This window comes from Globicephala melas, chromosome 1, assembly GCF_963455315.2.
Source record: "Globicephala melas chromosome 1, mGloMel1.2, whole genome shotgun sequence".
Lineage (NCBI taxonomy): Eukaryota > Metazoa > Chordata > Mammalia > Artiodactyla > Delphinidae > Globicephala > Globicephala melas.
In genome coordinates, this window is record NC_083314.1 from 84,843,701 (window position 1) to 85,078,267 (window position 234,567).

Sequence of the window (234,567 nt, forward strand, 5' to 3'; positions counted from 1 at the left end):
TAATTCAAGCAAATCTATGCTGGAAAAAAATCTACATTAAAAAGAATCACCAATTACATTCCAAGGAGAGCTCTCCAAAGCCCTAATTTTGTGATCATCTGCTATTTTGAACGATAAGTGCCAATGCTCACTGCCATTTGTGTGGATAAGAGCTGACTCTTTGTGAGTGATAAATGTTGGCCCATTCACATGCAGAAGTTGGGGCAACATGAATATATTCGCCTGAGTTTATTTCAGGTGAGTCAAGAGGCCACCCAGCCAAGCTGCTCGAAGCCCGCAGATGGCCCCAGCAATGTTTCTGCCACTCCCAAGCTCTTCTGCTGTCCTCACATGCATACACCTGCCCGCCACACACGGTCCCACCTGAGCTCCAGACCCCCAATTCTCACTGTGCCTGGGCACACCTGTGCTTGAGGTAACTTTCTCCCTAGAAAGTTCTGTGTACATAGCTAGTTTTATAGCCCTGAGTGCTGCTTGAGGTCAGGGCTGGGCATAGCAGTGGGTGGGCCTGGAGTTGGACTGAGCCCTAGACTAGGGGGTAGGAGACTAGGATGTGAAGGAGGGTCTGAAGTTGAGGGGGACAGGTTAGGAGCAATAACCAAGTCAAACTGTGTTACAAATAAAGAGTTGCCAGCAGTGAAAGGTAAAATGAAGAGCTGTGCAGAGCTGCCACCAGCCCGTATGGTAGCATGTTGGGACTTAGGAAAAGATGGGCCTCTGTGTGTATGCAACCTGGTGCCGGGATTCACAGCCAGGCAAGGACGTCTCAGGCTGAATTTCAGCCCCTACTTGTCCCCTGGGCTGGGTGCTTGTGTACAACCCTAGAAGATCGCCCTGGAGTCAAGAGGAAGAGTCTGGGAAGATCCTCTGAAGGATGGCCAAGGAAACTTGGGGAAAATGTTACAAAGTTAAGAGCAATATACACTTAGTATTAAAAAAATATAAAGAGGGCTTCCCTGGTGGCGCAGTGGTTGAGAGTCCGCCTGCCGATGCAGGGGACACAGGTTCGTGCCCTGGTCCGGGAAGATCCCACATGCTGCGGAGCAGCTGGGCCCATGAGCCATGGCCGCTGAGCCTGCGCGTCCGGAGCCTGTGCTCCGCAACGGGAGAGGCCACAACAGTGAGAGGCCCGCGTACCGCAAAAAAAATAAATAAATAAAAAAATAAAGAAAGAAAAGTAAAAATCTCTATCTCACCAAAAGAAACCAGTGTTGACACTTTCTTGAACATTCTAGAAAAAATTGTATGAATGTACTCGGATGTATAGTGTTTACATAAAATGTTCCTGTTATACATACTTTCTGCACCCTGCTTTTTTCGCTTAATGTATTTTTTTTTTTTTTTTTTTTTTTTGCGGTACGCGGGCCTCTCACTGCTGTGGCCTCTCCCGTTGCGAAGCACAGGCTCCGGACGCGCAGGCTCAGCAGCCACGGCTCACGGACCCAGCCGCTCCGCGGCACGTGGGGTCCTCCCGGACCAGGGCACGAACCCGTGTCCCCTGCATCGGCAGGCAGACTCTCAACCACTGCGCCACCAGGGAAACCCCACTTAATGTATTTTGAAGTAACTTAATATCAGTGTATGTTAACCAACTTCTTTCTTTTTTACTGGCTATGTGGTATCCCATTACATAGATGCACTCTATTTAACCAGTTTTTGTTATTGGATATTTAGATTCTTTCTGATCTCTTTCTATCTTGATATTTCAGTAAATGTCCTTAATATCATCCTTGGTATATTGCTTGGGTGAGGAGAATGAAGTGCAATCACAGTGCCATGCCCACTTCAGTGTATTGTGACCAAAAGCTGCAGTGGAGAATTTGGCCTCACAAATCTCTTGCCTTCTACAGACTTGACTTACTGTTAGTGGCTGACGCTGAGTGGGCTTTGGGGACAGAAGGACATGGGCAGTGCGTTGGAAATGCATGTTTTCCTCCTCGTGGGTCCGACACAAACTGCAGCTGTCTTTCTAAAGAGAACCATAGGGTGACCCATGAACTCGCCTCCGCAGTGCCCACCCTCACACCAGCCATGAGATGGAGAAAGGCCTCCCTCTACTTGCCACCCCCGGCTGGATGACAAAGCAGGTGGGGTTGTGGGCACAGTCCCTGGGGAACACAGACCTTAAAGAGCAGCTGTGGATCCTGCTCTATTTGGCAAATTTATTTCCAAGAAATGGGTCTTTTGAGAATTTCTCGGACTTGTGGTTACAATCCATTTCAGAACTAACTTCTGTGCTCTATTTATGCTTTCCAAGGAGAGCGGCTCAGTGGGCTGAATTATTCTGGATTATACCTGGCTCTGCTTCCAGATTTCCTAAAATGAGAAATTGAAGAAGAAGCTACAATAATGACCTTCCTTCTTCCTGAAGTTTCAATCAAATGATAGGAAAGCAATCTACATAGTAATTACAGCATCCCTCCAAGTGAATGCCTGTGCCCCAGCAGAGAAGAAGAGCGCGGAAGTCATATCTATAATGAAATGCAGACCCATCAGGTTCTAAATCACAGGAAGGTTAATTCAGGCTACGCAATCACAAGCAGAGGCGGTATAATATACTGGTCACTGGAACAGCTCACATTGCTCTCAATAGCAGAGGGCAACAGGAAATAAGCTGTCATGGAGACAAGGCTTGTGCTAAGAGGGACCTCAATCTGGGACTGCTTGAAGTACGTTATGAAGGTACCACGGACCATTCCTGAGTTCTGAATGGAAGCCTTGCCTTTTCCAACACCTAAGCAGAAAATTCAATAGCCAGAGTCCTTGTCCTAAATCCGCAAATCAAAGGATCACAAGATGAATGGATGCTAATGGTATTAACAATGGATCATACTTTAGGGGAGGTAGAGGCGTCTGGGGGGAGAAGTACGTATCCCCAACCTTTTGAGAGTGCCCACCCACAAACCTCCATGGGTACCTCTGTTGGTCATCTTGGTCGGTGATGCTGAGAGGATTTATTCATTCTCATCACCTAGGGTAACATTTCTCCTGTTCTTATTGATAGTGCCAATGAAATTCAATCAAGTTTTTCCTTTCTACCATTAAATAATATTTACCTTTTAAAGATGCAATAAATTATCACTATCCTCAGGGCTCTGATGCTAACTAGAGAGCTACGACCTGCCAGCATTCAGCGGGATTCCTCAGTCTCCAGGTCACCCCCCCCCCCGGAGCCCACTTGCCTCTCTGTTGCTGGGTAACCTCCAGCTCTACCCTAGGCCGTTGGACCTGCACATTATCCAGCTGGGCACTTCAAACAAAAAGTCAGTTTTACTCCTTTTCTGTTCACTCCTGACAAGAGTTCCAGTCCCAGCAATATTTCTGAGAATGGTTTCCTTCCCAGAGCCCCAACACAACTCGTGTCTTTGTTAAGCTAGAGGTTCTGCTTGGTCCTGTGCTGGGTCTTGTCACTACAAGTGGTGTCATGTGTGAGGTAAGCTTTTAGTGCTGAGTTAGAGGCATTGAAAAACCACCAGCGATCCCACAGGAACTAAGCCATCGACACCATAAGATACTAATACATTTCAACATTAGATTTCACCCTGTCACCCTGTATTGTTGGTTTTATTTGTGTGTGTGTTTAAATCAGCACACCCCATTCTTGTCTCTGTTCCAGATCGTTGGGCTGTTACCAATCTGTTATTAGATGTATTAGTTCCTGTGGCTGCTGTAACACAGTATTACAAACTTGGTGACTTAAAACAATAGAAATTTATTCTCGCACAGTTCTGGAGCCAGAAGTCTGAAATAAGTAGCACTGGACCAAAATCAAGGTGTTTGCAGGGCCGTGTTTCCTCCACAGGCTCTCAGGAAGAATCTGTTCCTTGCCTCTTCCAGCTTCCAGTGGTTGGCAGCATTCCTTGGCTTGCGGTTGCATCATCCAGTTTTCAAGACCAGTATCTTCAAATCTCTCTGCTACGTCTTCACATTGCCTTGTCCTCTGTGTGTATCTGTCTAACCTTCCTCATCCTCCCTGTATAAGCATGTACAGGTATTAATATAAAGACGCATGTAATTGCATTTAGGATCCAACTGGATAATGCAGGATAATTTCCTCCTCTCAAGATCCTTAATTTAACCACATCTGCCAAGACCCTTTTTCCAAATAAGGTAATATTAGCGGTTCCTGTTATCTTTGGGAGACATTATTCAGCCTACTATACTTGCTTCTGTATATTTCCCATGTTGCTGTGTATACACAATAGGTGCTTTATAAATGCTTCTTTTTTTATTATTTACAATGTGTTAATTACTGCTGTATAGCAAAGTGACTCAGTTATACCTATCTATGTTCTTTTCCATATTCGTTTCCATTATGGTTTATCACAGGATATTGAATATAGTTCCCTGTGCTGTACAGTAGGACCTTGTTGTTTTATCTATTCTATATATAATAGTTGGCATCTGCTAACCCCAAACTCCCACTCCATCCCTCTCCCACCTCCCTCCCCCTTGTCAACCACCAGTCTATTGTCCATGTCTGTGATTCTGTTTCTGTTTCATAGACAGGTTATAAATGCTTCTTTAATTAAGTCAAACATTTATTGGAATGAGCCCCAAAGTTAGAAAGATATGCCCATCGGAACTGATTGGACAGAACCTAAGGCCAGATTTTCCACTTCAGGAGAAAGGAAACCAACACGTGGGGCATGTTAGACATTGTCCTAGGCTTTTCCCACACTCTGATTCACTGAATTCTCATTCTAGCTTGTACCACCTACTGGAGTGAACCCCAAAAGGAGGAATGGAAAGAGAACGCAGTAACCAAGTAAAAGAGGAAGTGAGAAGTGGTTTTGGGGATTGTTTTTCTTTTGCTCAGAAGGTGGAGGATAAAATCAAAGCCTTAGGGGAAAGGACTAAAACATTGATCCCCATTCCTTCTGTGCACCGACCCATTCACGTTCTATTCACGTGACAGGATAAGTCCCATGAACACGGGAACCTCTGAGCATGGTGGTTATGGGCACACAGTGCACGTCTGGAGTCAGGACCTCAATGACCAATCAAGAATCCCAATTTTCCCATGAGTCTGGGACAGCTTCTCTCTCTTCAGACTTCTGCTGTGTAGTTGATATGTTCATAAGTCAATAAAACATACCTTAAAAAACAAAACAAACAAAAACAAAAAACAAAACACATACCTTAATCTCCCCCAGGAGAGAGAAACTGGATTTGGCTTTAGAATATAACAGAAAGTCCAAGAGGAATCTGAAGTTTGGGGCTGGAGGAGGAAAATGTTTAGTTTAGAAAAAGATTGTGAATAGCCAGAATGTAGAGTTATTGGACAACAAGGGGCAGGAAAAGTTGTCAGACAGAGTGGGAGATGAGAGTACTCTGCTGCCGGAGGACACAGGGATAATTGAGTACAAAGACAACCATTCAGACTGCAAGAGGTAAAGCTTAGGCAGCCAAGTGGCGAGAGCTGTTGTCTGTTCTTCAGTTTCAAGCAGAACTACCTTCATGATAAAAGGACTCTCTCAACCACTTCATAGAATGTTTCCTTCACTGAATACTTTGGCATCCAGCTTAATTTAATTTTTTCCTCTCTTCTCCAAACTCTGCCGTCTTCCTAGATGATAAACCTTGTAGACAGCCCATCTCAGATCTGAGGATGCCACTGATTCTACTCTCACCAAAGTCATTTTTGACCAAGTTATTACACCCGATGGAGACCTCTTGGTCCCTATCTACCCTTTTCTGTCTCTGGCATTTGATCCTGTTGGCCATTCCCTCCTCTGAAAAGTTTCTTCCTCCCCTGGTTTTCCTACCACTGCTCTCGCTTCAATCTTCTCTCTCTCTCTGGATGTCTTCACCTCCATCATGAGCTTTCTTTCTCTAAGTCTTCGTAATCTTCCAACGTTCTCTCATCACGTTGCTTTGTGCTTGTCTGTGAATAATCTCATCCACTCTCACGGTTTCAATTACTATCAATATGCTTATGACTCCCAAATATCACTCTCTGGCCCAGCTCTCTCCCTTGAGCCCTAGACCCATATATAAAACTATTTGCTGAACATTTTCAACTGCACATCCTCCCATCACTTCAGTTTCAATATATTCAAACTGAACTCACTATCTACCACCTCAGGCTAGCTCCAATCCTGTATTACTATTTTTAATTGATTTAAATATAATTGATAACATCACTATGAGCTCTTGAGTTCATTATTCTTTTCTAAATTTTTTTTAATTTAAAAAATATTTTTGGCCACACTGCACAGCACGTGGGATATTAGTTCCCTGACCAGGGATCAAACCCATGCCCCCTGCATTGGAAAGACAGAGTCTTAAAAACTGGACCACCAGGGAAGTCCCTTGAGTTCATTATTCCTATCACTATTTTTTTTAATTAACTTTTTATTGAAGCCTAAGATACATGCAGAAAAATTCACAATCCCTACACAATCCCTAAGTGTACAGCTTGATGAATGATCACCAAGTAAACTCACCCATGTAATCATCTGGGTCTACAAATGAAGCATTCATCAGCATCTCAAGGGCCCACCTCACACACTTTCCCAATCACTAACTCCTCCCTAAAGATAACCAGTATATTGATACCTAGCATCATAAATTGGCTTTGCCTGTTTTTATTTATTTATTTACTTATTTATTTATTGGCTGTGTTGTGTCGTCGTTGCTCCACGTGGGCTTTCCCTACTTGCGGTGAGCGGGGGTGGGCTACTCTTCATTGCGGTGCGTGGGCTTCTCATTGCGGTGGCTTCTCCTGTTGCAGAGCATGGTATCTAGGCATGCAGGCTTCAGTAGTTGTGGCGCACGGACTTTGCTCCACGGCACATGGGATCGTCCTGGACCAGGGCTCAAACCCGGCTTTGTCTGTTTTTAACTTTATAAACATAGAGTATGTATTCTTTTGTGTCTGGCTACTAAACACTATGTTTGCAAGATTTATTCAAGTAATCACTCTGGTGCAGTTCATTCATGTTTGTTCCTGTATAGTTCCTTACTCCATCTGTAAGTATACCATAACTAATTTGTCCATTGTACAATCGATGGACATTTGGGCTGTTACCAGCTTGAGAATATCATGGATGATGCTATTTTGAACATTCCAGTGCATACCTTTTGGCACATAAACCTCTTCAAGCTTTTGTCCTTGGGTCTGTCATTTCCAATGCCTTAGTTAATGACATCAAAACCATGAATCACACAGTACCTTAGGAAAGTCAAAATTCAAAAATCTGTTGATATGTTTTAATAATTGGCAAAAACTAATGAATTTAAATTTAACAGGCATAAATGTAAAACTTTTTTTTGAATTTTATTTTATTTATTTTTTTATACAGCAGGTTCTTATTAGTTATCCATTTTATATGTATTAGTGTATACATGGCAATCCCAATCTCCCAGTTCATCACAGCACCCCCCATCACTTTCCACCCTTGGTGTCCATACGTTTGTTCTCTACATCTGTGTCTCTATTTCTGCCCTGCAAACCAGTTGATCTGCACCATTTTTCTAGATTTCACATATATGTGTTCATATACGATATATTTTTTCTCTTTCTGACTTACTTCACTCTGTATGACAGTCTCTAGATCCATCCACGTCTCCACAAATGACCCAATTTCATTCCTTTTTATGGCTGAGTAATATTCCATTGTATATATGTACCATATCTTCTTTATCCATTCATCTGTCAATGGGCATTTAGGTTGCTTTTATGACCTGGTTATTGTAAATAGTGCTGCAATGAACATTGGGGTGCATGTGTCTTTTTGAATTATGGTTTTCTCTGGGTATATGCCCAGTAGTGGGATTGCTGGGTCATATGGTAATTCCATTTTTAGTTTTTTAAGGAACCTCCATAGTGTTCTCCATAGTGGCTGTATCAATTTACATTCCCACCAACAGTGCAAGAGGGTTCCCTTTTCTACACACCCTCTCCAGCATCTACTGCTTGTAGATTTTGTGATGATGAGCATTCTGACTGCTGTGAGGTGATACCTCATTGTAGATTTGATTTGCATTTCTCTAATGATTAGTGATGTTGAGCAGCTTTTCATGTGCTTCTTGGCCATCTGTATGTCTTCTTTGGAGAAATGTCTATTTAGATCTTCTGCCCATTTTTGGATTGGGTTTTTTTTTTCTTAATATTGAGCTGTATGAGCTGTTTATATATTTTGGAGATTAATCCTTTGTCCATTGATTCATTTGCAAATATTGTTTCCCATTCTGAGGGTTGTCTTTTCATCTTGTCTATAGTTTCCTTTGCTGTGCAAAAGCTTTTAAGTTTCATTAGGTCCCATTTGTTTATTTTTGTTTTTATTTCCATTACTCTAGGAGGTGGATCAAAAAAGATCTTGCTGTGATTTATGTCAAAGAATGTTCTTCCTATGTTTTCCTCTCTGAGTTTTATAGTGTCCACTCTTACATTTAGGTCTCTAAGCCATTTTGAGTTTATTTTTGTGTATGGTGTTAGGGAGTGTTCTAATTTCATTCTTTTACATGTAGCTGTCCAGTTTTCCCAGCACCACTTATTTAAGAGACTGTCTTTTCTCCATTGTATATTCTTGCCTCCTTTGTCATAGATTAGTTGACCATAGGTGCGTGCGTTTATCTCTGGGCTTTCTATCCTGTTCCATTGAGCTATATTTCTGTTTTTGTGCCGGTACCATATTGTCTTGATTACTGTAGCTTTGTAATATAGTCTGAATCCAGGGACTGATTACTGTAGCTTTGTAGTATAGTCTGAATCCAGGGAGCCTGATTCCTCCAGCTCCATTTTTTTCCCTCAAGACTGCTTTGGCTGTTCGGGGTCTTTTGTGTCTCCATATAAATTTTAAGATTTTTTGTTCTAGTTCCATAAAAAATGCCATTGGTAATTTGATAGGGATTGCATTGAATCTGTAGATGGCTTTGGGTAGTATAGTCATTTTCACAATATTGATTCTTCCAATCCAAGAACATGATATATCTCTCCATCTGTTGGTATCATCTTTAATTTCTTTCATCAGTGTCTTATAGTTTTCTGCATACAGCTCTTTTGTCTCCCTAGGTAGGTTTATTCCTAAGTATTTTATTCTTTTTCTTGCAATGGTAAATGGGAGTGTTTCCTTCATTGCTCTTTCAGATTTTTCATCATTAGTGTATAGGAATGCAAGAGATTTCTGTGCCTTAATTTTGTATCCTGCAACCTTACCAAATTCATTGATTAGCTCTAGTAGTTTTCTGGTGGCATCTTTAGGATCCTCTATGTATAGTATCATGTCATATGCAAACAGTGACAGTTTTACTTCTTCTTTTCCAATTTGTATTCCATTTATTTCTTTTTCTTCTCTGATTGCCATGCCTAGGACTTCCAAAACTGTGTTGAATAATAGTGGTGACAGTGGACATCCTTGTCTTGTTCCTGATCTTAGAGGAAATACTTTCAGTTTTTCACCATTGAGAATGATGTTTGCTGTGGGTTTGTCATATATGGCCTTTATTATGTTGAGGTAGTTTCCCTCTATGCCCACTTTCTGGAAAATTTTTATCATAAATGGGTGTTGAATTTTGTCAAAAGCTTTTTCTGCATCTATTGAGATGATCATATGGTTTTTATTCTTCAATTTGTTAATATGGTGTATCACATTGATTAATTTGTGTATATTGAAGAATCCTTGCATCCCTGGGATAAATCCCACTTGATCATGGTGTATGATCCTTTTAATGTGTTGTTGGATTCTGTCTGCTAGTATTTTGCTGAGGTTTTTTACATCTATATTCATCAGTGAAATTGGTCTGTATTTTTCTTTTTTTATAGCATCTTTGTCTGGTTTTGGTATCAGGGTGATGGTGGCCTCATAGAATGAGTTTGGGAGTGTTCCTTCCTCTGCAATTTTTTGGATGAGTTTGAGAAGGATGGGTGTTAGCTATAAATGTCTATAAATGTTTGATAGAATTCACCTGTAAAGCCATGTGGTCCTGGACTTCTGTTTGTTGGAAGATTTTTAATCACATTTTCAATTTCACTGCTTGTTATTGGTCTGTTCATATTTTCTATTTCTTCCTGGTTCAGTCTTGGAAGGTTTTACCTTTCTAAGCATTTGTCCATGTCTTCTAGGTTGTCCATTTTATTGGCATAGAGTTGCTTGCAGTAGTTTCTTAGGATGCTTTGTATTTCTGTGGTGTCTGTTGTAACTTCTCCTTTTTCATTTCTAAGTTTATTGATTTGAGTCCTCTCCCTCTTTTCCTTGATGAATCTGGCTAATGGTTTATCAATTTTTGTTTATCTTCTCAAAGAACCAGCTTTTAGTTTTATTGATCTTTGCTATTGTTTTCTTTGTTTCTATTTCATTTATTTCTGCTCTGGTCTTTATGATTTCTTTCCTTCTACTAACTTCAGGTTTTGTTTGTTCTTCTTTCTCTCGTTCCTTTAGGTATAAGGTTAGATTGTTTATTTGAGATTTTTCTTGTTTCTTGAGGTAGACTTGTATTGCTATAAACTGCCCTCTTAGAACAGGTTTTGCTGCATCCCATAGGTTTTGGATCATTGTGTTTTTGTTGTAATTTGTCTCTAGGTATTTTTTGATTTCCTCATTGATTTTTTCAGTGATCTGTTGGTTATTTAGTAACGTATTGTTTAGCCTCCGTGTGCTTGTGTTTTTTATGTTCTTTTCCCTGCAATTGATTTCTAATCTCATAGCATTGTGGTCAGAAAAGATGCTTGATATGATTTCAGTTTTCTTAAATTTACTGAGGATTGATTTGTGACCCAAGATGTGATCTGTCCTGGAGAATGTTCCACGTGCACTTGAGAAGAAAGTGTAGTCTTCTGTTTTTGAATGGAATGTCCTGTAAATATCAATTAAATCTGTCTGGTCTATTGTGTCAATTACAGCTTGTTATTCCTTATTACTTTTCTGTTTGGATGATCTGTCCACTGGTGTAAGTAAGGTGTCAAAGTCCCCCACTATGATTGTGTTACTGTCGATTTCCTCTTTTATAGCTGTTAGCAGTTGCCTTAGGTATTGAGTTGCTCCTATGTTGGGTGCATATATATTTATAATTGTTATATCTTCTTCTTGGATTGATCCCTTGATCATTATGTAGTGTCCTTCTTTGTCTCTTGTAACATTCTTTGTTTTAAAGTCTATTTTATCTGATATGAGTATTGTTACTCCAGCTTTCTTTTGATTTCCATTTTCATGGAATATCTTTTTCTATCCCTTCATTTTCAGTCTGTATGTGTCCCTAGGTCTGAAGTGGGTCTCTTGTAGACAGCATATATATATGGCTCTTGTTTTTGTATCCATTCAGCGAACCTGTGTCTTTTGGTTGGAGCATTTAATCTATTCACGTTTAAGCAAATTATCGATATGTATGTTCCTATTACCATTTTCTTAATTGTTTTGGGTTTGTTATTGTAGGTCTTTCCTTCTCTTGTGTTTCCTGCCTAGAGAAGTTCTTTTAGCATTTGTTGTAAAGCTGGTTTGGTGGTACTGAAGTCTCTTAGCTTTTGCTTGTCTGTAAAGCTTTTGATTTCTCTGTCAAATCTGAATGAGATCCTTGCCGGGTAGAGTAATCTTGGTTGTAGGTTCTTCCCTTTCATCACTTTAAATATATCATGCCACTCCGTTCTGGCTTGTAGAGTTTCTGCCGAGAAATCAGCTTTTAACCTTATGGGAGTTCCCTTGTATGTTATTTGTCCTTTTTCCCTTGCTGCTTTCAATAATTTTTCCTTGTCTTTAATTTTTGTCGGTTTGATTTCTGTGTGTCTCGGTGTGTTTCTCCTTGGGTTTATCATGCCTGAGACTCTCTGTGCTTCCTGGACTTGGGTGGCTATTTCCTTTCCCATGTTAGGGAAGTTTTCGGCTATAATCTTTTCAAATATTTTCTTGGGTCCTTTCTCTCTCTCTTCTCCTTCTGGGACCCTGATAATGTGAATGTTGGTATATTTAATGTTGTCCCAGAGGTCTCTTAGGCTGTCTTCATTTCTTTTCATTCTTTTTTCTTTATTCCGTTCCATGACAGTGAATTCTACCATTTTCTCTTCCTGATCACTTATACATTCTTCTGCCTCAGTTATTCTGCTACTGATTCCTTCTAGTGTATTTTTCATTTCAGTTATTGTATTGTTCATCTCTCTTTGTTTGTTCTTTAATTCTTCTAAGTGTTGGTTCTTAAATTCTTCTAGGATTTTGTTAAGCATTTCTTGCATCTTCTTGATCTTTGCCTCCATTCTTTTTCTGAGGTCATGGATCATCTTCACTATCATTATCCTGATTTTTTTTCTGGAAGGTTTCCTATCTCCACTTCATTTAGTTGTTTTTCTGGGGTTTTATCTTGTTCCTTCATCTGGTACATAGCCCTCTGCCTTTTCATCTTTCTATCTCTCTGTGAATGTGGTTTTTGTTCCACAGGCTGCAGGACTGTAGTTCTTCTTGCTTCTGCTGTCTGCCCTCTGGTGGATGAGGCTATCTAAGAGTCTTGTGCAAGTTTCCTGATGGGAGGGACTGGTGGTGGGTAGAGCTGGGTGTTGCTCTGTTGGGCAGAGTTCAGTAAAGCTTTAATCCTCTTGTCTGCTGATGGGTGGGGCTGGTTCCCTCCCTGTTGGTTGTTTGTCCTGAGGCAACCCAACACTGGAGCCTACCCAGCTCTTTGGTGGGGCTAATGGCAGACTCTGGTGGAGCTCACGCCAAGGAGTACTTCCCAGAACTTCTGCTGCCAGTGTCCTTGTCCTCATGGTGAGACACAGCCACCCCTGCCTCTGCAGGAGACCCTCCAACACTAGCAGGTAGGTCTGGTTCAGTCTCCTTTGGGGTCACTGCTCCTTCCCCTGTGTCCCGATGCGCACACTACTTTGTGTGTGCCCTCCAAGAGTGGAGTCTCTGTTTTCCGCAGTCCTGTCAAAGTCCTGCAATCAAATCCCACTAGCCTTCAGTCTGATTCTCTAGGAATTCCTTCTACCATTGCCGGACCCCCAGGTTGGGAACCTTCACTCCAGTGGGTGGACTTCTGTGGTATAAGTGTTCTCCAGTTTGTGAGTCACCTACCCAGCAGTTATGGGATTTGATTTTATTGTGATTGTGCCCCTCCTACCATCTCATTGTGACTTCTCCTTTGTCTTTGGATGTGGGGTATCTTTTCTGGTGAGTTCCAATATCTTCCTGTCAACGATTGTTCAGCAGTTAGTTGTGATTCTGGTGCTCTCACAAGAGGGAGTGAGTGCAGGTCCTTCTACTCTGCCATCTTGAACCAATCTCTAAAGGTAAAATTTTAAACTTAGCTTTAATAAATGTATCATTGCACATGGTATCAGTTAAAACTGAAAAATAAATATCCAATAATATGGGCGCAGTTAAGTAAATTATTGTTTACCTTCTCAATACAATACTAAATATTATTCCCAAATGAAAATTTAATGTTGTTTGAGTGCCAGAAAAATATTTCTGATGTTATGTAACAAAACAAAGATGTGCATATATGTTATGATTAATTTAGAATAATTATTTATATACATAGCAAAAATTTGAAAAAATTTTAAAAGGCCTAGAATGATGAAATTAGAGGTTAAATTTACTTTCAAAATTACCTTTAATATTTTTATGGTATTATTTCAGTGAGAATTAAAAATAGAGATTCTCAAGTTTTTTGGACATGTAGGGGCAAGGAAGCAGAGATGTGAAAATGAGATACTAACCCACCTGGGGATAAAAATGCATTAATCTTGTAGGTCATTATAAAGATTAAAAGTAGTACAAGCCCAATAACTTTAGGAAACTGCCCTCCTTCTGGCACTGAGAGAGTGTGAGGACAGTAGGAATGTGATGTAGGAAGAGTCCATGGACAAAAAATCATGGGGAAGATGTGGGAGCATGATCATGATAGGAACTTACGCCTTCCCAGTGAAAACCAAACCAACCACCCAAAAAACCTCCTCCTCCCCCCTCCTGGAGGATACAAAATGGCAGCATCACAAGGGTGTGGAAGGTGATGGTGCAAGGCAGAAATGATTGCGGTTCCTGCTGGTGCAGCTTTTGCTGCTGGGAAGCCAGTCAGTTGCTTAGGGACCAGTAAAGAAGTGGCATGCCAGGAGTAGAGGGTGTCCCAGCAGCAGAGGCTCTGATGACTGGCACTCTCCATCCATCATTTGAGTTCCCCTCCACCAACTGTAAATTTATGGAGCTGCACATCCACTCCGAGATGGAGATTCTGGGAGGCTGTTAGCCTTGATGATTTGTAACCTATAGGTTTAATGTTTGCTGTATATTTTCTCTATAACTAAATCTCTTTCTATAAGTTATACCAGTAGAATATGTAATGTGGTTGGGCAAGACATCATTTGCCCCATTTAGCTGCAAGTTGCATCAGTGCTTGCTGTAGGATAGTGATCATCCTTAAACTGGTGACCTTCAGCCCCCTCTTAGAGAGCTGTGACTTTGAACTTGAACAGTGCTATTCTTTATGCTGCTGTATTAATTTCTATCTCTGTTCAGTATGTCTGCAGTATATTTACTCGTGCGTGTAATTGTAATATAACAAACATACAGAAGAGTTTTAAAAATAAAAATATGATTTAACAGTTTGTAAAACAAATCCCTGTGTAACCTGTATCAAGATATAGAATATTGCTAACACCCCCAAAACCTTTCCTAATTTTAACCCCTTTCTCCTCCTAGAAGTAAATACTTTCTTGATTTTCACAGCGTTTACTTTCTTACATTTTTTTAATAGTTTGTCCTAAAATTTATTTAATCTTTTTTTTTTTTTTGGCTGCGTTGGGTCTTTGTCGCTGCGCGGGGGCTTTTCTCTAGTTGCAGTGAGCAGGGGCTACTCTTCGTTGCGGTGCACGGGCTTCTCATTGCACAGACTTCTCTTGTTGCAGAGAACAGGCTCTAGGAACATGGCTTCAGTAGTTGTGGCACTCAGGCTCAGTAGTTGTGGCTCATGGCTCTAGAGCACAGGCTCAATAGCTGTGGCGCACGGGCTTAGTTGCTCCACAGCATGTGGGATCTTCCCACACCCGAGCTCGAACCCGTGTCCCCTGCATTGGCAGGTGGATTCTTAACCACTGCGCCACCAGGGAAGTCCCTAAAATTTATTTAATCTTGCTTTACAAATTTTTAATATAAATTATATCATACAGTATGTGCCCTGTACTGTTGGGCTGTCTTCATTCGATATCATGTCCTTAAGATTCATCTTCTATGCACCATATAGTTGTATTCCCCAACCCAGTTTCTCACTCTATAGCATTTCATAATATGAATATACCATAATTTTTATTTATTCCACTCTCGATAGACATTTAGGTGGTTTCAGCTTGGAGCTATTATTCAGTACTGTTATGAACATTCTTAAATATGTATACTAGTGCACATAAGCATATGTTTTATGGGAACATATACCTCAGAGGGGAATTGCTGGGTCATAAATTATGCATATCTTCTGTTTTACTAGATGATGTCAATCTTTTCCATGGTAATATGCCAATTTACAGTTCCACCAGCAGCGTATCAGAGTTCTTTACATTCAATATCTTTGCAACACTTGGCGATGGCTCTTTAGTGAGTGTATATCAGTGTGATTTTAGTGTGCATTTCCCTGCCAGCTAATGAAGTTGAGCATCTTTCTTGCGCATGTGGTTGATTTGATTTCTCTTTTGTGGAGAGCCTGTTCAAATCTTCTGCTCATTTTTCATTGTGTTGTTTATTTTTGTTTTCTTTTTGATTTATAGATTTGTAGGAATTCTTTATATATTCTGGATATGAACCCCTTGTTGGTTAGACTCATTGCAAAATGTTGTTCCCACTTTAAGGCTTGTCTTTTCCCTCTTTCAGTGGGATGCTTTAACGAACAGATGTTCTTAATTTTCATGTAGTCACCTTTTTCAACTTTCTTTTTTTTTTCCACTGGCAAGTGCTTTGGTGCCTTGTTTAGGAAATTTTTCCTGACACAGAATTCATAAAGATATTCTCCTATATTATCTATTAGAAGCTTTATTGTTTTGCTTTTCCCATTCGATCTGTGATCTACCTGGAAATGATTTCTTTATACAGTGTGATGTAAGGGTTTATTCACTGATTTTAAAGGATTCGGCTCTCTTTTGGTGACATTGAGCATCTGCATGCTTGGTTCTACATACCCTAAATATAAGGTTAATCAAGGTGGCAAGCCCTCAAGAGTAGTGATCTACCAGGTCTTTAAAATACCCAAAAGAAAGTATATATATAATAGGATTTATACATGCAGTACACCCATACATTCAAGAAATAAGAGTGATAATTATCTATCAAGAATACGAAGTGTACTCTTTACAAGGAGATGGAAAGATATGATGGTGAAGGTGACAATGTTTGGAGAAGGCAGAAGGACTGGTTATTGACAGAGAAGTTAGGAGTCTTAACAATTGGTAGGTGTGGTGGACACCTATTGTTTTTCCTGGCCAGAGTGACAGGCCTCTTCTGAAGACCTAGCTAGGATGTTTGCCTCATGAGGCCAGGCCTTGAGCGTCTTGAGCTCCACATCTGGCACAGTACCTAGCACAGCAGAAGCAGCCCAGCAAATACTTGTTGAATGAATGGCTGAAATACTCCTAATATCATGGTTCAAATGAGAGCTCTCATCTTTTCATAGACCACCTACACAGCCTTCATGATAACACGAATGATAACTTCTGCTGCATGCTTACTCTGTGCTAGGCCAGATGCCAAACGATTGACATTTATCATCCCATTTATTCCTTGAAACCACCTTACAAGGTAGGAACCATTATTCCCCCTCTTTTTATAGATGAAGAAACCAAAGGCACAAAGTAGTTGAATAACTTGCATAAAGTATATCTGGTAAGTGGGGGAGTTGGGATTTGAAGCCAAATCATCAGACCACAGAGCTTACGCTTTTAATCTCTTCATTAAATTGCCACAGGGAGTGATTTCAGCATGGCTTCCTAACCCTGCCAGCTAAACCAGTAATGATAATAGCTAATCATTATCGTTTGCTTACCCTGTGGCAAGTACTACATAATATTCTTTACTACATGTTTCATCTCCTTTAATCATCACATGAAACTTAATAAAGTAGACACTATTATTAAAACCATTTTACAGGTAAGGAAACTGAGGTAAAAGGGCTTAAAGAACTCTCCCAAGATTATATAGCTAGCGGGAAGAGGAGTCAGTATTTGGACCTCTTACCCACCATGCCATCTGCCTCTCCTAAGACCCTATATCTCTTGTCTCAGAAAGAAACACCTCAACAAGTGAAGCCCATCAGAGCCCTTCTCTGTTTTGAAGGACTTTTGAACTTGAGTCCATTCCTTTCTGGTGGGGGACCTGTGAAGCTCTGAGCCAATGACAGCCATAACCCCCACAGAGTGGCTGATCCCATCTACAGAGGAAGTGAGTGACGCTGACTGACAGAGAGAAGCACGTAAGAGAGAAAGAATGAGAATCCCGGTGGCTCTTTCACTCACATCCAGCTCTTCCTTTTGGAATGAGAGCTTTCCAGTAAGTTATTCCCTTCACTCCTTCTTAGTCTGCATAAGTTAGTTCAATCTGGTTCTTGTCACTAGCAACCAGTATAGTCTTAGCTAATACAGAAGGCTGTGATGCTCTCCCAAATGTATTAACGTTTACGAAAAAGCATCAAAGCACTTTACAGTTTAACACATACAGTTTAACACACACTATATTTCCTGACTTTCCATTTGATGTATGAATGAGGATGATGACTTTTATAAAAGTGCCCTCTGTGGGTTTATAAATGAATAATAAGTCTGGTCTTGTTTTGCCAAATGTTGCAACATCTTGTGTTCATCTTTCCAGTGAAGGGGATGGCCTGATTTACACTCTTTCGAACTAAGCATTTTTTTTCTACCTGCTGGTCTAGGATTTCAAAACATGTACTCTTTGCAATGGATAGCTCCTCTGGGGAAAATGGTCATGAGTACTGGACTCCCACAGAGACATATTGTGGTTATATTTCTTCATTGGGTTTTGAGACTATAGTTTCTTTATAGCTCTCTGAGTCTCCAGCCTTATTTACAAAATAAAGGTATTAGACTGCAAGAGACATTTAGGACCTTAGGGTCCCTCCCAACTCTGAGCTTGGTGGTTGAAACTGAGCCTAATGTTAACTAGTGAGGTGTTGGTGGCCATTTGTATTATTGGTCCTGGTATTGGCTTGGATGAGATAATACCTGTCATTTTATAATGTGGAGGGAGATCTCTCTTTCTTAGTACATCTCTTCAATGTCTAGTGTTGCAATGTTAGAGTCATCTGCACGATGGGACACTAGCCCTTGGAGTGGTCCTCAATGAAGGATTCATTATTCAAAAACTGTATGTGTCATTTCCCTTAGGGATTCACAATTTCTAATTTAAAGGCCCTGAGAAATTTTTTAGTACAGAAACCTGTGTAACTTTCTTTACCCTAAGATTTTCCAAACTTATTTGGTCACAGATCATTTCTCTTTTTGAAAAAATGCACATTGCACATCACATTTGGGAACTGCTGATCTCACATCTTCCCTCTAGGTCTACTCAATAGAGTAGATGTCATGACTGCCTAACATGACCGTATTTGAACTGCAATCATGTTGTCTTTAACTATCCCAATTCTTGGGTGTAGCTTTTTGTGAGTTGAAAGTCCAAAGTTTATTAGGAGATTATGATTTGGTTTTATTACTAGTTACCAACAGATTAATCTATTCCCTGAACTATAAATGGCTATTAAGAGTCCTTCCAATTGACCAGAAGAGGGAAGCAGAGGACCTGCGACTTGGGAACAAACCTAAGACAAGGCAGCAACAATCCAGGAGTCCGTCCTAGAGGATCATCTCCCAAACAGAGTGATCCATTCCCATTTCAGCCACGTCATTGGCAGAACATGTGTCCCACTGTTGGAGGCCATCACCTTGCACCTTGATGCATTTCTCAGAGTTTCCATAGGGAATAGGTTTCCTTAAAGTTGGGGAGCACCAGGAGATCCATCAGGAAGAGACTGATTGAGACAGCAGAAAACAGGGAGGCATCGCCAGGGAAAGAGCAGACCAGGAGGTCACAGCAACGATTCTCAGGCCCTAGGTCCTCCTCACAGCTGTGTGTTTTCTCCCTCTGATCCCTATAAGCAGCCACTGCTCAGCTGGGCTCAGATCAGAGGAGTCACCTGCCAAGGCATCAGCCACAGTGGTCTTTCTTGGAATGGCACATCTATCACCACCTGTGCTGCTTGCTTTGGATGACATGGTACGCTTTTGGGGTAGTGCTGGGCTTGGGCCCATGGTTCTGAAAACCAAATCCCTTCTTGCCAGAGCCATGCCCTTGCCCATGGGATCCACAAGGAAGATACCATGCTCAGAGGACAGGGCCAGGCAAGTACATGCATTTTATTAGGGTATTTAGGCCTCAAACACTACTCTAGGCCGTTGAGAAGCCAGGAGTAACCACCAAAAGATTCTTCTTGCCTAATTTAAAGGCAAAATTCAATATTAAAAGTAGGCCAAGTGATCTCCTTGGCACATTTTCCCCTCAGTTTATACTTCTTTGGTTTATACCTCTTTTTGAGCTTCTATATTTTAACTTTTTTTTTTAACAAGGTCATCCTTTAAGGTCTGAATTCATTTTCACCACATGGTATTGTACATGGTTATCTGTTGAAACAGATTTCTTTTTAACAGATCTTAGTTTAAGAAACTCATATATACCGTGAGTTCTGTATAAACTGGTGGACAGTAAGTTAGTTCCTTTGTTTTGACTTATAAGTCTCAACTTCACTGCAGAATAAAGAATGTAGGCCGAAGAAAGCATAATTGGTCACTCGTATAGAACAGTACTGTTTCTATATATTTTAGCTTTCTGATGGCAAGAAAAGATGAATCCAAGGAAAAGCATGTCAAGGAAAGGAGATCAAAACAAGTTTCTCCTAAAGTTCTGAAACAGAGATAGCATAAGCCACTTACTACAAGCCTTCCTAGCACAACAGGGGTACCAAAGAAAAATTCCTAAGACGTGTACACTCGAGAGAATGGTGGGGCCAATAAAATACCTATGAACTTGACTCATCCTCATTACCCTTTTTATCACTCTCTTCCTTGGATGTGTGGGTGGGAATTAATGGGGGGGGGAGTGAGGTAAGGAGAATGGAGTGGGGAACATAAAGGAGACTATTTTCTTACTCCCCCTTCTTTCTCCTCCCACCTGCTTCCTCCTTACCTTCTGTCTACCCTATTTCCAGCCATCAGAGCCCCTAATTACAAACTTGAGTGTCCTGTGTTGAATGTCAGCACCCATGCTCTGTTCTCTCTTGCACTTTCTGCTTCCTGCCTCTTAGTGGTTCTGTAAGAATGAGAGAGGGGTTTTGGTGTTACTTGATGGTGTCACCTCTCTTCTCCCCCGACCCAGGGAACCCAGGAATACCTGAGCTCTGCCCTTTCAGAGTTCCTTCTTGCCATTAGATTCCCAAGAGAGTTCTCTGCAAAGCAAGGAACAGCAGCAAATGAGAATCAATAGCTGAGCCAGCACCTGATAATTCTCAATGCAAAGTTTTCTGGTAAAAGATGAGCTTGAGTTCGTGGCTTAAGCCTCAAAGTCTATGTGGGGTCTTTTACTTTTCTTCAAATCAAAATCTTAGGCATATTGGTAGATAGAGAGCTCCAGGCCCAGAGAGGAGTGCTAAATTCACTTATCTTCCTAGCACCATGTTGAGGAAGAGGTAAGAGATCTCATGGCTGCATATTAAAGACAGATAGGAAGTAGAAAGTACAAAAGAACAAGGTGTGGGTACTGACGGGTCAACATAGTGACCCTCCCCCATCAAAACCTTGGATGGAAAATCAGTTTACAGATATTCTTGCCTTGAGTTGGAGGAACTGGGGAGAGCTACAGAGGGTGTGAACAGAGGCAGAATTTTCCTCATGCATAGAGAGGAAATTTCCTGTACAGATTTTAACATCTGAAAAGAAGCCATTGTACGTTTTTGACTCCTAGGAAAAAGGCCAACATTTACTGAATATCTGTTATGCCCTACCTTGTGCTAGGCAGTTTTCCTCAGGCTATCTGTTGGGTTTCTTTAGTTGCAAGTAACAAAAACAATTCTGATCTATTTTTTGAAGCTGAAGCGGAAATCATTAAGAATTTTTCTGTAATTTTTTTTGTCCTTAGAGTATATACTATGAGAGATACACAGTCAAATTACTGTCTTAAAGCCACATCGGATGATTCATAAAATTGCTAGTCAGAATGGGCAATCAGGCTCAGATATTCTGTAGTCAAAATCAATTTCTAAATCAAATTATCCCATCTTAGTCTAGGAGAAGACTACTCAAGTCAGTTCCTGAGGCCTTTGAAATAACTTTAATAACTTCTCTGCTACCTGGATGACAAGATATTCTATGCCCAGCTTGTACATTTCCCTTCTCAAGCCCGGAATCAGACGTTCTCTAAGGAGCTCTGGTTCATTTTAATGGGAAATGGTATTTATAGGCTATAATCTGGGGTACTAGTGGTCTCATTGTTAGTGGATTGGTCTTTGTTTCTATGTCTTTTCAACGGATAGGTGTAGTATACACATTTATGTAATATATGTTCTATTGTATATAGTATATATTATATAATTATAACATATTTATATTAAAATTAATATCAATTATAAATAATTATTCATTAAAATAAATTATGGGCTGATACTGAGAGTTTCATTTGAATTCAGGACTACAGAGTTTTTATTTAGCCTTATTCATCTTACATCCACTTTCCCTTTCTCCCATATCAGAAATTTCAGTTCTCAAGGATACCTATTATGGACTGAATTGTGTCCCTCCCAAGTTGATATGTTGAAGCCTTAACCCCAATGAGACTGTATTTGGAGATAGGGCCTTTAGGGAGGTAATTAAGGTTAAATGAGGTCATAAGAGTGACACCTGTAAGAAGAGTAAGAGATACAGAGAGCTCTTCTCTGCCTGTGCTCAGAGGAAAAACCATGGACACAGCAAGATGACAGCTGTCTACAAGTCAGAAAGAGAGACCTCGCCAGAACCCACCCTAAATGGCACCTTGATTTTGGACTACTAGCCTCTAGAACCTTGAGAAAATAACTTTCCGTTAAGCCACCCAGTTGGTGGTATTTGTTATGGCCGTCTTAGGAAACTAATGCAGTACCCTAATTACTCATTTGCTTTATCCCAAAATGCACACACAATAACACCATTGCTGCCGCTAATAATATGATTACTGTAAATAGTTTAAAATTTTTTATGTAATGTTTTGTTCTTAGATTATATATTACTAGAGATAAACAGTTAAATTCCTATGTCTTAAAGTCACTTTGACTAGTTTCTTTCCATGTGGTTATGCCACCATTTAGATACAAGTTAGGATTGTTTCCTTTCACTTTTCATTTTTAGAGATAGCTTTTTAATTTTTTTTTTTTTTTTTTTGCGGTATGCGGGCCTCTCACTGTTGTGGCCTCTCCCGTTGTGGAGCACAGGTTCCGGACGTGCAGGCTCAGCGGCCATGGCTCACGGGCCCAGCCGCTCCGCGGCATGTGGGATCTTCCCGGACCGGGGCACGAACCCGTGTCCCCTGCATTGGCAGGCGGACTCTCAACCACTGAGCCACCAGGGAAGCCCCTTTCTTTGACTTATTTAATGCTTTTTGACATGAATCCTTTTTGTCTGAAATAAGTCACCCCTGCTTTCTTTCTGTTTGTCTGAAGAGAGAATCTGGGAACCTCTGATGGCTCCAGGACCCCCTTTCCTGATGTACAAAAAGAGGTAAAAACAACACCCTGTGGACCAGCTGAACTCCAAGGGAAATTAATGCACTGTATGTTTCAAATGCTTATTGTGCAGGAAAAAAAGAGGATATATTGGTGACTCCTCCAGGAATGCTGAAATTGCAATTTTTCTAGGGCCAGAAATTGCATATCTGTCAGCCAACTTAGAAATCTCCTACAATGTCCAAACATCAAGACTGTTCCCCAAGTGGGTGCACTTGGGATTCACCCTGGACTGTGTAAGTGACCCTCTTGGGAAGCTGTCCCTGGTGCCGACTGTGAAATGAGATAACTGGACGGGTTCCTAACATAGCTGAGGGAGCAGGGTGAGGGGTAAGGTGTAGGAAGACCTGGCTCCTGGGTGTCCAGGCAAGAAGTTCTGTTTCCCTCAGGCCCACTTGCTTCATTTGATTGGCAGAGATTTGTGACATCCTCATCCATTCCCACTTAATCCTAGTCCTGGAACTGAGGTATGGGAGTGCAAGATGCTTGAGACAGGTCATGATGCTCTTAAAATGGGGCAGAGCCTTGAGAAGTCATCATTGCCATGAAACAAAACCCAAAACAACATTCAGGTTTGGCTTCACAGCACCCGGACATGGTGGCAAAATAAGAAGCAAGCAATAATGCAGTAGCAGAACCCTGGCTGAATGGCAGGAGCCCTGTGTGTGATGCCCTGTCAGTGTTACTGGCTTGCCATGTTCACTTTTCTTCATGTGAAAACTGGGCATGGGCAAAGCGGGGAGCCCCTCACTTCTCAAGAGCTTTCTGCAAATGGGTGAGAAAAATGTGCTAGTCTGTGAAGTGCTGAGAGCTCTTTGGAAGAAAAATGTAGTTTTTTTATAAAAGACAGAAACAGTACAGCTGAGCTGTAGTGGAAACTGGGATTGGCCACCAGGTGCCCCTTCCATTTCAATGCTGTTGGCTGGTGACCTTCAGCTGCCCCCCTGCAGAGAGCCTCCCCACCCAGGTTAGCCCTTGCGTCCAGGTGGCCCACATCCAGTGACTGATCAGTAGTGAGTATAAAACTCTTGTCACTTTGCTCCAACTCAGGAAACCCTGAAGGTCAGTCTGGGTCTGAAACTCCCGGGGAGTCTTCTGAGGCCTTCCCTGTGATGACTCAGCCAGACGGCTTTTAGGTGAAGCCCACCTACAACATGAGCTATGTAGAGCAGTGGGAATGATTTACTTCTTCTGTGTTCTCTCTCCAGAAATTGAAGCACATCCTCAATACAGGCACACCTCACTTGAAGGAAAAACCATTTTTTAAGATGTGGATTTTTTTTTTTTTAAAGAGTTAACTTGGAGGGAAATTTTAACAATAGCTACCATTAATTTAGCACTTAATATGCATCAGATCCTTCTAAGTGCTTTACATCCATTAGCTTATTTGATTTTCGGAACAGTCTTCTGAGGTAGAGACTACTATTAGCTTCATTTTATAGCTGTGGGAAACTAAGCTTGGAAAGTTTCAGTAATTTGCCCAAGTCCACATCTAGGAAGTGGCTGGGTAAGATCTGAAACTCAATTCTGACTGACTCCAAAAAACTGGCAAATGAACAACCACACAATACCACATCTTGGAACTACGCTACAGCATGCTTCCCTGTAATTCCTGTGAACAATGAATTCTTTTGTAGCACTGAGAGAAGAATTGGATTTGGAAAAAAAGGAGGGTGAATATATTTTCTAGAAAAAAAAAAGGGATACTAGGTACTGCATAAATATTAAACCCTTCCTCTTTGTCTATTTTCTTCCATGTCCATGAAAAGAACTGGAAAAAGAATAAGAAGCATTTTCCCAATATTCAAATACATCAGGAATTTATAAAATATTCAAGACAGTAGCGTCCACAGAACAGTGCATCTTGAAAATAGGCCTTATCTGTTGCCCAAGAGGTAGGGAGATATTTACAACTTCCGTGACCTCTGTGGTTTCCGCAGACAGTGTTAAGCAAAATAACTTTCAGCGCATTTTTTAAACCTCTTCAAAAGAGAGTTTATCCTATCAAGGCTGTCTTCAGTGTTTCCATCCCTCCTGCCTGAGCCCTGACGTGTTCCTCCATCCTAAACGTGCCCACCTTGGACTGTGCCCTCGGAAGCCCTGCTTGCTTCAGCAGCTGTTTTATCCCCTGAAGAGATCCAGCTCCCAGCCTTCAGCGAGCAGAGGCTAATTTGCCTGCATTTCCACAAGGGCACTAAGACCCCCCCACTCCCTGATCCCACCCCCACCCACGGCCCCCCATACCAAGCACCAAGGGATCAAGTTAGCACCTCGCTCTTTCTTTTTTTCCTTTTTCTTTTTGGTCACACAACGCAGCTTGTGGGATCGACCAGGGATCGAACCCCTCGGCAGTGAAAGTGCGGAATCCTAACCACTGGGCCGCCAGGGAATTCCCAGCATCTCTCTTTATTAATTCCTTTCCATCCTCTCTGGGAATTTAAGTAACACCCAAAGCACTAGTTGGGCAGCATTCCAAAGAGTTTTCAACCACTTTTAAGCCCTCATGCGCCCCGTCAGACACCGCAGGCCAGATCCCGGTCTCAGGCACATCATTCGCGTCTGCCTGAACAGCACCAAACTCTCTCAGGCCGGAGGCCTCATTCTTAGATCACCCAAGCTGGTCCTGGACCCGAGTTCATCTCCTCGTCCAACACCGCGAGCCCCGTGCCTGAGCCATGCTTTCCTCTGCGTAGGCTCACAGCCCCTGGCCACGCCCTGGCGCCCTCCAGGTGCCGCCGGAGTGGTTTGAGCAGCCTGCTTTGTCTGATCTTTCTATTTGTCCAGCCCCACCGGGACGACGTGCTGGCTGCTGTGTTATGCTAACAAAGGATGCTCAGCAGGGGTCACGGGGCCACAGGAGACACTGAGCCAGGGACTGGCTGCGGGGGATGATGAGTGCTGGCTTAGCTTTAGAGAGCTTTCTGGGTGAAGCTGTTGACTGGAGACCTTCAGGTCGTCGTGATTCAGTGTTATAATAGTGGCAGTGCTCACTTATATCAAGGATTGATTGTGTGCCTGGAAGCCTCCTGAGTGTTTCACCTACATGACGGCACTTAATCTTCCCAAGAATACTGTGAAATAGGACCAATAATATCCTAGTTTTATGGATGAGGAAACAAGTTTAGAGAGGTATCTTGCCCAAGGTCACAGAGAGGGGCTGAGCCAGGATCCACACTGGTCTGTCTGGCTGTAGTGTCCATCCTGGACCCACAGCTGTGCTGCCAATGCTGTGTTGGTGGCCCATGGGCTGGGGTTGTGTTTAGCCTGCCAGTATTTTGAAAGACATTTAAAATGTGAGCCAATATTTTAAATGCAAGAGATTTCACTTATAAACACATTCAAAATTCTACCATCTTTTTAAAAATGGGTCTGTCTGGCAACATTGGGCCCTCAGTCCAAAGGCTCCCATCTACTGGAGGTGAGTATTAGCTGCCCGGTTAGATGGGGCCTGTGCTCCCAGTTTCCACAGAACCTAGTCCAGCGGGCCGGTTCTGTTCACCTACCTGTGTGACTCCCATGTGCTCCTGAATTGCTTAGTCCTGTTACACAGCCCCTTAGTCCATGGTTTGGGGGCGGTAGGTTTATCCCTGACGTCGTACTGCCTTGGAAACAGAATTTGGGGCTAACACTCCTGTCCTCGATGAGGAGCAGAGAACACAGATGCAGGCTGGGGATGGTTCGGAGCAACATGGCGGGTTATTAGTTTAGGATTGGTTTCAGTCCGTTCATCTCCAAGGCAGGTGGCAGGATGAAGGGGTGGCATGGAAAATGCTGGAAAGTGACTGTGGACCTGAAATTTACTCCGGGTTGTCCCACAGGCTAGTTGTGTGAGCCAGGTTGAGTCACTTTTCTCTGCACCTATAAAAGGAAGAGATTGAAGTTGATAAGTTGTAAGACAGGTGTCAGCTCTGAAACTCTTCTCTGCTACTGCTTGTAAGTCAGATTTTCACATGAGAGGACAGACTTCGGGAGCATCTATTTATTTATTTATTTATTTATGGCTGCGTTGGGTCTTCGTTGCCGTGCGCACGGACATTCTCTAGTTGTGGCGAGTGGGGGGCTACTCTTGGTTGCGGTGCGCGGGCTTCTCATCGCAGAGGCTTCTCCTTGTTGTGGAGCATGGGCTCTAAGACCGTGGGCTCAGTAGTTGTGGCTCATGGGCTTAGTTGCTGCGCGGCATGTGGGATCTTCCCAGACCGGGGCTCGAACCCACGTCCCTTGCATTGGCAGGCGGATTCTTAACCACTGCGCCACCAGGGAAGCCCCGGGAGCATCTCTTAAGGAGGTGGACAAGTCTTTGTAAACTGCCTTCAGTGGGTGCAGATGAACAGGTAAGCAGCAAACGACTCTGGCTGGCTTAGCTTCAGAGCCGCGGAGAGGCCACAGACCCGGCCCAGTGAAAAAAGGTGTGGCCTGAGTCACTGGAACCTTTTGGATATCAGAGCTTTCCTTTATGTTAGTTCAGGGGTCAGGTTGGGGCTTGGTTCTTTATTTAGAACACCATGATAATAATCACTGAAAACAGTCCTTGCCAGAACAAATATCTCACCCCAAACAATATCACTGGGAACTATATTAGATGGAATTGCACATTCTTTCAGTGCATTCAGAGGAACTCACAGGACCTGTATCATTTTCTACTCTCTCTCTCTTTTAAAGCACACACCATATCACAACAAAGTAAACCTATTTCTCGAATTAGAGTAGCCATGAAAATAAATAGTTATGTAACAGATTGCACTAAAAGAAAGAAAGATACGTCAAGAGATCAGGCATGGTCCAAGAAAAACCCTCATAATACATTTTTTTTACATGCTTTTTTGCACTTCTGGGGTCTTGTAATTCCCTCTGGCCTGTCAGCATCTCTCAGTATGTTTCACTGGCTTCTCAGAGTTAACCCTATTTTCTCTCTGGCAAAGGTGGTATGTACAACCTGAAATTCAGTTGCTTGTCTGAAAACTTGATCTCAGGTATGACTTCCCAGTGTCCCCCAAGCTTCGGCAGGTTTGAGGGTAGACGTGGGGGTGGGCACCTATAAGAAATAAGTGCCCTCTTCTGCGAGCCAGATACCAATTAAGGCTCTGTGAGGCCTCTATGAAGAGGTGAACTTGACTGAGACTGCACCTACTGGCTTGACTTTATAGAAGCTTGCCTCTATATCCAGGGCCCGCTGACTTTCAAGCTTGTGCTAGAGCACATCACTTATTAGAATGGAATTTTAATTCCATAAGTCTAAGGTATGGATGGAGAGAGAGTCTGTGTTTCTAACAGCTTCCCACGTGATGCTGATGCTGCTGGTCAATGGACTGCATTTTGAGTCGCAGGGTCCTACACTAGTGGTTCTCAGAGTGTGCTACCAGGGCCAGCAGCGTCAGCATCACGTGGGAACTTGTTAGAAATGCACATTCTTAGGCCCCACCCCAGATCTCCTGAATCAGGGACTCTGGATATGTGACCCAGCAATCTGTATTTTAACAAATCCTCTAGGTTATTCTGGTGCATGCTAGAGTCTGAAAAACCACTGTCTATACCGCTGTTATGGGTTGAATTATATACCAAAGATATATTGAAGTCCTAATCTCTAGTACCTGTGAAGGTGACCTTATTCAGAAATAGGGTCTTGGTAGATTCAATCAAGTTAAGATGAAGTCATTAGCATGAGCCCTGATTCAACATGATAGGTGTCCTAGTAAGAAGATGACCATATGAAGACACAGATGCGCAGGGAGAAGATGGCCACGTGATGAGGGTGGCAGAGATTGGAGTGATGCATCTATAATTCAGAGAATGCCGAGGATGGCCAGAAAAAAACAGAAGCTATAAGAGGCAAAGAAGTATTCTTGCCTACATGTTTTAGAGGGAGCATGGCACTGCCAACACCTTGATCTTGAACTTCTATCCTTCCCAACTGTGAGACAATAAATGTCTGTTATTTTAAGCCACCCAGTTTGCAGTACCTTTTTATGGCAGCCCAAGGAAACTCAAACAACCATGAAAAGCTTTCCCTGCTCTGATAGAATGTCCCTGTGTTGACAGGGCCCAGATGCAAGATTTTGACTGATGGGTAGCAGGATACAGGGAAAGAAGTGGAAGAAGGTAAAAAGGAAACAGGAAGCAGTGATAATGTGTGGTCTGAGGTATGTATGAGTTTAATGGTTTTTTTAAAATACTTGTAAGTTAATTTAACAAACATTATTGAGTCCTTACTAAGTGCCAAGATCAGTTTGAGGCCCTGGGGATACGACAGTGCTCAAGACAAGATCCTTTTCCTCAAGAAGCTTCATTAGAAAACAGGCACTACCCATTCAAGGGTAGTTGCTACTCTGGGGAGAAGTACAGAGGACTATGGGAGTGGGGCAGCCATAGACAGTTTTGCAGGTTGTATATTATGCAGCATGTCTCTGACGTCAGTGGTCTTCCTTAGGGTCCTGTGGTGCACAATTGCTCAACTGAACATGGTTACACCATTGGGAAGATATAAGAAGAACATTTACTTCATTCTTGAGGGGGAAGAAAAGCTTTCCAAGGGAAGTAGGACCTAAACTGAGACCTGAGGAGTGAGCGGAAATTAGTCAGGTGAAGGAGGCTGAGAATGGGGAATTAGAAAGGAAAGTGTTTAGAAAAAGAAAAGAGCATATACCAGACTGAAGGATGTCCAGAGCATCTATGATGTGTGCATCCAATCAAAGACTCTGTAGAAAAGAAGTTAACTATTAATTAAGAGGATCATCCTTTCATTAGAGCCTAGAGTCCTCCAGTTAAGTCCCATTTTGTAGCAAGACTTTCTTTCTTTGGTTACTCAACTATCCCCCAGAGTAATTAAGGCTTGTAAGTCCTAGTCATAAAACTGATGCAATTTGCTTCAGTGGTGGCGTCTATTGGGATAAAATAGGGTAGGATAGGATAGGATAAGATAGACTAGAATAGGTGTCAGTGCTGTGTTTAAAGTGTTTTTGTGTGATAGACTAAAAAACTGTAATCTCAACTTTCTTCTCTGGCCAGGGGTCCTCTCCTTTTCCTCCCTAATGAGGGTCAGGAACTTGGGAGACCATATTAAAGCTGGCTTGTGTTTTTAATGTATTCTCTTGGAAACCTGAGACTGTGCAAAGTCCATTCACATAGAGAGGAAGAACTAGCTCAAGTTCTACCCTTGGAACTAGAAAACTAGTCTTCCCTTTGGTGCTAAGTGTGAACTTCTAACTGCGTGGCCCAAGCTGAGGGCTTGACACAAGCTTGGACGAGGCAGCCACAGCTTGCTGGGGGCGGCCATGAGCCCATGGCCAGCTGGCCAGGCTGCTCCTAGTGACACAGGTTCTCCAGAGTGTGCTCAGTGCTTTTGCAGCAGCACACAATAGTGTTCAGGTGAGAGCAGGCTACACTGAGCATTGGGGTTGCAGACTGGGCATAGGGATGAAGGGGAGGGTGGGGTACCAGGGGAGGCCCAGAGGGCGGCATACAGGTGGAGAGCAAAGGAGTAGGTCACAGTCCCACACCTCACCTAGAGGGGTAAGCTAGTGTTGTTTGCTTATTTCTAAGCTTCAGATTCTTTTAGGACCAACTGATGACATTCCCCCCTAACATCAGAAATGCCAGGGGTGGAAGAAACCTAAGGGTCGTCATGTGCAAGAACCCTCAACTCCTGCCCTCCACCTCCTCCAGAGCTTTCCTGCCCTGCAGCTCACCAACACCTAGGCACATGGGACACAGTTACCCCTTGACTCAACAACACAGCTCTGTCAGCTAGAGCTTTCCCTTTGAACTGAGTGAAAACTGATCTTTCTGTAGCTTTCTTCCATCTGTTGTCCTTTCCTTGGAGAATGTTGGCTTTTGTTTTTTCTTTGCTCCACCACAACCTTGCTAGGTGACCTTGAGCAACTCACCTTGTCTTTCTGGGCCCGTACATTCTCTGCCTGTCTGATGGGATTTCTGGCAAGATCAAATAAAATGATTATATGAAAGCACTTTGAACAAGTAGATTATCCCTAGAACATAACAAGTCCTGGTGGTTATTGGTGGGTTTGGCATTACCATGTTTTGGCTCTCTGTGACCGTGACCTCTCTGGGATCTACCAGCTGACTCTGAGAAGAACAGCTTACATTCAGTGCCCAGCAGTCCCTGAGTGAGTCCCTCATTGGTCTGAGCTCTCCAAAATGAAGGAAATGAAAACAACTTGAGGAATCTGAAGCATTTTGGACCATATCCCAAAACATAGCACTAACAAATAATGTACATCCAAGTTTTCTCAAAGGATGGAATCTTGTCCAGGTATCCCATCAAGCACTATGCCCTGGTGTATCCAAGAGCTCTTTAACAGTGGTGTTTACACATCCCAAACCAGCCATTGAAGCCACTTGAACTTCAGGTGGTACCTGCTTCATTGCGGCAATAGCATCTTCTGAACCATTGGTACTTGTGTCATTTCCCACTCATTGTCCCTGGGCCAATGATGCTGACACAATGGAAACCATAAGAAAGTCCCACTGGTCCCAGTTAAGAATCCCCTTCCCTCTAACTAAAGGATCAGGGCCCACAACTACCTGCCAAGTTTCTACCCATCTGTAAAGAAATGACTGTAAAGGCAGTAAGTATTTTAATGAGTACAGATTCCTCGGTCTGGAAGTGTGTGATGCCTAGCCATGGACTGACTTCCATCATTCAATATTTGTTGAATGCCTTCTGCACTCCAGGCCCTGTGTGACATGCTAGGAAACAAGGATACATAAGCACAGCCCCTGCCCTCAGGAAGCTTTCACTGGGGAGCGTCTCTGACATCTGAACCATAAGTGCTTTGAAGGGCTGTAGGTGCTGTGACAGACTGAAGTGTAGGATACAATGGGGGACATAGGGAGGAAGGGATCTGTGCTGTCTGAACAGGGTAGGGTGGGGTAGGGTGAATCAGAGAAATTGTTATATAAAAGTGATATTCAAAGTTGAGTCTTGAAAGAATGGGTACTCAGTGTGTGGTTAGGGGCCTGAGGCAGTTAACCATTTATCTGAGGTGTAATCTCTAGTCACACATCAAGGCTGGCAGTCCCATTGGATGCAATCTGATTTCTCCATTGCCTGGCTGAGGAGTAGAACCAAGACCTCAGCTCTGTGACGTTCAGTGTCAGCTGCCACCTTCTCAGTTGGAGGTTATTTTCTTTGTGCTCTCATGTCACTTTCTGAATTCCACTCTTACAGGACTTGCCCAGTGTAGTAACTGCATATGTGTCTGTATCCCCACTTCTCCAATTAGGCTGTGACTGTCTTGAGAGAAGAGTCTAGGTTTCTCTTGACTTTGTTTCCCCTTCATTAAACAAACATTTATTGGGTCCTACTAGTACCAAGCCCTATGATAGTACTGAAGATACAGTATCGAATAAGACAGACATGGTTTCTGTCCTCATGGAATTCCCATTCTAGCAGGGAAGATGGTCATTGGACAAATAATCAATTACAAGTGTGATCAGAGCTTTGAAAGGAGAAGCCCAGAGTGGTGTCACAGGGTAAAACAAAGGTCCTGATCTAGTCTGGGGATCCCAGGAAGGTGCCCCCAAAGGATGTTTAAGCGGGAAGACACTTGTCATCAACTCTTGCCTGACTCGTTTTACCCCTTGCTGCCATGCTCTCGTGCTACCCGCTAGTTCCAAATTCTACAAAACCCCCATATTTATCTTTCCCTTCTCTGCCTGTCCCCTCCTCCTTCCCCTCCCCTTTCTTCTCCTTCTTCTTCTTCTTCTTCTTCTTTTTATCCTCCTCCTCCTCCTTCTTCCTCTTCTTCTTCTTCATAAAACACCAAGATTTGTCTGAGCAAATTGTCATCCAGGAAGCAACCACATTTCCCAGCCTCCCTTGCAGCTAGGAGGGACATATAACTACATTCTTGCTACTGGAATGTGAGTGGAAGTGATGTGAACAATGTCAGTACAACATTCTTTATAGAGAAAAGGGCTTGTACTCCACTCTCCATTTCCCACTGTGTGGGGAAGGACAGCCACTGCAATGGCCACCTTAAACCAAAGATGGGAGCCACTGCTGAGGATGGAAGAGCTGCCCCCATGCCTGTATCCCTGGATGACCTTAGGGAACAGTGCTATGTATCTGCTCTAAAACTCTCGCCTATCTGTGGACTTCCCAACAGGGAGAATTAAACTTCTGTCTTGATTAAGCCACTGTATTTTGGGTCTCTTTGCAGGGAACTTAAACCTGTAACCTAACTCACATATCCAGGGTGATGTCTTTAGCTTAGCTCAGGACCACAAAGGCATTTACCCAACTTGTCATTATCTGTGAATAGTTATAGCATGAGGTTTCTCTTGAACGATTTTCCAGTTTAAACATATCATGATCCCCATCTGGATGTCATTTCTTTTAGCTCTTCCTCCCTCTTTGCTCACTTGCTCCTTCTTTCATCGATCAGGTGCTCTAAATATTTGAAGGAGAATGGAAGTCATACAGTCATAGGTTTTTGTGCCAGGTCACAATGCCTTGGGGAGAATAGACTAGGAGAGAAAAGGGATGTGAATGAGGTTCTGAGATGAAGATGAAAGCCTTAATTACTTGCAACTTGGCTATTCACAGCTCTCCATTAATGAGAATGTTTCTACCACATCTTCAGGAAGAAGAGAACTGCAACCAAATAAGCTGTTATGAGAGATTCATTCAAAAAATGAATTTCCTAGGCTTTTGCTAGACTTTCAACCCAATCGGCTATTCTCCCACAGTGGCAGCCACAGCCCAGTGGGAGATGGGATGGGAATTTGTCATAATGGCTCTGAGGCTGTCCTTTCAACCCTGCTTTATTCCTGCTTTGTCAAAGTGGACACTTTCATATTATGGGGAAAACGGCTATAACATCCATTTTAAGGAACTTATGCTTAAGAAATAGTCTACAAATATACAAAGCTACATGTATAAGGATGTTCACTTTGGTGTTGTTTTCATTAGTGAAACATTGAAAACAATCTAATGTGCATCAATAGGAAGAAACTTAAATTTAAGAGTATGGTTTATCTTATAAAGAAAACAAAGGCAGCTACTTCAAAGGAGATAGGTCTGTATGGGCTGACCTGCAAAAATGTGCATGATATATTGTTAGCAAAATGATTTTTTTAAATAAAAACAAACAATGTTTATGTATATATTTTCATATGCCTAGAAAAATAGTCTGGAAGGACACACATAAAATTATTAATGATGGTTACCTCTGGGGAGTAGAATCAGGGGAGATGGGGGTAGATTTTCATATTTTACTCTGTATGATTCTATAGTGTTTCAATGTTTTTATAATAGTAGAAATTCACTGTGAGGCAGGGATCAAACTTATCCTGCTTATTGCCCTTTCATGGACAGAGTATGGAGTGGTCAACAATGACAACAATATTATTATCATGTAGGTTACGTAGCACTTACAATATAGTAGGCACCATCCTTTGAACTTTATATATTTTAATATATCTAATTTTCATAATTATGCTATGAGATAAGTACTGTTATCATCTCCGTTTTACAGATAAGGAGACAGAAGCACAGAGAGGTAAGCAAGCTGTCCAAGGTAACCAAGTGACGGAGCTGGGATTGAATGCAGGCAGCCCGGCTCCAGAGATTGCTCTTAACCACTCTATGTTATGTTGATTAGTTGATGGAATGAATGCAAGAATGTTAAATTTTTTTTTAATGTATTTTGGCTAAGTCTCCAATAAGTAGAAGAATCAATGAACTGGTAAAATTCATTCCCAGAGCATTATGCTTAATCAAGGTTCTACCATTTATCTTTCATTGCAAGGTAATGGGCTGTTTATACTCAGAGCCTTCCAAAGGCTGAGAAGACACTGATGTTAACAGTGGTTGATGAGTGACTGGGAAAGGCTGAACATTTTGATTTAAAGTAAGTAACAGAATTAATCGCTAGCAAATTAAAGGGCTTCATCTGTCATTTCTCTGCTCCTCAGTCTTCTGCCTTCCACCCAGAACAATAACAAGGGCATTGCGAGCACAAGCACGACTGGCCGGCTTTTCCTTTCTAAGCTACCTGGGTTTGCAGCTTGTGCTTACATCTGGGGACCTGGAAATATAGGAGAGAATTCTGTACTCCAGAAGCATCTCTATGTCCTTAAGGGACCAATAGGACCCCCACCCCCACTCAGGGAAAAAGGCTAAAGCATAGATTGTGAGTTCTTGGAGTGGAGGAACTAGATTTCATCACATTTGTGTCCTCAGCATCTGAGGGCCTGGCACATAGTACGTGCTTTACGCAGGACAGGTTATTGACACTGTTTGGTCAGGAGAAATTTTGATGGTACAGAGGAAGTTCTACGAAAAATAATAAACACTCTTTGATTGAAATAGTGTTTTCTAAATCTGAAAATAACGTTCATTCAGCAAACAGGTACTGAGCACGTACTCTGTGCAAAGCATGTTGGTAGATATAGGTGGATACAAGAGTCCCAGTCAAGGAAAAACACTCTCTCTCTCTCTCTCTCTCTCTCTCTCTCTCTCCCGCTCTCTCATCTTAAAGATTACTCAGAAGTAATGTTGTGGACATATGAAATGTGTAAACAGCATGTTTGTAGTACGTGCAGAACAATTAAAATTAGTTCTTCAGGACAGTTGAATGTCGTTTCCTGTCAGAGTGGAGGTTGGTTTATCTGTGCACAGTTGAGCTGAAGGTTTGTTTGCAGATAAGCACTCTTCTATGGAGAGTCAGAAGAAAATCCAACAGAAAGACGTGTCAACCTGTCTGATGGGACTAATGACCTATTAGAGGGAGGGGGGAAGGAAAGGAGAGCTTAAATTAACAATTGTGCTAACTATTGATCTTTAATGGCCTTATAGAAAGGGCATAGAGCCCTATGTAACTGAGACACAGAACTGCGATGGAGTTAGGTACTCGGACAAAATGTGTGCCCCTCCCACTTCTGTCTTCCTCAGAACGGATCTGCGCAAGCGCTGAAATTCTGAGCTGCCGCAAAACAGGACATCACAATTCTCAGATGGCTTCCAGTCAGAATATTAACACCTGATTGACTATTTTTCATGAATCTTTTAATCTTTGGGAAGACAGCATAGTGTAGGGGAGGCCTTGCTGTCAGACTGCCAGTGTTCAAAATTCATCAGCTGTGTAACCCTGGACCAGGAAACCTTATGCAGACAGTAATATATTCAAAGGGCATTACTAAGATTAAATGAGATGATATATGTAAAACATGTGGCACACCATGAATCCTCAATAACTGCTAGCTATTATCATGTTCCACAGAAACAATAACAAGTAACGTGTGCAGAACCTTAGTTTACAAAGTGTTTCACGTAAACGTTCCGGGAGGAAGCACTGTCCTTAAACCTCTGGGCTCATACAGATCTGAGTTCAAATTCTGGCTCCCTTCTCACCAACCCTGCAAACATGAGCAAGTCGGTTAACCTCTCAGCCTTACTTTCTCTATCTGTAAAATGGGATAATAACAGTACATCAGATGCGTAAGGTAGTCGTGAAGATTAAATTGACTAATTATGTAAGTTGTTTAGTGCATACTAAGTGCTAGATAAATGTCAGCAATTATTTATCATCCCATTTCTCCTCCTAATAGCTCTGTTATGAGGGACCTATGACCCTGTACGTCAGAGTTTTTCATGTGAGCTGGAAGCACCCAGAGCAGGACTGAGATCACACTCTGTGCAAGCCCAGCACCTGGCTGAAAACATTGTCCGGTGGTGATGTAAGGGAGGTGCTGCAGAAAATGAGTTGGAAGCTTTAAGGAGACACATCTGTACCTGAGCCAGGAATGAAGATTCTAGCCCCAGAGGCCTTAAAGCCAGCAAGGGAGGTCTGGAGGGAGGACTCCATTTGAATCTGGAAGGGTGACACAGTAATCCCTTCACCTCCCTAACTGGGGACATTAAAGTAGACCTTCCCTTTCAGTCTTCTCTTTGTTTATCAGGAATAAAGTGTGGGGAGATCAGGATAGGCTCCACATGTGTCCAGAGGGCTCTTAGCCATCCTTAGAGCTCTGCTGAGTGTGCCTTAAATTAAAGAGAGTACAGGACGTGAACTCATAGGGGTGGGGTCATCCAGGGCCTCTTGGATAAACCCCTGAGTTGTCACCAGAAGGCTGTGACTCAGCTCTGAGATCTGCTGAATCAGAGACGATTGTCTCCTTGCAGGCACCTGTAGCAATTGCAGCAAGAGACAGGAAGGGACTGAATTCTATTTCTGTTGATCCCGTCCTTCATGTCCCACCACCCCATCCGCTCGCCCACAATTCACTTTCTCTTTCCCCTTCCAGTTACCTCCCAAATCGTTCTTCCTCCACCTTGTATTCTCTCTCCCTAGAGATGCCTACTTGCTTAACTCTGTTTTGGAGTTCTGTGTATGCTTCATCCTCCGCTTAGATCTTATGCTGATCTAGAGGAGTGTCCAAGAATGTCTATGCTTAGTGTGTACCTCAGTGTGTGTGTGAGTATGTGTATTTGTGTGATTTAGATAAGTAGGTAACCGGGACTTAAACCAAATCATGACACTAAACATAAACATGCTGCTTTGCTAAACTAAGGCAAACCTGAAAGTTAAACTTTCCTTGAACCAAAATGTTTAGAAAAAAATGGCTTGGTTCAACTTAAGACAAGGCAATAGAATTTTTCAAAAATCACTTAATCTTTTAAGAAGATAATATATTTATAAGATTCAAAATTAAATAAATACATATCCATAAATATGTATTTTCTATCCCTGTCTTCCATGTGTCCAATTCCTCTTCACCTTCCCAAACTGGTAACCATGTTAACATTTCCTGTGGATTCCTCCAGAGATTTTAAGTACTATACAAGTAAATACAAATTTACAATGCAATCTCTTCCTTTCTATACAAATGAGAGCATGCTATGCATTTTACTCTGCCTCTTACTTTTTTTTCCCCACTTTATAATCCATCTTGGAAATCTTTTAATTCATAAGAAGGGCCCTCGTTCTCTTTTTACAACTACAGAGTATTCTATTGAATGGATGTATTATCATGATGGGCTTAACCAACCTCTTACTGGTAGACATTTATTTTATTTATTTATTTACTTATTTTAGTTCATAGATTTTCTTTCTTTTTTTAAAATTTTTTGGCTGCGTTGGGTCTTCGTTGCTGCGTGCGGGTTTTCTCTACTTGCAGTGAGCGGGGGCTGCTCTTCGTTGTGGTGCGCGGGCTTCTCACTGCAGTGGCTTCTCTTGTTGTAGAGCACGGGCTCTAGGCATGCGGGCTTCAGTAGTTGTGGTGTGCAGGCTCAGTAGTTGCAGTGCGTGGGCTCTAGGGCACGTGGGCTTCAGTAGTTGTGGCACGTGGGCTTCAGTAGTTGTGGCTCGCGGGCTCTAGAGCATAGGCTCAGTAGTTGTGGTGCACCGGCTTAGTTGATCCACAGCATGTGGGATCTTCCCGGGCCAACCGTGTCCCGGCTCGAACCCGGGTCCCCTGTATTGGCAGGCAGATTCCCAACCACTGTGCCACCAGGGAAGTCCTGGTAGACATTTAACTTGTTGCCAATTTCTTGCAGTAGCAAACAGTATTCCAATGAATTACGAATTTTTTTTTACTTTTTTTTAAAAAATATATTTTATTTTATTTATTTGGTTGTGCCCTGTCAGTTGCGGCAGATGGGCTCCTTAGTTGTGGCATGCATGTGGGATCTAGCTCCCTGACCAGGGATTGAGCCCAGGTCCCCTGTATTGAAAGTCCCCTGTATTGGAGTCTTAACCACTGCGCCACCAGGGAAGTCCCTTTTTTTTTACATTTTAAAGCACTATTCATTTTATACTTCAAGATACCATGTCGCTTATTTATTTATTTATTTATTTTTGGAGTAAACTTGCTTTACGATGTTGTGTTAGTTTCTGCTGTACAATGAAGTGAATCAGCTGTGTGTATACCTATATCCCCTCCCTCTCGGACCTCCCTCCCACCAATTCTGATGGTTATTACTAAATTGCCCACCTGCAGGTGGCACAGACTGACACTTGCAACAGCAGTATAGGAGAATGTCCATTTCCCCCTCCCCTGCCAACACCGTACATTAATACATCATAATTTTAATACCTAGGGTGGTTTTTTCCTAGCAACAAAGCTTGGTGTTTTCACTGTTTGTTTCATGTTGGCTTGTGGGAAGGGATAGGGTGGCCTGGCTCTGGGCTTGACCAGTGGGGGAGGGGAGGATAGCTGTCACTGTCCCCGGGGAGAGAGCCAGGAGCCTTGGCTGGAGACAAAGGCACCTCAAGAATCTCACCTGGTTCTTTGCTTTCTCCCTGGCAAGCCCTGCCAGGGAGACTTTTTTTCTTACTAATTTAATAGTGAAAATGGTATTTCATTGTATTTTGAATTTATGTTGCTCTTAATATAAGAGAGGTTGCTATTCATGTATTTAAAAGTTGCTTGTATCTCCTTTATCTGTGAACTGTTTCTTGACATTTTTGCCCAGTTTTTTTTCTGGGTAATTGGGTTTTTTCTTATTGACCTATAGGAGCTCTTAAAATATTAAAGACATTAAACTTTGTCTGTGAAATGAATTATAAACAACTTGCTCCCAGTTTGCCATTTGCCTTTTTACTTTGCTCATTGCCAGCAACGATTTTTATTTTTATGGAATTTAAGTGTTAAATCTTTTACTTTATGCCATCTAGATTTTATATCACAGTTAGAAGGTCTTTTCTACTCTGAATTTATATAGGAGCTTTCTTTATAGGTTTTATTTTTTACCTTTCTTATTTAATTCATTTGGAATGGATCCTAGTGTAATGCATTTTACAATTTCAGTGAGAATCTGGAAGGTAGGGTAAGGAGGAAGGTCAGAAGGATGTTCCCACGTGGGTTGAAGGCTGGAATCAAACACATTCAGAAGATTCTCATAGCTTTGCCGTGTTCTTCATGTGTCCCTGCCCCTCCAACCACAGTCCTTTGGCTCAGAGGTGAGCATCTGACCCAAGATAGACCAATCAGAGCCCTTCTCCGAAATTTCTGAACTTGGGCCAGAAGAGAATCAAACAAGCAGCCGTAAAAGGTAAACCTTGGGAGTTCCACAGGCCAGACTTCCTTCTACATAAGCTAGCCAGGCAGCAGAGAAGGAATAAAACCAACATAGAGAAAAAGGCAGAGATGATGGAATACTACTCAAGAGTACAAAGGAATGAACTACAGATACACACAACAACATGAATCAGCCTGAGTGAGAGAAGCCAGACAAAAATAAGCACCTACCATATGATTCCATTTATACAAAACCCTTGAAAGTGCAAACGAACCTAGAGTGTCAGAAATCAGATCAGTCATGGCTGGGAAGAGGACGGTGAGGAGAGGTAGAGTGGGGTGGGAGAGAGGAATTACAAAGAGGTGTAGGGAAAATTGGAGGTGATAGATATGGTCCCTGTCTTGAATGTGGGGATGATTCCATAGGTGGGTACCTATTCCAAAACTTTTCAAATTGTACATTTTAGATATGTACAGTTCATTTTATGTCAATGATACCTCAACTAAGCTGTTTTAAAATAAAGCAGAGATGAGGTGACAAATTAACCTAGAAATAAGTATAAATGAGGAATGTATGTATAGGAGGGAGGGAAAACAAGAGAAAGAACGAATTTAGATGGTATCTACTTCTCTCATTCTAGATGCCTGGCTGCACCTCCAGTTTGGTGTCTTAACCCAAACGTGGATTGTCAGGGTGATATATTTATCACTTTGCCCAAGCTGAGTGTCTATTCTTTGCAGACAGAATGATAGAAACATATTAGCCCTATGATTCCATGCTTTTCCCTTTTCTTCCTTACCTTTCATACCCAGTTATCACTAAATACAACCAATGCCACCTGTAAGTGCTTGTTCTTTCCCATCCAGACCTGCTGAGAGTCCAGGCTCTCATCATCCTCCAATTAGACTCTTTTCAGGCCTAGCAACTGGGTTTCCTCCATCTTCTACCCTCCATATTGCTTCCAAAGTTGCATATTTAAGGCATAGATCTGATCTTTTCATGCCTCGTCTTAAAACAATACTGTCAACATCTCGTGGCAACACGTCTCTCACTGCATCTAGCCACAGCATCCCTCTCCGGAGCATTCCCAGCATCCTCCACTACCCTGGCAGGCATCTAACTCCCACTGCATACCAGGCACACTTGCCCTTGAGTTCTCCTATCCTCTTTGTCCACATGACAAATTTCTAACATATTCAAAGACCAATTCAAACGTTATCTTTTTATAGCTTTTTTGACTCTCTCGGGCTGAATTAATTGCTCCTTCATTTGTGTACCCATAGCTCTTATCATCTCTGTTGTGATTGATGAGTCTGTCTTTCCCACAAGATGATGAACTTCTGAAGAGCAAGAAGTGTGTCTTATTCATCTTTATAAACCCAGAAACTAGCATAATTCACAAAATGTAGCAGATGCTTACTAATGTCTTTTAATTGATGTAAATTGAGGGAGTCAAAATAGACCAATGGTTTTCTCGTCTTTTTGAACACCCCTTAATACCACTCTTTTTAATGTTGGTAATTTAATGTTGCACGGAATCTCAATACATGTACATAATTGAGATAAAGGTGGAACTGACATGGCTGAAGGAGGGATTAGTGAGTTTGAACCAGAGGCTATTTTCTCATTCTGGTTTTCAGTAGTTTTCTATCTGCATCCATTTATAATATATTTGCTTTTCTGCCACCTTCCTCTATTTCCTCATCTTCTTCACCACCTAAAGAAGACTCCACTCACCCTCTCTGGGAGCACCCATAACTCTCCTGTATCACCAGAGACCCCAGAAGACGACTCCCCTGTATTACCAGGTGCCCCTGCTCATAGATTTCCAGTGCCGTAAGAAATTCCCAGTTGTCAGGGGGAAAAAAAGAAGGTTTTGGACAAAGAGATCTCCAACCACAAAGACAGATCTTATAAAGAGGCCTCTGGTTATTTGATTAAATTGCTAAGCTAGTTTCCAAAAAGTTAGATGAAAGAATCAGCATATCTCCAAAGTGCCGAGGAGTCTGGGAGTTAAGCCACTGCTGTTGGGCTCTTCTCCTATTAATCCTTCCTGCATGCAGAGTCTTAATTTAAAATTTTGGGCCTGTGGTCTTTTATTTCCAGAATTCCACTTTACAGAACTGATTCTGGTATTATTTTCTGTCTTGTATTATCCAAAGAATCACCATGTATTAATTTTCCCTGCAGTTTTATACAACCCAGTAGGTTATGTTTGGAACCCATAGGAAGCATTCAGAACACTGCAGCATATAGAATTTATGATAAAGATAAAACAGAAGCAATTTCATTGTGTTTGAGGGCCAAATGAGGGCATTGGACGAGATGATCTCCAAGGCCTCCTCCAACCTTGTGAGTTTATGATTTCTGGGCAGACGAGAACAACAGCATAGGTTTCAGGTGAACTGTGTGAGAAATAAATTGTTCTTTGCACAAATGAATAGAGTATAAGCGCAATAAATCTCAGAAAGAATATTTCAACAGAAAGAATATTTCAAAAATTATCTTCAGTGTCTCATTGTACGTACAGTTTCATTTTTGTATTTTTTTCTTACTTTCTTAGTAATGCCACTTGCGTGGGGTTTCAAGTGTCATTCAGCAAATGGCATGTCTACTTGTGATATCTTCCATACCTCCAGGACAGAGGTCATTAGAGTCATGGACCTAAGGACGTTTGGCAAGGTCAACAGGACTAAGTGAGGAAAGGAGAGGACTTTTTCCAGCTGCTAAAAATGCAGAAAGAGGATGTTTCAAAAGTTGGTCTGTTGATAGGAATTCAACATGTATATTAAAGTTTTATGGTTAGGTTACCAGGCTAGATCCCAAGAGCCATTTAACCCAAACTATGAGAGGATCATTAAAAGCTTTATTTTGAAATTTTGCCTCATATATAGCATCATTCTCTTGGAAAAAAATCCATTCTGGGTTCTCTGCTTCTATGCTGTGGACACATCTCCCTAAGCCTAGCAGTAGAACAGACCTGCAGTGGTGGGGACTATTGTGGGCAGTTGGTCTCAGTTACCCACAGTTCATCCAAGTTTTTCATCTGCCTAAGAGAAGGCAAACTTATTCCAAACTGGGGAACAAGGAAAAGTTACCTTGAAGGGTGGAGTTCTGAATGTTGACTCTCCCCACTCTTATGTTTAAATTATTCTACAAATCGAATATTCACAACAGACTGACTGTCTTTGCATTAATTTAGAATTCTGTTTTATGACCATGATTGAGAACTCAGGGTTTTTTTGTTCTTTGTTACAAATAGTAAGTGGTGTTATGTTCCTTGATTATAATAAATTTGTTTTTGAATTTCATTATCATATCTAAATTGATTATTATCCCAAATGGCTGTGAGTACCTGGCTATCAGTGTTTTTCTTGTAGCAGAAAGGAATGATCCAAATTTTTTTTTATTACTATCTTGTGGGTTTCTTTTTTAACAGCTGGAAGAGAAAAAAAGCACAGAATGACAAAGTGTATTTTGAACTAAACAGGAGTTCAGTCATTTATTCAACAAACATTTATTGAATAGCAACTCTTGGGCTGAGTCCTCTGGAGTAAACAAAGATGAATAATTCACATTTCCTGCACTCATGGAACTTATGAATTATAGGAAATAAAACAGATAACTAAGTAACTCTACTAAAGGTAAAATGAGTAAGTACCGTAAGAAATGACAGAGTTCTTCGGGCAACAAAGAATGAGGAGAAACATTCAGCTGAGAGAAGAGAAGTTTCCTGGAGAAACTGGTGCATAAACCGGTACTTTGTGGAGAAAAAGTATCTAAAAAGTGATGGGAAGGGGGTGAGTAGTAAAAGCTGAGGGCAAAGGAGCAAGCAACAGCCAGGTCACAGAAGAAGACCTTGTAGGATTTTAGAGTTAATTCTAAGGTATGTGGAGAACTCATTGGAGGCTTTGAATAGGAGAGTGTCGTGATCTGACTTGCTTTTTGGAAGGGTCACATTGCCTGCTTCAAACTCTGGAGAACAAGTGTGGCCATGGAAGGACCAGCTGGAGGTACTGAGATGGTCCTAGGAAGAGGTTATGGCGGCTGGGACATGGATAGTAAGAGTAGAGATGGTGAGATCTCCTGACCTGTGTTTTAAAGGTAGAAATGACATAACTTGCTGATGGATTAGCTGTGGGGTATAAGGGAAATTTCTAGTTTGGGGAGTTTTTTGTTTGTCTTTTGGTAGAAGGAATAATTGGACACATGAGATGAAGCTGATATAATATGATGGAAGCTAAAGGAAAGGGGGCTGCAGGGTCTCATGTGTCTCAGTATTGCTAATGCCTCGAACCATGATGGCACGTAGAAAGCTCTTAACAAATATTTCTTGACTGAATTATTGAAAGACTCAATGCTACAGAATAGCTAAGGACTGGGAAAAGAAAACCTTGGTGGGGTTGGAAGTGTGTAGGGGCACTTTTGGTTGTCACGATGGCTGGGAGATGCTATTGGCACCTGTCACATCAAATCTCTTGAAGTCGCCACCAGGCAATTTTGGAGCCACTTGTATTTGGGCATGCTGTTCCCTCTTCCTGCAATGTTCTTCCCATCCCTGTGTCAATTGTGTGTGTTTTAATTATTATTATTATTGCAGCAACATGTATACAACAAAATTTACCATTTTAACCATCTTAAAGTATACAATTCAGTGACATTTTGTACATTCACAGTGTTGTGCAACCATTATCACTATCTATTTCCAGAATAGTTTCATCATCCCTAAGGAAACCCTGTACCCATGAAGCAGTTACTTCCCATTTCCACCTGCCCCCTCCCCATCCTCTGGCAACCACTAATCTGCTTTCAGTCTCTATGGATTTGCTTATTCTAGACATTTCGTATACACTGAATCATGCGGTCTGTAGCCTTTGTGCCCGGCTTCATTCACTTAGCATAATGTTTTCCAGGCTCATCCATGTTGTAGCATGTATCAGCACATCATTTCATTTCGTGGACGAATAATATTCCATCGTATGGATATACCATATTTTGTTTATCCATTCAGCCACTGATGGATATTTGGGTTGTTTCCATCTTTCAGCTGTTGTGAACAGTGCTGCTATAAATATTTGTGTACAAGATTTTGTTTGTAGCTGTTTTCAGTTTGGGAGGATAAATACCCAGGAGTGGAATTGCTGAGTTATATGGTAATTTTATATTTAACTTATTGAGGAAATGTCAATCAACTGAACACCTTTTAAGACAGACTTTCTGAAGTCTTTCTTGACCTGTCCTTTCCCCTTCCACCTGAGCTATCTCTCCTTCTGTGTATTATGACCGTTTCTGATGTACACATGTCTCCTGGCACCTGAACTTGAATTTAGTTACCTTATATTACCTGTCTCCTGTTGGTGGCTTGTAAACTCCTTGAGGGAAGAACCCAAGCCTTATTTTTCTTTGTATTGTTTACTGCAATCCCATTTGCCTTTGGTGAATTATAAGCTCTCAGTAAATCTTTGCTGGGAAAATGACAGTTCTCAATGCAGAAAAGAGTTTCAAACAGGGTGACTTTTCATCTGGGGAATGGAGAACTTTAGGTGCTACAAAGTGGTAATTGCTGTTTTTAACTGTAATTGCTGGGGCTGTGCTGGCACACTCAGATTGCTCTTATATTTATTTAGGCATATAAAGAGAGGACGTATGTATGTATATGTGTGGGGAAGAGGAGGCTGTATTATTTATGTTGCAGCTTTTTGACAGTCAGCTACATTTGCAAAATCTCTCTACCAGCCAAGTGACCTCAACCAATGTGGGAGAAACTTCTCAGAACTTCATCTTCAAATAAGCCTGAGTTGCTGGGCTTCTCCACTGCTATGCTATATCTGAAAATGCTGCATTTTATAAGCCATAGTTCTGCCTGGAGAGACTGAATTTTTGGCAATCTTGCAAAATCCCAGGGTTTTAATTAAATTGCTTTCAAAGTAGCTTTACTTGATGGGTCATAGGATAAAATGTTGAATTGACACAAAGCATTTCCTAATGGAGTGAAAACAAATGGGAGGTGACTTCTCACGTGAGCTTCCTGTAACTGGAACCACCAATCAGAGATGTTGCATGAGGACTCCCTGATGGAATGCTTTTTGTGTCTGAGTCAGCACACAAAATTAAATGCTGAAAAAGTGTTGACTTTCCAAGTGCAAAAGCGTTGAGGATCAGACAGAGAAGGATAAGGCATGGCTTCTGCTCACTAAGAGCTTGTAGCCTAGCTGGGGAGGTGAAAACTAGACACATAAATGATAAATATCACTTTCAGACATGTAAGAGCTAAAGGGGTAATATAAACAATTAGTAGCATTAGGTGGGGCAGGGGTCGGGGTTGGGGGGTAAGGAGAGATGCTCCTTGAGAGTCCATAGAGTGTGGAGAAGTACATTAAGATAGGTGGGGAGGTTGTATGTTTCAAGTGAAGAGCATGAGGCATGTCAGGAGCATGCAATGGTTAAGGGCCATGGAGTAAATTAGTCTAAATAGAACAGGATATTCAGGTAAGGGAATATGGGGATACTCGAATGACGAGGGTATTTTGGGAATCAGATTGAAAAGAGTGTGGAAAATAAAAATAAGTTTAGACTTTATCCTGTGGGGAATGAGAAGCCATTTGGGCTTCTGAGAGGGAGAGTGACACATTGACAGTTATGGTTTTACAGACTGGCTGAAAGGGAGAAAATAATGGAAAAGAGAAATAAGTTAAGATGCTATTGAAGTAGTCCAGCCGAGAACTGAGAGCTTAAACTTGAGCGGTGGCAATGGGGATATAAAGAAGAGTGGAAGTAGGAGGTGGATTTGTAAATAAAGCTGGGGTTTCTATAGTTTTAGACAGGTATTAAAAAGTGTTAGTTTTTATGTTTAATTTTTCTATTTCTACTTCATATTTTCCAGACACTGCTCTGTTGGACATCAGGACTTCCTTAGCTGATGAAGGGGATCAGAATATGCCACCCCAAAATATGCCACTTTGGCTTAAGGATTATTTTGAACTGAAGGCAATTAAGAAATAGCAGACACAAGGGAAACTCTCTGCCCTCCCCCTTACTGCCTGAGTGCAGGGCATAAATTTCCCTTTGTGAAGGTAGCATAAATTTCCATTTATAAAGTTTTCTCCCTCTCTAGCACCAGAAAGAGAGCAATTTTAATCACCAGAGATGACTCTTATCACTGGAGATAGCACTGACTTGTGTCTGCATAACAAACCTTAATAAATAACCTTTATCTACCATACTTTTCCTAGTCACCTTCCCACAATTTACCATCCTAAAAGCCCAAACCACCCCCCTTTCCTTTGTCTAGTCACTTCTCCACAATTTATCACCCTTTGTTAAAGTGGTATATAAGTCCTTGGGTCTAACTCCCTCCTAGGGTTTTCACATCTTTTCTGTGAAGCCCCCATGTACATGCAAAAGAAACCTTCCTCCTGTTACTCTGTCTTTTGTCAGTTTAATTTGCAGGCTTCAGGTACTGAACCTGAGAGGATAGAGGAAAAGTTTTTCTGCCTCTACACTGAACATTCAACGATGCCCTCAAACAACTGATCAGTACTAAATCATGTGACCACTTTCATTTATAGCCTTGATTCTAAACCTGAGGTGGGTCCTAAGTGCTGCCTGGCAACCAGAATACATTTCTCTAGGAAATTCACTGGAGTGTGAGCTGTACTTGGGCAGGGATCTCTGTTCTGTTCACTGGTATATCCCAAGAACCTAGAATAGGGCCTGGCACATAGCATGTGTAGTGAATGTTATGGACAGGTGTTTTACACTTTTTCTTCTTTCCTCAGACCTCAAACCCTCAAATTCTCAGATCTCAGTACTCAGCTATTGGCCTGGCTACTTACTTCACTGAGAAAATGGAATTAGTCTGAGAATAATAGCTATGTACTCCCACAACAAAGTCAACCACCTCCCTTGCAACCTTACCCATATTTGCTCCTTCCCACTTATCACAAAGGACAGCTTGTCCCAGCTCCTATCTAAGTCTGACTATCCCAGTTGTGCACTGCATCCCACTCTCTTCTGCCTACTCAAGATTTTGGTCCTGCAGTTGATTCCTCTCTCCTGCATCATCAGTTTTTCCTCTCAACTGGATAATTCCCATCAGGATACGGATTGGTCTAGGAGAAGGCCCTGAGGCAGAAAGTCAAGGGGTTCTCTGGTGTGTGCTTGGGTGCTGGCTACCTACATAGAACTGTCAAACAGAGCTGCCTTTAGGTGGCCTTGGGCACCCAAATCATCTGCTGATGGAGTTGACTACAGTTTTCCCAATGCATAATTTTGTGCCTGACAGTTAGTAGGTGCTCAATAAATATTCACTGAAGAATGAATACTATCCCTTATCTTATATTGTCCCTCTCTTGACTATGCATCCTTCCAACTACCATGCCATGGTATGGTACCCTTATTCTGCACCCTTTTATAGAAAAATCCACAAGAGCATCGTTTATACGCTTGCTGTTTTCACTTTCTAGCTTCTTAGTCTCTCTTGACCTCACTCCAATTGTGCTTTCATCTCTAGGACTCTACTGAAACTTTGAGATCACCGATGACCTCCATGTTGCCAAATCCAATTCTTAGACCTCATTTACTTGACCATTCAAGCAATCATTTGACCTAGAGCATCACCCCTCCTTTTTTCCTCACTGGCTTCTCATCCTCAGTCACATTTGCTGGTTCCTACTCAGCTCTCCAACATCTTAATGTTGGAATGTTCCAGCTTCTGCCCTTAGACATCTCTTTTCTATCCCATTTATTCCCCTATTTTACTTCCTAAGCTGTATGCTAATGACTCTCAAATTTATATCCAGGTTCTGAATTTAAGACGCATGTATCCAACATCTCCTCTTGGATTTTGAATAAACATCTCTCTCTCTCTCTTTCTTCCGTTAAATTTCAGGTGCATAGAAATGAATTAATTATAACCTTTTGTTGATGCCACACTCGTTTCTTGTTTGTTTGTTTTTTGGTTAATGATTGGCCTTCTTCTCAATTTATTTATTTATTGTTTTATTATTTTAAACACTATAATAAATATCTGTGAACATACCACCCAATACGGAAAATAGATAATAATGTAAGTTATCCTCTGTGATCCTCCTCAACCCCATCCCTGTACCACTCCCCACCCAGTTAACACCCTCTTACCATCTCCATTACCATAACTGCCCAAACCACCATTGGGCTTTCTCCTGGACTGATGCAATAGTCTTCTAACTGGTTTCCCTGCTTCTTTTTTTTTTTTTTAGGTACGCGGGCCTCTCACTGTTGTGGCCTCTCCCGTTGCGGAGCACAGGCTTCCAGACGCGCAGGCTCAGCGGCCATGGCTCACGGGCCCAGCCGCTCCACGGCATGTGGGATCTTCCCGGACCAGGGCACGAACCCGTGTCCCCTGCATCGGCAGACGGACTCTCAACCACTGAGCCACCAGGGAAGCCCCCCCATTCTTTTTTTGCATCACCTCCCCAACCTCTCTCTCTCTCTCTCCCCCCCCGCCCCCGCCCCAAGCCAATCTATTCTTTTTTTTTTTTGCGGTACGCGGGCCTCTCACTGTTGTGGCCTCTCCCATCGCGGAGCATAGGCTCCAAACGCGCAGGCTCAGCGGCCATGGCTCACGGGCCCAGCTGCTCCGCGGCATGTGGGATCTTCCCGGACTAGGGCACGAACCCGTGTCCCCTGCATCGGCAGACGGACTGTCAAACACTGCGCCACCAGGGAAGCCCGCCAATCTATTCTTTTCATTGCATCCAGAGTGATTCTTTAAGGTAAGCTCATGTAAATTCTATGTAACTCTATTCATAATTTTCAATGGCTTCCCATCTCATGCAGGATAAAATCCAAAATCCTTATAATGGATTACAAAGCCCTATGTGATCTCACTCTCTGGGTCCTCATCTGCTACCATCCTTCTCTCTATTGCTTTGACCTAATGTCTTTGAAGTTGCTATTCCAACTGCCTACAATACTCTTTCCCAAAATATCTCCCCGTCACTCTTCCTTATTTTATTCAGGTTGTTACTCATCAGTGAAGCCTTCTCAGCTAATCTCTTCCTTAAGAATAGCATTCCTCCTGCAATTCCTGAGTCAGTTACCAACTCCCTTATTCTGTCCACTTGAACTTATTCCATGTATATTTGTTTATTTTCTGTCTCCTCCCAGTAGAAGGAATGTTCCATGGGGCAGGGACTTGTTCACCACTCTAACCCCTGTTGAGAATAATGTCTACTGCTGGGCAGGTACCTGTTGAAGGTTAGGTTCCCTGGGAAGCAGACAGGGTTAGTGTGTGTGATTTCCATTAAGGAGGGCTCTTCAGATCAATAGGTATAAAAGGGAAGGGAAGGAAACAGAATTGGGCAGAGGAAGAAGTTGAGTGATGATACAGTCTTAATGAAGGCTTCAGCCAATCCTACAGGAAGTTCTGAAGCTGGGATGGCCCTTCAGAGCTGGGCTGGGCTTTTATAACCCATTAAGGTCAGTTATTCATGGGGATTGCCCTAGGAAGGGGGCATGGCCTTGCAGGAAGGGCTCTCTTTAGCTAGGCAGTTGTGTAGTGGGCTGACAGGTGAGCACTTACTGCCAACAGCACTTAATGCCAAGTGCATTCCCAGGACCTGGGGAAATAATTCCTTCATTTCCAGAGAGATCTAGGTGGCCTGCACAGCGCCCACCACAGTGCTCAGTAAAGTGGCTCAGCAGATGAACTTTTTGAGATCCAAGAACAGAGCAGATGGGGTGAGCATTCATGACATGCAAAAGAGAAAGGAAAGGGGAACGAGGACAGTGATTCCTCATGCCCAAAGTCCTCCATTTGCCTGCTGTGGGCAGGACCATGTGTGGGTGCTCTGTGATGGGATACAACGATACAAACAATGTGACCCTGCCCTGGAGAAAGAGAATGAAACCTAGGCACAAACATCGATGGTTCGAAGCAGTGTATTATAGCAAAGATGTGCTTAGGGAGAGAAAAGAGGAGAGGGCTCCTTCCAGCTAGGGGAGTGAGGGGAAGGATTGGGGCAGGCAACATGGGGCAGGCTTTTGAAGACTTGAGAGATGGATAAGGTTTGCTGGGCACAGCAAGAGGGAAGGCAGCCAGCAGGCTAAGAGGTAGTAGACCAACGACTCAGATGCAGGAAATCCAAGCGATGGCATCAACAGGCCTCTCTCCTCTGATACTTGGATTCTTGATCGCCCAGGAATCCCTCTAATGCCAACACAACATATGCGTTCAAGTTAAATCCTGAAAGAGGAAAGTGCTGCCTCTTTGCTACCAATTCTATCAGCCTCAGGGAGATAATCTGTAGAATTTTATGTGACTTGTTCTATTTTTAAAACTGTAATGAGTCAGTAAATCCAATCATCTGAACTGTAAGACTGTCCATTGTATTTAGGAAGTAGACTGTAGTATCTACAGAAAGACCATGTCTTTCTGAAGAGAAGCCAATGCAGTGGTAACTGAATACCAGGTTGAAAAGGTTTAGAATCAAACCAATAGGTGTAAAGATCATCACTAGTGTAAACTTACAGGTGAAGAAATTGATCACAGGAAGGTGATGGGGCTTCATCAAGGTCACACCACAGATGGGTGTCAGGTGAAACCCAACAATAAGCACATGCCCCCAGGCCCCTTAAAGGGCCGCCTAGATCTCTGGCCAGGGCTCCTTAAAGGATGCCTGCCTTTCCCCTTTAACGAATAGCCGCAGAAGCCCGCTGGCCAACCCAGCTGCCGGTCACGTGGCCACTCCCACCGAATTGTACCAGTGCGAAGAGGAACGACAGCAGTGAGTCAGCTCGGAGCCTGGTTTCCTGTAGCTCACGAACGGCAAGCTGAGAAATTAACTTCGGGCTTTATTATTGGGGTAAGAGAATGATGTACAAGGCCCTGGCAGAGGTCATTAGCCTTGGCTCTGATGGAAAAAAGAAAATCCTCTAAGGGTGTGATTTCAGAGAGTGAAAAATAGTCACGTGAAACCATGGTTTCAACTTGAGGTTCCAGCTTGGCTTTGTGTTTTCCCGCCAGTGAACCGATTTCTGTTCACCTAAGCGAATCACCCTGAAGAGCGCCTTGCTGATCTGCTTCTAAAACAGCCCCCCACTCCCCCTCCTTCCACTATAAATGGATCCACTATTTCTTAAGGAACTAGATCCTTTAGATTGTTCAGTGGCAACCTCTGGCTTTAGCTTGGAATGTGTGGGATATCTCGTGACCAAAACAGGGGGCAAGATGAAGATTGGACGCCAACAGTGGTCACTGCAGTGTTTGACTACCTGGAATCAGAAACTTGATAGGAAATGACATGGTTAGAAATAAGGCCTGAAAGATACAACAAGCCCATATACGAAATGACACAAAGTCTGATCTCAGGCCTCAAGAGACTTAGAAGCAAGTAGAGGAAATAAGAGAGGGAAGCCCCAAAACTCTAAAAGTAAATTATTATTTATTCCCATGTCATGGCTTTAACTAGTGGAGGGGCTTCGTTTTGCTCAGTAGTGAGCCAGGTGACCACAAATCCCTGGGTGTGGGCCATGTGAATCTTTTATTCGTAATTATGGGGATTCAAATGGTCCATGCTTGGCCTACAAGTTACAGCAGGGACCAAGTTCACGTACTTTGTTGGTCTTTATTATCCTATTTGTCAGGATCCTCCATAATGTCCTATTTCAAGAAGAAATTTTGGTAGAATGATACTTTCTAGAATTACATTCAGTTTCAAGTGTTATTATTAATGGATAAAAGCCAGCTAGTGCTAATCCAGGAAGAAACAGTTACACACCTGTTGTAGTTGTGGGATGCAGCTTATTAGACACTAGTGGCCTACTGGCTCGAGTGTTAATTAGTCAAAATGTTTTTGCTCATCTAAACATCTTAGATCAGCCACGTCCTATGGGTCATATTTTGGAAACTCGAGTTTAAGATGTCAATCATCCATCCCTCGAGTTTCTATCCTCCCCTCTTATTCACTTTTTTATACCCAACTTTTGTTCAAAGGTGGGTTAACCTTTTGTTCTGTTTGTTTAAACGTGGATTAACCAGGCCAATAACTAGTTTCTCATGTCCTAGGTATCTATTCCTATCACTCTCCTTATGGCTGTAAATGTACTCAATTCAATCATTTCCTGATATTCAGACTTAACAAAGATGTGTCATGGTGGTGGTGATGGTGGTAGTATGTGTGTCTTTGTAGGTTAGTCACTACCTAATGGATGCCAAGTTTTCTCAGGTGTAAAGTGGGGACGATTATTCTGAACTCAAGGCTTGATGGGACAATTAAATTAATAGATACCATGTGTGAGAATCTTTGACACACAGTACGTTACCTTCAATATGCTTGTGAATCTGAATTCATGGGGGTCTTTCCACACTCGGCCACACCTGCCATCAGTTATTTGGGTTGAGTCAATGCGGCCTCAGGCATCTGTGCCTAAGAGTGCCCTTTGGAAGGTGGGTACATGGCTTGTTATGGAAGGCCATGTGGCAGAGTGGGGAACCTGATTTTCTGGTCAGGTCCCGAGCTCTGGAATTGATCACACTGGGCCAACACTTCTGAATCCATCTCATGCCAGCCTTTTCCTGGACATTTGCCTTCTCACAGTAAGTTTTTCCTCTTTCGTGTGTCTCCTAGTCCCTCAAGGCAGCTATGCTTTCAATCAGCAATCATTTATTGAGTAGGTTCCAGGCAAAAGTATTGTGTCAGATGTTGTGAGGGAGACCCAGAGAATCACTCGTTGAGCATTTGCTATGCACCAGGCTCTAAGCTACGTCTTGTACATACTTTATCTCTTTTACAAAGATGAATAAGACAGTCTCCAACCTTAAGAATGAAAAGTCATTAAAGGAAAATAAGACTTATACACTTGAAAAGATAACTATTCCAAGTGTATAAAACTGAAAATCAAGACATTAAGAGCAATGACAATTTAGAGAAAGCAGAGTTCAGTGATAAGAGATGGGACCATGAAGGTCTTCAAAAGGGAGGATGGGTTTGATACGGGCCTTGAAGGATGGGCAACCTTTGGGCAGGGAGAGAGGAGAAAACAAGGCTACCCACTTGGGGAACTGCACAAGCACATCTATTGGAAAATGGGAATGAATCCCAGCTGTGCCCATCAGATGGTGAGGAGCCCATTTCTGAGGATGGGGTAGGATGATCCCCACCAAACACACACACACACACACACACACACACACACACACACACACACAATAATTGAGAGGCAACCACTTCAGTGTCAAACAGACTTGGACTCAAATCCCACTGTGTCACATGCTAGCTAAATTAATAAATCTGAGTGTCATATCCTCATCTCTGAAATGGGAATAAAATACTTCACCTCTAGAGTTGTAATGAAGACTAGGTGAAATGATAATATATGTAAACTACACAGCCCTTTGTGCTGGCAATAGTGAGACCAGAAAAAAAGGTTGTACCTCATCTAGCATGTGGAAATCCATTGAGCATCTGTGGTTAGAGCTCTCCATGGTCTGCAAAGCACTCTCACTATAGCCTCACGATAGTCCTGTGTGTAGGCAGGGCTGGTGTTACTAGGATTCCCATTTTACATTTGGGAAAACGGAAGTTTAGAGAAGCCTTTCTCAAGTTCCTAACTTCAGAGTCAAATAGACCTGTGCTCAGACGCTGGCTCTGCCACCTGCCAGCTGGGGCACCTTTGGACACTTAACGTCTCTGAGCTTCAGCTTCTTTACATTCTGTGGTCCACTTTACACATCCATAGCTACGTCCTTTCCTAAATATTAAATTTGATTATTTAAATTTTTGAATAGATAAAAATTAAATAATAAAAAAATATTGTAAGTTTCAAAACTTAAAAACTACAAAAAGCTATGTGATGAAAAGTCTCCTTCTCACCCCTGTCCACTGTCCATCCCGTTCCACCACATCCCGTAAGTAACCTGCGCATCCTTCAGCAGATTGCTGTGTATCTTTTTCTGAGTCTACGCATATAGAAGCAAATCCAAATGCGTATATATGTGTTTCTGCAACTTGCTTTATTTTTTAACAACACATCTTGGATTATTTTCACATCAGTACGTATCAGCTTCCTTATTCTTTTTCGCAGTTGGTATTCCATTACATGGATGTGCCGTAATTCATCAACTAGTCTCCTACTGACGGACATTTAGGTTGTTGCCAGTTCTTTGCTGTTACAAACAATACTGCAGTAAATAACCTTGTGCATATGCCATTTTGCATGTGAATACATTCGTACAATAAATTCCTAGAAGTACGTTACTGGATCAAACATTGTGCAACATCATCTTCATAGCTATTGTTAATTTGCCCTCCATCAGGTTATACCCCCACTTGCAATGTATGAGTGCCAGCACAGTGTGTTGCCAACGCTTGTACTGTCGCCAATCTGATAGGTGAAAATAGCATCTCAATGTAGTTTTAATTTGAATTTATCTTATTATGAATGAGATTGAGCATGTTTCATATTTTTAAAAAGCTATTTATATTTCCCTTACTGCGAACTGTATGTTATATCCTTTGCTCATTTTTCCATTGGGTTGTTGGTCTTCTGTATTTTATAATAAGGAACTTTATACAAGAAAAATTTACTCTTAGAAATGTAAGCCCTTTGTGACATGAGTTGCAAATAACTTTCTTCTTTGGTTGTTTGCCTTTTGATTTGGCTTATTGCATCAGTTATTTGTGTGTGTGTGTGTGTGTGTGTGTGTGTGTGTGTGTGTAAGAAACCATCCCCAAACTTATCAGCTCATCACAACCACCATTGATTTGCCCATGGTGCTATAGTCTGGGTTTAGCTGATAGTTCATCTCTGTTCCACAAGGTGTCAGCTGGGCTCACTTATGCTTTAAAGTCAGCTGGTGGTTGATGGCCTCACTCATGGGTCTGTTGGTTGATTGGCTGTCAGTAGAGGTAACGAGGGTCACTAGCCATCCAGCAGGCTAGTCTGGTCTTCTTCTCATGATGGTCACAGGTTCCAAAAACAGCCAGAGAACAAGTACCAAAGCCCAAGTGTTTTTAAGCTTCTGCTTGTGTCACATTTGTTATTGCCCAGAGGCCAAATCAAGTAACAGGGTTAAGGCTGAATTCAGGGTAGGAAGGGAATACCTAAGGGCGTGAACAAAGGGAAGAAATTTGCGGCCATATCTGCAAACAATCTACCACACTTATGGGATTTGTTTGGGATTTTAGTTCTTTTTCTTCACGTTACTGTTGTTAGTTTGGTTTCCTATGAAGTTTTTTATTTTTATGTACTACAATTTGTCAATGTCTTCTTTCACAGATTCTAGATTTCGAGTCGTAAGTAGAAAGACCTTCGCCCACTCTGAGGTTATAAAGATAATTCCTCTTTTCTTCTAGTACTTTTATGGCTTCATTGATTACATTTAAGCTTTGATCCATTTGGAATTTATCCTTGTGTTCACTCCGCATTTATATTCTTAACCAAAACATAGTTGTCCTCTGTTGGGGAAGGTTGTTGTATCAGTCAGGATAGGCAGTTATACCCAGTAACAAACAACTCCTAAATCTTAGTGGCTTTTTACAAGAAAGATTTATTTCATGCTCATGCTGCATGTCCATCATGGTCTGGAGTAAGCTCTGCCCCCCATCAACTTTACTTGAGGACCCAGGCTGATGACCCACCCTCCATCTAGGACACTGACCATCTTGTACAGAAGAGAGACCAAGACCACATACACAGTGCCTCTTATAGCTTCCTTTCAGAAATAACACTTGCTTTTCATGGGCTAAAGGGAGTCACACAACCAATCCTGATGCCAGTGGGATAGGGAAGTATAACCCTCCCCTGAGGAGGGACAAACAAGAAGCACATTTCAGTCTTTCACTATTGTCCTTTCTGTAAACGTGCAGCTCTTGGAAAGGACACACACGGAGCCTGAAGCTGGCTGGGGACCACATCCTACCAGCTTTGTCAGGAACATCATCGCTGGCCTGAGGTTATGCATGCCAGAGGCAAATAAGCCTCACACCCGACCTTTCTCCCCCAGATCGTGGACCCTGCTCAGAGCAGGGGCATGCATGTCATACAGAGCAGCAGAGTATAGAAAGGGAGGAGCATTGGGCCACGTCTAGGGGACTGTTATAAGTGGAATTGTGCCACCTTAAAAAGATATATACTGCATTATGAACCCCACCCCAGTACCTCAGAATGTTACCTTTTTTGGAGATAGGGTCTTTACAGAGGTAATCAAGTTAAAACGAGGTTATTAGGATGAGTCCTAATCCAATATGACTGATATCCTTACAAAAAGGGGAAACTGGGGTACAGACATGTGCAGAGGGAAGATGATATGAATCCAAATGAAAAAGATAGCCACCCACAGCAAAGGAGAGAGATCTGGAACAGATCCTTCCCTCACGGGCCTCAGAAGGAACCAACTCTCTCATCACCTTGATGTCAGACTTCCAGCCTCCAGAACTGTGAGAAAATAAATGTCTGCTGCTTAGCCACCCAGTTTACGGTAATTTTTTATGGCAGCCCTAGCAAAGGAATGTAAGGAACATCTCCAGTAGCTTGGTGAGGGTTGCCTGGATGCTATTTTGAAGGGTTTCCGGTGCCACATTAGGCTAGCAGGAAGGAAACCCATGATCCACTAGCAATATCTTCTATGGATGTGGGGTGGAAGGCAGCACTGAGTTTGGAGTCAGCTGGCCAGGGAATGTACCCAGGCTCCAGCATATTATGACTCTGTGATGACAGCAGGGGTCACACAAACTTGTAAACTGGTGAACGGCCTGAGGGCTTTGCTGAGGATAAGGGAAGGGGGCGATGGAGAACAAACCTGGAATCTGCCTGGGTGTGGGTCCCCAGCCTGCCTGGTGATGGAGCAGCCAGCCCTTCTCTGATGAGAGAGGATCAGCAACCAGCAAGAGACAGTCAGAGTCTCAAATGAAATGAAAGCTCTGTAATATTTTACTAGACATCAGCATTCCTTTCAATTAGCCTTTCTGAAGTTTGCTATATTAAGACCACAAGGTTTGCTCTTCCCAGGTCTGAAGAGTATCGTGAGATCTCTCCGTCTAGCAGAGTATCGTAAGATTCCATAGCCCTGCAAAACACAAAGTATTTCTCAGAGCAGCTTTTAGAGTGTACTGGTGTATAAGAGAAAGCCTGAAATATTGATAAAAAGGTCCAGAGGTGTGGGTGTTGTGGTTGCTTTCGGCAGGTGTTTCCTTCCTGAAGGCAGATACAACACCCAAAACAAAAAGCCACAAAAAAACTTTTCAAAAAATTTAAACTCTGAGTTTAAATTTTAAACTTTTTTAAATTTTAAAGTTTTAAAGCTTTAATTTTAAAGATTAATTTTAAACTTTTTTAAAATTTTAAACATGCACACACACATGTGTGTGTGTGCATGTGTGTGTGTGTTCATAACATGTCATAGCTTGCTCAGTGCTCCATGGAACACCACTGTAATTTGGGGGCCAGACAGCACTTTGGCTATAGATATTAAGGTTGACTTAGCAGGCCCCTGCAGTAGTGATAATGGTGAGATGTCTTCAGAAGTGACCTCAGAGGCAGTGACCATCAGAGAGAGACATGGAGCAGAATAAGATGAAAGAACGGTGTATTTATTGCTTATATAACAAACCACCCCAGAAATAATGGCTTAAAACAGCAACTGTTTTATTTGTTGGTGATTATGTGGGTCAGCAATTTGGGCTGGGCTCAGCTGGGCGATTCTTCTATTCAATGGTGGTCATTCACAGGCTGCGGCCAGCAGGTTGGCTGGAGGCTGATTGATGTAGGGCTCTCAGCTGGGATGGCTCATCTGTGCCAGAAGCTTTATCACAAGGTGGGGGAAGAGCCTTCAGCAGTCAGAGAGGGCAAGTCTGAATGCACACGCACCTTTCATGCCTCCGCCTGCATCACACTTGCTAACGTCCCAGTGTAAAGCCCAGCGTCAGTGCGGGAGGGGACTGCACAGAGGCTTGGATACACGAAGGCATGATTCCTTGGGGCCTTCAGTGTAAGACTCTTTCACAGTTTGCCTTTCTGAGAACCTCTGTAACATGTCCTGAGACTCACAGAGGTAAAACTTGCAGACTGCCAGAGATTAGATGGTAAAGTTCAGAAGGTAGTGAAAGCTTTGTTATATACATCTCTATGATCCCTTCTATACACACAGGCAAGAAGGCCTGGGAAAACTCAAATTATTGACCTTGAACAAATCCCTTAATCTCTGAGACTCGGTTTCCCATTGGTAAAACTCACCCCACAGGGTTACGGTCAGGATCGCGTGAGCTCATGGCCTTTTGTGAAGAGTGCAAAGTCCCACACATAAGTGGGTGCTCTTCCTTCAGCCAGGATAGGTGAGGAAGGAAACTTTAAGCTGGTGCACAGGGAAATGTAGAGATACTCAGTGAGAAAATAGAGCCCCAGGTGAATGGACTGCTTAAAGAATGTTTTTTTTTTTTTACTGGGGTATAGTTGTTTTACAATGTTGTGCTAGTTTCTGCTGTACAAAGAAGTAAATCAGCTATATGTATACATACATCCCCTCCCTCCTGGACCTCGCTCCGACCCCCACTAACCACTCACCTAGGTTACTGCAGAGCACGTGCTGAGCTCCCTGCGCTATACAGCAGGTTCCCACTAACTTAAAAAAAAATTCACAAGAAGACCTTTCAGTTCTAGATACATTGTTAGTCTTTTTTTTTTTTTTTTTTTTTGCCGAATGCGGGCCTCTCACTGTTGTGGCCTCTCCCGTTGCGGAGCACAGGCTCCGGACGCGCAGGCTCAGCAGCCATGGCTCACGGGTCCAGCCGCTCCGCGGCATGTGGGATCTTCCCGAACCGGGGCACGAACCCGTGTCCCCTGCATCGGCAGGTGGACTCTCAACCACTGTGCCACCAGGGAAGCCCCATTGTTAGTCTTGATCTTTGTCTTTCCAAGATCGACAAGGAGAAAACAGACCTTGTATTGGTATCACACATCTGCTTTACCCTTTGTCCTAATTTTAAACTGTTCTTCTAGCTCAAAGGCAACTTGTTCTCTCCCACTTCTAACAGTGTCGACCCCGCTCACAAGACACCTGCTCTAGAATGGGATTGATGGATCACACCCCGATTTGATCCCTGCTCACCCATCCATCAAATGTTACCAGTCCTTTCTATGTGTCTGCCATGGTGTTAGAACTTGTGACACAAAGATGAATTAGGCCTCGTTTTAATCCCCTAGTTGCTCACAGACTAGCGATGAGATAGATGCATGAACAGGAAATAGTACTATCATTGTGTGCTGTGAGAGAAAAACATGCATTTGTTCAACAAACATGTAACACTCCTTACTCTGTGCGTGCCTTATGCTGCTGTGAAATATAAAAGTAAACAAGACGCCTTTTTGTAGTTGAAGGGGTGTCTAGTGAAGAAGTCAGAGAAGTCCGCAGTCATAACTTAGGAACTCAGAAGTAGGCATGAGGTTCTCATGGGAACCCAGAGCATGGCACCTGCCAGGTGGAAGTAGTTGGGGAAAGTTTCCCATAGAATTGATCACAAATAAGGAAAGGGCAGGGGGTGGATTCAGGCAGACAGAGCAGCACGTACAAAGACAGCTTGGAGCAGCTTGGGAGAGTGTGGTATCTGGGGGGAACCCAGAGCAGCTCAGCATGCCTGGTACATGCAGTGAGGAGAAGGAATGTGAGAGCAGAATCTGGAAAGGTTGGTAGACGCCAGACCACAGGCACTGGGTGTAAGGAACGGCACCAAGAAATGGAGGAGAGCTTAAACAAGCTTTATTTGGGAGCGCTCCCAGGTGAGGTTCACTGGTCTGAGAGAAAGTGGCCAGAGAAGTCGCGCCCGGGCGAGGGTTTCGGCAGAATTTATAGGGGAAGAAGGGAAAGGGGTGTGGTGAATCTGGGAGGGCGCAGGGTATTCCTTATTTGGTGGTCTCTTCGGGTATCGTGGGGGACCGTTAGTCCCGCCCCTCGAAAGGCGGGAAGGCTGGGCCGGGTGGAAAGTCCCCGGGTCAGTTCCTGGAACTGGGTGGTCCGGAAAGTCTCCAGGTCAGTTTCTGGAACCGGGTGGTCCGGAAAGTTTCGGTCTGATGCAACCTGTGAGTCTGATTGCGTTCCCCTGCCTCAGGCCAGTTGGCCTTACAGGTGCAAGTGAGATGGGCTTTTATTCAGTGGCTGGAGAAGGGGAGCTCATGCTCCAAAGGCAGAAAGGCTGGGCCGGGTGGAAAGTCTCCAGGTCAGTTTCTGGAACCGGGTGGTCCGGAAAGTTTCGGTCTGATGCAACCTGTGAGTCTGATTGCGTTCCCCTGCCTCGGGCCAGTTGGCCTTACACTGGGGAACCATGGATCATTTTAACTCAGGAAGTACTCTGATCAGATTTGCATTTTAGAAAAATCACTCCAGCAGAAAGAGAAATAGGAGACTGCTTAATAATTCACTTCAAACGGGGATCGAATTTAAGAGATACTAATAGGGATAGAGAGAAGGGGGTGGATTTTGGAAGCATAAAGGAGTATTATGGGCTGAAATGTGTCCTCCCCTGAAAAATTTCGTATGTCGAAGTCCTAACCCCCAGTACCTCAGATTGTGACTGTATTTGGAGATAGGGGTCTTTAAAGCGGTGATTAAGTTAACAGTCATTAGGGTCGGCTTAATCCTATATGGCTGCTGTACTTATAAGATAGAAGAACAATTTAGGATTCGGACAAAAGGTAGAGCAGATGCGTGAAACAAACACAAAATCTGCTTTCTCCTTGTCGATCTTGGGGAGAGACACATAGACATACAGAAGGAAGACCATGTGAGGACACAGGGAAAAGACAACCATCTTCAGGCCAAGGAGAGAAGCCTCAGAAGAAGCCAACCCGGCTGATAGCATGATCTTGGATTTCGGCCTCCAGAGCTGTGGGGAAATGCATTTCCGTATCCAGTCTGCGGTACTTTGTTATGTCGACGGGGGCAAACTAATGCAAGCAGGAAGAATCGTGAGACTTGGGGAGCACAGAGGTGTAAAGAGCAAGGGGAAGAAAGAGTAGAGGCTGACTTCCAGGTTTTTTGTTTTTTTGTGTGTGTGGTATGCGGGCCTCTCACTGCTGTGGCTTCTCCCATTGTGGAGCACAGGCTCCGGACGCGCAGGCTTAGCAGCCATGGCTCACGGGCCCAGCTGCTCTGTGGCATGTGGGATCTTCCCAGACCGGGGCACGAACCCGTGTCCCCTGCATCGGCAGGCAGACTCTCATCCACTGCGCCACCAGGGAAGCCCTGACTTCCAAGTTTTTGGCTTGAGCAATCTGGCATGGGATGCTGCCGTTTCCAAGAGCTGTAACCCAGGAGGAGCAGTGGGGTTAGAGATGGAGAAGGGTGCATTCCAGCTTGGACACGTGTGGTTTTGTGGTTCCTGCAGGACAGCAAGTGGAGCAGCAGGACATGTGGTCCCGGAGACCTGTCAGGAACCATGGGCTGGGGGTACAGATGTCCCGGTCTGCAGAAGGGGGCAGTTGAAGCAGAGGCGTGGACACGGTCGCCCAGGGGACATGGGCCCTGTGGGAAGAGAAGGCAGAGGACAGAATCACAAAGAACCCCATCACTTATGGGACAGGTGAAGGAAAACGGCCTGGAGACAGGACAGAGCAGGAGGCTTTAGGCGTTTCTCAGAGAAGAGAGTGTCTAGAGAGGCTCTCAAATCCTGGAGAGATGAAGGTTTCAAAGCCTCTCTCTCTCTACACACACACACACACACACACACACACACACACACGCACACAATCTTATGTTATTCTAACATTTTGCAATATTGGTCTGTTGCTTTGCAATGATTTTTTTGTTATTTTACGTGCATCGCTCTTCAGGTTTTGGAGACAGAACCAGATGATGTTTGTTTGCTTCTGCAGAGGCTTTTAGCTCTGTGTCGCTGCCTGACGGTGCTTGCCCTCATGGCGGGTGGGGTCCTCAAGCTTTCCTCCTGACAGAAGCTGCTTGTCGGTCACTTTATCTGTCAGTGGGTTGTCTTGGTTTTTTCCTCCAGACCTTCCTTAGCCCATCCTGTAGTGATGATGGCTGGCTGGAGGAGACACACTGGGTGACCCTGCTCCGGGCTGTTTGAGGGGGGCCTGTCCTTTTTGAGGCTTGTTGAGGACTGGGCAGAAACCTTGTGCCTTTGGGGTGGGTCAGATGTATAGGATTTTTTTTTTAACATCTTTATTGGAGTATAATTGCTTTACAATGGTGTGTTAGTTTCTGCTTTATAACAAAGTGAACCAGCTATACATATACATATATCCCCATATCCCCTCACTCTTGCGTCTCCCTCCCACCCTCCTTATCCTACCCCTCTAGGTGGTCACAAAGCACCGAGCTGATCTCCCTGTGCTATGTGGCTGCTTCCCGCTAGCTATATTTTACATTTAGTTGTGTATATATGTCCATGACACTCTTTCACTTCATCCCAGCTTACCCTTCCCCCTCCCCGTGTCCTCAAGTCCATTCTCTACATCTGCGTCTTTATTCCTGTCCTGCCCCTAGGTTCTTCAGAACCTTTTTTTTTTTTTTAAGATTCCATATATATGTGTTAGCATACAGTATTTGTTTTTCTCTTTCTGACTTACTTCACTCTGTATGACAGACTCCAGGTCTATCCACCTCACTACAAATAACTCAATTTCGTTTCTTTTTATGGTGGAGTAATATTCCATTGTATATATGTGCCACATCTTCTTTAACCATTCATCTGTCGATGGACACTTTATAGTAATTACTGAAATCACTGCTCCCACTTCCTTCAGCCTCCCCAGACCCAGAAAGGATCCAGTTAGCACAGGCACCTCATAAGTCCCAGGCGTCACCCCTTTACTTACTCTGGAGAAGGGGAAAGCAGGTGGAGCCCCTCAGGTACTCTGCACCCCAGCCCAGTAAGAGATGCCTTGAAGGATGGTAAAGGAATTTCCCCAAAGTCACGTGATTAAGAACCCAGGATTTGGACCTGGCTCTGGTTGACTCTAAAGATCTTCCAACAACCCTCCTACACTGTTTTCGGGAATGTAAATTGGTGCAGCCACTATGGAAAACAGGATGGAAATTCCTTAAAAAACTAAAAATAGAGTTGCCGTATGATCCAGCAATCCCACACCTGGGCATATATCCGGAGAAAACCCTAATTCGAAAAGATACATGTACCCCAATGTTCATAGCAGCACTATTTACAATAGCCAAGACATGGAAGCCACCTAAATGTCCATCGACAGAGGAATGTAGAAAGAAGATGTTGTACGCGTATACAATGGAATACTACTCAGACATAAAGAGAATGAAATATTGCCATTTGCAGCAACACGGATGGGCCTAGAGATTGTCATACTGAGTGAAGTAAGTCAGACAGAGAAAGACAAAGAGCATATGATATCACTTATATGTGGAATCTTTTTTTAAAAATGATACAAATGACCTTATTTACAAAATAGAAACAGACTCACAGGCACAGAAAACAAATTTATGGTTACCAAAGGGAAAGGGGGGAGGGATAAATTAGGAGTTTGGGATTAACAGATACACACTACTATACATAAAATAGATAATCAACAAGGACCCACTGAATAGCACAGGGAACTACATTCAATATCTTGTAATTACCTATAATGAAAAAGAATATATATGTGTAACTTAATCACTTTGCTGTATACCAGAAATTAACAACATTGTAAATCAACTATACTTGAATTTTTTAAAAAAGCCTAGAGAGAAAAAATATTTAAAGAAATGAAAACAAAGACAGACCTTCCCACTATTAAATTACCCTCTCCTCTTCTATCTTCTCCCCACCACCCGGTTCTCTCTTCCTTTCCCAGCTGTGCTCCATGCTTATTCCAGCAGCTGGTGCACCAACACTGGAGTCATTCAGCTGAAGTCCTGGGGCATCTTTACCCTGAAATAAACACAGTAGCCAGCTAGTAGCTGGTGAATCATCCAGTCAGTGTATGTTTCCCATCCAGGGTGCCCCTTCGGGGGATGGAGGAGACAATACAGAGAGAGAGAGGGCTTTATGCCTTAGACTTCCTGTCTTGTTGGAAATCTGAGTGCTGGATGAAATGTCAGAGACCAGTTTTTCTAACCCACTCACCCAACAGCAATAGCTTCTATGTAGTGCACATTCTGTGTCATTTTGGAGTCTCAAACTAGTTGTGAGGTGGGCAGGGCAGGACCTCTCACCCTTTTACTGAAATGAAACCAGTGGAGATCTGCCCCCTCCCAGCCGGGCAGTCTCAGGGGCCCGAGGTGAACTCCGTCTTGAGTGACAGACTCAGTACTCTTGTCATCTTGGCTCACAGCCTTCTGAGGTCCCTCAGCACGCGTGTCCTCCACAAGAGATCCCACCAGGGATGACCCAGCCTCTGTCTGAGCACCAGCCACCACAGGAAGGACTCCCAGCCTCCCGACTTCCTGGCACAGACCTGCCACTTTGAGCTGTTCCAGTCCTTGCTTAGGTGGAGATGAACTCTCCCTCCCTAGCTCTCCCTTCCGCAGTCAGGAGAATTGACGGGTGTGAATATAAGCCCTGAAGCAGGGGGCCTGGGAAGCTTTTCTTTCCCACCCTCTCACCGGGTCAAGGCTTGGCAAGGCGGTTCCGCGTGCCTGGCCTCCCTGGCTGGGACAGGCAGCCTCTGTGCCTGCAGGGACTTCAGCAGCAGGACTTCTGAGCCATCCACAGCTGCACCGACCACTCCCATCTGAGCCCAGTATTTAAGGCCGGCGCACCCTGGCCAGCTGTGAGTCACGGCAACGGGAAGGCAGCGGCAGCTCCACTCACCCCAGCATCTAGCGCCCTGCAGGAAGGGCCTGTTCCCCCCACCATGGCTTCCCGGGGGCAGGTCATCTTCTGGAGGTAGCGCTCTCTTCTCTATGCTTACAGGTGGAGGAAACTGGAGTGAGGGCTTTGGGGGTTGCTGAGGACTGCTGGGCTGTCCCATAGGTCCCCACCTGTACCCTTATCTGATCCAGCATTGGGCTGGCGGGAATCTGGCCAGACAAGAGCCTAAGTGGACTCAGTTTAACTCAAGACCCCCGTTCAGGGTCAGGTTGGTTTTCTGCCATGGAGGACTGTCACATGCCAGTGTGTGTGCCAGGCTGGGATGTCAAGGCTCTTGTGGGGGCACTGAGCAGGGTGGCATAGGGCTATTTGGGAGGGTGGAAGGGAATCTATGACTGATGATGGGTGGAATGCAGGTGGACCCTCTGTAGCCCCCAGGATGAAGGAGGTGAGCATGGCTGAACCTTTGTGCAAAGAGGCTACTGGGAAGAGGGCCGATGGGCAAGCTGGGTGGGAAGCAGGGGGGCTGGAGGGCTGTTCCAGGGAAGCAGGTGGAGCCCATCTGGGTGAAGCTGGTGTCCACTCTCCACCCTAACAAGGCCATAATTTTCCTTAATATACTCATACATTTTATGAGTATATTAAGTTCATGAGGTGATCATGGCCATTGGTGATGTGGGAGAGTTTATGAGAGGATCTCCCCATCCTCTGCGGACCCAGTGGATTATTTTCTTAAATAATTACCAGAGAGCTTACTATCTTCAAATCTCACACTCAGAATGCATGCCACTTGGAGATGGGATGCTGGTGTGTATGTTCTACCAGGCCTGCCTGCACGGTACATTTAGGAGCTTTGTGGTCAGAACTGTCTTCCCCTTTTCCCTTCATGGCCATCAATGGAAGCAGCCTTCACCCATGGAACATTTTTTTTCTTTTTTTTTTTTAATTGAAGTATAGTTGCTGTACAATGTTACAGGTGCACAATATAGTGATCCACAAGTTTTAAAGGTTATACTCCATTTATAATTATTATAAAATATTGGCTATATTCCCTGTGTGGTACAGTATATCCTTGTAGCTTATTTATTTTATACGTAACAATTTGTACCTCTTAATATCCTACCCCTCTGTTGCCTCTCCCCCATACCCTCTTCCCATTCATAACCACTAGTTTGTTCTCTAGGTCTGTGAGTCTGATTCTTGTTTGCTTTATTCACTAGTTTGTTGTATTTTTTAGATCCCACATGTAATTGAGATCATACAGTATTTGTCTTTCTGTCTGACTTATTTCACTTAGTATAATGTCATCCAAGTCTGCCCATGTTGCTGCAAATGGCAAAATTTCATTCTTTTTTATGGCTGAGTAGTATTCCATTATATATATATATACCACAGCTTCTTTACCCATTCATCTGTTGATGGACACTTAGGTTGTTTCCATATACTGGCAATTGTAAATAATGCTGCTATGAACATTGGGGTGAATGTATCTTTTAGACTTAGTGGTTTTGTTTTTTTCAGATATATACCCAGGATTGGAATTCCTGGATCATATGGTAACTCTGTTTTTAGTTTTTTAAGAAACCTCCATACTGTTTTCCACAGTGGCTGCACCCATTTACATTCCTACTAACAGTGTACAAGGGTTCCCTTTTCCCCACACCCTCGCCAACATTTGTTATTTGTGTTCTTTTTGATGATAGCCATTCTGACAGGTGTGAGGTGGTATCTCATTATGATTTTGACTTGCATTTCCCTGATGATTAGCAATGTTGAGCATCTTTTCACATGCCTGTTGGCCATCTGTATTTCCTCTTTGGAAAAATATTTATTCAGTTCTTCTCATTTTTTAATCAGGTTGTGGAGGGTTTTTTTGTTTTTTTGTTTTATTGAAGTATAGTTGACTCACAATGTTGTGTTTTTTGTTTTGTTTTGTTTTGAAGTCAAGTTTTTATTAACTTTAAACAGCCAAATGTGACCTTAACTGACATGAGACTGTCTAGTTTTTATTTTATTTTTTTTACTTTTTATTTTATATTACAGTACAGTTGATTAACAATGTTGTATTAGTTTCAGGTGTACAGCAAAGTGATTCAGTTATACACATACATACACTGTTTTTCATATTCTTTTCCATTATGCTTTATCATAGGGTACTGAATATAGTTCCCTGTTCTATACAGTAGGACCTTGTTGTTTATCCATCCTATATATAATAGTTGGCATCTGCTAACCCCAAACTCCCACTCCATCCCTCATCCACCCCCCACCCCTTGGCAACCACAAGTCTGTTCTCTATGTCTCTGAGTCTGTTTCTGTTTTATAAAAGTTCATCAGTGTCATACTTTAGATTCCACATATAAGTGATATGGCATTTGTCTTTGTCTGACTTACTTCACTTAGTATGATAATCTCTAGTTCCATCCATGTTGCTGCAAGTGACATTATCTCATTCTTTTTATGGCTGAGTAATATTCCACTGTATATACGTACCACATCTTCTTTATCCATTCCTCTGCCGATAGACATTTAGGTTGTTTCCATGTCTTGGCTATTGTAAATAATGCTGCTACGAACATAGGGGTGCATGTGTCTTTTTAAATTATAGTTTTGTCCAGGTATATGCCCAGCAGTGGGATTGCTGGATCATACAACAACTCTATTTTTAGTTTTTTGAAGAACCTCCATACTGTTTTCCATAGTGGCTGCACCAACTTACATTCCCAACAACCGTGTAGGAAGGTTCCTTTTTCTCCACACCCTCTCCATCATTTGTTATGTGTAGACTTATTAATGATTGCCATTCTGACCAGTGTGAAGTGGTACCCCATTGTAGTTTTGATTTGCATTTCTCTAGTAATTAGCAATGTTGGTCACCTGTTCGTGTGCTTGTTGGCATCTGTATGTCTTCTTTGGAGAAATGTCTGTTTGGTTCTTCTGCCCATTTTTCAATTGGGTTGTTTGTTTTTTTGATGTTGAGTTGTATGAGCTGTTTATATATGTTGGGTACTAACCCCTTATCAGTCTTATCATTTGCAAATATTATTTTTTCCCATTCAATAGGTTGTCTTTTCATTTTGTCGATGGATTCCTTTGCTATGCAAAAGCTTTTAAGTTTAATTAGGTTCCATTTGTTTATTTTTGCTTTTATTTCCTTTGCTTTAGGAGACTGATTCAAAAAAATATTGCCTCAATTTATATCAAAGAGTGCTCTGTCTGTGTTTTCCTCTAGGATATTTATATTATTTGGTCTTACATTTAGGTCTTTAATCCATTTTGAGTTTATTTTTGTGTATGGTGTTAGAGAATGTTCTAATTTCATTCTTTTACATGTAGTTGTCCAGTTTTCCCAGCACCACTTATTGAAGAGGCTGTCTTTTCTCCACTGTATATTCTTCCTCCTTTGTTGTAGATTAGTTGACCATAACTGTGACCCGTGGAATATTTGAGTGCCTGCTAGAGTCTGTGCGTGGAAAAGTCATGACCCCTGATCTGAAGGGGTTACATTCTGATCAACAGCATTAATGGAGCACCTACTATGTGCTGGGCACTGCACCAGGCACTAGTGCACTAGTGCGAAGGCAACTAAAACACTGACAGGATTTTAGGCTAATGGGAAGGAAAGACTCCCAAACAGACAATTCCAACCTGCTGTTCATAAGCCACGAGACAATAGGGCAGAATGCAACAGGAGCACTTCCCTAACCTGAGGCTTTGGGGAAGGTTTCCTGAACCAGGTGATGGCTGGGCTAAGTCTTGAGGATGAAGTAGCATAGTCCAGGTGAAGAAGGATGGGAAGGACCCTCTAGACAGAGGGGATAGGACAGGACAGGACAGGATGGGATAGGATAATAGAATAAAGCTCACGAAGCAGCATGGGGTGTTGGAGAGTTACAAGCTACTCCATATCATTACCCGAGCGTGAAGTTTGAGGCGGGGGGTGCTGAGATGAGGCTGGAGAGGCAGAGCCAGGCCATGCTGGGCCTTTATCAAGCCGACTCAGAGCTAGGAATTTGGTGTGGGTGATGAAGAGCCATTGAAGTCTCAAGCAAGGGAATCTTGGTGGTTTTCATCTTAGGCAGGTTATTCCAGAGGCAGCATAGAGAATGGATAGGAGGGCAGAGAAACTGCAGGGAAACAGTTACATAAGAAATGCTCAGGACCTGAAGTTGAGAATGATAGCAGGGGTCCAGAGAGGGGAAAACTATTCAAGAAATGTTTAGGACTTAAAATCGGTGATAAGGTAGATAGCTAGTGGGAAGCAGCTGCAGAGCACAGGGAGATCAGCTCGGTGCTTTGTGACCGCCTGGAGGGGTGGGATAGGGAGGGTGGGAGGGAGGGAGATGCAAGAGGGAAGAGATATGGGAACATATGTATATGTGTAACTGATTCACTTTGCTATAAAGCAGAAACTAACACACCATTGTAAAGCAATTATACTCCAATAAAGATGTAAAAAAAAATTGGTGATATTTGGTAAATGAATGGAGGGGCAGGTAGGGTGGTACAGAATAGGAATGGATGAGGCAAAGGGTGGAGCCTGGAATGAACCCCATGTTCCTGGATTAGATACAGTGAGTTGGGAAAGAGGGAGAAGAGATGAGAGTTAACTTCGGCATGTGTAGAATTTGAGGTTCTCCTGGGGCCTCTAGGCGGAGATGCTCAGTGGACAGCATCCACTGAGAGAAACTGGGAGAGGTCAGGGCTGGAGATGTCAGTTTGAGAGTCAGAAGCAGGAGGCAGGGAATAGTCAGCTGGGATGTCTTGTAAGGAGAGCACATAGCAGGAGAGGAGCAAGGGACCGGGGATGGGAAGCTGATGCACACCAGCGTTTAAGGGTGGGCAGAGGAAGGTGAGTCAAAGAAAGAACTGGGAGCAAGTGGTGGGAGAGGTAGGATAAAACCAGGATAGAAGGGTCTCATGGATGTCAACAGAGAAGTTTCATGGAGCACCCTGGACTGGTAGGGGTATCAGGCCTGGTGCTGGTCGGGAGATCCAATCCGGACAATAATATGGCCTGTGCAGCATTTAAGCAGAACTCATGTGGCTTTGCCCAGAAAGTGAGGAAGATATGATGCCAAGTAGCTCCTGAACCCAGATGAGGCCAGGAAGAGGCAAGGATCCTGAGTCTAGGTTCATGGGTGTGTTGACCATGCGCTGGCAACAGAGAATACCAGATAGCTGTAGCATCTTGTAGCTCTCCTTCCAGAAAGCAGAGACACAGCTAAAGCAGAAGTGAGACCCAGTGGCATGGATTTAACATAGTTACTCTGCTCTCCTTTCTCCCCGGCCTCCCCATCCCTTCTTTCTCTCCTTCCTTTCCTCCTTCTTTCCTTCCTTCTTTCATTTGTTCCTTCTTTCTTTTCTTTCTTCCTTCTTTCCTTCCCTTTTTCCTTCTTCTTTCCTTCCTTTCTTCTTTCTTTCCTTCCCTTTCTCCCTTCCCCCCTCCCTTCCTCCCTCCCTTCCTTCCTTCTCCTTGGATTCTTCATCTGTCTCATTCTGGCTCTTGTATCTGAAGAGAGCTCTTCAGAGCACTTAAGACTGGGGGAAATCGCCAGCCACAATGGGATTAATGAAGACATGTCAAAGGAAGGAAGCCACTGCATAGAAAAGGAGCAGAAGTCAACCAGAGGAAGGTGGATGAAACAGAGAATGAGGGAGGCTAGAACAAGGGAGGCACAGGGAACTTTGTTCCAAAATCTTGGTTTCCCATTGCCCCCAAGATTTCGAGCTGGTGGCTGGCTCATACATACCAGACTTTGATGGCCAAAGTGGTGCTTGGCAACATAACAGAAGTTTGCCTACTGAGAAAATGTCTCCAAAGGCCTGGCCTGGGGAGGATCTCAGCACAGGCCATGCTGACACTTGAAACCCCATCGAGGTATGAAAAGATGGGTCCAACTTTCAGACCCTCTGAGCCTATAAAACCTGAGACTTTGGGACCTTGAGTGCCCATCGTCATGAGCAGAACAGAGAGTTGGAAAATGAGATAAATTGCACATTGGAAGAAAGACTAAACAGGAGGTGCCTGTGTTCCTGCCCACACCAGGGGCAGGTTACCTCAGCATGTTGCTCTAGCCCCATCTGCACCTGCTGCAATGTTACTCATTTCTTTCGGCATTCAGCTCGCATGCCGCTTCCACTTTGAGGTCTTGCTGGATCTTTCTAGTTGCAGTTAATTGCTCCTTTTATGTTCGTGGTCAGCCATGTTTATGAACACCTGTTCCTGTGCTCGTCTGTTTCCCTCAGTGGGGTTGGCTCGTCGAGGGCCTGGCCTTTGTCTTGTCCCTTGTCATAGGGAGGCAGCGTAGCTCCATGGCTACCCATCTTGGCTCTGGAATCACACTGCCTGGGTTCAAATCCTTGTGCCACCTTGAACTGTGTGGGCCTCAATTTACCTACCTATGAAATGGGCTGATAATAGAACTTAACTCCTAGAGTTCTTTGAATGGCATGTGATAATTATGTGCCTGGCACATCCTAAGAGTTATTGCTAGAGTCTTCATCTGCAAATCTCTCTACAATTCCAGATACATGGCTGTGAACTACGCGTTCTAGTATACTTTGGATAAATTGCTACCGGGGTCTCTTAATGCCAGGTCACTCTAACAACACTCTGGAGACTATTCAGAGTTTTTCAGCTTCTTATTTTGAAAAAAAAAAGTCCACCCCACCTTTTGTTGTCTATGAGTCTGAGACCATTCTTCTGTCAACCTGAGGATGACTAGGGTTTAGAATATATGTATGGCTCTGCCAGTATCAAGCATTAAGGTGGGTGAGGGGAGTCTGGGAGGTCCTTGAGTGTACAAGCTCAGCAAATAAATCTTCCGATGAGGCACTGCTGTTGTCAAGAGCTGCAGCCTTCAGGGGGCCGATGGAGCTATGGGGCTATGACCAAGCGCTGGGTAATGGTTAATTAGCTAAACGACACCACACTCCTAATTATCTCCATTTCACAGATGCAAATGTTGAGGCAAGATGACCCGCTCCATGTGCCCCGGGTCAGCAGAAACCAACAAGCTCCTACCTAGACCTCTATACTGACTTTTATTAGAAAATTATCTTTCTAATCAGCTCTGCCTCATCTCCTGCCACTTAAAGCAGACCCCAGCTCAACACTGGCAAAACTCCTCAGGGGCCAGACGGCCAGGGTGGAAGAGTTCTCAGCCGGCCGAGGAGGGCGCTGTCCCCAGAACAAGCCGGAGCCTGTGGCGTATCAACCCTGGGTCTGTGTTGTTTCAGGCAGCTGCTCTAGATGAGTGAGTACAGGAGTGAGAAGCGATTGAAACTCAGTGGAAATTACATCCTTTCAAAGCTTGAAAATTCAGAAAGTCAGTACACCCCCTCATTTTATCTATGAGATAATAAAAAGAAATTGTGCAACTTGCCAAAGGGTCATGTGGTTCAAAATGGGTAGAATAATGCTCTTTCAATGATTCCATATTGCCCAGTGACCCTAGCTAAAAACCGTACTGGACCCCATCTGACCACGATTTACCAAAACATCAAAGATCCCTAAATCTGAGAGACCAAAGCTTCATCCATATTTACCTTTGACATAAAAAGAAGTGGAAATAATGTCGGTGCTGGGGTTAGTCTCATATTCCTGCTCTCCTAGCTGGGTGGCCCCAAGTAAGTTGCTTAACCTCTCTGTGTTTTCATTTCCTCAGGAAATTGGAGTTACTAATTGTACCAGCCTCTCATTTGTTGTGAAGACTAAATGAGTTAATCCATGTAAAGAGCTCAGAGCAGCACCTTGCATGTAGTTACCAATGTATGTGTTAGATACTTATTCAGTCATGCCCTCCCGTTGTTTTTACAAAATAACGAAGTGACTCAAAGGGAAGGTGAGGAATAACCAGTCCAAAAGTAGCAGCTGGGCTTAAGGGACCTCTGTGTCTGAATTCTTCTGGGATTTCAGTGGAGATACCTTCTTCTCTAGTCCTTGTTCTACTGAGATTCAGGAAAGTGCTCGCTGCCTGGGGTAGTAACACTCGCTCCACGGTCTGGGCCTCCGAGAAATGCAGATTTGCACTGCCCCCTCCAGACCTACCGAATCCCAAACTAGGGGCAGGGCCCAGCAATCTGTGTTTTTTGGGTTTTTTTTACATCTTTATTGGAGTATAATTGTTTTACAATGGTGTGTTAGTTTCTGCTTTATAACAAAGTGAATCAGCTATACATATACATATGCCCCCATATCTCTTCCCTCTTGCGTCTCCCTCCCTCCCACCCTCCCTATCCCACCCCTCCAGGCGGTCACAAAGCACCGAGCTGATATCCCTGTGATATGCGGCTGCTTCCTACTACTAGCTATCTACCTTACGTTTGGTAGTGAAATTGAGCTATTTGTAGTGAGGTGGATAGACCTAGAGTCTGTCATACAGAGTGAAGTAAGTCAGAAAGAGAAAGACAAATACCGCATGCTAACACATATATATGGAATTTAAGCAATCTGTGTTTTAACAAGCCCTTCAGGTGATGCTGTTTTAGCCTTCTCTCTGGGCTCTATGATTCCTCAGGGAGAGCACGAGGATTGACTCCTGATAGAGATAAATTTCACCCGTGATCATGTATCATTCCGCATTTCTCCTTAAGAAGTGTTCTGAAGAGGGGCAGATGGGCCTTGACGAAAACCAAGGAAAAAAACGTGAAGCTTCCCACAATCCCAAACCCTCTGCCTGGGATGTTTCAGATTTACTATCACATCTCTTCCAAATGTATTCCTACCGCTCCAGCATAGCAGTAATGAGAGAAAGGGAAGACAGTTTCCCCTCTTTCTTTCCCTGCAGATTTAGAATGAAAAATTTCATAGAATAAAAAGCATGAAAGATTTGAGAAACAGAGCATCCTTAAAGTGTCAGGGTATTGAATTGTCTCTTTTTGCTTCCTGTCTTGGCTTTTCACTGCGTTCTTCTCCCTCCTCACCCCCAAAAGGCCATTTCACACCTCTCCTCTCTCCAGGCCTCCTGCAAGCCTCTTATCTCTCTGTATCCTTCACTGAGAAAATAGGAGCCCGGCAGATTCTGGCTCCCTCAACTTTTCTCTTCCACGGCCGCCTGCCACACTCATCTGCACCCTTCTTCTCTGCGTCCATCCTGGTACCAGAGGACGAGCCCAGCTCCGAGAGAAGGGCAACCCCTCTGCGCCCTGGATCCGTCTCCTCTCCCCTCCTCCAGTATCCCTGTCAGCATGCCACCTGAATCTCAGTGTTTTCTAGTTTAAAAGAAAAGCCCTCTCTCAGCTCCACAACCTCTCCTGCCTCCTCTCTTTTTCCCTTCTTAGCAAACTTGTTGAAAGCTGCCCAGAGTTAGTGAACTATGACTTGCTGGTGTTGTAGAGGGAGTTTGAGGGGTGGCTCAAGCTTGGGGCAGACTGGACCTGGCAGCGGGTTGCAACCCAGGCTCCGCCACTTTCCAGCCGTGTGGCCTTGGGCAAGTTATGTATCATCTCTGGGCCTGGCTTCCTCATCTGTAAAATGGGCATGATATTAGAATCTGCACCGTAAGATTGTGAGAAATATGTGAATGAATGCATGTAAAGCGTTTAGCAGACACTTACTGTAAACTGCAAATTCTATTATTATTCTCTCCTTAAGTTACTCCAGTGGGGTTTTGTCCTCACTGCACCAAGGTATCTATCACTACTGTCAATGTTTCTAGCGACCTCCATGTTGCCAAATCTAATGTCAGCTTCTCTGATCTGATCTTACTTGTCTTCACAACAGCATTCAACACAAAATGTCCCACAGCTGCCTCCTTGAAACACTTCCTTTCATGGTCTCCAAGACGCTACACTCTCCTGAATCCCGCCCTCAGCCCTACCCCATGACACTGGTCCCATCTCCTGGGGTTGTCCTCTGCCACTCTACACCTGGTCAGGTGGTAGCCGCCCTCCTCTGCTGCCCCATGCAGCTCAAAACCACCAGGCTCCACCTCCAGGGAACCTGCCTCTGGTATGAGGAAGTAGCCTTTCACTCATTTCGCATATTCGATGATTGACTGTACCCTTTGCTAAAAGGCCTCAGGGTCCAGGAACAGAATATAACAGTATGGGGACAACTGCCCTTTAAAAGTGGCTGGTGGAGGAGATATGGGGATATATGTATACATATAGCTGATTCACTTTGTTATACAGCAGAAACTAACAAACCCTCGTAAAGCAATTATACTCTAATAAAGATGTTAAAAAAAAAAGTGGCTGGTGTAAGCTTCAGGGTCAGGATAAGTCTTACGAGGCGAGGGAGGGCCAGTTGCGTACTAGCAAGGGCTGTGTGAGAGGGAGCTTCTTCCAGACCCCAAAGGAGCCCTCGCAGAAGCCTTGAAGCCTGGGGTTAAGTTTCCAGACAGGTCCGGGTGGGAAGCCTGCTGATGCAGGGGACACGGGTTTGAGCCCTGGTCCGGGAAGATCCCACATGCCGCGGAGCAACTAAGCCCGTGCGCCACAACTACTGAGCCCACGTGCCACAACTACTGAAGCCTGTGTGCCTAGAGCCTGTGCTCCACAGCAAGAGAAGCCACCACATGAGAAGCCTGCACACCGCAACAAAGAGTAGACCCTGCTCGCCGCAATTAGAGAAAGCCCACGCACAGCAACAAAGACCCAACACAGCCAAAAATTTAAAAAAATAAATTAATTTTTTAAAAATTAAATATTTTAAAGCAGTTTTACAGTTAAAAAAAATCCTTACACCTTAATATAGCAGCAGTTGTAACTCTATACAGTAATGTGCATTTCTGCACTTTTACTGGGTTGGAAAATGCCATATTGGGCCACCCTTCCTGGAAACACAAGGCCTGGCGGGATTCCCCCATCTGCCTGCTGCCCATTCTGCTCAATCTATTATCCTGTTACATGTGAGCCTCTTGGGGTCCAAGCAATGTGCCCCAGTCAAGCACCTAACAGTCTCTGTATTTAAGTATTTACTTAACACAGTGGTTCCCAAAGTGAGTTCTGAGGACACTGATACGGCAACATTTTTCCCAGAAGAGTTATGTGGTCAAGCAAGATTGGAAGTGCTGAATACTATTAGGTTGGACTACATGAAATTGCCAATGTTCAATTGTGTTTGACCTCCGAAAGAGGGATTTCAAATGGTTCAACCTAGTACATATTCCGCTGGGACATTCACTGTGCATATTAGTGTATTAAGAGCTTTTGAAAAGTCCTATAGTTAAAGAAATCTATTTGATTGTGATTGACTCAGTGTAATCCTTTTAAAAATAATACTTATTAATATACATCAGGACACACTTTGGAAAACTCGGGCCTGGAGTAATTACAAAAGAACAGAAGTCATGGATAGAAAAATGAACATGAATGTAGGAGCCCAGGGCAGCATGAAGGCTGAGCAAAGGCTCAGGAGGGAGGGGGCAGGTGGATATTTTCCTTGCCGGACTGCCTGCCCAGCTTTGATATCCAAAGTCATCATATTTTTCAGCCCTTCCCCTGCTGCAGTGATTCTTCCTGACCGACCTCTGCTTTTTTTCTCCCTCATAAACATGTAGGGAGGATTCATGAACTGACAGCAATGGCTCACCCCATATTCCTCAAATGACAGATACTAAATAAACATGGGTATTATTTTGACTGCTCTCTCATTATAATTATTAGTTCATCTTTTCAGGATGTTATTATCCCAGTTCATAAGTGTTCATCTAATTTGCTTACAACTAGGAGGTGAGTTAAGCTAATCTGGGGGCAGGCAGGAGGCTCACCCTGGCTGGGGTGCCCCGGGGAGCACCTCCCACGTTCTGTATAAAGAACGTGGGCACATGGCCAGCTTTGAATATGTCGTTCTCCAGGGACCAGAGCCAGATGTCTAAGACAGAGACTGGAATCGTCAGACAGGGTAGGTTGAAGTAGCAGACAGTGAGACAGAGGCTTGGCCAGGACTAAATCCTCCGTGCTTCTACTCCCTACCCCCCCCACCCCCCCCCACTGTCCCTCTGTCTGGAATTCTTCCCACCAGAGAGCCTTTAACAGGGTTGTCCATCATTCACATGCTACCTGGTGGACATCAGCGTGACGGACTCTCAGTGGAGCCACTAGGCATTTTGACATCACCTGGCCCCTCTGGTCATCTAGCAGGTGTTAGGTGTGGGTAGGAATTATCTGATATTCCCGGGAAGTGGAAGATGAGAATCGAAAGGTAGGGTGAGGCCTGCCTGTGAGAGCACAGAGTTTATTTAAAGTTGTTACTTGTAGTGTGGTGGGATTTAAATGACATTAAATGGGACCCTGACAGTTTTGTGCCCTGCAGTGGAAGGCACTGCCCAGAGTGAGCATGCTCACAGAAGAAATCCGTGGCCTCTCAGGGACATTGCTGCAAACGTATAATTACCAGGAAAGGCGAGAACAAGGTTGTTTGATTTCTCATGATGTGAGTGAAAACAAAGACTTCGACTGCGGCTCCTTTCTGCGTGTGATCCTATGCCAGTCACTTAATTTTTCTTGTTAAGTAAGGGCAATAAATGGACCTCCCAGAACCGCCTTGAGGATCAAAAGTGACAAGGTACAAGAGGAGGTCATGATAGTGACACTGATGGCAACACATAGCTCTCTTGCAATACCTGACATGTCTACATCTTTCATTGAGAAGCTGCCTTGCCCATTGGAGAAATATAACTTTTAAAAAGAGCCAAGACCCATACACCCATTAAAATAGGCAGAAATATTAAAAAGCAATGGTCCTTTATGTCCAATTGTTCATTTCCCTTCAGGTTCAGCTTCCAGAGAGTCTGTCTGTATTAGGGATGTAGCCCGACATTTTGGATCTCTTGGCCAACAATTTATGTCAGTTCTGGGGTTGGCCTTCTTATGGGATCACCTCACAGTCCCACAGCCTCATAATCATGGCCTCCAATGTTGGGTTCCTCCCGTGTGCCAGTACACTTCTGCAAGTTCTGCGTACATTATTGATTAATTAAACAAATTTTTACTGATCATCTACTTTGTACCTGGCACCATAGATCCTAGGATTACAGTCAGGTACAAGGTATAGGGCCCACCATCATTTAGAGTACAGACGAGAAGGGGAGATGGATAGATAAACACACAGTTACAATACTGTATGCTCAGTGCCACCACAGGCCAGTTGCAGAATGCTTTGGAATCAACGTCTAACCCAGTCGTGGTGGTGGTGATTTGTGGTGGGTCATTCCAGAGATTTCCTGGAGGAGGTGGTTTCTGAGTGGGAGTTAGCCAAGCAGGGAGAAGTGAGGAGAATATCCAGGCAAAGGGCAAGACCCAGGGGGGGGGGTGGGGCGGGGATGGGAAGAGGAAAGCAGAGTGGTAGCTGCAGAGATGAGCATGAGCTGGATTTAATCTCCTCAACAACTGAATAAGGTGGGTTTTATCTTCCCACTTTGCAGCTGAGCAAATCAAGGCATAGAGTGACATGAGAAAGTGAATGGGGATGTTTGGGAGAATGATTAGAAGATGGCAAAACCAGCAGATGAAATCAAATCCTTTTTCTTAATTGGGGTATAATTGTTTTACAATGTTGTGTCAGTTTATACTGTACAGCGAAGTGAATCAGCTCGCTCTCTCTCTCTATATATATTCTCTCTTTTTTGGATTTCCTTCCCATTTAGGTCACCACTCAAATCATTTTTGAGAATGATTTTCAAATGGCAGGAAGAGATGGTGAGGTCAGGATCCACTGCTTAATGGTCAGACTCTGCTGGGCCCATGGTGCCCCTTACTGATACTTTTCTCCCAGGGATTGTCAATCTCACTGCCTATCCATTATCACAACTGTTTAGTACAATGTAAGCAAAGGGAATAAAAAATAGAGTCTAGATCTATCTGCCTCCAAAGTCTATGCCCTTTTCTAGTCTAGAAAAAAGTTATTTTATTTTTGATACTATGATTAGGTGTGTGGAGCAGCTGGGGAAGTCAGGTGGCTAGGCTGGTGCAAGGTGAATCTTACAAGGCAACTTCCGCTTACGGCCAAGGTCTTGGTAGCTGCACTTTATCAAGAGCCCAGGAGCCCAGCTTCCCAGGAGTCCCAGTGACAAAACCCCAAATGCCAGGTTCCACTGCCTTTCTTTGAAAACCTTTAGAAGTAAAACTCTGAAGTGTTAGCAGAGAGGACTATTGGTATGAGAAAGAAGTGTTTTGATATTACAAAGCTATCAAGATCTTGGTTCTTTTGGAACGCTAGAAGAATTTTTTTCCCCTTAAAGAGATCCCCCAAAACTTCTGTGCTTAAACTGTAGGAGAAGACTAAAACCTTGAAAGCTTTTGAACATGACCAAAACTTCGAAAAAAAGATAAATCTGGTTGTTTTCTCATATTCTAGGTTGACATTTCTCATAGGCAAAATACTATGAAATGCTTGACTTTTGTAGATCCAGCAAATAAGTAATTATACTTTCACTAATAATGACCCCAACCTATTCCATTTATTCTAATAAGTGTGTTATCTGAATGTAAGTGTTAATTTTCTGAGGCAGAAAGTGTGGGACCTACAAGAGAATCTGTTTAATATGTGTAGAGGATCCTGCTAGCTTCCCAGTTTTCTACCCTTAAGGCAAAATTGTAAAGAAGCAAGGCACAGGACGGTGGCTTTCATCAGCATCCCCAAAAGGTGTTGAATTGTGAAGGAAGTGCTCAGTTTATCTGGGGCTCCTGGTGCTGTTAACCTGGGTCCGCCACACTGAGGCTGTTCTCCAATCATCACCTCGGGCACCTTGTGAACAGCCTATGGAGTTATGAAGAACACGTCTGCTAACTTAAAGGAAGAAAAACCAGTTATGGGTAACTTCTAGCACACACTCACTGGGTCCTGGCTCTTCCCGTGGGAGTTCTACAGAAAGTACAAACCATTGACCTAGGAAATCGTTGTAAGTTAACAACTTTGTGGGAGCATCTAACTGAAAGATGCCTGTTCACCCACCTTCTCAAAGAGAGTTAGGTCAAACCTAGAAAAACTAGAGCAATGCTTTCTTTTTAAAAATATGTTCTCCTTATTTGTTTTACAAAAGTAATGTGGGGTTAGTGGGGAGAATTTGGAAAATACAGAAAAGCACAAAAGAAAAAATGTCTAAATCTATATCATCCTGAACCTGGAGATAACCACCTTCAATGTATCCTTCCAGTCTTTTTTCTCTGTATTTAGATATAATAAACGGTAGCATACGGTACATATTCTTTTAGAAACTACTTTCTACTTACCAATTTTGTGAACATTTCTCATATAAGTAAACATTCTCTTATGATGTGATTCTTTACACCTGCGTAGTATTGCCTCTCATGATGAACCTTACTTTACTCACTCAGTTCCCGATTCTTGGACATGTAGGTGCTTCCAGTTATTTGCTCACAACTGTTGTCTTAATTTCAATCAACGCTATAGTTAACATCCTTGGAAATACATCCTGTTGGTTCTTTCGAATGAACTCCTAGAGGTAGAATCACTGGATCAAGGCTCACTATGCACATTGAAACCTGCTGATACATGTGGCCAAATGGTCCTCCTATCGCCACCCTAAAGTTTGCTCCAACTCACACCCCTACCAGCCAGCTAGAATCCCCAAAATAAAAATTTCTACATAAGCCTTTCTCCAGGACCAGAACTAACCCTGCCAACATTTTGAAAAAGAAAATGGCAAATTTTGTATCCGATGTTCCCACTTTTCCCCATTATTGAGATTTTCTTTCTTTTGTCTTAGCCTCCTCTTTCTTAATTTACCATCCAACCCTGCTCTCAGTAAAGAAACTAAGACATTCATTTACACCCAGGTATCAATGACTAATGAGATAAAATATTACACTATACATCTTAATCACAAACAAAACCAAAGAAATACATTTCTTATAAGGTTTCACTTCATTATCAAGCTAAAGATGAGTTATTGTGAGGTGGAGAAAGCCCCAGAGGTAGTAAAACAGAGGCCAGGTGTTTGGGGGTTTTGTTCTTGTTTGTTTTGGTGTATTGAAGTATAGTTGATTTACAATGTGTTCGTTTCTAGTATACAGCAAAGTGATTCAGTCATATACGTATTTCAGATTCATTTCCATTATAGTTTATTACTGTATTCTTACTCCTAAAGCTGTTCTTTGGCAAGTCTCCCTTTTATGGAGAGGAAAATGAAGTTCACAGCCTCTTCTTTCTCTGCCCAACTCCTCAGGAAAATCTTGGTGTTTTCTGCTAAGTCTCCTCACCCTCCCACTCATAAGTATGAATTCAATGGAGTAAACCAGGTAGAGAGCACTTCCCTGGTGGCACAGTAGTTAAGAATCTGCCTGTCAATGCAGGGGACACGGGTTCGAGCCCTGGTTGGGGAAGATCCCACATGCCGCGGAGCAACTAAGCCCGTGTGCCACAACTACTGAAGCCCGCGCGCCTAGAGCCTGTGCTCCACAACAAGAGAAGCCACTGCAGTGAAAAGTCCACGCACCGCAACGAAGAGTAGCCCCCACTCGCTGCAACTAGAGAAGGCCCGTGCGCAGCAACAAAGGCCCAGTGCAGCCAAAAATAAATAAATTAATTAATTAAAAAAGAATAACATGCTGAGAAGTCTGAAAAGGGTATAAGAGAAAGGGAAGAGGATAATGCTGAGAATAGATTTGAGGCCAGGAGGGAGAAGAGACAGGGAATGAATTTCAGAGGGAGTTTGGGGAAATTTTTGAGAAGGGAATTTTCTGTTCTAATAAGAACAGAAGTTGGGAAAGAGGAGTTGTTTTTTTTTTAGTTTTTCTGTGCATTATCCATGTAATACCTTCGGATGCTTTCCTAGATGTCCATCGGTTTCAGTCAAACTTTTCTATTGGATTGATATTTCTTTGACTGTAACATTGTCAAAAACCAAACCATGAGATGTTTGGGCTTTGTATAGGTTACGATAGGAGCGTGTCTCCGGAGCTTGACAATATTTATGTATAATAATTAAGAGCTTATTTCTAAATGTATATTTAGTAGCTAATTTTAAGTGTTTCCTTAAAATCTTCCCTGAAGTGTAATTTAAGTAGACATAACCCTGAAATAAAAATGTGGGCTGCCATTCATTTGGGCTGCCTCATGGACATACTTTGATTCACAGAAGAGTATGTGCTAAAAGCAGTTAGCTCAGTTCGGCATTTATCAAATGCCCAGGATGAGTCAGGCACTATGTCTGACACTTAGGGAAATATATGTGACTTGATATATTGATCCAACATGACGAGTAGGTTATAACCAAAGCACAGTTTAATTTTTATCTCCCTCTGACCTTTTAAAGTGCATTCAGTAGGGAAATACATGCTGAAACTTCTGAAGCCTCTGATGAAAACTTGTCCTCTCCATCAGCTGCCTGATGTCTCCTCAGCACCTGGTTCCCCAAAGGTCCACTTCACACATGACTCTCAATGCTCAGGTCCCCTCTCCCAGGTATTCCTATTGGTGGGAACTCATCACGGCTCTAGGATATCTGGCCTGTTGGACAAACTCACCTATTCCTTGCCTTGTAAAAGAGTACTGACCTCCAAATGCATATTCTCCCATTCTCTCTCTCTCTCTCTCTCTCTCTCTCATTGACCTATTCTAGACCACATTAAATTTCACAAGTATGACTTTGGCTGTACTCCATGGTGTACCCACCACACCCCAACTTTGTGCTTTGTATTTGTGTGTCGAGGAGGGAGAGGAGTATGTCCTCATAGCAGAGAAAAAAATTTTTTCTCCTAAGAAATAGCATCACAAATGTCTCTCTACTTTGATTCCTTTTTATAGCCCTTCATCTGATTGAGGTGGCTAAGAATCATGGGACTGCTTGTCAAAGATTCCCTTTTTAAACTCTACAGAGTGACGTGGTGTCTCACTTCTGTGTGCAGCATCTATTGTATCTCAAATCTCCACTGAAACTTTAAATTTAACATCCTATTATTACACAAAAACATAAAGGTACAGTTCCTGTTCTTGAGAAATTGAGAGGAGATTAAAGAAGACACAAATGTATAAACAGATCATTTCAATACAATGTGACAAGCTGTCGGACAGAGAAATGTGCAGGGGACCGTGAGGGCAAGGAGACAGCTTCTGAGACACATCGCCACTATTTTCCCTCAAACATTACCTGGAGGAAGGCCACACACAAAAGAATAAGGAGTCTGTGTAGCTTGCAAGTGAGCGGAAAGAATGTGGTATCTTCTTGGGAACTTCATGCTTCAGAACAAATGCTATTGATTTATCCCCAGTTACTCAGTGCCTGGAGGAATGATTAAATTATGGGTTTGGGATAATACTGTATAATTGGTTAAAGTGGATAGAAAAAGGACCCGTTTTTTAAGGGTTTGAAAGGAAGCCCAGAAATCTTGGCAGACAAATGTGAAAATAGTCATGCTCTCTGAATCTTACTTACGATGCTGTAGAAACAGGGCTAGTTCTGGGGCCTGGACCACTCACATGTGTCTCACTCCTGTGCTCTTGGTTCCGCACATCAGTGACCATACAGAGGACATCTGGACAAGCATTTCCCCAGACATTAGAAGTGGAGAGGGGGCGTGAGGGACCCATCCACTATACCTACCTTTTCTCTCTCTTCATTCTCTCTCCTACCAATTCTTTCTTTTCCTTTGGAATGAATAGTTCATTGCACTTTCCCAGCCCCCAGTCGCAACATAAAATACAGCATTATAAAATTGCTTGGAAAATAGCAGAAAAATCTATCAATGAGCTGCTCCTCTAATGCTGTTAAGGCAGGGAAGAAGGGAGCTGTATTCTGTTCGGTCCTCAAATGGAGTTTATGCCACTGAGCCCCAGAACCCTAGAGATGTCCCATCTGGCTGTCCAAACAGATACAAACCACTTTACACACTGAGAGGATCAAACCAAGGCTGTGTGTCTCAGGATCAACAGGACTGTTGTAATTTCCGTTGTTTTGCCTAGTGTCCCTCCGAGCCATTGAATTATCCCAGAAATTCAAATAATTATGAATCCAAACTATGTCTTTCAGACCTCTCTCACCTGGAAGTAACACACACAACCATTGTCAAACCACAGTTCCCATTTTTGGAAAGATTGCTCCCATAACCTGACACCATTTCAGAGCAAGAAGCGGTATTTCGTCCAAGAAATGCCCCTTTTGATTGACATGCACACACTGCTATATTTAAAATAGATAACCAACAAGGGCCTACTGTATGGCACAGGGAACTCTGCTCAATACTCTGTAATAACGTAAATGGGAAAAGAATTTGAAAAAGAATAGATTCATATATATATATATATATACACATATATATATACATATATATAAACTGAATCATTTGCTGTACACCTGAAACTAACACAACATTGTTAATCAACTATACTCCAATATAAAATAAAAAAGTTTTTTAAATGCCCCTTTGGCACTGACCAGGGTACTCCCAACCCAGCTAGGTTCTGACTCTCAGGGCAGCCCTCTGGGAGAATGTGGTTGCTTTTTCTGGGTAGGAGGAAATTTGCCCGAATGGAAAAAGGCCAGTATTCCAGGTCATTCCTGCGTCTCTTCTTCAGGCCTCTGCCTGTGCTGCCGTGTCCCCGGCTCCTTCATGGGATTCTCAGCTCCATGGCCACCAGAACTGTGGTATTTGACCGAAATGTGAAAAATTGTTTCTGTCCTTGTTTTGAGTAAGATATGCCTAGAAAGGGGGAGGAAACTAAGAAACATTGTAAATATGACACGAACAAAGCTAGTTTCTTATCCTAACTTCTGAAATCTAAGTATGACACGAACAAAGCTAGTTTCTTATCCTAACTTCTGAAATCTAAGTCAACATGTACATGTAACATGACTGGATAATGTGGCAGCTTTGAGGGCACCAGCATTGGTTTCTTTTCTCATCTCTGTCTGGGTTAGCAAGAGGCAAAGCTAATTAGTTTCTAGACCAAAGGAAAACTGGGGAGGCATTCCTCCCAGGCCTAGCAGGACCCTCAGTCCCTAACAGAATCTGCCCCAAGTGTCTCTGGTCTTCCTTCCCTAAGACCACCCTCCACCCCTCTGGTCTTGAAATACATACTTTGTACCGTAGTCACCCTGGTTCTTGACGTGGGCCTTAACCTCTCGAGAGCAGGAAAGGAAACTAACGTTTCTAGTGCATTTGCTACGTGACAGGCAGTATCCTATAGACATTATATACATCATGGAGAAAGGCACCAATCGAAAAAGGTAGTTCCCTCCCTAGCCCTCAAATATTTCTTACCTCGAGCTCAGAAATAATGCCCTAAGCATTAAAAAAATTGTTAGAGGTGCCCACCTATGCCCTCACCAACCAGCATGTAATTCAAAGTGGAAAGGGCACTAAACTATAAAACCAGAAAATGCATACACAAGTTAAAAAGCACTTCCATCTAGTTTTCCTGATTGTAAATTTCTAGATGAGTTCGTTGAAACTTAACTCTGATCTCTGGCCCCCATGTGTGAGTGTGTTGGTCAGCAGTGGGAGAGATGCCATAGGACAAGCTTATCAGCCCTGTGAGTAGCCCGCTGCTGCCTGGGCTTCTAGTTACCCTATGCTGACCCAGTACAGCTTTCTTTGGTTCATCTCCTGAAGTTCTTGATAGCTTTGATCCCTGGAAAGCAAAGCTTTGTCTGTGACTCGTTTCTCCAAGTTGCTCAATACGCTTGAAACAAATTCTCTGGATGACCATTAATGCTGATTTTACCCCTATGGTGAAGGTATAAATCTTACTTTTATGTGTTTATAGCATAATCTAGTAGTCTCTCTATTGGGCATGAAGCCTTAATCATGGGTACCACATGCTCTCCATATCATATCAGTACCCATAATACCTAATGGGTACTAAAGATATACTTCATATCTCAAATTTCCTTTTCTCTTTGCACTTTGAAAATATAATTCCATCATTTTTCTGGCTTCTTTCGTTACTTTGGAATATAAGCTATTTGTCTACTTTTCACTCCTTTTTAGGTAATCTGTCTTTTCTCTCTTACCGCCTATAAGACCTTTTGGGTCTTTGTTCTTTTACAGTTTCACTATGAAATGTCTAGTAGCTTTCTTTTTATTGACGCTACTTGAGATGCATTGAGCTTCCTGAATCTGAAGATTGGGATCTTTCATGAATACTAAAAAAAATACTTTTTCTCTTCAGGTATTGCCTCTCTCTCATTCTCTATCCTCTCTTTCTGGACCTCTGGTATGATATATATTAAAATTTTGTTTTTCATTTGTCTTATCCTCTCTTTTATATATATTTTTAAAATTTTTATTGAGGTATAATTGACATACAATATTATATTAGTTTCAGGTATACAACATAAAGATCTGATATTTGTATGTATTATTTTCCATTATAGGTGAAAGATATGGAATACAGTTCCCCGTGCTATACAGTAAATCCTTGTTGCTTATGTATTTTATGTATAGTACTTTCTATCTATTAATCCCAAACTCCTAATTTATCTCTCCTCCCTCCATTTCCCCTTTGGTAACCGTAAGTTTGTTTCCTATGTCTGTGACTCTATTTCTGTTTTGTATATAGTTCATTTGTATTACTTTTTAGATTCCAGATATAAGTGATATCATGTAATATTTGTCTGATTTACTTCACCTAAGTATAATATTCTCTAGGTCCATTGATTTTGCTGCAAATGGCACTATTTCATTCTTTTTTATGGCTGAATAATATTCTATTGTATACCACATCTTTTTAAGCTGACCATCTGTTGATGAGCACTTGTGTTGTGTTGTTTCCATATCTTGGTAATTGTAAATAGTGCTGCTATGAACAATGGGATGTATGTATCTTTTCCAATTAGAGTTTTCATCTTTTCTGGATATATACCCAGGAGTGGGATTACTGGCTCCTACGGTAGCTCTATTTTTAGTTTTTTAAGGAATCTCCATACTGTTTTCCATAGTGGCTCCACCAATTTACATTCCCTCCAACAGTGTAGGAGGGTTCCCTTTTCTCCACACCCTCTCTAGCATTTATTACTTGTAGACTTCTTGATGATAGCCATTTTGACCAGTCTGAGGTGATACTTCATTGTGGTTTTGATTTACATTTCTCTAATAATTAGCAATGTTGAGCATCTTTTCATGTGCCTGTTAGCCATCTGTATGCTTTCTTTGGAGAAATGTCTATTTAGGTCTTCTGCCCTTTTTATGATTGAGTTGTTTCTTTTTTCGATATTGAGTTGTATGGGCTGTTTGTATATTTTGGATATTAACCCCTTGTTGGTTGCATCATTTGCAAATATTTTCTCCTAGGTTGTCTTCATTTTGTTTACGGTTTCCTTTGCTGTGTAAAAGCTCTTGATTAGGGCACACTTGTTAATTTTTGCTTTTATTTCTTTTGTCTTGGGAGACTGATCTAAGAAAATATTTCTACGATTTATGTCTGAAAATGTCTTGCCTACATTGTTTTCTAGGACTTTTATGGTGTCGTATCCTATATTTAGGTCTTTAAGCCATTTTGCGCTTATTTTTGTAGATGGTGTGAGGAAGTGTTCTAATTTCATTGATTTACATGTAGCTGTCCAGGTTTCCCTATACCACTTGGTGAAGAGACTGTCTTTTCTCCATTGTATATTCTTGCCTCTGGTGTCATAGTTTAATTATCCATAGGTGTGTGGGTTTATTTCTGGGCTCTCTATTCTGTTCCATTGATCTATATGCCATTTTTTGTGGTAATACCACATTGTTTCAATTACTGTAGCTTTGTAGTATTGTCTGAAGTCTGGGATGGTTATGCCTCCAGCTTTGTTCTTTTTCCTCAGGATTGCTTTGGCAATTCTGGATCTTTTACAGTTCCATATAAATTTTAGGATTATTTGTTCTAGGTCTGTGAAAAATCTCATGGGTATTTTGGTAGGGATTGCATTAAGTCTGTAGATTGCTTTGGATATTATAGCCATTTTAACAATATTAATTCTTCCAATCCAACAGCGTGGGATACCTTTCCATTTCTTTGACTCATCTTCAATTTCCTTTATGAATGTTTTATAGTTTTCAGCATACAAGTCTTTCACCTCCTTGGTTAAGTTTATTCCTAGGGTTTTTTTTGGATATCATTTTACACAGGATTGTTCTTAACTTTCTCTTTATGATATTTCATTATTAGTGTAAAAAATGCAACAGATTTCTGTATGTTAATCTTCTATCCTGCTACTTTGCTGAATTCGTTTATTAGTTCTAATAGTTTTTGTGTGGATACTTTAGGGTTCTCTATATAGAGTATCATGGCATCTGCAACTAGTGACAGGTTTACCTCTTCCCTTCCAATTTGGATGACATTTATTTCTTTTCTTGTCTGATTGCTGTGCCTAGGACTTCCAGTACTATGTTGAATAGAAGTGGTGAGAGTGGGCACCCTTGTCTTATTCCGGATTTTAGCAGGAAAGTTGTCAGTTTTTCACTATTGAGTATTATGTTGGCTGTGGGTTTGTAGTAAATGGCTTTTTTTTTTTAATTGGGGTATAGTTGTTTTACAATGTTGTGATAGTTTCTACTGTACAGCGAAGTGGAGTTCCCTGTGCTATACAGCAGTTTCTCATTAGTTACCTATTTTATACGTATTAGTTAGTGTATATATGTCAATCCCAATCTCCCAATTCATCCCACCCTCCCTTCCCCCCTTGGTGTCCATACGTTTGTTCTCTACGTCTGTGCCTCTATTTCTGCCTTGCAGACTGGTTCATCTGTACCATTTTTCTAGATTCCACATATATGCATTAATATACGATATTTGTTTTTCTCTTTCTAACTAACTTACTTCACTCTGTATGACAGTCTCTAGGTCCATCCACATCTCTACAAATGACCCAATTTCATTCCTTTTTATGACTGAGTAATATTCCATTGTATATATGTACCACATCTTCTTTATCCATTTGTCTGTCCATGGGCATGTAGATTGCTTCCATGACCTGGCTATGGTAAATAGTGCTGCAATGAACATTAGGGTCATGTGTTTTTTGAGTTATGGTTTTCTCTGCATAGATGCCCAGTAGGGGGATTGCTGGCTCATATGATAATTCTATTTTTATTTTTTTAAGGAACCTCCATACTGTTCTCCATAGTGGCTGTATTAATTTACATTCCCACCAACAGTGTAAGAGGGTTCCCTTTTCTACACACCCTCTCCAGCATTTACTGTTTGTAGATTTTTTGATGATGGCCATTCTGACCAGTGTGAGGTGATACCTCATTGTAGTTTGATTTGCATTTCTCTAATAATTAGTGATATTGAGCATTTTTTCATGTGTTTGTTGACCATCTGTCTGTCTTCTTTGGAGAAATGTCTATTTAGGTCTTCTGCCCATTTTTTGATTGGGTTGTTTGTTTTCTTGATATTGAGCTGCATGAGCTGTTTGTATATTCTGGAGGTAATTCTTTGTCCATTGATTCGTTTACAATAATTTTCTCCCATTCTTAGGGTTGTCTTTTCATCTAGTTTATAGTTTCCTTTGCTGTGCAGAAGCTTTTAAGTTTCATTAGGTCCCATTTGTTTATTTTTTATTTCCATTACTCAAAAGGTGAGTCAAAAAAGATCTTGCTGTGATTTATGTCAAAGAGTGTTTTTCCTATGTTTTCCTCTAAGAGTTTTACAGTGTCCGGTCTTATATTTAGGTCTTTAATCCATTTCGAGTTTATTTTTGTGTATGGTGTTAGAGAGTGTTCTAATTTCATTCTTTTACATGTAGCTGTCCTGTTAGTTCTGGAAGTCCTAGCCACAGCAATCAGAGAAGAGAAAGAAATAAAAGGAATATAAATTGGAAAAGAAGAAGTAAAACTGTCACTGTTTGCAGATGACATGATATTATACATAGAAAATCCTAAAGATGCCACCAGAAAACTACTAGCTAATCAATGAATTAGGTAAAATTGCAAGATATAAAATTAATGCACAGAAATCTCTTGCACTTATACACTGACAATGAAAAATCAGAAAGAGAAATTAAGGAAACTATCTCATTCACCGTTGCAACAAAATAAATAAAATACCTAGGAATAAGCCTACCTAAGGAGGTAAAAGACCTGTACTCAGAAAAGTATAAAACACTGATGAAAGAAATCAAAGATGACACAAACAGATGTAAATGGCTTTTATTATGTTGAGATATGTTCTCTCTGTACCCACTTTGGTGAGAGTTTTTATCTTGAATGAATGTTAAATTTTGTCAGATGCTTTTTCTGCATCTATTCAGATGATCATATGGTTTTGGTCTTTCCTTTTGTTAATGTGGTATATCACATTGATTGATTTCCATAGTTGAACCATCCTTGTGACCCTGGGATGAATCCAGCTTGATCATGGTGTATGATTCTATTTATGTCTTGTTGGATTCAGTCTGCTAATATTTTGCTGAGAATTTTTGCATCTGTATTCATCAAAGATATTGGCCTGTGATTTTATTTTATTTATTTATTTTTTGTAGTGTCTTTATCTGATTTTGGTATCAGGGTGATGGTGGCTTCATAGAATGAACTTGGGAGTGTTCCCTCCTCTTCAGTATTTTGGAAGAGTTTGAGAAGAATAAGTATAAGTTCTTCTTTGTATGTTTGGTAGAATTCCCCAGTGAAGCCATCCAGTCCTGGACTTTTTTTGGTAGGGAGTTTTTCTTTTTCCTTTTTTTTTTTTTAATACAGATTCTATTTCACTTCTAGTGATCAATCTGTTCAAATTATCTGTTTCTTCTTGCCTCAGTTTTGGCAGGCTGTATGTATCTAGAAACTTGTCCATTTCTTCTAAGTTGTCTAATGTGTTTGCATACAACTGTTCATAATATTCTCTTACGATTTTTTATATTTCTGCAGTATCAGTTTTTATTTCTTGTCTTTCATTTATTATTTTGTTTATTTGGGTCTTCTCTGTTTTCTTCTTGGTGAGCCTGGCTAGAGATTTGTTGATTTTGTTTGTCTTAAAAAAATCTCTTGGTTTTATTGATCTTTTCTATTGTTTTTTTAATCTCTATTTTATTTATTTCCTCTCTGATCATTATTTCCTTCCTCCTGATAACTTTGGATTTTGATTGTTCTTCTTTTTCTAATTTTTTTAGGTGGTAGGTTAGATTGTTTGAGATTTTTCTTGTTTCTTGAGGGAGGCTTGTATTCACTATGAACTTCCTTCTTAGAACTGCTTTTGCTGCATCCCATATGCTTTGTTACATGGTGTTTTCATTGTCCTTTGTCTTGTGTTATTTTCTGACTTCTTTGATTTCATAATTGAGCCACTGTTTTTTTTTTAATTTTTAAAAAATTTTTGGCTGTGTTGGGTCTTCGTTGCTGCACACGGGCTTTTTCTAGTTGCGGCAAGTGGGGGCTACTCTTCGTTGCGGTGAACGGGCTTCTCATTGCAATGGCTTCTCTTGTTGCAGAGCATGGGCTCTAGGCATGTAGCCTCAGTAGTTGTGGTGCATGGGCCCAGCTCTAGGCATGCAGGCTCAGTAGTTGTGGCGCATGGGCCCAGTTGCCCCACGGCATGTAGGATCCTCCCCGACCAGGGATCGAACCCATGTCCCCTGCACTGGCAGACAGATTCTTATCCAGTGTGCCACCTGGGAAGCCCTAACCACTGGCTTTTTAGTAGCATGTTGTTCAGTCTCCAAGTATTCATTCTTTTCCTGTTTTTTTTTTTTCCTGTGGTTAATATCAAATTTCAGATCAGAAAAGTTGCTTGAAATAATTTCTATCCTCTTAAATTTGTTGAGCCTTGTTTTGTGACCTAGAATGTGGTCTATCCTAGAGAATGTTCCATGTGCACTTGAAAAGAATGTGTATTCTGGGTTTTGTTTTTGGATGTAATGTCCTGTAGTTATCAATTAAGTTGAACTGGTTTGTTTGTCATTTAGAAACTCTGTGCCTTATTGATTTTCTGTCTGGATTATCTGTCCATTGATGTCAGTGAGGTGTTAAAATCTCCTACAATTATTGTATTCCTGTCAATATCTCCCTTTATGTCTGTTAGTATTTGTTTTATGGGTTTAGGTGCTCCTCTCTTGGGTGCATATATCTGAATAAATGTAATATCCTCTTCTTGTATTGATCTCTTAACATTATATAATGTCCATCATTGTCTTTCTTTATGAACTTCATTTTAAAGTCTATTTTGCCTTTTTTTCCCTCCTGTCCTATCTAGTTACATGAGGATCTTATGTGCAGCTTTGGTTGTATAGGAAATCTGCCAGTTTCCAGCCGGTTTTCTGTGAGAATTTTTCTACATGTAGAGTGTTTTTGACATGTTTGTGGGGGCAGGTGAGCTTCTCCTACTTTGCCATCTTGATCCCCCTCCTCCCCCTCTTTTATATTTTTAACCTGTTTCTCTATACTATACCATGTGTAATTCTTCAACTCTTATTTCTGATTGACTTAATTCTCTCTTCCCGTTGTACCCAATCTATTACTTAACCTGTCCGGCGAGTTTTAAAAATCAATTATTTATTTTTCATTTCTAGATATTCTGTCTAGTTCTTTTTCAAATTTTTCTGATCAGTTTTTTTAGTCTCTTGTTTCTTACTCAGGCTTTCCATTCCCTCTTTCATTTATTTTAACAAATTTGAAAATCTTAGCTTATGCTCTGTATCTAGTGGTTTCAATATTGAAAGTCTTTGCATGCCAAATCTGCTTGTTTGGGCTTCCCTGGTGGCGCAGTTGTTGAGAGTCTGCCTGCCGATGCAGGGGACACGGGTTCGTGCCCCGGTCTGGAAAGATCCCACATGCCGCGGAGTGGCTAGGCCCATGAGCCATGGCCGCTGAGCCTGTGCGTCCGGAGCCTGTGCTCCGCAACGGGAGAGGCCACAACGGTGAGAGGCCCACATACCGAAAAAAAAAAATCTGCTTGTTTCTATAAGCTTTTATTCATGGTAGTTGTTTCTCTGTGTACTTAGTGGGGGTTTTTTTTGTATTATCATGAGCTTGTATTTTGGGGGATTTCATTTGCTGAAATTTATTGAGCCCTGGGTTGAGAGTACATTTTTTTTTCTTTTTTTTTTTTTTGAGGTGGGAAAATCATTTTTATTTTCTATGTTCTAAAATTTTTATTGAAATATAGTTGATTTACAATGTTGTGTTAGTTTCGGGTGTACAGCAACGTTATTCAGTTGATATATAAAACTATGTATACACACACAAACACACACATATATATAGATGTTCTTTTTTAGATTCTTTTCCATTATAGGTTATTGCAGGATATTATGTAGAGTTCCCTGTGCTATATGGTAGGTCGTTGTTGGTTATCTACTCCATATATGGTAGTGTGTATATTTTAATCCCAAACTCCTAATTTATCCCTCCCCCTGGTTTCCCCTCTGGTAACCATAAGTTTGTTTTCTATGTCTGAGTCTATTTCTGTTTTGTAAATAAGTTCATTCTTATTTTTTAGATTCCACATGTAAGCGACATCATATGATATTTGTCTTTCCCTTTCTGACTTACTTCTCTTAGTATGATAATCTCTACATCCATCCATGTTGCTGCAAGTGGCATTATTTCATTCTTACTTATGGTCATTATTTCATTCTTATTTTATTGGGTATATATACCACATCTTCTTTATCCATTCATCTGGTGGAGAGTACATTTCTTCAGAGAATATTTCCTTTTGCTTCTATTAAGCATTGGGACCTTACCAACTAGGAATGCTTTAAACTTAATTCTTGGTTTAGGATTCTTTGGGGCTGGATGTGTTGTGAATTCGGGCCTCAAACCTGCATGATGACTGGCTGGTACATACACACTCGCAGGAGAGTATTTTTTTCTCTTCACTCAGAACCAAGACCAAGTGAGGTTATTGTCCTTTGGGGAAGTAGGGATCCTAGCTTATGTGAGTCTCCAATTAGAGCCCCTAGCTTATGTGGCCCCTTAGCTTTGTCTCTGTGTTCTGCATGGCTCTTAAGACAGAAGCTTTTGGTCACTGGGAAGCATAGATAGCCACTGCTCAGCACTCTCTTGTCTGGATTCATGTGTCTCCTTCATTTTTAGCCTCTGCACATTTCTCTCCTTTCTCTTGCCAGCAAAACCAAGTGTTCAAAAATATGTGTCTGATTTTGCTTTGTTTTGTTTTATTCAGCATTTATAAAGTTAGATTTTTTTAAAGATATTTATATTCACTATTGCTGGAAATTTAAATTTTCATTCCCTGTAAAGTTTTCTTTTAGAGGTACGCCTCTATTTTGTAAGTCATTTGTGGAGAGGAATGACTGAAAGGACACAAGTTTAACAAGTAATCAAGCATAGCTTTTATCAATTAATTCATTTTCCAGGTTCCCTTCGTGACCCCAGCCAACCAGGTCTTCTCCTATGTCCAACTCTCCAAGGCATTTTGTTATAACTCATAGCACTGGCAAGATTTCACATACTACAATTTTTAAAAGATTATTTTCCTTTATTTTTTTAAATTTTTTAAATCTTTGTGTCAATAGTTATACTTTTCTTGTTAGTTTTTACTCTTTTTTAAAAACTTTTATTTTATATTGGAGTATAGCTGATTAACAATGTTGTGTTAGTTTCAGGTGTACAGCAAAGTGATTCAGTTATACGTATACTGGGATCTATTCTTCTTCAAATTCTTTTCCCATTTAGGTTATTATAGAATATTGAGCAGAGTTCCCTTGCTATACAGTAGGTTTTTGTTGGTTATCTATTTTAAATATAGCAGTGTGTACATGTCACTCCAAAACTCCCAATATTTCCTTTTAGAGAAGAAGATAAATGATAATTTCTCCCATAATTGGCTGCTCAAAAATTAAGAATGTGTTAGTTTCCCTTAGTAACACAGTATTGATATTTAATTTAATCATTACTTCAAGTTTTAAGTACTATGTGCTAGACACTCTGAGGGGAAGCATTCTCTAAAGTGGAGAATTTATTCAACAAACATTAAGTTCCTACCATGTTCCAAGAACTGGAAAAACAACATGAACAAAGCATAGAGACAAGAAACAGCCTGGCCTATTTAGGGGCCCAAGATAGTTTAGAACAAATGGAACATGGAAGTAGGGGGCCAGAAGTGGGGCAAGAAATGGGATAAATTATCCACAAATTTATGTAAACTCTCCTTGAGCTTTTATTTGTGTTCAAACTTTTTAACCTTTCAGAATTCATATGCTTTCTTCATTTTTTAATGCTCAAATCAATACTTGAAATTTAAATCTTAAGCTGTTACTAGAACATGGTATCTGAATATGTAGAAGTCTTAATCAGAAGGTAAAAAGAAACCTTGTGTTTCATTGTAGCCCTGTAACCAGTCTCTGGGTCAATGCCTGGCCCTGGGCCACGGTGGGTTAGGGTGGCCCACAAGGGTCTGGGACGGGAGTCGGGGGTCGGTACAGAACACAGTAGGACTTTATTGCATGTAATAGTATCAGGGGAATGCAGGAACCATGAATCTACAGGAGAAAGCTGAGACCAGGGTCCCAGAATTCAGGCTGGACCAGAGGGGGAAAGACAGAGAGCAGAATCTGAAATCATTACCAGAAGGCCTGGGTTCAAGCCCAGCTCCAGGGCAGAGGCAGGGCGCAGATTCCAGGAAGGCCAGGGAAACTTTGCGTCTGTAATAGGTCCACAAAGGAGTTCAACTTGAGAACAGCTGGAGATCCTAGGACAGGGAGTGTTTCCCCTGCCCTGGGTTTCAGAACTGTCCTTGTTGTGGGAAACCAAGGCTTGTCATGGCACACAGGGCAGCCCCAGGGCAGCTGATGAGTGCAGCTCAGACAGGCCAGGCCCTCAAAGAATGGGCCCGGCAGCCTGATTGCCACACCTCCGTCCTCAAAAACTTTCCATGGCCACACCTGCAGAACAGTGCCCATGGCTAAAACACGAGAATGTGAGTCCTAGCAGGTGAGGATTTGCAGTAGAATTCCTGGTAGGACTTTTGGAAGACTACACACCGTATCCCTACTGATTTCCAGGATACAGTGGTCTGCTTTTCTCTGGGGATATTTTTTAGTGTTACTGAAATAAAGAGCGTGAGTGATAGAAGCCTTGGAGTGTACAAGTATGTCCTTGGGTCCCATTTCAGGACGCCGAGGCCTCAGACTGCCTGCTTGGGTAGAGAAGTGCTCGGCGGGTGCCCGATGTACTTGTTTCCAGCTTTATTAATGAATAAACAGTAAACTGATGGCAGGGCTAGGCATTCTGGGAAGGGACAGCCCAGGCAGTGCTCTGAATCTCTTCAGTGACAGCACGTGATCCTGAAAGCAGGTCAAGGAATAAAAAGCCAGACAGTCAAATGTGGCTTTAGGGAGCTGCGCAGGTGGCCCAGTCCTTAGATCTTTCACGCTCTGCGGGCCCTCCGTCTGCCCAAGGCCCGGACCACAGTGACCGAGGGGAGGAAGGGTTAGTGGAGGGAGCCTGCACGGTGCTTCCCCATCAGACCGCCTCAGATCCAGCCCCTGCCTCCGCCTCCCATCCTGACGCCAGTGCCTGGCCCTCCTTCTCTCTCACGGGTTCTGGGGTTCACCTTCCCGCCCCACTCTCTAAACTCTGTTAAGGAAAGAGAAAGGAGAGCATGCTCTGGGCTGTGCCTTCAGGAGAGACGCCAGGGGACAGACAGAGCTGAGCTGGGCTTTGAACGGGACCCGCTCTTGATAACCAGAAAGGAGGTGGAAGGATGTGCTAGGCAGAGGGCAACGGGGAGATCAGCCCGATGGAACACAGGGCTCCAGATGGGGAGAAGGGTTAGACAGACAGCATGGCCTTTTAGGATGGTCTTAAATTCTAGGCTCAGTTTGAACTTTACAGCAATGAGAAGTCGTTTAAATTAGGGGCTACTAAGAAGGGGTAAAAAATTCAAATTAACCTTTATAATTTTAATATAATAGCTAATATTTACACGTTACAAAGCATGGTTTGTTTCTTTGGACCCTTACAAGAATCCTGTGGAGGTGGAAGTGTTTAATTTGGACACTGGTATAGGATGAATGGCAGCATTCTCAGTGATTCAAGCTCCCTGCTGCCATGGAGGTTCATAAAAGGGCTGAAGTGTGTTTGTTATTAAACACAATGGGATTGGTTATGCTGCTGAAGGAATCTTCTGGAAATGTTTTTTTTTTCCTCTGAGGTGAGAATAAGGAGGAACGGAAAATACAGGTATGATTAGGAAAAGGACTAGTAATCAACCTTGTATTGACTTTTGTCTCGCCCTGCTTGTGCACCCGCCTGATGAAATGCTAATGTGGGCTTCGTGGGCAATCAGGGGGACGGTTATAAATAGAGCCAGCTTAAGAATAAAATAGAATGGCTTCGCTGCAAACTCCAACATTGTTTAGGGAAAGATGTCTAGTTATGAACATACTGTATTTTTCCACCTGACATTCCCCCTTCCTGTTTTCTTTTCAGAGTTTCAGACAAAAGATAGCTCCTGGGCGAGAGGGACTCCTTCAATCTATGTAAACCTGGCCATGTTGTCCTTCCATAGGTTACAACTGTACAAAACATGAGCCTGGACACAGATTTGACCCCTGGGATTTTCAAAACTTTGGATTTATATAAAATAGAGTATAATAATGAAGGCCATGGACAGTGGAGTCTAATTCCCCGGGGATGAGCCCTTGGATGAGTTCCTTAATACTAGGCCTCGGTTTCCCCACCTGTAAAACAAAGATAATAGGACCTACCTCATAGGGTTGTTGTGGGGATTAAATGAGACAAATGAGGTCAGGCACTCAGTAAGTATCAGCTATCATTGTTAACAAAGGTTTTAGGAGGCGTATACAGAATACGCAACTGTGGCAACGGCAAGGCCAGAGCAAATCCCAGGGAATATCAAATTACAGACTCATTTAACTATAATACTGTATTTGAAAGGGACTTTCAGAATTGCTCCAACCCTTGTTTGGTACCAGAAACTCTTCCCTTCCCACTTCTCTAAGTGGCTACTCAGCCCCTGCTTGTACGCCACACACAGTGATGGGAAACTGCAGTCTCAGGCCAGCGCCAGAAAGCTCTGTTGGAAAGTTTCTCTGTATGCCGAATCTAAAGCTAACCTCCTAGAACTTTCACCTACTGGCTTCGTTGCTTCCAGAGTGGTGGAGAATAGGCCCGTATAGCACCTTTCAAGTTTTGGAATGTTCATCACTACAGTTAGTCCTGTCTACATTAAACTACCCTGGTTTCCCTAACTATTCTTCAAAAGACTTGTCTTCTAATCACATCACCACCGTGGTCCTGTTACTCCTAGATCAACAATTCTCAACTGGGGTAGCACATCTGGAGACATTTTAGGTTGTCACAAGTGGGGCAGGGGTGCCACTGGTATCCTAACTAGATGCCAGGGATGCTGTTAAGCGTCCTATAATGCACAGGACAGCCCGACAACCAAGAATTATCTGGCCCAAATAGTCGATAGGGCTGAGCTTGAGAAACACTGTCCTAAATATACATGTTCATCAGTGTTCTTCTTAAAGCCTAGGGCCCAAAATGGACACGGAGGAGTGTCAGCTAACACTGCCATTGGACTGTTCGCTGACGTTGGAGTGTCAGCTAACACTGCCCTACTTTGCCATTAAATTAGCCTGAGACTCAGGTAGTTCGTAGTGATCGGTCAGTTAAAGCCCCCTTTCATGTGTTGCTGTTAGCCCAGGGATAGGGCTCACCTGGAAATGCTCACTTAGAAATCTCTCATCAGTGGTGGCCCTCTCTCTTGCTGAGCCCCGAGGCAGCCTTGCAATCTTTTCCAACACAATATCCTAGGCCACCACCAAGAATCATTCAAAAGAAGTTGGTGTACGAGATGAAATCTATTTGCTGGTCATGTCTCCCTGGTTTTGTGGCATTGGGGCCCACGTATGTTGTAATCCTGGGGCCTGTGCTTTGGAGGACCCCACAACCCTGTGTCACGACCCCTAGTGGCAGCTTGAAAGAAGAAAGGATGCCTCAACCTGACCCTTGAGAGCACCCAAGTCTCTCATACGCAGTTTCCTAAAATCCCTTTCCCGAACACAAAGCCATGCTGACCGCCGCAGTGTGGACAGAGCAGGCCTGCCCAGAAAGGGGGCGCCCTCTTCCACACACGCTCCTCAAGCTGCAAGGAATAGCGCCTCCTCTTTGCCAATTTCTTCCCCACTCTTGATGCTCACGGTCTGGGTTCCCTGGATCCACGCTCGCCTTGCTTTTCCCAATATAAAGAGATGAAGGAGAGGCACTTAGAGTTAGGGAAACATACCCTACATCCTGGATTCTTCAGGGAAAAAAAGAACTTGAGTACATGGCAATCTAAACTTCTCAGAAACCTAAAACCTATACTAATCAATATCTAGAAAACAGTTACATAATTTTACCTTGAAGCCCAGTGCTTCATATAGTATTTAAAATAATTCCTTTTCTCCTTTTATGGGGAAAAAGAAGAGAGAGAGAAAGAGAAACTTTTTGGATAGGCTGAAATAAATGTCTTCAATTTCAGCATTCCTTTATAAACCTAGTTACTTTATTAGTTTATGAACAAAGTAATATGTTTGATTGATTCAAACGTTTACCTGATTTACTCAAATATTCTGCTTGTAATATTTAAGAGTAGAATTTATTCAGATTAATCCCACGTTTGCTAACTTAATCTAATTTTCAGAGCGTTCATCATTTACCAGTTACACAAGTGGAGGTAAGCTGATGATCTATAAGGAATGTGGTATCTCTCAGCTTCTAAGTATTTGAGAAGGAGGCTGAAACTGGACAACAGAGAAACCATTAATGTTTGAATAAAACAAAGAGCAGCTGACGTCTTCTGGGATGAGTGCTCTACACAATGGCGTAGCGGATCAAGGAAGGCCTTGTTTTCAGACATGGAGTGAAAGAAGATATGCAGGGGTGAGGCCAAGGGAGCCTTCCAAACTTGTAGCCTCCTGCCATATGGCACTTTATTCTAGAAGTGTGGCTCTTAGGAGCACAGGCTCACAAGTTGGACTCCCTGGGTTTAAGACCCGGCTCTCCCATTTTCTAGCTCTGAGAGCTTGGTCATTTACTTAAGCTAAGCCGCAGTCTCCCCACATGTCAAAAGGTAAAGATAGTGGTACTTACCTCGTAGCATTGCTGTAAGGAATGAACAAGACTCTGTATGCATAGCGCTGGCACACAGAACATGACCAATAAGAATTAGCTATTGTTTTATCACCCTCATGGACCTCTGATACAATGAGAATTGTCCTTAAGAGGTAGGTACCTCTATCCCAGTTTATTTCTTGGTAATTCGTTAATACAGTCTGTCTGCTGCTATATAGATTTCTAGAGCACTAATTAGCTCATATGTGGTTGGAAAATAGGGGAACAATAATGGCTTACCATGGAAATAGTATTGGTTCACATGTAACTTTTTCCAAGGCAAGGGGAGCTGAAATAGCAGAGAAGAATGACAACTTCAGTGGGAAGGGCTCAGTGTGGCTTTACGTTCTTTTTTTCTTTTAATTTTAAATGAACACCTGCCCTTGGGGCTCCTGCCCCAGAGACACACATCCCAGGTTCCTTGCACCTCCCAGGTTCCACTTCCCCCCATCACACTCACCTTCACAGCAGTCTCACTGGCTCACGGCACCTTAAGTCAGAGTTTCGACTCAATTGTTTCGGCGCATTTTAAATTTTCCCCAAAGCAGCTTCTGGGCCTACTGGGTGGGCTGCCTGCTTTGGCCGTCCAATTTACCTCCCAAGGTACCGATTACTGCATCTCTTAGAGACCAATTACAAAGTCATATAGACTCTGAATAATCTGCTCTTAACCCTATTTTTTCCCATCAGCCCTGTTACCTTCATTGTGTGATTTTGTAGAATGTGAGGTTTTTCAGGAACACAACATGTCTTAATAGAAATGCCTCATTTCTTTCAAGTGCCACAGAGAGCGGCCGCAGCTGAAGCAAAGACATGTGAAGGAACTGAGCAAGGCCATCCTTGGGTAGGATGGATGTGTCTGCAGACTCCCAGGCTGCAAGGCTGGTCCCTCCCCTGAAAGGCAGAGCTCTACAGCCACTGAACTCACCTTCTCCCGGCCCAGAGCACTGAAGTGTGATGCTTGGGTCCTGACCCCATGCGGTGCAGCAGAAACAACCACTTTTCTTTTTGGTTCTGCCCTGGAGAGAGACTGTATTGCAGCATGGATTAGCTAAATATATTTCTGAACAAAGCCTTTCTCTTTACTTTCTTTGAAATTTGGTCACGAAACTGCACTTTGATTCTCCCTATTTCTCTCAGATTTAAATACTTCCTACCTCCCCAAAATTCCTGTGAGAACTTGTTCCTCTCTTTACGGAAGCCCTCACCACATTATGTCTTATTACAGTGGTGTGTTGTGTGTGTGTGTGTGCATCTGTATGTTTGTGTATGTTTTATTTGTGTGTGTGTGTGTGTGTGTGTGTTTTACCTCAGTTACACTGTAAGTCCCTTGAGGGCAGGCACTTTGTTTACGTCATCTCTCTACTTTCTCCATATTGCCCAGAACAATGTCTTTCACATAGTAAGTACTTAATAAATGTTTATTAAGTGAGCAAATCCTCCAAAGGCATCGACTTTCATCTGGGCTCTTTTGTCAGGAGGGTCTAACAGATGTGCACTGTGAATTCCAGTGCAGTGGTTAGAAGACACAGATTTGCATTAAAAATTTCCTGGAGAGCAGTTATTGGAAATTATTCTGGGGAGGTAAAAACCACAAAGCAATGTAAGAACACCGTATGTGAAATATTTTATTCATCTTTTTAAAAAATTAATAAGCAGCAGACAAGAATTATTTCATCTGGCTGCTCTGATAGTTCCTGCCTCTCTTTGCAAGGCTCTGGAGGTTGAGTGGTTTCCCAAGGGAATACCAGCTCAGAACAAACCTCAAGGTGATTTCTGCTTAGATAGGGAACTTGCTGCCAGACGGCAGGGTTCTGCTTCCACAGCGAGCGAAGCATGTGGGCCTGGGGGTAAGGAAGATGGGCTCAGTTGCTTTGACTGAAACCTAAAACCTCCACTGTCCCCTTCCTGTTGGTGAGTATCCAGGTGTCTGTTCAGTGTGTCTGCTGTCCAAACCCCCTCCTTAGAGAGGGTAGGTCTGCAGCAGGGAGACCTGTGATGGTTCAGTGCGACTGGAGTGCAGGACCCCAGGGGCAGTGTGGGGAGAGGCAAGGCTGGAGAGAGAGGGCAAGGCCCCCTTTGGAAGGCCATGCTGGCTACATCAAAAAGTGGATTTTTATCATGAGGGAAATAGAAAGGCACTTGAAGTTTTAAGCAGAGGAGTAAAATGATTAGTTTTGTGATCATTCTTACCAATAGCTCAGTAGCTAACCAAAGGGTAACAGTTGGTCCTCACAACCATTTCCATCAGCACCACCAAGAAAATATATACTTCATTAGAAACATGTGCTTGTTATATAACCATAGCAGAAAAACAAGAATGATAATAGCTAATATCATTAAAGCTTCCTATGCACCAGACACCGTTCTAGGTGATCTTTTAAAAGTGTTTAACTCAATCTTCACAAGAAGGAATGGAAATTTGAGGTCACACGATTAGTAAGTAGTGGTGCTGGGACTTGAACCTGTTCAGGCTGGATCCAGAAGCCATGCTTGTGATTACAGTATTATACTGCCTCAGTGATCACCCTCGGCCTTGCTTTCAACTAGGTTATCTCCCCTAAGCCACGCTCACACAGAAATTCTGAGGTCACCACTGATTCTGGCAGTGTGAAGAATGGATTGGAGAGGTCTAGACCAGAAGCAGGGCTGTCAGGAGAGTGTTGCAGTGATGCTGGTGAGACATGATGGTGACCAGGAACAGTGGAAATAGAAATGGAGGAATATGAGAGAAATTAAGGAGAACAGGATCTGGTAATTCAAGCAAATGACAAAATGCACATTGAATGCTTAGCACCAAGCCCAGTACGTGCTTTTTTCGATATATCAAACTACTATGATATTTTCATTATCACCAGTAGGGTTATTCTCCAGACTTAAGTCCTAGCTTTTGATAATAAGCTTGCAGCAAAAAGCCACAAGTAAATTTTGTATAGTAAAAAGTAACATATGAATAGCCCTTTATGGAATATGCAACAATCATTGTCAGTTTTGTTCTTAAAACAACTCATTTGTGTTGGTTTGCTAGGGCTGCTGTGACAAAGTACCACAAACTGGGTAACAACAGAAAAACATATCGTCTCCCTATTTTGGAGACTAGCAGTCCAGGTGTCAGCAAGGTTAGTTCCTTCTGAGGGCTGTGAGGGAGAATCTGTTCCAGGCCTCTCCCCTAGCTTCTAGTAGTTTGCTGGCAAACGTTGGTGTTCCTTGGCTTATAGATCTCTGCTTTCATCTTCACATGGTGCTTTCCCTGCAAGCACAAATTCCCCCTTTTTATAAGGGCACCAGTCACGTTGAATTAGGGGCCCACCCTACTCCAGTATGACTTCATCTTAACTAATCACATCTACAATGACTATTTCCAAATAAAGTCACATTCTGAGGTTCTGGGGCTTAGGACTTCAAAATACAAATTTAGAGGGGGACACACATCAACCTGTAACACAGAAGGTAGAGCAGGAATTACTCTTATTCCCATTCTAAGGATAAACGGAGTCTCAGAGAGATGAAGTAATTCACCCAAAAGGTGAGTGAGTTCCTGGGTCACAAGAGCAAGTCTGCTGTCTGCTCAGTAGTCAAAGAGAGCCAGATAGTATAATACCTCTTGCTATGAGTTTGTCCACCTGTTCTCACACACTTGGACCAGTAAGATCTGAGGCCACACCTGGGTGTATAAAGAGAGGGGAAGTGGTCAAATGTGGCCTCTTCTTGGAATCAACTGCAGATACCCTATTATTAAAAGCTTCGTTTTGCTTATTCAATTGCTGCCCCTATGGCTGTACCTCATGAGGGTTTATCCTCCAGGGTAACTGTTTACTCAGATTGTTTCTTGTAAGTCTGTTGTTCCTCTCTGGTGGGCCCATCCCTGAGCTGAGGAGAGCTGGGTACAATGAGCCTATTCAGGGCAGCAAGTAAAATGCCCCGTGCTTCCCTTTTCTCCCTATAGCATCATTCTTTGCCTCTCTGTGCCTTTCTTTTGTCGTGCCTGTTGCGTAACATCAGCGTGGGTGTGGGGAGGGTATGAGTTGCCAGCAATGAACGTGTGGCCGAGGACACCTACCTGATGACTTACGCACCAGAGCAGGCAGCACTGGGCAAGCTTCCCAGGAACTGTTTTGCCCCCATGCCAGCTCTGACCTGCACCTTCTGTTCTGCCTGAGTCACTCTCACCAGCTAAAGCCGGTATCCCCTCATGGGCCCCTCTGGGCAGAGAGGAGGGACAGACCACTTGTGAGCCCTCACCCCTGGGAGGCAGCGTAGGAAGTAGGCACGTGCAGATTCTGGAGACAGATTCTAATCCCAGCCCTACCACTTACCAACCGTGTGAATGTACGGAAGATGCTTGACCTCCCTGTGTCATTCCTCATCTGTAAAATGGACATAGTACATTTGTTTACCTCATAAGATTATCACATGGATAAATGACATAATCCATAAATGGTGCCTAAAACAACATGTCTGCTATGTAATTCTAGCACTCAGTAAATGTAAGCAATACTTCCTTATTTGTTTATTTCCCAAATGTCATTTGTTAATCTGCTCATTGAAAACTGGCGAGATACACATCAAGAAGTCAGTGGTTGTTATGTCTGGATGGTGGAGTTACAGGTGACTTTATTGTCTTATTTTTGCTTATTTGTACTTTCTAAACTTTCTGTCTTACTTTTTTAATAAGAGGAAACAAACTCCTGTCGAGGATCTGCAGGGTGAAGTGGACTAGAGATGAGTGGGTACAAGATGAAGACATGACCGCTGTCCTTAGGAGTTTAAAGTCTATGGAAGGAGACAAAACAGATAGGTTAATGATGTAAGAGGGATGGGCAGTAATGCTCAGGGTGGGCTGGGGATGGAACCAGTCCCCCCTCAAGTGGCACCTGGCATTACAGAAATGCCATCGGGTTTTCCCCAGCAGTCTTTGTGTATGGTCTTCACTGACCTGGAAAGAGGAACGATGACACACATAGCCTGATAAAAGAGCCACTCCTTCAATCTATCCCAGCACCCCAGGGGGACAGGGATGAGATCGCTGAGATTCCTTTCTAAGGTACCTATTTCTAGGAAAGAGCTTATGTTGAAGAAAACGTTGAGACTCTTTATGTAACACCTCTTACAAATGACAGGTATGAGCCCAGGTTGCGAAGCAGCACGTCAAGTGGAATGAAGAAGTAATTTCCTGTTTTCCTCTCTCTCCACAGCATTATTAGCACCATCATTATTCTGGCTGGAGCAATTGCACTTATCCTCGGTTTTGGTATTTCAGGTGTGTGATTTATTGCATTATCATTGATCCATTCCCCCCTTGTCACTAAGTCCCTAATCATTCAGTGTGGTAGAATGGCAAGAGCACAGATCTTGGACCAAGAAAACTTCAGAGTAGAGAACTGGTTCTTCTACTTATTGACTGTGTTCTCTGCACTTTATTCATTTAACTCCCTGGACCTCAGTTTCCTCACGTATGGTGTGGAGGAAATAATGTCTACCTCACCAGGTAGTTGAGAGAATCAAATGGAATGTCCATCAGAGTGTTCTGTCTACCAGATAGTGCTGAAGATATCACTCTGGGACCATAGGTGAAGTGCTGTGGCTGAGCCATTCTCTCAGTGGCTGGCCTGAGTAGATGATTCCTTTGCAATGAAGCTTCAGCTGAAGTGTTAAAGAATATCAAGTCTTTGTACACAGGGTTCTTAATGAGAATCCTTATCCTGGTCATAACTGCCATTCCATGTAGGAAACAGAAGCCATTGCGGCATGGATGGCGAGTTTCTGAATGCAGCTAACTGACGTCAACTGCAGGAATCGTCTTCTCTTCTGTGGACACCATGTCTCAGAAGCATCTATTATGGATGCCAGATTAATTAAGACATTGAATGAGTTAGACCAGCAGCTGTCCTCTCTGAAGCAAGTCGTTTGCTTCATTTCCCTTAAAGTGCCTGACTCAGGACGACACATTTATTTTAACTTAGTCTGTGGCCAAAGCTGTTACTTCATAACTTTAGTTTTTATAGTTCCAGCTGTCTTTTCTCTGTGTCACTCTCCTCCAGTGTGTGTGCTGCCACTAAATAGTAATCACAAGGCCTAAATGAAGAAAACTCGTTGTATATATGTTTGCCTAGAAAAGACATAAGCATCCTTCTCCATTTTCTTTTATCAACAAAAATGTATATTTTGTCTTTCATCCATCTTTCTATTGGGTTATCTTTTTCTTTTTGATATGTGGGAACTCTTTATATATTCTGGGTGCAATTTGGTTATGTGTATTGCAAAATCTCCTCTACTCTGTGGCTTGCTTTTTCACCTTCTTAATGATGGCTTTCAATGAGCAAAGTTCCTAATTTTAACATAGTCCAATTTATCAATCTCTTCCTTTATACCAGGAGTTTTTTGTAACCAGTTTGTTTAAGAAGTCTGCCTATCCCAAGGTCATAAACATTTTCTTCTAGGTTATCTTGTAGAAGCTTTAATGTTTAACCTCTCACATTTATATCTACAACTATCTAGAATAATTTTGTGCATGGGCAAAGATAGTGGCAAGATTGGTCAAAATACTATCCTTCCCCCACTTCTCACTAGTGCCATTTTTGTCATAAATCAAGTATCCAAATGCGAATGGATCTGTTTCTGAGCTCACTAGCCTGTTTCATTCTAATATTCTTTTATAATTTGTTTTTTCTTTATTTCATCTCTTCCTATTCCTAATCTTGGGCGCTCTCTCTCTCATATCTTTTTTTTTTCTCTCTTATCTTAAAATAGGTTTACAGGTGTTAATTAGCTTTATAGTAGTTTGAAAACCAGGTTTTGGTTTTCTTTTTCTGATTTTCTTATTTAATTAATTTTGGCTTTTATCTTTATTAATGTCCCTCTTTCCATTTTGTTTTGCTGTCTTTTCTTTCTTTTTTAAAAATATTTATTTATTTATTTAGGCTGCGCCGGGTCTTAGCTGCGGCACTCGGGATCCTTGTTGCAGCATGTCTAGCTGCGGCATGCAGGATCTTTAGTTGCAGTATGCGGACTTCTTAGTTGCGGCATGCGTATGGGATCTAGTTCCCTGACCAGGGATCGAACCTGGGTCCCCTGCATTGGGAACACGGAATCTTACCCACTGGATCACCAGCGAAGTCCCTTAATTTTTTTTTTTTTTAAGTGATGATCCATTTAAATTCTTTTTTATTTAAAAAAATTTTTTATTGAAGTATAGTTGATTTACAATGTTGTACTAATTTCTGCTGTATAGCAAAGTGACTCTGTTATACACATATATACCTTCTTTTTTTTTAATATTTTTTTCCATTATGGCTTAAACCAGGAGACTGGACAGAGTTCCCTGTGCTGTACAGTAGGACCTAGTTGTTGCTGTCTTTTAATTCTTTTTCTAAGATCTTAAAATAAGCACTTCACAAAACAGTACGTCCAGAAAGCCAATAAACAGCCCTTAGTAGATACCGCCATTTAGTTTTCCAAAGTGATTTACCAAGTCCCTCTTCACAGGAAGTGTATAAGGGACCCAGTGCTCCACGCCCTCACCGGCACTGGATCTCGTGGGACACTGTTGTGATTTTAACTTCTAAATATTTCCTGGTGACTGACAGACTGGGTGCGTTTTCATATGAGAAGCATAATGCTGAGCGACAGAGCCAGACACAAGACAGTACATTCTGTATAAAAACCAGGCAAATGAACCTCTGCTATTAGAAGGCAGAATAATGATTATTCTCCTGGGAAGAGTGAGAGAGCAGCCCTTAGGAGGGGGCACGAGGGGACTTCTGGGGGATAGTAAAGTTCTAGTTCTCAGTGTGGGTGCTGGGTACATGGGGAGAAGTTGTGATAATTCTTCAAACTGCACAATTATGTGTACACTTTATGTATGTATGTTATACTTCTATATCTTCTACAATATATATATAGAAATAAAATATTGACTAGTAAAGCAAATATTTTGGACTTTTAAATCTATCAGTACATACATTTTGGTAGCTTCCTCACTAATCCTTAACTCCTCTTCTTTAGTTATAACTTCAGCTTCCCTGTGACAGTCAACATTTTGCTACGTATACCTTTTCCTGTGGCATAGCTACAGCAACCTCAGGTACTGAGCTCAGTTCCTTGAATACAGAGGGTACTCCTTAAGTGCTTTTTTTTTTTTGCAGTACGCGGGCCTCTCACTGTTGTGACCTCTCCCGTTGCGGAGCACAGGCTCTGGACGCGCAGGCTCAGTGGCCATGGCTCACGGGCCCAGCCGCTCTGTGGCATGTGGGATCTTCCCGGACCGGGGCACGAACCCGTGTCCCCTGCATCGGCAGGCGGACTCTCAACCACTGCGCCACCAGGGAAGCCCCTTAAGTGCTTTTTGAATAGACAAGTGGACGGAGGCATGGAGGGGTGAATACATAGATAAAAGTTACAGTTCACTCAGTTCAGCAGTGTACCACCAATAATATTAAAACCCTACCACCAATGAAAGATTTTCTGCCTTCTATTTCATAAGGTAAAAGCTGGCTATTCTGGATTAAGTGGGCTGTTTATTACTTTAACACTGTTTAGTTGGATTTTTCTAAATTGCCTCTATTAAAAGGACCATAACCCTTACCCGAGAGCATTATATTATCACACTTTAAGTAAATTAGATAAAATGTTAGCTGGATTAATACACAAGACAGTGAAATTAAGCAAATAGCATTGGGTAGATAATGATGACGGTGATGGTGATATCTTTTGAATCCTTTTTGTGTTCACCTCACTGTGCTAAATAAGTTTGCATATATTATCTGATTTACCACTCACAATAAATAGGAGATAAATATTACTATGTCCTGATTAGAAAATTGCCTAAAGTTGCACACAGCAAGCAAACAGGCGCAGTTGTGTTTCAAGCCCTGGAAATTTGCTTCCAGAACCCACACTCTTTCCCATCACTCCATACCAGTGATAACAGTCATGCAGAGATGTGGCAGAGAAGGGTGTTTTCTGGTATGCCTTGCAGGCAGTATTCCTGAGAACACAGATTTTAAAGATGTAAAGATATTCCTAAACACAGAAAAGAATGTATTTCTTTGTAACTCTCCTGAGGCTGTGTATGTCACCTTCTCATAGCCATTCCACTTCTTACAAGCTCTAAATGTGGACCCCATAAAACATAAAATGCTTTTGAGGTAGGTTGTTTGGAAGAGAGGCTGAACAGCTCCCATTAGGCTGGCTTTAGGGCAGCCTTCGTGGATGACCCTTTGAGAACGAGGGAGATGCAGTGGAAGGTCCCTGACTATAGTTTGCCAGTCCCTGTGCTATCACTCACCCACTGGGTGACTTTGAACAGCTCTGTATAGTAGAAACATTTAGGGATCAGAGTTGTTCTAATCTCAGGTCTAACATTAACTGTGTGTCCCCTGGGATATGACTTAACTTCCCAGAACTTCACTGGTAAAATAAAGTCGTTGTGGGAATTACACGAGAAAGTGTTTATAAAGTGCCAGACACATACGTGTGTAATAAATGGCTGCTGTTATTGTTTTCATTGATACCATCAGTGCCATTAATAATAATTTGCTATTATTAATGCATTCACATAGCACCTCCTAAAACTTGTACTATTTCCTGGCCACACCCAGAAGCTCCTCTGAAGTTAGGGAAGCCAGGGCAGGAAGCCACAGGACACTGCCTCCTAATTATGCTCCATCTTTGGTCACTGGATAAAACAATCAGGCATGTGCTTAATGGCGCCAAAACAGGAGCACTGAAGTTGTTTGGAAAAAAATTGATACGTATTTTGTCACTGTAGTCATCTGAGAAAATAGACAGATGTTGGCCTTTCTTACACTTGTTTTATGGTTTTTCATTGTTTTTTATTTTTACATAAGGTGGGGATACTGTTTTAGTGGATAGGCTCTCTCTATATCTCAGTCTGGCCCTGGATATCAGCAAAATGTGGTGGAAGGAGTATAGGCTTAGGACAGACTCAGACAAGACTGAGTTTGATACTGGCTCCACTACTTGCTAGATACGGGGCTTTAGGCAAACCATTGAATCCCCCACAGCCTCTTTGTCCTATTCATAAAATGGGTAGAACAGTAGTTCCTACCTCTCAAGGTTGTTAACTGACTTAAAATGAGTCACTATAAGCATTTAGTAAAGTGTTTATTTCCTCCCGGTGCTCTGATCTGCAATCTTTCCAAATGATTCTAATTAATAATGGTTATCAATATCATTGATTTAAGGTTTAACATGTGGCAAGTCAGATACTATGTTAAGCTCTTTACCTGTATTGTATCACTTAGTCCTTTCAGGGGCCTTCTGAGGAAGCTACTATTATTAGCATCCCCATTTTACAGATGAAAAAAATTATGGAATAGAGAAGTTAGAAAACTTGCCCAAGGTCCCATATCCAGTGAGTGGCAGAGCTGGGACTTGAACACAGACAGCCTGATACCTGTTCTCAAACGCCAGTGCTCTGCTGCAGCTTCCCTATTTCATTCCTTTATCTAGCCTGGCCCAGTATCCTTTCTGCTGTCTTCTCACAAGAGCAACTGTTATCCCCAACCCTGCCCTCTTCTCTGGCAAGAGTGGCACCCACAGGTGCCACCACAGGTTCCACTGGTGCAGGCTTAAGCCTATGTGTTTCCACGTTTAAACCATGTGCTATGGTGCCCATCTGGACAGCTGGGTTGCAGCAGAAGCTGAGGATGCTCTCTGTGCTACTGAAATCTACAGAACTTGTCTTACTGAGTCATTTCAAAGGAAAGTTCATTTCCCAGGTTTCATCCAGTGGTGTTGGGCAACCCAGAATCGTAATTTCTGTAAAGAATCCTTGCCTTGTGTTACCTATAACCCCACCTCCCAAGAGATTCCTGCTCCTACTGCAGAGGGCAATTGAATAGTGCCCACTCGTGTGAAAACAAAATGGTTCCAATTTCAGCTTGCTCCCGCCCTTTGACAGCTCCTCTTTTCCCACGCAGACCAGAGCTGTGATAGTAATCAGCCCTCATGAGCTACAGAATTCATTTTCAGTAAGTGGCTGGGACTTCTAACTTTAAAGAGGTTTGATGGAATCTTAGAGACCAATGGAATTCTTGAAACCCGTGCCTGTTTAACAAAATTCTCTATCAGTAGATAGCTCCTTCTAACCATCTCTTAAAGCCCTTTTACCCTCAACAAACCACACAAGAGCCCCTGGTGGTTAGGAGGTCTGGAGAGTCATATTAGGCCGAACTGTGGTTCCTAGAACATAGCTCCTTGAGCCAATATTTGTTTGCAAAATTGAAAACAGATTTCTTTTTGAGAGAAGCAATATTTATATACTGTTGCTTGCAAAGTAAATCTCATTTTATCACTTGTAACCATCATTTATTCACCTAACAAATAAGTATTTATTGATTGCTTTCTGGGTGCAAAGCAATGGCCAGGTCCTCATGGTTTCTTAAATTCTCACTGGCTTTTATTCCTCCTCCTGATTTGCTACAAGGAGGGGGGATTTAATCAACATTACACACATTCCATCTGCCACATCTTTAATGCAACCTTAAATGAGCTAGAGCCTGCGGTGGGTCCCTGGGGCACTCCACAGCTGCCTACTTTTAATCATTAAGTTTTCTAAGAGATATTTCAACAAATCCTCCACCTGTGGGCTCAAGACCAACACATTAAAATTAATTCAGTAACATAATTACTCAACTAAGATATGTCATTACCATTTCATTCTCTCCATAAACTGTGCTAATCATGTGTTTTTTCTAAAAAGTAATTTTTCAATTCAACTTTAATGGAACTTTATAAACTACAATCAAATTTACCCTTGCTCTAACATAGTTATGCTTGCTCTATGATTTTATTGAGAATCATGGTGTATTTTCATTGCTTTCTTTTTTCACTGACTCACATTTCCCCCAAATTTAGATGGGATAATCTAGCTAAATGTTCCTTACTCCTACAATCATTTTGGATAGAATCATCTCAAACAGTGCTTTGATTTCTACTAATTTTCATTCTTTCATTCATTCATTTATTCATTCACTCAACAAATATTATTTTTCTCTGTAGAAACATAGCACTAGGCACTTGTCTTAGTTTGCTTAGGCTGCCATAACAAAATACCATACACTGGGTAGCTTAAACAATAGAAATTTATTTTCTCACAATTCTAGCAGTTGAGAAGTCCCACTGCCACCCCCCCACCCCAGGCTCCAGATGGCCCCATCTCTAAGGCTTCCATTAGAGGCCCTCCAGCCTGGTGAAATAGAGGCCCTTGACCTGCTGAAGCATAGAGCTGAATAGATCCATGGTCTGGTTCTGTTAAATCTACGAAGTCTGATAGCTTTCTTTCATTTTGTCTCATTTTTCTATTCCCTTTAGTTTTTCTGTACCAAGCTGGCAGTATATAATCCTATCTCTATTCCTGGCTTCTGTTGAGGTGGCTGTTAAAATCCTCATGAGTCATACCTATGATCTCCTTATTAAATGGTTGTTCACCCACACCCTGAGCGCTATCTTCAGAACAGTCTTCTCATTTTTTGCAATATGGATAGGCTGAGAACTTTCCAAATCTTCAAGTTATGGTTCCTTTTTGCTTAACAATTCCTTCTCCAATTCATCTCTCTCCTTTCTCATATTTTAGTATAAGCAGTCAGGAGTAACCAAGCCTCTCTTTCAACACTTTGCTTAGAAATCTCCTCAGCTAAATATCCAATTTTATCACTCACAAGTTTTACCTTTCACAAAACACTAGAACACAATTCAGCCAAGTTCTTATGCCATTTTCTAACAAGGATTGTTTCCTTCCAGTTTCCAATAACACGTTCCTTATTTCCCATCTGAGATCTCACCAGAATCGCCCTTAACATCCACATTTCTAGCATGCACCTCAAAACTCTTCCAGCCTCTACCCATTACCCAGTTCCAAAACTTCCTCCACATGCTTACGTACTTATTACAGCAGTACCCCACTTCTTGGTACCAGAATTTATATGTCAGGTTCTCCAGAGAAACAGAACCCATAGGGTGGAGGTATAGGGGGAAAGGGAGTGAGAGGCAGAGAGAGAGGAAGATTTAGAAAGAATTGACTCACATGATTATGGACTCTGAGAAGTCCTAAGATCTGCAGGCAGCAAGCTGGAGACCCAGACAGTTTAGTTCCAGTCTGAGTCCAAAGGCTTGAGAACCAGGAGAGCCAATGGCTAGTTCCAGCCCCAAAGCTGGCAGGCTTAAGATCCAAAGAGAGACAGTGTTTCAGTTCAAGTCTGAAGGCAGGGAGAGACTTGTGTCCCAGCTCAAAGGCAGCGCCAGTTCCCTCTTGCTCAGCCTTTTTGTTCTGTTTAGGTCTTTAATTGGTTGGATGAGGCCCACCCACATTAAGGAGGGTGATCTGCTTTACTGATGCAAATATTAATCTCCTTCAGAGACACACCCAGAACGTCTGACCAGATATCCGGGCACTCTGGGGCCCAGTCAAGCTGACGCATAAAATTAACCATCAAAGCGTTACAGGACTTACAGATATGATTAAGACATTTTTTCCCCTTGAAAAGCTTACAGATTAGTGCCAGAGACAGACTAGAGACAAGGTAGAGGGAGACAGATGCTACAATAAAGGCAAAGAAACGTGTTGAGGAAGAGGAGAGAGACGATCTTTTAATTTTGGTTTGGCACATCAAAAGGGGGTTTCATGCGAGTCCTGCCATCTGAATAGCCTTGAATATAAGTAGAATATGGATAACTGGTGATAAAGGAGAGGAGGGAACTATAAATTGTAGGTGCACAATGCAGTGTGTGGAGATGCATAGTATAATTATAAGCAGTACTAGCCTGCAATGTCTTGGATATCAATCTGTCAAGTGAAAACAATTAAAAAGCAAATTAAATCTTTAAAGCAGTGTTCAATAAAATGCCAAGGCAGGGGATGGGGTGTGTTGCATTCATATTACACAGCTAAACTTCATACTACCTTCTTTCATAATTTTTCTCCCAGATCTCCCACATGAATGACCATGCATGGCAGCTGCTCCAAAGCCTCTCTTCTCCTGCACTCTAAAACCTCCAAAACATCCTCCCAGCCCAGCCTAGGCACAGGTTTTTGTTTCCTCTGCCTCGTTTTTACTGGTACTTTTTCTTCCATCAGTAACTCTCTGTTCTTTATAATATAAATTCATCTAGCTTGCTTCTCCAGTTCTGTCCCTAATCCATTACCTTCATCTACTTTATAAAAGCATAGGAGCTAATAAGACAATTCCAACCTCTTAAGGGCTGGAAGACGCAAGATGCCAAAGATATCCCCTAAGTTCACAATGTTGACCTCTTACATTTGAAAAATAGCAAGTGTGTTTTGCTTATGTATTTTTTCATTGAAAGCAGCAAATCAATAAATCACTTGATATGCAAAGACTACAATATAGACTTGGAAAGGATGTAGTGGGAAGTCTGGCTGGAAAGGGCTAATATCTATGGGCATTTCCTATGTGGCATGCAATCTTTAACTTTGAAGGCCATGCTGTTAGTCTGAAGTTTATTCCACAGCCCTTGGGAGCAATGGAAGATTAGCGATTAGGAAACTGACATGTTCGGATTGTACTTTAAGGTCTACCTGTAAGATTAATGCATGTAAAATGGGGTAGATGGAGGCAGAGATGAGAGGCAGGAACACCAATAAGGAAGCTGAGAAGTCCATTGAGAAGTGCCCAGCATCCATCATGTTGAACTTTCTTGGCTATAAGAAAGAGAGGTTTGTGCAGACCATTATAAAGATAAGGTGTTTGTTTAAAGGATACCCAGTGGGACAGGAACTAGACCGGAAAACCCTCAGGATCTAAGGCAACTCTGGTGATGGGGGACTCTCTTCACCTTTTCCTCTCATGGTCTCTCCCCCACACTTCCTTGGGTCTGTTCCACTCTCTTCTTGGGCTCAAAGACCCATCCTCTCCTTACCTTCACATCCAAGCCACAGAAGGAGGCTCTCAAGAATATTCAGTTAATTAAAGCACCCCTGTAGTCATCCCCAGTCAGCAGCCTCCAGTACGGAGAGGAGAGCTGGCCAATCCTTTACAGAGTGGGCTGTCAGCTGGGCAAGTGGGGAAGAGGCAGTGGATGTGGCTATCACCATAATTAATACTTGTACTTGTTATATGTTTGGAGAGAAGGGTGTGACTTCTATCTTAGGCCAAAAATCAATTTAATTAAGTATCATTCTTCATTATGCCATAGCTAGCACTCTGACCTTGACCAAATCACTTCTATTCTCCATGCCTTCGTTTCTTCATCATTCAAGTGGAGATAAAAGTAACAACACTTAGAATTTAGCATTCTTCAGAATTATTAGCCATATTTAGTTAACGTGAGGTTTCACGTCTGTGCCACTTCTGGTTAACTGAGAATAACAATACCTTATATGTGTAATTACAGTTTGCAAATCAAGTTCACATCCATTTGATTTGATCCTCACAAGAGCACTTTACGGTAGGTAAGACAGATATCATTACCTCCATTTGAGATCCAGAGATGTAGTCAAGGTCACGTAGCTCTTAAGTGACAAAACCAGGATCTGAATTCCCATCTTCAAAACCCAAGTCCAATACGTTCTCCTCTTATTTGGTCTCAAGATTTCAGTTGCTTGGTCTCAAAAAATGTAGCTTTGGGGCTTCCCTGGTGGCGCAGTGGTTGAGAGTCCGCCTGCCGATGCAGGGGACACGGGTTCGTGCCCCGGTCCGGGAGGATCCCACATGCCGCAGAGTGGCTGGGCCCGTGAGCCATGGCCTCTGAGCCTGCGCGTCCAGAGCCTGTGCTCCACAACGGGAGAGGCCACAACAGTGAGAGGCCTGCGTACTGCAAAAAAAAAAAAAGAAAAAAAAGTGTAGCTTTTTTATCTGCTGTTGGCAGATCTGCTGTAGGTATCAAAACTATCGTCTTAATACTCTTTCTATTCTTATGTCTTCCTTATTCATGCCTCTCCTGTTTTGTATATTTCTAATTTATTACAGAAGTCCCTGTTTGGCTTTTTAGTAATGAAGGATTTGGTTGCAGATGTTCCAAAGCTTCCCTTGGCATTGACCCTTGTTTCCTGAATTGTAGGGAGACACTCCATCACAGTCACTACTCTCACCTCAGCTGGGAACACTGGGGAGGATGGAATCCTGAGCTGCACTTTTGAACCCGACATCAAACTTTCTGATATCATGATACAGTGGCTGAACGGAGGTGTTATGGACTTGGTCCATGAGTTCAAAGAAGGCAAAGATGACCTGTCGGACCAGGATGAAATGTTCAGAGGTCGGACAGCAGTGTTTGCTGATCAAGTAATAGTTGGCAATGCCTCTCTGATGCTGAAAACTGTGCAACTCACAGATGCTGGTACCTATAAGTGTTACATCATCACTTCTAAAGGCAAGGGGAATGCTAACCTCGAGTATAAAACTGGAGGTAAGTTACTTTTGAAGAGAGGGAAAGAAGGTGCCAGAAGATATTTGAGACTAGAGAGTGTGAATTGCTGATGAAATGTCATATTATGCTCATGAGTGACTAATATCAAAGACCATCCGAATTCTGCTAGCAGCCATCCTTGCTGTCCAAGACCCACACCAGCTCCGGAAGTAACCCACTATAATATTAGGTCTTAAGATCTTTTGCTCAAGACTCTAGCCTCTTCTGAATTTTCTCATATATTCCCTGAAATATTTTGCCAGAATATGTTTTCTCCATCAGTAGCTCTTTGTTCTTTCCCTTTGGTCTTGCTAGTGAGAGAAGACTATAATCTGGTCTGAGACTTTTCTGTGCTAAGTAGGCCCTAGCCCAAGTCTGAAATCAGTATCTCCAGGGACTCACGACAGTGGAACCCATTATAGGAGAAGTTCAAAGGTAACTGACCAAAACAATATTGGCCTATAAACTCACTAATCCTCCTCCAATGAAATCCATGCTTTCTTACCAACTAAATTTAACATATTTTCTGTATTTATGTACAAGGGACTGAGATATTGGAAGGAGTAAGAAGATGATTAAGAAAACAAAGATAATTGTCCTTCCTTCTGTAGAGCTGAGAGTGTAGAGCTTATAGAGTTGAGGGTCGGGGCAGAGATGAGAAACATATGTAAATAAGAAAAATATGTAGATAAGAAACATATCTACAATAATTAGTAAAGGGTATTATATGCTTTAAGAGAAAATATAAATAGAGTGATTTGGGGATTCAGAGGAAGAAAGAGATCATATCCAAATGCATAGGGAGGAAAGGGACAGGAAGGCCCCCATAGAGAGAATTTGACATTTGGGAGGAGCCTTGAAGGATAGGCAGAAAGTATCCTGAGGCATCCCAGGCTAAGCTAGCCTGCACAGATCTCTCTTGGACCTTTCATAATATGTGTATGTAGTGGTTTGAAGCATAGATCTATTCAGACCTAGGCACATACAGTGGCCTGGGCAAGGCAACCTCACTGAGCCTCAGCTTCTTTATCTTAAAATAGGGGTTAATAAAGTCAGGTCAAAGGGACACTGGGGCCAACTGAAAGGGCTTCCTTCCAATGGCAAAGCTGGAACCATCTGAGCAACAAAATAAACAATATAGTATTAAATTATAACTAAGCATAAAATAAATACACAAGTCCATACTTATATGAGGGAGATGAAACAAATCTTCTTTATAGATGAATTCCAAATAATGTATTTAGATCTCTCCCCCTGCAGGAAGCGGAGCTTAGAACTTCCCCCTCCCCGACCACCGCACTTAGGGTGTGTTAGACTTAGTGAAGTCCAGCTTCCAAAGAAACCTGGCAAACACAGACTCAGCCAGGTGATCAAAGTTAACATCCCCACGATAAATCATGTTAATAGCATGCACTCTCTGATGTGACATGTTGAGAAGGGCACTTTTACGTCTATAGTTTTCCTCTCCAAAACCCATAACCTCAGTCTAATCTTGAGAAAAACATCAAATTACAATAGAGGGGCATTCTACAAAATACCTGGCCAGTACTCCTCAAAACTGTCAAGATCATGCAAAACATGGGAAGATTGAAAAACTGTCACAGACCAGAGGAATCTAAAAAGACATGACAAATAAGTGCCATGTGGTATTCTGGATGGGATCCTGGGATATAAAATGGACATTAGTGGAAAAACTGGTAAAATCCAAATAAAGGCTGGTTTAGTTAATAGTAATATACGAATGATAGTTTCTCAGTTTTGACAAATGCATCATGGTTATTTCAGATGTTAATGTTAGGGGAAACTGGGTGAGAAGTATACAAGAACTCTCTGTACTAATCTTTGCAACCTTTCTGTAAATCTAAAGTTATTCTGAAATTAAAAGCTTATTTTGTTAAATGGGCACAATAATAGATATCCCTAGGACTGTTGTGAGGAACAAAAAAAAAATGTCTGGAATTTGGTCCCTAGCACAGAGCACACCCTCAATAAACGGTGGTTCATTGTCATGTGCACTCAGGTTCCCACATCATCTCCCAGGAGCTTGTGCCCTGCCTGCTCCGAGTATGTGCTCCAAGTACGTCTCTCCTGCTAGGCAGCAGGCTCTTGAAGGGCATGGCAAAGGCTTTCCTTCCACCTCTCAGTCCACACTAGCACAGTCCTGGGCAAAGGAAGATGCTAAATAAATTAATAATTTGTATCTTGCCCTTCTGGCATAATAAACATATTACAGGCCAAAGTCCAGGCCTTAACATTTTCTGTAAGTGTCTCTCTGCCTAGATAGAGGAAGTTAGTCTTAAATTCAAAATGTACTTGCCTCTCCAGTGAGGAGAATTATCTTAAAAGAAAGCAAATGCCTGTCTTTATTCATGGATACCAGGGCTGGGCAGTCTCTACCCAAGCAAACTTCAGATCCCCATGATGACAAGGCCTGTGTATTGAATTTCTGTGGGTAGGTGAATGCTGTTTGTTTCTTCCTTCTCCCTCCCCACGCTTTTACCCTCCAGGCAGAAAAATTACATAAAATTCAGGAGGCTTCATAGGTGCCTAGGAAAATAAATACCCAGTTTCCCTGATTGATAATTTTTTTGTGTGATCACTGGAACTTCTCTTACTTGGAGAAATTTATGTGTTGTAACAAGTATACCTAGAACTTAGGTCCTTGGAGTTTGTGATATTGTCCAAAGTGTTGTGATGTATAGCAATACCATGAGCAAATCATTTTTTGCATCTACAATACACTGGGTGATACATAGACAGCCCACTGGGAAAGTACTGAGTCACTTCAATGTGTTTTTAAGACCTAGCACTTCAAAGGCTATATTGTCTTATCCGTCTGACCTTGACCCCTGCCCCTTTTTGACCTTCAACCCTGCAGCCTTCAGCATCCCAGAAGTGAACATGGACTGTAACGCCACCTCAGAGAGCTTACGATGTGAGGCTCCCTGATGGTTTCCCCAGCCAACAGTGGTCTGGGCATCCCAAGTTGACCAGGGAGCCAACTTCTCAGAAGTCTCCGACACCAGCTTTGAGCTGAACTCTAAGAATGTGACCATAAAGGTTGTATCTGTACTCTACAATGTCACGATCAACAACACATACTCCTGTATGATTGAAAACAACATTGCCAAAGCCACGGGGGATATCAAAGTGACAGGTGGGTTCCTTTACACGTTTGGTATGGGTTTATTGGGGTTATAATCTAGTGTAAACTAAAATCTAATTTCTTTAACAGATATATTATGTACCAGGGCATAGAAAGTTTCACAGAGATCTCGATCACAATTCCAGTTGGGATTGCATTATGTAAGAAGAAAACTAATACAAAACAATATTTATGGCATACAGGTCAAAGGTGGCAATGAGTTTTCATCTTGTATACCTTCTTACTGTCCGGAGGGCAGTGTTTAGGATTCTGAGGCCCTAACTCAGAAGGATTGGTTTGGTAAAGCAGTGGAGAAGTGATGATGATTTGAAATCTTTGATATATTCAGCTGGTGATCTACATCCCGAGTCCCCCCAAATTGGTTTGGGTCTATCCTGCCTTTGAGAAGACTTCTGATTTGAAGACTAAAGGTCTTAGAGTCTGCCTCAGTCTTTCTTATTCAGTCCTTCCAGGACTTGCTCAAGGTCCCACTAATATTGGCACAAGATTAATCTGAAAGCTCCAGATTAAGCTGGCCTCCCGGGCTGAGAAGACCAGGAGCCAGGGAGGCTCAACACCCTAGTCTCCCTGCAGTGCTTTAGTATATTACAAAACCTAGGGTTGAGCTAGTGTCAAGGAAATGCATAGACTGAATTATGAATTTTAAAACCATCCCTGCTGGGGTTAAATTGAATTCAAGCTATAGGGGAAGGAGTGTATCAGAAGAACCACTGTCTTATATCAAGCCTAGTACCAAACAGAATACCTTGCACATTTTAAGTGCCCTTTAAATGTTTGCTGAATTTAACTGAATAAACCATATTTTCATCAGCTATTTTTTTAATAATTTTATTTATTTATTTATTTGGCTGCATCGGGTCTTCATTGCTGGGCGCGGGCTTTTCTCTCTAGTTGTGGTGAGCAGGGGCTACTCTTCGTTGTGGCGCACAGGCTTCTCATTGTGGTGGTTTCTCTTGTTGCAGAGCATGGGCTCTAGGCACACGGGCTTCAGGAGTTGTGGCACGTGGGCTCAGTACTTGTGATTCGCAGGCTCTAGAGTGCAGGCTCAGTAGTTGTGGCACACCGGCTTAGTTGCTCTGCAGCATGTGGGATCTTCCTGGACCAGGGATTGAACCCGTGTCCCCTGCACTGGCAGGTGGATTCTTAACCACTGTGCCACCAGGGAAGTTCCTCATCAGCTATTTTTTAATTAAAATTTATATATACAAAAAGGCAATCTATGGAATGGGAGAAAATATTTTTTAAATCATATGTTTGATAAGGGATTAGTATCCAGAATACATAAAGAACTTCTATAATTAAACAATGAAAAAGTCAAATAACTTGGTTAAAAAATGGGCAAAGGACTCGAACAGACATTTCTCCAAAGAAGATATACAAAATGGCCAACAAGTATATGAAAAGATGTTCAACATCCCTAATCATCAGAGAAATGTAAACGGAAACCACAATATCACCTCATACTAATTAGAATGGCTACTAATAACAACAACAACAGAAAACAACAAGTGTTGGTGAGGATGAGAAGAAATTGGAATACTTGTGTATGATGGTGAGACTGTAAAATGGTACAACCACTATAGAAAACAGTACAGGAGGTTCCTCAAAAAACTTAAAATAGAACTTCCAAATCATCTAGCAGTCCCATTTCTGTGTATTATGTACAAAAAAACTGAAAGCAGTGTCTCAAAGATATATTTGCACACCCATGTTTACAGCAGCATTATTCACGATAACCAAGAGGAGGAAGCAGCCCCAATGTCCACCAGCAGATGAATGGATAAACAAAATGTGGTATACATACAATGCAACATTATTCAGCCTTAAAAAGGAAGGAAATCCTTTTGCATGCTACAACATGGATGAATTTTCAGGATATTGTGCTATAAGTGAAGCCCGTCACAGAAAGATAAATATTATTTGATTCTACCATTTGATTCCACTTATAAAGTATCTGAAGTAATCAAATTCATAGAAACAAAGTACAATGATGGTTACCAGGAGCTGGGGCCAAGGGGAAAGGATACGGATTTGTTGTTTAATGGGTATAGTTTCAGCTTTGCAAAATGAAAAAGTTTGGGAGATTTTTTTCACAAGAATGTGAATATACTTAACATTACTGAACTGTACACTTAAAATGGTTAAGATAGTAAGTTTCATATTACGTTTTTTACCACAATAAAAAAGTATCTAATAAAAAATCATATATATGAGAAAGAGAGAGCTCTTCCACTATCCTGTGAAACAAACTGGTGACTGTACCAATTAGAACACTTTTAGTTGCCTGTAACAGAAAACAAAACCAACTGAAGCCTAAGCTAAAAGAAGGAATTTATTAGCAGGGTATTAGGATGTCTCATGAAACCAAGGACAGAAAGTGCAGTGTGGCTTCAATAACAGCTGGATCCAAGAACTTAAATGCCATTCTTTGTCTCTCATTTCTACTTTATTCTCTTTGCTCTCTAATTTACTCTCTCTTGTTTTAGTCTACAGGGCAGAATATGGTTGCCAAGAGCTCCTACCTTTAAAAGTCTCTTTCACTCAAGAGAGTAACTAGACTGAAGCTCAATCTCTCAGTCTGATTCTATTGAATATATTCCCAGAACAGCTCCACTTGGGTCAGCTGCCCATACTTAGACCAATGAGGCAGTACCTGGATGGAAGGCCTTCCCAGAAGAGGGGGAAATAAGCATTAGGCATTTAAAACAATGAGTGTTAACAACAGTATTTCAGTTTAGATCTCAATTAAAAGCTCCAACTATATAACTAATGTCTTCTAATAGAAATGGCAATAACCGAACAAACCACAGAAATTGGGCACAGCTTTTGTTCAGTGAGCAGGTTCTTTTTCCATACATGCTTATAGGATACATCAGAACAAGTGTTCCATGTACCAGTACTAGGACTATATCCAACTTTTAGAAGCATGACGTAGCTCAAAATTAAGATAAAATAACATAATTCCTTCTTACCATGCACAAAGTAAGTTTTTAAACAATTGAATGAGGCCATGAGGTTTATATCCTGTGTTCTCTAACTATACTGCTAATCTGGGTCATTCATTCAACAAGTATCTATTTAGTGCCAAATATATACAAAGTAATTCGTAAGTCCCATGAAACACTGAGATGAATAGCACAGTTGTCATAAGAGAAGTTAATCAGTGTGGATACGGTACCCACAGGAAAGAGTAGTTAATTATGACTGTAGTGGCTCAATAGATGAGGAAGAGTTCAAGCTGGGTTTTGAAGAAAAAGAATGGTTTTGATAGACTAGGAAGGCATGAAGTCAGAAGCCTATGTCAATGTCCGGGGGAGAAATTATGAGGGCTTTAACTGGGGCAGCGACAATGGGAAGGAAAGGTGGGAGAATCAAAAGTTAATGAAGAAAATAACCTACAGGGCTTGGTGACACAAATGTGAAGGACAAGAGAAGGAACAAGTCAAAAGGGGTCTGATATTGCTATATCCAGGTTGCTTAGGAGGTTAGTAATGCTACCAACAACAAAAATGAAAATGTAGGAAAAGCAACATGTCTGGTAAAAAGATGAAGATTTTAGAGCTGTTGAGTTGAAAGTGCCCACTATGTACAAAGGTAGAGATGTCCAATGCTTAGCACATTACCCAGCATACATCAAGTCTGGGGGAGACTGCTTCATCCCTCCTCCACATGTTTCCTTCCATGGGAAGAGATCCCCACCAACGTAACCCTTCTAGTCTCTCTTCTCTCCTCTTTCACTCTTCCCCAGAGGAAGAGAAATTAACTTTCCCAATTAGTGAGTTTATTAGGAGAAGCTGGGTATAAATAGCCCAGCTCCTCATTTTTCCTTTTCTCTCTAGCTAACCAGAAGTATACATTCTACTCTTCTCCTCTAAGCCAACAGTTTGCAGGGGTAGAATCTGCCCTTGTGGGAGGAAGCCTGCCCCAGTCTTGTGCTGCCTGTCACTGGGGAAGTCTGGGCTGCAGCCCACTTCCCTGCAGACAATGCTTAATCCTTTATTATCAGATTTATCAGGAATAAAGGTGATTTTAGTCTTCCAGTTGCCTCACTTTGTCTTGCTCTTTAATTGGTTCAGAACTCAGCTGGGGAGAGGGTGTTATTGGACTCCTTTGAACTCAAACAACAGGTGCTCAAAAATATTTGCTGAATAATTATATTTTTCACTGACATATAGTAGCAACTGTAAATACAGATGTGGAATTTAGGACAGAATTCGGGCTAAGGAGGTGGATTGGGAAAATGATCAGCTTAATGGAAGTAATGTTTATTAGGCTTGAGTGGGGTTACTGTTATTGTCTTGACAGCTAATACTTACTGAATGCTTACTATGGTGCCAGGTTCTAAGTGCTTTACTTGTATTAACTCATTAATCCTCACAAGAATCCTATGAAGTTGATGATTATTATTTTGGCCCTATTTTATAGATGAAGAAACTGTAGCACATATAGAGTAACTTGCCTAAACTTGCCTGAAGTCACACAGCTAGTAAGTATCAGAGCTGAAATGAGCTAAATGACACTGGACTGTCGAGGGAGAAAATAGAGTAAAGAGTAATTTAATTTCTTCACTTCTGCCTTTCTCTACTTCAAAATGAGAACAATACTTTCTCATTACTCTGTAGTGGTGTGAGGAAAGCAAATGACACAGAACCTGTAAAGGTCACTGCCTAGAGGAAGAAAAATCTGTCTGACACCAAGGACTGGCCATGGCTGTTGGTTTAACCTACTCTTTATTTGGTAACCAACAGCAGTGTGTTTATTGGAATCGTTTTTCATTTGGCTGAGGGCTCACTGGAGTGGACGAGAGAATGGAACTTCTTTGCAGAAAGGGAAAGCTCTGCTTTTAAGCTAGTTACAGAGAGGTAGAGAATGGGGTACAAAACTGCCCTCAAATTAGGGCACAAGTTATATTAGGAACAATCTGTTCTGTTTTTTGGGGGTATTTTTCTTTGCTAACCAGCCATGTGAAGGAGACATCCAGCTTTTCCTCTATGACCCTGAACTTTTTTCTCTCCCTTTACAGACTCTGAGATTAAAAGGCAAAGTCACCTCCAGCTGCTGAACTCAAAGGCTTCCCTGTGTGTCTCTTCTGTTGCCATCACCTGGGTACTCCTGCCTCTCTGCCCTTACCTGATGCTAAAATAATGCACCTTGGCTACACAGAAACATGCGGAGTCACTGGTACGACAGGTGAGATGAATCACGAATGGTGTCGGGGAGCCACTATGTTTGTTTGTGTCCCTAACAGGAATCAAGCAGCTCCCAGCACCAGCCCCAGAGAGAAACATTTAATAACGTCAGGGCAGTAGGCACTATTTCCACTGCTACTGTGAAAGGTAAGCATTTGTTAACAAAGAGTAGAGACCTCATTGACAGACGTACAGGAAAAACAACTCTATGCAATTCAAATATTTGTGTAAATTCAAACACCTTTTCATTTATTCAGTCATCCTTGAAGGCAAACATATCTTATTGAAGACAAAGAGATATTTGGCCCTGACTCATTACTCTGGATTTCACAATGAAACATGATGACATGAGCATAATCGCTCACATAAGTGGCCTCCTCCCAGCCCCCCTCAACAAAGCCCCTGTTGACTGGAGACTTGACAAAGCACTCACCAACTAGCCCTCTTGCTAAGACTTCCCACTCTCACTTCACTCCTTTGGCTCTAATTACTGGTAGGACATCTCTTTCTGAATATTCTTCTGCATGTGGAATTTGTATACAACTGAGATTGGGAAGTTACAGTCAACACTACCACATTACTCAGTGGCACTGCCACCATGCACCAGGCTCACAACCTTAGAGCTATTTTTGTCCCCCTCTGTCCTTCAGGTCAATTTGTTACCAAGCTCTACAGTTTTTGCCCATGTTGTCTTTCAGATTGCCCCTAATCATCTCATGCCCCGACTAGTTCTAAAACCTTGTACTTGCTCCTCCCTCTGTTTCAGGTGATAGGAAACAAGGTGCCAGAATAAAAGTTTTCAAATGCTATTTTCATCACAGCAGTCCTTTACTCTGCAACCTAAAGTGACTCTCTGGGCACTAGTATATCAAAGTTAAAGTCCTCAGCTATGCAGTCACAGCTCTCTAAGTTTCTCTCCCTAAGGTTCCTCCTTCTCTCAGCTACCTACTACTGCTCTCTGGCCTTGCTCCCTCTCTCTCTGCCCCTTCCTGGAAATCTCTACTCTATGCTAATTCAGGTCCACACTTCCTTCACCCATTTCCTGCTGGTCCTTTTATCTCACATCCCCTTGGTGAGCATGTATAATTTATAATATCTTACACTCTCTAAGGCATATATATTCCTTGCCTAGATTGTTAAGTCCTCAAGGGCAGACAAAAATCTGTTGATCTGCTTTGCTTTTTTGAGTGTGGTAAAAAAAATTTTACATTTATTTTAAAAAATAGTGATTGAGATGACCTAGAGGGGTGGGATAGGGAGGACGGGAGGGAGGCTCAAGAGGGAGGGGATATGGGGACATGTGTATGTATATGGCTGATTCATTTTGTTGTGCAACAGAAACTAACATGGTATTGTGAAGCAATTATACTCCAATAAAGATGTATTAAAAAAAGTGGTTGAAATACAAATATAAAGTTGTATACTTAGATAAAAGGTAGTACATGGATATTGTAAAAATTGCGAAGGTGGTATGCAAACAACGAAATCAGAGGAAACCCTTTCTTATGGGGCTGCTGTGGACTCAGGTCAGATCATGTTTCCCGAGGTAAGCTTGTGTCGCTATAAACTTCCCTCTTAGAACTGCTTTTGCTGTGTCCCGTAGATTTTTGGATTGTGTTTTCATTTTCATTTGTCTCTAGGTATTTCTTTTTTATTTCCTCTGATTTCTTCATGGACCCATTGGTTGTTTAGTAGCATATTGTTTAGCCTCCACATGTTTCGGTGTGTTTTTTTTTTTGCAGTCTTTTTTTCTTGTAGTTGACTTCTTTTGTTTCATAGCACTGTGATTGGAAAAGATGCTTTATATGATTTCAATTTTTAAAAATGTACCAAGGCTTGTTTTGTTGCCTAGCATGTGATCTATCCTGGAGAATGTTCTATGTGCACTTGAAAATAATGTGTATTCTGCTTTTGAATGAAATGTGATATATATATATCGATAGATAGATAGATAGATATAGACATTAAGTCCATCTCGTCTAATGTGTCATTCAAGGCCAGTGTTTCCTTACTGATTTTTTTGTCTGGAAGATCTGTCCATTGACGTAAGTGAGGTGTTAAAGTCCCCAACTATTGTTGTGTTACTGTTGATTTCTCCCTTTACGTCCATTAACATTTGCTTTATGTATTTAGGTGCTCCTATGGTGGATGCATATATATTCACAATTGTTAGATCTTCATCTTGGATTGACCCCGCGATCATTATGCAGTGTCCTTCTTTGTCTCTTATAGCAGTCTTTATTTTAAAGCTTATTTTGTCTAATATAAGTTTTGCCACCCCAGCTTTCTTTTGATTTCAATTTTCATGGAATAACTTTTTCCATCCCCTCACTTTCAGTCTGTGTGTCTTTAGATCTGAAGTGAGTCTCTTGTAGGCAGCATGTATACAGGTCTTGTTCTTTTATCCATTCAGCCACTCTTAAGTCTACTGACTGGAGCATTTAGTCCATTTAAATTTAAAGTAATTATTGATATGTATGTGTTCTTGTTGCCACTTTGTTAATTGTTTGGGGTTTGTTTCTGTCTTTCTTGTTCCTTTCTTTTGTTCTCTTCTCTTGTGATTTGATGACCATCTTTAGTGTTATGCTTGGATTCCTTTTACTTTTTTGTGTATCTAGCATAGGTTTTTGATTTGTGGTTACCATGAGGTTTTTATATAGCAATATATATATATATATATACATGATTGTATTAAGTTGCTGATCTCTTAATTTCAAATGCATTTGAACAACCCTGCATTTGTACTCTCCTTCCCTCATGATTACTGTTTTTGATATCATATTTTACATCTATTTGTTTTGTGTATCCCTTAACTGCTTACTGAGGATATAGATGATTTTTACTACTTTTGTCTTTTAGCCTTCTTACTAGCTTTGTGCATGATATGATTTCCTACATTTATGTTTGCCTTTACCTATGAGCTTTTTCCTTTCATAATTTTCATGTTTCCAGTTTTGGCCTTTTCTTTTTAACTTAAAGAAGTTCCTTTAACATTTCTTGAAAAGCTGGTTTGGTAGTGCTGAACTCTTAACTTTTGCTTGCCTGTAAAGCTTTTGATCTCTCCATCAAATCTGAACAACAGTCTTGCTGGCTAGAGTATTCTTGGTTGTATGTTTTTCCCTTTTATCACTTTAAATATATTGTGCCACTCCCTTCCAGATTGCAGAGTTTCTGCTGAAAAGTCAGCTGATAGCCTTATAGGAGTTCCCTTGTATGTTATTTGTTGGTTTTCCCTTGCTGCCTTTAATATTATCTCTTTATCTTCAGTTTTTGCCATTTTAGTAACAATGTGTCTTGGTGTATTCCTCTTTGGGTTAATCCTGGATGGGACTCCCTGCACTTTCTGGACTTGGATGTCTATTTCCTTTCCCAGGGTAGTGAAGTTTTCAGCTATTATGTCTTCAGATATGTTTTCAGTTCCTTTCTCTCTCTCTTTGCCTTGTGGGACCCCTATAATGTGAATATTAGTACACTTGATGTTGTCCCAGAGGTTTGTGTCCTCTTTTCATTCCTTTTTCTTGTGTTCAGCGTCAGTGATTTCCACTACTGTCTTCCAGTTCACTGATCCATCATTTAGTCTACTGTTGATTCCTTCTAGTATATTTTTCATTTCAGTTATTGTATTCTTCACCTCTGTTTGGTTGTTCTATCAATATGTATTTTCTAACTCTTTGTTAAAAACTTTTAACTTCTCACTCTTTGGATCCATTCTTCTCCCTAGTTCTCTGATCATGTTTACAATCACTACCCTGAAATCCTTCTCAGGTAGATTGCCTATCTCCACTTAGTTGTTCTTCTGGGGTTTTATCTTGTTCCTTCGTCTGGAACACGTTCCTCTGTCACCTCATTTTGCTACCTTGCTGTTTGTATTTTTATGTATCTGGTAGGTTGGTTACATTTTACGACCTTGGAGAAGTGATATTTTGTGGGAGACCTCCTATGCGTCCCAACAGCACACTCCTCTCTCGTCACTCAAGCTGTATGCCCTAGTTCTTCATATGAGGATTGCATGGGTCCTCCTGTTGTCGCAGGCTGACTATGTGGGAGGTCTAGTAAGCTTGGTTAGCCCTTGGTCCAACGTTGCCAGGCCGTCTCATGTGGAGGCTGCTGGCTGCAGAGGCAGCTGACTGCGGAACCCCACGGGGACCCAGGCATAGTGCTGGGTCATGAGTGGACGGAGTCAGGGTCCAGAAAACTCTGGTAATATTGTCCACTGACTGATGGGTGAAGCAAGGGTGTTAGTGCTGGTCTACTGGTGGGCAAAGCCATGTCCTAGAGTCCAACTGCAGGGCCCAGGGGTCCCAGGGCTGGTCTTGGATTGCTGCGGGTCGGGGTGGGGGGGGAGTGGGCGCGGTTCCTGACACAGTTGGCTCTGGGGTGTCTCAAAGTTTGCGTTGGCCTGCTAGTGGTTAGGGCTGGGGCCCAGCTGCTCCCCAGGGCAGGGTCTGGCCTACTGGTGGCAGGCTAGGTCTTCAGGCTCTGGGATTGTGGTTTTCTTGCATCTAGTGTCTGCCCCCTTGTGGATGAAGCTGGCCCAGAGGCTAGAATAGGCTTCCTGGAGGGCAGCATCAGGGTCCAGGGGATTCTGGGGCTGGTACCTGCCCACTGGTGGGTGGAGCTGGGTCCTGGGCCATGTCCAGAGGCAGCTATGGGCTCAGGTGGTCTTAAGGCAGCCAGTCTGCTGATGGGTGGGGCTGTGTCCCTGCCCAGATAGCTGCTTGGCCTGAGGCATCCCAGCACTGTTGACTATAGGCTGTTGGGTGGGGCCAGGTGTTGGTGCTGATGAGCTAGAAGGAGAGTTTCACAATGGCATTTGCCAGTACCAGTGTCCACATGGTAGGAGCTCCCCAAAATGGCTGCCATCAGTGCTTGTGTTCCTAGGGTGATATGCAGTTGCCTCCTGCCTCTCTGGGAGACGTTCCAGGATCAGCAGGTATGTCTGACCCAGGCTCCTATCAGATTACTGCTTCTGCCCTGGGTTCCAGAGCATGTGAGATTTCGTGTGCACCCTTTAAGAGTGAAGTCTCTCTTCCTCCCGCCCTTTGGCTCTCCTAAAAGTAAGCCCCACTGGCCTTCAAAGCCAAATGTTCTGGGGGCTTGTCTTCCTGGTGCAGGACTCCTGGGCTGGGGAGCCTGATATGGGGCTCAGATCTCTCACTCCCTTGGGAGAACCTCTGCAATGTAATTATCCTCCAGTTTGTGGGTCACCCACCTGGGAGTATGAGACTTGACTATCGTTGAGTCTGCCTCTCCTACCTGTCTCACTGTAGTTCCTTCTTTATGTCTTTAGTTGTAGAAGATCTTTTCTGGTAGGCTCCGGTCTTTTTCATTGATGGTTTTTCTGCAAATGGTTGTGATTTTGGTGTGCCTGTGAAAGGTTAGCTCAGGGTATTTCTACTCCACCATCTTGGCTGGGGGTCTCTTCATCTGCTTTTCATTCTTTCTCCTGTTCTCCAAACACTATGGTGAAGTGCACAAAACAGATTCTTTGTAAGGAAATCTGCCAGTTTCCATCATTTCCGACCTCCATGGTTATCACTGGAGGGAGATTTCCCTAAGGAAACTATCCTTTGAGTATCTCATTAGTAGAAGGAGCCCTTTCTTCTTTCCTTGATTCCCACAAGGAAATGAGTTTTTAATATACTGTGACTAGATAATCTGACCTATAAATTATAGCTTATTCATCTTTATCTTGTATTCCCTTAAAGCAGTAAAATTTGCAGTCTTTTTTTTTTTTTAAATAAACCAAGACATACATGTTCACATGCAGTACACAAAGGGTTATATACTGTTACCTGGTTAGCTGCAGCTCCATCTCTTTCTCTCTAGAATTACAGAGGGATAACCTTAAATCAATTTTAAAAAAATAAATGAAGAGATCATTACTTGAGATACATATTATAACTGATCATGACACTTTAGGTCACATACATTGCCTGGTTGAGAACTCAGATAGAAGCCACCTTTCCACTTTTATCTAGGAGCCTGCCCATAGTTCCTCTCTCAGTTCCTGTTTGCTCTGAGGATGATCTCTTTCCTTAAGGGAAGATTCAAGCCATCTCCTTTCCCCTAGCAACCCATGATACCATGTGGCCTCAATAGAATATCATCAGAATACAGAAAAACAAGTGGAAGGGAGACTTTCAGTTCTTGATAAATGTTTGTTGAATGGCTATAATGGTATCCTATTGCTGTTATTTTCAGAATTCCAGGAATCTGCAGAACTATTTCACCACAAGATATGACCTAGTTTTATAGTTCTGGGGAGAAATGAATTTATGTCTAGAACTCAGGAGTGAACAAATAACATCAAGAAGAAGAAGCCAAAACCAACCCACAGAAGACTTCAATATGAAGAAGATAAATTTATCTTCAAAGACATATATGAAAAGTTGGGAAACAATTCATCTGAACTAGAGAAGTGTATTAGACTCTGAAGTAAAGTGAATGTAGAGACAAGTATATCCCCATATCTCAGGGACCTCCCCATCCCCATCCAGGGAGTGAGAGAATGGGCTACTGCATCTCATTTGTCTCAGAATCTTTAGCTATACTGCTGTAATGTTGCTCTGAGGAAGTTTCTAGAAACTTTTGATTGCAATATATCCACATTTTATAATCCACAAATTACACTGGTGGATTCAGTAAGAAGCTGCTAATCAGCTGCCACTTCACAATTCAGAGGTAGCTGTATTTTAGTGATGGGTCAAATGATTCACTTTTCATTTACAATGCGAAAGTGCCCTGGCATCTCCTCCCACCTGACACATGCTTAAGATATGTGGAAAATCATCATAATTTTAACATAAAAAATGTAGTTGGGCAACACTGATTTTCTAAACTATGTGAACACCTGATTTTTAAAACAAACTAATGCTATTTTACTTCTCAGATGATGTTCATCCTTGAATGGTCCAGGAAAAGAAGACCTCTCATCTTCACTGTGTGTGATATCCTGCCATCACAGGGTTTGAGGCTTCTACTTCATATCCTGCATGGACAGTGACGACCTCAGCTTTCACCAGCATCTACAGCGGTGGGACACAACCAGGTGACTTTGCACCACCTCAGGGGACACTTGGAAATTCTGGAGACAATTTTGTTGTCACAACTTGGAGGTGCTACTGGCATCTAGTGGATAGAACCCAGGGATGCTGCTCAACATCCTACAACATACAGGCCAGCCACCCACAACAAAGAATTATCCAGCCCCAAATGTCAATCGTGCTGAGATTAAGAAACCCTCATGTAGAGTAGAAAAGGATCTAGAAAACAGGGGAGCAAACAAACCTGTTTGCTTCCTAAAATTAGGCATTAGTTTCTCTCTTTGGCTCCTGCCTCAGCACAGAGAGCCAGAACTCAGTTTCAGGCAACCAGGAATTCCTGATGGATTATCTTCAGCTGGTTGCTTCTACGTTCCTTTCCTTTCTTTCTACTCTACAAATCAAGTCCTGTGAGAGAGCTGCCTGAGTTCCATCACAAGTTCTCTCAGTCTGAATTTAGATCTCAGCACTCTGCCTAGTCAAAATTCAAATTAAGGCAGCAAAAACATGTAACTTCCTTGAAACAGAGATTTCTGAAAGCAGGGGCAATGAACCTTTGAAGTGAGGCCCTGAGGAATGAAACTTTGATGGAAAAGAATGTTTCCTTGCCAGGCCCCTTCCCACACTTTTTGCATGTTGACCACTTCCTCCCTGGCACTTTGGACCTTCTGTGCCTGTATTACATTTTGTTATAGAAAACTTCATTTTAGAGTTCTGACCATTCAAAAGAATGATTGAATATACATTTCCTATGCTGTTGTCTGCCTAGTTTGCCAAAGAACGCGAGTATAAGGGAAAATGGATAAAAAGCCATACATCAGGTTTTAAAGATTAGTACATAGCACATGACGGGCCTTCAATAAATGTTTGTTGAATGAACGGATGAATGAATGGATGAATGAATGGGAGGGAACGGCAGGAGCCTGTGGGTATGGGCAAGGTGGCTGGGTCTAGTTTCTTAAGGGAACTACATTAGGCTTTACCAGCCTGCCAAGTCTCCATCTGGGAAAATAAGTGGTGACAGTAGACTTGAGGCAGATGAATGTGGGAGAATACACACGGGTGGACAAACCCATTGCTCTAGTATCAAAACAATCTGATTCTTACTAGTCAGGAATTATCAAATTCTCAAAATCTTAGAGGTGGAAGGACCTCAAAATCCTCTTTCCTAGTCCTTTCACTTTTCAGGTGAAGACCCAGAGGCCCAGGGTGAAGTGTGGGTAACTGGCTATCCTCAGGCTATATAACTTGCTCAAAATCACACTGGTAGTTGGAATAAAGCCTGAAGATAATTTAATTGCTAAAGAGCAAATTCCCAGGGGACTTCTGAAATAACTGCTGCATTCCCAGCTTGTTCCCAAACGGCCTTTTGCAAGAAGAGAATAATGCTGAACCAAACTGAGAAAGTAAACTGTGACAGCATAACGACTCCCAACCCAGGTTAATTCTTTGGCCTTGTCCATGACCACACAGTGATACGTGCAGAGGCATTAGACACCAGATGCTATTAACTGAAGTACAAAGACGAGAATATGATGTACACCACAAACATCTAGGGAAGCTCAAATCCAGATGCCAAAAGCTAAAACATTTCAGAAGTATTAACAATTTGAGGGAACAAGTCAAACTTCAAGAAGTACTGGCTACCAGCTATACCCAGATTTATTGGAAGTGTACAGTGACCGCAATCTGTGCATTGTCAATTGGGGGATGGGGCGTGCAGGGGGTCATTACTGCATAATAAGGCTTCTGCCTGATGGCATCTGTGATGTGCTTTGGTTCTATTAATGAAATTTGTAATTCCTAATCTCCCTCCTGCTGGTAAAGTCTCCATACATCCAACCAGCTGCTCTAATTCAGACTGTCTTACTACACGCCTGAGCACCTTGCTCCTTCTAACACTGTCTTATTTCCTCTTTCACATCAATCATCTCCAGGAGTTTCAGTATGGGAGCCATGAGTAAAAATTAACAGTCACAAAAACAGAACCTTAGAGATGCTCTCTTGTCTTTCTTTAAATTCTATCTCTCTCGAGCATAAATTCTTCTTTCCCATGAAGCTGTCTTGGAGTGGTCCTGTGCACTATGATTTTACTCTTCTCTAGTCTATACATAATTTAACACAAAATCGCACGTTGTTTTTGTCTATTGCTCCTCATTGCTGAGCACTTGGACAGTTTGAAGATGACGACAAAATAAGGACGGGGGCCTAGGCAGTCTTTGGAAACTTGCTCTTAAGAGGATCAAGCAGACATTCCCAGGAAGCTTTGTTTACTGATAGCATCTTCTGGGCCAAAGCAGTTAAGTCACAACTTAGAAGGGGGGTATCTGTAGTTACCACTATAGGAGCCTCTGTGTCTAATGAACGGCAAGGCTCCCCCAGATAATGATATGCCTCTCTCTTCTCAAAGTCATAATTTCACCTGCAGCATTATCTTATCTCTTCAGTTCAAATCTAATTGCCTGGCCTAAGAAGTATCCTTAGCATTTTCAATTATAAGGTCCCTTACCCAAAACTCTAAAGGATACTTCGAATAAGAACTTTATGGATAGCTTAGTCCTATATCCCTTCTTTACAATAAGCCAAAAGTGATGCTCACTTAATCTAGCCTGTAAGCAGTTCATAGCAAACTGAAACCATTTCCTTTCTCTCTTTGCCTTCCATATTTGCAGTTCCCAAAATTTATTTGTAGTTCCCAAAATTTATTTGTAACCATTATGTATCATTATAAGGAGAACTATTAGGCTTTGACAGATAAAATTCCAGGACCTTATGGTACTTAATATGACTTTGATGAGTCAGATAACCGTATACGACCCAAGTGGTAGGTCCAGGTCTCATACCTAGGGTAGGTGAGGCTGGAAATGTGACAAGTTTACAGCATAAAGACAGCAGTTCCTATTTAGAGGCAGTAGGTACCCCAGAAGAAGCCAAGTCACAGACTGCTAAATGAGGATCTATGAGAAAAATGACAACTGTCTTCAGTTCCTCTCACCTTCCCTTTTATCCATTTTCTCCCATACAGCCCAATCAACGGTCCTCTAGACCCTGAGTATCCTGTCTTTCCACCATTCTTTCCATCACAACTTCCCCACAGGCACCCCCTCACCCCAAGAAAACAATGCTCCCTGGCATCTAGCCACACATGAGAAGGTAATTTCTCGACTACCTTTTTCATTAGCTTAATGTACTGTCTTCCCACAGAGGTAAATAATCCTCACTTCACTGAAGTAAAGCAGGAGTAAAAATATCCAACTAGTGAGAGATCCTTGGGGTGTCAAGTGTAGACCAAGGACTCTCACTGAGGGTGCGGGGGTGCTCTTTAACAATACAGGCATCACCACGTCCACCCCCATTGCGGGAGTTAAGAATCACTGTGTAACGTGAGACATATTTGAATATGTTACCTTCATAAACATATAACTACTGTGGAAATGTGAGGTCTACTGATGCAAATAACCATCTTTAGAGAAAGGAAATCAAGTGCTTCCTAGGTCTCAAACATCATACTAGGTATTTGTCTCATTCAGTCCTTATCTTATAAGGTGGGTATCACCTTGACCCTAGTACCATCACCATCACCATTTTACAGAGGGGAAAACAGGTCCTGAGAGGTTAAGTAACTTACCAAAGATCATATAAGCCAACAGGTTGAAAAAGCATTCAAACTCAAATCTCTCATGACAACCCATACTATTTCTGAAAAAGTATGGTCATGTGTAAAAGTGCTATAAATATCTGTAACATTATATAAATATTGGCTATTGTGTTATTATATATATTAAACTATGAGGACTCATTGGGAGCTTTCAGCTTCATTGCTCATGAAGATCTGAAGCCATCTGTAAGGAAGACGGCCCTTCTCCTTGGAGGAGACTGCAATGATTCCTAAATTACACTTAGGCATTTCCACCAAAGCCCTTCCCTAACTCACAAAGGGGCTGGCAGTGAAATTGTAAGCCTCCTCCTAACTCACTTTAACGTCACCTTCATGTGTTCCCAAAAGTTCCTTGGGGACTGCCTCCAAGACTTCAGAAGATGGTTGTAATCTGCTGTAATTGTCTTTACCAGATGATCCAAAATGTCTCTTGAGACCAGTTTATATGTTCCATGTTGTTTGGCCTCAAATATACCTGGAAAGAACATGTTTAATTATTATAAGTTCTTCCTTGAATTCACAAATGTTGAGCACTGGACCACAAATGGTCCTGTCCACTCTGCCAGGACCAACCACACTTTTTATGCAATCAAATCTATCAATTTTTTCCATTTTTAAAAGTTTCTTCTTTTAGTACTTATGTTTACATATGTTTAAACATGGCTTCTGTACCCTGGATTACATTAAAATATTAATCTTTATGTTTTAGTATTTCCATGTTTCTTTTTCAACATTTAAATCTTTATTCCATCCATTAATTTTTTGTATAATCTGTGAGGTAAGGGAGTTAAATGTTGTTTTTTCAAGTGATTCTCCAATACTATTTCTTAATTAACTCATCCTTACCCCTACTGACTTTTTAAATATTTTACTATATTGCATGTTCTTATATGTATACTTATATCTGTTTCTGAACTTTTGATAACCTGTGAGACCTACAATTTTAACCAGTATATATAGGAAAGGAAAAAGAATAGTTACTTGCAAATACATTCACCCAGCTATTCCCTGGAGATGGCGGTGGGTGGCTCAGACAACAGAAATTTATTTTCTCATAGTTCTAGGTGCTAGAAATCCAAGATCAAAGTGTCAGCAGGTTTGGTTCCTCCTAAGGCCTCTTTTCTTGGCCTGCAGATGGCCACCTTTTCAATGTGTCCTTACATGGTCTCTTCTCTGTGTACATGCATCCTTGGCGTCTGTTCCTCTTCTTATAAGGACACCTGCAATATCAGATTAAGGTCCACCCATATTACTCCATTTAACCTTAATCACCTCTTTAAAGGCCCTATCTCCAAATACAGTCACATTCTGAGGTACTGGGGGTAGGACTTCAACATATGAATGTGGGGGAACACAGTTCAGTCCGTAACACTGGCACAGAAGCAGCAACTAATAAAATTAGCTATTATTAAGTATTAAATATGGGTTGGGAAGGGCAACTGAATATCAAGGCAACCATAACAGGAAAGATGTGACCAACTTAGCTTTTTTCTCCCTGTTTGACCAAGAATAGATGTTTAATATTTGAACAGTTGGGACACAAGAGAAAGCCTTGTCCAAAGAGCTACTGCTTCAAACCAGGTCAGAGGACACTTGAAGACTAGAGCACAATGGCTCAGCAGGTGGATGCTGTTAAGGGAACTGAATTGGCTAATGGCCTCCGCAAACCACAGGTTACTATTTTAAATGTCACAAAAGACCACGGAGCATGAAAAGATGAAAAATAAAACCAGTGTGGGTCCAATCTTCAAACAAGTAGAATTGAGTGACAGGGCAGTTTGGCTCCATGTGACTAAACTAAATTGCTGAGAACTAAGGCTGTCTTTGGTCGAGATGTAGACTACAATCTTTTCTGTCCTGGGGCTCTGAGGATAGAAAACAGCTTTTTTCTTTTTTCTATCCTTCTCACTAAAATCCTTTTCGCAGTCCTTGTAGAGTGAAACATCTGTGTGTTGGTCAAAGTCATGCAAAAGGGACACAGACAAAACAAAGTCATGCAAAAGGGACACTAACTCTAGCGCTACAGAATGTAAATATAAGAGGGCTTATTTGACACCACATACAAAAATAAACTCAAAATGGATTAAAGACCTAAATGTACTACCAAATATTATAAAGCTCCTAGAGGGAAACAGAGGCAGAACACTCTTTGACATAAATCACAGCAATATCTTTTTGGATCCATTTCCTAATGTAAAGGAAACAAAAGCAAAAATAAACAAATGGAACCTAATTAAACTAAAAAGCTTTTTTTTCTTTTTTTGTGGTACTCGGGCCTCTCACTGTTGTGGCCTCTCCCGTTGCAGAGCACAGGCTCCGGACGCACAGGCTCAGCTGCCGTGGCCCACGGGCCCAGCCACTCCGCGGCATGTGGGATCTTCCCGGACCGGGGCACGAACCTGTGTCCCCTGCATTGGCAGGCGGACTCTCAACCACTGCGCCACCAGGGAACTTTTTGCACATCAAAGGAAACCATCAACAAAATGAAGCCAACCTACTGAATGGGAGAAAATATTTGCAAATGATATGACCAGTAAGGGATTAATATTAAACATATATAAACAGCTCATACGACTCAACATCAAAACACAAACCCAATTAAAAAATGCGCAGAAGAATTTGCAGCAACATGGATGGACCTAGAGATTATCATACTAAGTGAAGTAAGTCAGAAAGAGAAAGACAAATACCATATGATGTCACTCATACATGGAATCTAAAACATGACACAAATGAACTTATTTACGAAACAATAGCAGACTCACAGACATAGAAAACAAACTTATGGTTACCAAAGGGGAAAGGGAGATGGGGGGAGAGGGATAAATTAGGAGTTTGGGATTAGCAGATACGAACTGCTATATATAAAATAGATAAACAACAAGGTCTTACTGTATAGCACAAGGTACTATATTCAATATCCTGTAATAAACCATCAGGGAAAAGAAGATGAAAAAGAATATGTATATATATGTATAACTGAATCACTTTTCTGTACAGCAGAAACTAACAAAACATTGTAAATCAACTATATTTCAATTGAAAAAATGGTCAGAAGAACTAAATAGACATTCTTCCAAAAAGGAAATGCAGACGACCAACAAGCACATGAAAAGATGCTCAGCATCGCTAATCATCAGGGAAATGCAAGTCAAAACCACAATGTGATATCACCTCACACCTGTCAGAGTGGCTATCAACAAAAAGAACACAAATAACAAACGTTGGAGAAGATGTGGAGAAAAGGCAACCCGTGTACACTGTTGGTGGGAAGGTAAATTGGTGCAGCCACTGTGGAAAACAGTATGGAGGTTTCTGAAAAAAACTAAAAATAGAACTACCATATGATCCGGCAATTCCACTCCTGGGTATGTACCCAAAAAAAACAAAAACACTAATTTGAAAAGATACATGCACCCCAATGTTCACAGCAGCATTATTTATAATTGCCAAGATATGGAAGTAACCTAAGTGTCCATCAATGGATGACTGGATAAAGAAGATGTGGTGTATATATATACAATAGAATGCTACTCAGTCATAAAAAAGAATAAAATTTTGCCATTTGCAGCAACATGGATGGACTTAGAGGACATTATGCTAAGTGAAATAAGTTGGAGAAAGACAAATACTATCACTTATATATGGAATCTAAAAAATACAACAAACTAGTGAATATATCATAAAAAGCAGCAGACTTGCAGATATAGAGAACAAACTAGTGGGTACCAGTGGGGAGGGGGGAGGGGCAATATAGGGGTGGGGAAGTGGGAGGTACAAACAACTGGGTATAAGATAGGCTCAAGGATGTATTGTACATAAGGAACGTAGCCAATATTTTGCAATAACTGTAAATGCAAAGTAACCTTTAAAAATTGTATTAAATTTTTTTTAAATTTTTTGAATTAAGAAAAAAAGAGGGCTTATTTGGGGAACAAACTTCCAAGCAGATTTGAAGGAGCAGAGCAATCCTCTGAGCTGTTGTTAGAGTAGAATGCTTAGGCTGGGCATAGCTGCACTGGACTCATCAGGGCCAAGCATTCAAGTAGAGAGTAGTCACCCAACTCCCATTACAGTACAGAGTGACACTTCTGCACACTAATGCTCTATATATTTGTAGGAAAAGAAAGAGCAGGCGACTATGATGCTATGGAAGACCCCTGAGGAAATGGCTTTGTTAGAAAGGGTATCCTCCAAAGCTCAGAAGCTTATACTAGGTCATTCTCCTGTCAAGGGCTTCCAGGGCCCTCCAGAGGTACAGCCTGCTCAGTCAAGGAAAAAGAATAATCACATTACCTATCTATCAGCCATTGTTGGGAGGGTCAGGCAATCCTCGGTACGTATAAATGTCACTGGACTATTGGTCAGTTGAAATGGCAGCACAAAGGGTGACCAACTTTGTTTAAGAGCTTTCACACGGGTGTGGCCACACTGAGCCAGCTCCCTGCCAGGGGTGGAAAGAAGAGGCCTACAGGACTCTGCTCAGGTTTGTATTAGGACCCAAGCTGTGATTTAAAAACAAAAACAAAACAAACAAACAAAAAAAACCCCTCTGGAGTTAGACTGCCAGAAAGGGCCATGAAAGTGGATCTCTAAGTTCTCTTGTCATTTGAAGACCACCCACAGTCTCTTATTCCCAGAGCACAGATAGCTTCTGAGTTCACTAAATGATCAATTCCTTCCCTTTGACTTTCCTCTCTGCTTCAGATACTCAATTGCTCTCTGGGCAAATGATGGTCCAGAATCCTACCATTAACAGTATGAAAATAGTAAAGATGTCTCAAACATATATTATGGAGCAGATGTAATTTACACCAAAGGAAGAGGGTCATTTTAACTGAAAGATCACATACATTTTTGGTAGTTACCAAAAAAATCTGATAATTCTCAAAATTTTTTTTTTTTTAATTCTCAAATTTTTATCTCCAGTTTTCATCACCTTCTTTTGATACAGACATGTTCCAACTACTGACTGAGTACCTCCATCTGAAGTTATTTCATTCTAAACATATCCAAAACAAACTCATTTTTGTGAGTTGCAGTATCTACTTAAGTCATCCAAGCTAGAGGTCTCAGAGTCATCTCTGATCCCTAACACATCCTTATTAATTGGTCATCAATTCTTGTCAATTACACTCCCCAAATGCCTCTATAATCCATCTACTCCTCTTCATCCTTATTGTTCATGCCTAATTCAGCATCTTCTCTTACGTGAACAACTGCCCAGCCTCTAAACTAATCCTCTTGCCTCGTTTCATTTTAATTTTTGATTTTTGAACCACCCCTTTGAGGCATGGTAGAATTTAAGACTGACTTCTTCTGAACAAAGTAATTTGCTTCAGGAGGAGAAAAGCAAGAATTCATTAGGCCTGATTTGCAACAGAGGAACGACAGAGTTAAGAAATAGAGGAACAAGTCTTTCCAGGTCAATGTGGCATGATGCTGTGGTTTGATCCAATGATTCTGGCAGAGTACTATGCATGTTATTGAGAGGAGAGGGAGGGAGATTTCTTAATGGGAGATGGAAAGACAGAGGGAAAATGGCTGCTCAACGAGTGAGTTAAATTAGCTAAGAATCTAATAAGATTCAAAATGGGTGCTATTAGCTTCCCTTAATGTGCAAAATAACTTGGGTATGTACCTACTCTAAATATTATATACAATTTTTAACTTATAGAGAAAAAATTACTCCTAAATCCACCACCCTAATAATGATTCCTATGTCTGTGCATGCCCTTTCCAGCCTCTGTCCACTGCACACACAGCTGCAATCACAGCCTTCATCTTGGGTAAATATATAGAATTATATACCAAAAGATTTGATAAGTTAGAAAAACAACTGACCTTACTTAATCTCAAGCATTTCACTTGAGGAATTTTCAATCTGGAGTACATCATACATTAGAGAGTAGTTCCTGCTGCTGAAGAGTGAAGTTGCAGCTTGGGTTGTACCTACACAATATTATACAAAAGAGAAGTGCAGAATTTGGTAAGGTGCTGTAGATCTAAAATTAGTGGACCCCAGATTTGGGGGAAATGCCTAAAGTCAAGAAAATAAAAAAAGAGACTCTCTTACCTTCATAACACATTCTGGCTTTTATTAGCAGCATCCTTAAAAAGGAGTTAATAATGTCTACTTCACAGGGCTTTTGTGAGGAGTAAGTGTACTGTAAACTATAAAAAATGATACAAATGTCAGGAAAAATGCTTAATATCATTCATAAGTCTCTCACCAAACTCCAAACTCCCTATCTTGGTATCTCCCCACCTCACCCCACCCCCAGAATGCTAAAATACAGAGGCAGAAAGACAGTTCTGTTGAAGCTGAGAGAAATAACAAACCAATTTCTCCTGGGATTGTCAGGGACATTTCACCAAGAGTTTTACAGGGGTAATAATGGGGATCTGGGAGCTACATTTAATATTTATAAAAATCTAACCTGAAATTATACTGTTATCAGCAGTAAAGCTTTACAAGATAAATAAAACATCAAGATTTTATTTCTTGTTTTTTTTCCTTTTAAATGGAATTATATAAAACAAGTATGCATCTCATAGAAAAATTAACTGTTGCTTTATTTAATAAATATTGTGTGAGGCCCCATAATAACCACAGAGGACAAAAAGATGAATAAAATAAGTCATAATCCTTGCCTTTAAGGAACTCACAGTGCAATGAAGACAGATTAAGTTTAATGCACAGGTATAATAATACATGGCAAGGGCAATAATAAGGACAATCACAACAAAGGGAATAAATGCAGGACTCTTAACCTAGGCTTGAGTGGTGCTGAGTAGTCAGGGAGGGCTTCCTGGAGGAAGTTAAACCTTAGAAGACTTCTGGGAGTTATCCAGGGAAAGGCTGTGTGTGAAGGAAGATGGGGAGGCCAGATGATATCTCCAAGCAGAGGGAGCAATGCATGCAAAAGACCAAAGGTGAGAGAAAACATGTTACCAAGAAACTGTGGTTCAATAGGGCCCCAATGTGGAATTAGGGTACAGGAGTGACAGAGATAGGATGTGGAGATGATAGCATTTAACCCCAACTTTTATTTCAAAAATGTTCACACCTAGAAAACACTTGAGAAAATAGTGCAATGTAGTGCAATGAGTGTCTATATTCTGTTCACCTAGATAATATGGGTTGGGGTAGGGGAAGAGAGAATGAATGAATGAACTAATTAATTTGGCAAAATGTTAATAATTAATTAGTGGTAGAGAATTCTAACATTCTTGAGATGCTCCTTTTCCCCCAACCTATAAATGTACATCTTTCAGTTATCTTTCCTCTATTTTTTCCTCCTCTCCACTCTTTGGAAACTTTGGAGATTAATTGGTTATAAAAACATTCTGTTATGCATACTCTAGGAATACCTAGTCCAGTAAACCAGTGTGTCTCAAACTGTTTTTTGTGACCAACCCCCTAAGGAACATTTTCAGACATTTATTTTCTAATTGCCTCCCTCAGGAAATTTTAATATACAGATATACTATATATCTGGTCCCTCTTTCTCTCTCTCTCTTTATACATTAAAGAGTAAGTTTTTTTATACCCCAAGAATGAAAAAACCGCCCACTTACAGGCAATGTCACTACCACTGAGAACACAAAAGAGGAATAAATCAGATTATAAACTCCTATTTCAATTAGTTTTTAGAAACAATATTATCATATGAATCACTTATATAAATTACAGTAAGATAAACCCTAAGATTTCTAACAAAAAAGTTGTTAACTCCTAATGTTTTATTTCAGTTCTTCTAAGAAAATGTTTTTTTATTGTAAGCCACTTGGCCATAGACCCCGTATTTATATGCTCCAGAGAACCTAGTATGGTGGTAAAAGACCTAATAAGTCAATTATCATCTGGTCCTGACAAAATGAATTAAATAACATAAGTCCCTGTTGGGAGGGGTTAGGGGAGGAGCATTGCAATCCCAAGTAGTTTGGGGGCAACAGAAGGACCTAATCAAGGCAAGTGCTGGAGAAGGAGAATGCTCTTCGTAGGAGGCAGAGAAACTTAGGTGTTTGAATGAGAATGTTGTATTGAAGAAAAACTCTACCAGTAACACTGTTTTACCACAGTCTAGAGCAGTGCTGTCCAGCAGAAATTTAATGTGAGCAGTCTATGTAATTTTATTTTAGAAGGCAGATTTAAAAAGTGAAAAAGAAACAAGTGAAAATAAATTTAATAAAAGATTTTATTTAATGGATTTTAATTAAAATATTATCACTTTTAGATAAATGAACTATAGTACATTTCATACACTGGAATGGTATTCGGTGCTAAAAAGAAACGAGCTATCAAGCCATGAAGACATGGAAGAATCTTAAATGAATATTATTAAGTGAAAGAAGCCAATCTGAAAAGGCTATTCACTGTATGACTTTCTGGAAAGGGCAAGACTATAGACAAAAGTTGTCAGTGGTTTGGGGAGAAGAGATAAACAAGTGAAGCACAGTGAAACTATTCTGTACGATACTATAATAGTGGATACATGGCATTATACATTTGTCAAAACCTATAGAATGTACAACACCAAGAGTAAACCCTAATGTAAATATGGACTTTGGGTGATAATTTGTATCGATTATAACTAATCAGTTATAACAAGTGTAACTCCCTAGTGCACAGTGTTGATGGTGAGGGAGGCTGGCGGTGGGGGGGACATACAGAACTCTCCACATTTTTTGCTCAATTTTTCTGTGAATCTAAAACTACTCTAAAAAATAGTCTATATTTAAAATATATATTATATAATATTTTAATGTGCAATCAAGATAAAATATTATTAAATGAGATATTTTACATTTTTTTCATAATAAATCTTTGAAAACCAGCACGTATTTTACACATACACCATTTCTAATTCATACTAACAACATTTCAAGTGCTCAAAAGCCACTTATAGTGAGTGGCTCCCATACTGGATAGTGTTAAGTCTAAAGCAGTGGCAGCACCAAGCCACACTGGATACATATATAAAGAAAAAGTGTTCTGCTCTGCAACTGCAGCTTCCAAACAACCCTTTGAATCTTCTTTCCACCCAGATTGCTGGCTCTCAGCTCCTCTCACATAGATATTCAGGAGCATCTTGCCAGAGAGTCCCCTCCCCAGTCCAGCCCTCCAGACAGTATCACTCCAAAGACTTTCTCTTATGGGACTCTGTCTAAAAGAGAGGCACGGAACACTGACGAATAGAAGGAATTTATCACACCAGAGTTTCCTGAAAATACCTCATTAATATTAGGTGTACTCCTCATTAATAATGGGAGAAAAACTTTCAAGTCCTGTACACTGTGCAAGAAAATGTAGAATTTATTAAAATGCACAGCAGATTTAAATGCTACCTAGAAAATAGGTACGTAAAAAAAAGTAGTTTTTTTCATTATGGAAATAAATAACTAGGCTTTGCCTCAGTGGGGATTATTTGTATTTCCTTGCAACTAGAAACATTATTTATTTATATTTCCTAGCAACATTCCTGGAACTAATGTACAGACCTCTCTGTATGCCATGAAACATTATAATCTACTCATGCTCTACATGCTATTGCCAAGATGCGGTGCACTTTAGCTCAGAAAAGTTAGCTGTCATTTGAATTAGAAAAGGCACTATGTTAAATCAGTCTGCCTTTTCATATTCATCATTTTCAAGTTCTATCACTCACAGAAATGAGGAAAAAAAAGCATTTATTTGCTTACCATTTCTAACAGCTCTTCCAAATGAAGGGAAAGGAAAAAACCAGAAAGTGGACCAATTATAACAAAATAAAAGGGCAGTCCCACAGAATCCTGCAAAGAAAAAAGAGCATGACATAAAGCAGAATGCACACATAGCATGTAAGCTTTATTTATACTTACAAAAATCATTATTAAATGTCTAACTCCCATCTGAGTCCTCTTTGAAATAAAGGAAGAAATTTAAAAATATATAAAATTGGTATTTAACTGTATATGGCATTTTTAAAACTAAAAAGTCTACATGAAAAGTCAAAAATTTTCCATCTTTATATCTAAATCTTTTCAAATAAGTATCTTAATTTAATAAAATGACATGATTACCTGGGATTTGATTTAAAATACTCCAACAAAGAAAAATGATAATAAAATTTGGAGAAATATGTAAGAATGGCAGAATGCCATTAACTGATGAAGTTGAATGATGGTTACTTGGGGCTGTGTTATACTTTTCTCTCCACTTGTACACAGCTTATATCTAAAGTTGCCCAGATAAAAAAAGTTCAAAAATTGTTGGTGGTAAGTTTTAAAATATATGAGTATCTTTAACAACAGCAACAACAGAAAAGTTAATTGGTCGTCTCTGACTCAAGGCATGGCATGGGAGATTTACTATTTACTTACGCTTTCTTAATTGTTCACCTGTTTTTATCAAACATTATTTTATCAATGAAAAAAAGTCTATATACATACAATGCATATATGTATGTAACACACATACACCCCCAGACAAGTACATACACGTGCATATATGATACATATACATTTTTATATAATATATATGTAAAATATATAATTATATATATAATCACATTATATACACATGCATGTGTGTGTCTTGTTAAGTATAGAGCATTGACCTCTTCCTGAAGATACTGCTATGCATTTAGCTCTGCACCTAGTCAGCTGTGGGTCCTTAGGCAAGTCACTTCTGAGTCTTCCTAAGGGCAACACATAAAAGAGAAAATACATTTGAAAATGCCTAGTGCAGCGTCTGGCACAATACAGGTATTCACTTAGTGCTGGTTTAAATGACATTTAATACGTGGGGAGAACCAGATTTATTATGGAGGTAGGCCTGCCCCTAACATTTGAGGGACCATGAGCAAGAGGAGAAACAGACGCAAACAGCCCATGATCTGTTCTTCTCCTTCCACCCAACAGAGGGGCCTCACACACATTTGTGTGGCTATCCCAACAAACTTGATCAAGCTCCACCACCCACAACAGCTGGCCTTTACCACTCCTGAGGCCTAGGTGTGGGCACACTTATCCTGTCTATAACCGAAGAAGAGCCAGCACAGGCCCTGGAAGTGGGCTTCCAGCTATCTGTCAGGGAATTTCAAGAATCCCTGGTAGCTAGAGTATCTTCTGGAATGTGTGTGTGTCAATGGGCGGTGGGGTGGAGTGGAGAGTAGTGGGGAGACGTACTCTTAGAATATCTTGGCCCCTGGGAAGGGATGTAACTGGAGAAGGGCCACAGTGGGTCCTTTCAAAGCAAAGGACCCAGGGCAGGGGACCCAGGGGCCTGGTTTAAAAGCAGCACCGATTAGAGACGAGGTGTTGTATTGAATCACTCAACAGAATAGAGTCAGAAAACATGGATTCTTGCCCAGTTCTACCACTAACGTCTTGTGTGACCTTAAACCAATGTCTTTACCTAGCCATGCCTCAATTTTCTCATACATCCATTCAATAAATAATTATTGGGCTCCAACTATGGGACAGGCATGCATCTAGATACTGTGGATAGACATAGAATTTAATAGACAATAGTCCTTGCCCTCAAAGACTTACCATTTTGGTAGAGAATTAGCCATGAAGATATCTGGGGCAAACATATTCCGAACAAAGGGTCTCTTCCAAATCAAAATTTTCATGATTAATCTTGGAAGTTGACACGTTCATTAAATATAAATCACAAAAGAATCCTAAAAGGAAAAAAAATAGCATATGTTAAATTATAATGCAACATTATAAAGAGTGCAAAGCATGACTTTTATGATCCATTCTCTAATATAACAGAATGAGCACTCCACAACTGCTGCTCTAATTTGAATCACGAGAATCATCACCAATCTCCAAATATGCCATTTTCTTTATATTATTACTGATTTAATTTAATCATGTATATTTTATATAGAAGATAAATTTATGAGATATGATCACAAAGTATTTATCCACATTAATTTAATATAATGTATCAGATGCGTTTTAAAAGGTTAGTGAATTTTAGTACATAATAAATACAGCAAAGGAATTTACACAAAGATATGAATAGAGTGTGCAACAATGTATACATAGTCTAAGAATAGTTAATATTTATGCCAAACCAATTAAGATTGGGTGCAGCTTCCTGACTACAACAACTATAGAATGTCTGGGGTCATGGCAGAGAATTTGGTCAGATGATTAGGAGTCAAGTGAGAAGAGCCAGAAGATCTTGGATAAGACAGCGAAAAATTTTTTTTCTGAAAAGGTAGGTAGTTAAGTAATAATGGAACTTAGTTCTTGTTTACTTCCAGTCTGACCTAAAAGCAGTTACACAAGGAGAGCCTCAAAGCTCAGATCATTCTAGCCATTGCATCGTACACCTCAAAGTTGAGGAGTTTCCCATTTATCAGAAAATATCCATTATAAGGGAGTATTTATACTTGCTAGATCTCACAATTAGAGTCATCTCAGGGTACAGTGAATTTCTAGATGTAAATCAAAGCGCCAATAATGCAATGAGACCAAGTTCTACCTTCTATGGCTCTGTTCAAAATAAACAAGATAGAACAGCGTGCACTGTCCAAGCTTTACCAGTAGCATAGCTTTTTATTGCAGCTACTTCCACTAGATGGCACTAAAGACTCAGGCTCTTGGAAAAAAAAAATGACCTACTGAAATAAACAATAAATTTCTCCAGTCATCTATCCTATCATTATGATCAGTTTCTTAGAAATTAAACATGAATCTAGGCCATTTATTCACGTATGGAACATTTATTAAACCATACTATGTTTGAGACATGTGCCCAATGTTGGGAATGCAGAAATAAAACACTGTTCCTTGTTCTTAGTGTGGGAGGGGTGGGGTGCAGTGAGGGCAGAAACAGACAAGCAAGTATAAAATTTAAATGCAGAATGTTAAAGACTTACTAGAGGTCATCACAGAGTACCAAGGGTAGCACATAGAGCAGCACGTAATGAAGACTTGATCAATGAAGGATTCCTAGAGAAGCTGACGTCTGAAAACTGAGCTTTGACCAATGGGTAGGAATTAACTAGGCAAGGAGAATGAGCAGGGTGTCCTAAGCAGAGCAAGTAGCTTGTACAATCATAAAAGAGGCAGAAGCTCAGGGTGCATGCTGAGGTCAGGGTGGGGCAGTGCGAGAAATGAACTTGGCTGGGTTGGCAGAGGTAGAGTCAAGCCCCTACTAGAAGATAATCTGCATGACAGCAGGGATTTTTGCTTGTTCTACACAATGATAAATCCTGGCACAGAGTCCAAAGTCCCTCCCTTCACAGAATTGATTATTCTAGTGGAGAGCAAGCCACGAAGGCATTTGGGGAAAACATTCCAGGTGCTTAAATGATATTTGATGAACAAATGAAGGTACTGAATAGCCACTGAAGATCATGATCAAAATGTAGTTTCAGAAAGATCTCTAACAGGATTATAGCGAATGGATTGGAAATAGGGACACATTCCTAATCCAAACAAAGTATGATAAGAATTTGAAGTAAAGCAGGAAGAGCAGGGAGGGAGCTGCTCCCTGCTGTGGGCTGGTGCTTTCACCTCCAATCCCACAACAACCAAGGGAGGATGAAACGTTTTTTTTTGTTTTTTAAAGGGTGGAGGGGGGCTAAAGGGCCCTGGGAAATAACAACGTTTAAAAGCCACATTGAGGAAGAAGTACACCGCAGGGAGAAAGAAAATGAGTGATTAGAGGGGCAGGAAGAGGAGAGAAGATCAAGGAGAGTGTTATAGCAACCGAACAGGGGAAAGTTTCAAGAAGAAATTGTCAATGTCAAAAGCTATAGCAAATTCTATAGATAATAACTGAAAAGTATCCACTGGATACAGCAAGTGGGAAGTTATCAGAGACTTTGGCAACAGCAATTTCAGGCAATGGTGAGAGGAAAAGCCAGACTGTACTCTGTTTAGGAGTAAAATGTGAGGAGAAGAATTAGAGAAACAAGTGTAGACTATTCTTTTTAAGAGGCAGAGCAAAATCAGGAGCTCAAGACAGGTTGTAGGGTAGAAGAAGAGAGTGAAGCATGGGTATGAGCTGAAAGAAAAGCCACCAGAAAGTATGATATCAATTACATGTGGAATCTGAAAAAGCCAAACTCATAGAAACAGACTAGAATGGTAGTTACTAGGGGTAGGTGGCAGGGGAAAATAGGAGATGGTGATCAAATGTACAAACTTCCAGTTATAAGAGGAATAAGTTCTGGGGATCTAATGTACAGCATGGTGGTTACAGTTAACAATAGTGTGTTGTATACTTGAAAGTTGCTAAGAGAGTGGATCTCAAATGTTCTCACCACAAAAAGGAAATGGTAATTATGTGGTATGATGCAGGTGTTGGCTATGTTGGTGATCATTCTGTAATACATAAATGTATCAAATCAACAAGTTTGATTTGATAAGTTTGAATGAATAAGTTTGATACAAACGTATACAATATTATATGTCAAATATACCTCAATGAAGCTAGAAAATTAAATTTAATTAAAAAAAGAAAGTATGAAGAGAGAGGAGAAGGAGGAGGCAGATGAGACTGGGCTTCAGAACACAGATCTTAGGAGAAATGACTGTCCTTGCTCTGAAATAAGGAAGGAGGAAGGATGGTGAGTTGACAGAAACAGCTATAATGTTGAAAGATAAGCCTGACATGGCTCTCTGGTTCACTTTCTATACATTCACTCCATGGCTGGTGGTGATGATCAGGCATACTGTCTAATCCAGACCTGCCTGGTTTCCTGATGGGTCATCTTCCCTCCCTAGTCTTCTTGTCTTTCTTGGGCTACAGGAGTGGGCTGAAACTCCTTAGACACCTTGATGGACCTGGTCACTTACATCAGTCCTGTTCCTCTGATCCCATGACTCTGCACTTCCCTGTAACTATTTTCTGCCTGAGGTCCCCAGAAAGATGAAGCAGTATGTGAGCATGGAACAAAACACTAACTAATGCTGGGAAAGTAGAATCCTTAAATAATCCTCTCCCTGAATCTCACCTCATATCACTTATGGTCTGCATTATCCACAGAACTCTTAGTTGCAGGTCATCCCATTTGTTCTACCTTTTTTTTTTTTAATTAATTTATTTATGGCTGTGTTGGGTCTTCGTTTCTGTGCAAGGGCTTTCTCTAGTTGTGGCAAGTGGGGGCCATTCTTCATCGCCGTGCGCAGGCCTCTCACTATCGCTGCCTCTCTTGTTCTCTGTGGAGCACAGGCTCCAGACACGCAGGCTCAGTAATTGCGGCTCACGGGCCCAGCTGCTCCGCGGCATGTGGGATCTTCCCAGACCAGGGCTCGAACCCGTGTCCCCTGCACTGGCAGGCAGATTCTCAACCACTGCACCACCAGGGAAGCCCTGTTCTACTTTGAGATCATTTATTTGCCTCATCACTAATAAGTCTATTAGATGTCTACTGTGTAGGCAAAGGATTGGTTGCCAAGGGTTTTTTATCTTAATAAACAAAGAATGTATGTGTGTATGTGTATATATATCGTACATATATACATATATCAATACATGCATAATAAATAAAAACGTTTAATACCAGAATGAAGCAGTGAAAAGTATAGGCAGAAGAGCTATTGGAGTCAAATCTGGAGCTCTGAAATAACAGGGAAAGTTTCACAGAAGTAGTGTGAAACAGCATAACATAGAAGGAAGGGTATGTTTCAGAAATTGGTTGCATTTCTTTACACTAACAATGAAATATCAGAAAGGGAATGTAAAAAAACAATACCTTTTAAAATGGCACCAAAAACAAAATTAAATACTTAGGAATAAACCTGACCAAGGAAGTGAAAGACTTATATGCTGAGAACCATAAAATACTAATACAGGAAACTGAAAGATGATTCAAAGAAATGGAAAGATATCCCATGCTCTTGGATGGGAAGAATTAATATTGTTAAAACGGCCATACTAGCCAAAGCAGTCTACAGATTTAATGCAATCCCTATCAAATTACCCATGACATTTTTCACAGAACTAGAATAATCCTAAAATTTATGTGGAACCACAAAAGACCCAGAATTGCCAAAGCAATCCTAAGGAAAAAGAACAAAGCTGGAGGCATAACCCTCCCAGACTTCAGACCATACTACAAAGCTACAATAATCAAAACAGCATGGTACTGGCACAAAAACAGACATATGGATCAATGGAACAGAATAGAGAGCTCAGAAATAAACCCACACACTACAGTCAATTAATCTTCAACAAAGGAGGCAAGAATACACAATGGAAAAAAGTCTCTTCAGCAAGTGGTGTTGGGAAAGTTGGACAGCCGCATGAAAATCAATGAAGTTAGAACATACTCACACCATATACAAAAATAAACTCAAAATGGCTTAAAGACTTAAAAATAAGATATGAAACCTTAAAACTCCTAGAAGAGATCATAGGCAAAATATTCTCCAACATAAATCATACCAACGTTTTCTTAGGTCAGTCTCCCAAGGCAATAGAAATAAAAACAAAAATAAACAAATGAGACCTAGTCAAACTTATAAGCTTCTGCACAGCAAAGGAAAACCATCAACAAAATGAAAAGACAACCTACGGAATGGGAGAAAATATTTGCAAATGATGCAACAGACAAGAGATTTCCAAATCTCTGTAATTTCCAAAGTATACAAACAGCTCATACAACTCAACAACAAAAAAAACCAAACAACCCAAACAAAAGATGGGCAGAAGACCTAAATAAACATTTCTCCAAAGAAGAAATACAAATGGCCAATAGGCACATGAAAAGATATTCAACACTGCTAATTATTAGAGAAATGCAAATCAAAACTACAATGAGGTACCACCTCACACTGGTCAGAATGGCCACTGTTAAAAAGTCTACAAATAACAAATGTTGAAGAGGGTGTGGAGAAAAGAGAATGCTCTTATACTGTTGGTGGAAATGTAAGTTGGTGCAGCCATTACAGAAAAACAGAATGGAGGTTCCTCAAAAAACTAAAAATAGAATTACCATATGATCCAGTAATCCTACTCCTGGGCATATATCCAGACAAAACTATAATGCAAAAAGATACACGCACCCCTATGTTCACAGCTGCACTATTCACAATAACCAAGCATGGAAACAACCTAAATGTCCACTGACAGATGAATGGATAAAGAAGATGCAGTACATATATATAATACAATGGAATACTACTCAGCCATAAAAAAGAATGAAATAATGCCATTTGCAGCAACACGGATGGAACTAGAGATTATCATACTAAGTGAAGTAAGTCAGAGAGAGAAAGACAAATACCATATGATATCACTTATATGTGTAATCTAAAATATGACACAAATGAAACCTATCTACGAAACACAAACAGACTCACAGACATAAAGAACAGACTTGTGGTTGCCAAGGGGGAGGATAGGTTGGGGAGGGATGGGGAGGGATGGAGTGGGAGGCTGAGGTTAGCAGATGTAAGCTATTATATATAGAATGGATAAACAACAAGGTCCTACTGTATAACACAGGGAACTATATTCAATATCCTGTGATAAACCATAATGGAAAAGAATGTATATACATGTATAACTGAATCACTTTGGTCTACAGCAGAAGTTAACACTACGTTGTAAAACAACTATACTTCAATAAAAAAAAAAAAGTCAATTAAAAAAAAGAAGTGGGAGGAATTGGGAGATTGGGATTGACATATATACACTAATGATACTATGTATAAAATAGATAACTAATGAGAACCTACTGTATAGCACACGGAACTCTACTCGATGCTCTGTGGTGACCTAAATGGGAAAGCCGAAAAAGAGGGGACATACGTATAAGTATAGCTGATTCACTTTGCTGTACAGTAGAAACTAACACAACACTGTAAAGCAACTATACTCCAATAAAAATTAATTTAAAAAAAGAAAAAGAGAAGGTGTGTTTAAATAATAAAGGTGGAAGAATTCTGAAGACAAAATTGGATAAGGCCAAGAAGTGTTCTTGGCAATGTTTAGGTAAACTAAAAGGCAAGTTTTATGGATCTATTCAGGAATCCAGATTTTATCCTATGGGGATTGGGAGCTACTGAAGCTTTTAGAATGAAGACTGATTTGTATCATATTTTTACAATTAATTTGGAAAAACTGTATAAATTCAACTGAGTAAAAGTGGAGGGCAGGAATAATTCAGAGACTAGTCTAATACTTGAAGTAAGGGTGATAATGTCCTTATCAGCAGAAAATTCTACACAGTAAGGTATTGGCAGTGGGGATGGAAAAGGTATCTGCCTGGATATGGAAAAAGAGAAAGGAGGCCAAGAGCACTATAAGGTTTCAAGCTAGAGGGAAGGGAGAAGGATGATATCCTTGAGAGAAAAAAATAGGAAAATTCAAAGAGCACAGTTTGGTGAATAAAGAAGCTCAATGAAGTTTAAGCTATGCAGGGCTTAAGGTGATGGGGCCACATTTGAGCACAGGTTTATAACAGATGGCTGTGACCAAAGCTCAGGAGAGAGGTCAGTACTGAAAAGTGTGAATCTGAGGATCATCTGTATAAGAAGAAAAGGTAAAGTGGAGGAAGGGGAACTAGTGAGGAAGGAGAACGTGAGAAGCAGTCCAGGAGACAAGAAGGCCAGGAGAGTATTTCAGAAGGCAAGGGGGAAAGCAAGTTTTAAGGATGAAGAAGTACATAACAATGGTGAATACTAAAGAGACTGTAGTGAGAAAAGGCCAGTGACATGGTCACTTGTGATCCACAAGAGAAGTCTCAACAGGAAAGAGGAGTTAGTTTATTTGGGGGAGGAAAAAAATGGGTGGCGATGGTGATAATGAGAAGACCATGATGAAAGCAGAAAGTGAGATTACTCTTCTGAAATGTAGTGGTGAGAGTCACAAAGGTCAGTAAGTTGACAGGCAGCCTAGTCAAGGGAGGATTTGGTAGAAGAACACGCGAGTAAAGGACTGACTAAAAATGTAGGAATAGCAAGGTTTTGAGAAGGCAGGAAAGGTTGGAATCAAGAGCAAAAGTCCTGTGGGGTTAAACTTGGAAAAGAAGAAAAGCAGTCAGGAGAGGTCTGAAAAGAGGTGTGATGAATCATAGATTTTTTTAGTAAAAAGTGAGGGAAATGGAATATTACTCAGCCATAAAAAGAAACGAAATTGAGCTATTTGTAATGAGGTGGATAGACCTAGAGTCTGTCATACAGAGTGAAGTAAGTCAGAAAGAGAAAGACAAATACCGTATGCTAACACATATATATGGAATTTAAGAAAAAAAAATGTCATGAAGAACCTAGGGGTAAGACAGGAATAAAGACACAGACCTACTGGAGGATGGACTTGAGGATATGGGGAGGGGGAAGGGTGAGCTGTGACAAAGCGAGAGAGAGGCATGGACATATATACACTACCAAACGTAAAATAGATAGCTAGTGGGAAGCAGCTGCATAGCACAGGGAGATCAGCTAGGTGCTTTGTGACCTCCTGGAGGGGTGGGATAGGGAGGGTGGGAGGGAGGGAGATGCAAGAGGGAAGAGATATGGGAACATATGTATATGTACAACTGATTCACTTTGTTATAAAGCAGAAACTAACACACCATTGTAAAGCAATTATACCCCAATAGAGATGTTAAAAAAAAGTGAGGGAGTTGCTTTTCTTACTCAATTAAAGGCAGTTACCTGCTGAGTATATAAAGGATTCAATGCTTAAAAAGCTGGGAAAGGAAAGGGTAAGAGAGGTGCTTGGGCTAGAATCTTAAACGTGGCGTCATGAGACAGAGTTCAAGTCTCAGATGTGTTACCGTGGGCTGGCCACCAAACTTGAGACTTTTCTCAGAGAGTCGTTAAAAGATTAAGTAAGATAATAAACATGTAAATTATAAAGCACTTCTTAAACAAGAGAAGCTTGGAACATCTACCATGGGAAATATGATAGAGCATAAATAAGAGATGAAGCAAAGCATGACCAGGCATCAGGGAGGGTTGAGATGGAGTTCAGAGCAAGAATATATAGCAAACCCAAGTCTGCACAGTTTTTGTGACTCACCCCAGCATACTGGAGAGGAGAAAGCAGATTCTGAGCCAGTAGGTATGGAGAAGGATAAGAAGCTGAAGAAATCTAGGTAAGGACTATTTTAAGACCTTTGTAGGCATGCGTACTTTGGGAAACAACATGTAATTTACATATAAAAGTGGCATTTGACTCACTGACATGTTATATTTTGGATATGACCAAACATTTCAATTTTTATTTTATAGTTTCTTTTCATATTTCAGAGACAAGTTTTTGTTCGTTTGTTTCAGATTCCATATTTCTTAAAGCTTAGGCTGCAGGCTCTGTGTCTACAGCACGAAATGGATAATGAAGACATCAATGAGACAGTTACCCATTGGGTCCAAATCAAGTAGGGAAAATCATTAACAAAGCAAGCAGTGAGACAGATAATCAGACATCCTACACGGGCTTAAGATAAGGAGAACAAGTGGAGGGTAAGGAGCCAGAGTGTTACCATTTCTGTAATTCTAGAGATGCAGGTCCTAGATCCCAGGTGTTGCAAATCCCCCATAAGGCCAAATCAGGAGACTCCTCATAAGGACACTATAAGAAGACAAAGAAACTGTGAAGGAAAGAGTGCCTGGTGTGTTCATCTTCCCATTAGTTTGTGAGCCCACAAAGGACTTATCCCTCTTTGACATCTTCCGCTATCCCACTGTGACCGGTCACGGGCCGCCCCTGATTGATAAAAACAGCGGACAAACTTGCCCTGCTTCTCTTACACAAACTGTAGAATTCTGGACGAAAAACAACCCCTTAGTCATCTGCACCTCTGGCCCCGACGGACGAAACAACGGCTTCTCCAGCCCCAGGGAATCTGGAGTCGAGCTCCCGGGCGCTGGCCGAACGAAGGCAACGCTAGACCTGGGTCCAACGGTCTCCCTGACGCGTCCTCAGAACCAGTCTGGCCCGGAAAATGCCAGGAGCCGGCAAGCCACTTCTAGAAGCTCTGGTAACCAGCACGCTAGGCCTCGAGGACTCCTTAACTAAAATAAGCTGGGAGGCCCAAAGGGGAACTCGCAGGCTCTCAGCCGCGCCGAGGAAAAAACGCCAGTCGCGGGGCCCGAGGGCTCGGGAACCAGGAAATCTCCTCCTGCTTCAACTCCCAGCAAGCCCTAGGGCAGAGCTCGGGACCACCTGACAGCGCCACCCACCAATGAGAGGGCGCAGGCTGGGTTGGTGGGACCAATCCGAGGGCGCAAAGGAGGCCGTACCCATGGCACATCAGCGCGGCTTTTTAAGTGGTACTCTAGCCTCTCTGGTCGCCACAGCCGTAGAGAGGGAGACAGTCGCCGTGAAATGGTGACGCTGGCTATACTATGCCGCTCACTCCCAGCTTTACTCTTTTTCTCCTCCGAGCCCCAAGCCCTCAGGCCGCCCCGCCTCCCGCCCTTAGTTTGATCCCGCCCCTCCTCGGAGAGGACAGGCGAAGATGTGCAATTTCCAAAGCTTATTGGATGCAGATGGTGTTACTCTGGAGGGTGGCGGGGCCTGCAGCGGCAAGGGCCGCCCCTCTCGGACGGTGATTGGGCAAGCCTGAGTAGCCCCGGGCTGGGATTGGTGCGAGGAGGGGCCAGGGTCGTCGGGCAACTTGGACCTAGGGGTGGGGAGGCGGTGACAACCGAGGAGCCGGTGGGGTCTTGTAGGTCCCTCGTCCGCCGCGTGCCTTCCGCGGAGGGCCCAGTCGAGGGAAGGAGTGGGAGGCGCCCCTCCCTCATCACGCGGGGGCGGGCGTGGCACTTGTCGTGGGGCGGGCGCGGGACCAGTGGGGCGGGCGGTGGGAGGGGGCTGGTAGTGGAGGGTGATGGAGGGGCAGGGGTTCAGGAGTCGACAGAAGGACTAGCTGGAGACCTAAATCTGTAAGCGCTTCCGGGGAGGAGGACTTGGGGAGACAGAGGAGGGCGTGGGCGTGTCTGGTATGGGATGCCTTGCAAAGGAGGGGGCCTTGCTGAGATCTGTGGGTGGTTCCTTTGAGGAATCCTTTTCTTCCTTTTTGCCCTTTGATTTGCCAAAGGGAGAGTCCCCGTGGTCTCTGTTCAAGTTTTGGAAACTTTCTCTTTGGGTGGGCCTAATCACATACTACTTCATTATAGAACTGCCCAGGGCCTTTTCTGATACTGAGCACAAACGTAGGGAATATGGCAGAAAAAAGGAAGCCGCTGCTGGGCTTCGTGAGCAAACTCCCCAGTGGGACCACACCTGGAAACTCAGGCAAGACTCGCTGCCCTTTGTGCATGGGGCTTTTCAAAGCCCCCAGGCTCTTGCCTTGTTTGCACACAGTTTGCACCACCTGTCTGGAGCAGCTGGAACCCTTCTCAGTAGTGGACATCCGAGGGGGAGACTCTGACACAAGCTCTGAGGTGTCAGTATTCCAGGAACTCAAGCCACGCACTCTGCAGCCGCAAATTGGCATCCTCTGTCCGGTATGTGATGCTCAGGTGGACCTGCCCATGGGTGGAGTGAAGGCTTTAACCATAGACCACCTGGCCATGAATGATGTGATGCTGGAGAGTCTGCGTGGGGAAGGCCAGGGCCTGGTGTGTGACCTGTGCAGCGACAGGGAAGTGGAGAAGAGGTGTCAGACCTGCAAAGCCAATCTCTGCCACTTCTGCTGCCAGGCTCATAGGTAAAGATGGGATACCCCACCTGGTGTGGCTTAAGAACGGAGTACGAAGAGGTGTCAAGACAGAGAAATAACCTTGGTGAGCAGATGGCAAGGAAAGCTTGAATTCCATGGAAGGTCAGAGAGCAATATACAGTGTGATTACAGATATTCCAGAACAGTAGTTAACTCCTGCAGCCTTTATATAATACCCATGATACTTATAGCATCAAAGGTTTGCAGAGTCCTTTTCAGTTTACAAAGCACATTTACACTTTCCTTGGATCATCAATCATTTGTATAGTGAATAATTGTACTGGGTGCTAGAGAAAGTGAATGAGTATAATGACAAAGCCCCTGCCCTTGATCTCATTGGATCCTTGCAACTCATAGAAAAGCAGGCAATGTTTTCATCCCTATTTATTATTTGAGGAAACTGAAGCTCAGTAGCATGTGATTTGCCAAGGTCCCATAGCTGGTAAGTAGTGTCTAACAGAACTGAATTTAAAATCCAGATCTTCTGACTGCCTTCTATGCTCTTGCTACTAATCTCTGCTGCCTTCCCAGTATAAGGTGCTGATTAGTGGGGCACAACCTCAGCCTTTGCCTTGTACCCTAGTGTTACTCTGGAACTTGGTGAGGTGGGCTGGTAGGTGCGTATTGGGGTGCAGATTATGTCTTTTAGGGTGTGTGGTGAACAGTTTGTCACATAAATCACTTTGTCCCCTTCAGACCGCCTTTCCCCATTCCAGAACATCACAGTGTAAGATGGCCAAGGTTTTAGGATTAGCCTACCGTGGTCTTTAAGTTCTGCCTTCCATGTGTTTTCTGGCCTCACCAACAGAACAAGTTAGTAGTCTTCGGTCTTTCTATTTTTAACTTGTATTTGGACTACTTTGCTGCCAGCTAAACAGCTGGCCCTATTTTGTCTACAACCACTCTTCTGGTGCCGGAATAGGCATGTAAGCTTGATGTTGCTATAATGCTAACGGGGAAAATCTGAACAGTTACCATGGTTTCTAGGGATTTCCCTGAATCTCTAGAGGGCTACAGAAAAGGGGAATTAGAGGTTTGATTTTACTGACCACTGACCACTTTCTCTAATAATGTTGATGACTCTTGTTAAGGAAAATTCTAGCTTGCTGCTTTGGGTGATGTAGGCGCTAGTCAAAGGAAATGCTTTACCAGAGTGTTAGGTGGAAGCTGAAGGAGACTGTCGTGGCCAGCCGGCTGCTTTTTAATTGCCTGAGGCTCATTTTGTGCCATCTGGCACAGGTCTGGTCTCTTGCTGCTGGGTCTCCACTGTGCTCTCCCCTCTAGCTTGCTGCAGGAGTAGGCTGAGGGTCTTGCCTAAACTTGACAAATTAATTCTTTGGGGAAAGTTCCAGGATGTAGCCTTAGCATTGCGACCTCTGGCAAAGTCAGGTGCCCAGTCAGAGAGCCCTAGCCTACTGTCATTTAATCCTATACAACAGCCCTTTCAGGTAGGTATTATCCCCATGGTATAGAAGAGGAACTGGAATCCTAGAGGGTCATGTGGTTAGTAAGAGGTTAGAATGAGGAACCGAACCCAGATTTGCTGGACTTCAGAGCCCGTGCTCTTAAAACTGCCGGACTGTTTCCCAAGTAGAGTTGTCCCCTCATTTCCTGTCCCCGACTCTGTTTGCCCCTAGGCGGCAGAAGAAGACGACTTACCACACCATGGTGGACCTGAAAGACTTGAAAGGCTACAGCCAGATTGGGAAGCCCATTCTGTGTCCCGCTCACCCTGCGGAGGAGCTGAGGCTGTTCTGTGAGCTCTGCGACCAGCCCGTGTGCCGGGAATGCATGGTGGGGGGGCACCGGGAGCACCCCTGCGACCTCGCCAGCAACGTTGTCCACAAGCACGGGGACTCCGTGCGGGAGCTCCTCAAAGGCACCCAGGCCCACGTGGAGGGCCTGGAGAAGGCGCTGGCACAGATCAAAGGGACCAACTGTGCCCTGCAGGAACGGGTGGAGGCCGTGGCCGGCGACGTCCGCAGCTTCTCCGAGGGCTACATCAAGGCCATCGAGGAGCATCGGGACAAGCTGCTGAAGCAGCTGGAAGCCATCCGGATCCAGAAGGAGAACTCCCTGCAGCTGCAGAAGGCACAGCTGGAGCAGCTGCTGGCAGACATGCGGACCGGAGTGGAGTTCACCGAGCACTTGCTGACCAGTGGCTCTGACCTGGAGATCCTCATCACCAAAGGGGTGGTCCTGGAACGGCTCACAAAGTTGAACAAAGTGGCATACAGTGCCCGTCCTGGAGTGAACGAGAAGATCACCTTCTCTCCTAAGGAGAAAGCAGGCCTGTGCCGCGGCTATGAAGTTTATGGGGCCATCAATACCAAAGAGGTCGATCCAGCCAAATGTGTCCTTCAAGGGGAAGGTAGGAAGGCATTTCCCACTGGCGTTGAGAGGACAGTGCACAGGACATGGTGTTAAAGACATGTGGCTTTTCCAGCCATGGCCTTCATTTAGCTAGGGAGAGAGACATATGGATCCGATGGACGGTGACCCCACCCTTGTCCTTTTCTTTCTGATCTGTTCTGGTCAGGGTACAGTTAAGATCCCTACAGGGGTGAAGCTTGACCCTTTTCCAGTGGAGAAAAGTAGTAACTACCAAGGAACTCAAGGATCATGCTGTTTCTCTCAGATGACAGGACAGAGGCAGTGCCCATAGGAGATAACAGCATAGGCCTCAGGGCAGGGCAGAATCCTGCCTGTTCAGAGAGGATGGCTTGGACCAAGTTCTGAAGAGAGTTTCTGAGGAGTGAGGATGACAGGATTATGGTTTGCTTTCTTCTATGCCCTTTTTGGTTCATGTAAGCCACGTGTTGGCATTTGAAGGAAAATGGTAGGCATTTCAGTCAGCAGAGGGGAAAAACATTTTCTTTTGACCACATTGATCAAACATATATTTCACAGATCAGTCCTCACAGGAAGACTCTACTGTAGAGTCATCCTAACTGGCACAGGAATTCTTACCTGTTCGGGGGTCACAGATCCCTTTGAGAATGATCTCTCCCCAAGAAACACCCATTAATTTGGGCATACAATTTCAGGAGATTCTTAGACCCTTCATAAGGCCTCACAGTAGTTCACGAACCCCAGGTTAAGAAGCCTGTTTCATCTGACTTCCGGACCAGAGGCTGTAGCTATTGAATATGCCCCCAACACCATGGCACAGCTACCACGCTGTGGAGGACTTCACAGCATGAAGAGTCCCAGGTGGTCACCCTGTACCCCCTGCCTCTTCCAGCAGGATCTGCAGCTCAGAGAGGGTAGTTTGGGGTTACCAGCCTCTCTCACGGTGTCCAGAGGTTTTTTTCTCTGAATACATACATCAAACCTGAGTATTTTCAAAGCTTCCTTAAGGCTGAAATTAAGGTCCAGGATCCTATATGATCCAAGAGCAGCTGCTGGCTGAGACAGAAGCAGGCTCACCGGAGCGACTCCCAAGAGGTATGCCTGGGAGAAAAGAAAGGGAGGAAACTGGAAACACAACCTTTTGTTCTAAAGAGAAAAGGCAAGATGGTGTCTGATCTGGGGATACAGTCACTGCAGTTGGCCTTTGAGGTGAGGATGGAGTGTTTATCTTCCGCAGATCTCCACAGAGCCCGCGAGAAACAGACAGTCTCTTTCACCGTCATTTGTAAGGATGCAGCAGGAGAGAGCATGAGCAGGGGAGGAGAGAACATTCAAGTCGCAGTAGTCCCTAAAGATAAGAAAGACAGGTTTGTATTATACACTCAGGCGTCACAGGTAATGAGCGGTGATGCGACTGGAAACCCGAGGTCCTTTGCAGTAGTGGGGCTGTAACTGCAGTAGTTCCAGCCTACCTCCCCATGATGCCATTGAAAAGTGCAATAGGACCAAGTGGACCAGATGTGTTTCCTTGTGTGGGTTTTAGGCCTGTATTCAATTCTCTCCCAAAGGTCTGATCTGCCCCTCAGACTGTCTTCATCCCAACCTTCAAATAGACTGAAAAATATTCCATGTTAGACTGAATGGCGCCCTTCTCAAAATTCAACCTCACTTTGCTACTAAACTGTTCTGGGAGCAAAGTTATACGTCTCTGGAATTAGAGGAGGGAGGAGGGAGGACGAAGGGCAGGAGGGTACAACAGAAGCTGAGGGGAGAGAACACAGTGACGCTTTCAAGGAATTCGTCAGAACATCAGATTAAATCAGCATTTATGTTGCTTACCTTCTGTTGTAAAATTAATTTCCGAGACAAGTAGAAGATACATCCTGCTTGGGGGACATTTAAAATTAATACTGGATTTATGGTGTAGAGCAGGGGTCTGCAGCCCTGTTAGGAACCGGGCCGCACAGCAGGAGGTGAGCGGCGGGTGAGCAAGTGAAGCTTCATCTGCTGCTCCCCAGCGCTCACATTACCGCCCGAACCATCCCCCCATCCGTGGAAAAATTGTCTTCCACGAAACCAGTCCCTGGTGCCAAAAAGGTTGGGGACCGCTGGTGCAGAGTTTACATCCTAAAATAGTGGGCAACTGAAGCAGGCTTGTGAGAATGAGTGATATTTTTGAACTCTCACCTCCATCCAGTCCAGTCAAAACGATGGTCCACGATAACAAGGATGGGACATACTACGTTTCCTATACCCCCAAGGAACCTGGCATCTATACTGTGTTCGTCTGTGTCAAGGAACAACACGTGCAGGTGAGTGAGACCTTACCTGTGCTTCCCTGACCTCCTTTCACCCTGGCCCCCCTGGGTTTTGTCATCTTAGGATGTGGAGACATTTCTCACAGGATCAGCTGTATAGAGGCCTTGAACAGGATTCTCTTCTTTCTTATTTCATCTCACTTTAGAAATGGCCCAGATTTTGCAGCTCTTATTCTTACGAGAGGATGCTGGTGACGATTAAGAACTCTCTATCCCTACTTTACCTCCTGGCTTGTATTTTATCATTCTCCCAGTGCTTGTATTTTATCATTCTCCCAGTTTGTTGGAATTCATAATTTGGGAAAGATGCCTTGATCAGAGGGGCCAATCTACCAGCGGGCAAGCATACACACGTTTGAGCAATATAATCTAGGTCAGGATATTCCAGCTTTTTCAGGCTATGACCAGACATGGACTTACTGGAACACCATTGGGAGAGTTATGCCTTCTCTTCTTGACTGACCAGTCATCTCCCTGCCTAACCATCTGCCCAGATAATTCTCTACTCTGTTTATACGTATATGCTTGTCTGTTACCTCCACAGATACATGTAACACTTTCTGGTGTAGAGATTATGAATTTTTAAAAAGTGGGTAATACTCAACACGTCCAGCAGAATCTCTGCTGACATTCGAGTTGTCAGAGGTTTCCCCCAACCAGAAATCAACACTGACAAGGACAATAAAACACCATAGAGCATCATGATGTGTTAGGCTTGTGGTCTGTGCCACAGGAAGACTCATATTCAATAGCCACTTGCTGCTTTTGCCTAATTACAGGATGTCAGACGGGTTAGGTGTTTTTTTTTAATTTATTAATTATTTATTTGTAAATTTATTTATCTATTTATTTTGGCTGCATTGGGTCCTCATTGCTCCGCACGGTCTTTCTCTAGTTGTGGTGAGTGGGGGCTACTCCTCATTGTGGTACGCGGGCCTCTTATCGCAGTGGCTTCTCCCATTGCAGAGCATGGGCTCTAGGCACACGGGCTTTGATAGCCGTGGCGCGCAGGCTCAGTAGTTGTGGCGCATGGACTCAGTAGTTGCGGCACATGGGCCCAGCCGCTGCGCGGTATGTGAGATCCTCCCGGACCAGGGCTCGAACCCGTGTCCCCTGCATTGGCAGGTAGACTTCCAACCACTGCGCCACCAGGGAAGCCTGGGTTAGGTGTTTTTACAAACATTATTTCACTTTTCCTCCAAATCACTGAGGCATAAGGATCATCATCCAACTGGACCGAGAAAACAAACTTGCCACAATACACAGTACCTGTGTGGAAAAATCATAATTTGAATCCATAGCTTTGAACTCCAGGTTGTTTTTAAAACAGATTGTAAACTCTTTAAAGGAAGAGAGATTTAACATTTGAAAGGCTTCTAAGGTGCCAGCCTCTCTGCTTTGTGCTTTTGCAGAACGTCTGGTTCTCATGCAGGGATAGGCACGTAACAACAGTTATTAAATATTTACTGTTTAACATAGGGTAGAAATTGGAGAATGGAAGTTATCCTTGAAGGAAAAGAGGCAGGAGAGTTTCTAATCTGAGATTTTTTTTTTTTTTTTTTTTTGCGGTATGCGGGCCTCTCACTGCCGTGGCCTCTCCTGTTGCGGAGCACAGGCTCTGGACGTGCAGGCCCAGCAGCCAGCCATGGCTCACGGGCCCAGCCGCTCCATGGCACGTGGGATCCTCCCGGACCGGGGCACAAACCCGCGTCCCCTGCATCAGCAGGCGGACTCCCAACCACTGTGCCACCAGGGAAGCCCAATCTGAGAATTATTAACCACAGGCTTTTAACCTTCCTCCCTTCCATCTATCGTCACCAACCCAGAGTAAAGGGGATGGGTAAACAGTTGTGTCCAGGATGGAGGGATGGAAGGAGAGGAGCTGGCTCAGCATGTGAGGGGAGGGGGTGTGTGGCTGAGAAACTGGAGAAAGGACCACAGATGTCCTCACCTTGTGGTTGTGTGCTCTATAGTTACCCAAGCTTGCTCAGGAATGGAGGAGATAGAGACCAAGGTCAGTGACCTGAAAGCACAGTTGGGTTTCCTAGTCCATCAGGTGGTATGCATGCTGGGAGAGCAGCACGGATTCCTTAACTCCCCCCCTCACTGCATTTGTATCTGGCCCCATCCAGCTCAGCGCCCAGCTGGCTGCTGTCCCCCAGTCGCTGTTTCGCTCCTGCTGTCCTCGTCCCTCCAGGGACAGGCCCTGCGACTTACACTCCGTTTAGTATGTGTGACGCTCGGCACACCCCTGTTGACTCACAAGGTGCTGTTCTTTGCTCTTGGTCTGAACATTGAAGGGCTCACCATTCGCTGTGACCGTGAGGAAACGGCACCGCTCACACCCAGGCGTGTTTCACTGCTGCACGTTCTGCTCCAGCGGAGGCCAGAAGACTGCTCGCTGCGCATGTGGAGGCACCATGCCGGGTAAGGAGAACCAGTCGCTCCTGAAAGCCCTCGCTCTCCCTCTGCTGCTGTCTCCTGGCGGCGGGATCAACTACCACAGCGACCAGCTTCGGGGTGTTCAGACTTAGGCTTTGTTTCTAGGAATGCAGTCTGTGCGTATAAATATATCACAGTTCTAAAAGTTTCATTTAAAGCTTCTTGTTCTGGAAACTGAAATAGCAAGCTGCAAAGTTCTGAATTTTTTAGTTTTGATACAGTTCACTAATCCTAGGAGCCCTGTGCTTCTCCCAGAATGCTCGATTTCAGCCTGTACCCTTTCCAACAGCCTGAGCAGTGTCAAAGATGTAAACCCGCTCCGTTCCTTTTAAAACCTTAGAGAAATTTAAACAAGGCAGGGATGGGAGAACAGATGAATAAATTAACTGAACCAGGTCTGGCTCTTTTCTTGGGGGCAGGGTGGGTGGGCAAGAGGGTCAGCTCAGGCAAGAGATCTAATTATTTTCAGTATTCTGTGGTATCCTTACTCCAATGGTGGGCCTTAAGATAGGCTCTTGTAAACTCTCATATAAACACTTCAGGATCTATTTTGTTTATTTCCACCACTCTGCACTTCCCTTTCATCTAGATTATGTTACAGTTAAAATCCAAACCAGTTCTTCTCCTTGAGTTAGCAGTGTTAAAATAACACTCTTCTTAGAACTTCAGCTAACCTTAATTGATTTGCTGTCATCAGTCTTGAGAGTTCCCCTGACTACAGAGGCACCGAATAGCTTGTTCCTCTCTCTGGGTTTTTATTAGACATTTTCACGTCCATGAGTCTGAATGTCGCCAGAAGCATTAATTTCCGTGGTAACTGCTGGACTTTCCTCTAATGGTGGTTCTCCCCTCTTCTCTTTGAACCATGCAGGTGGGTACCTAGGCTGTGGCCACGGACACAAAGGCCACCCGGGGCGCCCCCACTGGTCGTGCTGTGGGAAGTTTACCGAGAAGTCAGAATGCGCATGGGCAGGTGGGCAGAGCGCAGCGAGGAGTGTACTGAGGACGGTGGCCCTCTGACGGCTTCCTGGGTCTGTGGTCGTAGCTGAGGCCAGCACGGCTTCAGATCACCAGAGAACCCCTGACCTTAATTCTGAAGAAACTGATGGAATTAAAAACAAAGTGCCTTATGTTATACCCTCGAGTCCAAGTACCTTTTTGTGAGTTACTCACTGATTGTACGTCCAGGTGGTCGAGCACCAGAGACCACGCTACGTTTCTCTTCTTCGTGGCCAAAGGTCTTTGGGGGAGGGGAGGCAGTCAGCTGTCTGGTTAAAGTTAATACCAGATGGTGCCCCTCATTAGTGTCCTTTTAAAACATATATACTGTAGTCCAGTAGGAGAGCGACTGTACAAAATGGCTAAAATAGATTCAAGAATCATACAGTGTCTATCTTAGTGCATCTTCAAAAGCAGACAGATCTTTGAAACTAGCAGTTGTTAATCAAAGCTGGCTTTATAGGAGGAGTATAATGTATGCATTACTGTTTTAAAACAGTGTCAGTGTGTGCATGTTTTTGTATGACTGAGCCCATTCATTGTAAGTCTAATAAACTTGTTAGAAAAACTGTACTCATGTAGACTAGCAATATAGTTTGTAGATGTGATCTCAGCTGTAAACAGAATAATCTAATTGAATAAACTTTGTATCACCCCCTCAAAAAAAAAAAAAGTCCTTTCTGTACCAAGGAGGCTCCTTTCTGTTTTGTACAGACATGGAGGTACCCATGCCATTGGAATTTAGCGCTCACGGGGGTAATTTAGTTCCTCACTTTTTGATGTATAACGTTCGTATTTCTCCCTGAGCTACGTGTTAGCTATTTCCCTCAGAGAATAAAAACCTCCTTTCCTCGTATCCACTTGTTGCTAGCACACTTTAAATGGATTATAATGTGATATTGCTGTTTAGGTGGAGGTCTGCCACTTCCCCTCTACACCACGTTCATCTCGTAACCCCAGAGCCTAGAAGATTACTGTGTGGTCAGGGGCAGACACGTAGTCAGTAAATAAAGGGGAATGCTGCTGAAATAGGACCTCATAAATTCCTTGCAGATGTATTCATGCCAGGCGATCCAGATACCTTCCTCGTCCTCACATCTCTCACCCTCTTTGTCTTTTAAAGAACCGTCTTCAGTTTTGTCTGTATACCTAGGAAGTTAACTAGAAGCTTTGACTCCTAGAGCATGCCTGCTTAACTGAAGAGGATTCTTGGGAGAGGAAGTACACAGCACTGGTGCCCCAGCCCTGCCGTGGTCTTCACTGTATATAGTTTGTGTGTTCTTCTGGGACACTTGGTTTCTTATATAGCAAAAACTCAGCATGTATTAAATACAATTATTGAAATCTGCAATGTAAGCTCCATTAAGAAGTAACTCATTGGAATGGTGAATTGCGTCAGGCAAAGGAAGTGAAATAATTAGACAAAACACACTGTCAGGTCATCCTGGAAACATTTCCTCCTTGAGGCTGATAGACGTGAGCTACATTGTAGCTGTAAATATAAAGATATTTACTTATATTTTCTGGAAAGATTCCCTTCAGCCCTCTCTCTGACCAAAATCTGATATTCCCAGAAGACCCTGATGGCCCTGTAACCCTCTGAAATTATTATTTGCTCTTCCTCACTCCTCATAATCACTGGGCCCAGAGGTCAGGTAGGAGTCCTTTAGCTCAGCACTGCTGCTTTAAGATCAGTGGTTATCAACTGATGTGAATTTGTCCCCCAAGGATGTTTAGTAAAGTCTCAGGCATTTTTCCTTGCCACAGCTGGGGGCAGAGTGCCACTAGCATCTCTTGGGTAGAAGTCAGAAATGCTGCTTATGCTCAGTTCTGGCCAGCTTCCCACAATGAAGAATTATTCAGTGTGAAGTGTTAATAGCGCTGCTGTCGAGAAATCCCGTTCTAGACCATTATTCCGCCTCCTTTAAAAAAGGCCAGCCTTGAAGCTCAGGCCTTTATGCAAGCTGTTACCCCTACGTGGTTCAGCCATCCACAGAGCCCCGAGTCATTCCCCCTTCTTCCTTGAAGATTTTAGCACCAAACTTGCTGCTACTCCAGTACTCCTCCTCATCAGTCTTAGAGTAATTCAATAGCCACGAAGACATCTTAACTCCATGACTCTAAGGTTCTTTTTTCCCTCACGCAGCAGTCAGTCATACCCTAGACCTCGATTCCAGCTGATCCCTCTGCATAACCTCAATTTCAAGCATCCTGCAACCATGACCTCCCACCTTTCCAGCTCACCCACCTGACTCTACTAATTCTTCTACCTCCCTAGAATCCCCAGTGCAGTGACCACCTTCCCACTATTACCCTCCCCAGCCTCATGTCCTTTCCTTCATCCTCACTCAGTTTAGACTGTACAGAGCATCATCACACTCTTGCATGTAGTCTCTCCCTGTCCTTTTTGCTTGGCAAAACCCCAGATGAGATCCAGATCTCCATCTAACCCAAATGAATGATCCTGGAGAAGAACACGAATGTATGACGACTAGTCTCCCTTTAAATCTATGACCACTGATCTTGATGGGCTCTTAGCATTGCCCGGTAGTCTGACATGTCTCTAGTCCATTTATTCTCCACTCTTCTAGACAATTGTATTTCCTACTTTCTTCTCCTCAAATTGCAATTTGCACTGCACTTCCCCTCTCCACTTATGATCTTGCTTCCTATTTCACCAAGAAAACAGAAGAATTCAGAAGAGAATTTCCTGACCTTCCCACCATATCTACAAATCTACCTATATGCCTATCAAAAGCAAACTTTTATATGAGCTCTCATTCCATCTCTACAACCCAGGAACGTTGCTCCAGTAATTTCCCCCTCTACTGGATTGCTAATTTCAGAAAATAAACATGCTACAATGTTCCCTATCTTAAAAAACAAATTTCCCTTGATTTTTATATGAGACTTCTAGGGCTGCCGTATAGAATACCACAGACTGGGTGGTTTGAACAACAGAAATTTCTTTTCTCACAGTTCTGGAGGCTGGAAGTCCAAGGTGCCAGCGGGGTTGGTTTCTCCTGAGGCCTCTCCCTGGCTTGCAGATGGCCACCTTCTCCTGTGTCATCACGTGGCCTTTTTTCTGCACATGCATCCCTGATGTCTCTCCCTCTTCTTATTGACACCAATCCTACTGAATTAGGGTTCACCCATATGATCTCATTTAACCTTAATTATCTCCTTAAAGGCCCTGTCTCCAAATACAGTCACAATGGGGGCTAGGACTTCAATCTATGAATTTGCAGGGAACACAGATCAGTCCATAAGAATTTTTTCATCCCCCTCTGACAGCTGCTCCGTTTTTCTGCTTCCCTTTAAAAAGACCTCAAAAAAAAAAAATTGTTTGCTATCTCTACTTCCCCTCCTTGAATTCTCTCTTGGATCTAACTCAGTCTTTAATCCTCACCACTCCACTGAAACAGCTCTTGTAAAGGTCACCTGTAATATCCATGTTATGGAATCCAATGGTCAGTTCTTGATCTTTATCCTCTTTGACCTATCAACAGCATTTAACACAGGTGATCACTTTCCCCTCCAAGAAAGATCTTCTTCACTTGGTTTATCTGGCATTACTCTTCTTCTTTTTAAAAAAATTTATTTATTTATTATTTATTTATGGCTGCCTTGGGTCTTTGTTGCTGTGCACGGGCTTTCTCTAGTTGCGCTGAGCGGGTCTACTCTTTGTTGCAGTGCGTGGGCTTCTCATTGCGGTGGCTTCTCTTGTTGTGGTTGTGGAGCACAGGTTCTAGGCGCGTGGGCTTCAGTAGTTGTGGCACAAGGGCTCAGTAGTTGTGGCTCGCGGGATCTAGAGCACATGCTCAGTAGTTGTGGTGCACGGGCTTAGTTGCTCCGTGGCATGTGGGATCTTCCCAGACCAGGGATTGAACCCGTGTCCGCTGCACTGGCAGGCAGATTCTTATGCACTGCATCACCAGGGAAGTCCCGCATCACTCTCCTTAATCACTTTTCTCATTGACTTCCTTCCTCTGGTTCCTCATCTCTCCAGTCTCTACACATTTAAGAGCTCCAAGGATTAGTTCCTGCATTTTTATCTTCCCCCCCACTTCCTAGGTGATTTCATCCTCTCATGAGTTTAAGTACCTTTTATATACCGATGACTCCTAGATTTATCTCCAGCTCCAAACTCCATATGGTTATATCCAAGAGCTTACTTAACATCTCCACTTGGATGTATCATAGGCACCTCATCTTTAAGATGTCCAAAACAGAACTCTCAATTTCCAATTCTCACTGCCCAACTGACCACCAGCACCAAAGTGTTTCTCCTGCAGTCTTCTCCATCTCTTTGAAAGGAATGTCCAAATCCACTCTTACAGGGGGTGGAGCCAGTCACCTTGGAAACATCCTTGACTCCCCTCTCAGGCATTACGTCCAATCCACTGGCAAATCCTATCTGCCATCCCTTCAAAATACATCTGCTGAGCACTGCTCTCTGCCTACACTGCTAACCACACCAGTCTGAGATACCATGATTTCTCACCTGGACTTTTGCAATGGCCTTCTAACTAGTCTCTCTGCTCTCACTCTCAACTGTCTACAGTCTATTCTCCACCCAACAGTCCTTTTAAAATACATCAGATCGTGTCACTCGTCTTGCTTGACAACCTCCAAAGGCCTCCCATCTTACTCAGAACAGCCTTTACATCAGCATGTAAGACCCTGCAGGACCTGGATCCTTGCTCTTCTCTTTCCTACCCATCCCCCCACCCCCATCACTCTATTCCAGCCAAACTGGACTGCCTGGGGCCCCTCAAACTCTGTCTTGAAGCCTTTACAATCACTGCCCCTCCACCTGGAATGCCCTTCTCATGGATACGTACATGATTCACTCTCATTTTCCTCAGGTTCCTGCTCCTTTGTCAAACACCATCTTATTGGAGAGGTCCCTAACTACCCTGTATAAAATAGCAACTCCCCACCCCAAGACTCCGTATCATCCTTAGTCTGCTTCATCACCATCTAACATATGTATATTCTATTTCTTTATTGTCTGTCCTCTTATCCTAGACCGTAAGGTCTATGAAGGCAGGGATTTGACATTTATTGACCACTATACTATCCCCATGGAAGACAGTTCCTGGCACATAGTAGAGGCTTAATCAATATTCTGTTGAATGAATAAAGATCTCATTGGTAGAATTTTTGGTTTGGATCTCCTTGGTATCTGTTTCTACAGGCCAGACTTCCCTTCCCTCAGACTGACATTTTTCCTTCAACCAAATACCACTTGGAAAAAAACCTCAGCCTTCTCTCAAAACTGTTGGATAAATTATATGCACCTTAGGGACCAGCCTTGAATTTTCCAATTACCTCAGACATCTAGGGAATTGCTTGCCATGAAGAAGCTTGTTGTTTTACATCATTTTGCCCCATGTGTCTTTTAATGAATCAGATTTCGGAACTGAGGATAAAAAGCTTATCATTTATTTCAGTTGGAAAAAGCTTTTGGTAATTGGATAACTCTACTGTAGATGAAGTTCTATTGCAACAGAAAATATCTATAAGATACCTAGGTTCTGGCAAATGCCCTAGCCTTTAAGCAATATTAATGGTAACAGTTCCACTACAGGTATTTAAAGTTTGTGCGGGGGGTGGGGTGGGGGGGTGGGGTGGGGCTGGTATTTGATCTGTGCTACAGTGGAGTGTAAACCTAGATGAAAGACGTGGCAAAGCAAGACTGATCTGCAGAGCCCAATATTCCAAGGTGAGGACAAAAAGAAGTCTTAGGATTTAGGAACTGCCCCCAGCGTAACAAAGTGCTTCAGAAACCACCTTTGAGTTGTGAGCACTGAAGCATCAACAAGGTGCAGCAGCAGGACGTAAGCTATATCTCTGGTGTTACAGGGAGGAGAAAACGGGCCGCAAATTACAGCCTCCGTCCCCTGGGATGTTGTAACTGGATAAACACCTGGGCCGCCTTGGATAACAAACATACACACATACCTGCCAGCCCACCCATTCTCTAATCTCTAAAATGCAGCAGTCACTCAGCTTTACTCCAGAGGATGTATACCTATGTGTTAGGCTTTTCTCAATTAAGAGGTGGTTGGGTGAAGTGAATGCTAATTAAAAGCATAATATAGGAAGAGGTGTTTCACTCTTTGCCTTATTAGCTTCTACGTATTGATTTCAATTCCTTCAACACTTCCTCAGAGAAGTCCCCCTTAACTAGGTCAAATCCCTGTTCTAAGCCCTACCAGCCACGCGGACACCCCCGCCACTGTAGCACTCATCACAATGGCCACTTCGCAGCCACACGTGATGATCTGATTAATGCCTGTCTCCCCTTCTAGGCTGGAAGCCTCAGGAGGACAGGGACTGTTTGGGGTTTTGCTTATCCTTACATTTTCAGTGCCCAGGAGTGCCCTGGCATGTTTAATATATGTTTTTAAATTAATGTATGAATAATTAAGCAGTAAAAGTATTCTTCCCATCCCTCCTTTCATATGTAATCTCTTCCTACACTCAGATTTAGCTAAGCATTCTGGTAAAAAGGACTCAAGCTAGCGAAGATATCATCTTCCCTGTTCCCTGCTAAGGGTTAGGCCGTTCTTTCATTTCCATCCCCGTCCCCTGGCTACTCACTCCAGTGGTACTTTGTACTATAACTGACACTAATTTCATTTTTACCTATGAAAACATTTTAATCGAGGTCATATGCCTACAAATTCTAAATTCTTATTGTAATTCTCTTTGTGCTTGAAGGAATGCCTTTTAATTCTTTCTGGCTTTCTCTAGGGCTAGATGCTACATAGCAAATAGCAGTACCATATCCCACTCTGTAAACCCAAATTCTCTCAAGGCATTATGGTAGATATCAAGATTTCAGAACACCAGAGGGGCCACACAGAGCACTGGCATTTCCATGACTATCTGTGCAGGATAATCTGGCCTCGTCTTTCAGCCCTGCAGAAGCTACTTCATTGCACAAGACAATCAGAGAGAGGAAAGAGCCCAGTATTTATACGTAGCCATTCCAGATCACATCCATGACTGCTAGAGGAAGGGGTCATGTCCCACAAAGACATCATTCTACCTACTGTGTTCATAATAATTGGATGGCAACAGGAGTCCTTGGTAAGGCTTTAAAGGGCCCAGGTTCCATCCAGCCATGGCACGCACGATGCCCTTTTTTGATTAACACTGACAAAGAGAAGTCAAACTATAAACGTTCCATGAAGGCAACTCTGTCACGTAAGAAATACCTTGTAAACTGGGTGCTCAGCAATGTTGCACTTTGGTGACAGATGTTCACCATCTGGCTCTTTCAGCTGCACCCATGCTTCAATTTTATTCTCATATTCCGAGACCTGGTCCCACAGCAATAACACTAGCGTTCGGATGGCACTTCGTGGCTAACAAAGCATTTACTGTTCTCGCCTAAGTCTGCTGAGGTAGGCAGAGAGATGTAAAAAGAAAATCTGACCGTTACGGTGTCACATAAGGAAAGGCTGGTTGACACTGGCAGAATTCATAGGGCAGCACCTCAATTAGATCACTACATCGTGGGATGCTGCCCACTGCTAGAGGGTGCAGAGACCCACCTTGTCATGCCCTGACCTTAAGAAATGGACTCACGGTAACTAAAATGAACGTGAGCCTGAGACAGACACTAGAATGCTACGTATATTATAATTCATGAGACATTTCCACCCCAGGGCTAGGACTGAAGGATGCATGTCTGGTATGACAGTGGTTCCAATTTTTGCTGTATCCGCCTCACATCGATAGCATCTCCCTGTTACAGGAACACCTACCCAAGACAAGACTGAGTGGCTTTGCTAGCTTAGAATCAGAATGAGGAACACTAGAGAAACTATTTAAGATACGAGAAGGAATATCAGAGTAGATTACATTGGTCAGTGGGCTCTGAATATCTGAAGATTGTAGGTTATAATCCCTGCAACCATCTTCAGACTAAAAGCAAGAATACTTGAACCTCGAAGTTGACACTGCCTCTCTCCTAAACAGTACCTGGAAAGGACACTGACAGTGTTCACCTAACATGCCTTCTGACTGACATGACCCATCTGTCGATCTGGTCGCATGGGGTATGGTGTGTATGTGTGTTGCTAAATTGCCAGGGGAGCACAGTGAGCTGTATGCTAATCCTCACATCTTACAGATGAAAGAACTGAGGTGCCTGGGGAATCTGCAACTAGCTGAACACCAGACAGTCAGCAAACAGCAGAGGCAGGGTTTGTAAGTTCTTGCTGGCCTGGGAGCCACTGCTTCTCAGGTGACACTCCCTTTGCCCTGGTGTGTTGATCCTACAGCGTAACTCCCGAAAGGTAATCTTACATCCTCCATTTCCCGATTTTCCCAGGGACTTCACTACAGCTGCCGAAGTTCTAAAAACAATGCCTACCACAAATGCGGAAACCAAAGTGTAGAGAAGTTAATGATTTTTTCAAGGCTACACCCCAGCTAAGGTGAACCTGGAAATAGAGTTAAGTCAGAACTCTTCCTTCCAGGCCACCTGTCTTTGCCTCTGTGGGCCTTTAGACCATGTCCTCAGAGGGCACCTTTGCTTAAACAGGCCCCAGTGCCTCAGCCCATACTGTGACTGGCTTAACACAGGGCTTTGTCACCTAATCCTAACTCAAAGGAGGGCAACAGTTCTATCTAGGAAGAAATACAATTCTTTCTAGCAGAAATTAGCTGAGTAAGTGCCAACGGGAAGAAGGGAATCTGAATAGTTTCCCAAAGTAAGAAATTCTCAAGAGTTTGTATTAGTCAGGATACAAACTGCTATACAAACGAACACCCAAGTCTCATGGTTTTAAAAAAAATTATTTCTTGATCATGTCATAGTCCAATGTGGGTGAGCTAGGGTGAGAAGGGAGGCACACACAGGAAGCTTTGTTCCGATGTCGTTCAGGAACTGAGGCTTACCAGTCTGCCAAGGGGTCCGTGGCCAGCAGTAGGTTAAGAATCTCTGACCTAGTGGCTTCACAAGTCTCTAGGGCCCTGCAGTCATCCATCAGTTCCTTTGTATTCAGTGGGCCAACAAGAGAAGAAACAGCACAAAGAATCACTTGCAAGGTTTCAGAAAGGCAGATAAGAAATGACTTACATCACTTCTCTCCATATTCCACTGACTTAGAACTCAGTAATATGGACCCATGTAACTGCAGTGAAGACTAGGAAATGTAGTCTCTGGTGGCCAGGAGGAAAAGGAAATGGGGGTTAGTGAACACAAAGCATTATCTCTGCTACGCTGTCAAACACATGTTTATTGGATTATGCCAATGATAATACAAGTACTAAATGACACAATAATACTAAATGAAACAATGGTACTAAGTGCTACAAATACTGTAAATTTGTAAAAACACAAATACTAGAAAAATGACACAAAAATTAAAATTTATGACACAAATACCACATGATATGATAGCAATATAAAATAATACTAAAAGATATGATACCAAATTCTAAATAATACGATGATACAAATACTAACCATCTACATATTACGCAGAGAGCTGCTTCTGCTCAGCCCATAAAGAGATGGTTATATGAGCAGCCTCATTGGCAGGAGATGAAGAGATGGGATGGAGCCTGTGTTAGAAAAGGCAGTAACATTGGGTCCCCACCAGCTGAGAAGAGAAAAGCAACAGAGGGCTTTTTGAGCTTTTACTGAAGCTTAGGTACAACCCTCCCAGGGCTGTTTTCCAAATTCTCTAACTCTAAAGCATTTTCTCTTATCTGAAGTAATTTATTGGTTTCTATGTCACACATTAAATACGCTGATTGATTAACATGACTGGTTAACCAAGTGGTTAACATGGTAACGGATCCTCACTTTGAGGAGGGCTTGAAGGTGAAACCGAATGCCAACGAGAGCTCAAAGGACCAGGGTTAGGTCATTCTCCCCAGATCCTAATACAAACCAACAATGGCACTATTCTGAGCTCCATAAACAGGAAGTTAGATGCCAAAAAGGACTTTGAGATCGGCCAAGGTGAGCTTGGTGACAACTTCTCCAGTTCCTGATAGAATCTGTTTGGCCAAATCTCTCTTTTTTTCTTGGAGCTGCAAGATCTTCTCTTCCACTGTTCCCTCACAAACAAATCTGAAAAAGATAAGCAAATAATCAAAAACCCACAGCAGCATATCTAATGACATATTCAAACGTCTATTTATGCTTCCGTTTTTTGGGGGTTTTTTTTGCGGTACGCGGGCCTCTCACTGTTGTGGCCTCTCCCGCTGCAGAGCACAGGCTCCGGACGCGCAGGCCCAGCGGCCATGGCTCACGGGCCCAGCCGCTCGGTGGCATGTGGGATCCTCCCGGACCAAGGCACGAACCCGTGTCCCCAGCATCGGCAGGCAGACTCTCAACCACTGCGCTACAAAGGAAGCCCTATGCTTTAGTTTTTAAATGAGATTTCTTCCTTTATTTTTTCTTAGGTTTGATTAAGAACTCTATGTTTAGCAGATCTAAACAACTTAGACTAAATATATATCCATTTAAAGTGATCTGACCTTGGACTTCCCTGGTGGCGCAGTGGTTAAGAATCTGCCTGCCCATGCAGGGGACACGGATTCGACCCCTGGTCCAGGAAGATCCCACATGTCGCCGAGCAACTAAGCCCATGTGCCACAACTACTGAGCCTGTGCTCTAGAGTCCGTGAGCCACAACTACCCGCGTGCCTAGAGCCCATGCTCCGCAACAAGAGAAGCCACCGCAATGAGAAGGCCGCGCCCTGCGACAAAGAGTAGCCCCCGCTTGCCGCAACTAGAGAAAGCCTGCGTGCAGCAACGAAGACCCAACATAGCCATAATAAATAAATAAAATAAAAATTTAAAAATAAAGTGATCTGACCTCAAATTGGCCTTTTCTTTCTTTCTGAAGCTGAGATAATTGAGAAGTGCCAAAATAAGCAAAAGATATCCTGATCCAAAAAAAAGTGTAGAGATCCAGCTTTTACACAAAACGCTCCATCCTGATAAGGTCAGAAGGCCTAAAGCTTATCAAGTTTCTGCCAGGAAGATGTGTGCTGGTTTAAGTACAGAGTGTCTTATCTCTTGGCTAATTCACACTGAAAACAGGTTTTACAAACCAAGCAAATACCACTGTTGTCCTTTATTCACTCATTCAACAGGTGCTGATGAAGATTCCCTATATGCCATGCACTATGCTAGGTGTAGGAACGGAGATTTGAACATGGTCTTGCAGTCAAAGAGAACACAAAACAAAGACATGAAAATAAACAGCAACAATAATAATATGACCTGGAAAGCGCTATAACGGAAGTATGTCCAGCATACAAAAGGAGTGAAAAGAAATCTGTCTGGGGTCTTCAGGGAAGGCTCCATTGACAACTTGACTCTTAGTGTGACTTGTAGGATGAGCAAGGGTTTGCCAGATAGAACAGTGGGGAGGGCATCCCAGGGAATGGGAACATGTGTAAAACCATGACTGAGTTTTGGAACACAGTCTGCTGCAGGGGTCGTAGAGTCTGGCCAGGGCAAAAGTCAAAAACTATGTTGTACTACAACAGCAGAAGCTCAAGAGGCTGGCGGGGGCTGGATCATGAGTGACTCTGCCTGTGATGCTAAGAAACTTGGTTTTGAAAGGAGGAAATGGCAGTGGGATAGGAAGAAAGGGATGGTTACAAGAAACACCTAGAAAATAAAATGAATGGATTTGGTTTGTGAAACGTGAGCAAGAAGGGGGAGTCTAGTTTTGGCTCCATGATTAGATAAACAGTGATTCTATTCACAAAGATGAGAAATTCAGAAGAATCAGTAGATATGAGGTAGCAGGGAGAAACAATCTCAGCTTGTGACATTGTGAGTCCCTGGAGCATGTAACAGTACTTGCTACATGGGGACTACTCAACAGGTATTCATTCGTTTTTTGAGTTGAATGAGACAAATACATGAGTGAATGAATAATGGGTGTGGATGTGGACACTCAGATTCAGATATTTCGTGGGGATTTGGATATCTGGGCCTGAAGTTTAGGAAACCTTGGAACAGAGGGTATAGATTTTGGACTTACTGGAGTGGACAGGATTATTAAGAGAGGTGCATACAAAGTGAGCTGAGAAGAGAGCTAAAGACAAAACAACTGACATAATCACTGTACTTGGTGAATTTGGGAATTCATTGGTGTCCCTTAGCAAGAGTAGCTTCAATGGAGCGGCGGGGGTAAAAGCCAGTTTGTATAGGTTGAGGAATGAATGGGAAGTAAGTAAAGATGGACAAGGATTTCTAATTATTCAGAAAACTTAGCCATGAAAAGGAAGGAGAAAAAGAGGTCCATAACTAGACTGTATTGTACAATTAAGGCAGGTTCTGCTGTTGTTTTTAAAGAGAAGAGGGTCTCAAGGACAGGGGCATTCTACAAAATAACTGGCCTGTGCACTTCAAAAATGTCACTGTCATAAAACACAAAGAAAGATTGAGGTGTTGTTCCAGTTAAAGGGGACAAAAGAGTCATGACAATCAAATGCTACACAGGACCTAGAATTTTCTTTGGCTGGGAAGGACATCACTGGGACAAGTGGCAAAATTGAATAAGGTCCATAGATCAGATATGAGTATTGTATTACTGTTAACATCCTGGTTTTGATAACTTTATTATAGTTATATAAGAGAATGTCATTTTTAGGAAATGCATATTTTACTATTTAGAGGTAAAGGAGCATCATGTCTGCAACTTACTGTCAAATGGTCCAGAAAAAATCTTACACACACACACACACACACACACACACGTGTCACAGTGCACAGGAATGTTTTGGTATTATTGTTGCAATCAAGAACTTTGGGGTATTCTTGTAAGAATTCTTACATTCTTCTCTATATGTCTGGAATTATGTCAAAATAAAAGTTAAAAGAAAAAGAGAGAGAGAGAGAGGAAGAGAGGGAGGAGGGAGGAGAGTCCTTTCATGGGCGGCCTTGACTGCATTAAGGCTCAGCATTGTTCATAAGCTTTTCTTCTTCTGCAGGACCAACTCCAAGGTTATCCACAAATTGCTTGTGTTCCCTTCCTGACTGTGAGTACCAAAAAGGATGTGCCCCACAAGCACCATTAGTACAGTGATCATCAAATACTTTACACATTCTATTAAAACATTACCCGAGAAAAATTTTCATGAAAGCAGACCTTTGTCCTGGAGACCTTTACTTACTTACCTGTGTATGACAACATCTTTCTGCTGCCCTACTCGGTAAATTCGGTCACAAGCTTGATCTTCAAGTGACGGATTCCTGTTAGAAGACAAGTAAAGCTTAAAGGTAATGACATCCTAGACCAGGGGTGGGCAAATCCCATGGGCCAAATGCAGCCCACAGTCTGTTTCTGTATGGCTCTTGTGTTTAAAATGGTTGTTACATTTTTAAAGGTTTGCAAAACAAAACAAAACAAAAAAACCTACAACAAAGAATATGCAACAGAGACCTATGTAGCTGGAAAAGCCTAAAATATTTACTATCTGGCCTAAAATACTTATAGAAAAAATTTGTAGGTCTCTGTTCTAGTCTATGTGGGACTCAGAAAGCCCCAGATGTCTTCTTGCCCTCTCATGAGAAACCGGGATCAGATTGCTAATAGGAACTCTTAGCACCACCATCAGTTGGAAACTCTTAAGTAACAGAGGTTAAACCAATGCTCAAATCCTGTCACTAACTAGTCGAGTGACTTTGGGCAAGTCATCTAACCACAACCCTCCAGACTTCAGATGGCTACTTGGAAACCGGCGGGCTGGCAAATGATCTCTAATGCCTTTTTCAACTTTAATATTCTAGATTCAACTAAGGAGACTTAATTTGTTTCATTCTTTCTAGGTTCTCATTATCAATTCCAAACTAGTTTCTCATCTTACCTCTTTAAAATCTTGGATAACATTGCTCAATTCAGAAACCAGCATGATCCCCATTCTGCTTTCCTCACTCACGAGTATAGGGGAGTCCCAAGTAAGACCTAACCACGTTCTCCAGGAAGATAATAACAGGTTGGCCTGTTTGTACCCATCTGGGCTGCCTGGAGAATTAACAAATGACAATCTCTGGCACCAGTGCCTGGTGCAGCGATCCCTGACTGGCATCACTGAAAACTCAAAACAGGGACAAATTATGACGCTTTCTCCTAGCAATACATGAGTCATTCACTTCATTTCTAGGAAGGATGCTGCCATACTCCCGGTGTTGACACTATGTGCAGTGAGTCCAAGGCTATGTGTTAAGTGTGTGTCTAACATAATTAAAAAATTCCTTTGCCTTTTCCCTTTGGAGTAACAGTTCTCCCTCTTCACCAAGGCTGAGATTTCCTTGGACGTCAACAAGTATGTCTGAAATACGGTGTTTTGAAGAGATAAAACTCTTCATTGAGTGAAGCAGCTCTTGGCCATAAGGAAAAGCACCCCCTACTCCGCTCTCAGTTTCCATGGAAACAGATGTTAGATTAACAATAAATAGTGAACAGACTATTTTAAATAGTCATTTGAAGCCTTGCTTGCTCAGGAATTCAGGGCCAGCAACTAACCCTACACCAATTTTTTTTCTCTCTCCTTTTTTTAAGTTATTTATTACTTTATTTATTCTGGGCTGTGTTGGGTCTTCGCTGCTGTGCGCGGGCTTTCTCTCTAGTTGCGGCGAGAGGGGACTACTCTTTGTTGCGGTGCGCGGGCTTCTCGTTGCAGGGGCTTCTCCGGTTGCGGAGCACGGACTCCAGGCACGCAGGCTTCAGTAGTTGCGGCAGATGGGCTCAAGTAGTTGTGGCTCACGGGCTCTAGAGCGCAGGCTCAGTAGTTGTGGCACACGGCCTTAGTTGCTGGCATGTGGGATCTTCCCGGACCAGGGATCGAACTTGTGTCCCCTGCATTGGCAGGCGGATTCTTAACCACTGGGCCACCAGGAAAGTCCCTAGCCCTACACCATTTTGATCTGTATCTTATACACATGGATGCACAGAGGCAGCTCCATAATATGAAAGGAACACACTCAGTATAAGAAGTCAGGACTTACTGCCCCTCTGGTCTCCCTGCTATGCTGTGACAACTCAAGAAAAATCCAGAATCGTTACCAGTGCATGTCCAGAAGGAAAAGATGGTTTCCTCCAGTCAGGTTTAGACCAACACCTCCAGCCAAGAGAGAGATTAGCATAACCTTCAAAAGGAAGCACACCATTAACTTTACACAGACTTGGTCTCATAAATCACCTCTCCTTCTTAGCAACACGCTCTTATCAAATTCCCTTCTGCTGTCATAAAGGCACTGTTTCGAAACTCTGAGATCCTATCTCCCATGCCTCACCTTTGAGAAAATTCTCATTTAACCTTTTTTTGGTGAGTCATTCTCAAAACATTAATTGTGCACCTGTCGAAATATATGAATACTACCATTTAAAGCACCAGGGGTGGTTAGCTCAATAAACTTTCCATCAACCGGATTATGTCTGTTCCATCAGTCCTCCAACCACTGCCATGATTCTCCTGCCATCACTCAACTAATGCTTTCCAAATTTGCATTATCCATAATTAGATGCCTTTGTTCTCCCACTTCCCTCCATCTTTCCTCATATCAAGATCCCACCCATCCTTCCAGGCTTGTCTCCTCCACAAAGAGTCTCTTGAACCTAACCAGCTATGTTCTTACTCTCTTTTTAGCCCTCATAGTTTATTCTCTTAGAGTATTTGCACACTTTGATATGTACCCCCCAATAAATGTCAAAGGAATCAAAAACACCTGGAGGGGTCAAAGCTATGACTATTTTTGAATCGAGCTATGTTAAAATTTTCTCTGTATAATTGGGAACAATTTGCTCTTGATTACAGAGCTCTGCTCTGATCAGCTTGTACCTGAGGGCCCCTGGATTTGTTAAATGCCTCCACCAAGTCCATTCTCTGTTTGGGGTTAACAGAGCCATCGATGGTGGAATAAGTCAGTCCATGCCTCTTAAGGTGCAAGGTTACAACCTTCAGCATGCTGGTCCACTGAGAGACGATGACACTGGAAGGAAGGATAAAACAGAAAACCAATGCCCCCGAATAGATGAAACAAACTCATCCGCAGGGCTTTAACGCCTGCTATTCGTACAATTCAGCTATCAAATGTGGACGAGGAAAGGCCTTCTGCTACCTAAGCGTACACACTTCGGTGACATTATAAGATTACAATATTTCCAGCTATTTCTAGATCCAGTCTGCAACTTATTTTGTGCAAAATGAAGTCAGAATAAAGTGGTGGCTAAGCTGAAGTACTGGCTGCGGCCTCTGATTATCTGGGGCCTAGTGCTTACCCACAGGAGGTCTGTACTCCTGCAAAGGGGTAGAGGCCCCTCCCTTGGCCAGTCAGAACACAAGCTGCTAGGGCTTCTCTGTTCCCCCCATGCTGCGCTTTAATTAGAGTTTTATGTGTTTAGATCAAAATATTTCCGATCTACAAATGCATTGAATAGCACACAGTAAAGTCAAACAACGAATGAACCTCCCATATCCACGTCCCCAGCTTAGGAATGTCCCCAGCACCATGGGGGCTCCCGGTCTGACCCCACTCTTCTCCCTCCCTCGCCCACCTATTACTCTCTTGCTTTTCTTGAGATGCTTCTTCTCTGCTCTTACTCAGTTTACTCGGATGCTCAGTTTACTCGGATCCTCTAGGGATTGCCTTTTCGACCAGTGCCACAAACATTTTAATTAGAAATCAAAGGGAATCTGTGCTGTAACCTGAGTGCTTTCTACTAAGCATGACTCAAGGTCCTTGATATAAAAAGCGAAGATTTATAACTATCTGCAATATTAAATTTTCTAGCGTAATTACAAGCAATGCTTGGATAATGAAATAACACATTTACCTCTTTTGGGACCCTGAATTTCTTCGGATTGCCTCCAATTCTGCCAACAGAGATGAAATCTGGGAAAAGATGGAATTAACATATGGAGGTTTAAGCAAATTTGCTTTTCTCCATGTTCTGAATTAAAGAATCGGTCTCCTCCAGAGCCTCTCGGCTTCTGGTCTTACTCCTCTCTAGTTCCCTTTCCTCTCTGCAGCCAGAGTGCTATTTCCAAAATGTCAGTTTCTTATTTTCCTCCTCTGGCTGAAGCCCCTGCAGTGGCTTCCCGCTGAGAATAAAGCCCAAGCTCCGTACAGTGGCCTCCCAGGTCCTTGCTACCTTGCCTTCCGCTCACATCTCCAGCCTCAACCCTCACTACACGCTCTTCAAATGATGCTCGGGTGATACCAACATTCTCCCTCCACTAAGCCACGCTTTGTCTCATCTTTGTCCATTGTGTTCCCTCTGCCTAGGACAGCCTTACGTGCCAGCTTCTTGGACGTCCTCTCCAATCCCAGGAGCCCACTGCCTACATGCTACTATACCACCTTTTCTTTCTATTATCATGGTCTTTTTCATACTATATATTAATTGCTTATTAGTCATCTCTTGCTTTCATGGCCGAAGATGCTCCGAAGAGGCAGAGCCAGCGTATGTCTGGTTCATTTCTGCACCCCTAGCACTCGGCATATTGCTGGACCAGAGAAGATACTATCCTAACATTTGCAGAAGGAGAAAGTGAAAGAGCTTGACCCAGTTTGAAGCCTGCTGCAAATGGTGTTGAAGAAGAGAACCTGTCCAGACTGAGGAATACTTGCTCAAGCTTCACGACAAGCTCTCTTTACCAAAACTGCTCAGGGCATATTCAAGTCTATGAGGGAGCAGGCAATAAGAACACAGGGGCAGGACTCTGGAGAGCAGCTGGCCTCATTCTTCCTGACCGCTAATGTGAATGACCTTTCCAAAGGCTCTGAAGTTCATCCCAGAATGGAGGAAGAGGACGAAAATTAGACCAAGAATCAGGAGATGAAGAGAGTTCTTATTCTGCCATTACAGGGCTGGATCACCTTGGAACTCCCAGTTAAGGGCACAGCTTCCTCATCAGTAAAAAGGGGCTGAGCCAGAGGAACTGAGGTGCCCTTAGCTCTTCCATTCTACGCCGTTGTGGTGCTAGTGGCAACCTGTTGAGGCCCCCGCGTAAGGCAGCGCTCCCACCTGAACAAACCCGCTGATGCCTGGGCAGGAAGACAGTCACAGGACCGTACCATTTTGAATTAGTAGGAAGGAAAAAAGCAGGTACACGAAGTGCCTGGTGTCTTGGCAACTCAAGGTTGTGGAAAGTTCTCGAACTGCCTCACGAAAAACCTGGTGATAGGTATTTTGAAAAAATGCAGTGGAAGAGCAGGATTCATGGGCTGTGAGCTGGGGCCAAATTCTAATAACGTTCTGTATGAGTTTAGGTTTGTGCTACCAAACAAAACTCCCTTCCTCACATGAAACCACCTTAAGTGGTTTGAACTACGATTAATGGGTTCACATTAAGAACCTTGTGAATGATGACCTGAGTATCAGACAAGTTGTTAGGAACACAAATTATTAGGAACATGAATTTTAACCCAATAGCTAACTGAGGGTGCTAGGGCCTGAAGTCCGGCCACATGTGGTGCCCTTCTTATGTTTCTCTCGGTTACTGATGGTGAAGACCTAGGTAAATATTTTTAAAATCTAATTAAAAGTAATTCTTTGGTAAAACCATTCCCCTGGCAGTGACCTCCTTTCCAGTTACATCTTTTAAAGCCTTTGAAGAGAGGCTGAGGCAGCCTCAGAAAGCAGTAGAGAGGGAACCCAGCCCTCAGGGCAGGCGAGACCATGGGCAGGTTCCAAGTGAGCCAGTGGAGAGGCAGGACACACACCCCGGCCTTCCTCTGATAGAACCCTTCAGTTCTTAAAACATTCAATGAAAACAGAACAGAGTGACTAACGAGGAGAGGCTGGTAGGAAACAAACCCGGCAGATGGAAGCCTCTCAACAAAGCAAAGCAACTGGCGCTCAGACGTATTACACAGTCTGAGGCTCAGGCCTTCGTTGTTTTCCCAAAACAAACTGCTCACTTGCCTGGGCCTCGTGGCCGGCATACACCTGACAGGCTCCTTCCCGAGGAATCCATGCCAGAAATCTGCCCTGATGCCGGGTCGGTCCAAGCCACTCTCTGAAAGCCCACTATGTAGTAAGACTTCAGTTTGATTCATCAAATCAAACTAGAATTTAAGACTGGAGGGAGAATTTGACCAGCCAACATCTAACAGCTCCAGCTCTGCTGTCAAATGGCTGGGCTCGCTTGGACAAATGTGGCGCTCTCACTCAGGGAAATGTATAAGGAGGCAAAGTCTTTCTACTAGAATAGAGGTCATCATACTACCTTGGTGCTCTCTCTCCTGTCGTCAAAAAGCTCCACATTGAAGCATTTGCCATTAAGGGAAATGGAGGCAGACGGCTCTGAGTTATGGAATTCGGACAAGGTCAAGTCTCTGAGCTGCTCTTCCAGGGAAAGGACCAGGCCTTCACTCTTCAGCTCTTTCAGATCCAGGGCCTGAGCAGAATCAGACAGGGGAAAGAGCAGATGGGCGGTTGAGGCAGCAAGGCATGTGACCTGCCAAAGTGCTAACTGTTTAACACAGCACATGGCAAAATGTCTCGTAATTTACCATCAGTATCTCCTCGGGTAAACCCAGATTAAAATGTAATCTTGCAAGCTTTTTTCACCAGATCAAAAATAAATCAAAGGACTTCCCTGGTGGCGCAGTGGTTAAGAATCCGCCTGCCAATGCAGGGGACATGGGTTCAATCCCTGGTCCAGGAAGATCCCACATGCTGCGGAGCAACTAAGCCCGTGCGCCACAACTACTGAAGCCCGCGTGAGCCTAGAGCCCGTGCTCCGCAACAAGAGAAGCCACTGCAATGAGAAGCCCACGCACTGCAACAAAGAGTAGCCCCTGCTCGCCATAACTAGAGAAAGCCCATGCGCAGCAACGAAGACCCAACGCAATCAAAAATAATTAAAAACAAAAAAGGAATCCATTTAATAAATCAATCAATCAAATGATGGAACTTCTTAGATAATTGCCAGATTGCAAGATCTTTCTATTTTCCCCAGCTAGAACAGAACAGTTAATTAAGTTATTGATAATCAAGATGCAATTTGCTACCAAAAAAAGATACATTACTATAGCACCTCAAAAGAATAACATACTTCAATAAAAAATTTTTTAATAAAAGAAAAAATTTTCAAGTACCAGGAGTAGTTCTTTTTCTGTTCATAAAAATAACATATGCTCATTTTAGAAAATCTGGAAAAGTTCAGAAGAGTATAAAGAAAGTAAGAATCCTTGATAACCAAGGAGAAAATAAATTTTAACTGCCAAGAGAAAAAAAAAAAAAGAATAACATATGCCCCTTTTTTTTTTAAATTGAAGTATATTTACAATATTGTGTTAGTTTCTGGTGTACAGCAAAGTGATCCCCTTATACATACATACTCACACACACCTATATATTCTCTTTCAGATTCTTTTCCATTAAAGGTTATTACAAGATTTTTTAATTTTAGCTGCACCACGTGGCTTGCAGGATCTTGGTTTCCCGACCAGAGATCGAACCCAGGCCCTGGAAGTGAAAGCACCAAGTCCTAACCACTGGAGCGCCAGGGAATTCCCAGGTTATTACAAGATATTGAGTTTAGTTCCCTGTGCTATACAGTAGGTCCTTGTTGTTTACCTATTCAATATATAGTAGTGTGTATATGTTAATCCCAAACTCCTATTTATCCCTTCCTCACCACCCTCTGCTATCCCGTTTGGTAACCATAAGTTTGCTTTCTATGTTTGTGAGTCTATTTTTGTTTTGTAAATAAGTTCATTTGTATCATTTTTTTTAGATTCTACAAATAAGTGATAGCATATGATATTTGCCTTTGACTACTTAATATGATAATCTCTAGTCCCATCCATGTTGCTGCAAATGGCATCATTTCATTCTCTTTTTATGGCTGAGTAATATTCCGTTATATGTATATGTGTGTGTATACACACACACACACAAGCACCACATCTTCTTTATCCATCCATCTGTTGATAGACATTTAGATTGCTTCCATGTCTTGGCTATTGTAGATAATGCTGTAATGAGTATGAACACTGGAGTGCATGTATCTTTTTGAATTAGTTTTCTCCAGATATGTGCCCAGGAGTGGGACTGCTGGATTATATGGTAACTCTATTTTTAGTTTTTTAAGGGTCCTCCATACTGTTCTCCAGAGTGGCTGCACCCATTTAGACTCCCACGAACAGTGTAGGAGGGTTCCTTTTTCTCCACACCCTCTCCAGCATTTATTGTTTGTCAACTTTTTAATGATGGCCATTCTGACTGGTGTGAGGTGAGGACCTCATTATGGTTGTGATTTGCATTTCTCTAATAATTAGTGACACTGAGCATCTTTTCACGTGCCTCTTGGCCATCTATATGTCTTTGGTGAAATATCTATTTAGGTCTTCTGCCCATTTTTTGATTGGGTTGTTTGTTTTTTTGCTATTAAGCTGTATGAGCTGTTTGTGTATTTCGGAAATTAATCCCTTGTTGGTAGCATTGTTTGCAAATATTTTCTTCCGCTCTGTGGGTTGTCTTTTCATTTTGTTTATGATTTCCTTTGCTGTGCAAAAGCTTTTAAGTTTAATTAGGTCCCATTTGTTTATTTTTGCTTTTATTTCCATTTCTCTAGGAGAGAAATACAAAAAAATATTCCTGCAATTTATGTCAGAGTGTTCTGCCTGTGACATATTCCTCTTAATTACAGATGTGCCTCTATCCAATATCAAGACAACTTTAAATACTTGAGTTTTCATACCTAGACTTAACACTAGTAGTTAAATAAGCTTTATGACATCCTAAAATACCGAAGTATTCATATATGGCTTCCTTTTTAACAAGACGCCATTTTCTATTCTAAAATAAAGCTTATTTAAACAAACCAGGGACTTCCCTGGTGGTCCAGTGGTTAAGACTCCATGCTCCTAATGCAGGCGGCCCGGGTTTGATCCCTGGTCAGGGAACTAGATCCCGCATGCTGCAACTAAAGATCCCGAATGCTGCAACTATAGATCCCCGCATGCCACAACTAAGAAGATCCCACACCCTGCAACAAAGATCCCACATGCCGCAAATAAGACCCAGTGCAGCCAATTAATTAATTAATTAGTTAATTAAAGAAAAATAATAAACAAAACAAATAATAAAAACTGTTCTCAACATCATGGGAATTATCTCAAGGTCAATAAAGATTAATATAAAATAAAGTAAAATAAAGAGTCTTCTCTTTCCTATCCCACCAGAAAACAAAATACACTCAAACCCCATTTTCCTTGATCCAGCAGACTGGATCCCAGTTTCAGGAGACTGAGGTGGACTTCTCCACAGCCCCTCTGGGGTCCCACACAGGTGACTTTGCTTACCGACTTCAGTAGAGAAAGATGACAACAACACTGGCGGAGTCTCAGCAACTGTGACAGTATATGGGCGGTGCTAGATGTCTGCGAGTCTGCTGCCACGGAGAGCCCAGGCCCACTGGACCCAAACTCCTGGGCCACTTCCAAGAAGGAAAACAGACACAGGAAACAGTACAGGGTTTAAAACAGAAATATGGGGAAGAACCATGAACTAAATGAGGAGATTTTAAACTTCTTTGATCTGAGGTTCAATCATATAGTTTTAGCTTACTTCTCTCTACCAATTAGAGAAGTACGAAATACTGGTTTTCTTTATAGAACGACTTGTATTTTAATCAAACAGATTTTGAAAATAACTAAAAAGAAGTTTAGATCACCAGGTCTGGTGCCTGCACGTCAGTAGATTTTACTTTGGTTTGAGGTTCCAAGCTAAGGTCAAGTCTCTGCAATCAAGAATGCATGACCCCTGCCCCCCATTTCTGTAAGTTTACCAAATCTGCATCCACATTGTCATGAGTTTTCTGTATTTGTAAGTGTCCCACTGCTTACCTCTACTGAATGCATTATCAGAGCTTCTTCCAGATTGGCTGCCCCCACTTTCATGTCTTTTTAGATAGGATTGCAGAGCTGACCTGCCTCAGATAGAAAACGAAAATGCACATAAAATGGTCCTTAAGACCAAACAGGTTTACAATGGTCAGTGTTTAACTGTGGTTGCGGTAGGACCTTGAAAAATTGTAAAAGCGAACTTGTTAAATGAAGGTAGGCTCACAGCAAGCATTGGGCAAAGGTAATAAAAAATAATTACTTTAAAAGCCAAACCACTTAAAAATGATTAATAAATATTAACAAAGATTAATATCAAATATTAGTATTATATTTAATATCAATTTAATATTAACATGTAATACAGTAACATATTATTAATTAGTATAAGTTAATATACTATTATAATATTTATTAATAAGTATAAGGTATACAAAGAGAAAAAACGTATTTACATTGGAAGTGAGAGGTACCAAATAAATAGGAGAGTAGAAATCTGGAATTCAGGGAAGGATAAGAGCTTTAGAGCAAGTGCAAAGGACAGATGACAAGGATTACTGGGCAGTTTTTTAAAAGTTCCAATGAGAGGCTGGGTAACAGGTCAAAGGTCAAAGAGATATACTTTCCTAATACAGCCCCATGAGGAACAGAAAGACCTGGTGTACAGTGTGCACACCCTAGAGCTTCTATGCAAGGAAGCCAATGGAGAACAGGTTCAATGTGTATGTGAGACAAAGGTGAGCTGAGGAGAGGTGAGGAGAGAGAAAGGGAGGTTTTTTAAAAAAGGAACACAGATATCCAACTTGTCAATAATACCGTAATTACAGTTAGAGGAACCTTGACCCTCGACTCACTCCCAAGCAAGAACAAGAATAAAATAGATGTGAGAAGGTGCTTCTTCACGGCACACACCTTGATCTTGCAAAAAGGACACTATAAACATTTTCTTCATCTTCAGAAAGCTTTAAATGGTGCAACTGAAATTTACGCTGGGGGAGCACCACCTGGAAGAGTAAAAGAAAAAAGCAGCTGGGATGAAGTTATACAAATTAACTGAACATTAGGGAGGACACTTCCCAGAGTTGGCACCAGAAATCTAGTCAGGCTCTGGACAGCAGCTCCCACCCTTCCCTGAAAACAGGACTGCTCTAACACACTGCACACGGGACTGCTGTGACACGAGGGGCAGGACAGCAACCCGAGGGCCCCCTCCTAGGAAAATGGGAGACTCAGAGGCTCCTGAAGCAACGCAGATGGCGGTTCAAGCCGAGTCAAGGACATGGTGGCCCTCCCTCCTGGCCTCCCCCAGGCACATGTGTCAATGGGATTACCAAGGGCTTGCCGGTGGGGTCCAGCTGGTCTTTTGTTCTCCTCAGCAAAAGGCTCTTGGTTAAAATATTTAACCGTTCTTCTCCTTTCTTTGAACCATTGTCAACCTGACTCCTCCACAGACTGAGTTCATCAAATGGAGAACAACGGAGAAATCTTTTTCATTGGAGAAGGAGGACAGAGAACAGGAAAGAAGCATGGGAGGATGGAGGAAAGGTTCAAAGACAGACATAAGGTGAAAAGCAAATCAGATTTTACATGCCATCCAATCATTTGTAAACGTCAATTTCATAGCAAAACTCTGCTAGACAGAGCAAAAGGATCCAAGTCAATAACCACATTATAAAAATGTGAATTTTCCCATTAACAACGTCTATATCGTCACAACAGGACATATAACCAATAGCTAGCATTCATTCCTAAAACTTCAAAGGCTAGTAAAGAAATTCTGTATCCTCTTATGAGCTGACTTGAATTAAAACAAGTATTTTAAAATCAGCCTTTCTTTCTGTTTGCTTCAAATAAATTGTAGTCCTGTCCCCAGGCCATATGTTTTAAAGCAGAAGTAGCCCCAAACATTCCTGGGACTGAAGAAAGTTGACTGTTGTTTCCTTTAATTTAATTGGTCCCTTATTTTTCCATATATAGGGGCTGGATGTCATCAAAGTCCTATATCAGCCAATCAACAGATTATATCTCATAAATATTAATTCTTCTTCCCTTTAAAGGTTGACAGGCTTGCCACCTGCTACACAAGATAGTCTGGTACACACTGGAGATATGAGATATGAAATAATTATGAAGCGTTACCGACAGGGTTCACATCTACATAATCCAAAGAGTTTTACTCACTTCAGCAGTGAATACATGTCCAACAAGTTGTTCTGAATGGGGGTTCCAGTGACAGCCCAACGGGCTTGGGCCTGGAGCTTACACACAGCCAAGGAAGTCTGCACTCGGGGATTCTTAACATTGTGAGCTTCATCCAATATGATTCGAGCCCAGACTACTCGAAGCAAAGGTGATGAGACACCCTGGAAGAAACACAGGTGAAATCCAATAAGAGTATGGGAAAACATGCATGTCATCAAGAAGGTAAGGGAAAATAACAAGCAGGTATCGAAGACCCGCTCTTACCTTCAAGTCTGAGGGCTTAGATCAGGTACACTGAAATAAGAAATAAGCTTAAGAAACCAAGAGTGGTTGGACAGCTACATATAAAAGAATGAAATTAGAACACTTTCTAACACCATACACAAAAATAAACTCAAAATGGATTAAAGTCATAAATGTAAGACTGAACACTATCAAACTCTTAGAGGAAAACTAGGCAGAACATTCTCTGACATAAATCTCAGCAAGCTCTTTTTTGACCCACCTCCTAGAGTAATGAAAATAAAAACAAAAATAAACAAATGGGACCTAACGACACTTAAAAAAGCTTTTGCACAGCAAAGGAAACCATAGACAAAATGAAAAGACAACCCACAGAATGGGAGAAAATATTTACAAAGCAACTGACAAGGGATTAATCTCCAAAATATACAAACAGCTCAGGCAGCTCAATATCAAGAAAACAAACCACCCAATCAAACAATGGCTGGAAGATCTAAATAGACATTTCTCCAAAGAAGACATACAGATGGCCAAGAGGCACATGAAAAGATGCTCAACATCACTAATTATCAGAGAAATGCAAATCAAAATTACAATGAGGTATCACCTCACACCCGTCAGAATGGCCATCATCAAAAAGTCTACGAACAACAAATGCTGCAGAGGGTGTGGAGAAAAGGGAACCCTCCTACACTCTTGGTGGGAATGTAAATTGATACAGCTACTATGGAGAACAGTATGGAGGTTCCTTAAAAAACTAAAAATAGAGTTGCCATGATCCAGCAATCCTACTCCTGGGCATATATCTGGAGAAAACCATAATTCAAAAAGATACATGCACCACAATGTCCAGTGCAGCACTATTTACAATAGCCAGGACATGGAAGCAGCCTAAATGTCCATCAACAGGGGAATGGATAAAGAAGATGTGGTACATACATAAGTCTACTTTTATATATAAAATACTAAGCCAGACACAAAGAACATTTCCTACTCTCAAGGAGCTCACAATCTAGCAGGGGAGAAAAAATAAAACAAGCATAAAGATCATTACACACAATGTATATATAGTAAATCCCACTGGATAATTCAATACAGGACAGTAGGAATCTAGTTGGTCTTGTTCACTGCAGTATCCCTAATACCTGAAATAGCATCTGGCATGGGGCAGTGTTACAACAAAAATAGAAATGAGGTTTTTCCTCTCCTGATAACAAGGAAAATAAAGGGAACAATGAACAGGGTGGAGAAGGAGCATAAACTGGCCTGAAAGAGTTAACCAATCCTAGTTTTATTTTAACTGTTACTAATCTGTAGTGTCTGTAACTAGATTTGTCCTTCACAAAGCTAACCCCTAACACTCTCTGACTGTGTGAATTACATCCTGCACCTAACACTCTCCATCTCCATGTGAATTACATCCTGTACCTGGTGTTCACACTCCCTACACTCCCTTGTAGCAAATCACCCCTTGTAGCGTTCTGCATTTCAGAAAGAAGGTTGCGGGTGGATAACCCAGAGACGAAGAATGGACCCAATTACCAGGTTGCCTGATGCCAGCTGTGACTGTTTTGAAATAATGCAGGAAGAAGAAAAATGCAAGACCTTCACTACTTTGATCCTTATCACCTACCCCAGACTGTGAGCCCCACCTATAAGACTTTTCCTGATTCCCCAGGGATTGGGGGGGGGCGTTTTTGAGGTGCTGGCCTGCTGTGTTCCCTCTTTGCCTGGCAAAGAATAAGACTACCCTTTCTTTTCTCCTCCAAACTCTGTCTCCGTACTTCTATTCGACATCGGTGCACAGAGAGCCAAGATTCTGGCATCAGCAGATACTCAATATTTGGGGAATTAAAGGGGTGCGCGGTGACATAAGCAAGCACAAGGTGCTAGGAGATGCATTTAACCAGAGGGGGAGGCAAAGCATTCCATTCAGAGGGAGAACAAAGGCACAAGAGCAGGACAGATCTTTGGTACAGCTGAGCATGGGGTGCCACTGGGAGGGCTGGGGTGTGGGGGAAGAAGGCCACACAGGCAGGGCAAGACCGTAAAAGGCCTAATATATCATTTAAAGGGATGAGGGTTTTAGCCTCAAAGCTAAGAGGAATTACTGAGGAATCTGAAAAGTTAATCATCCAAGAGAAGGCAGAGTCGGTCATGAGATAGAGAAGCGTTCTAGAGATCTCCCCAAATACAGAAAGCTGTGAATATCCTATTGTACTAAGAATAAAAGCATATGCAAAAGAGTAGTTCTTGGGACAACACTGTATTTTCAGAGGGAAAAAGCCCACAATATCTATGCAATAAAGCCTCTACTCTATGTAACTGAGACTACCCTGGACACAGCAACAAACATTCAGGTTTTTTCCCCTGGTTATCATTTAGCTTCTGGCCCACTGTAGCCTTATTATTTGCAACCCTTTTCCTAGAAAGTGGAGGAAGGCAGGGAATAATGGCTTCATATAAAAATACTAGTCCTAACAAGAAATATAAAACACATCCTGGGGCTTCCCTGGTGGCGCAGTGGTTGAGAGTCCGCCTGCCGATGCAGGGGACACGGGTTCGTGCCCCGGTCCGGGAAGATCCCACATGCCGCGGAGCGGCTGGGCCCGTGAGCCATGGCCGCTGGGCCTGCGCGTCCGGAGCCTGTGCTCCGCAGCGGGAGAGGCCACAACGGTGAGAGGCCCGCGTACCGCAAAGAAAAAAAAAAAGAGGAATCCTTGACCTTTTTGGGCTTCCCAGGTGGCGCAGTGGTTGAGAGTCTGCCTGCCGATGCAGGGGACACGGGTTCGTGCCCCGGTCCGGGAAGATCCCACATGCCGCGGAGTGGCTGGGCCCGTGAGCCCTGGCCACTGGGCCTGCACGTCCGGAGCCTGTGCTCAGCAACGGGAGAGGCCACAACAGTGAGAGGCCTGCGTACCGCAAAAAAAAAAAAAAAAAAAAAACACATCCTGAGAATATACCCCCAGAACTCTCAAATAAACACTGTAACAAGTGAAGCTTTCCTTTATTCATGAGATATGACCACCACCGCAACTGCAATGTAGTTATTGTTTCTAAAACACAGCAAACTACTGTACCATCTCCACCTTTATTGCTGAGGAGGTTGTCTAGAGTTAAAAGAGAAGAGACAGAGGAAAGAACTCTCTGTTTCCACAGGTGGAACAGTTCGAATGTTCATGACCTTACGGGAGGGTACCTTTGCCATCTCTAATGCTGTGAAAAGACTCCTATTAAACGATCCGTGGTTCCAACCCTACTTCCCTGGCAGCACCCACGCCTCACCTTCACACTGAGGTTTGCACCTGGCATCTCTCCCTCTTCCTTCTTTGTGGGAATCTCCTTGGCCAGAAGGCTGTAGGTAGTGACCACGATGTCATATGTGGAGAGGCTGCAGAGATATAACACAGAGCAAAAGTTAAACCATCCCGCCATGACTCTGACAATGTGAGACAGAATTGGTTCCTTCACAAAAATGCCTACGGCTGGAAGGATAGACAGCAGAACTCATTAATTTATGTCCTTAATTCACACATACATGACTCTGGAGAGGTAAATTTTATACACCTGACTTCCTTATTGCTTACCACTGGTCATTTTTACAGATTATTCGCTATAACTAGAACAGCCTCCCTCTTCCCAGCCAAGTCAGAAAAGATCATCTCTGGTGGGGTCATATTAAGCTTGAAGTGATCTGGCAAGAACAGAAAGCCGGGCAGGGTTGGAAGTTAATATTTAGTTAATTTGACATAGATGACACTAAAGTCCCAATGAAGTAAGAAACCCTCGAAGTACTGTTCATCTTACAGCAATGGTGTTTTCTCCTCCTCATTCTATAATGGATTTGTGAAAACCCATTCATCTAGCTTTGACATTTGGGCATAAAGATACATGTTGTACACTTTCAGTTTACCTCACCTATACTCTTTACATGTAAAGATTCTTGATGAAAAGCGCAATTCTTTTTCCAAGGAAGCTTAATATTGTGTACCTGAGAGAACTTCAATAAATACTTTTGATAAAAATCTATTTGGGGGCTTCCCTGGTGGCACAGTGGTTGAGAGTCCGCCTGCCGATGCAGGGGACGCGGGTTCGTGCCCCGGTCCGGGAAGATCCCACATGCCGCAGAGCGGCTGGGCCCGTGAGCCATGGCCACTAAGACTGCGCGTCCGGAGCCCGTGCTCCGCAACAGGAGAGGCCACAACAGTGAGAGGACTGCATACCGCAAAAAAAAAAAAAAAAAGGCCCCCTGAGCCAAGATGCTGAGCACCTCATACTGACTGCAATATTTCTGCACTTACACTTTTGCATGTTGATCCCGGTTTGGCCCATGATACAGATAGACTCTTAGTTTGTTGCTGCTCACACGTTTCTCCACCTCACTTTTCCAATGATGGATCAGGGAAGCAGGACAGATGACTAGTGTTCCATGGGAAGTGAACTCAGAGGAGTCTTGAGAGGGGAAAAGAAAATCAACACCTCGTTACATTCATTAAATAGTTTTAACTTCTTAAAGGCATTACCTCTTTCCCTTGACTGACATTTATTCCTTCAATCAATATTTTTAACAACTGCTGCTTCTATTTCTACACATAGCTTATACCTTGGAGATATTGCGGGTCTGGATCTAGACCACAGCAATAAAGTGAGTATCACAATAAAGTGAGTCACACAAACTTTCTCGTTTCCCAGTGCATATAAAAGGTATGTTTGCACTACACTATAGTCTGTTAAGTGTGCAATAGCATTACGTTTTTTAAAAAAGGTGCATAGCTTAATTTGAAAATACTTCATTGCTTAAAAATGCTAACATCATCTGATCCTCCAGCAAGTCGTAATCTTTTCACTGGTGGATGGTTTGAAGTATTGCAAGAATTACCAAAATGTGACATGGAGACGCGAAGTGAGCAAATGCTGTTGGAACAATGGCGCCAAAAGACTTGCTCAACACAGGGTTGACACAAACCCTCAATTTGTAAAAAACAGTATTTGTGAAGTGCAATAAAGTGAAGTGCAATAAAATGAAGTATGCATGAAGTAGAATAGAAAACGGAAGAAATAATCTTTTAACTCAAAACCATTATTTATTTTCCCCTACCAAAGTGGAAGAGAGAGAGGCTAAAGGGCGAGGAAAGTGGGTAGCACATGACTTCACTTTAAAAACCCAAAAAACCCCAATGTGCTTTCACAGTGGCCAGAATGTAGAAGCTGGATCATTTCCTAACTCATCCTGAGTTGATTCATTACAAGGGAGTATTATTACTTTTCTCTGAAAAGCATAACTTAATTACATTCACATTAAAGTATAAGTACAAAATTCCCTAGGTCAAGCGAACATTACTTTGGAACCAGTTAGTGCTGGAGTATGTGTACCACTGCCCCCCATCCCTTGTGTGTGTGAAGGTGCGCACATGCTGCTACTACACACAGGGACACAGGGTCCAGCTGCAACAGTGGTCACTAGAGGCCCTGAGAGCAGATGGCCACAGATTCCTTAACTATCTAACCAACTGAGAAATGTACATGTGTACATGGCAATTTATGTGGTGTTGGCTCTACATAATATACGGGACCTTTAAGGTACTTATACAGTTACTACATTTTAAAAACAGAGGTTGAAATAAGAGAAATTGTCTAGAATCTGGAAACTTCTGGAAGTTCAGAAACATGGAAAACAGTGTCTGCTATGGTGGCTAAAATCTGAATTTGTCACAGATCTTCTTTCAAAAAATAATATATTAACTAATTTGGATCTATCCTATAGTTATATCCTCAACATTAACAAAAATAATCATTAGGTTTAAACTAAGTTTTCTGGAGCCTTAGCTTTCTCCATGAAATTGTTCCTAATCACAGGTCAAGCTAACCTTATATTAAAAGGAAAAAATGATTACTTCTAGTTAGTGTATTTGGTGTCAGAAATGATACTATAGGAAAGTAGTCTAATGCTAGTTTTCCAATAAATTAAATATGACCAAAGGCATCCTTTCATGGCTGAAAAATTTCCACTCTCCGCTGCCTCACATGATTTAGGAAACAGCAGGTTTTTGAATACCATTTTTGGAAAGCCAAGCCAAAGCCGTGGTTTTGTCCTTTTCTTTGTTTTTCTCTTGGTTCTTCTGGGTCAGGATGAGTGCAATCATTGTGAGGGTTTTTCCTAACCCCATATCATCCGCTGGAAAATAAAAACACAAATAGGAGAGGTAACTATTTAGGGCAAAGAATCAGCTCAGCTTCAAGAGAAGCAGCCCCGGGCAGACACCAGCCCTGGTCCTCTGCTGTCAGTGCCATTCCAGTCACCATGCTTTGCCTCCTCTATTGAAGCCTTTGTCTTTCTTATTAAAATGAACACTAACTCTTGCTATTTATTTTGCGACCTAGGTCAAAGACATTTACTAGGACTTTCGTAAAATTTAAAACTTATTATTTAGATCTTATTCGAGTCTCCGTGTTATATTGTTACTTATCCAGTACATTCATTGATATCTCCCTCAGTTTGATGATGTTGCCTAGTCTTATTTATTTCCCTGCAAAAGCAAAAAGGTCCAGTAGATATAGCCTACCACCCACTTTACTACCACACTTTTGGAGTTAAGAGTTAACTCAAGGGCTTCCCTGGTGGCGCAGTGGTTGAGAGTCCGCCTGCCGATGCAGGGGACACGGGTTCGTGCCCCGGTCCGGTAAGATCCCACATGCCGCGGAGCGGCTGGGCCCGTGAGCCATGGCCGATGAGCCTGTGCGTCCGGAGCACAACGGGAGAGGCCACAACAGTGAGAGGCCCGCGTACAGCAAAAAAAAAAAAAAAAAAAAAAAAAAAGAGTTAACTCAAGACAGTCCTCCATCCCCTTAACTTATTCATCAAAGAAGGTCATAAACTAGCAGTTCTTGGGTACCATCATTGTGCCGGTTACTGAGCTTATCCAATTTACTATTTATACCCTATAAAATATTATTATCCCCTTTTTAACAGTTTAAATACTCATTCTGACGTAAGCAGAAGTAAAATGTCACAGCATGGGCTCTGGTTCTGCCACTGTGCAGAGCTAACACAGCAGCTGACTACTCTCCTTTGGAAGGTCAGCTTACAAGGCTGGCCCTTGGCTGGCATCTGGGAACTTGGATTTCAGGAGGGGTCCCCCCATTCCCAGACTGGGTAAGAATGGCTCACTGTGCCTAAACTGCTTGTACCAATAGTACAGTTTATGCTGAACACCTGCTTTCCTTCTGGAATCTGAAATTTCAGTACCTGCCAGACTGAAGCTGCCTATGTGACCAGCCCCCAGTAAACACCCTGGGTACCGAATCACTAACAAGCTTTCCTGGTTGGCAACATTTTACATGTGGAAGACTTAAGCACACACTGAGTGACTCCACTGGGACAGGCCTCTGGAACTTGAACCTGGTTTCCCTTGGACTTTGCCCCAAGTGCCTTCTTCCTTTGCTAATTTTGGCCTATATCAAATCAAATTGCTCAATTATTACTCAATTTATTTGACTGTAATAAATTACACCCACGAATATGACTATATGCTGTGCATCCTAGCAAATCATCCAACCTGGAGGTGGTCTTGGAGACCCAGACACAGCCACTTACTAGCCATAGTGGACATCTGTCATGCTTTCTGGAAGTTGAGCACCTTGGAAAACTTTAGCGTGACGAGTCTGCAAAGCAGAGCCTGGAAAACTTACTTCCTGCCTTTTCTGCAGCTAAGGCACCGGCAGCATGACCTAGCTCTACAGAGCACTTACACTCACACCAGACTTCGATTCAGATGTGAGTAACTTTAGAAAAGAGGCTCCCTGTAGAACGCTTTCTACAGGAAAGGTTGGAGACGGCAGAGTTTGATTTGGGGGCGGCAGTGCTTTCTCCTGCTGCTCGATGGCACAGAGCAGCCATGACGGTTCTTACAGGACACTCCGTTGGTGACTTGGCTTCGGCCATTGCTCCTAGAAGTCCAGCCCGGCCCTCCACATCTCCCAGAGGTTCTGTGGGCCACCACAGAATAAACCTTCCCTCTGCTTCGTCAGCCACAGCCAATCTCTACTGCGGGCAACCAAGACCTGACTGATCCTATGGCTGTGTACTCTGGAGCACGTGGCTTAAACTCCCACACTGCAGTCTCCTCGTCTGTCAGATGGGGCATTAGAGTACCTACCCAGAGTTGAGAGGACTGAACGAAGCACTGCATTTGTTGGCTCTTAGCCCAACCCCAGACTCACCCAGGATTCCTCCTCGTGGCTTCTGACCTTCCCGCCATAGCAGCCAGGCTAATGCCTGCTTCTGGTGCGGCAACAAAGGGATCTGACAAAGGTAATAATTGAAAGTTAAGTACCAGTTCCTGATGAGAGGCTATGCAGCAGCCTGGCCACATGGACTTCATACTCTACTTGTTTATTTTCTCTAAGTGACCCTCCTGATATTCTAGTTGTCAGATCAGCCGCTCGTTTCGCCTTGAAGTCCTGGACTCCTCCCTCTCACCACACGTCCTGGTCTGCCCCGGACAGTTGTCATTGATGCCAGTTGTCCAGCACGTCTATCAAGAGCCGCCTCTCTCGCTCTCAAGTGAGAGTCCTGCTTTGTCTGCTTAATCAGCCCAAGTCAGTTTCTACTGTTTGCAGCCAAGACCTCTGATTGGCCACCCGACTTTTACCAGCCATTCCACTGGCTCTTCCTCATTATCTCTTAAATGTGCCTCTCCTCTCTGTGGGCAATGTCCCAGTCCACACTGCTAGTCATAAATTGATAGCCCTCTAACTGGGGGCCCACCTTCTAGTCTTTCCTTCCTCCAGTTTATCTTGAACTCTGTGACATAAAAAACCTTCACAAAACATCCCTGCTCAAAATTCTACAGTGATTCCATAATATCTCTTGAGTCATTCCAGTCTAAGTTCCTTCACCAATGCCAGGCTCCACAGCAAGGGACTCTTCCTGCTTAGTTACATCACCTGCTGCTCCCAGCTCAGGCACTGATGTCACCTGATCATCACTTATTAATACCAATCTCTGTATCTTCCCTCTGAGCACCACTCCCTCTAACTGGAGTATTTGGTTTCTATCCTGTCTCTAGGCTTGCGGTTTCTTTAAGGCACAAATAATAGTGCTGACCTAGAGTAACTTTTCCTTTATTTCGAATCCCTTTGTACTTTGCATACAGTCCACAGTACACGACAATGCACGTTTTCTGTCTTACAGTCATTGTCTAGTTGTCTTACATAGGTTGTACATGCACTTTCACCCCAACTAGTCCACTAAGAGCAGCAATTCCTTTGCAACCTTGTGACACCTATTGAAGCTCAATAAATGGATCTGTTACTGCTACAGACATATATAACTGTATGACTTTAAGAAAAAAAAAAAACTGTTGTTTTTTTCTTCTCACTGCTAAACAGAAAAAAAGAAAATACTGCAAGGGAAGCCACTTGAGCATTATTTGTAGAAAAGATATGTCAGAATGGCACTCTGATGGGCACGTTCACAGTAGTTGGTCCCCCTCCTCGTGGGCGCTGGGATACTGTTATGAGACACTCTGCCCTGTGGGCCTTCCTGGCTCACCTTCAACCCAGCTGGATCCTCTGCTACAGCTGTCTCGCCAGGACGTGACTCAAGTGATCGATGCAGCTCATCAATGGCTTCACTTGTGATTTGCCACACTGCGCGAAGGCGACCTTGGCTCATAGGGCCTGCGTACAAATCGAGGTTACCTAAAAGTGCTGCGAGTATTATGTTCTGGCCAGAGCTGCAAAAAGGCAATTCACTATTTGCCAGATGATGGATCTGTATGGACTAAAAATTCTTGCCTCCAGATTCTCCTAGACTCACAGGCTTCATTATCCCTAGTCTCTGTTTGTCTATTATTTTTTAAAATCACATTATCAAGTGTTCTAATAGAGGACAAAATAAAGTATAATACAAAATAAGATAACCCATAATATTTTTTTCTCTTTCAGCTTTGAAGAGGTGGCAGGGAAGAAGGTAATACCATGAGAATTTTCAGAAAAACAAAGACCCCTGGGGCTGGATGCAAAGAAGAAAAGCCAGCAATAGAAGAGGTTGAGCAACAGGGAGTCTGCCGAAGTTTAGGCAGACAGGGAGAGACAGTCCCTACAGTGTGCGTCCCAGGCTGCCTGCACAGCACCGAGAATATAATACTTGAGTGCTGGAGCCCGCTCATTCTACACGGAGAACTTCTACTGAAGTTCATTAATAAACACAAGCACCTTAGCAGGTTGCAAGTTTAGGGATGAAGTATCCAAATAAGAGATTTCTAAGACAAATAAAAATTAATTATTCACTTAAAAGTTAAAATGTTTTTAAATGAAAAGGTATTTTAATGGAATTCTTTCCTAAACATATTACATAACTTCTTACCTTAATAATCCACCATAACTTAATTTCTCTAGGCAACTCCATCACCATGGTGATTACTGAATGACGCTGTCACACAGCAATGTTCTTCAAACAGTCTGGAGCACAGCTATGCTGTGCCACTGGACCAAGTACTTTTTCTTTTTTTTTTTAATGGAAGTATAGTTAATTTACAATGTTGTGTTAGTTTCAAGTGTACAGCAAAGTGATTCAGTTACATACACACATATTCTTTATATATTATTCTTTTTTGGATTCTTTTCCATTATAGGTTATTACAAGATATTGAGTATAGTTCCCTGTGCTATACAGTAGGTCCCTGTTGTTTATTTTATACACGTAAGTATGTTTTCTCTGTGCCCTTTTAGAGAGACCTTTGCTTCATCTGGCACCCCATCTATTCCTTACCCGCTTGTTGACTACTGCTCTCCAACCTTTCTCCCCTCCTTTCCTCCTGTTTTCTCTTTTCTCTCCTTTTCCCTCCCTATATCTCGAGCAGTTCTCAGTTGGAGGAAAACTGGCTTTAGCTTTTCTCCTCGCTGCCAGCCCACTAGAGGTCCTGTGTCCTGGTCAGCAAACCAACCAATCATATTACATAGTTGAGGCTCTACCTGGGATCTTCATTCTGCGGGTGCTTCTGAATTCATTGTTTTCTGCAGAGTTCGGGATGGAAACACTCATTTAAATTGGGTGGTGCTGCTCTCTGAGTCTACTGGTCATGGTCACATAGTCCCCTGCTCTGCCTCAGTGCACATGCGCGCACACACACACACACACACACACACACACACACACACAGAAGGACTATAAACATATCTACTGGCCTGCCTCCCTCATCATGATATGAGTTCAAGTTTTCATTCACAAACATTTACTTGATGACTCCCATACGCCGACCACTGGGCCGACCGATCGAGGACCGTGAGCAAGGTCATTGAACAGGGCAGACACAGTCTCTGCCCTCACAAAGATCTAAATTACGCTGTGTATAAACTTAGCTGAGCATCACGAGCTTCATCACACAGGCAACTCAGAATGGTTTCTCCCTTTTCATGGTTACAAAGGTATCTACGAGGCAGCATTTAACTCGTACGTGTAGCAGTTCCCACCAGGGCCAGGGCCTCGGATCTCACCTCCACAGCACTGATCAGACCCTCCAGCAGCCTCCTGGCGGGCAGCCTTCAGTCCTAGACAACCCAGAGGCTGGAGATCCTGGCCCTGCAGGGGTTTGGGAGGCACCAAGTGGGGAGGATCAGTGGTCGTTTTGGTGAAGTTACTCTGCTGTGGTACTTGAGTGTTACTCTTCTCATTAGTGCCTGCTCAAAAAACAAGGGAAGAACAGATTACGCTTCAGAAAAGTGAAGGAATTCTACGCATGAGGTGAGGTCAAGAGAGGGTGGGATCGCCATAAGCTGGGGAACACTTCTGAGAGAACACAGCATTTAAACCATTTCTTAAACAATGGGAAAAAGACTTGAGTCCACGGGAAATAGGAGGAAGTTTTTATAAATCACAGGTATAACTTATAAAGGAAGCTCAGTAACAGATAACAAGATGAGCAAGTGAATGAGTCAACCTATTCTTTATTGAAACGCCTCTCGAACGTCTCCTGAAGTTCATGCAAACTGCGGGTTTGGGGGCAGAACCCCTTTTACCTTGCTCTGGGGAGAGGGCCAGGGCACTCAGCGCATCCTCCAGCTCCTGAAGTTGCTTGAACAACTTCTGACCCTTGTCTGGAAGAGCCTGGATGTTCACAGATGCCAGTGTGCTCTGGAAAACAGATCCTATAACATGGGTCGCTCCTCTCAAGTCATTAGAAAGATAGTTTCAGATTAAAATAGCCTAAAATGCTAAAACTCTGAAATCACGGTCTTTTAACTATATGTGTGAAAACCAGAAACTTTTTTCTTTCTAAACCCAGGTGACTTACCAAGCCTGAAAATATAAACATAGCAAAAGGCAGAAACTAAACATTCACCACTAAAACCCTTCTCACGTTAATATATTTAACTTGTTTGTGGTGTCCCTTATCTGCCCACAGCAATGCTCCAAACTTACAAACAAAACACAGGTCAGTAGTACCTTCTTTTGTTTCAGCTGTGTTGTGAGGTACACACGTTGGGCTTCTGGGTCTGAAGGTTCTCCCTTCTTGGAAACGCCTGAGTCAGGAGAAATTTTTCTTTGCACACTCTGACCAGGGAATTTAAGGTTCTTCTTCTTCTGTGAGTCTAGAGTCAAGTCAAAGAGCAAGGGGCTCCCTGGCTTAGAGGAAACAAAATCAACATCACCTTCCTCACTGTCACCACTGCTTGTATCGGCGTCTCGCATCTCTCCCTGGGGGTGCCCTGCGGCCAGCGGTGCAGGCTGAGCAGCCGGTCCCTTTGGAGCAGGCGTGCCCTGGGTCTCCGGCTGTGCCCGCAAATGGCCCTGGAGCAGACTTTTCTGGAGAGTCTGCGTGCTTGCGTCCTTCTTTGCCTTTGTTTCTCTAGCCTCCCAGCTCTTGGGGTGCTCCTTGCTGAGGTGTCCCCCTTTCAGGGACTGGCTTATTGGGTGTTGACTGTGAACAATTCGAGGCAAAGGCTTAGTTTCCTTTTCCCTTGGAGGTTCTGATTCTTTTTGGAGAGAATGCCTCTCACCATTTGACTTCTCCTGAGATGCAGACGGTTCTCTCAGCTCATTCCCACGGACCTGTTTGGATTTCATCTCAAATAGGTTTCTTTTGTGCACCCCTTCAACCTCCTTTGCAGCACTACGAAACTCTGTCTTCTCCCCTCGCTGCATCTCTTGAACAGCCGATTGTTTTTCCTTTACCACCAGGCCAGATGAGAGATCTTCCTCCATCCAGCACTTAGATTCAGGCTTCTGTTCCTTCTTTTGATCCAGGAGTGGATCTCTCTTTTCCCTTTGCTTCTTATCAGCTGTCTTTTCCTCATCTTCACCTTTGATGAACTGCTTCCAGAGGGATGGTTCTTGATTCTTGTCAATTACCTTGAACGGGTTTCTCTGCTGGCTGGAAGGATAACGAGATATCTCAGAGGCATGCTGAGACTTACTGGTTACAGAATGTTCTTCGGAATTAGGATCCTAAAAGACAAAGGAAATAATCTTACTATAAAATATTAAAGCAACCTTAACATCTAGAATACCTTTTTTCAGAGGAAATGGAAACACAGTAAAAGCAGTCCAATTTTTCTGAATGTTCCTAGGATCATTTCTCCCTCTAGAAAGGACTGCCAAACTCACAAAGAATTCGTTTCTTAACAGTACTTTCAATGCTTGCTTCCTTCTCTGTCCGTGATCACTGCTTTTCCAGGCCTCAAGGAACAGTAGTGACCAAGTCAAAGTGTTTTAATAATAGCAATAGCCACAATGTATACTTTTCATGAAAAACTACTCTCTCAAGATGAACTTTTCCCAAAACCTAAACAGTACCCTATACTTGCTTTGATTTTGGCTTTAGGAAGGTTTCACGGTACAAATCCAGAATCTTAAGTCCAAGCTATCTCCCTACAAAAACAAGTTTCATGACCTTGTACAGTCTAGCTCCTCATGTACTGGATTTCTGTAGGGTCTCTCCTAATTCTCACATTCTAAAAGCTTATGAATACACTCAGCTTATACCAACATCAAATAGATATCAGTCTATAAAAACATGCTGAAGTTAGTCAAGTAAATTTAACTTTTTCCTTAAATAGCAGGATACTAACTATATTTAAGACCCAAATGGTCCTTTGAATTAAGAGTCCCAACAAGGTCTACCATGCTTAAAGAAAAGAACTGTCTTTCAGAGACAGTACAATGAAAAGCAGTTTATACTGGACTTCAGGGTCTTTTCAGGTGATCCCACAGATTAAACAATCTTAATAGTCAGGTTTGAAAACAGATGAATAATTCCTACCTGCCATGGGATATTTCCACACCATTGCTTCCCCTCTGCCTTACTTCTAACACATCGGAAGAATAACCTAATGAAGTATAAAACAGAAATAATCAAATTTGTGAAAATACATTAAAACAAGAGATAAATTTGTTTTTAACCCAAGAAAACATCTTACAATTATTTGATACCAGCTTTCAAAGGTCACTTGAAACCAATTACTCTTATATGTACGACATTTAAAAATCTTTATCTCACAGGATATTTATAAGAGCTGAGAAGTAAAAGGATACAGATGTCATGGTAACCAGAGGGTATTCATAGATTTATTCTTTTAACTCTACAGAATAACTGACATGGGAACACTGATCAGCAAGGACTGCTAAAATCAGAAAAAAGGAGATAAACAGACATTATGTGTCCCTAATGGGAAGCCATAATACTTCCCATAAAGTAAAAACAAACAAACAAACAAAAAAACCAAGCCACGGACTTCCCTGGTGGCGCAGTGGTTAAGAATCTGCCTGCCAAGGCGGGGGACACAGTTTCGAGCCCTGGTCCGGGAAGATCCCACATGCCGTGGAGCAACGAAGCCTGTGCGCCACAACTACGGAGCCTGCGCTCTAGAGCCTGCAAGCCACAATTACTGAGCCCACGTGCCACAACTACTGAAGCCTGCGTGCCTAGATCCTGTGCTCCACAACAAGAGAAGCCACTACAATGAAGAGTAGCCCCCGCTCTCCGCAACTAGAGAAAGCCTGCACGCAGCAACAAAGACCCAACACAGCCAAAAATAAATTTAAAAACAAAAAAAAAACAAGCCAAACCAAAACAAACAAAAACTAACCTGAATCTGGTCAAACTTGAATCCAATTACCGATTTACAGGAAATACAAACAACAGAGGAACACATAAAACTAGACCAGGGGATGTAATCTGCAAACTCTTAACAGTGGGAAATGCTATTAAGATAAACAACTTGATTCCTTCAACAAATAAATCACAAGGGAGAAAAAAAGATTGGGGGGAACCTACTTAAGAGACTTAAAAAACCTATCAGTCAACTGCAATCTGTGGACCTTATTTAGATCTTGACTTAAGCAAATGAATAAAAACTACCAAAAAATAAACTATTTATAACATTTATGAATCTACTAGAAATCTGTAATACAACTGGTTAAAAAAAAAGAGTTCATATCTTGTAGAGCTACACACTGAAATATTTACAGAAGAAATGACATTATCTGGGATCTGTTTCCAAATATGGCAGGAGTTGGGGGGTAGAGTGGGTAGGGTATATATGGAACAAGATTAGCCATGAATTGGTGATTGTTGAAGCTCATGTGCTGTATTATTCTATCCTAATTTTGTATATATTTCCAATTTTCCACTAAGAAAAAAAAGACTGAATACAGACTTGCATCCCAGTGCAAGACAGTCCCTGCTCACACAAACACTACCTATACTCCAGCTATCCAGAAATGGCTACCCTGTCCCATCCTCAAACTAAGCCATGCACTCTCCATCCTACTGGACTTTGCATGTGTACCATCTTCCATCCAAAGGATGTCCTCCTTATCCCTATTTGCCCACCATTACAATAATGATGAAGAAACCAGCAAGAGGTCATTCAAGGCCAAATCCAAGTCTCAGTTCCTCCACTTTCTCAGTAACCTTCATCAGCCTTAATCTCCTACTGTTAGTCTTACAGTCACAGAAGCATCTGGCATTTGAACACATCCAACATAGCACTCTAATGTGCAGATCGGACTGCTCGCCAACCTCTGTGTGTCTCTTATCCCAATTGTGTCACAGGGACTTTAGAAATATGGGTTCACATCTATATATGCAGCAATGGAGAAACATAAAGCTGGATTTCTACCTCATTCTTTTACACAAAAATTCAAGATAGAACAAAAAATGTAAAGAATGAAACTGTAGGACTTCCCTGGTGGCACAATAGTTAAGAATTCACCTGCCAATGCAGGGGACACAGGTTCGAGCCCTGGTCTTGGAAGATCCCACATGCCGCGGAGCAACTAAGCCCGTGTGCCACAACTACAGAGCCTGCGCTCTAGAGCCCGTAAGCCACAACTACTGAGCCCGTGTGCCACAACTACTGAATCCCGAGCGCCTAGAGCCTGTGCTCTGCGACGAGAAGCTACCACAATGAGAAGCCTGAGCACCACAATGAAGAGTAGCCCCCGCTCACCACAACTAGAGAAAGCCCGCACGCAGCAACAAAAACCCAACGCAGCCAAAAATAAATAAGTAGACAAATGTATTTTAAAAAAAAAAGAATGAAACTGTAAATGTTCTAGGAAAAAAATGGAGATGAATATTTTTGTAATCCTAAAGTGAAAAGGGAATGACAAAATCCTGCAGCTGAGAAAGGATTTAGTAATTTGACTACATAAAAGTATTAAACTTCCATATAGTAAAAATACTATAGGTGAAATTACAAGACAAAAGGCAAACTGGGGGGGCTTCCCTGGTGGCGCAGTGGTTGAGAGTCCGCCTGCCGATGCAGGGGACACGGGTTCGTGCCCTGGTCCTGGAGGATCCCACGTGCCGCGGAGCGGCTGGCCCCGTGAGCCATGGCCGCTGAGACTGCGCATCCGGAGCCTGTGCTCCGCAACGGGAGAGGCCACAACAGTGAGAGGCCCGTGTACCGCAAAAAAAAAAGGCAAACTGGCGAAAGTAATTTCTACACATATTACAAAGGGTTAATATCCTCTCCACACAAGGATTACTTCTATGATACAGCGCAGTGCACGACACTCTACAGCACCTAGTAAAAGTCCTGGCTTTATTGAGTGGCGTTCTTCATGGGTTGCTGGGCCTGAGGTCCTTCTGCATGCGTCTGGTTCATGCCCAAATGCCTCTCCGTCATCAGCCTAAGTAATCATCACTGGGTTAAATAACCTGCATGTCAATTCTACCCAGTAACCAACCATACAAGGAGTTTCCTAGACATGCAAAGATTCAAGTGGTATGAAAAATGAAGTATTTTGAACATCCCACTACAACCAGTTATTTAAAGAACTAAAATAACTGGTTGGTTTTACCCAACTACGGACAAAAGAATATTACCATCTATTTTGACCCCATATCCTTGAGAATGAAAGCTAAAAGAGAGAGAGAGAGGGGAGAGAACATGAACTCAGGAGCTGGATGACAATGTCCAACATCTGCATATCAACGTGTGCCACATCATTAACGTCAAAGCAAGGGTTGTTCCCTCTGGTTCTACCGAGGGACTATCATAGTTTTCTTTAATGCCCATAAACTGGGCATTAAAAATGCTCATGGCTGAGGGTCAGTCAAACGCTGGTGAGTGGTACCATCTGGTGTTTAGTTAGAGAACTACACAAAAAAGCGGCTTTACTCCAAGGTAACAAAAATGCGCATCTTAGTCCTACTTTGGTTTATACCTCCCCTGCATTACTCTGCTACACCTGTCTCCTAGCTAGGTTAAGCGTTAAACATAATGGTATTAATTCAAGCATGTAAAGTACTTTAAGTTCCTGAAAAGAAAACCCAGTTTTGGGGAAGGAAAGGCTGTACTCCCTGACATCGTTCTCCAGAGTATAGGGGTTCTGGCTAAATGCCTTGCTGTCTGCTAAGGAAGTCATCATCCATAGACACATCACCTATTTCTTTTTAAATTTCCAGCCTGTACCACCTATCAGGGTACTTGTTGGATTTTTTGCTTTGTTTTTAATTTGTTGAGTGTTGTAGAACTGTATTTTATTTGTCCTAAAACAAGCTTTTTAAAGCTCTAGTAAGTACCTCCTAATAAGTGTTCTAGATCTGGACTAAAAGAAATACATTCAAGCATTCTTTTTCTATTTTTAAAATAATGATCACCTCTCAGCCTCATCTACCTAGTGTGAAGAATATTAGAGACAAGTTCTCAAACTTCTGTCTTCAGCTTAGACCTTTCTTCGGAGCTGCCCACTCACTTTGCTAGCTGGTTTCATACATACGTAAGACACAATGAGTCCAAAGCTGTATGTGTTAGCCATCCTCTACTGATGTTACCTTTCCTTCCTTGTCTTGCTTAATGGTAAACTCATCATCCATACACCCAACTAGGCAACCATTTCCTGAGCACTGACCACGTGCCGAATGCCAGACTAAGTGCACCACACACACGGCCTCAGTGAACCCTCACAACTGAGTGAAATCGGGGCTCCCATGACCACTGTCCCAGCTGAGTAAATGGAGGAAAGAACATGCTTAAACATGCTTAAACACCCTACCAGGAAACGTGCCGTATCCATTTCAGCAAGTGTTCTCCAGTCTAAGTGCACCCAACTCCACTGCCAGGGCTTCAATCCAAACCCATCTTTCACTTAGAGAAGGTGGGTGTGCCTGGAGTTGGTTAGACCCAGGCTCAAATCCCAGTGATGCCACATCATAACCATGGTACCTCAGATTTCTTCTCTAACCTCTCTAAATGTTTCCTCATCTGTCTATACAACAGGGATATTGAAACCTCTCACAGAAGATTCTATGAAGATAAGAGGTAAAGAATACGCCACGTAGTAGGCATTCAATAGCAACTATTAGTTCAGTGGGCTCCGTGCCTCCACTGCCTTCACTTCCTAATCTAACTTCCATAGTGCTTCTTTTAATGTAAATTGAATAAAGTTCTTCGGCGTCTTCCTACCACATAGAACAATATCTCTGTATGATTCAGGGCCCCCAGTAGTGTGTAAAGGAGAACATCCTAACTTCACGTACTAGAGGCTTACTGGCACCACTGTACTAGCAAAAAACAACAGAAAAGTGAATTTTTAAAAATTCCATTTATAGGGAATTCCATGGCGGTCGAGTGGTTAGGACTCTGCAGTTTCACTGCCAATGGCCAGGGTTCAATCTCTGGTTGGGGAACTAAGATCCCACAAACCGCATGGTACAGCCAAAAAAAAAATTCCACTTACAACAGTGTCAAAAAACATTAACACTGAGGACTAAATTTAACCAAAAGGGTATAGTACTCTATAATGAGAACTATTCCGTAATGCTGAAATTTTAAAAGTCATAAATAAATAATATACCATGCTCATGAACTGGAAGATCAATATTGATGTCAGTTCTCCCCAAACTCATCTATATAGGTTCAATGAAATCCCAACTGAGTTTTCTGAGGAAATTTTAAAAGTCGATTCTACATTTTATATGGAAATGTAAAGGACCTAGAATAGCCAATCTTGAAAAGGAAAGTTGGATTCACACGACCTTATCTGATCTTGTCAGGCAGGATAGGCAAATAGATCAATGGAAGAGCTTAGCAAGTCCAAAAACAGACCCACACGTGGTGGTCAACCGATTTTTCAACAAAGGTGACAAGCGTTTCCACGGGGAAAGGAAAGTCTTCAAAAAATGGTGCTGAAACAATTGAATAACATTCATTCATTACTATATGAAAAATTAAATGAACCTCAGTTTGAATCTCATGAGGTACCCCAAATTATTGATAATATGAGGTAGAGCATAGACTAAACAAAAAAGCCATTAAAAAAAAAACTATAAAACTTCTAGAAGAAACCACTGGAGAACTTTATGATCTTGAGGTAGGCAAAGGTTTCTCAGAGAACACAAAAAGCACAAACCATAACAAAATGATAAATTGGACTTCATAAAATGAAAAGCTTCTGCTCCTCAAAAGATAGTCAAGAAAGTGAAAGCCACAGATTGGGAGAAAACATTCACAATCCATATATCCACCAAAGGGCTTCTACAGAGAATACATAAAGAACTCTCTCAACTCAATAACAAAAGACAACTCAATTTTAAAAATAGGCAAAAATCCCCCAAAGTCATGCTGTATGATTCCATGTATGTAACATTCTGAAATGACAAAATTTTAGAGCTGTAGATCAGGTTCATGATTGGCAGGGGTGAACAGGGGGAAACGAGGAAGGTGGATGTGGTTATAAAAGGGCAACAAGAAGGATCCTCCGGTAATGGAACCACTCAATATCTTGACTGTTGTAGTGAATACACAAAACTACACTTGATAAAGTTGTATAGAACTAAATGTATGTGTACACACACAAATTAGTACAAGTAAAACTATCTTTACAAATGAGATCAGTGAATTATCAATATAAATATCAATATCCTAGTTATGATATTATACTAAATTTTGCAAAATGTTACCATTAGGTAAAGTCTACAGAGGATCTCTCTGTACTGTCAATATTTCTTTTAATTGCTTGTGACTCTACAATTATGTCATTTAAAAATTTCAATTTAAAAAATGGGCAAAAATTTTAAACAGATACTCCATCAAAGAAGATATACAGAAATGGCAAAAAACCACATGAAACAAAATGGTCTTCATAAATGGTATTCAAAATGGTATTCATAAAATGGAATTCAACTGGGCAATAATAAAGAATGAATTACTGGGGACTTCCCTGGTGGCGCAGTGGTTAAGAATCCGCCTGCCAATGCAGGACACATGGGTTCGATCCCTGGTCTAGGAAGATCCCACATGCCGCAGAGCAACTAAGCCCATGAGCCACAACTGCTGAGCCTGTGCTGTAGCACCCGCGAGCCACAACTACTGAGCCTGCACGCCACAACTACTGAAGCCTGCATGCCCTAGAGCCCGTGCTTTGCAACAAAGAGAAGCCACCGCAATGAGAAGCCCGCGCGCCGCAACGAAGAGCAGCCTCCGCTCGCCACAAGTAGAGAAAGCCCGTGCGCAGCAACGAAGACCCAACGCAGCCAAAAAGTAAATAAATTTATTTTAAAAAAATGAATTACTGATACACACAACCACATGGATGAATCTCACAGATACTGTTACATAAAAGCCAGATACAAAAGAATACATACACTATGAATCAAAACAATGACTGGCTACAGTGGGTGGGGGGATTAACTAGAAGGGATCCAATGGCACTTAATGGGGTAATGGAAAAAAATATTCTATATTTTGACTGGGATCTTGGTTATAAGGATGGGTATATACCTTTCTCAAAACTCAACCGGTTGAACACTTAAAAGAACTGTGCATCTTACTGCATGCATAACTCAGTTAAGAAATACAGTAGTACAGGCAGTTTTCAGTTATGTAAAAGTTGTAAAGATGGTACTTGAATGCCTATACTTGGGGGGAAATATTGATCTAGAATATATAAATTCCAAACTGCACAGAATATCATATAAAAACATTACATCTGGCCCCTGCCTTCCTGGCCAGCCTTATCTTCTGAAGTCTCCACTCAAATATATGCTAACTACTGAACCAAATGCTTGCAATTACTTCATGCCCCTGTACACTAATGCAGGATACTGATCTGTTAAATATGACCTCTTTTTTGCCCCTAGCGAATTCCTACTTATTTTTCAATACTCATGACAAATATCTGCCACCTATATAGACTTCTCTGCCCTTTCTCTGAGTTCCCATAAAAGGGAAACTAGCATTTATTGAGTACTTAACATACATTAGACATTTTTACACATTACCTCGTTGTACTACCAGAATGAGAAAGTTGACGAGTTAGTACAAGTTAATGACCATTGGTGGGCTGATGTTAAATTCGCTACTTGAGAGCTGGAGAGGGAGGGAGGGAGAGCAGTTTATCCAGAAATTAACCGGAAGTCAGGCTTCTCACATTAACCAGTAGCTCAGAAGTCAGGAAGTGACAGCCCAAAAGGTATTCAATATATATAGAAATACCGTTTGTTTTTTAATGACTTTTAAAGAATAGTCAATCCTAGGAAAACACCTGACTGTAACCCCACCAGGCCAAGCAAAACAAAAATACACTTAGCTGTTCCTTTTAGACACTTACCTGTATTCTTTCTTGCCCTGTGATAGAAACAGACCCTGAAGCTCTACCGCAAAGTCCTCATGCAATAAACAATGAGAAACAGGAATGCTAGAGGGAAAAAAAATTGAAATTTTGTTTTAGGAGGCAAAGAATAGAGGTCAATATCCTAAAATTAAATCCAGAATATGGGTTTTAAACTTAAGGGTCCATGTATGACCTCTACTGGGTTTGTAAATCCCCCACACTTTTATGTCTATGTGCATTCCTCTGGGGAAAGGGCCCACAGCTTTCATCTCTTCTCATGCCCCCAAATAAAATATGACAGTAAATATACCTATCTTTTTCCTGAGGACTCAAGTTTAAAATGATACTGTGCTATGTGACCACTATACTGCGATACCTCCAAGCTGTGAATTTTCCCCAGGTTCTTCCATCATCCTTCTTCCTGATAACCTGTTACCTGTCACTCAGTGTTGTTCACATGCCAACTCTGCAAACACACTCTACTAATTTGCTTCATGCTTGGTTGGCATAAGTTCAACTCCTCCCTTCCAACTTCTTACTATGAAAGAATTTATGTATAACATTTGAGAGTGAAGATCTAAAGTAGTCTCACATGACCTGTGGCATTTTCTTTGTCTTTTTGCTTATATTCTGGTTACTAGACATTCCAAAGAGGTCGAATTTATCAAATAACCGTCTTCATATCAAATATTATTGTACTAGTTTGTATAGCAATATGTTCTTATAAATGGTAAGCTATATAAGGACATTTTTCTCTTCACTTAAAACCAAATCTTATGCTTCTATTAATGTTTAACTCCTACAAATCTGAATGTGCTTTCATGTCTCATGAAACTTGAGCTAGGTACTGAACCTAAGAAGCTCCATATAGATATCAGAAATTAAACAGTAAACTCTGCCATAATGATATGGTGTTGATAGCTTGAGTATTTTTGTTTGGTCCCTTCTAAAGATTTAACACTGATTTAAACAGAGTCACTTTGTATTTAATTAAATTGGATCCCAGTAATTTCTTTCAAATGTAAAAACTTATTAGAAGGCTAAGAAAATATTTTCTCTAAAAATTTATTTTCTAAATCTGAAAAAGGGTAAAAATCTTCAACTTAGTTTCAAAGCATAACAAAAACACAAATCATCTAAATCATTTGGGGGAAACATGAGAAGTTAATGTATGTGTTGAAAAAATACTTTATTTTCTAGTATTGATATCCATTATGTGCCTTACATATGTAGAAAAATACCTTTTCTAAACCAAGTTAAGTAGAAAGCAGGAAAAATGCATAATGATGTGACAGTTTAAAATTTCACATAGAAACTGTGGACACTTGGTACTGTGAAAACATTAACAACACTTTATGAGAACAGTATTAACTTTCCTCACTTCAAAGAAGATGCTTAATATTTCTGGGTCTCAGCTTTCACCTTCGTAAAAAATTAGACTGCTGAATCAGATTTCTGATGTTTATTTCAGGATTTCTGATGTTTCTTTCAGCTTTAAGCCCTAAAGTAATTTGTTTCTTTGGAATATCAATCTCACCACTTAAATGCAGAGAATACTATTTTTAAAGGGGGCTGTTAATCTGACTACCAGAGTGTTCTAACTTCAAACATTTAAAAACCAGTTGGAGGGCCTCCCTGGTGGCGCAGTGGTTAAGAATCTGCCTGCCAATGCAGGGGACACCGGTTCGAGCCCTAGTCCGCCAAGATCCCACATCCTGCGGAGCAACTAAGCCCATGCACCCCAAGTACTGAGCCTGTGCTCTAGAGCCCACGAGCCACAACTACTGAGCCTATGCGCCACAGCTACGGAGCCTATGCACCACAACTACTGAAGCCCGCGTGCCTAGAGCCTGTGCTCCACAACAAGAGAAGCCACCGCAATGAGAAGCCTGCGCACCGCAACGAAGAGTAGCCCCCGTTCTCCCCAACTAGAGAAAGCCAGCGTGCAGCAACGAGGACCCAATGCAAACAAAAATAAATAAATAAATAAAATTTTTTAAATAAATAAAAACCAGTTCGGCCTAAAACTAGGGCAAAGCTGGCACCAGTTAATTTCTGCTATGCCTGTATGCCTCACTTAAATGGGAAGGGGGTAATGTTCAAGCAGGAGAAGGGAGGGTCAAGGCCTGACTGGTGAACAGAAACCCAGAACTGAAAAGGACCAGAAGGATCCAGACGTAGCCAATCCTCCATGTTATAAGTGAGGGAATTGGCGGCCCAGAGAGGGAAAGTAACCAGCCTTGGGTCACACAGGAAGCAGTAGCGGAGCGTGTCCCTAACATGCCACGCTTTCCTGGGATTACCAACTACTTAAAGGGCCCTGGCTCCGCAGACCAGGGGTCCCAGCTCTCCTAGTCCTTGTGGGAAGCGGAGAGCCGGAGACTCCTCCTGGGAGGCCACGCGCAGTCGCAGGGAACCGTGCCCAGCTCGAGACCTACTCGGTGGCCCCCACGAAGCTGCCTGTGTCCGCCGGGCACACGTAGAAGCTCTTTCCTTTATTCGGGCCATCTCGGACGCCGGTCTTCAGAAAACATAAGGTCCCTGAGGAGAGAAGGTCGACAATGATTACGCCACGCTAGGCTGACAGACCCCGAAGGACCCTACCACCCTGACCTCCTACCGTGCTGTGGACACCCAACCACTTCCATCCCACTACTTCTTTCCTCTTCCCCGAAATCACCCCCACTCCCAACGCCTGCTTCCGCCTTTTACTCCGCCCTCCTCATTCAGGAACCAATTGTCACCCACCTCCTGTAGTCTTAACCCCCATAATTCACCGCCGCGGCCTTAGCCCCACCCACCCTAGCTACAATCAGTCAATCAGATGGGGAGTGTGCTCACCTCCAACCTATGCTCGCGGCGCGCCGAAATCAAAACTGAGGCGAGGGGGCGGAGTGGGGAACCTGGTCTGGTTGGTGGGGCGTGGCTGGTGCTAGAGGGAGGCTTGGGGGCTGGCAGGGCTTCCGGGCCGAGGGAAGCTTTGTTTTGCAGGTCTTGAAAGACGAAAGAACGGGACAGTGAGCGGGACGACTCTAGCGTATATTCATTTAAGATCTAGAGGCGGCCCTAGAGGAAGCAGACGTTACAAACTCCTCTGCAAAGAAAGCTGCCTTCTCCCGGAGGCCAAGAGCGCCTGGAGCTTCGCAGTCATCTGCGAGCCGGGGCCTGGCGCTAGTGGGCGCTCTGCCTCCGCGAGGGGTCACTGGGGAGGGGAGGAGTCCCTGAGAAGCGGCCACCGCAGGAGGAGGCACTGGATTTGCAATTTAGGGGCGAGGGGCGGGGCGCGAGTGAGGGCTGATGGGGCGTCCTTTAAAGCTGCAGGGTGAACTGGCAAATCTATCGTAAAGCAGGCATAAAGACTAGGGCTACACAACACAAAGCGCTAACCCATACATATCTCTCTGGACAACCTGGTGACATGCGCAGCATTTTAAGGACCCCCGACACTCATAGACGTTTGAGTGACTCACCCGAGGTCAGAGAATTAGCGAGTGGGCCGTCTGCCGACGGGTGCCCAGGGGACAGCCCAGCTGCCTCCTCTGTGTACTCAATGTTCTCTAGGCGCTCGGTGTAGGAGACCTGAGTTAGAAATGTTTCAAAGTGGAAACAACAGGAGAAATAGATTGTCTTTGGTGAAAGGGAGTTTTATTTTGCACACTTTGTATTGTCAGACTTTTTCTACTAGTATGCTTTTTGTAATATTAAAAATAGAGGGTGAAGTTAAAAGAAAGGGGACTATTTGAAATCGTAATCAGATCTCTTAGTCAACAAAAAGGGAGAAATAGAAATCAGAGACTTACTGCAAGAAAGATGGCTTCGTCTTACAACTACTGAGGACCATATGTCCAGACATATGGTGTGTGCAACTGTACTTATGGAGACCGTAGGACAGGAAATTGCAAATTCTAGGAAATCTGGGCTAAATGATAAATGTAAATGTCCTAGGGGTTCCAGAGGAGGGGAGACAAACCTGAGGTATCATTTATTTATTTTTTTAATAGATTTTATTTATTTATCTATTTATGGCTGCGTTGGGTCTTCGTTGCTGCACGCGGGCTTTCTCTAGTTTCGGCGAGCGGGGGTTACTCTTCGTTGTGGTGAGCCGGCTTCTCTTGTTGCGGAGCACGGGCTCTAGAAGCGCAGACTCAGTAGTTGTGGCGCACGGGCTTAGTTGCTCCGTGGCATGTGGAATGTTCTCGGACCAGGGATCGAACCCATGTCACCTGCACTGGCAGGCGGATTCTTAACCACTGCGCCACCAGGGAAGCCCCAAGTTATCATTTATTAATTAAATGAGCCCTTATTAGCATTTTTTGTGCCCAATGTGGACCACGTGCTTGAGAAATATACAATTCATTTATTCATACACAAAGTTTAAGATGACTTTTTTCTTTTTTTTTTTTTTTTTTTTTTGCGGTACGCGGGCCTCTCACTGTTGTGGCCTCTCCCGTTGCGGAGCACAGGCTCCGGACGCGCAGGCTCAGCGGCCATGGCTCACGGGCCCAGCCGCTCCGCGGCATGTGGTATCCTCCTGGACCGGGGCACGAACCCGCGTCCTCTGCATCGGCAGGCGGACTCTCAACCACTGTGCCACCAGGAAAGCCCTAAGATGACTATTCTAACCACAAAGAGCTTGCTCAGTATTTGGAGGAGACAGAACTAGCACATACTGAACACTTAAATAACAATGTAAAATAGTATTTAAATGTCAAGATGAGTGGAGTTAGCAGTAAACTCTGTAGGACTAGATAAAGATGTGTCTGGAAGCAAAGTGGAGTTAGTTTATACATAACTATCCCTTCTGAAACACCTATAGATAAACGTAGAGACAGGAAAGGAGCAAAAAACAAATAAATAAATAGAGGCATTTTCATTATTCCCAGATTGTAATTCTTGCATTGAGAGTTTTTTATGCACATTTTTAATGCTGTATTAAGAGAAGAGGACCATGAATACTGGATTTGCAGGAAAAGGGGCATGATAATTTAATTATTTATTGAATAATGTCTTTTTGAAACAAATAAGACAAAATTGGGGCCTCTTAAATATCCCATTGAGGAAGAAGCTCTTCCTCTGCAAGTATTCAAGCCAGTATCAGGTCCAACCCCATGAAAGTGTGCACAGCCAAATCACAGAAAGGGGAAATATTTCTCCCATAAATTTGGGATATGCTAGAACAAAATGTTTAAGCTCTGGACAGTTTGTCCCACTTAATCATACTTATAAGAGTGAAAATACAAACAAATTTTTTTGTGAAAGGTGGCCATAAACTATAGTGAATTATACAATATACACTTTTCAAAATACATACATTAGTGTGTATATATTAACTTTTTTTTTTTTTTTTTTTTACGGTACGCCGGCCTCTCACCGCTGTGGCCTCTCCCGCCGCGGAGCACAGGCTCCGGACGCGCAGGCGCAGCGGCCATGGCTCACGGGCACAGCCGCTCCGCGGCATGTGGGATCCTCCCGGACCAGGGCACGAACCCGTGTCCCCTGCATCGGCAGGCAGACTCTCAACCACTGCGCCACCAGGGAAGCCCTATTTTTAATTTATATCCGTAATTAGCCTGTAGACTCTTGGAGAGCCCTTTGGACACGATGTGCTTTATGGACCCCTATTTTGAGTAAAGTTGAGACTTTGAGTTTGTTTTTCTTTAAAACTTGATTGATTCAGAATGAATGGCTAGGCTAGGTCCTAGAGCTAGATAGTTTAAATCCACAGGTTAATGAGCCAGTAAATTCTTTCTGTATGGGGCTGGTCAAATGTAAAGCATGTGATGGAACTGTTCTAAAACTGGATCGTAGTAATGGCTGCACCACTATATACATTTCCCAAGACTCAGGGCACTGTACACTTTAAATAGGTGAATTCGATGGTGTCTAAATTATCCTTCAATAAAGCTGTTAAAGACAAAGATACACTGTATAAGCAATGCCAAAACATCTGCATGGAAAATAAAACCTAAGATCAATCACCTAGATGTTCTGACATCCTAAGGAAATTAACGGATGAAGGAGTAAATAGTAGAAACCCTTTAGTTTTAGATGGTATTCATCCTTAAGCAGAATGGTTCACTGACTTGTGGAATAAAATCCAGAGGGGAGCAAACGCTCATTTTAATTCTTGCGGAAATGAAACAGTTGTATTTTATCTGGTCAGAATTGTGCTGGCTGGCATATATTAAACGTGACAGGCATCCATAAGATACTGGTGGTGAGAGTACCAGCTAGAAGTCACCCCTTGACATCCCTGTCACTGTCTGGATTGTTTTAAAATAATCAGCAAGTCCAAATTTCAAGTTATTTGTAAAATTCCAAGTTCTATGCAGCCTTTACCTTTACTCATTATTTTAAAAAATGAAATTGTCCGAATATGTTTTTCCAATTAGCTGATAATCTAAGTATATTTCGAATTTATATCCTTCTGTGTTTTTGTTAATTGCTTTGGGGTGGGGAGTGGTAACTAATTTTAAACAGTAGATAAAGGATTTTTTGAGCCACATTATTACTATAGGGAAACATCACTGTAGCCTAACTTCTGAGGTATATTTTGAGATAAGTGCTTTTACACGCATTCTTACATGTAGTTCTCACAGGTACCCTGGAAGTGGGTATTCTTCTATCCCCATTTTAAAAAATAGGACACCAAAGTTTAGTTAAGGAGCTTGCCCCAAGGCCATGCTATTAGCCACTTCCTTACAGAGCCTCTCCTTGAACTTTGGAACCAGAAGATGAATCTATTCCTGGCTCAAAGTCAGAAAGCTGACACTGGACAGATCAGGGACTGGAAGCCATTTTGGGGGGACTCCCAATCCAGTTCTCGCCACTACAGTATTTTTAGGAAGCATAAATTATTCAGTGATTCATTTAGATATTTAACCTACACATAGCCAAGCATTCAGATATTTCTGTTATATAGACGTGGCTCAACAAATCCAAGCCAAAAAAAAAAAACCAAGTCCTGCCATTTTATAAATGATCACTAGGTAGCAGCATATTAACACAAAAGCCAAACACAAGGTCCACCTTTTCTGCTGTTTTCATTCTTTTTATTTAACGATATGTAATGGTAATTCGATTTCATTTTATTTTGTGCCTTTCAAATATATGACCATTTTAAACTTTGATAAAGGCACAGTCAGGATGAGAATATAGTAAAGACAAATCTGGTTATAATTGGAAAATTGAAAAGATTTTACAAATTCTTTTGTTGTACCATATTTTATATTACGTTCCAAATGTCACTGGTCTTAAAATATTATCCCCAAAATGGTTCAAATCAGGCCCTCCTTCATCCACTTTTCTTTTCTGGTAAGTGTACGATTCAATACTTTTTTAGTAAATTTATAAAGTTGTGCAACCATCACCCCAATCTAGTTTTAGAACATTTCCATCACCCCCCAAAACTTCCCTCAAATCTGTATGTAGTCAGTTCCCACTAACACCCCCAGCACCAAGGCCACCACCGATCTGCCTTCTGTATTTATAAGTATGCCTTTTGGGACATATCTTATAAATGGAGTATACAATATGTAGTCCATTGCCTCTGTCCCCTTTCATTTAACATAATGTTTTGAGGTTCATCTGTGTTGTAGTGTATATCAGTGTTTCAACCATTTTATTGCTGAATGGTATTCCATTATACTTGGATTGTTTTCCCTTGGGGTTTATTAGGAATCATGTTGTTACGAACATTAACAAGTCTTTATATAGACTTTTTTTTTCTCATTTCTCTTGGATAGATACCTTAAGAGGAATTGCTGGTCAGGTGGTAAGATTATGTGTCAATTTTTAAGGAGTTTCCAGCTGTTTTCCAAAGTGACTGTACCATTTTACATTCCCAAGAGCAACATATAAAGGTTCCAGGTTCTCCACATCCTTACCAACACTTGTTATTGTCTGTCTTTTTTATTATAGTCATTGTAGCAGCTGTGAAGTGTTATCTCAGCTTGGTTTTAATGTGCATTTCCTAATGACTATTGATGTTGAGCTCCTCTTCATGAGCTTATAGCCACCATCTTCCTCTTTCATAATGGTCTTGAAAGCCTTTTTCCTTTAAAGGTTTGTATGAAACTTAAACTAAAACCTAAGCAAAATTGACATTAATTGTTATTAACTCAAGGAGATCAAAGAAATATTAATGTATAATGTTAATGTTTGTAGAATGTTAAGTAATAGAATTGCATATATAATTATAGTCTTTTGAAAAATGTTTTTTTTTTTTGTAGTACGCGGGCCTCTCACTGTTGTGGCCTCTCCCATTGTGGAGCACAGGCTCCGGACGCGCAGGCTCAGCGGCCATGGCTCACGGGCCCAGCTGCTCCGCGGCATGTGGGATCTTCTCGGACCGGGGCACGAACCCGTGTCCCCTGCAACGGCAGGCAGACTCTCAACCACTGCGCCACCAGGGAAGCCCTGAAAAATGTTTTTAACAACAAACTATTAACTCTTTTTAATTGAAGTATAGTTGATGTATAATAATATTATACAAATTACAGGTGTACAATATAGTGATTCACAATTTTTAAAGGTTATACTCTATTTATAGTAATTATAAAATATTGGCTATATTCCCCGTGTTGTACAATATATCCTTGTAGCTTATTTTATACCTAATAGTTTGTACCTCTTACTCCCCTACCCCTATATTGCCCCTCCCCCCTTCCCTCTTTCCACTGGTAACTCCTAGTTTGTTCTCTATATCTGTGAGTCTGCTTCTGTTTTCTTTTTTTCGGGGATCGATTTTATTTGGGCTTCTCACAGTGGTTAGAGCCACCCTGTGTTCAGAACAATCACAGCACAGGAAATGCATCACGGAGACTGCCCAGAAAAGTCTGACCAGCTGAATCTTATTGCTTAAAATACATATTCGCAATAACTTGACAAAGGGTGATGTGCCTCACAGGGGAATGTGTTAGCATTTGCAAATCTTCCGACTGTAGCACCAAACCCTCGACCAACCCCTTTCTTCTCATTCACCTGGAACACCAGACTCCCTCAAATCTCCCCGGCCCCCTCCTGAGTCCTTCAGCTCCCTACTTCCGTCTTTCATCACGCAGGGCAGCCTCATGTAGCAGAGACCAGACTGTGACGCTGGACTCGAGCCCAGCTCCAACGGCTGCGTTTTCTTCTTCTCGTGCCTTTCGCATTGGATGCTGCAGTAAACCCAGCAGTAAACATGTGGACCAGTTCCCCACTCTGACGAGAAGGAATCCTGAGAGGGCCAGAATCCATCCCTTCAACAAGTTAACTCAAGCAGGGTTCATTCTGGTAAAACTTGATCTCCTTTGAGACACTTCAGTGAGTTATTTGGGATAAAAACAAACAAAAAAAATTGGCAGGAAAGGCATCTGAGGGCTGCTGGCACACTCCTGCCCACTCTCGCCACATACCAGCCACGCGCTGAACCTCAGCAGAGGGAGGTAAGCCCTACGACACTATGGTGGCCGCCAAACCCTCCTGGCAATTCTGGGCAGGGCTGACGTCTGAGCCACAGCCAGTCCGAGCTGGACACTGAAGATCCAGTCCAGCTTCTGTCGGAGGTTCCACCTTGGCCTTCTGTCCCGAGCTGTTGTGGACACCCCCGGGGGCTGAGGCCGAGGGCCAGGAGCAGCTGAGGGAGGCAGATAGGCTCAGAGCACGTTTCTGTTTACAGGGAGCAGAACACAGGCCTCCGAGTGTCCACGGAGCAATGTGCAAATTGCAGTGATGGGTAAAGTAAAACCTCTACTTGGAGCACAGTATCTCTGGCAAACGTGGGGACTGCCGCTGACAGCGCTGCTGAGTACACCCAAGTGCACAGACATTTGCTCAGCAAACAGTAAATGCGTAAAAGAAATTACCTTGAGAGGGCTGCGCCTGCTCCAAACGCGTGGGTAACGTGAGCAGAGAGGCTGCCGTTCAAAGTGTAATCACAGGAAAACAGGGCTGCGGGCTCACACACAACAGACACACACAGGTTATCCAAAATGTCGCTGTATACAGACTGCACTTTATTCAACGTGGATTTTGGTTTTGTGGACTCCAAACTCAGACACTCGTTCACCTCACAGCCTTGGATTTGTCTATATTATGTGTAAGTGTATATATACATATATATACACACATATATACATGTGTATTCATATATATACATATATATATACACACACACACACATATATATATATATATACCTTCCTTTCTTACCATAACATCAATGCCTAGTCTGAATATCATCGTTCAAGAGTGGGGGAAGAACCAAACTCTTCATATGAACAGGGCTGGATGGGGAATGTTAGTTTCAGCAGTTTGCTTTCTCCATTCAGATTATTCCTGTCAAAGCTCAACTGGTTTTTGAAGCCAAACTACAACAATAAGGATCCTGTGGTCCTTCAGGATGGCTGCCTTTGCCCTCCTACCTGGGCCACTTAGACACTTTACATAGGCTACAAAAATTAGTTACCCCACTCAAGGCGGGGCGGAGCAGGGAAAGGACACGAAAACCACAGATAACCAAGGCATTTTTTCCAAATGGTCAGTTTGAAAAAACAAACAAATAAACAAAACAACTTACTCAGACTCAAGAGAAAATACTGTGTGAGAGTCAGGCTGCGGAACTGCCCTTTCTCAGGACCCACAGCTTCCTCATTTGTTCGTAGAGAACAGAGAGACGTGAAGGCCAGCAGATGTGTTCTTGGGATGGGGGAGGGTACTGGTCACCTGTGGACACAGATCAAAGGGCAGAGATGCGGTAAGCTGCACCTCTATCCACTGCCACAGTGCAGGGCCTTCTGCTCACCCACAGAAGTTCCAGAGATAGCCCCCAGCCAAGCCTGCACACAAAACATCTCCTTCTGGCTCAACTGTAGTCAGGACTCTTTGAAGGCCAAGTTGGGAAAAAGCCACAAATTTTCCTTTTCTAAAACAGAATTCTTGCCTGCCCACTGGTCAAGTTCTTATTTTCAGCTCGCTTTTGTTGTTGTTGTTTTTTTAAAAAAAGAAAAAAAACAAAGAGAAGGCAGGTGTAATCTTCCACACTGAACCAGTCCGCGGACAGCCAGGACCTGCTGGGAAGGGGCCCCTCCAGGATGCATCGTGCCACTTTGATCTCATCACCTGGAATTTGAGAGCAAAAGCCCTTTACCAACCCACCACGCAACCGCCGGTCAGCTCTCATCCTCCCACAGGAGGAGCCCAATTCCGGCTGTGGAGACACTGGCAGCGAGGGGCGACAATCCCCGGACCACTGGGGCTTCACCCAGGGCTGAGACCTGCCACCTCTCTCAGACTGAGACGCGGCGAGGTTCTCATCAACTCACACCAGGACATGAATCCACTCCATCACCAAGAGTCACCTCAGGGCACAGTCTCATCCCCTCCTTGGGGGCCTCTGAAACGCACATCTCTCTGACCCAAGCAGGTAGTGACACGTGACTTGAAAAGAGGTAAAGGGGGGCCGGGTGGGGTATGAGGAATGAGTCACAGGACAACTTCTCGGCCCTCCGTGACACTGTATCTAGGGGGGGCGAGGCACCCACACCCCAAACTGTACCTGGAGATGCAGGAAAACGCAGGAGCAGAGGGAAAAAAAAAAAAAAAGGAACACAGTCACTTAATGCTCGTCTCATGGTTCTCCCCTACCCTGGTTGCGTCGCCAAATTCTCAGGCGCAGGCAGGGCCTGCTCTAGCTTGCGGAGCTGCTGCTCCGGGAGTTTGGGGAGTTCTGCTCGTTGATGGTGTTCAGCAGCAGGCAGGCAGGCAACCGCGGCAGGTGAGGGTGCCCGGGCTCCCGGGCCTGCTCCTCGGAGGGCTGACAGAGCCCTTCCTCCTCATCGCCAGGGGGCCGCACGTGGCAGCTGTCGCAGAAGTCCAGGGGCCCGTCCAGAGCATCGTCGATGAGCGCGTTGAACTCTTTGAGGTCGTCATCATGGTGGCCCCAGTTGCACACACACCTCGATGCCCGAGTCACCTGTGAAGCGGCGATGTCTGCCAGGCGTCTTGTCTTTGCTGTCAGGGAGGGCGCCGCCCTGCTCGGAGCTGTATTCTTTCAGCAGCTCCTCCTTACATTCGAAATCCTTGTCCAGGAAGGCCCCAGGGTCCACCTCCCCCAGGCCGGCCACAGAGCCGCTGGGCTCCATCCTGGGGGCTTTGGTGGCTGCTGGGTCTGCTGGCATGTTGGAGGGCTCAGGGTCAGCGATGCTCGGGGGTCGCGTGCTGCTTCTGCTGGGCCCGGGCGAGGGGCTGCTCTGAGCCCCTGGGAGCCCCTGGTGGGGTCGGCACCCCGGGGGCTGCCGCCCGTAGGGCCACACTGTGCAGGCAGCTGCTGCTGGAGCTGGAAGGCACTGTATGGTGCGGCAGGAGTCGGAGGTCGGTTCACCACTTCCTCATAAGGAGGTAGTAAATAGTTTGGCAAAAACCTGAAATGAAATGGCAGCGCTGAGTAATGGTGGGCTTCCCGGTAGGCGATCAGGTGGATTTCATATTGCCGCTGCTGGGCCTGACGGCGGTGCTTGGCTCGGCGGTGGTGGCACACGCAGCAGCAGCTCAGGAGGATGATGATGGTCCACACGAGCCAGAACCACCAGAATTCATAGTAGTAGCTGCAGCACTGAGACCGTCCACAGCAGTGTCCTGTGTCACAGATGTAGCTTTGATTGTTGGGACCCACGCATGTTTCCTTATCCTGCGGGGGTTCAGCCCTGGCTGACAGGGGGCTGGGCAGCGCCTGGAGGAGCAGGTGCACCACGCCACCCAGGAGCCTTCTCCTCTCCATCCCCCTCCCCCACCTCCTCTTCCCTCTTCTTCCTGCTTCTCATTTGTTATATTTCTTATATTCCATATAAGTGAGATCAGGCAGTGTTTGCCTTTCTCTGACTTATTTCACTTAGCATAATGCCCTCCAAGTCCATCTATGATGCTGCAGATGGCAAAATTTCATTCTTTTTCATGGCTGAGTAGTATTCCATTGTGTGTGTGCGTGTGCGTGTGTGTGTTTGTATAGATATATCTCATCTTCTTTTAACAGACTATTAACTTTTAAGGCTATATTCCATTTGTATACCTCTGAGAGGTTGGGTTGGGAGACCAGAGCAGGTTTCATTTTCTGCAATTCACATGTATTGCTCTTACGACTTAAACAAAAATCTAATAAAGATATTAAAAGCGGATGCAAGGGAAAATAACAGAAGACATGCACAAAATTAATAATAATCCCAATTAAGGTGGAAGGCTTATTGGTAGCTTTTTTCTCTTTTTCCCCATTTTTCTATATGGCCTGCAATGTTATTATTCTACCAGTTGTAGGACCCACATCTCCACACCTGACCACAGCACCTCTTAAACTTGCTTAGTTCTCAATCTAGCTATTTAATGCTGACCTTCCTGTAATTAATCCTTTTTTGTACTTTCTCAATTCATCCCATTTCCTTTCTGGTATCGAATTTCAATTTTATAGCAAGATCTATTTTCCCTTAACTCTATTCTAGCTAGTTTGCTTAATTCTAACCTTATCCTCAACTCCAATTCCAAATATTACTAGAAAGAAGGGACACTTCTCACTTGTTTTGTAAGACGCTTGCCTCTTGAGAAATTAGATCACGTAGAGTCTTAAGGCCACTTGTGGCCCTATACTTGTTTTCTGGCAGTCACTCTGAGTTGCATTTCTTCTGGAAGGCCACAGATGACAGTAGGGTAGATTCCAGGTTCTCAAGTTGAGAATGAATACACTGCCCAGTGCTTCAAAGCCCTCTACCATGATGTTTTGAGCCTCCCTAGAGGCTGGGCTCTTAAGAGCTGAGGAAACTCTGGCAGAGTTCTAGCTAGTTCTCCCTACCTTTCCCTTCTGAGTTAACCTACGTGCTGGAACAGAACAGCCTCTGTTTTCTGCTATTTTTCAGTACTAAAACAGTCTTAAAGAACGCATCAACATTTTTTTTTATTTTATTTTTTAAAAAGTTTTTATTTTAATCCTTCCTAGAGGAATACAGATTTGAATGAAATACATTCATTCCATAAATACATTAGCAGCAAAACCTTCCCACCAAGGTTCTCTCTAGTCCAGCCCAGAGGTCGCGCCTTAGAGCAGGAGAGCATGTTCCATCAACCGTCAACTTCAAGATGTGTTTGCTTCTTGCTGAAAGCAGAAGATGCATGAGAGACAAGGTGAAAAGATCAGATGGGTAGATAATTAAGCTGGGACCCTGAAAACACACCCACATGGTGACCATTTAACCTTCTGCACTTCCCAAATCCTTTGGCATCCACCATGCTTAACTGATGAGGTCCTTCATTGTAGACAACTGGGAAGGCCTAATCTTGCAAATGCACCAATATGTCATCTGTCATTCTGAGTTGGCAACATTTTAATGGTGTCTTGATCCTTTTCATAGGGTAAGCCAGATAGGAAGGATCATTCCCTCCTTCCTTCCCTGGGCCAAGGTACCACTTTGCCAGCTGAGTCCACATGTCCTTGTTATCAGGAGACGATGCAGCAGGCATTACTTGGCTTGCTACACCCCCAGATCCCCTTTGTCTGGGTGCTGGAGGCTTCACTGGAGACAGAGACATGTCTAAACCTACAAAGACCTCTAAGGAACAACCACCAGATCTCTTACCCCAGCTTCAATCAAAGCTAGCTTCTTGGACAGTGGCCCAGGCATCTCTCCTTTTCTTCTCTCCATCAGTGCCTACTGCCTGGCTGCTCCCTTTTTTATCTGTCCTCTAGGTACCTGCTGAAATTTTGGGAAGCAAGACCTACCCTAAACTCCCAAGCAGCCAGGAGAGATTAAGGTAGGTGGTGCTTTAAACTTGTTAGCTGTAGTCAAGAGTAACAAGCTTACGTTGTTATATTCCAGTCCATTCTGGGATGAGCTTAAGTCACAAGTCTGCATAAAACAAAACACCAGAACCATAATCAGGACGACTGTAAGGCAGGGACCAAGTTTAGAGTGCTACCAAATCAGTGGCTTGGGAGAAAAATGGAATAATGAAAGAATTTAAAATAAATCTGATTTGTTTGGGCAGAGAGCAGCTCTGACTCAGGCATAAACGTATCACCCAATTATGTAAATAAAGAATAAATCTCAGGGCTTCCCTGCTGGCGCAGTGGTTGGGAGTCCGCCTGCCGATGCAGGGGACACGGGCTCGCGCCCCGGTCCGGGAGGATCCCACATGCCGCGGAGCAGCTAGGTCCATGAGCCATGGCCCCTGAGCCTGCACATCCGGAACCCGTGCTCCGCAACGGGAGAGGCCACAACAGTGAGAGGCCCGCGTACAGCAAAAAAAAAAAAAAAAAAAAAATCTCAAAAGTTGACACTTTCCTCCCCATACGCCACTTAAAAATAGGATACATGCTCTTTTCTCAATCTTTCTTAAAGTGTTTTCATTAGGATACTCTTCTATAAGTGCTTTATCCGTTCCCATTTAGTCTGTTTTGACTGTTGGCTGGAAGGAAATCAGAAATTATTTTATATAAAAAGCACGGTAGTGGATAACTGGTCATGTGTGTTTTTCCCTTTTGTATTTTCCATCCGAAACAGCTGGCTCCTTTTCCTTTCATTTATGTGTAGACAGAGCCTCGTCCGCGGGATACACAGCACTGCTAACCCGGCAGCCTTCTGCCCCCACAGGGTCCGCGAGCTCCTCCTCCTCCGAGTCGTCTTCCTCCTCCTCCTCCTGCGCTGATGAACTGGACGTGGGCCCTTTGCAGGTTTTCAGGTGTCGGGTGAGATGATATTTGGTTAGATAAGCCTTTGTACACTTTTCACAGACATAATCCCGTTTTCCTTCATGTGAATTGAGATGTTTCTTTAAGTGATTTGTTCTCAAGAACAGCTTATCACACTTGGGGCACTTGATCTGGCGTTCTTGTGTATGGATGAGCACGTGCTGCTTGAGGTCCTGCCTCCGCATGAACAGCTTGTCACAGTAATCACACTTGAGGTTCTTCTCACCCGTGTGGATAACCATGTGGGACTCCAGGTGAGCCTTCTGGGTGAAAGACTTGTCACACAAAGTGCACCTGTAGTTCTTCTGACCTGTATGTATCTTGAGGTGGGTCCGCAGGTTGCTGGGATCACTAAAAGCCTTGCTACAGAAATCACAGTTGTGGGGCTTCATACCCATGTGACCCATAAAGTGAACATGAAGTTTGGAAGGAGAGATAAAAGCTTGGGGGCACATGGAGCACTTCCACTTCCTTTCTTTGCTGTGGCTTGGCCCATGGCTGCTGCTGTGGCCCTGGCTAGGAAGATGGTTATGGATGTGGCTGGTCAGGTGGGCTTTGAACTCTGTATAGGAACTGCACTCCTTGCCACAGTTACAGAGGTGCACATCTGGGTGTTCAGGAACACCAATCTGCTGAGCATAATCCCGGCTGTAATAAAAAAGCAGTTCATTTTCGGGAGGGATATCTTGTGAGGTGCAGAAATAGATTTTTCCATCATGGGGATAAGCCACCAAATTCTGCTCTTCCCGATTCCTGGCTTTGCGCACAAACATCATCCAATTACATTCATTTTCGTCAGTTGTAATGATGCAGAATTCTAGGACACCACTGTGGTATATCTTCCAGATATGATTAACTGCCTTGTCTGTCCATTCTGCTACTTCCATGGAGTGACTTTGCTGGCCAATAAGAGGCCCAAAGCAAGTCCGCACAGGAATGGTTTCTCCAGTCCATACACCAACATCTGCTCCCACAATTGACTGGCGGAGAACAAGCTGCTTTGGGAGAGAAAGCCTCGCTCTGCTCTCTATTGGAGTGTCAGGAACAAAAGTCACCGGTCCGTGATCTGGGCAGTCTGAGGGATAGGCTCGGTCACAGAGAGTGCACCAAATTGTAAACAAGGTTGCCATATTTTCCTTGTTTGAATTGGAGTCTTCCATTTGCAGTGAAGGTGGTACAAAAGAAAGACTGTCTGAAGACACATCTACATGACCTGTCCCCATAGCAACCTCCTGGGTGATGGAGGAGACAGCCACAGGTTCTAGGCTTAGGCCAACTTCATGGAGGGAAACAGATTCTAGGGAGGCGAGGTTGTGTGAGGTAGAGAGTGCCACGCTTACAGAGTTGGTGCTCATGGCCACGGTGTGGATGGAGTCACTGAGGGCACTGTCAGACATTCCGTTGACCCGACTTGCAATGTGGTCTGTCTCCATGACCACAGGGAGCTCCAGGCCATTCCCATGAATGGGTATCACACCACCATGTCCTACAGTTTCTGCTGCAAGGTTGTTGCTCACAGAATCCACAGACAGAGGTTCATGACTTCTGGAGCCATTTGGGATTTGGGTATGCTCGCCTGCAACACCATCCATGGTAAGCTCTTCTGCCATTCCATCTGTAGAGATTGGGCTGGTGACCCTAGAGACGTTCTCCATAGTGATTGTTGTGTCCAAGGCCACCTCATGGCCATCAGTGGGATGAAGACTTTGGGCACCATGTGTGTTCACAGAACGAGAGTCTATTGAAACAATGCCTGGTTCTAATCCAACATTTCCATTGGACTGATAGGGATCTAGCGCCGAAGGGTTATTGGTGATAGATAATGCTGTATTACCATCAACATTTATAGAGTTAGGGTGGATATACTGAGGAGGTGGTCTGTCAGCTAAATAAGATAAAATGCCAGGTAGAATGGTTCTGAAGTAACTGCTCTCAAGGTGGGGGTAAGGTGGTGGAGGTAGGGTGTAGTTTCTTTCAGGTAACCCACACATCACCCCTCGATCCCCAATACCCATTGGGAGCATAAGAGACAAAGCAGAAGGCAGAGAGCTCAGGGAGGGACCCAGGTTTGGAATCGCCACTGGCAGCCCTGGGGCTGGGATGGCATTGTGAGTGGGTGAGGCAGCCAACCCCAGGTGACTCCCTGAGACTGGCAAGGCATTGCTCACAGAGGATGAAGTCAGCTGCTCCATCCCCACTGGGCTCAGGTTCATTTCATTCATCCTGTGATGCATCTGCTGGGGGCCAAGTGTCAGAGGAACGCGCACACGGGTGGTGGAGAACCGGCATCAGGGTTTGCGTTCCAGGGTCACGTGCTACCGCATCTTGCTTACAACCGCTGCACAAACGCGGCCATTCTTCCCCGGGGCCGCCCGGGGCAGCCCAACTTCTTCCGAGGGCCGGCGGCCGCGCACCCCGCCGCGAGATAAGGCATGCCGGGGGACACCCGGGGCCTTTCCTCCAGAAGCTTCGGGAGGGGGGCTACCTAACCTGCCGGCCGCGCGGGGGTCGCGCACGCCTGCCCCACCGCTTTGTTCCTCATCCGGGCAAAGCTCGCCTCGGGGCCCTCCCCGCCAGCACGACCCCCCGCCCCGGGGCCCGCTCGCCTAACGTTTCCCGCCCGGCCCGGCCCAGCCCCCGCATCAACATTTTTATAACGTGAATCAGATTCTGTCTCTCCTTGCCTAAAACTCTTTAGTGGCTTTCCATTGAACTTAGGAGAAAAGTGTAAAGCCTCATCTTTGTTCGCACAGGGCGCCATGTGACCTGGCTCTGCCTATTTCTCCCTCTCACCCCTGCCATCCCGTTCCTCGCCGCCCGTGTTCCAGCTACGCTGACCTGCTCTCCCTTCCTCAGTGTGCCCAGCTTTGTCTTACCAAGGAGGCCTTTGTTCATGTTGTGCTTTCTACTGGGAGTGTTTCTCCTAGTCCTTTAAAAAGCCTATCCCCTCACCCTTTAGGTCTCACTTAAGTATCCCTTCAGTGAGACTTTCCCTGACCATTTTATCTATGGAGGGCCTTCCTAACCTTTCTCTATCTCAGCACCCTGTTTGCTTTCTACAGAGCATTGAGTTTATAGTAAGTTGTCGCTTACCCCGTTGATTGTCTCCTCCATCGATTATATATGTAGGTGAAGAGAGCAGCTTATGTTTTGCTCACCACTCACTATATACACGGTGCGTAGAAATTCAATACATACATTTTAAGTGAAATAAATTGAACCATAGAGTGGAAGGGACCCTAAAGTCACCTCGTGTGTCCTCTCAAACCACTCCACATCAGCCCTAATGGGTCTAAGTTAGAAAATTCCTGTCACAGCAAATTCTCTATTTGGGTATCTCAAAATGTCAATTAATTCTAATGTATATTGAGCAGAAATCTATCTTTCTGTCTGAAACTTCCCTTTATGGGTCATCTGGAGTTACACATAAGACACTTAATTCTTTTCAATGTCACTTTCAAATATTTGAATATGACTATCTCATCCTCCCCACACTCTACACATATTCTCAAATTCCTCAGAGAAACTGCTCCAACTGCTTCAATTACTTCTCTCCTCGCCAGACCCCATCGCGGGCATTTTTCAATGAATGTTTGCTTAATTTGAGTCATCTCAAATAGAATTCAGTATGAAGAATACTGTGAGATAATTATCTCCTTTTTTTTTTTTTGGATATGACCACTTTACGTATGCAATATAAATCTGCAAAAATGTTTTCTCTCTCTCTTTTCTAACAAATGTTACGCTACATAATATGTAATTTGGAATATGTAAATATATGGAATATATGGAATATGTAATATACGTAATTTGTAATACATGTATATGTAATATGTAATATATGTAAATATATGTAATTTATATCAAGGGTGCAATCAACCAAAACCACTGCTTTCATTACTCATGCATGAACTCGTCTCCCTTACCTGGTGCATCTAATTGCTTGAACTTAACTATAGCTTCTATCTTCCATCTTGTTAGTTTTGATCCGTCATTCTAACCTGTCTAGATCTCTTTGAATCTTGTTCCTGTCAGCTGACTTATTAGTGCTATCTCCTGGCTCTGTGTCAACTGAACACTTGACAAGCTTGCTCACTTTGACTTCATCCAAGTTGCCAGTAAAAGTGCTGAACAAGGCAGACACATTAGCACAACCCAGAGAGCTCTCTTCCAGGTAAACATGGCGCCTTGGTCATCGCGCTTTGGGCATTGTCATTCAGTCACACATGGAGTCTCATTAATGCCACGTTGCTCCTTTTTGCTCAAATGCCTCACTGCAGGTCATGCATGCTCTCTCTATAGCTGTCCCTTGACGTCCCAGCCTGCAAAGCATGGCAGAAAAGGAAGTGAGGTGAATCTGGGTGATGTTTTTTCTTGGTGAGCAGCACAGGCTGCAGCCTAGAGGCCTCAGGCGGATGTAGTTCTTTAGGATGAAGGCTCCCATTCAGTCACATCATCTCCTGTCTCATTGATTTGCCTCACAGCACCTGTCACCTCTCACATCTTATCTAATCTGCCACACCCTTCTCCCTCTTGGTCCTCTCTCAAGGTTTACATGCATTTGGATGAAGCCTAGGAAGTTTCCAAGGGAACGATTTGCTACAGTCCAACGATGAGAAGAAGAGTTAATAATTCTTTTGATGAAGATCTGAGGCAGCCTTCCTGGGCAGCCCAGGACATCCCCTTCAAGAGATCTAGCTCTTCCTAGCTCTTCAGTTCTTCTTTAGTACTCTCTCACCCTCTCTTTTCTGGACTTACTTCCACCTTACTCTGAGCAGAAGTTGACAGACGTGTTTCCACACACAGTAGACAGAACTTGCTCTCTACTGTTCTGGAGAGATGACGAGCCTTGCCCCAGTGCTGTGGGGCTGCTGCCTCTC

General features: G+C 42.7%; 4 protein-coding genes, 1 long non-coding RNA gene and 1 pseudogene across 16 annotated transcripts; 2 read left to right on the forward strand and 4 right to left on the reverse strand.

Moving 5' to 3' along the window:
* Positions 1–112,578: 112,578 nt before the first annotated feature.
* LOC138842635 (uncharacterized) lies at positions 112,579–157,213 on the reverse strand. 8 transcript variants are annotated; one of them, XR_011377368.1, is made up of 11 exons: positions 156,586–156,964; positions 156,318–156,406; positions 147,409–147,542; positions 146,472–146,552; positions 145,576–145,665; positions 141,947–142,044; positions 141,715–141,822; positions 136,852–137,090; positions 136,189–136,345; positions 115,878–116,220; positions 112,579–115,108 (listed from the first exon to the last, which is right to left on the reverse strand). It is a non-coding gene; the product is annotated as an uncharacterized lncRNA (long non-coding RNA). The 8 variants fall into 8 exon arrangements; XR_011377370.1 differs by adding an exon at positions 153,568–153,607 and having other exon boundaries at positions 112,579–116,220; XR_011377371.1 differs by lacking the exons at positions 112,579–115,108; positions 115,878–116,220 and adding exons at positions 121,661–130,629; positions 130,965–130,994.
* VTCN1 (V-set domain containing T cell activation inhibitor 1) lies at positions 116,554–125,148 on the forward strand. Its single transcript, XM_060293675.2, is given in 3 exon segments — positions 116,554–116,814; positions 119,693–119,971; positions 125,004–125,148. Coding segments are annotated over 3 exon segments (645 nt in total). The 5' UTR covers positions 116,554–116,570; the 3' UTR covers positions 125,126–125,148.
* A 459-nt stretch (positions 157,214–157,672) lies between the features above and the next one.
* TRIM45 (tripartite motif containing 45) lies at positions 157,673–167,361 on the forward strand. Of its 2 annotated transcripts, XM_060300770.2 has the most exons (7): positions 157,681–157,722; positions 158,144–158,489; positions 160,139–160,872; positions 162,091–162,220; positions 163,051–163,165; positions 165,472–165,598; positions 166,485–167,359. In XM_060300770.2, exons 2-7 carry the CDS (start codon positions 158,314–158,316, stop codon positions 166,631–166,633), a joined length of 1,431 nt encoding a protein of 476 aa, XP_060156753.1. In that variant the 5' UTR covers positions 157,681–157,722; positions 158,144–158,313; the 3' UTR covers positions 166,634–167,359. The 2 variants fall into 2 exon arrangements, with proteins under 2 accessions (XP_030725056.1, XP_060156753.1); XM_030869196.3 differs by having other exon boundaries at positions 157,673–158,489; positions 166,485–167,361.
* TTF2 (transcription termination factor 2) lies at positions 158,802–216,672 on the reverse strand. 4 transcript variants are annotated; one of them, XR_009564291.2, is made up of 26 exons: positions 216,599–216,672; positions 216,417–216,519; positions 213,976–214,062; positions 206,177–206,243; positions 204,361–205,362; positions 203,934–204,048; positions 203,412–203,594; positions 201,466–201,593; positions 200,133–200,214; positions 197,968–198,087; positions 196,214–196,364; positions 195,198–195,303; positions 191,649–191,830; positions 190,799–190,952; positions 190,380–190,471; positions 189,471–189,553; positions 188,928–189,061; positions 185,843–186,013; positions 183,445–183,503; positions 182,450–182,600; positions 181,675–181,757; positions 179,787–179,861; positions 176,533–176,714; positions 176,103–176,238; positions 175,532–175,626; positions 158,802–162,201 (listed from the first exon to the last, which is right to left on the reverse strand). XR_009564291.2 is itself a non-coding variant. In XM_030869188.2 (23 exons), the coding sequence occupies exons 1-23, from the start codon at positions 216,624–216,626 to the stop codon at positions 176,570–176,572; spliced, it is 3,501 nt and encodes a 1,166-aa protein (XP_030725048.2). In that variant the 5' UTR covers positions 216,627–216,672; the 3' UTR covers positions 175,836–176,569. The 4 variants fall into 4 exon arrangements, 1 of the variants encoding a protein (XP_030725048.2); XR_011377381.1 differs by having other exon boundaries at positions 158,805–162,201; positions 176,103–176,714; XM_030869188.2 differs by lacking the exons at positions 158,802–162,201; positions 175,532–175,626 and having other exon boundaries at positions 175,836–176,714.
* An 8,974-nt stretch (positions 216,673–225,646) lies between these two features.
* LOC115859812 (WW domain binding protein 1-like pseudogene) lies at positions 225,647–226,735 on the reverse strand (annotated as a pseudogene).
* A 2,539-nt stretch (positions 226,736–229,274) lies between these two features.
* On the reverse strand, positions 229,275–232,245 carry LOC115859811 (PR domain zinc finger protein 4). The gene has a single exon (XM_030869173.2). The coding sequence runs from the start codon at positions 231,919–231,921 to the stop codon at positions 229,516–229,518; it is 2,406 nt and encodes an 801-aa protein (XP_030725033.2). The 5' UTR covers positions 231,922–232,245; the 3' UTR covers positions 229,275–229,515.
* Positions 232,246–234,567: the final 2,322 nt, after the last annotated feature.

What these genes read in the sequence shown, in the direction of transcription:
- LOC115859811 (XM_030869173.2), bottom strand. Translation starts at nt 231,921, where the DNA reads ATGCATCACAGGATGAATGAAATGAACCTGAGCCCAGTGGGGATGGAG.
- TTF2 (XM_030869188.2), bottom strand. Translation starts at nt 216,626, where the DNA reads ATGGAAGTGGTTGGGTGTCCACAGCACG. An exon ending in GTCCTTTTTGCAAGATCAAG is followed by an intron (nt 189,554 to 190,379) that starts GTGTGTGCCGTG and finishes TATCTGAGGCAG; the next exon opens with GTCAGCTCTGCAATCCTATC. An exon ending in TTCCTTCTGGACATGCACTG is followed by an intron (nt 179,862 to 181,674) that starts GTAACGATTCTG and finishes GTCTTCTAACAG; the next exon opens with GAATCCGTCACTTGAAGATC.
- TRIM45 (XM_030869196.3), top strand. Translation starts at nt 158,002, where the DNA reads ATGGCAGAAAAAAGGAAGCCGCTGCTGGGCTTCGTGAGCAAACTCCCC. An exon ending in TCAAGGAACAACACGTGCAG is followed by an intron (nt 163,166 to 165,471) that starts GTGAGTGAGACC and finishes TGAACATTGAAG; the next exon opens with GGCTCACCATTCGCTGTGAC. An exon ending in ATGTGGAGGCACCATGCCGG is followed by an intron (nt 165,599 to 166,484) that starts GTAAGGAGAACC and finishes TGAACCATGCAG; the next exon opens with GTGGGTACCTAGGCTGTGGC.